This window comes from Dama dama, chromosome 12 (genome assembly GCF_033118175.1).
Source record: "Dama dama isolate Ldn47 chromosome 12, ASM3311817v1, whole genome shotgun sequence".
NCBI classification, from domain to species: domain Eukaryota; kingdom Metazoa; phylum Chordata; class Mammalia; order Artiodactyla; family Cervidae; genus Dama; species Dama dama.
Genome location: NC_083692.1, coordinates 43,806,525 through 44,094,882, shown reverse-complemented (window position 1 = coordinate 44,094,882; position 288,358 = coordinate 43,806,525). Strand labels below are relative to the sequence as shown.

Sequence of the window (288,358 nt, the reverse complement as noted above, 5' to 3'; positions counted from 1 at the left end):
AAGTTCTAGTTGAAGGAAAAAAATATATGTATATACAAAAAATTCAGTCTGAGCTGCAAATTTAGATGTTTAACTTTGGATTAGGGAGAAGTCAGTATAAAATTCACGGGAAGACTAGATATTTGGAAACAGTGCAAATCTATGTAGGAAAAAACAACTCACAAAGAACTCTAACCAAATAGTATAAAAAAAGCACTGATCCAAGCTGATTAATTTCTGAGAACTAGAGGAAACTTCTAGAGGAGACTTGTAGCTAAAGGGGTTTCCCTGGTGGCTCAGCTGGTAAAGAATCTGCCTGAAATAAGGGAGACCTGGGTTCAATCCCTGTGTTGGGAAGATCTCCTGGAGAAGGGAAGGGCTATCCACTCCAGTATTCTGCCCTGGAGATTCCATAGACTATACAGTCCCTGGGATCACAAAGAGTCAGACACAACTGAGCAACTTGCAGTTTCAGAGGAAACTCTAGCTTTTTGATCACAAAAAGGCATCATGGAGAAAATCCTGAGAATTGTGTTGAATTTATTTCAGACCATTTTACAACTGTTTTGAAGGTGTTTTATGACTTGGGTTTTCTTAAGGCTGGAGAAATTGAAAATAACTAGGGACAGCTTAGAAATTAATCCTGATAAGAGAGAAGTGGGATGGCTTATGAATCTTTGTACGTTTTTGGTGTTAACTTTTCCCCTGCACTTATAACAGAGGATTTGGTCATTTTATGAATGAATTCAGTGATCATTTTCTGCCCCTTTATATGTACTGTTCCATCTTTTGGGAATCTCTGATTCTCAAAGTCATTTTCCTGTTTCCTTATTTAGGCCTGTCATTCTCCACTTTATATCAGCACTTCCAAAACTGTAGAAATTCTGAGGGAAAAATGGGAGTTCCATGGTCAAATGAGTTTGAGAAGTATAGTGTCAAGCAGAATTCAATAGCTTATTTTACTACAGGGCCTTCTAGAGCCTTCAGTATTCTAATGTGCATTGTGACTCTCCAAAAGGCAAATAGAGATTGCAGGGCTTCCTCAAGTAATTGATCATGGAACCCTTTCCAAAGAACAAATACTCATAGAACCCAGTTCATTAATCTTCAAATAAAGACTTCCAGTTCTTTGGTAGACTTTTCTTCAGTGGAAGATATGCTCTATGCTGTCTCTCTGCTGCCGCTAAGTCCCTTCAGTCATGTCAGACTCTGGGCGACCCCATAGACGGCAGCCCACCAGGCTCCCCTGTTCCTGGGATTTTCCAGGCAAGAACACTGGAGTGGGTTGCCATTGCCTTCTCCAACGGTTTCTCTACTAGACTTCAACTCTGAGGTCAATTTCTCCTGTTTTCTTGAAATATTACCTGATCTCCTTTATATTTTGGAATACTTTGATCTCCTTTACATTCTGCCTCTTTCTTTGGTCCTGGGATAGGCACTCTGGATACCACCCAAGAGTTCAAGTTCATCCATAGAAGACTTTTGCTAAATAACCTAGTACAGCTTTCAGGATCTTTTTACTCCACCTCAATTCAACTGTCAATACCTCTGATGCTTCCTTCAAGGCACTGAGCTAAGTACACATTGCTGAAGCTAAATAAGATCTAGTTTTACCTCTCAGGAGTATGTATAGAAGAAATAAGACAAGTGTGGGGCACAAAACACAAGTTAAATGCCAAGCAAGAGGTACAAACCACCGTGGAGTTCAGTGGAGAAACAATAACAAGTGGGCATATGGGGGACAGGTACAGGTGGGAAGAAACAGGAAAGATCTCATTTGGGGATGTATCATTTGGGATGGACCTTAAATTTTTCTTAAATGTAGACAGTGAGACTGGAGAAGGGTTACAAGCGTAGGGTATAGCATATGCCAGGCATGAAGATAAGGAGGGGTAAGTTCAAGTGCTTCTGTCTGGCGGGAGCGTATGGGGTTTCCAGGATGAGTTGTAGATGGGGTAGGGCCAGAGTGTGAACAATAAAAATAAAAAAAAAAAGGAGTTGAGTGCCAGTGTGAGTTATACAAATACTGTTGTCCATAGGAAACCACTGAAGAAGTTTTGAGTGGGATGGTAATTCGGGGGCCATTTTGTTCTTCCCCACCTCTTACCCTGTCTTCTGAACTCTCGTTCCTTTGTCTCTGTCCAGCACAGCCACATATCGAAATTTCAGCCAATGAATCAAATCTCCAGTCTCCGAATCTGCCGATAGAGTACCTCCTCTTGAAGAGCTGTCCAGAGTACAACAGAATCCTGAGTGCTAGATTCTAATAAATGTGCACCCACTCTGTGTAGAATACTATCAGAAGGCAGAAAGTTGAGGAGAGGGTGTTCAGGTAAATAATACAGTTAAGAGGCCATTGGTGAAGTTAATGATAAAACTTTGGGGAGTCATGATTTCAGGGTATTAAGGAGGAAAATGATAAGAAAAAATTAGGGGCAGGTAGTAAGTTCTAAGTAGTGAGCCAAGAGAAGGGACTGTAGCCAGGCAGACTTGCAAGGCAGCACAGGACTGAAATTGGCACTGGTGTGCAATGAAGAGTGAAACCAAAGCGCGTGAAGGTAGTTAGAGATCACACCAGGCCTTAGAAGCACTATCCTCCCCGGAGTGTTGAGGGCACCGGACCCTGAAAGGCTGTTGAGACGGGCCTGGAGAAAGTGTGTGTGCTTAATGGTCTTAATTTTTCTGTGAGGTCCTGGGGTAATGGGGGCTGGGAGAAGTTGAAGATGTAAGAAAGCTGAAGCCTGCTGTGGAATCAATAAAGGAGCAGAGCGAAGCTTTGGTGTTTTGCTTTGGGCAGAGTGGGGCTCTGTCGGCCCGGCGCGGAGTTCCACCCCGGGACCGAGGGCGTCTATGGGGGCCCCCGTGGCTACACTGCCGGGAGCCTTAGCGCTCTCCGCCTGTCGCGGCGCGGGGCCAGCCGGGTGGGCAGGGTGGAGCCGAGCGGTCCGCGGGGCAGCAGCCGGAGCTGGTTTCGCTCTCCCTCCCGCAGGTGCGCCTGGAAAGGCGGACGCGGCGGAGCGGGCGCCGCCATGGCGGGCCCGCATCTTCCCGCCGAGGCCCGTGGCCCGCCGCCCCCGCGGAACGGCCCTCCGCAGCCCCTGTGAGGAGGAAGCGGAGGTGGCGGCGGACGAGGCGCCGCCCCTTTGGCGAGCTTCCCGACCCGGCGGCCTCCGCAGGACCCATGGCGGATTCCTCGCCCGCTCCGTCCCTGCGGGCAGGCGGCCCCCGTGCGCCCCGGTCCTCGGCCCCCTCGCCGCCGCACTCGCGTTCGGGCTCCGAGGCCGAGGAGGCCGAGCTGTCGCTGAGCCTGGCACGCACCAAGACCCGCTCGTACGGTAGCACGGCCAGCGTGCGGGCGCCGCTGGGCGCCGGCGTCATCGAGCGCCATGTGGAGCACCGGGTCCGCGCCGGCGACACGCTGCAGGGCATCGCGCTCAAGTACGGAGTCTCGGTGAGCGGGGCTGGCGGCCGCGGGCGGGGGCGCCGCGGCTCGGGGCGGGGCGCGCGGGGAGCCGGGCGTCGAGGAGCAGCCAGCGGCCCCCGGCGCCTCGGCCTCCAGCGCTCGCCCAGCGCGCGCTGCTGGGACAGCGACGGTCGCCAGAGCCGGCCTGGTAGCCAGAGCGGCGGGCCGTGATGGCTCTCCCGGGTGGGCGCATCGAGTTCCCGATGCCCTGCCCACACTCGGATAGGATCCGCCGCTTGAGGAAGGCCGAAGAGGACCAGGGCATCGTCACCACCTGGACCCAGATTCGCCCGATTTTCATTCTGGGTCATACTGCTATGTAATATTTCCTGGACGCCGAACTGATGTTTGGATTTGGGCAGAGAATTTTGTTTTCTGGGTAAACAAGCACTATGATGAGTCAGGAAGGGTACAGTTGTTCCCGCCGGGTGGTTCTGGTTCTATTGATTATGCTTCTTTATTTAGAAGTGAAATTACACTCCTGGGCTCACTGGCAAGTGTGCATGTGACACCTGTCGCTAAGCAGCGGCCAAGAATGTGGTCCAGGTGAGCTGGAGAGCTGTGTTTATTATAAATTTATAAGTGCCGGTGTGCCTGTGCCTTGGGCCTATTGCATTACACCTCTGGGAAGAACATGGAAACCTGAGGGAGCATATTTTTCATTAAAATTACTTATAATTAACTGAACTATGTGATGGCCTTTTTACATGTGAGTTCTGTATCAGTTTTCAGTGTTCTTCCCTGAAGCACCCTAGACAGCAATAGGAAGAAAGGTGATCTTGTGTTTATCTTTCTCTGCAAGTGAAACTCTTTCTGGCTCTGCACCAGTGACAGAGACCGAGTCATCTCATTTGCACACCCAAGCTGGTGTGTGTTTACCTGGCAGGTCCTACTATCATTTAAACAGTCTGAGAGCGGGGATCTTGCTGTGCAGACGTGTATGGAGGATTTCATGCCATGGTTTGTCCTGTTCTGCCCCCTTGGGAGTTTCTAAATGTGAACATAGAACGTCAGTCCTTATATTTGCATTCATGGGGACTGGTTTGAGTCAGAGCCAGAAGAAGCAGTTAGGAAGTTATCAGTAGCTACACCTTCTGTTGAGTGCCTGCTGTGTGCCAGGCATTGCATTTGTCCAGTACCATCTTGTTCTTACTCAGTTTGATTTTCCTAAGGCTTGGAGATAGGTGTAATTAATCTCCTTTTTACAGATGAGAGGTAAGGATATTTTCCAGTATTCCATTCCAATATTCCAATGCTTATTCATTGAGATTAGCTTGAATTAGCACAGTGATAAAGCATTTGCTTTGCTCTAGGTATTACTTCTGATTTCCATCCTTATTTTTACCCTAGTCTTATCAAGAGCTATCTTTCTCATTTTGATTCCTCCAGAAGGACGGTCTTTTCTTTGTGGTTTCTGTGCATCTTTTCTATTTAATACTAGGCCAGGCTCACTGTACCTAGGAATCCATGATATCCAGAGAGTGTCATTTCCCTGGCCCCTACCCATAGCAGTCTCTCTGCTCCTCATTGCCCTCCATGATTCCATTTGGGTTGCTCAGAGCTCCTGAACATCTGTTCACTGCAGTTTTCCACCTTTGATCAAATGCTTTCTAATCCCTGTTTTCACTGATGTAGATCCTGTTCCTCATAACTTTATCATCTCTTCTCATTAAAGTGTAAGTCAGTTTTATTCATTACCTTTATAAAGACTTAATTTTAAGATGTTAAGCTCAAATATAGTGAATTGGGAACTATAATCTGTAACCACAATCTATTTTAGTGTTTCTTAACTGCACCCCTATAGGTACTAGGGACTGGATAATTCTTTGTCTCAGGGGACTGTTCTGTGCATTGTGAGATGTTTAGCAGCATCTCTGTTCTCTGCCCAGTAAATGCCACTAGCACCCCCCACTCCCATCTAGAAATTTATCCACATATTCCCTGAGAAACCCTCCCTCTTGGTTGAGTACCAGTGGTTCTCATTTACTTTGGATTTTGAACTCCAATTGATGAAATTTTTAGAGACTCTTCCCATTGGTTATACAGAACTAGTAAAAGTGCAGATACTCACCATAACAGTGAAGTGATATTATTACAGTTATTAACTACAGATGTTAATTGGATTTACTCATTTAAAAATTGGTTTTATGTGGAAGTTAAGGCAGAAAGGTTTTTCATTCCTCAATTAAACAGAAAGAAGTTGAGTTAGTTAAGTTTCTCATATTGATTGCCAAGATCACCCACATCGTATTTAAATTAAATTGCTTAAAGGGGTAGGTGATGAGAAATTAGAGATTTAGAGCTTACCTCAAACCTACTGGATCCAGTAAAGGAGCCCATGAATGTTCCTGTTTTATAAGCATGGCCCCTTTTCTCATTCAAAATGCAGTGTCCCTTCTTGGGATCTTTGAACTTGCTGTTCCATCCATCTGTGGGGAGCGCTTTCCCTGATAGCTGTGTGCAGCGCCATGTCATAGCTGGGGGACCTGTGCAGTCCCATAAACCCCACGCTTAGAGGAATCCTGCAGTTAAGGGTCTGCTGTTGCTGTCTTTAAATGTTTACTAATTTGTTGACAGTGGCCCCACATTTTCACTTTCCTTGTGTGTGTGTGCTCAGTCACTTCAGTCGTGTCAGACTCTTCGCAACTCTGTGGACTGTGGTCTGCCAGACTCCTCAGTCCATGGGATTCTCCAGGCAAGAATACTGGAGTGCCATTTCCTTCTCCAGGGCATCTTCCCAACCCAGGAATCGGACCCATGTTTCCTGCATTGCAGGTGAATTCTTTACCAGCTAAGCCACCTTGGGACCTGCAAATCATGTGGCTGATACTGGCTTTGTGACCTGCCCTCTCACTGCCTTCAAGTCTTTGTTTAAATATCTCCTCCTTGAGGCCTTCCAGGCCACTCCATGTCAAATTGCAACCTTCCTTCACCCCAGTGCCCTTCCTCTCTTTCCTGTTTTGCTTTCTCAATAGTGTTTATCATTCATCAGATTTTTTTTTTCCCCCAGCTTCTACCTTTCTGATGATACATTAGTGAATAACTAAAAGTTCTTATCCTCATGGAACTTATATTTTAGTCAGTGGGGACAGTAAGTAAACAAAGTTTACTTATTATATGTCAGGTACTGACAAGCAAAATGAAAAAAAAAATTAAGCAGGGAAAGGAGTTTAGGCTGGTGGCTGTGGCTGCAATTTCAAATGGTGTGGCCACAGAAGACCTCTGTGAGGGAAACTGAAACTACTGAGGATGAATTGAGAAGCTATTAAATATAGTTCAGATCGCAGACGCAGACTTGCTGGGGCTGGAATTTCCCGGGCTGTGCTTATGTCCACTGAGACATTAAGTCCCTTCCCCTAACCCAGTATTCTGTATTTTGCTACAGCTTTTTCAGTGATGCCAGTTCCTTTCATTGGGGGCAAGCCTGTGGAGGGAACTGACCATTCGGGCAGCTGCTGGGAACTTTCTGTTTAGAAGCCCTGTGTATAACTAGAACGTGAGTGACAGGCAGCAAGGGAAGCTATTATGTGCACAAACTTTGTCTTTTTTGTTTACCCCCTCACAGCTTCCCTGACCTCTACCCTCTCCAGACAGTTGTGCTAACCCCCCACCCTGTGTCCAGAGTCACTTCCTGTCCAGTTTTATTCCTAGGGTCTTCTCTTTGTCTTCCAATGAGCTGTTGAGCCCACTTGCTTTTTCACACTTCTCCTGTCAGAAGTCACCTTGCTGAGAAAAGGTGAAATGATTTTCATTTTAGGGGGAACAAGTGTGGTGAGTTAGAAATGTAAGTGTGTGTAAATCTTTTGTGTTTAGAACTTTAACCCCTTCTGCTGTTACTGTAGGAAATTGTTGACTTTGCTGGTCAAAGGGGAGAGAACCATAAATAAATAGTATTGCCTGTTGTAAGAGGTATGGTACTAAGGTAGCCCTTAGTAGCTTTAGGGTTTAATAGATTCTCATGCCTTCTTTATTTAAAAGCAACTTTATTAAAGTATAATTTATATACTGTAGAATTCACCCATCTTAAGTGTACAATTCAAGGATTTTTCAAGAGTTGTGCAGCTGATCTTAGGTGGCCTCAACCTGCAGTGGCTTGGAGTGGGGCTTAGGTTCCCAGTCAGAGACTGAGGCCAGGTCACGGCAGTGAAGGCACCAGATCTTAACTACTAGACCAGTGGTCGATGACAAGGGCCCTGACCCTTCAGCTTTGCAGAAAAGAATTTCTACAAAGACAGAAAGTACTGAGGCAAGTAAAGTATTTATTAGGAGGGAAAAAAGAGTACAGTATGTGTGGATAGACACATGGGCAGACTCAGAGGGAGAGTCCCCGAGTTGTGCCCTTGTGGCAGTTTGAATTATTTTTTGGGGCCTTTTCTCCAGTTTTCCTTTGGCCAATCAGTTTGATCTGCCTGGTTCACAGTCCATATTTGGTGTATCTCAGGATCCACCCTTGTGTGTGCACACATCGCTTAGCCAGGATGGATTCTACCAAAAAGGTGTCTGGGTAGAACATCCCTTGACAGAATTCTCCTCTGGCCTCCAAGGAGCCTTTCTGCGCATGTATGGTCAGGGAAGTCTCCTGACTTCGAGAAATATGTGGTCTGAGCAGGGCCCAGCCGCCTCCCTTAATTGTCCTGCTATTCTTGTCTTGGAGTTTCCATCAATAGAGAATGAATCTCCAATTGCTTTACTCTGGGGGGCCCATCTGCCTCTGGCCTTCCAGCAATCACCACAGTCCAATTTTAGAACATTTCCATCACCTTGCAAGGATCCCTTACCCCCTGTTCCCTTCCGTCATCCCAGATAACCATGAGTCTGCTTTCTAATCTCTAGGATTGCCTTTTCTGGACATTTCATAAATGGGATCTCATATATTCTTCTGAGATAACATGGAGAAGAAATAAATTCTTTTCCTTATTAGCACATGGCAAAGGAGAAGTCTGATCGTCACCAACCCTTAGAATTTAATAAGAGACAGCCAGATGAGGAGGTTGAATCCAGCACTCACTAGGAAATGATCTTGAGAAAATCCTTTAACATTTAAGTCTTGTTTTCCTATAATGATAATAATAATCAAATGAGAGTTGAGTGTATATGAAAATATTCCATAAATGACACAGTGCTGTTTTAAATGTTTATGATGTATCCTGAAATGTTTTGGGAAGGGTTTTTTGTTTGTTTGTTTGTTTGTTTGTTTGTTTTAAATGAATGGAGAGGAAGAAAAAGAAGCTTTGAATATTGCATCTCCAGTTAGGTAGGTGGCCTGATGAAGGTGATCCAAAACAGCCTTTGGGGAGAGTTCTTGATCAGGCCCAACAGCAGCTATTGAGATCACTTTTCGGGAGACATTTTGTGAATTCAGAGTGAATTCACCTTTGCACTGTGTATTTACTGGGGAGTCGTTTTAAATAAGTTGTTGACAGATTTGTTCCACCTGATTTTACCACAGTGGTCCTTGGGGCTGTCCTGTCAGCTCTTACTGGATTATTCCATGATCTGTTTCTTAGTGAGCAGATGGTAAATTTCACTGAGTCATGCTACTCAGTCCTGATTAGGAAAGACTTAAAATGAAAGCATTTGGCTGCTGTGTCTCCCCCTCCTAGTCATCTGCCCTCAGGAAACAAAGGGTAGATCTGCATTACTCTGAAAAGGTCACACTTTCTATTTTCAGCGCTCATTGGGTAGTTGGAGATACTGAAGGGAGGGCAGGTGGGGAAAGGTGTAGAGTTTTTCAGCTTTTCCTTGGATTGGATCATGACTTTTCTTAGTTTTATGTGAGGTGAAATTCCCAGAACCTTAGACCCATCTAAATTCAGATGAAAGTATAAAACATTCCAAAGCAAATTAAAATATTTCACTGTTTGGGATTATTTATATCCCTTGTCTGTGCTACTGCAGTTTCTTCTATAACTGGGCTTCCTGTTTCCACTAATGCCTCTTTCTTACCAATCCATTTTCCATAAAGTGGGATGATCTTCAAATCATTCCACTCACTTCCTCCATACACCCTCCAATGGCTTCGCATCACATTTAAAATAAAATCCAAATTTTATTTATTATGTGAGTGACCTACAGCTTGCTCTTTACTCCCTACACTTCAGCCATGAAATTTCAGCTGGGGCCTTGCAACTACTCTGTCTGGCAAGAATCCTTTTTTGTTTCCCCTGACTTTTTGCATGGCTGGTTTCATTCCTTAACTTTACTATTGGTTACAGAGTTTGGAGCCTATACTTGTAAAAAAGAACAAGTTAAGATCAAACTAAATAGCTTTTAAAAAGAAAAAAAACTTAATGCTGTTACCTTGGGGCAGTGACAACATGTTATTCATCTGGGATTGTTTATATGAAATTTTCTTTATGTATTTTTACTTTGTGGGAGAAATATTTTTTATTGAGAGAAAATTCCTACCTCCTTTTCATTTGCTGAATACATGTTAGGATCTGCCCTTATTGTTGCTTTCTCACTTTTAACCAAATTTAATGATAGTTGCTAGCATTTTTAAGTGCTTCCTGTGTGCCATGCACTGTTATAAATGTTTTACATGAATTAACCCATTGAATTGTCATAATAATCGTATTGTGTAGAAAGTACTATTATTTTCCTTAATTTACAGAAAAGAAAACAGACATAGGGAATGATTAGAAAATGGTAAAGCCAGAGCCCTTGTTTCTGCTTGCAACCTTATATTAACCTCATTTACCTGTTTTCATCTTCAGTTTCAAATCTACCGGTCCTTAGATTGGTTCCCACCTTTGATGCCAACTGTGTCTGGATATTGCTGATGTTCTTGATGCTGGCATCTGTGTGTCATCTTAGAATCTAGACCATCAGACTCAACATATAACTTAAATACTTGCTGGCAATGCTGAAATGGAGATGACCTGACCTGGAGAAGCTCATAGGCTTGTTAAAAGAGGCAGTTCTATTGTTGCATCAGTGGTACAGTGGCATGCACGAGAGCTGGGGGGCCCAGCCCTTCACTCCCTGGGAACTCCCTGGCTTTACCCAGCTGTGGACTCAGTCTCTTGTCTTGTGCTTCCTGTCATCGGCCCCTTGCCTGGCTATGATGGCCTTTCCTGCTCTGAGTGATGTATCAGGGTCCCCAAAGACTACAGCTAGCACACTCCAAGGGTGTGGCCCTTGAGGGTTTAATGCAGAGACATTTGTAGAAGTGGGAATAGGATTAAGGGATTAAGGGATGGTGAAGCACCTGAGACTAGCAACAGCAGGGAGACATTACTCCTAGGCCTGAGGGCTGGGGAAGGAGTGTGGTACCCGAAACTGAGGAGGATGGGAGGAGTGGACAAGGGGCTCCCGGCAGGAACTCTGCCACAGAGGGATGCAGGCACCAGAATCATGGTGTGGCCATTTTGCCGGTGGCCTTCTTTTGGAACACCGACTAGAATTCCAAGAACAAGGGGCCTTGGGAAGTGCAATTCTGATGAGGTCAGCCTCCTGGGGTCAGAACAGGCTCAAGAAGACTGGGGGATGGATTGGGAGCTGAGGGTAGGTTTAAAGGGAGAAAAACCAACACAACAGGTAACTGACTACTGCTTTCTGGTTACTTCTCTGGGTTCATCTTTTATGCCTATTTCTCTGCATGTGTCCGTGCATGCTTAGTCATGTCTGACTCTTTGTGACCCCATGGACTGTAACCCACAAGGCTCCCCTGCCCATGGAATTCTCTAGGCAAGAATATGGGAGTGGGTTGCCATTTCCTCCTCCAATTTCTCTGACCTATGTTAATTAATTAATCCATCCATCCTAAGCACTTAGTGTATATATCTTTGCTTGACCTGGGAAGCTATAGAAATAGCAGGTCTTGAGGGAATTCACGGTTTATGGTTGATGTTCCCAGCCCATCCTCAACAACCAGATCCTGGTGTTCCCAGCTGTTTCTGTCTTCCATCATTATTTCCAGATTGCAGTAACTTTTAGCAATTGTAGGCTTTTGCCAATAAGTATTTCAAAGGGCACTGTATCAATGAGGGTTCTTGCATTTATAAGTGACAGAAAACTCAAATTGAACTAAGCAAAAAAAAAAAAAAGTGTCATTTACTGGCTTATTACTGGAACTGAAGGGCATGAGGGTTTTCGGGCTTCAGGCTTTGGTTCAGAGCTCTAATGGATCTCCTCCAAGGTGATCTTGTAGTTAAGTTCCTTGTGGTAAAAGGATGGCCGCCAGCAGCTCCAGACCCATCTCTTTCTTGAAGAAAAAATAGAAGTCCTTCACCTCCCAGACCCAACAGAAGTCTCCTTGCATCTCTGAATTGTTCCGAGGTGGGACTGTGACCTGTCAGGACAGCTTGGGCACCGTGATGCTTCAGAGGGCAGGAATGAGTCATGTGTTCACCCTGGAGCCAGGAGAGGGCTCAGTGTCCTCAGAAGCCCTTATACTAAGAGAGATAGAGGACGTGGATGCTAGGTGGTGAAAACAAGAGGTCCTAAAGGCAGACTAGGATATACCTGCTCTGGACACATTTTCAAGTTCTTTAAGTGGCTCAAATCTAAGCCTAAACTAGACCAGAGACACTTTAATGATTCTGAGATTTTAATTTTGTCTCTAAAACGTGTCTGCATATGCTCTTTCCCACCCTTGCCTTCTCTCCTTTAACTAGAAACTAGAACATAAAAGACCACCTCCACAAAAAATAAAAGATAGCATTGAATGTGCTATTTTGTGGATTTGGCTTATAGTTAGAAAGCAGGAGGAACAGGATGCATTTTATTTGACTTATTTTTTCAGGCTCTTTGAAGTAGAAATCTAATTTTTTCACTCAATCGATTTGGCATTAAAGGATCCCAGAATTGGGTTCGATTAGTCATGTACTTTAATCTTGGTGTTGTATGGACTTCAGAGTCAGACAGAAATTCTGGCTTATACAGACCATGTACACTTGGTCAGATCAGTCATCTCTTTTGCCTTAATTTCTTCATAGGAAAATGGAAAGTAAGTACCATTTACTGCTAAATTGTCTCTCCCTTTCACATCTATGTCTTTACATCTGTGCCTCTATCCTGTGTGCATATTTACGTATAAACTCCCATTTAATCCCTCTAACTACCCTGTGAAGGGTAGATGATACCTATTTTATACATGAGGAAATAGGCATAATGAGATAAGTAACAAATTTATGTTCAGACAGTTTGTGTTGGTGAAGCTGGATTTGAAACAGATCTGTCACATCCCCAAACCTGTGTGCTTAGCTGTCTTGTTGCTTGTGCCAAGCTGTCTGGTTGACATATCTCACAAGATTAGATGGTATAGTGCACATAAAGAGCCTACTAGCATGGTGCAAGTTCCTAGGCTAGTTGGCTGGAGAGGTCTGCAGATGCATGATAGTGTGGTGTGATGAACCTAAGCAGGTACTTCCCTGACAGTTTTGCACCAGCACAGCCAAGGATGCTGTCTGCACTTACCCAAAGTTGGGGACCTAGGCATGCCACTTCAATCTCTTGAGTCTCCCTTTCCCCATTTGTAAAAGAGGAGATGATAATATTGCAGAACTGTTAGGAAGGTTAAATGAGGTAACATATACAAATTCCATTTCCCCTTTCACCTTCCATCTCCATTTCTTTGGTTTGGAGGAATTCACAGGCTGTGAAAGAGTTTGAAGTTTTGAAACCTGTATAAAATTCTGGCTTCTGCATCTCCCCATTGCATGATGATTCCATGGTACATAATCTCCTTATTTTGTTTCTTTTATTTGTAAAGTGGATTTTCAAGTACCTAATCCTTAAGGTAGAGAACATAAGATACTCCACGTAAAGTGCTCCCTACCTCTTTCCTTACCTGTCCCAGTTCTACCCATTCTTCAAGCCCCCATCTAAAGTCAAGACAGTCAAAATCAGAGCCCCACCTTCTCTGTGAGGCCTTAATAACTGCAGTCCCAGCCTACACCATTCTTCCTAATTTTTGTACTTTCTTCCTTCACCACCTCCTGTGTCCATTAAATTTACCAAACACAATTCTAGAGATGGGAAGCACTCCATAAAGAAAATCACTGCACTGGGAAGTTTGTTTAAATCAGATAATAAAAATGTTAAAATATGATTGAAATGTATTAAATAATTGCTAAATATTCTACATTTTTTAACTTCAGGGATTTAAGTTGCTTGGTAAAAGCTGCTTTAGAGGAGAAATAATACAACTGGGGGAAAGTTAGTCTTTCTTATAAAATTGTGAAAGAGAATTTTCTGGCATCTCTTGAAATAACTGGGGGTGTCTGGGAATCAAGAATCTCAGATCCAGAGAAAGCATATTTTGCTCATGAATATTTTTAGCTTATGTTGTGTAATAAGCCCTACTTTTGGATTTATTTATATGTAACTGTTTTTTTTTTTAAACATTTTAGATGGAACAAATTAAAAGGGCAAATAAACTGTTTACCAATGATTGTATATTTCTGAAGAAAACTTTGAACATCCCAGTTATATCAGAGAAGCCTTTGCTGTTTAATGGACTTAACTCAGTAGATTCTCCAGAAAATGAAACTGTTGATAGTTTTTCTCATGAAGAGGAGCTGGTAGCAGCTGGGGAAGACGTCTCTCCTCCCAGCCCTCAAGAATTGGATGTTCAGCCCATACAGCCTGAGGAAGTATCAGCCAGAGATTTCCTGCAGAGGCTGGACTTGCAGATTAAGTTATCAACACAGGCAGCCAAGAAACTGAAAGAAGAGAGCAGGTAAAAATACCCTGGAAAAATGTCAGAGGTTGAGTAAATTACTCTTAAGATGTCCTTGTTTGGTCAACTTGTCTTTTTTTGCCTTTAAAACTAGATTTTAATGCTAGAAAGGTATTTTTAATGTATAAAGTGTAAACAGAGCTACTGCAATCTGTATAAAGCATTGTCTGTTGCAGTGCTTTTGTTTGTGGTACTTATACAAAATTTACTTCTTTGCTTTGATAGCAAACTATCCAGCTAAGCAATTCTGGAGAGTGTCCAAGTAGACCTCTAGTTGATACCATCAGAGGAAGCAGTGTCCTAGAGAATGCTTGTAAAATGCTGTTCTTCATGAAACTTGTCAAGGACATTGTCTATTATTGGTTACCAGATGTTTTCCTAAATGAGGCCTCATGTGAACTTTTCCTTTTGTTCTTTAATTTGGTACTAAGGCAAAACTTTCTCTTATAGAATCCATTTCCTTCTTCCTTTATGATTCCTAGAATGACACAACTTACTGTTTTCTTTTTTGCCCTGGCTACCAGAAAGCTTGCAGCCAAAACTGGTCCTCAGTTCAACTAATCATTGCTGATGGTTAATGTATTTTGTTGTTGTTTAGTTGCTCAGTCGTGTCCAACTTTTTGTGACCCCATGCACTGTAGTCTGCCAGGCTCCTCTGTCTATGGATTTCCCAGGCAAGAATACTGGAGTGGGTTGCCATTTCCTTCTCCAAGCGATCTTCCTGATCCATGGATTGAACCTGAGTCACCTGCTTGGCAGGCGGATTCATCACCACTGAGCCACCTGGGAAGCCCTTAATATATTTTATCCTTCTCCTTTCCATAGTCCTGATTTTTAATTTCTATTTTACCCATCTTATTATGTATATATGCCTTTTGTTTTAGGTACCTCAAATCGTTTTGACAAAGAGGTAGAATATTAAAGATACAAACAAATATAAGTGTGAATTTAATTAATTTATAATTTAATATAAATTTATATAGTATAAACAAATACAAATATATGACAAATACTATTCTTTATTCCAATAACTGAGACAGCAGTAAAATGAGGACAATGAAGTATACGTTAGTGTTTGCATTTTGTACAACTTTCAAGGCATGCATGATGTTATAAATTGATATAACTCCTACCCTGGATATTAAGTTGTGCAATTAATATATGTATTTTCTGAGTACAATTTTTAAACACTGATTTATGCTGTGTTTCTTTTTTTTTTCAGAGATGAAGAAAGTCTCTATACAGCTTCCCTTTATCACAGTTAGATGATCAGGGGGCATAATCTAACCTGGTTAAGAGATGGCTGGATCATAAAGAAAACAACAGATGATTCAGAAGCATCCTTTTTGGATTCTCATAGCATACATCTTTAAATCGCAATTAGTTAGTTCCAGCTATGGCAGTTGCACTGAAGTCACTAGTTTCCTCAGGCTTTCTCTGATTTTCAGTCTTTATTATGGCATGATTGCAAAACTGGGTCTTAATGCTCATCACTTTTGCCGGTGGTGGTAGTTTTTAGCTTTTTAGTTTCTAGCTTTTGTAAACACTAGCTGACATAAAGCCTCAAACACTATTTACATATTCAAGCTGAAATAATGTTTATCTCCTGAGAAATCTTAATTATGTGAAAAACATGGTTGCTGTTTAAGTGATGCTGATTTTGCTATGTGTTTATAACTTAAGTGCTATATATATATATTTCGATATGTATGACTATAAAGCAAATTTTGTCTGCTATTTTGTAAAAATAAACTACAGAAGTCTGAATGAGAAAATAAACTATGTTTTCATAATTGAGTCTTCAGTTTTTTTCAACAAATGGGACTATTAGATAGATTTTTAAATTACAGTTTTAAATGGTGACAGCTTCTCTACTTTAATGATCTTTATTGTTATAATCACAATTTTGGAAAAGGTTTCAAAAATCTAAAAGCAAATAAATTGCAATTACCAGTAACTTTTGCATCTCAATAATACCTGACTTGTGTTTCAGATATAGTGAAAACATGGAATATATCAAAGAAGAAGTAAACAACGCCAAGACTAGACCCACTGGTAAATTCTAGCTTAGATTTCATTGATAAGTCATGTTATAGAATGTTGTGCAGTCACTCTTGCTCATATGAAGGACTAAGGACTTAGTTAGCTTTTTAGTCACATAAGTTGTCTTTTACAGTAAACTTTAAGCAATGTATTATTTATAATTAAATATTCTTTTATTGGAGTATGATTGCTTTACAGTGTTGCATCAGTTTCTGCTATACAATGAAATAAGCCAGTGATATATGTACATATATCCCCTCCCTCTTGTATCTCCCTCCACTCATCCCCCCATCTTTCCCCTCTAGGTCAGTATCACAAAGCACTGAGCTCACCTCCCTGTGCTACATGGCAGGTTCCCACTACTTATCTATTTTCCGTATGGTAGTGTGTATATATATGTCAATCCTCATCTCCCAGTTTGCCCCACTCTCCCCTTCCCCTACTCCCGGGTCCACACATCCATTCTCTATGTCTGCGTCTCTATTCCTGCCCTGCACATATGTTCATCTGTACCATTTTTCTAGATTCCACATATATGCCTTAATATATGATACTTGTTTTTCTCTTTCTGACTTACTTTACTGTGTATGACAGAACTCTAGGTTCATCCATCTCACTACAGCTGACTCAGTTTTACTCCTTCTTGTGACTAATATTCCATACAATTAAATATTTTGTTTTCAATGTCTATTCAGGAATTGGGTTAAATAAATCTTTAAGCTTCCACAAAAAGTCCTTGTATTTATCCCTCCTAAAAGGGGTCTTCTTTCTTCTTCTTTCTGTGAGGCAGGAAGGACCTTTTTTCCATTCTCCCTCTTTTCTCTTTCCTCATTTTCTTTTCCATCTGGCTCCTCCAGGTCTTCCACGAAAATGAAAACAAGTACCCTCCGGGGTTAATGAAACAGAATGTGCAATACCAGAATTGCACAGATTCACCCCTTAAGGCTGACCAACAGTGGCTGCCTTAAGGGTGACCAACAGAGTATATTGTCACCCTGCTTATTTAACGTAAGAGTACATCATGAGAAATGCTGCACTGGATGAAGCACAAGCTGGAATCAAGATTGCCGGGAGAATTATCAATAACCTCAGATATGCAGATGACACAACCCTTATGGCAGAAAGTGAAGGAGAACTAAAGAGCCTCCTGATGAAAGTGAAAGAGGAGAGTGAAAAAGTTGGCTTAAAGCTTAACATTCAGAAAACGAAGATCATGGCATCTGGTCCCATCACCTCATGGGAAATAGATGGGGAGACAGTGGAAACAGTGACAGATTTTATTTTGGGTGGCTCAAAACTCACTGCAGATGGTGACTGCAGCATGAAATTAAAAGACGCTTGCTCCTTGGAAGAAAAGCTATAACCAACCTAGACAGCATATTAAAAAGCGGAGACATTACTTTGCCAACAAAGGTCTGTCTAGTCAAAGCTATGGTTTTTCCAGTAGTCATGTATGGATCTGAGTTGGACTATAAAGAAAGCTGAGCACCTAAGAATTGATGCTTTTGAACTGTGGTGTTGGAGAAGATTCTTGAGAGTCCCTTGGACTGCAAGGAGATCCGACTAGTCCATCCTAAAGGAGATCAGTCCTAAATATTCATTGGAAGGACTCATGCTGAAACTGAAACGCCAATACTTTGGCCACCTGATGTGAAGAACTGACTCATTTGAAAAGCTCCTGATGCTGGGAAAGATTGAAGGTGGGAGGAGAAGGGGACGACAGAGGATGAGGTTGTTGGATGGCATCGTTGACTCAATGGACATGAATTTGAGCAAGCTCGGGGAGTTGGTGATGGACAGGGAAGCCTGGCATGCTGCCATCCAGGGGTTGCAAAGAGTCAGACACGACTGAGCAACTGAACTGAACAGGGGCATGAATGGAAAGCAGCTGTTTGCCCTTGTCTTAAATTTCTCACTTGTTCATAATGTACATAATCCCTTGTGTTTTGGGTTTTTTCCCCTAATTTTTTCTCATGCTTTTTCTCATGATAACTGCTCATTTTTTCCCTTACATTATTATTATTTTTGCTATATGGTTATCTCTTGATCATGCTTTGCTATTTTCATGTAGCCACTACTACCTACATTATGGGGAGGGAGTTGAGAAAGCAGAAAGTAAAAGAAAAAAAATTTTTTTGAAGGGAAACAGTCATGTATATAAGGAAAGGTCAAGGCCTCTTTTAAAAAAAAAGTCCAGGAATTATTTTTAATGTAAAGATTTTTTATGATAAAATAATATGAAGTTTGAGAGTAATCCAAAAAATGCAAATCCAAAAATACTATCCAGAAGACAAATTGGAAATGAAGGGCACAATCTCAGGAACATTTTTCTGAGTTATTTTATTTTTGCCTAAGGTCTCTCTTAGCAATTTCTAGCCAAAACATCTCTTCCCTCACCTTCAAGATACTGAAAACTGAATTCACCGAGGCCACGGTCAAACTGTGCTGGACTAGAGTCCTTTAGTCACTTGCACACAGAAGCACTGTGAGGAGGAACCGAGACAAGAATCTGGGTTCTAATCCCGGCTTTATCATTTCTTGGCCATCAGAGTTTGAGTATGTCCAGTGCCCTTGGTGTGAACCAGCTTCCTCATGTATAAAACAGGACTGACAATCTCCTTCTGTCTTGTTTATCAATAGGAACTAATGAATGTCAGTGTGCTCTGAAAGCTATAATGAACTCCCCTAGTAAATACCTTATTTTTAAAATACTGCATAGATATTTAGATAAACTATTAGACAAGTGAACAGAGAAAATGCTTGGGTCACCATCAGTTAATTCTAATGTAGAAGCAGCATTTTTGAACTACAGGCCATGGTGAAATCGAGTCATTTATCAAAGATGAGTCATTCAAATGGTCTGACTCATTGTGCTTTGGCAAGTATAGTTCAGGCAAAGATGTTTTAGTTCCTTCTCACTATTCACCAGTGGGCACTGGCTTTTCTAAAACATTATGAGTTTTGTTTCTCTGTGTGTCAGGCTGTGATTTTTGTTTTTGCAACTCTAGAGAAGGTGGGGAGAAGCAGCAGTGGTCTCCTCCCTGTGAAAACACCATTTGTAGCTTCTCTGTGTGTCCCCCATTCCTCACCAAAAACTGAGGTAGAGGTGTTCAAGACAGGTAGCAGAAGCCATCTGAAGTAAGATAGTCGGTATACAAAACATTATGTTATTTTTATGACATTTTATATTTTATATTTCAACTGAAATATATAGAAAATATATAATTAATTTATACTGAATAATATATTTTCAAAGCATTCTTTGGTTTGTTAATTCAAAGCATTAACACCAGGAGGAAGCATCACTGTGTGTTGTTTCTTGACTGTGTCTGTGGTGGTGGTTGAGGAAGAGGGGTTGCAAGGATCTAACATTCATTAACCTTGTCCTCCAGGGAAGCTCATCTACAAACTTCGGTTCACGGGGAAGGGAATGATTTAAAAATTTTTATTTTATATTGGAGTGTAGCTGATTAACATTATAAAATGTTGTCATAGTTTCAGGTGGACAGCAAAGGGGCTCAGCCATACATACACATGTGTCCATGGTCCCCCAAAGGAAGGGAATGATTTTTATCTTTATATTTACTCTTCCAAGCTTCCCAGGTGGTGCTAGTGGTAAAGAATCAGCCTGCCAATGCAGGAGATGCAAGAGACGTGGGTTCAATCCCTGGGTCAGGAAGATTCCCTGAAGGAGGAAATAGCAACCCATTCCAGTATTCTTATCTGGAAAACTCTATGGACAGAAGAGTCTGGCAGGATACAGTCCATGGGTTTGCTAAGAGTCAAGCACACACACATCTATCTGCCTTACTCCCTAGTTCTCTTGCTCTCTGTTGAGAAACCTTGGCTTGGATCAAATTCAGTTTGGATAACTTGAGTCTGGCATCAATTTTTACCTTGCTTTATGTAGTATTTTCTGACCTCATTTGTCTTCTTGGAGAGTACATAGTTCGGTATCCCTCTTAAGAGAAAAACTCAATTTCTGAAATCCCACTAATAGGAAATGTTGAGAGTGGGGAGAAATGGTTAATAAATCCAGCAAATCCTATGCCTATTTTTCAGGTTCCTTTTTGTGCCATTGGGTCTGATAAAGAGCCAGCAGGGGTAGCCAAAAAAGCTGATAGCTACACTTTAAGCTCTAGAAGCTTCGAGGAAATGTGAATTTATTTCAGCTCCCAAAAGGGAAGAGGTACAGAAGTGACATCTTGTAACAGATAGTCTATGAGGTGCTTTGGTACCCAGCATGCCTTGAAAACAGAGCCCCCTAATTCTTCAAGGAGGGTACCTGTATGTGTGACACAGTGAAATGAGGGTTCAGCTTTAAGTTCACTCTATTACAGGCTTTTCCAAAGCAACATATATCTGGTTATAAAATGTAAATCTATAAGGAAATAAGAATTCTATATACAAACTCTCAGCTTACATACAACTTTACTTTTCAGATAGTATTTATGGCAAGAAAGCTATTGTTTTAACCACTTTTAAGAGTAACTACTGTAAATTCAGGACTTTCTAATAATCATTGGGTCAAAATAACTTTAATCACAGAATTAGAAGTGTTTTAAGCTACACTACATTTTCTGAAACAGTTAAAAGACTCCTGGGTCGTTTGCCATTTTTACAGGCTACTGTAAATACGCTTAATAGCATCAGCTTCTTCTTTATCAAGGATGCCTTTCTCCACATAAGCATCAGCTTGTTGGTTGATGAAGTCCCTCATCTTTGAAAGGTCATAATCTGGAAAATATTATTCGAGTATCATGAGCAAAGATCAGGAAAGCACAATCCATTACACTGATTACTATTGGCGAAGCATTTTGTGCAAAACAGTTACCATGCCCATCTTTCACAATGGAAGGCATTTTAGATCTTGGCATTGTTGCAGTAGTTTGCAGCTTCAAATCATGTTTATATGCATTATATTATCCCATCTGCTTTTCATCACAACTTTTTGAGGCGTTCAGGTGGGGAGAATAGCCCTCATTTGACCAGAAAGGGAACAGATTCATAAACCAGGGCTCCGCAAACTTTAATGTTTATATCAATCACCTGGGGCTCTTGGGAACTTGCAGGTCTGTATTCAGTAGGCCTGAGCAGGGGAGGGGGACCAGATTCTGCATTTTAAACAAGGTTTCAGGAGATGTTGATGCTGCCGGTCCAGGAAACACACTGTGGGTAACAGGATCCTAAAGCTTAAGTTCCTTATTTAAGGTCACACAGCTAGTAACAGTTATGATCAGAACCAGGTGCTCTGACTTCTTCAACTTGTTACACTGGTTAAGCCCATGTTGCTATGACAACCCACTTTTTTTTTTCCATATTAAGAATTACCTTGATTTTCATGTTGTTTGAATTGTATGCAGGGAGTGAAAAGCGAAACCATAACCTCTTTGTGGTTCCTCTGTCCTACTTAAACAAAAAATTTATGTAAACCATTGAACCATCCACAAAAAACAAAGAGATCCTCAACCAAATAAGGAGGCTGCTGGTGGCATCTTTCTGAAGGCTTGGAAAAAACCCCCACATCTTCCCTTGATGCCTTAAGTGTTATATGCTTATTGCTTTAAAATATGTAAAATATAGAAGCACTAAATTAGTATTTAAATCACCTGGATTCTATTATCATTGATAACCACAGTGGATATTTTGTTCTGTTTCCTTTTAGCTTTTCAATGTATATCTCAACACAGTTGTGATCACAGGGTACATTTAACCTTGTATTAATAACTAATGCCCTTCACTCAGTTTACACAGTGAACATTGATATTCTTCAGAAACATCATTTTAAATAGCTACATACAATACATTCTAGGGAGGCATCAAAATGAATGACACACGACCCCCATGATTGGGCAGGTAGGGCTTCCAAGACACCCCCCAGACCGTGAGCTGCCTGAGGCCGAGTTTCTTGGGTGCCATGCCATTCATCTTGGCTGTCGGCAGCCCCTGGAACAAAGTTCTGCCTTCTGTCAGTTTGTAAAAGGAAGAGAAGGGGGGGCGGGCGCTGAGGTACAAAAGCTCTGAGCATTCTATGGCCACCTTTAGGCAGCCTGAATAGAAGCTGAACCTGGGTCACCCGGGCATCTTTAAGCCTCTGCATGAAAAGAAAACCAGACCTGAAGGACCTCTTTACAAGGATCAGGTGTTTATCATATCAAGGTGAGCTGAGGCGCACAGAGAGGTTGTTAGGAGGGCATTTGCTCCTTTTGGTTTGACGGGCATGACGACTGAAGAGATAACTAGCAGCACCGAGCGGTTTACAACCGCGTCTTATTTGCTCCTCACAAAACCCCACGAGGAAAGCGTTAGTGTCCCCGTTTCAGAGATGAACAGACAGGACAGAGGAGGTAAGTCACTCGCTCGGGTTATGAGAGAATCAGGTTCTGAATTCAGGTCTGTCTGTAGTCACTGCTTTGATCATTCTATGGCCTTGAAGTACTGAATGTGAAGCATCTAACACATGCAGGACATTCAATAAGTGTTTGGAGGCTCTATTGTGTTTCAGTTTTGACTTTCCCTTTCTCTCAGGCATGAGTTACAGAATCAGGCTGAGCGTATATCTTGTGCGCACCTCACAAGTGGCTTCCTGACTGACTCACAGGGCACCGAGAGACACTAGTTCAAATTATTAATAACCCTGGCTTTTCAGAACTGGTTCTGGGTCAGTATCTCTAGTGGGACAAAAGGCAAACTCCCCAAAAACATCTGTGAACAGATGATTTGAATAGACAAACAGGAAAATATTTTGCTTTCTTTTGAAATGGAAAAATGCTCTCTTTATGACATGGCCGTCACTGTGTGAAAATGGGGGTGGAAATCCAGCACGGTGCAGAGGAAAGGCTGTCAGAGTCCCCCCCGGTTCTGCCCTAGCTGGCGGTTAGAGTGCACCAGGAGTGCTACCTTGCTAACTTAAAATGGTTTTAAGGTAGTTAAGACTCAAGAAGGATAAGGGCTGTGATTTGCTTTTTTGACTTTCTTTTTAAGCCTGCTCAAGATTTCATTATTCTCCTCATTGTCACATGGTGTGGACCTCCTTTTCCTGAATTTGGGAAGTAGATTCAGGTCACCCCAGGCCTCTGTCAAGCAAAGGGCATCTGCAGAGGGTAAGGAAGGTCAGAACCAATGGTAAGATTTCCTGTTCACAGTGCCCCAGCCACTGTTGGCTCTAGGACCTGAGGCTCCACAGACTTTGAGAGATGACCCAGATCAGGCAGAGCACATATAAACGTAGTGGAGGAAGAGCTCTCTGTTTCTGCTTGAGAAGGGTGAAATGCATGTCACCCTCACTTCCTAGAGGCAGAAGGAAGCCCAAACCCAACACTGTCATTCTGAAGTTTGTTCATAGAGCCTCCAATATGCAAGCACTAGAGTTCCATGCTTTAGTAGTTGGTCGTTTCTAGAACAGAAAGATTGAATTGCAGGATGTTGCCAGTTATGACCATAAGTCAGATTTGCGTGTTAATCAGTGAAAGAAAGAACAAATACTATGGTTGGTGCATACAATTTACACTGAATTTTGGTACATACTGAATGCATTTTGGTACATACTGTATTATACTGATGCTAAGATAAACTTTAAAAATAATTTTAAACTCTTTGCCATTATTAATGGCATGTTATAATTTTTCTTCTGAAGTGGTACATGAAGCAATGGTGCATTTTTCAACCAATGACAGATTGGTGAAATATGGTTCATGTGACTTTTAATGGAACTGACAGCTGGCTAATTCATATCACTTTGAACCAAATGAAATAAAGTATGTATAAAGGCCTGATAATAATTTCCATCTTGCTCAACTTGTATGCTCACAGGCTAAAGGAGTGCTGAAAACACCTCTTGTTCCCACTGTGTTCTATCTCATCGGTTCTCAAACTTGGTTGTACAGTGGAATTATGAGAGCTTAAAAAATACTGATGCCTGGGTCCTGCCCCTTGGGTTTGACTTTGTGGTCCTGTGGGCATTAGGAGATCTGGCAGGTGACACGAATGCATTTTCAAGTTTGAAAAGCTCTGCTCCTCTCATTTTAAAAGCATCACTTTGCAACTACTCTGGCCAGACCCCTGGGAATCATACTAGAATCCTCTCTCCATGTGGCTCTGGAGTTTCTCCTTTCTTCTTTCTCCCTGTTTAAGCCCCATCCTACCTGCTCCAAATCCTTGCCTCCTATCTCTTGCCTGGCTTCTGGGGTTTTATTTTTTCAATCTGTAACCACACTGCTGCCAGAAAGACTTCTCAGTCGTTAACCTAATTAAGCCCTGATTTAGTCTCCTCTGGCTAAAATTAACCTCCTCTGCAGGGTGCACAAGCCTTTCGCTGACTTGGCTACTGCCCATCTCCCCGGCTCTGTCTGCGGGTCCTCCCAACAGAGCACCCCAGTGCTCCTGGGAAAATGAATGGCTCCCGTTCCCAGAATACATCACTCTCTTTTGTCCATTTATGTCTTTGTGCTCAGTGTTCCCTCGGCCTCCATCTCTCCTCACTCAAAAGTTCTTCCTTGCCTTTCCAGCACAGGCTTTCCTGCAGCCCTTTCTCCGAGTGTAAAGAGATGTGCCCTCTCATCTCTTAACCACCATGCTTATCATGTTAGTCCTGAGGGAGGCCCACTGGAGCCTTATTGATGGTGTGAGTAATTTGGCAGGGGGTAGGGGGTGCTGCATCGTATGGTCGTTCACATTTCTGACACTCAGAACAGAGTCTGGTTCTGTGATTTGTTTTAAGTTAGTGAGTGACTGCCTTTGTGACTGCAGGGTGCATGCAATAGGAGCTCAGGAAATGTTTAAGATACTCCAAGAAAAGGGGAGGGGAGAGACAAAAGAAGATTGACAAAATGTTGATAATTATTGAAGATGGGTGATGGGACCGTGGGGATTTATTATACTATTTTCTCTGCTTCTGTTTGACATTTTTTTCATAACAAAATGGAAAAGAAAAGAAAATGCCTTTGCTTGAAAGGATGATTTGAAAACTGAGAGAAATGGAGGTCTGTTCCCTTTTGCATCTGAGGGGTGGTGCCAAAAGTCTTTTGGGCTGAGAGGGGACTTTAGCCTAATTTGACTATGAGAGTCTTTAATAACAGTTCCTGGAATTCCCTAGTGGTCCAGTGGTTAGGACTCTGTGTTTTCACTGCTAGGGGCCTGGGTTCGATCCCTGGTTGGGAAACTAAGACCCTGCAAACTGCGTGGCTGATAAAAAAAATACAAAATAAGAGCTCCTAACAAATGGGTGATGTTTGCAATTAACAACCACACTAAATCCTTACCTTTATTTTCCTTTTTGTTGTGTTTCTTCAACCAATCAATATTTTTTCTGATGGCTTCCAAATAGGCTTCTGTTTTCCCTGAAAAAGTTAAGAGCACCTATATTAAACACTCATAAAAACCATCTGTATCTCTTTGTAAAGATCACACTTCTGTTAGAGACCATGAACAAACATTGGACTTATCGAGCACTTGTTGGAGAGTGTCCCTAACAGGGATAAGCATCCAGGAGGCAGGTCCAAGTTGGTAACATCAAGGGGCCATTATTCCCCACACACAAATAAATGCAGTTTATCTTGGCAAAGAAGAGTTTGATTCAGTTCACTGGATGGGTTGGTTCCTACCAGTCTCAGATTGGTTCATCTCCGGTTAGGTATGGTTCTTTCAAACTAAGGTGTATTATCGGGTCAAGAACTAAATCAGAGTGGCAGATACTTAAGAATTCAACACCAAATAAGTGATAAGTACAAGTTTGTGGCTTTGGATAAGCTGCACACAGGCCTTCTGCCCAATCTGGGAGGGAGTGTGTAAACACTCAGGTGAAGAGAAGACCTGGACCTCATTTCAAGGCTTGGATAGAGAACTTTAGAACTCATTCTAGTATTAATAAAACTCCCCTGGATAAACCTCTCTGATAGGCTTTAAGTGTAGCAGGAGAATATGGGCATCACTGAAGTATCCGCTCTGTGACACCCTTTAGATGCACTGTTGTCTGTAGTGTGTAGGTATTATCATCAGCTTAGAGATGAGGAAACTAAGGCTCAGAGAGTCTAAGTGATTTGGCTAAGGCCATACAGGAAATAACAGAGGTGAAATTAGGACTCTATAGTCTGGCTAAGTTCCTGCTACCTGCTACTTGTCTAAAAGAAAAGACTTGTATTCAGACATGGACACTGATGTAGCCTTGTTTTGTATCAAAGAGTCAACCATCTCCTTAATCAGGTGAGTCCCTAATGCTTAGAGTGTCTGCATCAAGAGATCAGGTGACCTGAAGAATACTGGATGACCCAAGGGAAAAACGCCTTCCAAGTCCAGGGCCTTTGCAGAAGCAATAGCTGCCAGGGCTGAGTGCGGGGACCATCTGTTCTGCACCCTCTTTGAGCCCTAATGCCTCTAGTCCCCTCACCCGACCTCTTGGTTGAGCTTCCTGTACTATGTGCTTACCATGTACCAGTGGCTGTGTTTTCTGCCCCCAAATACATGATCTCTTTTACTCATCACAACAACCTTTTGAGCTAGACCTCTTTAATTCCCATTTTAGAGGTGAAGAAACTGAGACTTAGAGACAGGAAGTAACATGCTGAAGATCACAAGGCTAGTAAGTAGTAGAGCCAGGCTTGAAGCTGGGAACATCTGACCACAGTCCATGAATGGTAACGTTGCCTTAAGGTTTGCTGCTGTTTCAGTTTCCACCACATTTACCTAAGCGACTTCCTGAGTATCTTCCTCATCTTGTAAGCCCACTCTTACCTCCCCACTGGGTTGCATGTCAACTGATCCCCAAAGAAGAACAAAGAAACTCCTTTGCAAAAAGAGATGAGTGAACAAAAGGAGAGAGTCACAATTTCTAGTCCCTATTCACTTCAACTGCCTGTGTAGAAAAAGCCTTGATTTTAACTCTTTGCTTTTAAGAATGTTAAAGCACATGAAAGACCGATGTCCGCCAACTGATGTCATAACATTGCAACACAAAGAATGTAGAGATTTTCACTGTCTATTGCCCTTTTGTAGGAAGAACATCTGGATTTGGTAACAACAATAACAACAAAACAAACAAACAAAACAAAACCCCAAACCAGTGTTCTCTATTTTGTATTCTGTTAGAAAAGGCATTTTGAACAAGGAAAGAAATCAGTGTAGACTATTTCTAAAGAACGCAATTTCATTATTTTTAATGAGTTCAAATCAAATTAGTGTTTCTCAAAGGGTTTGCTTTAATGAACAGTTAATAATGATTTGTCATTAGCACATCAGGTAATTGGAATTTCTAAAACATTTGAGGATGTGTGAAAATAGTCTTGTTCTTTAAATAATTTTAAGCATTCTTCCCACAATCTTACCTGTGATATTATATCCTAATATGGAGAGCTTATTTTATTTTTTTAAATTTATTTTATTGAACCATAGTTTTACAATGTGTTAATTTCTGCTGCACAACAAAGTGATTAAGTCATACATATATATATTCTTTTCCATTACCGTTTATCACAGGATATTGAATATAGTTTCCTGTGCTATACAGTAGGACCTTGTTGTCTATCCTTCCTATATATAATTGTTTGCATCTGTTAATTGCAAACTCCCAATCCATCCCCCTACCCACACCCCTCATCCCCCAGCAGTGGCAACCACATCTGTTTTTCATGTCTGTGAGTCTGTTTCAGTTTCATAGATATTTGTATCATATTTAGCTTTCACATATAAGTGATATCATACAGCCTTTGACTTTCCTCTTTCTGACTTCACTTAATATGATAATCTACAGGTCCATCCGTGTTGCTGCAAATGGCATTACTCCATTCTTTTTTATAGCTGAGTGGTATTCCATTGTATGTATGTACCACATCTTCTTTATTCATTATCTGTTGATGGACATCTAAGCTGTTTCCATGTCTTGGCTATTGTGAATAGTGCTGCTATGAACACTGGGTACATGTATATTTTTGTGTTAGTTTTCTCTGATATTTGCCCAGGAGTGGAAATGCTGGATCATATGGCAGTTCTATTTTTAGTTTTTTAAAGAACCTCCAAACTGTTTTCCATGATGCTTGCACCAATTTACATTCCCACCAACAATGTAGGAAGGTTCCCTTTTCTCCACACCCTGTGGAGAACTTACTTATTTGAGAAAAGGAGTATCACAGTGTAGTTTCTGTTTATATATTGCATTAAAAATTCTCAATTAGGAAACTAAAATATAAATATGAGGTTTTGATCATAGTGTAGCAGACACTGTTGATTCCCCACCCTCATGCTTCCATTATTCTAGATATGCTAATATAGGAGCCCTCAGCTGAGAGTGGACAGATTTGGCAGATATACACCCCAGCTTCCTTGGGCTCATTCCACATGATCCCCAGAGGTCTGAGTCTCACCGCCTACAGTTGAAGTCTGCTCGTTAACACACTGTAGTGGCTCCTTTGCCTCCCCTATCTCATAGACCTGTCCCCCAGTAGAGCTTCCTGAGGTCACCTCCTGATTAAAAATTCCACCTCAAATCCCCTTCTCAGCATCTGCTTTGGAGGGAACCCAACCTAAGATGACTGGAAATAGGGAGACCCAGCATCATCTTGTCAGGTTGGTTTTTGCTCAGTGACCAATAACCTATAAAAATGGTGTTGAATTTTAAAAGTATGAAATGCATGAAAAATAATTTTATTCACCATATTAACATTATCATCCCACAACAAAGAATGAATTTACTGCAAATTAAAGAAAACTAAACTGTAATTCATTAAAAGGCATCACTTTGCACAAATTCTTTTGTGTTTTTGTTTGTTAATCTTGGGACTTCCCTGGTGGCCCAGTGGCTAAGACTCTAAGATCCCAATGCAGGGGTCCTGGGTTCAATCCCTGGTCGAGGAACTGCCACATGCTGCAAATAAGAGTCCATATGTCGCAGCTAAAGATCCCACATGCCACAACAAAGATGGAAGGTCCCACGTGCCACAACTAAGACCAGGTGAAGGCCAATAAAGAAATATACATTTTAAAAGAAGACTACTATTCTGTGAATCATAACATATGGATTAGGACAGTTTCCCTAACTTAAAATGGAACCCCCCCATCACCCTCATTCCCATTTTCTGCTTTATCTTTATCCATAAATGTATCACTTTCTGTCATATCATATCATATAATTTATTAACTTTATTATTTATCTTCTTCCCTTAGAAATAGTTCTTGTTTGTTAATATACACATGTCTAGAATAAAGCTTGACACATAATAGACACTCAATAAATATTTGTTCAACAAGTAAATGGATGAATCTTTCTTACATAGAAGCTAATCATAATCAGAAGATTGTTTGGTGAGCATGGAATCCAAACCAGGGAAACTACAATTTTAAAGAAGAGTAAACTATAGGTCTTCCTTCCTCCCTGCTGCCTTCTTTCCTTCCTTCCTCAAAATATGAATTACTTATTTACAAGACTTGAAATTTAATGGTTATGAATTTAAATGGTAGTTACATCAGAAACAATTTAAAACACCTATGACTGTGTTAAACAAACTATATTCACATGCATTTAATCTTCACAGAGCTCTATGAAATCAGCGTTATTGGTCCCATCTCACCCACGAGGAAACTCAGGCTCCAAGAGGGTAGCAGACACCCTCTGCCCAAGCAGACAGCTGAGTAAGGGTCAGAACCTGAACCTGAACCAGAATGGATCTGGGGCCTCTAGTGAATGGAACTGGGTAAAATTCACCTTTGAGACTAGAGATTTAGTGCCTGTTGTCGTTACCAAACCGGCCAACTAAGAGACAGTGTTTCTCCATTTTGGCTGCACATTGGATTCACTTGGGAGAGCTTTTAAAAATCCTGATGCCCAGGTCAACTCCTCATACCAATTACATCAGAATATCTGGAGGAGAGACTAAGTATCAGGATTTTTCTTTTTTTCTTTCTTTCTTTTTTAACAATCCTGAGTTCATTTGAATGCGGGGCAAAGTTTGGGAACCACTTTCACAGATACTGAACCTCCCCCACCCCCAACATTTGCTGGTGCACTGGAAAAAACAGGAATAAAATCAGGTGTCTCTCTGCCCTCAGAGAAGCAGCTGGTTCCTATTTACATTTCCTCCTCTCAGGAGCTGTAAAGCAAATCTTTTATTTACACAGTGTGCGCTGAAAGCCCATGAGAGTCCACTTTGGAAAGCTGGCCTATTTTCAAATTAATTTCAGCTTCCTTTGGAAAAAAATAGCTCATGGCTGAGGTAATATGGCACAAGCCTTAAAACATATGCTGCAGCAGATGGGAAGAGGGCCAGAGTCGAGATGTAGCCCTGCTTTTCTGACTGTTCTGGTTCTCAGCCCTGCAAGAGAAATATCCTTGTATATACATGAATTTGTTCCGATTCTGATATGCTCCTGTGATCTGCCAACATCCCCCTCCAAAAAAAAAAAAAACCCAGCAAACAAAAAAAACCCAACTCTGTAGAAATCAGTATGTTTAACCTACTGAATATTGGATATACTAAAGATATTAGATGTTCAAAAGCAGTGCTTGTGAAAATTGTTTGATATATTGCTTAAGATTCTGTGTAGTAAAGATTGTACAAGTACGGATTTGAACAAAGCAACTGATAGTGGTATCATGGATACTAAGATGGGTCCCAGAGCCATTCAGTTAAAAAGTTTCGGTGGGAATTCTCTGGTGGTCAATCCTGGGGATTCCTGGGTTCAATCCCTAGTCAGGGAACTAAGATTCTGCAAGTTGAAGCACAAACAAAAACAGAACAAAAGAGTTTGTGCAAAGTGATGCCACTTGACATGCCTGCAAGATGCAGCATGGGATGCTGGGAGGGATGAGCAGTGGTGGGAGTCAAGGGACAGAAGTTCAAGCCCAGCTCTGTCACTGTTTGCCTATGAGCTCTTGGGTGAATCAGTTCATCTTCTGAACCTTGGTTTGCTGCTGTGGCTAAGTTGCCTTAGTCGTGTCCGACTCTTTGCGACCTCAAGGACTGTAGCCCGCCAGGCTCCTCTGTCCCTGGGATTCTCCAGGCAAGAATACTGGAGTGGGCAAGAATACTGAAGATCCTCCTCCAGGGGATCTTCCCAACCCAGGGACCGAACCTGCATCTCTTATGTCTCCTGTATTGACAGGTGGGTTCTTTACCACTAGCACCACCTGTGAAGTGAGAACCTTGGTTTACTTATTTGTAAATTAAGGAGTGAATTCTGAAAAGAAGACCTGTGGTTTCTACACATGGGGAGAAATTCTCCTTTGTTTTCCTGCACAATCTTGTGTTGGTGGTAGGTCTCTGGCCTGCCTGAGCTCCTGGCACATTTGCTGACTCACTGGGAGAAGACAGCTTCACTATTTTTGGACCTTTCTAACAGAATGCCTTGGGGCTTTCATAAAGGCATGAATTTTCTCCTCTTACGTTGCTTTAAAAATAAAAGCATTCCCATGAGTTAGTCGACTTTATTATCAATTTATTAATTAAATAAGCTGCTTTCTCTTTTTTGGCTTCTGTAAAGAAGATAGGGAAGTGATAGGTTATTTAGGGGAAAGTTATCCTAGAGATCATCTTTTTCAACTTAATTCTATTATCTAGCCATAAAATTGACAAATGATAGCACTGGAATGAGTTTATGGGTATGGTAATGCTTATTTCACCCCTTGGATGATTAAAAAAAAAAAAGATTTTCAGTGACTCATAGAGCAAAAGTGAAAGAGTAATCATCAAACTGGCAAAAAGAACCACACTTAGATCATGGAATAAACTTTCAAAGTTCTTTGGTCTCTAGAGAGCAATTTAATTGAAACATTAGGCACCTTTATAGATATGGCTGAAATTGGAGTAAATTTGATTTCACTGGCATTTCCCTATATTTAGGAATAATGATTAGATCATTCAAATAACTGCATCAACTAGAAATCAATATCTTAAAATATTATTCTTAGTGTGAGTCCCTGTAGAAAGCAAGAGTTTGAGTAGGCTACAATATTTATAAAGATTATATGATGTTCCATCACTGGCAATTAAATAGGACTTTTTGCATTAAACCTGAAGTGAGATGCATGTGAACTTCTTTATAAGTTGAAGAATGATATAAATGTATGCTATTTTTGTTGTTTTGGTATTATTCCCTTTCCTCACAGGCCCCAGCATACACTTGGCATGGTTAATCAATATTTGCTGTGGTTAGATGGAGCCATCACCCCATGTCACAAGACCAAAACAGACTCCCTAAAGATTTTCCTGCCAATGTGTCCTGTTTCTAATTATTTCCTTAAGTGGTTTTAGCTGAGCCATTACCTCATTTCTTATTCTGCTCTGTAAGTCCTTCAGCTTTCTCTCTGAAGAGAGCCTATTGTATATACTTCTGACTCACAGTAAGGGAGATACATATGTGACTTACATTGTACTTGCCTACATATGACTTAAGAGCTATTCTTAGGTCATTTCAGAGCTATCTTGTGTCCTCAAAGGCAGGCATTGGTCCTTAAATTCCTTCTGCAGCTTTCTGAGCATAGTGCCAAGGCTGCTATTGGAATAGATGTTTATTACTGAATAAATGTCTCAGGAAATCCAGCCAACCCTGCCTTCGCCCACATGAATTCTTTTATTTTTCAGCCTAGACACAACAGGTGTTTTCTCACTGAGTTTTATATCAGAGAAGAAAAGTAGCCTTTGAGAAAAAAGTACAAATAAAGCAACTATGAATACAAAGTTGTATGTCATAATACAACACAATACAAAGATGTATGTCATAATATGTCCTTTCGGGCATTAATTGCATTTTTCCCAAGAAATGTTGGCCTGTGACTTAAGCTCAGTTTGGTGTTCTCTAAACTGTACTAGGATCAGTTTTTCTTATTCCAGAGTAAAGAGGATAGCATGAATAAATTAAGTCTCTAAATAATGGAGCGGGGGGGTGGGTGTGGTATTAATTTTAGCCCTGAATCCCTACTCTTTTCTTAATGTTTCAAGAGAGCCCATTACAAGTGTTCAACACTAAATGCATGGAGTTTTAACCTTCTCTCTCCCCATTATTACCTAATGGAAATCCTAATGAGAAATCTAACCTCATCATTAGTCTCCAAACACTTACATCCTAAATAGGAAGTAGTGAGCTACCAAGAATCAACTCCTGCATATTCCTTTTTTACATAATGCTTTCTTAAAACAAGCAAAGAGACCTGGGAGAACCCATTCCTAGGGTGTGCACAGCAATATAAAGTGTTGTCCTAAGCAATGAGCATGATTCCTAGATGATGGCACATGGTGTTCTAGGGGACAGGCATCACACGTGGGCTGCTCCCAGAGGACATGATTCAGGCACTCTGAGCTGGAGTCCTCTGTGCTGCCCAATATTCCCAGCTCTCTAGCTCATGCCACAGGACCATTCTTTTCCTGGTTAGCTATCCTTCAAAAGTTCACCACTCATCCCCCACCACACATCCATTAGGATGGCTACCATAAAAGCAAAACAAACAAACAAACCCAGAGAATAAAAGTGTTGGTGAGGAAGTGGTGAAATTGAAACCTTTGCATACTGTTGATGGGAATGTAAAAGGGTGAAACCACTATGGAAAACAGCGGTTTCTCAAAAAATTAAAAATAGAATTATATGTATGCTCAGTTATCTCTGACTCTTTGCAACCCCATGGATTTACTTATAACTTACCAGGCTCCTCTCTTCATGGAATTCTCCAGGCAAGAATACTGGAGTGGATAGCCATTGCCTTCTCCAGGAGATCTTCCTAACCCAGGGATAGAACTAGGGTCTCCTGCATTGCAGGCAGATTCTTTACCGTCTGAGCCACCAGGGAAGCATATGACTTAATAATTCCATTTCTAGGAATATTCCCCCTACCCAAATTAAAGATTTTTGAGTCTTGAGATATTTGCATACCCATCAGGCATTGTTTACAATGGCCAAAAGGTGGAAGCAACACAAGTGTCCATAGACAAACAGCTGGATAAAGTGGATAAAGTGTAGTATTTACCTTCAATGAAATATTACTCTGCCTGATAAAAGAAGGAAATTCTGACACATGTTACAACATAGACGAAGCTTGAGAACATTATGTTAAGTGAAATAAGCTGGTGGCAAAATAACAAACACAGCATGATTCCACTTATCTGAAGTAACTACAGTAGTCAAACTCATTGAAACAGAACATACATCGGTGGTTGCCAGGGGCTGGAGAGGCAGAGGGAATGGGGAGTTACTATTCAATGAGCATAGAATTTCAGTTTTGCAAGATGAAAAGAGTTCTGGAAATGGATGATGTGATCATAGCACAGAAATATGAATGAACTTAATGCCACTGAACTGTACACTCAAAAATGCTAGGATGGCCAGGCTACTAGATGCCAGCCTATGACTATTGCTTTTTTTTTTTTTTTTTTAAATAAAGCAAGAGGAAGAAGAATACAAGATCCTTACACCATTGTTCTTTAGCTCCTACCCCTGATTGCAAGCCCCATCTATATGATCCCCCAGGCCCCTCATGGAGCAGGGGCACAATTCTAAAGGTACGAGCCTACTGTGTTATCCCTTCCCCTGGCTGACAATTAAAGCCATCTTTCTATTTCCTCAAAAAAAAAAAAAAAAAAAAGCTAGGATGGCAAATTAAAAAACTATTTTAAAAAGTTTACCACTCATCCAAAGTGGACCCAGGGTTGTGTGGAAGTATCAAGGCAGCATGACTGCTCACCAAATGTGACACATATATTACCAATTCCCCCTTTCCATGCCCATGACAAACACTATTAATCAATCATTGCAACATTCTTTCCTCCTGAGTCCAGATGCAGCCTCATAACCTTTCCCAACATAGGCTATTACCAAACAATTAGAGTTGACATGTCAGCTGTGGCAATGTAGAAGAAACTTGTGATGGTCTATGAAATCCAGCCTAGAGAGAAGAAAGGTATAATAATCTAAAACTTCATGAGATAGGAAAGATCAACATGAACTTCATATATTAAGAAAAAGTTCTTTTTGGCCCTGTCTTAAAAAGTCCCAGCAACTAAAATACAAGCAGTACCCTTGGCCAACATTACCACTCATTTGAGCCTGTATAACTTAGGTTTAATTTTCTATATTTTCTATACAAAGGAACCAGAATTCTTTGAAGGAGAATTGATTTCAACTCTTGGGCAGGAAAATTCAGAATAGGTCTAGAATAGCCTGTTTAGGAATTTGTGATTAACAGATATTCACTACTATATTTGTTGCTATTGTTGTTTAGTCAGTAAGTTATGTCTGACTCTTTGTGACCTCATGGACTGTAGCCCACCAGGCTCCTCTGCCCAGTGGGATTTCCAGACAAGAACATTGAAGTGGGTTGCCATTTCCTTCTCCAGGGGATCTTCCTGACCCAGGGATCGAACCCAAGTCTTCTGCACTGGCAGGTAGATTCTTTACCACTGAGCCATCAGGGAAGCCCCCACTACTATTAATATGTATAAATAAACAATGCAGACCTACTGTATATCACAGGGAACTATAGTCATTATCTTGTAATAACCTATAATGGAAAAGAATCTGAAAAGAATATACATACATATTTTGCTATACACCTAAAACTAACACAACATTGTAAATTACTATACTTCAATTTTTTTAAAAAAAAAAAAGGCTTTTGTTGCCAGAGAGCATAGATGCTTTAAAAACCACTGGATACAGTGCAAAAGGGACAAAGGAGGAACTTGGAACCAATTTAAACAGAAAAATCAATTATTATCAACTGGAACAACTTACGCAAATGGAAAAACTTAATATAAAATATTAACAAAGAGGGGACTGGTGGGCTATAGTCCATAGGGTCTCAAAGAGTCGGACACGACTGAAGAGACTTGGCATGCACGCATGGACGTTAACAAAGAAAGTAGTATAATCTTTTAATTTTTTAGTATAAGAGAGATAGTTTATACTGTTATTGCTGTCAATTAAGTTACAAAGTAATAAATAGCTAGTTTCTTTTCTACTTAATACACAGATATTTTAAGCATGGGTCTATTAACAAGTATGAATGTGAACCTGTTTCTATCTGTGTGAGCAGGAAAGATTGGGAACTTGTATGTGGGTCAGTCTCTTCAAAATTAAGAGCTAAGAGATGGTTGGATGGCATCACTGACTCAATGGACATGAGTTTGAGCAAACTGGGAGTTAGTGAAGGACAGAAAAGCCTGGAGTGCTGCAGCTCATGGGGTCGCAAAGAGTTGGACACAACTTAGTGACTGAACAACAGCAAATATGTATGACTGAGTCCCTTCGCTGTTCACTTGGAAAGATCACAACATTGCTAATTGGCTATATCCCAATACAAAATAAAAAGTTTTTTAAAAAGAGCTATATCATGAACATGATCAGCTTTTGTGGCCTTACATTATAGCAAGGAACAAGCAAAGTCTGTCAGTTCATTGTCACTAATGATTACATGTACTAAACAATGAAAAGGGCCCCCAAGGATGTGTTTCCAGATGATAAAATAGTTGAATGTCATACTCGCTACCATCTCCCCCAACAGAGCAATGATCCAGCTCTATTCCCTCAGCTTCCAGGGAATGAAACCTTCAGATGACCCTACTAATAAGGTACAGATAAGATAGAAATAAGGTTCCAATTATACCAAAGAGTTCAATATATCATAATGAAAAAAAAAAAGTAGGTTTAAGCCATCTGTTCACAACTTCTGGTAAAGACACTGAGTTTCAGAAAAAGAATATCTGAGAAACAGATATAAATTTTCCATGATATAACCAGCACACTTGGTAATTAAAGGGGCTCAAAACACTGGACTATGCATCCAGATCCCACAAGATTACCTGAAATCTGAGGGTTAATGATTTTGAACTTGCAACTTAACAGAGTGTCTTTCTTTGAGGGTATGGTAATGTTTCTCAAAACCTAAGAAGATTATATAGACTTACTAGAGCTGAGTAAAAACTGAACCCCAGGAATGTGAAAGAATAAGGATAAAAACAGGTTTTATAATTAATGAGCTAGTTTAGTGCTTTTTTCTTCTTTTTTAAGTATTTAGGTTATTTAAGGAAATTTGATATATTTGATTTATTGTTAATCAAGTTTTTGAAAGTTTCAGGTTGCAATCACTATAAATGATCAAGCAAATCTGCTTTGTTAAATCCGTAAATTTTGATGACTGTTGAATAAGTAGTATATGACTGTTTAGAGGAGTGTCAATTATGTTTAAATAAAAATTGCTTAATTTATAAGTTCAGAAACTAGACATTGAACAACACACAAATGGTCATGAATGTTTCTCCCCAAGCACAGAAGCTCACTGGACACTAAAGACCATCAAAAGATGAAACCAATTTGCCATCCCAGAAGACTCAAGGCCATTAAAAAAGATTTCTATTCAAATAAAGTACCACATGATGAATCTTTTCTATACAGATGGTGCTAATTTCTCAGATTTGGTGGGACTTTGCCTTTCGGATCAACCTTCAAGTGAAAGTTTTTGCTTCCCCAACTTAATTGTTAACATAGAGCTGTCAATTTCATACCTTTGGGCTCATCTGTCTTTCCTCTTGGGTTGGAGTCATCATCTTTTGTGGAATCCTTCAAGGTTCCGTATTCCTTTTCCATCTTAGCAGCTTCTTCCTTGGTACTGTCTGTTTCTTCATGACTCTTCTCTGATGGCACTGTAATCAGATTGTACACTGTTATAACCCTATTTCATGTATTAATTCCCAATGTAGAAATGAATTTTATTGAAATAGTATAGTTTGAGGTCAGACCATTTTTTGAGCTGGAAGGATCTTACTGATTACCTAGTCTGACTCCTCCCGCTCCCCATTTGACAGAAGAGGAAACTGAGGCCCAAGGAGGGGAGAGATGTGCCGAAGGGATGTGCTAAGCCACTGAGTTGGAAGAAGAGCTGGGTCAACTCCCCCACTCCCAGTTTTCTGGATTCTGGTTGTTTTTTTCATTCTACCACACTGTGTTATTCTCCTTATTTTAATCAACAAAGATACTCAAGTGAGATATGTCAGTTTCCAAAGTATTGAGCCTTGATTTCAAATGAAAATAACTGTAGTTGCCCCATCTCTCCTCAATGTTATTTTTGAAGAACAGTCTGTTAGAATAACATATAAGGATTTGGGGCTGTGGCTGGACTTCTCTCCTACTTCTTTCTTCACACTTCCTTACCCCTGGTCACCCTAACACAAAGAAGAGAATTGGACCCTTGCTGTCAATAATAATCCTTGCTCATTTCTCACTTAACATAACTGTATTTGTGGGATTTCCCTGGTGATCTAATGGTTAAGACCGTATGCTTCCACTGCAGGGGACAAAGATTTGATTTCTAATTGAATTAAAGAATCAAACCATGAAGTACGTAACCCCTTGGAAACAACTGTAATGCATTGCTGTGATCAGTAAACTAGGGAACATCAAGCAGTCTAATGATAAGCTTTTTTTTCAATAAAAGTTTTATTACTACAGAAAAATAGGAAAAATGAAATCAGTTATTGTCTTATTTTGTAAAATATTCACTACTAGTTTTGTGGTGTAGTGTGTGTGTGTGTATATATATATCTTTTTGATACATAATTTTTTCCTAGTTGTACAATTTTGTTCCTTGCTTTTGTCATTAGCATCATTATGGAACAATGTTTCCAGGTTACTAAAAACTGCTTGAAAACATCATTTTAAAGGGGTATGTATTCTACCAAATATATGTACATAACCTCTGTGGTAGGGACACAAAATTAAAGTATGAGTTTGCAATCTTTTCTCTTTTTGCCCATCTTGCATCCCTGAAAGGCTACCCCATGTCATTTGACATGCTAAGCAGGGTGATGGGTGGAGATGTAGGGGTGAAGAAACTGAGACAAGGGCCTAAGTCATACCACACAGGGCACAGGCTGTCCCAGAGGAGAGAGCAGGGGACAGCAAGGAAGGGAACAGCAGAGAGGGGACAGAGGGTCAGGGACAGTGGTCTGGGTGATGGTGATCTGGGCAGAGAAAAAGATAGCTAAAGGAGAATCTTAGATAGGATTGTTTAACCTATGACACAGTTCTCATCTTTACCAACAAACCACCACCTAAAAATCTTCAGTAAAGCCTTCGTTTCATTTCAGTGCTTCTTGGGATCAGAGTCTAGTGAAACTGGCCAAGGTTATAGCTACTTAATCCTTTGGTTGGATTTCAGATGTTCAAACTTTTTGAAATCTGTAATTCTTTACCAATATTTACTGACATTTATGATTTACCCCTCAAAAGGGTTATTTTGCTAAAGGCTGGAAAATAAATAGTAAAAATCATACCTGGGAAAAGTTTGCTCTTATTGTCAGTAACATTTTTTTCTAGTTTATTCTTGGTCTGAAGAGCAATAGTTTCATCCAGGTTTTCTGGAAGAGGGAGGAGAAGAAATAAAATGTTATGTCTTGAAAGATGATTTCAAAATTCTACTAAAAATGTTTATATCTCACCCAAAATATCACAATAGCAATTCCACAATGTTAACAATGCTAGTTGACTTCTCTGGTGGTACAGTGGATAAGAATCAGCCTGCCGATACAGGGGACACAGGTTCAATCCCTGGTCTGGGAAGATTCCACAAGCGGGGAGCAACTAAGCCCGCACATCACAGCAACTGAGTTCCCGTGTCTAGAGCCTGAGCTCTGCACCAACAGAAGCCAGCACAACGAGAAGCCCACACACCACAGTGAAGAGTAGCCCCTTCTCATCACAACCAGAGAAAGCCTGCACAGAGCAAAGAAGACCCAGTGCAGCCCAAACCAAAACGAAACAAAAAAGCAAAACACTGCTAGTAAGATGCTTTGATGTGGATTATAGTTCTAGAAATCATTGACTCTCAGGATGGAAAGGCATACAATTAGAGGTCCTCAAGTTCAGCATCCTAGTCAGTCAGTTGCAGAAGTCTCTTCCACATTTCTGGCCAGTGCTAGAACACATCCAGGGTTGGGGACTATAATGAACACCTGTGGTTTTGGTCTACTCAATGTCTCCTGGTAACTACATTTTGATTTTCCTTTGGAAAGCCCACACCTTTCCCACTCTCAGTATATTTGGCTCCAGTGGTGGCTCAATGGGCTTCCCTGGTGGCTCAGATGGTAAGGAATCTACCTGCAATGTGGGAGAAAGTGAAAGCTGCTCAGTTGTGTCCGACTATTGGCGACCCCATGGACTATACAGTCCATGGAATTCTCCAGGCCAGAATACTGGAGTGGGTAGCCTTTTGCTTCTCCAGGGAATCTTCCCAACTCAGGGATCAAACCTGAGGTCTCCCGCATTGCAGGAGGATTCTTTACCAGCTGAGCCACCAGGGAAGCCCAGACCCCAGTTCAATCCTTGGGTTGGGAAGATTCCCTGGAGAAGGGGATGGCTACCCACTCCAGTATTCTGGCCTGGAGAATTCCATGGACAGATGAGCCTGGTGAGGTACAATCCATGAATAACTCAGGTCTGCCTCCCCCATCCCTTGGGCTATAGTTCAAGGAGAAGCAGATGACTTAAGCCAGGCCAGTGAGATTCAATGCTAGGAGAAAGATGCTCTCTTTCCACGAGGATTGCTATACCATGAAGATGTGAGTTTGAGGCTGTGCCAGCCATTTTGTTTCATAATGGAGTTGCTTACATGGAATGACTCAAAATTCAGAGAGTCAGTGAGACGGAGAAGGAACGGATTCTCACACTTTGGTGGGCTTCACAAACGTGAAGCTAGACTACTCCCACCCTTGGACTTTTTGGTTACATAAGGAAATAAATTCCCTTTTTGCATAGCCAAACAGTTGGATTTCTGTCACTCGGAGCCCTCACTATGAGGCAGCTAGTTCTATTGTTAGTCTTAAAATTTTTATTTTCATTAAGATAGAGCACTGTGTAAGTTTAAGGTATACAACTTGTTGATTTCATACACTTATATTCTGCGAAATGATTACTCCCAAGAGTTAGCTAAGACCTCCGTCATATTAAGTGTCTTAAGGGTGAGAATTTCTCTACTCCTATTAAGCTGAAATCTGTATTCTTGTCTTTGTCCTAATTTTGCTCTTTAGAGTAACATCTTGTAGGTGTTACCAGATAGGAATCTAGACTGTGACCATTTCAAGGCAGCAGTGAATTTGAATCCATACCCTTGGTATTCAGTTTATTTAACCAGTCAAATATCCATCTCACTAGTAGGACAGGGATATGTGCAAACAAGCATTTCTTTAAAATTAGTCTACAAAGATTCCATTATTTGTGTTACTTCTCCTCAAGAAAAATTCTTCCTTCTACCCTACCCCATCCCTTTTTGAGATGAAAATCAGTATATTCTATTGTGTGATGCCTTCTGCTTTCTTTTTTGAAATAGCAACCACAGCTGGCAACCTTTGTAGTCACCACATACTGTTGGGACCAGAACAGAAGTGTAGACCACTGATCATTGTCACATGCTGCAATGGAGGAGAAGAGGTTAGTTAATTCTCTTCCTTCTACCCACACTGCATCTGAGCCCCCAGGGGTCTGAGAGTATACCTCCATGGCAGTGGAGGTCAAAAGCCAACATGCTTGTACAGAAAATTCTTTACGTACAACTCATTTTCTGATTGTAAAAGTTATACATCAAAATGATAAGAAAATTATAAAGAAAAAAAATACCACTTATTTTACCCAGATCATATTTTAGTATAATTCTTTCCAACTTTATGTATGTATGTCCATTTAAAAAAATTTATTTATTTTTTATTGAAGGATAATTGCTTTACAGAATTTTGTTATTTTCTGTCAGACATCAACATGAATCAGCCATAGATATACATAAATCCCCTCCCAGTATATCCATTTTTTAACACCAAAATTCAGGTTATGTTCTAAATGGCTTTAAGCATCCAACATTATATCATGAACATTTCCCTATGTCCTTAGTCTTTCTGAACCATATTTATTGTTTATAAACATACAATTATTAAAAACACAAACATTACAAATAAAATTTAGTCTAAGTAAGAATAAATAATTTAGATAGTCTCCTCTTGTGGGGTAGCATGGTTATTTCCATTGTTTTGTTTCTATAAGCCAGTGCTGTCCAATAGAACTTTCTGTGATGATGGAAATGCTCATTTCTGTGCTATTCAGTATGGTAGCCACAAGCTATCTGTGGCCTTCAAATGTGTCTAGAGCAAATGAGAAACTAGATTTTTAATTTTGCTTAATTTTAATTATTGTTAATTTATTTTTTTATTTTTATTTTTTTTAATTATTGTTAATTTAAAAAGCAATATGTGACTATCACATTGGATAGCATACCTATAAATAATAGTGGAATAAAAATAAAAAACAAGGTCTGGGGGAGGGGGATACATGTATATATAAAGCTGATTCATTTCACTGTGCAGTAAAAACCAACACAACATTGTAAAGCAACTAAATCCAAATTAAAAAAAAAAACTTCATTTGTTTTAATTATGCTCTTAAAGGGTAAGAATCAGTGTTCTTTCTAATTTGTGAAACTGTAGTTCAGTGTTCACAACTTCCAAGATAAAATAAATTCTTAAAAATTGAAAAAAAAATAGTAGAAATACCTGGGTTGCACACAAGACTTTGTGGCAGATCTAATTTATTTTCATAGGATAAATGACTTAAGTGTGGAATTTCTGAGTCACCAAGTATTAACATGAAACAATGATTGGTTTGAAGCAATGTTTTTGATCTACTATTAAGTGGGTAAAGTAGGCCACAAAGTATGGTGTGTAACTTGAGCCCATTAGAAAAAAATAAGAGAAAAATATGACATAGGTATGTGTGTGTGTACACACATACAGAAAAATATCTAGAACGATATAAATCAGAATGTTACCTGGATGCTAGTATTATGAGTGATTTTTCACTCTCTTTTTAACATCTTTTTACATTGGCTATTTTTAAAGATAAATATATTCTTTTATAGTCAGAAAAAAAAGAGTAAAACTAGTTTTCATGTAGAAAAAAATGGCATTTATACAGAATAACTCTGGATTACTCTGTTCTACGATATCTTCTCTTCCATTTAATTCTCCCTCCCCTGTCAGTGATCAGAGTAAGGGGCCCTGAGTTCATCTTGCCCAAAGGACATCTAAGATGAATGGTATTTGTTAATTAACTAAACCAAAGCAGGAAAACAAAAGCCTTTTCTTCCTCTTTTAACAACCTGAATGCAGAATCAAAGATTGTTTCAGCTTATCTATAAAGTTTAAGGAATCAAGGGTTGACAAACGTTTTCTATAAAGGGCCAAAGAGTAAATATTTTTGACTTTGTGGGCCACACAGTCTCTATCTCAACTACTCAACTCTCTCACCGTAGCACAAAAGCAACCATGGGCAACACTAAAACAGAGGAACATGTCTGTTTCAGTAAAACTTTACTTAGAGATGCTGAAGTCTGAATTTTGTTTAGTTTTCTCATATCACAAAATACTATTCTTCTTTTGACTTTCTTTCAACCATTAAAAAAATGTAAAAGCTATTTTTAGTTTGTGTGCTACACAAAAATAGGTCATGGGACAGATTAGGCCCATAAGCAATAGTTTACCAGCCCCTGTTATAGGTAACAGAGTCTCTGATCTCACAGATACAAGACTGAGTTCCAGAAAGATGGATGCTCTCCTGGGCATTACAGACGTGGTCTGAGGCAGAGCTGGGAGCAGGAGGCAGAGCTTCTGCTGCCCAATCCAGTGCTCCTTCCTCCTCACCACACACAGACCCCACTGGTTAAAATCAAGATGTTTACTCCCAACCATGTGAACACAATTGAAAAAAAGAAAGACAAATTTTAATTTTATCTCTGAGGAAATTATTAGAAAATGTTAGTAAAACAGAATACAACAGAGGTGAAATGTTTGTAGTTGAACTGGATCTATAAAGAATTGAAAACGTCAGGTTAATTTTATTTGTAGACATTGTCAAGCTGGGCAATTCTGGTAACCCAGATGAGTCAGGCTATTTTGGTATAAATGATCAAGTTAGTAAAATAATTATTCCCAAATCTTGCATTCATTTTGGACAATGAAAACTAGCCACTGTGAAAACAAAAGAGAAAGGACTCTCACCAAGATAGGAAACACCTTCTTCTGGCGATATGGTGCCATATTTTACCATCATCTTCACAAAGTCAATCAAGGTTTTCATGATAGTAATCAGGGTTTCTTTCTCTTTTGCCTCTTTTTCTGTATAAAAGGACAAAATAATTTTTTAAAATGGTGGCATATAGTTTCATCTTTTAATGTTAATTTATGAAGTACAGCAGCTTATTGAAATAGTTCTCCCTACATTTATAGCTAAACCATTTAGAGTTAAAATATATTTATGAAAAGCCCACGTCTTGACTGGGAATATAGGACAATGTACTGATATACTTAATTTTTTCACAAATGAGTAATTATAACTTTTCCAAAGAGGTTTACCATAATCTAGAATATTTTATTGATAGAGTAGATGATATAGTTTGCAACCAGGAAAAATAGAAACTCAAAGGAAAGTTAGAAGATTGGTAACCCAATAACCCTTCTCTACTCATATGTTTTTGAGGGCAAGATGAGCTCTTTTCATTAATCAAGCTTAATATTTGAAATAGGAACACACATGTATGTTTAGTTTTTAAATGCAAGGTTGATTTTTTAACATGAGTATAGATTGCTCTCTAACCTCGATTTCATTTCAAAGAATATACACAAATCGTGAAAATATTCCAATGGTACAGAAGTAAACAATGAACACAATATTCTCTTCTTCCCCCTCCCCCCAACGCTTACTTCCTATGAGCAAAACCACTATAGGTTAACTTCCTATAGATTAACCACTGTTAACAGTTTCTTGGAAACTTCATATTTGACATACTGTTCTGTATCTTGATAGAACAAGGTGACCAGTGATTCCATAGTAGTTCAGTGGCTGCATTAATTCTAAAATCAGGAAAAAATCTATTTCCATTTTTGAAGAAAAGTAAACCTGTGTTGCTAGAGGACAGCTTCCCTACTCTTTTTGCTGCCGTGAAGGATTTTCTCTGCATACTTCTTCTAGCCTTTCCTCCCAGCTTTTCAGCCTTCTCACAGATGGGGCTGGTAGCCAACAGCCATTAGTCTACATTTCTTGACTGATGGGCATTTGGAGTCTTCTTTCCACTGCTTTGCAACAGCAGAAGGCAGGGACCTGGAAAACAGGCCTGGTTTATAAACTCCAACTATTCTAGGACTAGAGCTGTTCTGAGAGGTAGACTGAGGGGTAGGGAATAGGCAAGCCCACTGCTGGTTCTCACACAAAGCTACATTCTACAACTTAGTCTGTATCAGTGTCAAAGATACTTTCATCTTCTGTTTTATTATTTCTCAATTGGATCAGACCTTGAGTGAAAAAGATGGGTAGTATCAAAGCCCTCAGTATAAATATTTAAAAGTTTATAAAAATAAAGGCAAGAAGGAATAGGGTCAAGGAAACAGTAAAGACTAAAGCACATAAAATAAAAAATATTCCACATGATGGAATCTGAAAAATACCATTTAATAGTCACAAACTTGGGAGAGAGGAGGGTGGGAGAAGAGATGGGGGAGAGAAATCGTGGGAAGTGCAGGTAAATGATAACTTCAGTAGTCACATTATTTGCTCAAGGTCATATCCATAAAAATATTTAGTATCATGCTGATGCACTTCACTAACAAGAAGTGACTCACCAAGATGACAGAGGTTCTGAGCTGGGTATCTGCCAACCAGTAGGGCAAGAAGCTCAGAATGGACCCTCAAGATGCATAAGCCCTGCAGACACCAGCAGGGGGGCTGGGTACCATCTGGTCAATGTCTGGGACTGAAGGACAAAAGGATGTTCTCCAGAAATAAAAGCTCACGCTAAGGTCACTTCTTGGGAAAATACGTTACAATTACAGAAACCTTTATTACAAATGTTCAGTCTGGGGATGAATCTTTAAACAGGAGGAAGAAAAGCCATAAGTCAGTGCAGGGCATCTATCTAGACAATAACAACAACAGAAAATTGGCACATTATTATCCTCCTTGCAGATTAACCAAAAATAAACATGAACTGAAATCTTCAGTCAACTCATTTTGGTGCACTTAGAAAAGAGAATACTACACTAAGGATTTCATTTTTTAGAAAAGCAAATCATTTCCCAAGTGTGTTTTGAGCTCCTGACCTTCATTAGTCCAATGTTTAGTTCACTTCAATTCATTTGAAGACAAGTTGAAAATATCTAAAAAGCAAAATTCTATATCATTTAAAAATAATAAATTATGTTCCATACACTGTTCTACTGAAGGAGGAAAATAAAACCTTGAAGAGATTTGCAATAAAAGCTTTGGCTGAACTGGGTCAGGCTGGGAACACTCTCTGATTCATCCCTACACGGGTACAAGGTTCACTCCAATACCAGGAACACAGCATGTGTTCAATACCTGTTTATTGAACAAATAAATGAACCCTCTGTTAACATGAAGATTAAATTATCCAGAAATCCCACCTTTCCTGATTATCCTTTCCTAAATATTTCCATGACTAGCACACTTCTTTTGAAAAAAAATCGATGAGAACCATTTTCCCCGAGGCCATAATATATGTCATTGATGGTTGAATTTAGAAACTGAAAACAGGAAGAAAAAAAACCCACCCACACATTTCCTGGAATTACTGTTTCTGTTTCACATGATCAGAAAACAATGTTTACCTGAATCAATACTTTTCAGTAGTGCATAGAAGTTTGGGAAATACTGGAGTTCCTCAAAGTTGTCTTCACTGTAGGTTTTAGTTCTCCTTTCCAAGCCATTTGTCAAGGTTAAGGTGTTAGATACTGTTTCATCATTTTCTCCATTAGTAAAAGCATCTTGAATTGCTGCCATTGGAGTCTCCATTTGAGGTGGGGGAGGGGGGGAATCAGTACAAAATAAACATTTTGTTAGAACTAATGGACACTCCTCTGTGATGCTCTTGAATTTGAAGTGCACGAACACCTCTTCCTTCACAAGATCAAACTCTTTTCCAGGCATATGGGCATCAAGTCACATGGGAAGGGTACTGAGATTAAGAGACAGGTGCTTTACATGAAGACCCTGAATCCTGCTCCAGGGAGAATAGGCAGGTTCCTGTTCTGGCCAGGTTTCCCTTCACCAATACTCATGAGTGTTTTTTCATAAAATTGCCTTTCACTAAGGAAAGGAACTTTGAGTTTTAGAATCTACCAAGGGGGATGGTGCCAAGATACAGGAAAGCCTGTCACAATGTCTGATACTAGCAGAGCATCATACATTAGGGACTTCTGAGTGACATTTTAAAGCCTGTCTGGGAGGGTACACAGGATTCTTTTTCCCAGACCTAATGTGTAGACAATATTCGCTATCTTAATGATCCATTCTCCACTTAGTGAACTAGACAGAAATGTAAGAGCTTTGCTTGCCTCTTCCTCTTCATTTCCCTACATTTGATCCATCAGTAGCCTTATTGGCCACACTTTCTAAGTTTATCCCAAATTTGTACATTTCTTTCTTCACTGTCCCACTCTAGTCCAAGCTACCTTTACTTCTTCCTTTCTAACTGGTACACAACTCCCTTCCAATGTATTCCCATCCCTGCATTTTCCACGTTGTAGCCAAGGTTATCTTTTTAAAAAAAATATGTAGTAGCTACACTGTCTGGTTTTAGTTATTTGGGTACTCCACACATCCTTCTCTACATATTGCCTTTCATGTTCACAAGTTAACTCCTATTCAGTTACCGTTAACTCCTAGTTCAGTTCTTCTTAATTCCTATTCAGGTTCAGTTCAGTTCAGTCGCTCAGTCGTGTCCAACTCTTTGCGACCCCATGAATCACAGCACACCAGGCCTCCCTGTCCATCATCAACTCCCGGAGTTTACTCAAACTCATGTCCATCGAGTCGGTGATGCCATCTAGCCATCTCATCCTCTGTCGTCCCTTTCTCCTCATGCCCCCAATTCCTCGCAGCATCAGGGTCTTTTCCAATGAGTCAACTCTTCGCATGAGGTGGCCAAAGTATTGGAATTTCAGCTTCAGCATCAGTCCTTCCAATGAACACCCAAGACTGATTTCCTTTAGGATGGACTGGTTGGATCTCCTTGCAGTCCAAGGGACTCTCAAGAGTCTTCTCCAACACCACAGTTCAAAAGCATCAATTCTTTGGTGCTAAGCTTTCTTCATAGTCCGACTCTCACATCCATACATGACCACTGGAAAAACCATAGCCTTGACTAGACGGACCTTTGTTGGCAAAGTAATGTCTCTGCTTTTTAATATGCTGTCTAGGTTGGTCATAACTTTCCTTCCAAGGAGTAAGCATCTCTTAATTTCATGGCTGCAGTCACCATCTGCAGTGATTTTGGAGGCCCCAAAAATAAAGTCTGACACTGTTTCCACTGTTTCCCCATCTATTTTCCATGAAGTGATGGGACCAGATGCCATGATCTTAGTTTTCTGAATGTTGAGCTTTAAGCCAACTTTTTCACTCTCCTCATTCACTTTCATCAAAAGGCTTTTCAGTTCCTCTTCACTTTCTGCATAAGGGTGGTGTCATCTGCATATCTGAGGTTATTGATATTTCTCCTGGCAATCTTGATTCCAGCTTGTGCTTCTTCCAGCCCAGTGTTTCTCATGATGTACTCTGCATATAAGTTAAATAAGCAGGGTGACAATATACAGCCTTGACGTACTCCTTTTCCTATTTGGAACCAGTCTGTTGTTCCATGTCCAGTTCTAACTGTTGCTTCCTGACCTGCATATAGGTTTCTCAAGAGGCAGGTCAGGTGGTCTGGTGTTCTCATCTCTTTCAGAATTTTTCACAGTTTATTGTGATCCACACAGTCAAAGGCTTTGGCATAGTCAATAAAGCAGAAATAGATGTTTTTCTGAAATTCTCTTGCTTTTTTGATGATCCAGCAGATGTTGGCAATTTGATCTCTGGTTCCTCTGCCTTTTCTAAAACCAGCTTGAACATCTGGAAGTTCACGGTTCATGTATTTCTGAAGCCTATTCTGTTTAGTTAATGCCTAACTTCAGCTTTTGGCTCAAGTCATCTCCTCCAGGAAGCCTCCCCAACCTAAGTCCAAGACAGGTTCCTTTTTATGAGGTTTTACAGAACCATGTTTCTTTTCTCAGAGCATTTAACATAGTTGAATTAAAGTACGTGACTATTTGAAGACCATCTACCTCTTCCTTTAGACTTTAAGCTTCATGAAAACAGGGATTATACCTTTCTAAATGAGCATTGTATCCCCAGTGCTTGGTACATATGTGGTATCTCAATAGATATTTATTGGAAGAATAATTTTGTTTTCATTAATGCATATGGACATTTTAGAGATGAGTACAATTAGAAGATGGACTAAAACATTCTCTTGTCTTCTAAAAATATGTGTTCAGCTAAAGAGTTTAGTAGTTTTAAACCACAAAACTAGAACTAACAGTTATATATATTTTTATATATATTTTGAGTACATAATGGGAGTGAAGGAAGAAAATTGCTATGTCAGTTTTACTTCAGACTGGTAAGCTTGAGTGAAAGCCATGAGTTATGTGATAAGTCTAGAAAACTTTTTTATGGTGGGTGGATCTTCCAAAGCTGTTTTAAAAGATGACAGATGGTGGAGATTGGAAGTAGGGAGAACAAAGGAGAGCTTTTAATCTACCTAGTAAAAACAGAACAATTCATACCAATTTCTATTCTCTAGCCTCCCCTAAAACAGGACTATAAGTTTATAAACCACTTTTCCCTTGTATTTGTGATAGGGTGTTGGAGGGGATGAGGAGTCATGGGGTGTGGGCGCTCTGTGGAGAAAATGAAAGGAGAGGTGAGGATTTTGATATTCTCTTATACCCCCCTGTGGTTGGCTCCAAATAGAAGTTTAAAAGAATTCAAGGAGAAGTGAATGATTTTAGTAGCTTGGCTAAGGCCAAAGAAAAGATGAAGAGGTAAGGAGTTCAAGGAGATGAAAGATGACTGAATGGCAAGTCTAAGTAGAGGATGACACAGACCGCTGAGTCAATGGAAAGAGGAAGCAGCAGGTAGAAGAGCAAAGGGTAGATGGAGAGCAGCATGAGGCAGCTAGCTCTGAGGACTATAAAAGTTGGTGAGGACTGCTATATTTAAAATGGATAACCAATAAGCACCTACTATATAGCACAGATAACTCTGCTCAATGTTATATGGCAGCCTGGTTGGGAGCGGAGTTTGGGGGAAAATAGATACATGTATATGTATGGCAGCCCTTTGCTGCTCACTTGAAACTATCACACATTGTTAATCAGCTATACCCTAATACAAAATAAAAAGTTTTTTAAAAAGCTGATATGGAAAAATATCAAATCAATCCAAGATTTTTTTGGGGGGGTGGTTTGAGGGCAAATGATGACATCCACTGTGAACAGAAGTTGGATACCAAGAATTGTGAAACATTTGAATCCAGTGCACTGGGATTATGTGAATTGTATATGAGATAACCATTTCACATAATATGTGTTATTTTACTCTGGGGTATAAGACATAATCTTTACTATGTAAAATAACATGAATTTTTACATTATTTTCAAAGTGGAGTTCATTTATATCTTTTAACTCATTGGTGTTTCATTAAAATATATTTTAAGTGGACTAAAAATGTCACATACCCCAAATCTTATTTGGCACCAGTTAAAGTATTAATTATACAAGGATTGTATTCATTATACACAAATGCAAGTACATACATCCATGCACATGCATATACACACATACATAATTGATGGATATGTATTTGCATATACTTACCACTTCCTCTGGTATTTTTACAGTCTGACTCTCAGTCTTGCTTGTTGGTTTATTGAGTTCCTCTTCATAATTATTGGCTTCTTTAGAGATCAATTTTTGTAAAACCTCTGCAACTTCATCTTCCAGTGTGTGTGCCTGGCTTTCTGTAATCTGTTAAAAAAGTCAAAATACATATAACTGTTAGTTCTAGTTTTGTGGTTTAAAAATACTAAACTCTTTAGCTGAACACATATTTTTAGAAGACAAGAGAATGTTTTAGTCCATCTTCTAAACATCCCTTGTTTATGCCCCTAGTAACACACTGACTGTCACAGTGACTGCCCAGCACTCCTGGGAAGAGGCAGTCTTCACTGTTGGAACCCACAGAAAACAATCCTCAAGTTGTTCTTACCCCTCAGGTGCAGGTCATAGTAGGTAACTGTTGAAACCTGCAAATTTAGCGCCCTCCTAAAGCCTGCTAGGACTGTGTTAATGTGCCTGAGAACCAAGACGGGGCAGGGGCAGGGTCAGATTGGATTGTGTAGGGCTTCCCAATCACTACATGGCTTTGCATGTCTTATTTCTTTCTCACCTCACACATTTTAAAAACATTTCTTCTGGTTAAATCCTAACCATCCTTCTAAACTCACTTCAAACACTTCCTCCTCTGAATCTTTTCCTTATTGCTTAACTGGATATAATCCATCTTCTGGATTACTAAATCATGCTGATGGTTCTTATACAACTTGCAGTATGAGAATGTGTGTACTTGTCTAGTGCCTCTGATAAACCATAAATTCCTAGAGGGAAAGAATGGAGTCTTACTTGTCCTTGAAACTCATGGTGACTGGTATAAAGTAGACACATTATAAACATCTGGCTCTTTGAATCAAGTGGTTTGGCTTCTTAGCATGTTCCAAACTGTACAAATTTGGTTCGTTCTCATGCATATGACTTACTAGGCCAAGATTCAGCAGTTTGGAAACGATCCTGTCAAATACTCCTCTGTCGTTTTCCTCATAAATCCTGGTAGCAATTTTCTGGACAATGTCTTCAGCAGTTAAAGGAGTGCCATCAAGTTGATGAAGGCCATCTGGATCATCTAGACAGAGCAATCACAACTTCACATTGTGGTGATCACAGGCCTGTTTCTTGGATTACATTAGATTTATAATCTGAATCTTGTACACTCAGGTATGTTTGGAATATATTTAAGGTGAGGCTTTGTCCATGTAAACTCTTGGTTTGAAATAAAATCTGACTTCAAGTTAAGAATTTAGGATGGTAATGGAAATTCTGAAAGCTTCTTATGTGATTATAAGAGGAAGATCTGAAGACAACACAAAAGGCCTCTCCATTTTTAGTGCTAATAGTACAAAAAGTAAAATACCAATAGATAGTATGCCTTATTGTTCAAAGCATTTTTCTACATATTACATAATTTGATACTCCATTTCCACACAAGGAGTAGACTGGTATTATCTGCACATGTACTCCATTTGCAGGCAAATTCCTGGGCTGAGGGAGGGGGAACCTGCCTCACACCCAGAATCAGAGAGTATGTACTGAAGATTTTGTGACTTACTTGGAATAACTGTTCACTTGTGAACAGGCATCAGGGCGCCTTTATGTAAGGCAGCTTAATGTGACAACTCTTTCTCCAGAGAATAAGGAACTTATTTTATGTCCCTGAAATTTAAACTTTTAAAATGTGATAACAGATTTGCACAATACAATATGTAAATCTATTGAAACCTCTGCAGAGAAGCTTGCAGACATGTATGCTTGGCTTTCCTGGAAGTACATTTGGCAGTACCACTCCAGACTAAAGCAAGGGCCCATCCTAAGGAAAAGGATTGGGTTGGAAAACAGTAGGGTTGGTGGCAAGGAAGAACAGCACCATATCCCACAGAGCACTCCCAGGAAGCAATTGGTCTTTTCCAATTTATATTACATCATTGACTCAATGCACATGAGTTTGAGCAAACTCTGGGAGACAGGAAAGGACAGGGAAGCCTGGAGTGCTGCAGTCCATGGGGTAGCAAACAGCTGGACACGACTGAGCAATTGAACAACAATCTATACCCCCTGGAACAGGATAGTCATATGTGCAAGTTTACAAGGCACTTAACTCCTATTGTCAACTCTAGGCAGCTTGGAAAGATCAGAACTTTAGCTCCAATGATCTCTCTTTTTATTTATATATTCTTGGACCACTATAAAGAAAGTTATTAACAGCATGTATTTCATGGGATTCTGAGGATCAAATGAGGTAAGACGTAAAAGCACCTTTTAAATTGCCAAGTATCAGTCGTTGGCTAAGAGGAGACTCTGCCTTGGGCCCGCTGGTGTAATAAACTGCACTCCACTATCTGCATTGTCCTTCTGAGTGAGTTTGTTTCCCAGAAAGCATGGCTATAACATTTGGTGCATGGGCCGGGAAACTCCTCACTTTGAGGAGACAGGTCTCATTTGAGGCCACCCCAAGGCTTTGTAGCTTGAATCTCCTAGAGGGGGGAAGGCGCCTCGCCCCTCTGGAAGGATTCTGCTTCTCAACGCCTGGACCTTTCATGTCAGCAGGTAGTGGATGGCAGCAGGGGAACTGAGCGCTCAGGTGAGGAGGAACCCACCCAGTAGGGTGGAAGAGGGGGCCTGATCACCCCCCTGGGAGGGACTAGAAGGAGCGGGGACCCACAGGAGCCTGGAATAGGCAGGTGGCGATTGCTTGGTAGACAGGTCGACGAGCGTGCTAGGGTTTAGGAAGGAAATTTGTGAAGGTCAGGTGTGGGAGGTGTGTCCACGCCATCTTGGGGAAAATTATTACCAAGCGATCGCCAGGGGATTTTTAGGATAGGAAACTGGTCCTTGTATGCTTGTATTCTGCCCTCCCCCAGGAGGTGTTCCATCTGCTGTGAAATTCTTGACCCCCTCGGAATTGTTAGGCTAGAAGGAGGGGGATACAGAAGTGAGTATGAATTGGCTTTTCCGGAGATGGCCTGGGACATGGGATATTTAACCCATCTGCGTTTTCATCCGCACCTGATTAAACCCACCAAGGTAAACTGCCAAGTATCATATGAAAGTTAATGTAGTTGTGTTACTATGGACAGTGGATTTGCACCTGAAATAAAGGAACTGCAGTTATCTTCTAGAGAAAATAGACATTGAATCCCTAGCCAAATTCTGTCCAAATAATTCTGAACATATTCATTCAAAGAAAGAAGAACCTAGCACATATTTCTATTCTGGTTCTTTTTCTTTTGTAGCTTGTGGGGATTCATAGATTTTCCCAGACTCTGCAAAGATGGAAGGGAATGCCGCCTCAGGCAGAATATCATCTTTGTGTTGTTTGGAAGGAAGCTTAGGAAAGTAAGCAGGGTGATTACCCATGGAGGGCTGGGAGTGCTCTGACAGTGTATTATTGCTGAATAATACCGGTGAGCTGCAAGGCCTTTGAGTCCTATGTACTAGAGTGACTAACGAGCAAGAAGGCCCTTAGAAAATCCTGTAAAATCAGCTCCCCTCCGGGCTGACTGAAAATTGGGTTCCTCATCCATTTTTTCCAGAGCAGAGACTCACTGTCACTTAGGTCTGATTTTTCCATTTGTGGGTTACAAGTCAGACTCTGGGGAATAAGTGAAGCAGAAACTGCCCAGGTCTAGGGAGAGTTAGAAGAATTTATTTCCCTTCCCATTTATCCCTTGGGATCTGAAAAAGGAAGAATAGTGGTTGCCTGCTGAAGCTGGAAAATAACTGAGACGGCTGCTTTTCAGTTCATTTACTTTGCTACAGGGAGAACATTAGCAAGACTCAAAAGAAGTAGCCTCTTTCCTCCCCGCACTGCTGGATTCTCTGGAGCCAAGAATTCAGATCTCTCCTAGTACAGCTTGGCTAGATGGGGTTAGTAGCTGAACTGTGGGGCAAAGCTCTTTGCCTTCCATGATTTCCCCTGCTCCCCCACAATGGAAAGAATTACTCAGAATGACTTCTCTACTGCTCATGAAGGGGTATTTTACCCTCCTATATAGACCTCAGAGGGGAAGCAAACATGAGTTCAACATTTATAACTTTTTAAAGCAGCTCCAGTCCTAAGTGGATATAAAAGGGCTTTGTTCCATCATCTGCCCAGTTGAGTTTGAATTTCCAGCAACTAATATGGCACTTAACATTCATTTATTCAATATATTAGTAGTAAAGTCTTACTAGGGGCTAGGACTGGAAATACAGTTATAAATAGTTAAGACATGGTCCCTAACTACACAGAGCTTACTGTATAGCTCATAGTCTGATACACAGTAATTGCTCAATGAATATTTGTTTGGTGAATGCACAGAGAAGCCCCAAAGCACTATTTCTTAAAAGAAACTTAGAAAAATCCTAAATCACACATACTGTAGGAAACATCGAGAAGGAGAGTTGTTGGGTTCTCCAGCACAAGTTCATTTAGAGGTTTCCTAAAGGTGTAAAAGTGCCCTGCAGAAGTTAGGCCCCTCACCCTCTCTACTAGGATGAAAGTTTGCATGTCTCTGAGGCTCTAGTCACTTGGGTGGTCCCAAACCTTCTGATTCCAGGATTACCAGGGTATGAGAGAAGATTAGCAATTTACTCATAAACCATTCTCTCCAAGAATCTTCTATATATACTCAAGTGGACTTAAAATGACCCCTAGAGCAAGTCTAGAGCCATCAGGCTAGCACTTGATAGTTCAGAATCTATTTGGGATGTTAAAATATTGAACGATGTTTAAAATAAGTTGCTCAATTTAGTGATCAGATCACAAATAGATCTACCTCTCTCTGCATGCACAACCCATCTGACCAAAAAACAGACAAACATTAGATGATTTTTATATTTTTATTTAATGGTCAACTCAACCCAAGTGGTTGAATCTGTTTCGCATGCAGCTATACCCAGTACCTATTTATTGCTAGCCCAAATATTTTAGGTTAAAAAAAGCAGAATTCAAAAAACTGTTTTCATGTAGTATGCAACACCATCTCCTCTACCCCATACATATACAAAACAATTCTCCTCAGGCTATGATAGCCTATAAAAGCCTAATTAGCAGTTGTTTTCTGGCAGAGATAATCAGTATAGTTCTCTTGTGGCCCATGGAAGAGAATTAAGACACATAAGAAAATCTATAGTCACTCCTAAGAACCAGTACTCGGGATGGAAGACACACTGAGGAATTGAGGCAGATCTCAATGCCTCAGTACAATATTTAATTTATTCCCTCATGTATTCCCTTATTTGTGCATTTGTTCATTTATCAGTTCATGAGCTCCAGACACTGGGACTACAGTCTCTATGTTCTCGTGGAGTTTTCAGTTTATTTTAGGAGGAAAAAGATAAATCATAAGTAGTCACACTCAGGGATGTAAAATTACAAACTGCAATCAGTGCCATGATGGAAAGAAATAAGGTTTCTATCAGATCATGTGCTGGATAAACCAGAGAAGTAGACAGTCCATGTAAGACTGTAAATGCCACATTAAGGATTTTGGGTTTTATCCTGAGAAATAGGAATCTATTAGCAGGTTTTATGCCAAAGAGTGACATTGTCATATTTGTGTGTTGAATAGATCACTCTGGCTGCTACATGAATAAGCTGGAGGGGGTCAGAGTGAATGCTGGAAGATCCATTAAAAGATTTTGCTGTGATGTGATTGGAGCTTGGAAAAGGATGCAGGTCATTGGTAATAGAGGGAAAAAATGAGATGACACATAGGAAGTAAAATTGATAAGACTGATGGATTAGAATGTGAGAGGTAAGGAAAAAATTAGTTTGACTCCTAGATTTGTCTTGAAAAATAGGATGTATAGTAGTGCCTTTCCTAGAGGAAAGAGGGCTAAATTATAAGGTTTACAGAAATTATGAGTTTAATATGGACATGTTAAGTTTGAGGTGCTTCTGAGACTTCCAAGGGAAGATGTTAAATTGGTAGATAGTTATAGGTCTATAGTTCAGAGAAATCTGGGCTAGTGATATGAGACATCAGGATATAGATGGGAACTGAAGCCATGGGAAGGTTAGAATGCCTAGGGAGACAGGCTGTAGCTAGGAACAACACTGGAAAGAGAGTAATAAGTATTTCACCTTGGAATGTGTGTGTGGGGGGGGGGGTATTTTGCTGATTTAATTATATGGGAATTATAATATTTTGTATTTATAGGTAAAATAGAATGTTAAAATGAACTCAAAGGACCCTTTAAAGAGACAATAAAACCTGGGCTTCTGTGGAGCTGGAATTGTGAATGATATGAGTTAAGTTTGGGCCTTTTCTCAATTTTGGACATGGACTAATAAAGGCTTGTGAGTGTGTAAGAGATATTTTCAAAGTATAGGACTTTATCTTACCTATAATGGGAAACTACAGATTAGAGAAAATAGGTAGCAAACGTTCTTTTTCCTTGAAATTACCTTGAATTTTACCTTGAAATTTACCTTGAAATTTACGGTCCAGTCCACTCTTAGTAGAATCATAATCATCAATCAGTCTCCGATTCTTGGTTGAATCAACATCTTCCACATTCAATTTATTATCATTTGGGGAGATTTTTACAGATTGTCTTTCTTTCTCATTTTTTTCCTTTTCTGTTATGGCCTTTAGCAGGTTCAAGTTATCAACAAAGGAATAATTGCTTTCACCTGGCTTGTTTTCTGGAAGAAAAGCCCCCAAGCCCAGCACATCCATTTTAGTTAAGCTTCTCACAGCCTACATTATTTAGATTAGCATCAACTCATTTCTTGTTACCTGGAGGGTATGTTTTTTTAATCTTGTCTGCTTCTGCTTCAGCAATCTGTGAAACAAACAGGAGATAGACCTGGTTTTAAATCATTGCTCTACCACTTACCAAATATGATAGCTAAATAATTTAATCCTTGTGGGATTTAGTTTTATTGTTTGTAAGATGTAAATAATATTTTTTATCTCCAAGTATTGTCATAAGGATTAAATGAAAAAAAAGAAAGAACAAATAGTCTCTAAGTATTAATTCCTTTCTCTGATAATATTGGTAAAAGATAAATCTCTGATAAATTAAGAAATCTTACAATAGAGTGGATGTGATGTTGAGCTCACTGGGTTTTTATGCAGTCAGCTCTTTGTTTTATACAGAACTCTCTATATTCAACTGTCAGGACACAGAAATTACCAAAATTATATTTCCCATCATAATTTCAGTCAGTTTATTATTAAGTTTTGAGGTCTGTGAATTCAAAATGGCTAAAAGGTCACAGCATGATTACATGAAATAGTAATAACTAAAATAAAATGAAATAGCATTTACTTCTGACCTACCTGCTCATTCAAAGGTCTTTCTGCACTTAATTCTCTATTGTGTAGGGGTTTGTCTAGAATAAACACACACAAATGCAAATTTAATTGTGTATTTGAAAGACAATGTGTCTCATTAAATAAAATCTTCAAAAAAGAAAATAGAAATCTTTTTGGATGACTGTGAAACAAAAATATATATTAACAAAAATTATAAGATTATACAATAAAAATGATTATCAGCATTGCCTTGCTTATTATCCTGGTGTATATAATTACACTTTTTTTCCTCTATTAGAAATCTAACAGAGTTCTAACACTTGGTTTACCAGCTGTTTTCAAGGAGACAGAGCATAATTTGGATTGGAATTGTTGGCACATTAAAAGCTTTTTTTAAAATCACACACTGAACATGTTATGAACAGAAAATATGAGAAAGGTTGTAAGATGACTAGGGAAACAAACAAACAAACAAACGAAGCCACTTTAATAGGCGGAAAAGCCACCCCCTCCCAATTTCAAAATAAGATTTTTTAAAACAACCCATGTTACTGCTCTATCATTTAAAAAGTGAGGAGAATCTGTCTTCTGGCTCTAAGTTCTAACTGATTTCTTTGTCAATGTGCATGGATATAATGTGATCAGAAAATGAGGCACGGTGATATACAGCTCGCGCGTTATATCAAGCTTTACCTTCCGTAGCAAAAAAGAAGGGAGGTGGGAAGAAAAGGGTCCACGTACCTTGGCTGCCTGCCGGTTTGGGGAAAGCCTGAATTGGGCTGCTGTGGAGCACCAATACCACAATCCAAGTGCCAGTCCAAAGGAAACCCATTCTTCCACGCTTGGCTTCGGAAACAGCCTGGCGCCGGGCTCCTGGAGCTGTAGCTTTTGTTATGAATGAAAAGGAGGAGTAAAAACAGGAAAAGCTAGGAGAGTGGGCGCGGGGAGGGCCAGTGGCGGGGATCCGCGTCTAGTGGAGCTCCGCTGGGCTCCGGAGTAGAGGGATTAATTAGACCGTGGGCGCGCGGGACTCAGGTCTCCAGGTGGAGGAGAGCGCTGTCCGTCCCGTGGGTGCTGAAGTTCCTGTGACTACAGCCGGCAGCGGGTCGGCTTGGGCGTCGCCTTATTCTCGCTCCCTCCTTGAGAGGAAGTGAGGATGGAAGCGCATGCTCTCTGAGAGTCAGAGGCGGGAAGGGATGGCGTCAGCAACTCCAAAGCTACTCAAATTCCCTCCACGAATGGAAGCGGGGGAGGGACGACAGGCGGGCTAGCGTATTTTCTGTGCCGCAGTCCTAGGGCTGATCCTGCAATCAGGGTCGTGGACATCATTGTCCTAACCTTCCAAGTAAATGTTACCTCAGGGACCAAGTGCCTTCTCTGCCTGTGCACCTGTTAAGGAAAGCGAGATAACCTTAGGCAGAGGGTTCTGCTTTGAGATTATTCTGGGATATCTTCTCCAAAAAGTCCTTCTTTCCATTCCACCTTCTGTACCTAAAAGACAGATATAATTCTTATATTCTCAGAAAAGCTGTGCCTTTTGTGATTTGGGTCGACATATCAGGGCTCTCTTAGTGCTCTTGTCTCAGCTCTATGGAGTCTTTTTTTTTTTTTTTTTAATGGAGTCTTTTTAATTGGGATATTTAGGGAACATTCTTTCAAATAGATTGCTGCAACACAGTCACTCTCCTAGATGCTGAAACAGAACACACACACACACACACACACACACACACACACACACTCATTGCTTGTTCCCCTAAGAGTGAATATCCTCAATAGTCAGGGGTAGGTGAGCAGCAGGAGGAGCCAGTTTCAATTAAAAAAATTTCCCTTTCTCACCATGGGAAAGCCCTCTTCAAAGAAAGAAAGGAAAAGGGGGAAAGGGGAGGGGGGAAAATGCTGCACTTCTGTAAAATTCTTCCCTGGGATTTAATTATGTCTAAGAACTTGGTTGTTCCAAGGTTCCTTGAAGAGACGGGATAGTCATGAAAAGCATTTTTCATCATAACCTGGTCAGGGAGGTGCTTCCTATATTTTGAGAATATTTCCAGAAGCCTAAGATTATTGCATGAAAGGAGCTAGCAAAAAGAGGCTTTAAAATAATGACTACAAGCAACACTAATAATGTGAGCAGGGTGCTGAGTAAGTTGTTTAGTCTCTGAGTTTTAAACAGATCTTGGACCCTTTCTTTTGGAGTGTGGCATGCTGGGAACTAGTTTGAATAATGACCACAGAGAAGAATTCAGCACAATCAGGCCTTTGATTTCTGTATCCCTGCTTTTCAAGGAGCAAGTTAGTTGTTCAAGTACCTAAAAATAAACAAACAAGCAAGCAAGCTAACAAATCTCCCTCATTCTGAAGGGCTTTGAGTTTGGATATCACTTAAATACTTTAAGAATCTAAAGAGTGGATCTAGCACCTACTTTAAAACAAATAGTCATCAAGGAACAGTAGTGCAGCCTTGGGGACAGGGTCCAGGTTCCCCCTCAAGGGAAACACATAACATATTTGAGATCTTCTGCAGAACTAAAGCCCCCACCAAATTTAAGATGTTAACTACTTGATGGAGCACTCTTCATTCAAGGGAAGGTCACAGTTCTCCCATCATCACCTGATGCCCCTTCTGCCTGGCAAAGCAATAAAGCTATTTTTTTCTACATTACAATAAATAAATAAATAAATAAAAGCAAACAGTTGTTTCTTAGCAGTAGTGACATAACATTAGTATCCCAGTAGGCTGCATTTGAAAAAATTAAATCTCCCAATTTAAAATCCTATCCAAGTGAAGAGTAAATTTCCTTATTTTCCTCTTCTTTAAAACAGAAGTGGCAGGCTCTGTTTACCTTGTAATGTAATTGTGGAGAACAGTTGAATATGTGTCTTGATCAAATAATTTTGTTTGTTTGTTTTTTTAACTTCATGGTGCAGCATGTGGGATCTTAGTTAGGGATCCAACTCTTGCCCCCTTCTTGGAAGCACAGAGTCTTAACCATTGGACTGCCTTAATCAAATCATTTTATGCCAGGAATGTTTTGACATAGCCTAAAAAATAAGTCATGAAGTACTTTTAGCTTTTAAGAAACATTACCAAAAATTTGGTGAAATAGCCATTCATGGAGACTTACTCTGTCGCTGACCTAATCCCTCAGCTTCACTCCCTCCTATGTCCCATCCTTTAACTTGCCTCTCCCCACAATGTATGTTTGCAGTTGGGAGGGTCTCAGGACACAACTAAGGTAAGGGATGGCTATTGGACTTCCCTTGTGGTTCAGTTGGTAAATAATCCACCTGCAATGTGGGAGACCTGGGTTTGATCCCTGGGTTGGGAAGATATCCTGGAGAAGGGAAAGGCTACCCACTCCAGTATTCTGGCCTAGAGAATTCCATGAACTGTATTGTCCATGGGGTTGCAAAGAGTAGATCGACTTTCATTTTCACAGCTATTGAGGACATTGCATTGTTTGCCAAAAATGAAAAAAGTATTTGGCTTTTCTCTGTCAGTTGTACTCAAAGTGTTAAATCTAAGAATGTGTTATGTTTCTGACCAAACGAACTGTGGAGCATGGGGTAAACTCTAAGGCATGAATTAATTTACATTTTTCAGTCTTATGGATGTTTTTACCAGACTTAGTATAGGTCTATGAGTAGAGTAATCCTAAATTTCATTTATTTATTCATTCATTCACTTAAGGGATATTTATTGAGCACTCAGAATGTACCAGGTATTAAGATAATAGCTGAGTATACAAAGATAAGTAAGATATAGTCACTGCTGGTTTTATAGCCTGAGAGAAATGACTGTGATTATAACAAGCACCACCACAACTATTTACTGAATGCTTTTCATGTGCTACACATTGATGTCACTTAAATATAAGTGAACAAATAAACACAAGAGTGTTTATGGGTTCCCTGTTGTATATGCAAAGTTCAGGTGGGGTGCAAATAATAGAGTGAATGATCAGGAAAGGTTTCAAAGAGAAGATCTCTTGTCTTAATCATAAAAAATTAAAATATTCAATTTTTATGTATAAGCACACCAGAAACATTGAATAACATTAAAAAAATATATGTTGAAGTTGCAAGACAAGTGTCATTAAAGCAGATTAGGTGATTGTGAAATAAACAACATACAAGGCACAGTAACTTCATCAGTGTTACACATGGATTGATCTGTAGGATCAATGGATTACACATGGATTCACTGTAGGAGATGCCTTTCAAGCTTAGTCTTGAAGATGGAGATATTTGAGGTTGTTTAGAGAAAATTTTATATTATTATGGCATGTTTGTTGTATGGTAGAAAGTCTCAGACAAACACAAAAGGAGTAAAAATATTGAAACAAATTCCATGAATTCATTACCCAATTTCAATAATCATTAACTCATGACCACTGTTTTATTTTATATTCACCTGTAAAAATCCCAAACTTCATATCATTTCACCCACAAGCATATCAGTATGTTTACCTAAAAGATAAGGGTTCTTTTTTCCTAGCATTATTGTAATACCTTTATCATATCTCATAATAATAATACTTCAGTATCATCAAATATCCAGCCAAAGTTCAGATTTCCCCACTTGCCTTATAAATATTTTTACAGATGGTTTGCTGAGATCAGAATCCAAACAAGGCCATACATGCATTTGTTTGGTTTGTGAAAGACACATATCAGTATAAGATATTGCAAGGTTTTCTTTTCATTTCCCAAGACATGTTAGTTGCTTTCTTAGAATACTGTGCACACTTCCAATACAGCATGGATCTTATTGTGCTGCTCTTTGTACATGATTCTTTTCATTTCAAAAATAATAAATATACATTGAAGGAAAAATTCTGAAAATACAGTAAGCTAAAAGGGGAAAAATCATCTGATAGAGATAACCCCTGCTAACTTTTGGCATATTTCCTTTTGGTGCATGTTTTTCTAAGAAAACGTTTTATACATATGTTTATAAAATCTTTTTTCTCACTGTATACATATCTGTCTATCCCACTAATCTATGAACTCTTCAAGGGGAAAGGTCTTATCTTGCTCACCCTTCATTTCTCAGCCCTTCTTACAGTATCTGGAAATCCATTTGCTTGAGTAAATGAATGAAGTGATGGAGACTTGTCTGTTTACCTTTGCTCTTCAAATGCTGAGACCATGATGGCTGTTCCACATTGGAGGATCATGACAGTGTTGCAGTTCCAGGAGCTGCCAGTTCCTTCAAGAGCTGTTAGCCACTCTGTCAGCATGATTATCCACTCAGCATTTTCTTAACAAAGGAGGAGTCTTGCAGAAGAGGTATTCACGAAAGGACCAAGAATAGAGAGAAGAGCTGGCAAGAGCTTTTCCAGCTACAGTTATAGGCGTGGATTCACTGCTGTTAAAAAGGCTGACACAGGATGCCAACACTAGTGATGGCTGTTGGTGTGGCTCAGACAAGAAATGTGGAATCTGGAAGTTCACCATGAGATGGAAGTTGGAGTAATCAAGGATGGTGAAAATGAGCAAATAAGACAACTGAAACAAGTGAGGACTTCCCTGGTGGTCCAGTGGTTGCGAATCTGCCTGTCAACAGGGGACATGTGTTCCATCACTGGTCTGGGAAGATTCCACTTGCTGCAGGGCGAATAATCCTGTCGTCACAACTACTGAAGAGCCTGTACACCACCACAAGAGAAGCCACCGCCATGAGGAGCCCACTACATTAGTGAAGGGTAGCCCTCCCTCTCTGCAATTAGAAAAGCCTGAGGGCAGCAATGAATACCCAGCACAGCCATAAATAAATAAGACAAGGAAAGTGAAAGCGTGGAAATGAAAAAAGTATATGAATAAAGAAAATGGGCCCAAATGACAAAATGTGATAGGTCACCTGCAGAGAGCAAAGTGCCAGCACTGAATCTGAGAGTGGGAAGGAGGAGAAGGTGGCTGGATGGCAAAGTTTTCTGTCGTTTGCTTACCTTGTTTGTCCGATGACTAAACCAGATTGGGTCAATCGTTTGCTCCAGGGTTCATGGGAGGAAGAAGTGAGTCATACAAGGGCTTCCTCCAGAAAAACAACGGTAGAGCAATTTCCCAGAAGGAATAGGGTGAGCGAGTAAGGCAAACAAAACAACAGATGCTCATTACCTCATAGAATGTAGTATTTAAGATAGATTAAACACTACTGAGTAAAAATACCAAGTTTCCTGTTAGCAGTATGATTCCTATCATAAAAGTTGTGTGCATGTGTACATGTGTGTGTTCATAAATAGTGACTTGAAAATTTTATTTCCCATTATGTTTATCCTATTATGTCATTCCTAAAGGAAATCAGTCCTGAATATTCATTGGAAGGACTAATGCTGTAGCTGAAGCTCCAATACTTTGGCCACCTGATGTGAAGAACAAACTCATTGGAAAAGACCCTGATGCTGGGAAAGATTGAAGGCAGGAAGAGAAGGGGACAACAGAGGATGAGATGGTTGGATGGCATCACCGACTCAATGGACATGAGTTTGAGTGAGCTCCAGGAGTTGGTGATGGACAGGGAAGCCTGGTGTGCTGCAGTCCATGAGGTTGCAAAGAGTCGGACATGACTAAACAACTGAAGTGAACTAAACTGATCATAGTTGCTGCCAGGTTAGGACTTTTTCTTTGTTAATTAGGCAGCTGTAAATTCCTTGAATTTTCAACATGTGTATGTACTGGTTTTATAATCAGAAAAAAACTCAATAAAGCAATATAATCTATATAAATAATTTTATATACTAAAAGATATTCTATTACTTTTCAGACAATTTAAACAAATTATCTTCTGGGATGTGAAAATAGAATGTGATAAGGTCAGCAAAAGGGAAATGAAAATTCAGTGGGAGGGTTTTTTGTCTTTTATTCTGCTACTACTCAATGCCATTCTAGATGATTTTCACAGTGCATGGTCATTGTTCATATTTTCTTTTTATTGTGGCCTCTTTGAGAGGAGGTGCTGATGAGGACTCACCTTTCTATCTTAGTGCCTAGGGTACTGTAAAGGAGTCAGTTAATGTTTGTTGAATAAATTTTATCACCTTATGAATCTACCCATAGCAGTTCCTCTTACATGAGACTTGACACCTTTTCCTAAGCCACATGTGTACCTCAAGTAGCCAAACTTTGCCAGACATCATCCCTCTCCATCAGCCCTGCTGATCCCCTCCCTTTCCCAGGGCAAAACTGCTACCTGGTCAGGGTCATGTCTGAGGTGGGCTAAGGCTTCCCAAGGGCTCCTCAGGTTAGTGTCCATCCTACACCCTCCTGGGTCCTGCAGCTGGCTTCTGTGGCACCAGGATTTAGGGATAGGGGGTTATCCAGCCTTTCTCCCTTTTCCGTTGTACAGGTTTGGGGGTTGTGGGAAAGGAAGATAAAGGATAAAAACCGGGATTCCTTTCTATATGGTCCATTCTAGGACTTGCTGAATTACTGAGAGCATGTGCTTCCTTGTGATCTTCACAAGGTACTAGCTGTAACATGTGTTCAGTTGGCATGAAGTCCGGGCCATTCTTGACCTCCTCAAACACAGCAGGCCCACTTCTGCTGCAGAGCCTTTGAACTTGTTTTCTCTTCTTGGAATATTCTTCCTCCAAATAGTCCCAGGGCTTAATCCCTTAACACAGATCATATCTTTGCCAGAAGTCATGGTCTTGGGAAGGCCTAGTGTCTCAGGTTGAGTTCCCTGAGAAACAGACTCTGAAATGGAGATTAGCGTGCAGGATAGTCTCTTGAATCAACACCTGTGGAAGGGAAAAATGAGAAGGATTTGCCAGTGGAAGAAACTGAGCCATGGCACAATATCAGTGGAGGTTTTAGCCAGCCCTGCAGGGGACCTGAAGATGAGATGATCCTTCAGAGCTGTCTGGAGTTGGGGCAAGAGATGTAGGCCTTTATGCTCCTGAATAGATCAGTCATTGAGTATAGGCCTTACCAGGAAGCAGTCAGGACCCTGGATGAGGTGGTTCTTTTCAGCAGTTGCTGCTGCTGCTAAGTCACTTCAGTTGTGTCCGATTCTGTGTGACCCCATAGACGGAAGCCCACCGGGCTCCCCCGTCCCTAGGATTCTCCAGGCAAGAACACTGGAATGGGTTGCCATTTCCTTCTCCAATGCATGAAAGTGAAAAGTGAAAGTGAAGTCGCTCAGTCATGTCCGACTCTTAACGACCCCATGGACTTGCAGCCTACCAGGCTCCTCCATCCATGGGATTTTCCAGGAAAGGGTACTGGAGTGGGTTGCCACTGCCTTCTCCATTTCAGCAGCTGGGGAAATAGGATTTTCAGTTCTGAAGTGGCATCTGAGCAAGGCATCCCAGCCTTCACCACACATACCCTGACTCCCTTGTTTAAAGCTGTAGCCTCTGCCCCTGCATTCTCACTGCCCTTCCTCTGCCTATATTTCTCCATTGCACTTGCCACCTAACACACCATATAATGCACTTGTTGATTTTCTTTTTCTTTGTTATCTTTCTCTCCTAACTAGATTGTGAGATTTTTGTGGACAGGAATTTTATTTATTTTTTTAACTGCTGAATTCAAACACCTAGGATAGTGTCTGACATATAATAAGTGTGCAATCCATATCCATCCCTGGAATATGGTTTAAAACCTCAGGAATGAGAATTCCCTAGCTGTCCAGTGGTTACAACTCTGCACTGTCACTGTTGAGGGCCCTGGGTTCAGTCTCTGCTGGGAGAACTAAGATCCTGCAAGTCACTCAGTGCAGCAAAAAAAAAAAAAGCAAAAGCAAAACCAAAAAACAGGAAAAAAATATATAGCTAGATTAAATAGAAAAAATAAGATTGGGCATTAATTGATCGTTATTGAATCTGGGTAATGAGTACACGTATAGAGATTCAATATACTAATCTCTAATTCTGTATATGCTTGAAATTTTTCACAATAAAAAACTTTAAAAGTAAAGGGTTATTTTAAATTTACTGCCCATCAGTAGAGACAGCAATAAGAGAGATTGTTCTTCTTTCTCCTAAAGGTGTATCTGAAAATGCAATTAAACATCTTTCTTAGTGGAGCAGAAAATCAATAGCTTTGCTCTGGTGCTCCAAAGCCCATCCTTCAGCCATCCCTGTAGGTATGCTGATGGCATGGGGACCCTGGATGACTTGGCTGCCCATGTACCTGAAGGGTTAGTGGTACAATTTCAGGTTTCTTCTCCTCGGATATCAATACTTTACAGACATTGGAGAATGAGGCCAGTATTTCCTGCTTGTCAGACATTGCATAAACACAATTAGATGGGACTCATGCATTCTGGGAAGCTAAGAGTGATTACTGGATTTCCCCTCCCATCATTCATGGAAGAGTGGGCAATAGGAGGCTGTGTGAGAGTGCTGCTGCTGCTGCTGCTAAGTCACTTCAGTTGTGTCCGGCTCTGTGTGACCCCATAGACGGCAGCCCACCAGGCTCCACCGTCCCTGGGATTCTCCAGGCAAGAAGACTGGAATGGGTTGCCATTTCCTTCTCCAATGCATGAAAGTGAAAAGTGAAAGTGAAGTCACTCAGTTGTGTCCGAGTCCTAGCAACCCCATGGACTTGCAGCCTACCAGGCTCCTCCGTCCATGGGATTTTCCAGGCAAGAGTACTGGAGTGGGGTGCCATTGCCTTCTCCAGTGAGAGTGCTACCTCTCTCTAAAATAGAGGGTGGGTTGACCCACAGAGGAAAGCAGTTCTCTCTTCTCTGCCCCTTCTACTCCAAAAGTGCAAGGAAGCCCTGCATGGTCTGACTCCTGTAGCCTCCCTGACCTCATTCCCTTGCATTCACCCCCAAGTCCCTGAGTTCAGTCTACACTGGCCTCTGCTGTCACAGGCACAGCCAGACATGCCCTCACATTGGTGCCTTTACAGAGCCTTCCTACCCTGCCTGGAATATTCTCTGCATGGCTAATCTCTTCACCTCTTCCAGACCTTGGGTCAAGTGTCACCTTCTCTGTGACAGATTATTTAAAATTATACCTACATCTGGCACTGCTGAATCCCTACCCTATTACCTTGCTCTACTTTTTCATTATTTCTTGCCACTTTTCTGTTTTGACATACTATTTAATTTTTGATCTATCCTGAGTACCCATAGTAGTGCCTGGAACATAAATAATTATCAAAAACATTGAATGAATGAATGGAGCTCAGAGTCATGTGTTTCTCAGCCAGTGACCATACATTAAAGATTTTCAAGGCAGTCCTGGTTTTAACTCTGTTCCTGGTAGGATTTCTCTGCTTCCCTTCATCTTGCTCTATATCTACAAGCCTCCAACTCATATTTCAAAACAACCAGAGTGATTTTTTAAAAGTTTAAGTCACGGCCTTCTCTGGTGATCCAATGGGTGAGTCCACCTTCCAGTGTAGGAGATGCAGGTTTGATTTCTGGTCAGGGAACTAAAATTCCACACGCCGTGGGACTACTGATTCCATGCGCCCTGGAGTCTGTGGGCTGCAACTAGAGAGATGCCCGCGCATGGCAACTAAGACCTGACATAGCCCCCCAAAAACTAAAAGGTTAAGTCTGATCAAAGGTATGTGTGGGGCTTGGGCAAGCAACATGGAGAGGTGTAGTAGCCTGTACCTGGTCACAGGTGGGCGACGTTACCACCAAGGCCTGAGCCTGGTGTGAGCTGACAGGACTGTGGCCTTCGGTAGAGGATGCAGCCGAGAGGAGACAATCTATTAATAACAGGGAGGGAGCCAAGGAAATAAATCTCCTGGCACCACTTTCCTTTCTTCCAGTCATCTACAAGTGTCCCCAGTGGCTGAAATCAACCAGAGACCAGAGAGCAAGGGAGTCACCAAGAGAGTCCTTGGAAGTCAACCTTCTTGAGTACAGAGGAGGGTGCACAGTGAATCCAGGGCAGGGGCGTGGGGAAGAAAATTGAAAATATCCACTTTACGTCTTCTTTCATGCTGCTCCACTCCTATGGCCCTTCACATTGTTCCCAGGACACGGCAAGATTTCCCTTGACACAAGACTTTTGCACTTGCTTCTGCCCAGAGTGCTCCTTCACAGACCCAGCTCCTTCTCATCCTGGTAAGTGTCCCTTCCTTAGACAGGTCTTCTCTGATCAGTGTCCTCACTCAGCTGTCTCCTGTTATACCATTCTGTTTCTTTCTTAGCATTTATTACAACCTTTAATAAGTTTGTCTCCTTGTCTATCTCCTCATCCAGGCTATGCAAGCTCACTAAGGGCAGGAATTTTGTCTTTCTTCTGTTCTAACACCTGAAACAGAGTCTGGCATCTAGTAGGTGCACAATAAATATTTTTTTAAATGAAAAAACAGATAACCAAGAAAATTCTAAAATAAAATGAAGGGAAATGTCTTACACATACTAAATTATAAAGCTACTGTAACAAGAACATTTTGATCCTGGCACAGGAGTGCAATACCATAGTCCAGAAATAGAACCACTGCAATAGCTTCCTGACTGTTTCCCCTGCAATATGGTGATTCATTATATGATAAAAGTATCACTTAAAAATCAGTGGGGAAAAGATAATTCATTCATAAGTGATGTTGGGATAATTCACTAGCAGTATTTAAAATGATAGATGTATTCCTTACACCTTCATTGAAGTAAGTTGCCTATAGACCAAAGATTTAAATATGAAAACATGAAAAATTGTGTGACTAGTTTTATGATCTTGAGAAACGAAATGCTAATCTAAATATTACAGACAAAACAAAACATAAAGGAAAAGAATGATACATTAACTACCTAATTAATTTTTTTATAAAGTATATTATAACAAGTTTGAAAGCTGTGAAAAATACTTGCAAAAATAAATTTACATAATATATAAAAAGTTCTTAATAGTCTATAACAGAATAAAAGTGAGCAAAGGACACAAACAGGAGCTGGCTTGAAGTAATCCCCAATGATAAATTCACAACAATTTTAGCATCAAAATAAAGACACAGGAAAACTAAAAGTAACACACGTGACAAATAAGTCATGAGTCCATAACATATACTTAGAAAGGAGTAGGAGGAGTTGAAATCCTTCTTTACAGAAGAACACAAGCTAACAAATTAGAAAAGAATACTAGAACCAGAAAATCATCACTCTGCAATCTCATATTGCAAGAATTATCAACGAATTCTAAAACAATTAGGTGAGAACATTTCCAAGTTTCTAAAATATTACTGCACAGATTACTTGCTAATGCAAAGAATATGTTTACCTTTAAGATGGATTTATTTGGTAGTTACCAGTTTAATTTGGCGATGAAACTTAGCATCACTCATTATAGGACTTGATATTATATGCCTCTTGAAGGGATGTAAAATTAAGTACACAAGCACCACTATCAAGTGTTCATACTGTTTCCAAAGATGCTGGTTTATTTTGCCTGGAGTAGAATCTGAACATTGGCACTGTAAGTGTTTAAAAATTCACTGTAGTATGCAATCAAGTTAGACAGCAAATCACTAAATATTTGAAAGGTGAATATTGATACCTCTATGAATTATTTTGGAATTACATATGAGAGTCCTAAGAAGAACATTAGTGCAATGGAAAATCATCTTCCTGATTTTTGCAGAGTTTCTCAGCCAATTTATCTTTTCCAAAGATCATCTCTCTCCTCTTTTGCACTATTATAAGCTTTTAAATGAATATAAACCTTTAAATTGTGTCATAAAAAGAAATTACAAGAAGTTCTATAGATCAAAGATAAATGTTATTAAGGATTTTTGACATAGTATTTTAATTAAAAAGTATGTGCATCTGTCCTCTCACTGTCTAATATGAATACTATTAGAAAAGGAGATTTCACTATTGAAGTAATATTTGATGTGACAGATTACCTGCTAGTCATGGGGAAAGGAAGGATGCATTGTACTATGCAAGAATTGGGATGTCACCACATATTGTGTGATTCTATATGAAATGCCTAGAATAGACAAGTCTATGAGACAAAATAGACTAGTGTTTGCCTAGGGCTTGGGGCTGGTAGTGGCTGGGAATTGGGGAGTGACTACTAATAGGTATGGGTTATCTTTTGGGGATTATGAAAATTACTTGAAAGCCATTATGGTAATAGTTATACAACTCTGTGAATATACTAAAACCCACCGAATTATGCAGTTCAAGTAGATAAACTGTTTGGTATATGAATTATATATCAATAAAGCTGTGATATTAAAAAAGAATCAGGCTGTCATTATCCAACTCTAGGAATAAATCTTAGCATCACAAACAGTGGAATAACCATGCATATGAATACTCTGTTATGATATGGTTGGAAGTATCTCTGACATAGTCTTGGAAAAAATGTTTATTTGAATCTAGTCAAGCTTTTAGATCTAAATTCTAGGGGATCTTTAATTCTAGGAATAAATTCTATATTTCCATGAAGAAGCAATGAGACACATCTAGTTGGAGAAAACTTCTACCAGAAAACTCTTCTAGCCTCCTCAGCAAGTCATTATTATGGAAGGGAAAGTGGATGGAAATAGTTTCAGATTTCACAAGACTTACAACATGTAACAAATGCAATGGATGCTATTTTGAGCAAGCCAACTAGGAAGAAGATTTTTGATATGATTGGAAAATTCAGATATAGAATGGGTATTTTACCATATAAAAAGAAGAATATTACTAATTTGTTAGAAATTGTGGTTATATATACTTAATTTTTTACAGATGTCCACTCTAGTACTTAAGGAGTGAAATGTCATAATGTCTGTAATTTAATTTTTTAAAAATTCAGAAAAAAATATAGATAAAACAAATACGGCAAAATGTTAACTACTGTTAAATCTAGGCATGTATGGGGACTTCCCTGGTGGTCCAGTTGTTAGAACTCCATGCTTCCACTGCAGGGGGCCTGATCCCTTGTCGGGGAAACTAAGATCCCACAAGCTATGCCACACAGCTAAAAAAAAAAAAAAAAAAATTAAGTGTGTATATGGGGGTTCATTATACCAGTTCCTCTGTCTTCCATTTGAAAATTGTCTTTAAAAAACTTTTAGAGCCAGGAAATTGTGAAATCTGTAATAGTAATGCAAAAGAATTATCCAAAGATTTTTTTCCCCAAGAGATATTTGAATAAGAAGTATAAACAACTTTTAGCAATTCTGAATTCTGTGTTAAAGTACAGGTAGCTGGGACTTCCCTGGTGTTCTAGTGGTTAAGACTCTGCTTCGAACTTCCCTGGTGGCACAGTGGATAAGAATTTGCTTGCCAATGCAGGGTACATGGGTTCAATCCCTGATCTGGGAAGATTCCACATGCCATGGAGCAACTAAGCCCATGCACCATAACTATTGAAGCCTGTGCTCTGCAACAAGAGAAGCCACCCACAATTCTAGCTAAGGCACCAAGAAGAAGAGTAGCCCCCACTCGCCGCAATGACCTGCTTGCTGCAACTAGAGAAAGCTCTTCTGGCAACAAAGACTCAGTGCAACCAAAAATAATAAAAATTTTTAAAAGGACTGTGCTTCCCCTGTGGAAGGCATGGGTTGTTTAATCCCTGGTTGGGGAACTAAGATCCCGCATGCTGTGCCTCAGCTAAATAAAGTATAGGTGTTGTATCGACTTCTGCAGTAGACATGTGTGTGACAAAATAACAACCCAATTATTATTGAAATTTGTATTTTATAGAACACTGTTCTTTTTTAAATAAAGGGAATTTAAAATGTATGTAACTATGTAAAACTTCCATGCACATAAATTCACATACCAGGAAATGTCCTTTATCATATTATGATCCCTACATTGGGATCACAAAATACAGCAATGTTAACCACATGTTAAAAGTTAGAAGCACTGTATTCTTAAAATTTCAGTAGGAGTTAGCAGACAACAGCAAGAAAAAAGAAACTTGTTAATTTCTTCTGGTACTGATTTAGGGCTCCATAGTCCAGTTGCTCCCCCTGTGCTATCCACCCAAAGATTTCTGTCTCATTTCTGGTCTTTCTTTTATTTTTGGCCATGTCCTGTGGCTTGGGGAAACTTAGTTCCCTGATCAGGGATTGAACCCAGGCCCTGGGAGTGAAAGCACAGCGTCCTAACCATTGGACCACTAGGAAATTCCCCATTTCTGCTGTTTCTTGTCATTCGGGTGACCTGGGGGAAGAAGAGGCACATAGATTCTCTCAGTAAGGTCAACGGCAAAACATAAACAAATAGCTATTTTGTCCTACTTCCAGTCAAACCATTGTTAGTTACACTTAAGGACAGATTGGGTGTGAAGCCAGTGAAGCATGCCTAGACTTGTACAGACTTCTCAGGGGAACACCTTTATCTTTTGTTCACACGCTGTGTTGAGTCTCAGTCGTGTCCAACTCTTTTCGACCCCATGGACTGTAGTCCCCCAGACTGCTCTGTCCATGGGATTTCTCAGGCAAGAATACTGGAGTGGGCTGCTATTTCCTTCTCCAGGGGATCTTCCTGACCCAGGGAACGAACTAGTGTCTCTAGTGTCTCTTGCATTGCAGGTGGATTCTTTACCTGCTGAGCCATCAGGGAAGCCTGTAGTCTTATACTTTTGTAAAAATCTGAATGAGTTTTAAAACACAATTGGTTGAGACCTTTGTCTTTTTCATCAAACTTCCCCTCATGCTGGATGTTGGGTCAGTGGCCATGGGCATCTCTGGAAGTCAGAGAAATAATTAGTAGTGATTCCTTAATATCATCCAATAAAGTCCTGCACAAAATGTGATGTGTGGGTCACTATGCTGGTCCATAAACTACTACCTGTCTGTGAAAAAATAAGTAAAGAAATTGAGAATAAGCATAACAATTTCATAAGATAATTTTATGTCTATTGACTCCAATAATAATAAAAACTATAGACATTTGTTGTACATCTTTCTTTCACGTCATTTTTCTAGTAATTAAATTTTGTTTTATTTTACAAGTGTAATGGTCTGCAATTTGTTGGGCAAAAAAACTTAACTTGAAGAAAAACTGATTAATACCCAGTCTATATTTAAATTTCCCCAGATGTTCCCAGTGTGTCTTTTATGATTGATTTACTCAAATCATTTGATTATTATGTCTTTTAAGTTTCTTTAATCTAGAGTATCCTCCTGTCCTTTTTTCATATCATTGAACAATTGCCTTGCAAAATTACAATACCCCTCCTTTCTGATTTGTCTGATTTCTTTCTCAACATTTTTGTTTTCCAATTAGTGACTTTTGCTTTTTCATTTTCTTAACAGTGTCTCTTGAGAGGCAAAAGATTTTAATTTTGAGTAAGTCCAATTGTGGATTTTTTTTCTTTTATAGTTTGTGATTTTGGAGTTGTAGTTAGATAGGTATGGGTTAAAAAAAAATGAAATAAAAAGAACAGCACAAAAAACTCAAAACATAAATCCTTGAATTTCGCATAGTTTTTAACTCAAAATGGATCACAGACCTAAATGTAAAAGCTATAACTATAAAAATTTCTTTTGTTAGCTCCTTTAAATCTTTTTTAAAATTTTGTATTGGGGTATAGCAGATTAACAATGTTGTGATGGTTTCAGGTTGACAGCAAAGGGACTCAGCCATACATATACATGAATCCATTCTCCTCCTAACTCCCCTTTCATCCAGGCTGCCAAATAACATTGAGCAGAGTTCCCTGTACTATACAGTAGGTCCTTGTTGGTTATCCATTTTAAATATAGCAATGTGTACCTGTCTATCCCAAAGTCTCTAACTATCCCTTCTCCTCATCTTTCCCCCTGGCAAGGATCATCCTTTGAGTCTGAGTCTCTATTTTATAAGTAAGCTCATTTGTATCATTTTTTTTTTTTAGATTCCACATAGAAGAGAGATCATACAAATTTCTCCTCTGACTTATTTTACTCAGTATGACAATATCTAAGTCTATCCATGTTGCTGCAAATGGCATTATTTCATTCTTTTTAACAGCCGAATAATATTCAGCCATAATCATATACACATAATCATTCAGCCATTATCATATACACATGATTGTATATGTGTACCACATCTTCTTTTTTTTTTTTTTTCACATCTTCTTTATCCATTCCTCTTTTGATGGACATGTGGGTTGCTTCCATGTCTTGGCTATTGTAGACAGTGCTGCAGTGAACGTGGGTGCATGTATCCTTCTGGATCATATTTTTTTTCCAGATATATGCACGGGAGTGGGATTGCAGGGTCACACTGTAGCTCTAATTTTAGTAAAACTATAAAATTTGAGAAGACAACATAGAGGAAAATCTTGGTGGTCTTGAAGTTGGCAAAGATGTCCCAAGGTGATTCCAATGTCCGGACAGGATTGAGAACCATCAGTAATTTCATTCCTGATAACAAGCCAGGTCAATGTGAGTTAAGGGGAAGTATCTTAGGCTACAATGTTTCTCAAATTTTAGTGAACATACAAATGACCTAGTTAGTTAAAAAAAAAAAAGACTTGGTAGATCTCAAATTGTCTTCCCTCTGGTCTTTTAGTTATGTGAAAAAAAATATGTTATTTAAAGTTTAAGCCACATTTAGCTGGGTATACTGATGCATTCTTCCCTGGAGGAGAGCAATGGCAACCTACTCTAGTATTCTTGCCTGGAGAATCCCATGGACAGAGAAGCCTGGCAGGCTACAGTCCACAGGGTCTCAAAGAGTCAGACTGACTGAAGCACCTTGGCACAGCATAGTACTGATGCATTCATCTGAAAGTATCTTAACAGCCCCACTTTTTATAATCTCATTTTTAAAATTTAAAAGCAGATACAAATCCTAAATGAACCACAAGTGTGATGGAGCTGCTCAAAATAAGGAAATGCTATTTTAGACTCTTCTAATACCAGTGTGGTACTCAGATTAGTTCTGCTTTTCTTGGTTATGCCACATCAAATTCTTCCAGTTTTTGCCTTCTTAAAATTGACATGGAAAAATAAGAACTTATGTAAGGATAATGAAGAACTTAAATGGAAAATTTAAAGATTGGAGAGACTTTTAAAAATAAAGACTTACTCTTTAACAACTAAATTCAAATATTGGAAGCATTACTATATAGACTTACTTTGTATAAGACTAAAAGACAAAATGACTCACGTTATTCAGAGGTATACTTTGAGACCATATAACTGTAGGTATTTTAATGATTAGAGCTGTTGAATGATAAGAGTTGCTCTTGTGAGAAAGACAGAACTCCCTGTCCTTGGAGTGTTAAAACAGAGGATAGTTGTCTTGCTATGAGGAATATTGTAATAAAATGGAAAATCACAGGAGATGACCACTAGGGTTGCTTCAACTTTGAGATGCTTAGCTTCAGAATAATTTGGCAGCTCCACCTCCATGCTGTGAGAGGCTCAGGGCTTCCTCCAGGTGCAGAGATGACTGGGCAGCAACATCTCTCAGCAGCTTTTAATCATCATGGCAATGAGTCAGAGCAGGTGTCCTCCAAGGTTATTTTTAGCTGTAGCTTCCATGGTAACATTGATATTCACTGCTAAACATTGTAGAGTGAGATGAGATTACCAGTTTTTCAAAAGGATGAAACTCAGGAATAGCCAAATGGAAGAAATGCATAGGGCAAGGAACGGGGAAGGAGTGTGAAACTTCCATGCTCTCTGAGTGCACCACTGTCTCCAAATCTCCATGCATTCACCAAACCAGAAGCTCTTATAATCTCATTTTTAATATCTACTAATTGAGTAGACATAAATTGGGTGTGTCATTTTTAAAAATATTAACACTGTGATTCCATAGCACTTTATTTATTTATTTATGGCTGCCCTGGGTCTTGATTGCTGCTCGAGGACTTTCTCTAGTGGCAACGAGTGGGGGGCTACTCTCTAGTTGCAGTGCATGGGCTTTTCATTGAGGTGGCTTTTCTTGCTGTGGAATGTAGGCTTCAGTAGTTGTAGCTCGTGGGGCTTTAGAGCAAGAACTCGGTAGTTGTGTGCAGGCTTAGCTGCTCTGAGGCATGTGGAAATCTTTCTTGACTAGGAATGGAACCCACATCCCCTGTATTGGCAGGCAGATTCTTCCCTGGACCACCTGGGAAGGCCCAAATATATAATTTTTTTTTTGTATATAATTTTTTTAAGGATTTATTTTCTTGGTAGATTTCTAGGAGGGAATTTGCTGAGTCAAAGAATATGAATATTTTATATTGCCAAATTTCTTTGCATCAGACAACCTGAAAACTACACTGTCTGGACATGAAATACAAATTAATTTAGGCTAAAATTTCTGATGTAAATGAAAAGCAAATAATGGCATATTTTTCATAAATGGCATGATTGTGTATGTAGAAAAACCAATGGATTCTACTTTTGAAAAATGGAATAAGCGATGTTAGCAAGGTTGTTTCAGAAGGCAAGGTCAATAGTTTAAATGCTATTGTATTTGTACACACTTGTAACAGCTAGATAATGACTTTTAGAGGGCCAAACTCTACATATCCTTTATTCAAGCCACTTAAGTCATCTAAATATTATTCTTAACTTTTGAGATAGTCTTTTAAACATTGAGACTTCTTTTACATCCGAAGATTATCTTAGAGAGAGAAAAGCCATCGTGCTTAAAGCTGGTGGAGTGAGCTCAGCTACACATGGACTTCTGTGATGTAGAGGTGACCTTTCAAGTACCGAGTTTGGTGTCTTTAATCCTTTCCCACAGTATGAAGTGATGGAGTACCTTTACCCAAGCCAGTACTGAATATGTGTGTGTTCCTCGCCAGATGCTGGTACAATTTTAGTTAAAACAGTTCTGCAAAAGGCTTTCTTTAGAGTAATTAGAAATGAGTGATTAAAGGTTTTTTCTGGTTGTTGTAAATGAACTAGACCATTCTAAATAGTAAGATCCACATCCGATTGTTGGCTCAAGATACAGCTGTATTCTCTCAGCAGGATTTGTTTGGTTTTATTTATTTATGGTATAAATAGCTGACATAAAACATTAGTTTCAGGTGTACACTACAATGATTCAATATTTGTATACATGGCAAAATGATTACCGTGATAAGACTGGTTAGCACTCATCACCACACATAATTACAGAAATTTTTTCTTATAAAGAAGACTCCTAAGATTTACTATCTTAGCAACTTTCAAATTGTCAATACAGTTATTATGGTCACCAAGCTGTACATTAGATTCCCATTAGTTATTTATTTTACAACTGGAAATTTGTACTTTTTGAATCCCTTTACCTGTTTTACCCCACTCCCCACTCCCCACCCCTGGCAATTACCAATCTGTTCTCTGTATCTATGAGCTTGGTTGAGGTTGTGGTTGTTTTAAGACTCCACATATAACTGAGATCATACCATACTTGTATTTTTCTGACTTATTTCCCTTAGCATAATACCCTCAAGGTCCATCCATGTTATCACAAGTGGCAAATTTACTTTTTTTTTTATAGCTGAATAATATTCAATTTGCGTGTATATGTATATACTACATCTTCTTTATCCATTCATTTGTTGATAGCACTGAGGTTGTTTCCATATCTTAGCCATTGTAAATAATGCTGCAATGAATATGGGGATGCATATATCTTTTCAAGTCAGTGTCTCTGTTTTCCTCAGGTAAATACTTAGAAATGAAGTGCTGGGCCATATGGTAGTTCTATTTTTAATTTTTAAAGGAACCTCCATACTGCTTTCCATAGTGGCTGTACCAATTTGCATTTCTACCAACAGTGCACAAGGGTTTCCTTGACTCCACATCCTCTCCAACACTTGCTTTTTAATAATAGCCATTCTAACAGGTGTCAGATGATGTCTCATTTCAGTTTTGATTTAAATTTCCCTGATGACTGGTAATGCTGAGCAATTTTTCATATACCTGCTGGCCATTTGTTTACCTTTGTTGGAAAAATGTCTATTCAGATCCTCTGCCCATTTTTCAATTAGATTATTATTATTATTTTTTGTCATTGAGTTGTATGAGTTCTTCATATATTTTGGATATTAACACCTTATCAGACATATGATTTGCAAATATTTTCTTGTATTTAGTAGGTTGCCTTTTCATTTTATTGATGGTTCCTTTTGCTCTGCAGAAGCTTTCTAGTTTGGTGTAGTCCCATTTATTCATTTTTACTTTTGTTGTCTTTACTTTTTACGTCAAATTCAAAAGATCATCACCAAAACCACTCTTCTACTTTCAGGTCTTAACATTCAAGTCTCTAATCCTTTTTGAGTTAATTTTTGTATTTGGCATAAGACTGTGGCTCAGTTTCATTCTTTTGCATGTTGCTGTCCAGTTTTCCCAACACCATTTATGAAACAGAGTATTCTTTCCCCATTGTATATTATTGGCTCAGATGTCAAAATTAATTGACCATATTTATGTCAATTGTTTTTGTTGTTATTCCAGAAAGGAATATAATATGCTAACAGGTTATATTAATAAGAATATATGTGATTTTTCTCTATTAAAAATTCTTCCATTTTTTTAATGAGAAAAATTAACATTACAAGCTTTTAAAAAGAAGCTGTTTGTTAAAGCAATCCTCAAAATAAACTTCTAGAAATACCATACCACAGTACTGACCTAGTAAGTTTTTGCTGAAACAGTCCTACTTCTTTCCACTCATGTGACACCGGACAACACTTTATAGGATTAGGTTTACATGGAAAGTACTCTTGAAATAACAGAAGGTACTTATTTCATCTCAGATAATCTACCCAACATTTGGGAAACACTGCCACCCAGTGGACGGTAGGAATTTAGTTCCTGTTTCCAGCAATTTCGTTCCTGCCTCTTTGCTCCTGCTCTGTCACTTCAGCCGCGTCGACTCTCTGCGACTCCATGGACCACGGCCCGCCGGACTCCTCTGTCCATGGGATTCTCCAGGCAAGGATACCGGAGTGGGGTGCCATTTCCTTTTCCAGTGATAAAGTATGAAGTGAGTGAAGTGAAGTTGCTCAGTCATGTCCGACTCTTTGCGACCCCTACCAGGCTCCTCCGTCCATGGGATTTTCCAGGCAAGAGTACTGGAGTGGGCTGCCATTGCCTTCTCTGCCTGTTGCTTTAATTCTGTATAAAAGTCAAAAGACCAAGGGCTGTGTGTGTATGTCTGTGGATACTTCGGAGGCTTGGGTTGAACCAAGAGGGTTAACTCAAATAGCTGCTCATGTATTTGTGAGCCAAGGAGGATAGATGAAATCCCAACTAGAAGGGAGGCTGAAGTGGGACTCTTCTTGGGTTCAAGGGACTGAATTGTACACTGAATATACTGAGGAATGCACGTAGTACACTGAATAATGCATCTTGGTTCCAATTTTAGAATCTATCATAAGGAAATCATCATGGATGTGCAAAGATTTAATGTTGGTGTTTATAATTTTTTTATAACATGAAAGAATGCATAGTCCTATAATTGAGGATTAATTGAATAAATAACAATACACCTCTGTAATTAAAGTGACCATTGAAATGATATTAAAAATGTGCAGAGATAAATTGCAAATCTATTTTTTTAGTGAAAAATGCAGATCACAAAGTAGCATACATCACACACAGGTAACAGACCACAAAAACATCAACATTTTAATAATGACAATAATAATCAATATATATTCAGTGATTGCTATGTGACAGGTAGATTAAAATAATTACTTTGGACCCACCTACTTTTTCCTTCTCTAACTTAATCCTTCTAATGTTTCTCTCTAATTCCATTCCTAGCCTTGCTGGGGCCCTGGAGCTCTTTGGTAGCCTGATCAAGTGTATGGACTCCAGAATAATGTTTTTAAATACATAAAACACATTGTATTAAATAGGAAACAAGTTACTCTGAAATACATTTATTAAAATATCTAAAAAATTATGATATAGTAACATGTACATATAGTATATATATATGTATAGTATATATTTTATATTAAATTATCTGTGTTATATATGTTTCTTTATCAACATATTAAATAAGATGTAGTAGAAGGTATGGGCTTCCCTGGTGGCTCAGTGGTAAAGAATCCACTTGCACGGCAGGAGATGCAGGAGACGTGGTTGGATCCCTGGGTCGGGAAGTTACCCTGGAGGAGGGCATGGCAACCCACTCCAGTATTCTTGCCTGGAGAATCCCATGGACTGAGGAGCCTGGTGGGCTATATAGTCCATTGGGTCACAAAGAGTCGGACATGACTAAGTGACTGAGCACACACACGTTACTAGAAGATATAGTAATAATTTTCTAAGTGGAAATATTAATGTGATATTTCAAGATAATTACAACTGTGATTTGATATGAAAGTATTTGTGATTTCTGCTGGTGACAGTCATTGTGTTTTGTTGGCTGTTTTCATAACTGAAGGAAATGTTAAACTACAGCTACAAACTAGCATTAATAAAGACACAATTTTTCTCTATCCATTGGGATGTACGATAAGAACCTGGCCTTCCAGTCTATTATCTAGCCAGCTTCAGATCATGTCAATCCACTTTCAAACCCCCAAGTGGCTTCCCATCTCATTTAAAATCTTTACCCCAGGAAAATATGGCTTCATAGTTTCCTCCCTGATAGCATTTCCCACCAGTCCCCTTCTCCTTCCCTGCCTTCCAGCCTTGTGTGCAATTCTTTTATTTTTTTTTTATTTTTTTTTTTAAATTATTTATTTATTTATTATTTTTTTTTTTGGTCTTTTTTTTTTTTTTTTCCAGTGGGTTTTGTCATACATTGATATGAATCAGCCATGGATTTACATGTATTCCCAATCCCGATCCCCCCTCCCACCTCCCTCTCCACCCGATTCCTCTGGGTCTTCCCAGTGCACCAGGCCGGAGCACTTGTCTCGTGCATCCCACCTGGGCTGGTGATCTGTTTCACCATAGATAGTATACATGCTGTTCTTTTGAAATATCCCACCCTCACATTCTCCCACAGAGTTCAAAAGTCTGTTCTGTATTTCTGTGTCTCTTTTTCTGTTCTGCATATAGGGTTATCGTTATCACCTTTCTAAATTCCATATACATGTGTCAGTATGCTGTAATGTTCTTTATCTTTCTGGCTTACTTCACTCTGTATAAGGGGCTCCAGCTTCATCCATCTCATTAGGACTGGTTCAAATGAATTCTTTTTAATGGCTGAGTAATATTCCATGGTGTATATGTACCACAGCTTCCTTATCCATTCATCTGCTGATGGGCATCTAGGTTGCTTCCATGTCCTGGCTATTATAAACAGTGCTGCGATGAACATTGGGGTGCACGTGTCTCCTTCAGATCTGTGTGCAATTCTTTTAAAAAATTCTTCTTTTCTGGGTTCCTCCCTCCCTAAGATGGCAGCAGCCGAAGAAGAGTTACTGCTACCTCGGCTCCCCGAGCTGTTCGAAACCAGCAAGCAGCTTTTGGACGAAGTGGAAATTGCAGCTGAACCCACCGGCTCCCGAATAATCCAAGATAAAGTGTTCAAGGGACTGGATCTCCTGAAGAAGGCTGCTGAAATGTTGTTGCAGCTCGACTTGTTCAGCCAAAATGAAGATTTGGAGGAGATCGCGTCCACCGACCTGAAGTACCTGATGGTGCCAGCATTTCAAGGAGCGTTTGCCATGAAACAAGTCAGTCCCAACAAGCGTCTAGATCATTTGCAGTGGGCTCGAGAACACTTTTTAAACTACTTAACTCAGTGCCAGTACTATCATGTGGCAGAGTTTGAGCTGCCCAAAACCAAGACCAACTCAGCTGAAAATAACACTGCTAATTCCTCCATGGCCTATCCTAGCATTGTTGCTATGGCATCTCAGAGACAGGCTAAAATAGAGAGATACAAGCAGAAGAAGGAGGTGGAGCATAGGTTGTCTGCATTGAAATCTGCTGTGGAAAGTGGTCAAGCAGATGATGAGCATGTTCGTGAATATTACCTCCTTCACCTCCGAAGGTGGATTGGTATCAGCTTAGAAGAGATTAAGAGCATTGACCAGGAGATAAAGATCTTGAGAGAAAAAGACTCCACAAAAGAGGCATCAACTTCTCAGTCATCTCGTCATGACAGGCCTGCAATGAAACCGTTTGTTCTCACTCGGAACATGGCCCAAGCCAAAGTATTTGGAGCTGGTTATCCAAGTCTGGCATCTATGACGGTGAATGACTGGTATGAACAGCATCGGAAATTTGGAGCATTACCAGATCAGGGAATAGCCAAGACAACGTCAGAGTTCAAAAGAGCAGCTCAGCAACAAGACGATCAGGAGCATGAGGAGGAAGAGGATGATGAACAGGCGGTCCACAGAGCTCGGGAGTGGGATGACTGGAAGGACACCCGTCCTAGAGGCTATGGCAACCGGCAGAACATGGGTTAGCCTCCCCACAACGAGCCAGGACAACAGGGGCTTACATCTTCCCCGCCAAGGACGATTGTGCCGTCTCCCCCACCCTGGTCTTCTGCTTCAGCTGTGAACAATGAAGGCAGAGATGCTTAGTCTTGCTTAGTGTTCAAGAAAATGTCAAGCAATGAAGTATGTATTTGCACCCTAAATGATAAGCCATAAATCTTGTTTTGGCATTAATCATTTTCATCATTGTATGTTTTAATTTTCTTTTTTTTTTTTAATTTTCCTAAGTGGAAAGAAAAGAGGACTGAGAAATGGCTCTGTATAATCAGTCAATGGCTGTATGAATTATCTTTAAAAAAAATAAAGGTCCCTTCTATCAAAAAAAAAATTCTTTATTGAATTTGTTGCAATATTGCTTCTGTTTTTTTTTTTTTTTTTGGCCTTGAGGCATGTGGGATTGTAGGACCCCGACCAGGGATCCTACCCAAACCCCCTGCATTGGAAGGCAGTCTTAACTAACCACTGGACTGCCAGGGAAGTCCCCTGTGCAGTTCTTTGATTACAATTAACCACAGTCCTAGCCTGGTTCCAAATAGGGAAAGGAGTACATCAAGGCTGTATATTGTCACCCTGCTTATTTAACTTACATGCAGAGTACATCCTGAGAAATGCCGGGCTAGATGAAGCACAAGCTGGAATCAAGATTGCCAGGAGAAATATCAATCACCTCAGATATGCAGATGACACAACCCTTATGGCAGAAAGCAAAGAACTGAAGAGCCTCTTGATGAAAGTGAAAGAGGAGAGTGAGAAAGTTGACTTAAAACTCAACATTCAGAAAACTAAGATCATGGCTTCTGGTCTCATCAGTTCAGTTCAGTTCAGTCGCTCAGTCATGTCCGACTCTGCGACCCCATGAATCGCAGCATGCCAGGCCTCCCAGGCCATGGACTGCCTTCCAATGCAGGGGGTTCGGGTTGGATCCCTGGTCGGGGACCTACAATCCCACATGCCAGCATCACCAACTCCCAGAGTTTACTCTGGTCTCATCACTTCATGGCAAATAAATGGGGAAACAGTGAGAGACTTTATTTTTTGGACTCCAAAATCACTGTAGATAGTGATTGCAGCCATGAAATTAAAAGATGCTTGCTCCTTGGAAGAAAAGTTATGACCAACCTAGACAGCATATTAAAAAGCAGAGACATTACTTTGCTAACAAAGGTCTGTCTAGTCAAAGCTATGGTTTTTACAGTAGTCATGTATGGATGTGAGAGTTGGACAATAAGGAAATCTGAGCGCTGAAGAATTGATGCTTTTGAACTGTGCTGTTGGAGAAGACTCTTGAGAGTCCCTTGGACTGCAAGGAGATCCAATCAAGTCCATCCTAAAGGAAATCAGTCCTGAATATTCATTGGAAGGACTGATGTTGAAGCTGAAGCTCCAATACTTTGGCCACCTGATGTGAAGAACTGACTCGTTTGAAAAGACCCTGATGCTGGCAAAGATTGAAGGTAGGAGGAGAAGGGGACGACAGAGGATGAGATGGTTGAATGGCATCACCGACTCAATGGACATGAGTTTGAGTAAACTCTGGGATTTGGTGATGGACAGGGGGGCCTGGCCTGCTGCAGTGCATGGGGTCACAAAGAATCGGACACGACTGAGTAACTGAACTGAACTGAACAGTCCTAGACTTTGCTTCTGCCATTCTCTCTGCCAAGCATTATTCTCATACATATTGGCAGTGCTTCCTCCCTTAGATCAAGGATTGACATTTTCCATAAAAGGTCAGAGAATCACTATTTTATACTTTGTGGCCCATATCATCTCTGTTGCAACTACTCAACTCTGCTGTGATAGTGCAAAAGCAATCATAGAAAATACATAAATGCATGGCTCCAATATATCTTTATTTTTGGGCACAAATTTGAACTGCTTATGAATTTCACATATGCAATATTTTTCCAAGGAATTTTAAACCATTTAAAAATGTAAAAACCAGGTGGTTCTTTACCACTAGCACCACCTGGGAAGCCCCTTAGCTCTTTGAGCTGTACAAAAACAGGCAGCTAGCTCGTCAAATTTGACCCACAGATTGCTGACTCCTTCCTTCCTTATATCTACCAGATCTCTGTTCATATGTGCTTCTCTGGAGAGCTCTTTTCTGGCCACTTCATTCCACACAGCCTTCTCCTTCTCTCTCTATTCCTTTGCTTTGCTTTATTTTTATTCATTGAATTCCTCCAGACCCAATATATATTTTTATTTGCTTATTTCCTATCTTCCTTCTAGAATATAAGCACCGTAAGGCAGGCTGTTGGTCGGTTCTTTTTTTCAGAACCCCTGTCAGTATGACAGAACCTGAAACAAAATAAATGCTCAATATTTCCTGAATGAATATTTTAGTGCTGGTTTGATATTGTGACTTAGGGTTTCACCAGTGGCTCAAGCGGTAAAGAATTTGCCTGTGTGCAGGAGATGTAGGAGATGGAGGTTTGATCCCTGGATTGGGACGATCCCCTGGAAAAGAAAATGGCAACATACTCCAGTATTCTTGTCTGAAAAATTCCATGGACAGAGGAGCCATGGATCGTTAGTCCATAGGGTTGCAAAGAATCAGACACGACTTAGCGCACATACACACAACACACAGTAAGAAATAAATATTTGGTCTTCATTCCTCGTTTCTGGCACAGAGCTTCTGAAACTTGGAATTTCTTAAGTAATAAGAGTGACAAAAGTGTCTTTTATTATGTTAATAAAGTGACTTTAGGACTTAGGGTGTTGGTAGCCAGGAGAACCATGTGATTTTAAGGTTGGAACTTTCATCTCCACTTCCCACCCTGACCTGTGGGTAAGAGGTAAAGGGGGTGGAAAAGGGGCTGGAGTGTGAATAAATGTTCATGATTAATGATTGACTCAATCATGTTTATGTAATAAAGCCTCCTTAAACCCCCCAAAAAAGATGGCTTTGAGAACTTCTGGTTTGGCAAACAAATGGCGATTGATGAGCGTGGTGATTCTCTGTGCCCTTTCCCCATACCTGACTGTATGTATCTTTTATCTGGCTATTCCTAAGTTTTATCTTTTATGGTAAACTGGTAATCTAGTAAGGAGACTGGTTTCCTAAATCCTGTGAGCCATTCTAGCAGATTAATAGAACCCAAGGAGGGGGTCATGGAAACCTCTGATTTCTAGCCATTTCCAAAGCACAGGTGACAAACTGGTCTTAAGACTGGTCTCTGAAGAAGGGAAGAAGTGCCCTCATGTAGAACTGAGCCCTTCGCCTGTGGGGTGTGATGCTATCTCCAGGTGGATAGTGTCAAAACTGAGTTGAATTAAAGGACTCTCACCGGTGGAGAAGTGCTGGGTGGTATGGGAAACCCCCTACACACATTGACACACACATCAGAATTGGGGGCAGAACCCTTAGCTGGTCATCTCTCTATGATATTACTCATTAGAATTAGAATTTATTGTGGTGGCCAGAATTAGAAATTATTCTTAGATACAGTCTGAATCAATGCAGAGTAAAATAAAATGATGTTTCTATTAACACAGTGAATTTTTTATAAAGCTGTATTCAAATAGAAATTATGACAAAATCAGATTTCTCTAAAACTGTACTTGTGATTGATGTTTTTTGGACCTCTATTGAATTCTCTATACTTACATTGTTAGTTTGGTTTTGTACATTGGTCTGTTTAAATTATTTTGTACTTTGACAGCCCCTGCATCAGCTATTCTAGATAGCTACAAGTCTGACAATGTTTACTGTGTTCCTCCAGACCTATCAGAGTAATGCAGAGGGGACTGATTCTACATGACTCTCTCAGGCGGCTGGAGCGCCATTAACCCAACCTACGGGAAAATCTTGTAAGTGGTCCTTTAGGTCAGGATTACAGGAAAGTCCTCCACACATGAATTAGGAGTGGAGGGAAGGGGGACTTCAGATAACTCAACCAAAAGTCAATAGCTGAGGTATGCAAAGCAGAGGAAATGTTTGTTGCTGTTTTTGTCAGTCACTAAGTCATGTCTAACTCTTTGTGACCCCATGGGCTGCAGCACACCAGGCTTTCCTGTCCTTCACTGTTTCCTGGAGCTTGCTCAAACTTGTGTCCATTGAGTTGGTGATGCCATCCATCCATCTCATCCTCTGTCACCCCCTTCTCCTCCTGCTTCCCTGGTGACTCAGAATCCCTCAGATAAAGAATCCACCTTCAGTGCAGGAGACCTGGCTTCAACTCCTGGGTTGGCAAGATCCTCTGGAGAAGAGAATCGCTACCCTCTCCAGTATTCTTGCTTGAAGAATTCCATGGACAGAGGAGCCTGATGGGCTATATAGTTCATGGGGTTGCAAAGTGTCGCACACAACTGAGTGACTAACACTTTCAGTTTCAGGAAATGCTTAGTATCAATATTAATATGTCCAAAGAGAGGATGTGTCTATCATAAGGGTGTGGAATCAGCTGTGGTGAAACAAAGGTGATCCTTGAGACCAATATCAGCCTCACTTCTCTAGCCTTCTGTCAAGCCTCCTGATAGAATATCTCTGTTCAAAGTTGGATATTTGGATCACTTGACAAACTCTCTTTGTTATATCTGATTCCGCATTCATATAGGCACATTTTGAAGATTGAGCTACTCATGTGATAAACCCACAGGGAGAGAATAGGCTGCTAAGACTGACCCTACTCTCTGGGCTTTTTTTCTGTGTGTAATTTCAATATAGCACTGTTAAAATGACAAAAACCATTTGGTTTTAATCAGGTTCTCAGGGATTTTGTAGTCAGGAAGAGATCGAGTTTCTGAGTAAGCCAGGCTGAAGGTCAGAATCTCAAGAATGGTGAATATATCAAGGGACTTGCCATTTTGCAGAGGCCAGTTTGGGACATTGATCAACATGTGTATTTTGGCATGATAATCCAGTAAGGCTTTTGTCAAATTTCCCTCTGAAACAAAATAAGTTATTTATGGCATTAGTTACACTATTGAAAAATGAACATTAAATAAATTTGACATGATTTGTTCTTAGTGAGTGCCTGCTGGCTCTTGATAAATATATTCCTTTAAATAATTGCCACAAGATGTTTCGATATCTATTAAAGACTTTTCCAGGTTTGCTAGTTTGAAGTTTTTGGTGTCTCTACTATCCTCGTTATTCTATTTATTTATTTATTTGGCTGCGTCAGGTCTTGGTTGTGGCCCTCAGGATCTTTAGTTGTGGCGAACTCCTAGTTGCGTCATCTGGAATCTAGTCCCCTGGAAAAGGATCAAACCTGGGACCCCTGCATTGGGAGCATGGAGTCTTAACCATTAAACCAGTAAGGAAGTCCCTGAAGACTAGCCTTGAAACACCATGCTCTGTCCTTGGATAAGAAGGTAGTGAGGGGTGAGAGGTGGAGGTAGAAGGATATAGCTGCACTGTTTCTCCATTTAAAATGTCTGTGTGAAAAAAATAAATAAATAAAATAAAATGTCTGTGTGTTTATATCATGAAAAAAAGACATCAAAAAGTTCTAACTACATTATAGTAGCGACTAGCGTGTTTTAGATCCTAAACACTTATATTATTATATTTCATCCTTAAATCATATTTTTAGAGGTGTGGTTTTATTTTTATTATTCAGATGAAAACACTGAAGATCAGAGAAGTAACCTGCCTAAAGCTCGCAGAGGCACCGACTGAGCTCAAGTCCCTCTGATTCTAAAACCTGTGTTCCTGATTGATTGATTGATTTTTAAAATTTTTTATTTATTTTTGGCTGTGCTGGCTCTTCATTGCTGTGAGGGCTTTCCTCTAGTTGCGATGAGTGGGGGCTACTCCTTGTTGCAGTGCAAGGGCTTCTCACTGCTGTGGCTTCTCTTGTTGCAGAGCACAGGCTCAATAGCTGTGGCACACAGCCTTAGTTGCTCCTAGGCATGTAGGATCTTCCCAGATCAAGGGTCGAACTCATGTCTCCTGCACTGGCAGGCAGATTCTTTTACCACTGAGCCACCAGGGAAACCCTTGATTGATTTTTAATTGATGTATAGTTGAGCTACAATAAAGCCTGTTTTCTTACCGCCATATTATATCAATCAAACAAGTCCTGGCCTATTCTTAAGATCATTTATTCCTCAGTGAGTACATCTTGAATCACAGAAAAATAGAGCTGAGTGACATTTCCATTTCTGGTATTTATTACAAATTTGAAATGTGAAACAACATTATATTCTGTTACTCATTTGTTTAAGATGGTAACTCATCCTTAAGTTCTCTAAACCCCATTCATTAGTATTTGGATGTTAGCCTGAGCCAGAGGAACCAGCAGGAAATTCTCCATTTACAAATCTGGAGAGAAAAAGAAAAAAAGGGAGTTTCAGTGCTATAGCCAAAAATGTTTATTAAGCATTTCTTTTAGTATCAGGCATAGATGTAATAGAGGGCTTTCCCCGTGGCTCAGTGGTAAAGAATCTGTTTGCAATGCAGGAGACACATGCAGAAGACATGGGTTCAATCCCTGGGTCAGGTAGATCCCCTGAAGGAGGGCATGACAAATCACTCTAGTATTCTTGCTTGAAAAATCCCATGGACTGAGGAGCCTGGTGGGCTACAGTCCATAGGGTCACAAAGAGTCAGACAGAACTGCAGTGACTGAGCATGCACACATGCATAGACGTAATAGTATGGTTTACAGTGTCCCTAGACCCTATCTAAACCCCGTAAGGGCAGAGACTGTGCGTCATCCAGCTGCTTCACAGAGGTCCTGGGCCAAGCAAGGAGCTCAAATAAAGTCTGTGAAATGAATGAATGAATAAACGAAAGACACTTACAGATCACAACAGATAAATACAAATTGATAGGAGACTTCTTGACCCAACTGTAGCAAACTAGAATCAAGGGATATCTCTTAATGTTTATGAGGTAAAGATAGGCAAAATAAAGGAAACAACACTAGGTAAAATGAAAATAAAACAATATAGAATTAAAACAACAACAACACAGAATTAAGAACAAAACAACTCCAACCCCAAAGCCAAAAACAGTCCCTCGCTCTCCAGCAGCACTGAAGCCAATAGGGGGTTCAGTTCAGTTCAGCTGCTCAGTCATGTCTGACTCTTTGCGACCCCATGGACTGCCTCATGTCAGGCTTCCCTGTCCATCACCAACTCCTGGAGTTTACTCAAACTCATGTCCATCGAGTCGGTGATGCCATCCAACCATCTCATCCTCTGTCGTCCCCTTCTCCTCCTACCTTCAATCTTTCCCAGCTTCAGGGTTTTTTCCAACGAGTCAGTTCTTCACATCAGGTGGCCTAAATACTGGAGTTTCAGCTTCAGTATCAGTCCTTCCAATGAACACCCAGGGCTGATCTCCTTTAGGATGGACTGGTTGGATCTCCTTGCAGTCCAAGGGACTCTCAAGAGTCTTCTCCAACAGCACAGTTCAAAAGCATCAATTCTTCAGTGCTCAGATTTCCTTATTGTCCAACTCTCACATCCATACATGACTACTAGAAAAACGATAGCTTTGACTAGACAGACCTTTGTTGGCAAAGTAATTCTCTGCTTTTTAATATTCTGTTTAGGTTGGTCATAACTTTTCTTCCAAGGAGCAAGCATCTTTCAATTTCATGGCTGTAGTCACCATCTGCAGTGATTTTGGAGTCCAAATAAATAAAGTCTGTCACTGTTTCACTGTTTCCCCATCTATTTGCCATGAAATGATGAGACCAGAAGTCATGATCTTAGTTTTCTGAATTGAGTTTTCACTTTCAACTTTTTCACTCTTCTCTTTCACTTTCATGAAGAGGCTCTTTAGTTCTTCTTTGCTTTCTTCCATAAGGGTGGTGTCATCTGCATATCTTAGGTTATTGATATTTTCCCCAGCAATCTTGATTCCAGCTTGTGCTTCCTCCAGCCCAGCATTTCATGTGATGTGTTCTGCATATAAGTTAAATAATCAGGGTGACAATATACACCCCTGACTTACTCCTTTCCCGATTTGGAACCAGTCCATTGTTCCATGTCTGGTTCTAACTGTTGCTTCTTGATCTGCATACAGATATCTCAGGAGACAGGTAAGGTGGTCTGGGATTCCCAGCTCGTTAAGAATTTTCTACAGTTTGTTGTGATCTACACAGCCAAAGGCTTTGGCATAGTCAATAAAGCACAAATAGATGTTTTTCTGGAATTCTCTTGCTTTTTTGATGATCCAACGATGCTGGCAATTTGATCTCTGGTTCCTGTGCCTTTCCTAGATCCAGCTTGAAAGTCTGGAAGTTCACGGTTCACATACTGTTGAAGCCTGGCTTGGAGAATTTTGAGCATTACTTTGCTAGCGGGTGAGATGAGTTCAGTTGTGCAGTAGTTTGAACATTCTTTGGCATTGTTTTTCTTTGGGATTGGAATGAAAACTGACCTTTTCCAGTCCTGTGGCCACTGCTGAGTTTTCCAAACTTGCTGGCATATTGAGTGTAGCACTTTCACAGCATCATCTTTTAGGATTTGAAATAACTCCACTGGAATTCCATCACTCCACTAACTGTTCTTAGTGATGCTTCCTAAGGCCCACTTGACTTCATATTCCAGGATGAGTGATCTTGGTGAGTGATCACACCATCATGGTTATCTGGGTCATGAAGATCTTTTTTGTATAGTTCTTCTGTGACCTGTAGGGGGAGTGACCTTATTTAAGAAAACTGAAGTTATGCATTCCTATTACATGCTTTATTAAGGGCTTGCCTTGTGGCTCAGCTGGTAAAGAATCTGCATGCAATGCAGGAGACATGGGTTCAATCCCTGGGTTGGGAAGAGTCCCTGGAGAAGAGAAAGGCTACTCACTCCAGTGCCTGGAGAATTCTATGGACTGTATAGTCCATGGGGTGGCAAAGAGTCAGACATGACTGAGGGACTTTCACTTTATCATTATAAAAGATACTTAGTGTGTTCCTGGGAGAAGGCAGTGGCACCCCACTCTAGTACTCTTGCCTGGAGAGTCCCATGGATGGAGGAGCCTGGTGGGCTGCTGTCCATGGGGTCGCTAAGAGTTGGACAAGACTGAGAGACTTCACTTTCACTTTTCACTTTCATGCATTGGAGAAGGAAATGGCAACCCACTCAGTGTTCTTGCCGGGAGAATCCCAGGGATGGGGGAGCCTGGTGGGCTGCCGTCTATGGGGTCGCACAGAATCCGACAAGACTGATGCAACTTAGCAGCAGCAGTGTTTTCCCGAAAGGACTCAGTAATAGGGATATCTTTCCTGATGATTTAGTTAGGAAACAGGAACCAGATCATAATTCTATTATAAATTTGTATTGAATTCTTCAACCATACAAGGCAAAAGACAGATGCCATTTTTTGAGCACTTGGTTTGTAGTAAGTGTGCAATAATGGTCTTTTGATACTTTCACCAGTATTGTCCCTAGGCTTTATAGTGTTTCAGTGATACAGATATATTTCTTAAGTGAAATGTAATAATAATGACTTTTTGTTATTATTATTAAATCTTACTTGAAACACTTAAACACTTATGTAGCACTTATTCTATGCTAGGCAGTATCATACAACTCTTTGCTACCCCATGGGCTGTAGCCCACCAGGCCTCTCTGTCCATGGGATTTCCCAGGCAAGAATACTGTAGTGTGTTGCCATTTCCTTTTCCAGGGGATCTTCCCTACCCAGGGATTAAACCCGAATCTCTTCCCTCTCCCGCATGAGCAGGCAGATTCTTTACCACTGTGTCACCTGGGAAGCCCCCCAATAATAATGATTTTTTTTTGTTATTATTATCAAATTTGATCTGAAACATTTCAACACTTATGTAGCACTTACTCTATGCTAGGCAGTATCCTAGGTATTTTATTTTTATTTATTTATTTATTTTTCATTTATTTTTATTAGTTGGAGGCTAATTACTTTACAGTATTGTAGTGGTTTTTGTCATACATTGACATGAATCAGCCATGGATTTACAAGTATTCCCCATCCCGATCCGCCCTCCCACCTCCCTCTCTACCCGATTCCTCTGGGTCTTCCCAGTGCACCAGGCCCGAGCACTTGTCTCATGCATCCAGCCTGGCCTGGTGATCTGTTTCACCCTTGATAATATATATGTTTGGATGCTGTTCTCTCGAAACATCCCACCCTCACCTTCTTCCACGGAGTTCAAAAGTCTGTTCTGTATATCTGTATGTCTTTTTCTGTTTTGCACATAGGGTTATCGTTACCATCTTTCTAAATTCCATATATATGCGTTAGTATGCTGTATTGGTGTTTATCTTTCTGGCTTACTTCACTCTGTATAATGGGCTCCAGTTTCATCCATCTCATTAGAACTGATTCAAATGAATTCTTTTTAATGGCTGAGTAATATTCCATGGTGTATATGTACCACAGCTTCCTTATCCATTCGTCTGCTGATGGGCATCTAGGTTGCTTCCATGTCCTGGCTATTATAAACAGTGCTGCGATGAACATTGGGGTGCACGTGTCTCTTTCAGATCTGGTTTCCTCGGTGTGTATGCCCAGCAGTGGTATTGCTGGGTCATATGGCAGTTCTATTTCCAGTTTTTTAAGAAATCTCCACACTGTTCTCCATAGCAGCTGTACTAGTTTGCATTCCCACCAACAGTGTAAGAGTGTTCCCTTTTCTCCACACCCTCTCCAGCATTTATTGCTTGTAGACTTTTGGATAGCAGCCATCCTGACTGGCGTGTAATGGTACCTCATTGTGGTTTTGATTTGCATTTCTCAGATAATGAGTGATGTTGAGCATCTTTTCCTGTGTTTGTTAGCCATCTGTATGTCTTCTTTGGAGAAATGTCTATTTAGTTCTTTGGCCCATTTTTTGATTGGGTCATTTATTTTTCTGGAATTGAGCTGCAGGAGTTGCTTGTATATTTTTGAGTATTTTATATTTAAAAATAAACACGCATTTTTTAAAAAATTGAATTCCTAGGTGCTAATTTACTTAATTCTTACAAAAACCTATGAGACAGGCACTACTATCACCTCCATTGTACAGATTAGAAAAGACAGGGCGTGGCGTGGTTAATGTGCTCAAGGTCACATAATTAGCAAGTGGTAGATCTAGGATTTGAACCTAGCATATTTCACCAGCTTCATGCAATGTTCGCTCCTACTTGGGATTTTGCTCATTAGAAACACCAGGGGAAAACTGCACCTCCTACTCAATAAGAATTTCTAGCAGTAGTGCCCATGATCTTGGATCTTAACCAGCTTTCCAGGTGATGCTTCTACAATTAGCTCAGTGTGAGTCCATGATTTCATTGACAGTTTTGTTCTGTCCTTTGTTCTATAATATAATGGTAGTCTTAGAGTTGATGGCATTTTAGAGTAGATGAAATACAAAAGAGATTCCTTTCATCTCTCAGAACTATCCTTTTTTTACCTGATCAGTGAATGAGATATGTATATACCTTCTTAGCAGACTCAGATTCTCATATAGAAAAAAACCAGAACGTGAATTACAAAGTGAAAAGAAATGTTGTGAACCCAGAAGACTAGATGGTAGTCCAGAATAAACCCTCACCTTCACCCCTTTCTGTCATGTTATTCCAATTTTTTTGAAATTTTTGAAATATGGGTAGGATGGAGAATGTTGAAGGCAGAAATAATAACTGATTGAGCTGAAAGTTTACCACAGGTGTAGATAACTTATTATAAGGCTGGTGTGATTATCCCTGGGTGTTCAGTTCACCATACTGACTCCTTTTAGGGTTCAGGCAGGATCCTATCACATTCATATCATCAAGTTCTATGTAGTGAGATATTCTCAAACTAATATTACTTTGCTCATTTAGGCACAATTAATTCATAAACCCCTGCCAATATATTGATCAGGATCTAAAACTATTGAAAAATAAAACAATAACAAGAAAAGTGTTCTAAGGCTAGCAAATGATCAATTACTGCACAGACTCACTCAAAAATTAAAACAACAAAATCTGTTAGAAGCTGGTAATGCAGAGAAAACATCTTACTGAAAAAGCAAAGAGCAGAGAAGCTGAAGCCAGGTGTGATTTTGTAGCTTGAAAATGTCTAAAGGGGAACTCCCTGGTGGTCCAGTGGTCCACTTTCCTGGTGGATCAGTGGTAAAGAACCCTCCTGCCAATGCAGGAGACACAGGTTCAATTCCTGGGTCAGGAAGATTCCCTGGAAAAGGAGATGGCAATCCACTGCAGTATTCTTGCTTGGAAAATCCCATAGACAGAGGAGCTTGGTAGGTTATAGTCCATGGGACTGCAAAAGAGTTGAACATGATTTAGCAACTAAACAACAACAACAACAATCAGTGGTTAGGACTCTGCACTTTCACTGCAGGGAGCCCAGGTTTGATCCCTGGTTGGGGAACTAAGGTCCTGCAAGCCGAGTGGCATGGCGCAAAAAAAGAGAAAAAAGAAAATGGGCAAAAATTGTCCCATAGGAATGATTAGCAACAAGCCAATGGTCAAAGCTCTGATAATTTTTAATTTAATAAAAGTAATGTGATTTTGTTCTACAACTGAAAGAATTTTAGGGAATTATGGCTTTCTTAATTTAGACTTCTCCCTACAACTATCCAGGTATTTAAAATTAAAAGCAATCTAATTTTTGCTATGGAAAAATATTTAGTAAAGTTGCAATTTGTATAGTGTCTGTCTAAAATAAAATTGTATGGCCTGCTAGCTTTGGACTTGGTACTCCTTGTGTCTTCAGCTCAAATCAGTGAGAAACTCACCCAGCCAGCTGGAAATAAAGGAGTACAGGAGCGCAGAAATACACTCACACATTAGTGCTGGAGAGATGGGAAGAAACCTCTAAGTAAGGGACAGTACAGGGGGAAAAGGAGCCAACTCAAGTAAACAAAGCCTAATTGAGCAGAATGTCAGTTTAGAAGCCTACAGAGATAATCATGGAGCTGCTCTTCTGTCTCTGCGAGGTCCTTGGCCTTCTTTGAGAATCCTATGGACTTGTTGCTTCTTTTTTCTGTATGTTCTTCGCACTTCTTTGTCTGATGCATATTCCATGACCCTGACAAGTTAGGACTGATCACAACAGAAGGGCACTCAGTTCAGTTCAGTTGCTCAGTCATGTCTGACTCTTTGCAGCCTCATGGACTGCAGCATGCCAGGTCTTCCTGTCCATCACCAACTCCCAGAGTTTACTCAGACTCATATCCATTGAATTGGTGATGCCATCTAACCATCTCATCCTCTGTCGTCCCCTTCTCCTCCTGCCGTCAATCTTTCCCAGCATCAGGGTCTTTTCAAACGAGTCAGTTCTTCACATCAGGTGGCCAAAGTTTTGGAGTTTCAGCTTCAGCATCAGTCCTTCCGATGAATATTCAGGACTGATTTCCTTTAGGATGGACTGGTTGGATCTCCTTGCAGTCCAAGGGACTCTCAAGAGTCTTCTCCAACACCACAGTTCAAAAGCATCAGTTCTTTGGTGCTCAGCTTTCTTTATTGTCCTACTCTCATATCCATACATGACTACTGGAAAAACGATAGCTTTGACTAGACAGACCTTTGTTAGCAAAGTAATGTCTCTGCTTTTTAATATGCTGTCTAAGTTGCTTTTCTTCCAAGGAGCAAGCGTCTTTTAATTTCATGGCTGTAGTCACCATCTGCAGTGATTTTGGAGCCCCCCAAAATAAAGTCTGTCACTGTTTCCCCATCTATTTGGATGAAGTGATGGGACCAGAAGCCATGGTCTTAGTTTTCTGAATGTTGAATTTTAAGTCAACTTTTCCACTCTCCTCTTTCACTTTCATGAAGAGGCTCTTTAGTTCTTCTTTGCTTTCTGCCATAAGGGTGGTATCATCTGCATATCTGAGGTTATTGATATTTTCCCCAGCAATCTTGATTCCAGCTTATGCTTCATCCAGTCCCAAGGAGAGTGTTTATAAATAGCATTAAGCAGGGACTTCCCTGGTGGTCCAGTGCACTCCCAAGACTCTGCACTCCCAATGCAGAGGGCCCGGATTCCCTGGTTAGGGAACTAGATCCCATATCATGCAACTAAGAGTTCAAACGCCACAACTAAAGATCCTGAATGCTGCAGTGAAGATCAAAGATCCCTAGTGCCACAGCTAAGCCCTGGAGCAACCAAGTAAATAAATACAAACGGATAAATAAATGAATGAAAGCCAGTTCCCTTATTATTATCCTTTAAAAAAAATCGATAAAGCAGCTATTTCATGGACATCCAGAAAAGAAAAGGTAATGGGCCACACAGGATTAGCACTTGATGAAAGTACAAGGCCAGAGTCTATGAATTCCATTGCTAACGCTTCCTATTGCACTCTTTGTTTCCTGGTTCTCTGTAGCCTAGACTTTTGGGTTCATTTAGACATCATTATTCAGCCTGCTCTTGTGCTCACGTCAATCCTATATTTACAAGACCTTTTAAGTCCTATACCCATCATGATTCAGCTCAGGGTCTCTATGTCCCAAGTTTACATTCCCAGCTCCAAGAATCTGATCTGCCCAGTCAGCCAGTATGTCGGTTCTCATTTGAATAGGTGTGGAACCCTGATCCAACTAGCTGATACAATTCTGCCTTTGTGGCAGTCAGATGGGACAAGTGTCATCAGTTAATTTCCTTCTTTCAGCAGAGAAGGTAGATGGAGACAATTTCGAAGAAGGGGTGTGGTTTAGATTGGCATCCTCAAATACACCTGTTATATTTGGCACAATTAATTATTACTATGTAGTTCCTATTACCATTATTGCTTTTGTGTGACTGTGTGGTTTTTGTATTTTTTCTTACTTCATTAGACTCTCAGCTCCTAGGGAGCAAGATTTAGCACTGTGTGACCTCAGTGTGCTTTGGTTTCCTCATCTATAAAAAGGGATTTGTTGGGGCCCAGGACAGGCTGCTCCAAAATACTCCTCAATGGCCTATTGATTACTTTGGAACTAAAGTTACTTAAGAAGTGATCAGTGCAGGACGGACTTTGGTCCTCCTTCCTGTCTCCTGAAAGTAGGAAATAAATCTCTCATATGAAAGGTGCACTCTGTACTTCTGGAGTGTTGACTGAAAAAAAAAGTATAGCCTGCAAGTTGGGAATTATATTTTATTTGGTCACCTTAGTGAGGACTGTAGCTGGGATGGCAGCCTCTCAGACAGCTCCGAGGAATTGTTCTAAAGAGGTAAGGAAGGAACCAGGCTATATAGGGGATCTTGCTCAAAACAAAACATGCAGTCAAACATCAAAAAATTACTGCTAATAACAAAAAATCAGCATCTCAAGTTAATGATTTTAGTGCTTCTCTATGTAGAGGAAGATGTAAGAGTCTGCACTTATTGAAATCATTCCTTAACATGCATCTTAACTGTCTAGGGCCTGTATCCAGTTTTTCTCCATCCTGAATTCTCCTCAGGGTGCACCATCAGGGCCAACTCCAGTGGCTGATGGCTTTAGGACCCACAACATCTTTTGTTTACTAAAATGGCAGGCAAGCTTGAATATAAACAAACCTTCTTACTTCTTTTAATTTACTACCCCAAGCCCAAACTTTGTTTAGATGCTTCACTGATGAAATATTCAAAGCCTGGTTTATTTATTCTGTTAATTCCTCAAAAGTGTATTGTTTCTTTGTCTAAAAAATATAAAAGCTGCTTTTATATATATTGCCTGCTTTGAGCACTTCTTAGGTCCTAGTTCTGGTGCTAGTGGTAAAAGAACACACCTGCCAATGAAGGATATGCAAGTGTTGTGAGTTTGATCCTGGGTTGGGAAGATACCCTGGAGGAGATCATGGCAACCCACTGTACTATTCTTGCCTGGAGAATCCCATGGACGGAGGAGCCTGGTGGGTTCCAGTCTATAGGGTCACACAGAGTTGGACACGATCGAATTGACTTAGCACTTCTGTACACACGAATTAAATTTGTTTCTTTTTCTCCTGTTAATCTTTCTTGGGTCAATTTTATTATTAGTCTAGCCACAAGAACTCAAGAGGCAGGGTGGAAAATTTCCTCTCATTCACAGATTCACAGTGTCTAGCTCATTAGGTGCTTGTAAGGGTTAATGATAATGTGCTCAGTAAATATTACCTGTCAATATTGTCTCCTCTTCTTTGTAGCTTCTTCAGTTTCCCTGTTCCCAACATACCAATGGTGAGTGGCACTCAAAAATGTGTGTGTGTGTGTGTGTGTGGTTGGACTGAATTCTCTTTGGGAAATCATGAGTGGATTTTGCCTTAGGAATGAGTGGGATCACTTCTTTCTTAAGAATAATGCCAATTGTGCCTTTTCTTTCCCAGTTCTCTCACTGTTCCATTTTGTTGATATCGCAGATCAATTTTCCTCAGTGATATAGCTCTTTTTTTTTTTTTGCCCTTTTTGACTGTGCCACACAGCATTAGTTCCCTGGCTAGGGATCAAACCCACACCCCCAGCATTGGAAGTCTGGAGTCTTAACCACTGGACTTTGAGAGAAGTCCCAACCATATAGCTCTTATATATTGTACATAAATTATTGCTTACATATATTTAACATATGCTAAATAGGTTGCTGAGATCTGGGAAGATACTTTTCTGCCTTTGTGTCAAATTTGTATCTGTTAAAATCTTTGCTTGGAGCTTGGCACAAAGGAACTCAGTATTGAAACAAGTATCTGAAGATCTAGCTCTGAGCTCTTATTCTAGCAGGCCTGTAGACAGATATCCACGTGATAAAGGGTCAAGAAACATTCAAGACTTGGATCTGGTCAAAAGAAATGATTGGATGTCCTTTCAGTAGAATATTGGGCATTGTCTAGGGGAACCTTAGGGATTAACTTATTCTATTTTACTGATTTTTCTATTGACTAGGCTATTTTAAAACTGTGAGAGTAGAAGTTAAATTTTAGGATTTAACAAATCCTAAACAAATAATTCACATTTCTAGCAATGCAAATGAATTTTACCAGGCAGAACATATAAATCTCTCAGTCAAACTGAACTTGCTTTAACATCTTACTGGTTTTCTCATTAGTCAGTGAGTTGAATAAAATCTTTGGCACAATTTCATTTTGTATTTGCATGGGAATAGTGATTTTAGCTCTTTGGAAAAGTATACTTTAATGGAAATAATGTGATAAGTTCTGTAAAGGAGGACAAAGACTGGGGAACACAGTGTGGGATCAATTTATTTGTCATCACTGGGGAGGGAAGATTTCACTAGGAGGGGACTTTTAAGCTGGAGTTTGAAAGAAGAGTTGAACTGAGGTGAAGTTGTAGTTGGGAGAGAAGATGGAGGGAAAGAAAAACTGCAGTCAAAACAAACTAGCTGTGGGGTCTGTTGAGGGATTCCCCTCAGCTCCTGATGCTTAAGAGGCATTAAAAAGAAAAAAAAAAAAAAAACAACTAGAGATATAAACCTTTATTTCACAACTTTGTCATAATTTTTTGAATGAGACATGTACTGAGGACAGTTTAAAATAGTGGGAAAGCAAGATGCTGAGTGTCTTCCAGGCAGGAGCAAAGATGGGGTCACTCTTGGGGCCCCCAAGAGTGGATGGATCAGATCCCAAGTATCCCTAAGCATGGGTCCCCAAGCATGGATCAGATCCCATCCCCAAGCATGGGTCAGATCCCATCCCCAAGCATGGATCAGACCCCATCCCCAAGCATGGATCAGATCCCATCCCCAAGCATGGATCAGATCCCATCCCCAAGCATGGATCAGATGCACCAATGTTGTCCATCCCCAGTCTTACTTAGAGCCACTTCCTTTTCTGAGGGCTGTTAGTTCTTATTTCATGCCAGATTTTCACAAGAGGCTTCCTGTTCTTCCAAATGAGCCTTAGAGCTCTCACTGGCTCTTCAACCACTTTTCAGATGTAGGGAGACCTTGGAGTTAGCCCTCCTGACACTGTGGTATCCCATGGAAGTCATCATCAGCTCAACGATCAAAGGCCCAGTAGTGTTTGACCCCTTTAGGTATTGCAACACATACAGTATGTATATTTACTGGGGATTTAGAGCTTGTTGTTCAGTCAACAAGTCACATACAACTCTGCCACACCATGGATTGCAGCATGCCAGCTTTCTCTGATCTTCACTATCTCCTGGAGTTTGCTCAAATTCATGTCCATTGAGTCGGTGGTGCTAACTAACCATGTAATCCTCTGCCACCCCCTTCTCCTTCTGCCTTCAATCTTTCCCAGCACCAGGGTCTTTTCCATTGAGTTGGCTCTTCGCATCAGGTGACCAAAGTATTAGAGCTTCAGCTTCAGCATCAGCATTAGCCCTTCCAATGACTATTTAGGTTTGATTTCCTTTAGGATTGACTGGTTTGATCTCCTTGCAGTCCAGGGGACTCCCAAGAGTCTTTTCCAACACCACAGTCAGGACTTATTCAGGATTTAAAACTGAAATGCTTGTCTTCTTAACAAATTTAGACATATTTTCATTCATATTTGAAATTTTGTGTGCATGTGTACAAATTATTATATTTTAAAAACAGTGAAATATATCCCACAACCCCTTATTCTTATTGAAAACTTAATTCTGCAATAGGAAAATTGCCACAGATTAACTACATAATATTAATCATGAGCATGGTTTCCTAATTAAACCTATTAATAGACTTAAATGCCATCATTTATATTTTTTCCCAATATAAAAAGAAATGCATGTGTTCATTGTGGAAAAATTTGGAAAAAAATGGGCAAAAAGATTAAAATTAAACTTGTTTTTCACAATTCTACCAACTAGACACAAGAACTGTTAACATACCTTCCAGGATTTTTTCTTTGTTCATACAGAGAGTTTGTTTTTTTAATTTACAAAAAAATGGCTACTTCTGTCTTTTAATTTTAAAAATCATCATGAAATTCACACAACATAAAGTTAGCCATTTAAAAGTGAACAGGTCTGGGGATCTTGTTGCAAAACATTTTCATCACCACAAAAGGAGACCTGGTACCCATTAAACAGTTACTCCCCATTCCATCCACTCCCACCCCCTGGCTACTGCCAAGCTGTTTTCTGCATCTCTGGATTTACCCATTCTGTCTACTTTATATAAACAGAATCATACAATATGTGACCTTCTGAGTCTGTCTTCTTTCACTGAACATACATTTTCTTGGGGTTCAGCACATTACAGCGTTTATCAGTACTTTATTCCTCATTGTAGCTGAATAGCATTTGAGTGGGTGTATATATCACAGTTTCCATTCCTCTCTTGGCGGATGGCTATTTCTTTTTACAATCTGCTTGTTAAAGTACACAATAAAACTTTAATACATCCTGAACATTTGTCCTTGAACAGTTTTTACAGTCTTGCTCCACAAGAGGTCACAGGAACATGCCTATACGAATGCAACATTTAGAAATAGATTAAAAGAAGAGTTAAGCTAGAACTTCAGGTTTTGGATTAATACCTCATGCATATCAGTACACGCCCACAATGGCAAACACAGACTGTGATTACCATCACCACTGGAGCCAGACCCTCCTGAGCTTCCTTTTTTGTTTCTGCCTTCAGATATGAATTCTTTCTTGAGGGAGGGGATATTATGAGGAAGTGGTGATTCCGGGTCACCGTCATCTCTCTTGAGGGGTGTGATGTTAAGAGGCCCAGTCTTTTAATCATCTTGGCCCATCCCTAAGAGTGCTGTGCAGTACTTGGTGGTCTCAATACCCTAGGGCCTAGCTATTTGCATGATTGTATTCTTTTCCAGCAACCAGAAGAACATACTCAGTTCATTTCATTCTCTAACTCTAGGACCAGATTAGTCCCTATTTAAACACCGATTACTGCCCATTTAAACACTTATTTTCTCAAGCCCCATGCCAGCAAACTCAATTCATTTCCCCAGAGGCACAGAATGGTCTGTGTACTCCTCAGCACGCCACACCTAAGTTTTGCTAACTAATTTCAACTATTGCTCCTCATCTCAAAGCCCCTGGCCTTTAGCCCCACAATCACTATCTGCCCCTCGCCATAGGATGGGGTATTTTGTTTTCTGAGGTCTTGGAAAGATATGTGAGCTCTAAAGTATTTGTCAAATTTTTACAAACTCAATTTACATAATGTACCCCCAATCCAGCTAATAACTACTTGGCTTAATAAACATTTCTTGAGTTCCTACTGTGTTCTAGGCACTCTGCCAGGAAAAAAAAGCTAAAAATATGAGTTAGGATTTTAAACAATTCTAACAGCATTCACAAAAAATAGTGGCTTAAACAAGACATATCTTTATTTCTCTCTCATGTAAAAATATAGATGTAGAAAACCGAGGCTGGAAAGACAGCTCCACAGTTGTCTGGGACTCAGAGGAAAGTGTCCAACTTTCTACTCTATCATCTTTGGGGTTAAGCCTCATCCACATGTGCCAAGACAGAGCTCCAGCCATCACATCTATATCCTAGAGAAACAGGAGGGAGGGAGGAAGGAGAAGGCGTAAAGGCTGTGATGACTACCTTGTAAGGAAAATTTCCAGAAACTGCCATACATCTCTTCAGCTTGTTGTTCAGTTGCTCAGTTGTGTCTGACTCTTTGCAACCCCATGGACTGTAGCACACCAGGCTTCCCTGTCCTTCACTGTTTCCCGGAGTATGCTTAAACTCATGTTCATTGAGTCAGTGATGCCATCCAACCATCTCATCCTCTCTTGTCCCCTTCTCCTCTTGCCTTCAATCTTTCCCAGCATCAGGGTCTTTTCCAATGAATTAGCTCCTCACACCAGGTGGCCAAAGTATTAGAGCTTCAGCATCAGCATCAGTCCTTCCAATGAATATTCAGGGTTGATTTATTTTAGGATTGACTGGTTTGATCTCCTTGCTGTTGACGGGACTCTCAATTGTATTCTCCCATACCACAGATCGAAAGCATTGGTTCTTTGGTGCTCACTCAGCTTTCTTTATGGTCCAGCTCTCACATCCATACATGACTACTGGAAAAACCATAGCTTTGACTATATGAAACTTTGTAGGCAAAGTGATGTCTTTGCTTTTTAATATGCTGTCTAGGTTTGTCACAGTTTTTCTTTCAAGGACCAAGTGTCTTTTAATTTTCATGGCTACAGTCACAGTCCACAGTGATTTTGGAGCTCAAGAAAATGAAGTCTATCGCTATTTCCATTGTTTTCCCATCTATTTGCCATGAAGTAATGGGACCCGATGACATAATCTTCATTTTTTGAATGTTGAGTTTTAAGCCAGCTTTTTCACTCTGCTTTTTCAACTTCATCAAGAGGTTCTTTAATTCTTTGCTCTCTGCCATGAGGGTTGTGTCATCTGCATATCTGAAGTTAATTTATATTTCTTCCAGCAATCTTGATTCCAGCTTGTTCTTCATCCAGTCCAGTATTTTGCAATGATGTATTCAGCATATAAGTTAAATAATCAGGGTGACAATATACAGCCTTGACGTACTCCTTTCCCAATTTGGAACCAGTCCATTGTTCCATGTCTGGTTCTAACTGTTGCTTCTTGACCTGCACACAGGTTCTGCAGGAGGCAGGTAAGGTGGTCTGGTATTCCCATTTCTTTAAGAATTTTCCACAGCTTGTTGTGATCCACACAGTCAAAGTGAAGCAGAAGTAGATGTTTTTCTGGAATTCCTTTGCTTTTTTAATGATCCAGCAGATGTTGGCAATTTGATCTCTCATTCCTCTGCCTTTTCTAGATCAGCTTGAATATCTGGAAGTTCTCGGTTCATGTACTGTTGAAGCCTAGCTGGAAGGATTTTGAGCATTACTTTGATAGACTGTGAAATGAGTGCAAAATGTGATAGTTTGTGTCTTCAGTTAATATCCTATTTGTCAGAACTTTGCCACATGACCAAATAGCAAGGCACCGGGCTGAGAGATGTGGGCATCTATTTTCCAGGTAAAATGTGGGATTCTAGTGAGGAGAGAACAAATAATGGAGAAGGCACTCAGCAATTTTGTCATCAAGACACAGGCCCTGCCCTCTGGACAGATAACAGGAGGGATTACCTGTCGAGTGCATGACAGAGGGATCCAATTCACTCTGGGCACAGCTCACCAGAGATGAACTAGAGCAAACTTCAGGAGATACAGAAGGACAGGGAAGCCTGGTATGCTGCAGTCCATGGGGTCACAAAGAGTCAGACATGACTTAGTGATTAAACAACAGCTGAGAAGGGAGAATAGAAACTAGTCAGGCAAAGGGTGTGGTGGAGGCGATGGTGACTGGTGAGGGAGTTTCTAGGTGGGGGAGGTGGCCAGTTTCCAGAGGCTAGAAAAATCAAAGGAATCACTAAACTGTCAGTGTGGTTGCAACATATATTTAGAGTTCAGAGTATCAAAAAATGAGACTAGAAAGATAAGCAGGCATCAGTTCATGTCATTTCTGGTGTTCTTTACATAGCAATTATTTAAACGGCAAAAACTAAAACCAAAAATATTAGTTTCTCTGTAAGCTCTCACTTAAATGAGTTTATGAAACATTGATATTTAAGGAAATAAGTTTTGTTTATAGAGCATTTTATTATTCACAATAGAATCAAACAGTTTCTGCAAAGAAGTGAACCATTTACTATAATTCGTCTAAGATGATGTGTCTTCTCAGATCCTAGCAACAAAAGAATCCAAGTAGATCAAAACTTACCTTATTCAGCTGCTTATGAGATTTATCCCTACCCTTCAAAAAAGTGTTTAAAAATTGCCCTGTGTTTAATGAGGGGCTAGTGGTAAAGAACCCACCTGCCAGTGCAGGAGACGCTAGGGGCTTGGGTTTGACCCCTGGGTCGGAAAATCCCCTGGAAGGAGGGCATGGCAACCCACTCCAGTATTCTTGCCTGGAGAGTCCCATGGAGTCCCATGGAGAGCCTGCTGGGCTATAGTCCATAGTGTCGCAAAGAGTTGGACATGACTGAAGCGACTTAGCACACATGCACTGTGTTCAATGCACCCATATTAGAGATAAAACGCTGAAGGCATAAGGTATGAGTACATAACTAATATTCTGAGATACAGTCACCAAGAAGACAATAATTTGATGCTGCCTGGGCTTCCCAGGTGGCATTAGTGGTAAAGAACCTGACTGCCAATACAGGAGATGTGAGTCATGAGTTCCATCCCTGGGTTGGAAAGATCACCTGGAGAAGGGCTTGGCAACCCACACCAGTTTTCTTGCTTGGAGAATCCCATGGACAGAGAAGCCTGGAAGGCTACAGTTCATAGCATCTGTAATGGGGAGTCAGGGCTTGCATTGCTATCCACCAAAGAAAATAGCATCTTAAAGTGTGAGACATCTGTAAGAAAACTGTAAGGTCTCTGCAACTAGAGTAGACATTTAAAAATATGGGTATCAGACCCCTCAAACAAATTGGACTCACTTGGCAAATTCAATATTTAAAACATACGGATAGTTCACCAATAAAGAACTGATAATAGGACTTCCCTGGTGGTTCAGTGGTTGAGAATCTGCCTGCCAATGCAGGGGACATGGGTTCAGTCCCTGGTCCAGGAAGATTCCACATGCCACTGAGCAACTAAACCCATGTGCTCTGTGCTCTGCAACAAGAGAAGCCACTGCAATGAGAAGCCCTTGCCCTGCAACTAGAGAAAGCCGCTTGTGCAGCAATAAAGACCCAGTTCAGCAACAACAACAACAAAAGGAACTGATAACAGACATATTAAAGATCAGCATTATAACACTCTAGTTTTACAAGTAGAAGTTCCAGTTACCTCTGTAGGTAAGAATAAGAATGACAAAAATGATGCCCCCTAATGTTTGAAGAGAAAATCCTTGAGTTCCATGGCATGGTAGTCAGCCCCCAAGGTGGCACCCAGTGATTCTCATTTCCTGGTATTCACTGTTTTGGAAAATATTCTCCCACACCAAATCTTGGCTCGCCTGTGTTTCTAATAAAATATGGTGGAAGTGATGGTGTGTGACTTCTGAGGTCGGGTTATAAAAGACATTGCAGTTTCCACCTTGGTCTCTTTCGGATCACTGGCTCTTGGGGAAGCCAGCTGCTATGGAGCGGACAGTGCTATGGCAAGAACCACATAGGCAGGAACTGAAGCTCCCCCGCCCCCCAACCACAGAGCCACCAGGGTCAGATGGCCAGCCATCGGAGTGTGCTGCCTTAGAAGAGGGTCCTTCAGTCTCAGTCAAGCCTTCAGATGACTGTAGCCCTGGCTGATGCTTCTCTTTTAGGATAGCTTTATGAGGCTATAGTTTATTTATAATAAAATCTACTCATTTTAAGTGTACAATTCAATGATCTCTAGTAAATTTACAGAGTTGCGCAACCATGACCACAGTCTATTTTTAGGATATTTTTGTCACAAGCAAAGAAACCCCATGCCCATTAGCAGTTACTTCCCATTCCACCACCAGCCTCAGGCAACCACGAATCTTTTTTCTATGTCTATAGAGTTGCCTTTTCAGAAAACGTAATCAAAATGAATCATGCAATGTATTGCCTTTTGTGTCTAGCTTCTTTTATTATCTAGCTGACATTTGGAGACACTCCAAGAACTAGAACCTCCCAACTAAGCCACTAATGAATTCTTTTTTTTTTGTATATATCATTTTATTTCTTTATTTAAAAATTTTTTTCCCTTTATTTTTGTTAGTTGGAGGCTAATTACTTTATAATATTGTGGTAGTTTTTGCCATACATTGACATGAATCAGCCATGGATTTACATGTGTTCTCCATCCTGATCCCCCCTCCCACCTCCCTCCCCATCCCTTCCCTTTGGGTCTTCCCAGTGCACCAGCCCTGAGCACTTGTCTCATGCATCCAACCTGGGCTGGCGATCTGTTTCACACTTGATAATATACATGTTTCAGTGCTATTCTCTCAGATCATCCCACCCTCGCCTTCTCCCACAGAGTCCAAAAGTCTGTTCTATACATCTGTGTCTCTTTTCTGTCTTGCATATAGGGTTATCGTTACCATCTTTTTAAATTCCATATATATGCGTTAGTATACTGTATTGGTGTTTATCTTTCTGGCTTACTTCACTCTGTATAATGGGCTCCAGTTTCATCCATCTCATTAGAACTGATTCAAATGTATTCTTTTTAATGGCTGAGTAATATTACATTGTGTATATGTACCATAGCTTTCTTATCCATTCGTCTGCTGATGGGCATCTAGGTTGCTTTCATGTTCTGGCTATTATAAACAGTGCTGCGATGAACATTGGGGTACACGTGTCTCTTCCAGATCTGGTTTCCTCAGTGTGTATGCCCAGGAGTGGATTGCTAGGTCATATGAATTCTTGAGGCACAGAAACTGTGTGTTTATTGTTAATTTTAGCCAGTAAGTTTTGGGATAATTTTTTACACAGTAATGGGTAGCTAGTGCACAAGTATGTGATTACTGCTGGAAAACTGTACTTCAGACAGCCAATGTTCCATTAAACCCTAAAGGTACAATATTTTTATTATTAAAACTTATAGACTTATAAGTTTTATAAGTTTATATAAAACTTATATAGTTATGAAATATATAATCATGGAAATGCAATGTACAGCATAGTGACTATAGTTAATAATACTATATCGCATATTTGAAGTTGCTAAGGGAAGAGGTCTTAAGAGTTCTCATCAAAAGAAAAAGAATTTTTGTAACTATGTGAAGTCATGGATATTAGCTAGACTTATTGTGGTGATCACTTTATAATATGTATAAGTATCAAATCCTTATGTTGTATACCTGAAACTAATATGTCAATTATACTTTAATAAAAAAAAAACCCCAAAACTTGTGGACATGAGAAGTCATAACTGATGGTTGTATTGAAATATTTTGTTAATATTACAAAACTGATACTTTTCCTAATTTTTTTTTTAAAGTCATTACCAGATCAGAATAAGAATCCCCACTTTATTTTCAGGTCCATGCAAAAGTTTGATGAACTAGGAAGAAATGACTGTAGACAGTTAAAATGTAGTAAAGCTGACCTGGTGGGTGAGCTACTAAGGAAACTTGCCATATTAGTCTAGAATGAGTTTTGATTGATCAGATTGGACAACAAAAGCTTGGCTGTGATTCCAGGAGACTTAACTAACCAGTTCCAACTTTAAGATGTTGCTTTGCTATCATGAAGTCATTTAAAGGATTTGTGAAGGAAGAGTGGAATAGGTGGAGGCAGGCTTCAGATTTTCAGTTGATACCAAAAGGAAGAAGGAAGAGGTCTCCAATCTCACAACTGTGTGACTGGGTCAAAACTTCATGGGATGTTGTAAAACGAGAGCCAATAGTGAAATGGTTTAAATACTGTGAAATTAAAATTGCTCTTAACAATCCTAGTACAAGTTTTTGTTTGATAATGGTTTTGATCCTTTTTTTTTTTTTTTTTTGGGCCACACCGCACAACTTCTGGGATCTTAGTTCTCTGACCAGGGACTGAACCTGGGCCTTGGCAGTGAAAGCCATGAGTTCTAACACCTGGACTGCCAGGGAACTCCTTGACTCAGTTTTTAATGCAGTGAAAGTTGAAGATTAATGCAGTGAAGTTGAGATTCATCTAAAATCCAGTAGCAGCAATGGTTTTCAAGCTTTGGAATTGTTTAAGTTTTGAGGGTGAAGATTAAAAATCTTTATGACACTTAGAAACTGTTCATTTCTTAGTATATAGTTATTATTCACTAAAACACTAGTTTCTATAACATATTCATTTTCCCTGTTATTCAACATGTATTACTGTTTAGTAAAATATTTACCTTATGTATGAATATAATGTTGGGATTTCTTCAAACCTATTAATCTGCTGTATATTTTGCTCCAGCTTTTACAGAAATGTTTGTCTACACATATTAAACCTTCTTGTAAAGGAATTTATTTAAATTTACTGTATTTAACTGCTTGCCTTATACCAATTCTTACTACTACATACTGTATATATAGGAATTACCCCAAGTGTATTTGATACTGTGGCATGCTTTTTAGTTGCTAGTACCAAGATGCAGCACCAGTATTTACCTTTATAGTATGTCATGCATAGTACGGGGCTTCATTTTTTGTGTGTACGTTTTGTTGTCTGTGATATTTTCCCTTTTTTTTAAAAAAAAATGTGGCTTATTTCATGGGCTTCCCTAATGGCTCAGCGGTAAAGAATCTGCCTGCAATTCAGGAAACGTGGATGTGATCCCTGGGTCAGGAAGATCCCCTGGAGAAGGAAATGACAACCCACTCCAGTATTCTTGCCTGGGAAATCCCATGGACAGAGGAGCCTGGTGGGTCACAGTCCATGGGGCTGCAATAGTTGGACATGATTTAGAGACTAAACAACAAAAACAACACTTATTCATGGTTAGTAATATACAGTTAAACATACAGAACCTGTGATTTCCTGGAACCCAACATACTGTACATGGTATACTTTATTAACACGAGTATGTTATACTTCCACAAAACCACTGAAAATCATTTAAACACTTTTACACTCACACAAATAAATACATGTATACTGAAGTGAAGTGAAAGTCACTCAAATGTGTCCCAGTCTTTGTGACCCCATGAACTATACAGTCCATGGAATTCTCCAGGCCAGAATACTGGAGTGGGTAGCCTTTCCCTTTTCTAGGGGATCTTAACAACCTAGGGATAGAACCCAGGTCTCCTTCATTGCAGGCAGGTTTTTTTTTTTTTAACCATCTGAGCCACAAGGAAAGCCCAAGAATACTGGAGTGGGTAGCCTAGCCCTTCAACAGTGATACTTCCTGACCCAAGAATTGAACTTGGGTCTCCTGCATTGCAGGTGGATACTTTACCAACTGAGCTATCAGGGAAATCCCATGTATACTGACAAATACTTTTTTTTCAATCACTATTAATCTAGAATTATAGTAGGCATGACTGATCTTTGTATTTAAGCATTTTATTATTTTTTTTCACTTCAAAGGTTGATTTATTGATATTTGGCTGTGTTGGGTCTTTGTTGCTGTGCAGGGGCTTTCTCTAGTTGCAGAGAGCAGGCGCTACGCTCTCATTGTGGTGCACGGGCTTCTCATTGCAGTGGCTTCTCTTGTTGTGGAGCACAGTCTCTAAAGCTCTGGCTCAGTAGTTGTGGCACAGGGGTTTAGCAGCTCTGAGGCATGTGGGATCTTCCTGTAGCAGGGATTGAACCTGTGTTCCTTGCATTGGCAGGTGGATTCTCAACCACTGGGCCACCAGGAAAGCCCCTGACAGGTACTTTTTTACCCCATAAATTTTTCAGGAAAAATTGGATTATCTTATTCACTTTAAAATCTTGTATTTCAGCACAAATAGAGTACTATGACTCAGGCATCAAGAACATAGAGAAAATAAGATACTGATCCTGACTTGAAGTATCTACAACTCTAGTAGAAGAAACAGATACAAACCAAGACTGAGATCGGTGTGTGATATGTGTGTTTCAAAAGGAAGAAGCCTCAAGGTGTTTCGAAACAGACAAGAAAGGTTTTGAGTAACCAACTTTTAAGTTCTGGTTTGTCAGATCAACAAGGGGAAAGAGAAAGTAAAGAGCATGAACCCAGGAGCTTAAGAGAACTCCGTATGCCCACACAGCAAATAGCTCTGTGGGGCTGGAGCATAGTGGGTGTGAGGGAACAGCCTGACATAAAATAGGAAGATTAGGCAGAAGTTGTAGAAAGTAGAGATTTTAAGCAGAGGGATTTTTCCCTTAAAAAGGTTTCTCAGGCTGTAGAGCTGTGGATGGATTGGAGAGCACGGAGATGAAAGGCAGTCAAACCAGTTAGGAGGCTTTTAGAGTAATTACTTGAGAAATGATGAGGTAAAGGGCAGCAGGGAAGATGAAGGGCATGAATTAGGGACCCGGAAAAGTGATCCTTGGATATATACAAGAGAGAGAATGGGAGTGAAATTAGCTTGAAGTTTCTAGTTTGGATGACTGGGGGAACAGTTATGTCATTAAATGAAAATAAAAAGGCCTTAGGTCACTGGGAATTATCTGTTGACTCATTTCACTAAACAGATTACCAACTCTGGCCAGGTTTTTGCCTGCAGTCTTCCCCAAACTTCTAATTATGCTCACAGTGATAACAAAGTCACCTTCCTAAAGAAGCAGAGGTGTATACATTTCTGCATTTGAAGCATTTGATGGACACCCCCATCCCCACCCCACGAGATTCCCAGGTGGTTCAGTGGTAATCCGCCTGCCACTGTAGGAGACAAGGTTCATTTCTGGGTGGGGAAGATCCTCTGGAGGAGGAAATGACAACCCACTCCAGTATTCTTGCCAAGAAAATCCCATGGACAGAGGAGTCTGGCGGGTTAGAGTCCGTGGTCACAGAGTAAGACTCGACTGAGCACGCACACATCCCGCCCCCCCCCCCCCCCCCCCCGCACCCCCACTCCCCAGCCACACACACTGCAGGCAGATTGAAATCTAAAATCTAAGCTTTTTAGTGGAACATTCAGGACTCCACATGTTCAGGCTGGCCACAAGCTAACAACTTCTTGAAGGTATCCATCTCATGTTAACTACCATTCCTTTTCCCCACCCTATGTATCTTCAGACTTACACATTAATCTAATCTTTGTTCCTCTAACCTGCCGGCTGCTAGGTCGCTTCAGTCCTGTCTGACTCTTTCCAACCCTATGGACTGTAGCCCACCGGCTCCTCTGTCCATGGGATTCTTCTGGCAAAAATACTGGAGTGGTTGCCAATTTCCTCCTCCAGGGGATCTTCCCCACCCAGGGATCAAAACTTCATCTCTTATGTCTTCTTACATTGGCACATCCTGTCGCTTTACACTTCTAAGCCTTAGCTCAGGTTATTTTCTCTATTTGAAGGCAGCGTTTATGTCAGCATCTTCCTAACACCCATCTTCTTCTTCATAGACTTTTGTGTCTCAATCCTAACACTTTTTTGGCGTTCTGCTTGGTTTTATAGTTGTATCTTGGTCCTTCTATCTCCTTGCCTCAGTGACTTAAATCACATACACAGCATAGGCTGAAAACCTTGTGACAGACAGTCTAGAAAAATCAGGGAATCCATGACATCACGCATGAAAAAAGTCTAGAGGAGTCCCTCATTCCAGGGGGCTCCTTTCGATGGTCTAGAACAAACTCGTGACGAAAAGGGGGAACAAAAATAATTTGCTGTTAGACGGCTTCTCTACCCAGTTGCAAGATATTTTTACTGTTTACATCAAATAAAATATCTAATGCACTGTACTTTTAAAAAGCACGAAGGGATTTAGATTTACAGAGGTGGAATTTCCTGGTGACGGGTGTCCTCCCGAGGTCAATTGCACTGACCATCATGCAGTGTGCTTGGTAATGGATTAAAGACTCAGAGAACGAAACACACACCAGCGGTGCGTCTGCGAGAGGGATTGGGCCTTGGCCAGGAGCGGCCTCCGCCCCGCCCCGCGGCCACCCCGGCGACCGCCCCCGGCGGCCGCAACCCGGAGGCTCCAAGGGAACTCCCGCGGGTCTGCGCGCGCAATCCCGGGACAGGGGTCCGCGAGGCGCGCGCTATTGCCCTGGAAACCTCTGCGCGCGCACGCGCACAAGCGGGGCGTGAGGAGAAGGACCCTGCCGAGGGCTTAGCAGCGGGAGGAGGGATTTACTCTTCCCCTCGTCCGGCGCTGCCCAGAGGGTGGACGCGCGCGCCGCCCACCTCCCTCGGGCGGAGCGTCTCTTCCAGCACGCGCCCGGCTCGCGTTCTCCCCCACCCGTTACCCCACCCCCTCCCGCACACTTGCTCTCCTCCCGCATTTGTGCGCCGGTGCAGCGGGCGGTGGGAGCATCCGGGCATTTCCGCAGCCGAGCGGCGATCCGGGCGGCGGCGGCGGCGGCCGAGGAGCTCCTAGGGCCGGGACGACGTTGGGGGTAGACGAAGGGGGGGTGAGGCCTTAAGCCAGAGCCGCAGCGGGGTGGGTCCCGAGAGAGGCGGAGCGGGAAGCTCTCTCGCGGCCGGAGGAGGGCTGGGAGCAGGGCTCTTTGCGCTCCTCGCGCGTTCGCCTCACCAGCCGGGTCTCCGGAGATGCATCTGCATCAGGTCCTCACCGGAGCTGTCAACCCTGGAGACAACTGCTACTCCGTGGGCAGCGTCGAGGATGTCCCTTTCACGGTGAGCGGTAGTCCGGGAGTCTGAGGGGAAGAGGCCGCGGGCTCGACGCGGGGGCCGAGACACCTTGTCCCGAGCCCACGCCTCCTCGGTAGGCTGCGAAGCGTTGGGGGGCCCCGCCCGCGTCCTCTTTGCACCCCAGCTTAGGGGGGCGGGCCGTGGGACTGTGAGTCCTGCGACTGCTGAAGGAAATTACCCGTCTGGGGGACGGTTTAGGAATCCACCGTACTGTCCGTCCTCAGCAAGCCGGCCCCTGGGGGTGACTGGACTAGAAGGTTCCTCGCCTAGGATGGCCCCCGGGTCTGCGGTGGAGGAAGGCGAAACCACTGAAAGCCCAGAGCGTCCGTTTCGCACCTGCTCTTGGAGGCGCAGAGACTCGGTCTGTCTCGGCGCGCGGAGGCGATGCTGCACCTGGCTCCCCCTGCCCGCGGTGTTAGGGCAGCGAGGAGCCGCTGGAGCCGGTGGCTTTAAGCCCGACCCTCTGCCTCCTGATATGCAGTATCTTAATTCCCACACGAAAATGGAAAAATTCATTCTCTGCCCCCGAGAAATCTAGAATGGAATAATTAGAGTGACAGAGGCCTGGAGAGCTGTTATTTATCACGAGATCACGGTTTGGTAACCTCCCTAGATAATATTTTAATCCGTTTGCCAGGTAGGCTGGTTTGTTTATAAGATAAGGCAATGTGCAAATTTTATGACAGTGTTTTTGTTTGTGAGGTTAAAGTGTATGTAAACAGTAATGTGTTAGAACCTCTTAAAAATCTGGGTGAAACAGACATGTTTCTCAAGGAGCATGGCTGAATTAGTCTCTTTGAGAATGGGATGTTGTTAGTATAGCCAATTCAAACCAAGCCCTGGAGCTTATTTTACCAGTAGTGAGACTCCCTTGGATTAATATGAGTTTTTTGTATTAAATTCGTCCTCTTCAGAACTAAATGTAGACGATGAGACCTCGACTAAATACACATTGTTATTAATAACCATTCTGCTTGGTAAAATTGGAAATAGTATAATGGTGTGCTTTTAAGACAAGGTAAACACTTTGTCTGCTTTCCAGAAGCATGTTTTTAAAGCTGCAGAAATAAGAGCTCCTGCAAAACTGCAGAATCATTATGTAGCACAGTGCAATCTGGAGCAGAATTTATCTATCATTGTGATGCTTTAGAGATAACCCCATAATATTGCTTTTTGGGCACTTTAATTGTAAATGTAATCAACTTGGCTTTGTACCAGTTTAGAATGAACCATTAGAAAATATAATTTGCTTGACTATATTGTTATACCTATCCCTGTCAGTGTTGTCATCTGTGTTTTATGTACTGGTGACCTAAAAGATCCATATGGTGTTGAACTTGGGCTTTAAGTGTGTAGACAGTTTGGGGGATGTAGAAGATATTGCCTTCTCCCCTAGTTTTGTAGCTGGAGAGGAAGTTCCCCGGGGTTAGAAGAGCAGGCTTTCTGTATTAAGAAACCAATCTGGAATCTTGGCTTATGGGGTATCTCTATACTATTATGGTGGTGGTGGTTTTTAGTTTCTATCTAGAGTAGAGTGGTGTCTTATTGTGAGGCTGGTATATAGGGGTAAACAGGTTCAGGTGCAGTCAGGAAAAGCCAGTTAATGCTGCGCAGGTGTGGTTATGCTGTAGGCCACCCATGGCCAGGTCCTTGGAAATCATTTCAAATCTTTTTCCTCCTCCTTCATTAGTCTGTTCCCAAGTCTAGCTGACTCTCTGCAGTGACTATCAGATTTACCCCCCTTTCATGTCCTTAGCTTATTGTAGAACCTTATTTGTATTACTTAATATTAAGAATTTCAAAACTGGTTTTCCTGACATCTCTGATCACTTCAGTTCATCCTCCACACAACTGCTTGTATAGTAATCTTCAGATACCATTTTACCCTGTTATTCTTGGCTCAATAATACTTAGTTGTTCCTGATAGCTGTATTGTGAAATTTAAACTTGTCAGATATTCTTCTGCTGTCTTTGACTTTATATTTGAGTGTGTACTCTTTATCTTGGCCCCTCTGCTACAGACATACTAATCTTCTTACTCCAGCCTACATTTTTAAACATAAAAGACCTGTGACACTGGTCTTTTGGAATTTACACTCTTGTTGTACACCATCTCATTTTAATATCTTGGTTTTGAATGCACTGATCCAGCTATAATTTTGCCTTGAACTAGAAATGACCTTTTGGGCTCTGTGAAGAACAGAGTTGCTTGAAAAAAATGAGAACAAGCTGTTTTCAAGTACTCAGGAATCAGCTACCAGTTATTTCAATGCCAGTGCTAGTACAGGGAAAAATGAAATTAAAAAAATTAAAAAATGAAATTAAAAAAAAAAAACTCCTTTATGTTAGTATGCCATTTGATTTGTACAGGAATCAGATGAAACAGCTCTAGTTCTGAGTCAAGTGACTAAAAAGGGGACCAGCCAGGGCTGTAATGGAAGTCTTGTGACTTCTCATCTGGTGGGCTTTTTTTCTGTAATATGTTTCTTTCGTGTCAGAGTGCTTGCTCTGAAGGGTGTGTTTATGTGGAAGGCTTAGATGTGGCCAGTGTAGAAGGAGAGACTGTCTTGGAGCTAGCCGGTAGTAATCTGAGGACCTTTTCAGAATTGGGCAGATCAATTATATCAGTCTACACACAAAGTTTTTGAAAAAGAGTTATAAAAGAATTTTGATGTGTTCATGACATTGTAATTGAAAAACAGTCATCTATATATATTGCACTGTGTGTGGTGGCTGTGTTGTCAGGGCATGATCTCTGCCCTGTTGACATGGTGGTGCAGTTTGTAGTGGACGGTCCCAGTGACGAGGGTACGTTTAGTGCTGGCTTGTGGGCTGTGATGCCTTTCACTTGTGTTTTGACAGTTTTTTTAAAACACTCCATTGTAATTTTATAAATACACTAACATAAATGCCACCTTTAAATCGTTCTTTTCTTTTCAATATAAGTTCTGAGTTCTAGAAATATTGTTATCTTGCAATAAGTCAGGTCCCAGATAGTTCAGGGTTGATCTTCTACTATATATGAGCTTTGTTGTACTTCTATTATGCCATCAAGACATTTCCAACTACTTTCTTATAGATAGATAGGTAGGTAGATGTTTAAGGCTTAATGCAGCGGATAGTGTAAATTTCTCCTTATTTATGTTGCCTATTACTCTCTGAAAATAGTCTTTAGTTTTTTAATTTTACTTTTCTGTAAGTCTAGTCAAGGCTGTGGTTTTTCCAGTAGTCATATATGGATGTGAGAATTGGACTATAAAGAAAGCTGAGCACTGAAGAATTGATGCTTTTGAAGTGTGGTGTTGGAGAAGACTCTTGGACTGCAAGGAGATCCAATCAGTCAATCCTAAAGGAAATCAGTCCTGAATATTCATTGGAAGGACTGATGTTGAAGCTGAAACTCCAATACTTGGGCCACCTGATGCAAAGAGCTGACTCACTGGAAAAGCCCCTGATGCTGGGAAAGATTGAAGGCGGGAGAAGGGGACAACAGAGGATGAGAATGGTTGGATGGCATCACCGACTCAGTGGACATGAGTTTGAGTAAACTCCAGGAGTTGGTGATGGACAGGGAGGCCTGGCATGCTGCAGTCCATGGGATTGCAGAGTCAGACATGACTGAGTAACTGAACTGAAGCATTAGAATATTAATTAAAATAATGATGGTACATGATGATTATTAATATCAAAATATTTTTCACTTAAGAGGTATAGTCTATATTTTCAGACATATAGGGGGTGTTGATGTTATTTACTATATTCTGATGTGAATTCAACACACTGAAAAATATTAACAGCAATTAGCCATTTCTAGCCTCAGGAAACTTGTAGTAGCAGAGATAAAAATGATGTACATAATTACAATAGAAGGCAGATGAAAGCTATCACATGTAGTTGGGAAGAAAAGAAAAGATTTCTTGAAAGATTGATACTTAGAAAGCCAGAGAGTGGTATTAGGTGTTTCTGGATGGTAAGAACAACGAATGCAGTGCACGGGACATGAGTTCAATCCCTGGCCCAGAAAGATCCCACATGCTGCGTGTAACTAAGTCCGTGTGCCACAACTACTGAGCCCGTACTCACAACAACTAGAGAAAAGCATGCGGGCAGCAACAAAGACCCAGAGCAGCGAAGTCAAGGAGCGGTACAATATAAAGGATGTACCTGCTTAGTTGCTCAGTTGTGTCTGACTCTCTTGCAACACCATGGACTGTAGCCTGCCAGGCTCCATTGCCCCTGTGATTTCCCAGGCAAGAATTCTGGAGTGGGTTGCCATTTCCTCCTCAAGGAGATGTTTCCCAACCCAGGGATTGAACCCGTGTCTCCTGCTTTGGCAGGAGGATTCTTTACCACTGAACCACCTGGGAAGCCCAAAGGATGCATTATTGGGTGACTTGTTCTTTCACAAAAGTGGTTAGAAAACAAACCCAGGACTTAAAAAAACAAAACAATACTTCTTTATTAATAGCAAATTCAGTTAGAATTTTGAGCAGTAGGATTTGCAAACATTACCTGTGGCTTTTTAAATTTCTTTGCTGCTCTGGGTCTTTGTTGCTGCCTGCATGCTTTCTCTAGTTGTGGTGAGCATGGGCTTCTTTCCTAGAGTGTGAGGGCTTCAGTAGTTGAGGCTCATGGGTTCTAGGTGCATGGGCTCAGTAGATGTGGCACTTGGGCTTAGTTGCCCTGCAGCATGTGCGATTTTCCTGGGTCAGGGATTGAACCCATGTCCTGTGCATTGGCAGGCAGATTCTTCACCACTGGACCACCAGGGAAGTCCTTTACCTATAGCTTTTTAGGAAAATGTATTTTCTGACATTCTTGACTTTTATTATTGTTTTTTTTCCTAGTGATGAAGTAAATGAAAAAAACCTTTATTTAAAAGTTAGAAGGTAATATTATATGCTCTTTTTTTGACATTTAGATATATTTTAATTCTATTGTAGCGTAATAGTATTCTAGTCCTAGAATTATAGCAACACCAAACTTTGAAAATAATCAGCTTGTTTATACATTTAACAGATATTTGTTGAGCACGTGGATGTGTGTGGCTCTGTGGAGATTTTAAAAAAACAGAACATAGTCCCAATTTCAGGGAGTTTATTAAAAAGTGTAAGAACCTGGTAATCTACTAGGGGAATTAAGACATATACTTCACCACAGCAGCCCAGCTGTGTGGTATTGTGAGGTATTAAATTCTTGTGGGAATTCAGAGGAAAAAGAGATGACTTTTGGTCGGGGGAACTGGGGAGTTGGACAGAAAAACTGCTGCTATACTGACTGGTTATCAACAGGTATTAAGGACTTTACCTATGCTGAGAATAAAGGGCAAGACAGAAGTCAAGAATTTAGAGTGGACTTGTTTTCCAAGAGAAATTGGCCCCTTTATTCTGGGAGAGTAGCTTCTTGTGTGTTTAAATGGATACTTCTTTTTAGAGTTTGTAGCCTTGTATTCATTGTTAGCCTTTAGGTGAATAGGAGGTGCTATAAGTTTTTGCTTATGTCCCCATGTCACCGTGTAGATTGTTAGCCTGCCTTTTAGAGAAGACTCTTAGCAGCTACCCTGAAACTCTGGTACAGCCCCAACTAGTGCCTCCCCAGAAATGGGAGGTGAGAGACCAACTACTCATAGGACCCTTGGTTAAATCACTGAAACTTTTTTAGGTTTATCATCTGTAGAATGAGGTTCTTAAATTAGGTTCTCTTTAAGTATTCAGGCCTTGGGTGGCATTATATGGACCTCTCTAGAGATTGCCAAGGGACAAAGAGAAAATGGAACCAGAAACATAAAGTAATTGTGGTGAGATTGTGGGTCTGGAGTCTGTGTACACTGCCCGTCCACTTGTATGTATGTACGAGACTGTTGGTCACACTTCACAGTCAGGGAACCTGGACCTCCATTCTGGCTCAGAGATTAAGCCATATACAGAGCCTTTGTGAAGTAGTGGATCTTCTTTGGGCTCACAGTTGAGAAAGAGGCTCTTGTTTATGATTGTATCCTCACTATCTGGTCCATGGGACTGTCAGAGTGCAGTGTGGAGTGGGAGATGGGGCCAGGGTGATGGTGTTCAGGGTCTCTATCCCACTAGATAGATTTACTCCTTTACTTTCTGTTCTTAGCTTTTTGGGTATTTAAAAGATGACTTTAGAAATTATCTTAAAAGATGCTATAAATGAACTTATTTACAAAACAGGAAGAGATTCATATAAAAACAAACATGGTTATCAAAAGGGATAGTGGGGTTGGGGGAGAAAAATGAGGAGTTTGGGTTAACGTATACACACTATTATGTATAAAATAGGTAAACTGCAAGGGCCTACTGTGTAACACAGGGAATTCTACTCAACATCTTACAATAACCTACAAGGGAAAAGAATCTGAAAAGGAATGCATACATGTGTATACCTGAGTCATGTTGCTGTACATTTGAAACTAACATAGCATTGTAAATATGTAAATACTTCAATAAAAAATTTAATATCTTTTTAAACTTGGATCTTGAGACAGAACAAATCAGTCTCGGTATTTAATCATCAAAAAGAGTATAGGATGTTGGGTTACAACCTCAAAGGCACAGTGGAAAAACAAGTCATGCCTGCCTGACCAATTTAATTTCCTTCTATGATAGAATGCAAAGCAGTGTTTAAAAGGCGATGCTAATAGAGAATATCTGTAATTCAGATTCAGTAAGGGTTTTCTAACTTGTGGCTTACTTTTTAAACAAATTTGGAAACCAAATATTTTAATATTATGAGAAGTTTCAGAGTTTTCAATCTTTTTGAATCTGTAGAATCCTTTTTCATTGTATTTTTGCTTTGGAACGCTAATTCATGATGTATTAGGACCTGTTATTAAGGAAGCAGGTGCAGGCTACACAGGTGGTGTGACTATAGCTCACTTAACCCTGGCACTTGATACATAACACGGGAAACCAATTGACTGTGCTTTTATTCTCAATCTTTCTCATGTTATGATTGCTAAGGGCTCCTTTAATACTCTTCTTTCCCTCCGTCCTAAACACAAAAAAATATGGTTAGTTTACATCTTTCTAATGGAGAAGTCACTCAGTATAAAGGGGTCACTGGATAGAACCAGACTCCTTTAAACATGGTACGTGTTAATTTGGTGTGGTGATTTGAAAGGCATAAGTGACATCCTCTTAGATTATCATTGGATATGTGTTCCTTTAGGGATATTCCTCTAAAAATTGGACCCTTTCAGGAATAATAATTCATATTAAGTCGTGTTTTCTTCTGTGGTTTTAGAAGAAACCTAGGAAACCTACAACTATTTGGGCATTATTCAAGGGGGCATAGAGAGACACCCCCCCAAAAAAAAGTTTTGGCTCAGTCTGAATTCAGAGACACAGATAGCTTATATGGTAGCTACAGTTCAATAATAAGGCTGATATTTTTCTAGGAGTAATGACTGGTTTTGTGATATGACAGCAGCCTCATGTTTTCTCTGGCCTTGACTATGTCTCTACTCAGGAGGATCTAATCAGAAGGAGATATTCAAATTATTATCATGTACTCTAACCATAGCATCTTTTATATGGATAAATTGTCAGTGTTTCCAGGAAAGGCCAGTTCCTCTATTGGTACTGATGATCTTAAATTGGAAGTGATTTTACCCCACGTAAGGCATTTGGCAGTATCTAGAGATGGGTTGTTGATAAGGTTGTGGGGGAAGGACTAGCATCTAGTGGGAAGATGCCAGCGATCCTGATCAATATCCTATGATGTGCATGACAGCTCCCCCCACAGTGAAGAATTAGCCTAAATTGTCAATGCTGCTGCCGTTATGGGAAACCCTAGTTAATATCCTAGGTCCCATCTCCTCTTACCTACTCAAGGGTATTGCTTTCACAGTTTTTCTTTTGCTGTCCTATAAAATGGCTTTTTATTCTTCTTTGAAATGGTTTCTTCATTTTCCTCTCCTGGTTTTCTTTTACTCCCCTAAGTACTTCTCAGCCTGACTCCAGATTGCTGTAACCAGCTGTTTCTTTGACATCTCCCTCTTGAATGTAATAGCTATCTGATAATATTCTCCTCCGTCAGCCTTCTCTAAATCAGTAAATGACTCCCTTATCTTTTTTCCTCCCTCAGTTCTCTTGCAGTCTTTTCTTTCATTTCCACCCCAGACCTAATGTTGGTAATTTCTGTTGGCTCTTCTTCAAAATGCATCCAGAATCTGCCCACTTATCCCCTGTGCTGCTCCCACCCTGGTCCAGGACACCATCATCTTTTTCCAAAATTATGGCAACAGGTTCTTAATAGGTCTCCCTGCCTTGTCTGCCTTTAGTCTTATCCTTCTTCAGTTTATTTTCAACATAATAGTTGGAATGATCCTACTACTGTATGAATCAGATCTTGTTGGTTTCTTGTTCAAAATTTTCAGATGACTTTTTTTTCCCAGAGAAAAGACCCAAGTGCCTTAAATGCCCTTTATTGCTATTTCTTTAAGCACCTAGAACAAAAACTTGTTGGGTATAAAAAAGCACCCAATAAATTAATAGCTGAAAAAGGACACCTTAGTATAATACGAAACATTCTTAAGTAAACATGACCACTTTTATAAGATTATTTTATGATACTTTTGATATAGGTCAATGGCAACTAGGCCGTATTTATATAAATGAGTTATAGGATGGGGGCATGGAAAGCTCAGAGAATACAATCCAGGTATAAAGCTTTATTGGTCTGGTTTAATTTGTGTGCGTTTGTGTGTGTGCTCAGTCGTGTCTGACTCTTTGTGATACTATGGACTGTAGCCTGCCAGGGTCCTCTGTCTGTGGGATTTTCTAGGCAAGAATAGTGGAGTGGGTTGCCATCCCCTACTCTAGGGGATCTTCCCAACCCAGGACTCAAACACGCATCTCTTGCATCTCCTGCATTGGCAGGCAGATTTTTTACCCCTGAGCCACCAGGGAAGCTCCTGGTTTAATCTAAAGGATGCATATTAATGTATTAAGAGGAATTGACAGATTTTGTGCCCATTAAGCAGTTCTAAAATTTTCACAGTTGTGTTTTTAAAAGACTCTTAATACCTAAAAAATTAGAGATTAGCCTAATACCTGGACTGTAGGGATTCTGTATTTTAAGTTACAGGTTTTAAAAAATAGCTGAGGTGGGGTGGGGCCTGAAATTGAAAATTGAGGAGTCCAACAAAGACTTGATTGAGGTGGTTGCCTCACGTGGTGGTAAACTGAACTCAGCCAAAGCAGTATTCCTGATTAGAAACAAGATTTTTTTCAGAAAGTAATTTTAAGAATGTTGAGAATTTCCTGGCGGTCCAGTGGTTAGGACTCCATGCTTTCACCTGGTGGGGGAAAGCCTTGGGGCACTGCCGAAAAAAGAATGTGCTAATAAATACACTCATGGAACATTTAAACATGGCTATCATTTTATGCTGAAAAAATTTTATATAATCAAAAGCCCAGTTTGGCCATTAAAACCAAAAGCAAACAAAAGTCATTAAGAACTCGATTTTTTGTTTTACTATTATTAATATGGTATCTAGTATTAAAAACACAACAGTGCAAACAGTGATGAAATATAGAAAGTGGAAAGGAGAGTTTCCCTTTTCCCAGTAGAATTTTGTTTAGCCTAACTTCCTGGTTATCTTTGAAAAAATATTTGAGTGCTTAAGCATTGTGCATACCCTCTAAGGCAAACCAGCTATTAAAAATGCACTGTTGTATACTGTTGGTGTGTATTGTTAGCTGTAAACTAGTAAAATTGCTAAAGTAGTTGAACAGTAGCTCTTCTTTCTGGCAATATTTAATAGGGCCAGTTGTATGTGGTTGATATATAGAAACAATTTTTTTTTGAAATGAAAGGATTAATATTCATCTTGTATGTTAAAGTGGTATATGAAATGAAGCGTTTTACAATTTAGATCTGGTATAGGAATTTTGAATCTCAGAATTAAAGAATTTAGTCAAAGCCACACAGCAAAACCTGTGGTAGGATTAAGACTGGAACTAGTAAGCAGATGGGATCTAATTAAACTTAAAAGCTGTTGCATAGCAAAGGAAATCATTAACAAAGGGAAAAGACATCCTGTGTAATGGAAAATATTTGCAAATGATGTGACTGGCAAAGGATTAATGTCCAAAATATATAGGTTAAAAAAAATCAAAAAACAAACAACCCAATAAAAAAATGAGCAGAAGACCTGAGTAGACGTTTTTTTGTTTTTGTTTTTCCCAAAGAAGACATACCTTCCAAAGAAGGCTAACAGGCACATAATTACCAATGCTGAGCATTTTTTTTTCCATCAGAGAACTGCAAATTAGAACAACAGTGACGTATCATCTCACACCTATCAGAATGGCTGTCATCAAAAAGTCTACAAATAATGAATGTTGGAGAGAATGTAGAAAAAAAGAAACCCTTGTACACTCGGTAGAAATGTAATGATGGTGTGGCTACTATGGAAAACAGTCTGGAAGTTCTTCAGAAAACTAAAACTATCATATAGTTCCATGCCTGAGTATATATCCAGAAAAAATGAAAAACTAAATTGAAAAGACACCGTCATCCTGATGTTTATTTATATTATAGGTGGGATATGGAAACAACCTAAATGTCCATCAATAAACAAATGGATAAAGAAGATGTGGGGTATTTGTGTTTGTATTTATATATACACATAATACATACACAATAAAATAGTACTCAGCCATAAAAAAGAATGAAATCCCACCCTCTGCAGCAGTGTGGATGAACCTATGAATACTATGCTTAGGGTTATTGATGTTTAGTTGCTAGCTGTGTTCCACTCTTTTGTGACACCCTGGGCTGTAGCCTGCCGGTCTCTTTTGTCTACAGAATTTCCCAGGCAAGGATACTGGAGTGGGTTGCCATTTCCTTCTCTAGGGGATTTTTTCCTGACCCAGAGATGGAACCCATGTCTCCTGCTTGGCAGGTGGATTCTTTACCACTGAGCCACCTGGGAAGCCCCATGTTTAGTCAGGTGAGTCAGGTAAAGACAAACACTTCATGATGTTACATGTGGAATCTAAAAAATAATATAAACAAATGGTATGCAAAAATGAAAACAGAGGCAGACTCAGAAAATAAAAGGGGAGAGGTAAGGGGGGAGGCAAATGAGGAAAACGGGATTAAGAAATACAGAGTACTGTATATATTGGGTTGCCCAAAAAGTTGTTTGGGTTGTTCCATAACCCAAATGAACTTTTTGGGCAACCCAATAGAATAGGTAAGCAGCAGGGATATATTGTAAAGCACAGGGAATTATAGCTATTTATCTTGTAATAATTTTTAATGTGGTATAATATACAAAAATGTTTTTATGTTTGCTGAAGAGACTCTTCTCCATTGTGTATTCTTGCCTCCTTTGTTGATGATTAATTGATGGTAGGTGTGTCAGTTTATTTCTGGGCTATTTTGTTTCATTGATGTATATGGCTGTTTCTGTGCCAATACCACAGTGTTTGATTACTGTAGCTGTATAGTATTGTCTGAAGTCTGGGAGGATTCAAATTATGTTTCTTCTTGATTCAGTTTTGGCAGGCTATATGTTTCTAGAAACTTGTCCATTTCTTCTTGGTTGTACATTTTTTTTTTGGCATTTAGCTGTTAATAATATTTTCTTATGTTATTTTGTATTTCTGTGATTTTGGTTGCTATTTCTCCTCTTTCATTTTTTATTTTGTTTATTTGGCTCCTCTCTCTTTCCTTCATGGTAAGCCTGGCCAGAGGTCTATTTTTATCTTTTCAGAAAATCAGATCTTGGTATTATTGACTTTGCTATTTTTTTAATCTCTATTTTATTTATTTCCTCTCTGATTTTTATTATTTCCTCCCTTCTACTGACTTTAGGTTTTGTGTTTCTTTCTTGAAAGACATTTTTGCTAGGTTGAGGATGACAATATTTTCTTTTTAGCATCTTGAAGATGTAACTCGATTGTCTTCTGGCCTCCACTGCTTGTGTTGAGAAGTTAGCTGCCAGCCTGTTGCTCCTTTGGAAGTTTTATTTTTGCTTTTTCCCCCTCTAACTGCTTCTAAGATTTTTCTTGTCTTTCTGGAGTTTAACTGTGTTGCGTCTAAGTGTGCCTTTTTTTTTTTTTTTTTTTAAATCTTTGGGACTTTTGAGATTTTTGAACCTATGAGTTGATGTGTTTCATCAGATCTGGAAATTTTTCAGCTAATAGTTCATTGAATATTGTCTCTGCCCCATTGCCCTCATGAGACTAATATATTAAACATATATTAGACTTTTAGCTCTATGTCTAAAACTATCTGTACTGTATTTTCATTGTTTTCAGAAATCAACTAATTGGTTTTTTCTAAATCCATTTGCTAATCCTATCTTAAGTAATGTCTAATTTGCTCTGTTGTACTTACTGCACTGGCTAGTCCTGGATTTTGTTTTTTGAATGTGCATTATAGGATTGAAAAAAATGTTCCTTTTTTGCTGAAAGTTTTTATCACAAAGACATCTTGAATATCAAATTTTTTTTCATTGATATGGTCATGTGATGTTTTCGTTAAGCTGTTAGTGTGATAAGTTATTGTGATATTTTTCAAATTGAATTAGCCTTGTATTGCTGATATAAATCCCACTTGGTTATGGTATGTATTATCTTTATTACATAGGACTGGATTTGATTTGCTAATATTCTGTTGACTGTTTTTGCATCTATGTTAATTCTTGACACATTGTCTTTTCCCCTCATATTGTTTTTGTTTAGTTTCGGTATCATTGTAATGCTGGTTTTGTAAAATGAGTTTGTAAGTGTTTCTTCCTTTTCTGTTTTCTATCAGGGATCAGGTGGAATTGGTATCATTCTGTAAGTTCTTTAACAGTTAAAGAATTATTAAGGTAATTAATTCATCTTGGGTGTGTTTTTGTAGTTTCTCATTTTGGAGGAATTAGTCTTTTTCTTCTATTTCACTGTTAGATTTATGTGTGTAGAGTTGTTTATAGTATCTTTTTAATGTTTGCAAGGTTAGTACTGATATTCTTTCTTTTATTCTTGATATTTGTAACTTGTGTCTTATTCCTTTCTGTGTATACTTCTAGAGGTTTATAAGTTTAATTGAACTTTTTCAAAGAACTGTATTTTAAAAAATAATTTATTTTAAATTGAAGGATAATTGCTTTACAATATTGTGTTGATTTCTGTCATACATCAGCATGAATCAGTATAGGTATACATGTGTCCACTTCCTCTTGAATCTCCCTCCCACTTCCTACCCCATCCCTCTGGGTTGACAGAGAGCCTCATTGAGTTCCCTGAATCATACGGCAAATTCCCATTGGCCATCTATTTTACATATGGTAGTGTATATGTTTCCATGCTATCCTTTCCATTTGTCCCTCCGGCCCTGTATCCACAAGTCTGTTCTCTATGTCTGCATCTCCACTGCTTCCCAGCAAATGAGTTCATCAGTACTGTCTTTCTAGATTACATAAATATGCACTAAAATATGATATTTGTTTTTCTTTGACTTACTTCACTCTATGTAATAGGCTCTGGGTTCACCTGTCTCAGTAGCACTGACTCAAATGCATTCCTTTCTATGGCTGAGTAGTATTCCATTGTATGTGTGTGTATATATATATATATATATACACACACACCACAGCTTCTTTATCCAGTCATCTGTTGATGGACATCTGGGTTGCTTCTGTGTCCTAGCTATTGTAAATAGTGCTGCAGTGAATAGTGGGAAACATGTGTCTTTTTCAATTATGGTTTTCTTAGGGTATATGCCCAGTAGTGGGATTGTTGGGTCATATGGTAGTGTTATTCCTAGTTTTTTAAGGAATCTACATAATGTTCTGTTCTCCATAGTGTTCGTAGTTGTATCAGTATACATTCCCACCAACAGTGTAAGAGGGTTCCCCTTTCTTCACACCCTCTCCAGCATTTATTGTTTATAGATTTTTTTTTCTCTCTTTTTGATAATGGCCATTCTGACCGGGTGTGAGGTGATAGTTCATTGTAGTTTTGATTTGCATTTCTCTAATAATGAGCAAGGTTGAACATCTTTTTATGTGTTTATTAGCCATCTGTATGTCTTCTTTGGAGAAATGTCTGTTTAGGTCTTTTGCCCATTTTTGGATTTGCTTGTTTTTCTCGTATTGAGTTGTAAGAGCTGCTTGTATATTTTGGAAGTTAATCCTTTGTCAGTTGTTTCATTTGCTTTTATTTTCTCCTATTCTGAGGATTGTCTTTTCACTTTGTTTATAGTTTCCTTTGCTGTGCAAACACTTTTAAGTTTAATTAGGTTCCACTTGTTTATTTTTTATTTTATTTCATTACACTAGGAGGTGGGTCATAGAAGATCTTGCTGTGATTCATGTCATGGAGTGTTCTGCTTATGTTTTCCTCTAAGACTTTTATGTAGTTTTTGTCTTACATTTAGGTCTTTAATCCATTTTGAGTTTATCTTTGTGTATTGTGTTAGGAAGTGTTTTAATTTCATTCTTTTACACATAGCTATCCAGTTTTCCCAGCATTTCTTATTGAAGAGACTGTCTTCTTTCCATTGTATATTCTTGCCTCCTTTGTCAAACATAAGGTGCCCATAGGTGTGTGGGTTTATCTCTCGGCTTTCTATCTTGTATCATTGGTCTACATTTCTGTTTTTATGCGAGTACCGTACTGTCTTGATGACTGTAGCTTTGTAGTATAATCTGAAGTCAGGAAAGTTGATTCCTCCAGCTCCATTCTTCTTTCTCAAGATTGTTTTGATTATATGGGGTCTTTTGTATTTTGTATTTCCATACGAGTTGTGAAATTTTTGCTTCTAGTTATGTGAAAAGTGACACTGGTAATTTGATAGGGATTGCATTGAATCTGTAGATTGTATTTGGTAGTATAGCCGTTTTCACAATATTGATTCTTCCAACGCAGAAACATGGAATATCTCTCCATCTGTTTATGTTGTCTTTGATTTCTTTAATCAGTGTCTTACAGTTTTCTGTATGCAGCTCTTTTGTCTCCTTAGGTAGATTTATTCCTAGACATTTTATTCTTTTTGTTGCAGTTGTAAATGGGATTGAGTCCTTAATTTCTCTTTCTCATTTTCTGTTGTTAATGTGTAGGATGCAAGTGATTTCTGTGTACTGATTTTGATTCCTGTGACTTTACTGTGTTCACTGATTAGCTCTAGTAGTATCTTTAGGGTTTTCTATGTATGATATCATGTCATCTGCAAACAATGAGAGTTTTACTTCTTCTTTTCCAATCTGGATTCCTTTTATTTCTTTTTCTGCTCTGATTGCCATAGCTAGGACCTCCAAAACTGTGTTGAATAATAGGGGCAGGAATGGGTACCCTTGTCTTGTTCCTGATCTCAGAAGGAATGCTTTCAGTTTTTCACCATTCAGAATAATGTTTGCTGTGGGTTTATCATATATGGCCTTTATTATGTTTAGGTAGATTCCTTCTCTGCCCATTTTTTGAAGAGTTTTTATCATAATGGATGCTGAATTTTGTCAAAAGCTTTTTATGCATCTATTGATTATCATATGGTTTTTATCTTTCAGTTTGTTAATATGGTGTGTCACATTGATTGATTTGCTTATATTGAAGAATCCCAGGGATTGCATCCTGGGGATAAGCCAAACTTGATCATAGTGTAGAAGAAAGTCACCCAGTCGTGTCTGACTTTGCAACCCCATGGACTATACAGTCCATGGAATTCTCTAGGCCAGAATATTGGAGTGGGTAGCCTTTCCCTTCTCCAGGGGATCTTCCCAACCCAGGGATCGAACCCAGATCTCCCACACTGCAGGCAGATTCTTTACCAGCTACGCCACAAGAGAAGCCCAAGAATACTGGAGTGGGTAGCCTATCCCTTCTCCAGCAGATCTTCCTGACCCAGGAGTTGAACTGGAGTCTCCTGCATTGCAGGTGGATTCTTTACCAACTGAGGTATGAGAGAAGTCTGATCATAGTGTATGGTCTTTTTAATGACTTGCTGAATTTTGTATGGTAGTATTTTGTTGAGGATTTTTACATGTATGTTCATCAGTGATATTGACTTGTAATTTTCTTTTTTGTGTGTGATGTCTTTGTCTGGTTTTGCCATCAGGTTGATGGTGGCCTTGTAGAATGAGTTTGAAAGTATTTCTTCTTCTACAAGTTTTGGAAAGAGTTTCAGAAGGATAGGCATTAGCTCTTTTCTCAATGTTTGATAGAATTCACCTGTGAGGCCATCTGGCCATGAGCTTTTGTTTTTTGATCACTGTTTTGATTCAGTGCTTGTAATTGGCTCGCTCGTAATTTCTATTTCTTCATGGTTCAGTCTTGGAAGGTTGAACTCTTCTGAAAATGTCCATTTCTTCCAGGTTGTCCATTTTATTGGCATATAGTTGTTTGTAATAGTCTCTCATGATCCTTTCAAAGAACTAGATTTTTATTTTGTTCATATCATATATTGTTTTCCTTTTGTCACAGGACAACAATTTCCTGTTCATCGATTTTTCCTTTTATCTTTATTATTTCCTGACTACTGCATGCTTTGAATTTGTTTTGCTCTTTTTCAAATTGATTAAGATGGAAGCTTATATTATTGGTCTGAGGATATTCACATTTCTATGGCATTTTTATAGTAGTCACTTTAACATCTATGTGTGATAATTTAAAAATCTGTCTATCGATTGTCTTTTCCCATATGAGATTTTCATAGCTGTTTGTATGCTGAGTAATTTCGCATTGAACCTGGGCTGTTTAAAATATTGTGTTATGAGACACAGTATTTAGGTTTTGTGTAAATTCTGTGGAGGATGTTAATTCAGCAGGCAGTTAGCTTATTTGGGTTCAGGCCAAAAGGTCTGACCGGCCTTCTGTAGGTTGTAGTTTCAGTGTGAATTCCATTTTCAAGGGCCTTGCAGTGCTATTTGAAGATAACCTGTGTATATGCAACAAGTGGCCAGTATACAGTAAGACCTGGGCAGTGGTCTTGCCAGTAGTTCAGATCCCCAGGGTGTTTATTCTGCTGTTTTAGGTATGATCTATGCATGTGCTGCCCAGGGATGAGCCCAGAAATTTATAAAAATGTTTATTGGATTGTTCTTCTGAGCTCTTCCCTTTTTGCGATTTCTCTGATGCTTTCTGGTTTGCTGGAGCTCCCCTTGGTGGTTCTCTGGCTGAAAAGCTGAGAGTTTAGTTACCCTGCTCTGTGCTTCCTGTAACTGTGTTCAGTGCCAAGTAGCAGTAGGACAGAGAAAGGAAAAAAGTACCAGGGATTTCCCCGAGTCTTGTGGGATTATAGCTCCTCCTGTTGGAGCTCTGAGATTGCTTGGGGACTGATATATGAGAAAATGGAGAAAAGAACAGAATAAATGGGGAATTTTCTCTCCCTCTCTTGGAAAATTGAGAGTCTCTTTTCCTACTTCTTGAGCCAAAAGTAAATTAATGCTCCTGGAGCTCTTTTTTTTGTGTGTGTGTTCTGGTTTCATCCGAACTTTAAACTCTCTGCTAGTATGGTAAATTTCAAATTTTGTTCTTTCCCAGTTCACCTGCTGTCATTTACTTTTCAGAGTTTTAAAATATTTATTCCATGCCTTTTGTCCATGATTTAATAGCTGCATTCAGTGGGAGAGACATACTGTCGTCCTTACTTGGACCTGAAACTATGATATTCTTTTTCATATCGTCAGAAAATATCAAGGATCAGCAATAAATCTAATAATACATGTAGAAGATTTCTATGGGCAGAATTTAATAAGATTTTCTTGAGAAACCTAAATAACAGGAGGTAGATACCATGTGTATGGACTGGAAGAATCAGTACTGTAAAGGTATCAATTATTTCCAAGCTGATTTATAACTTTGATGTGTTCCCAGCCAAAAATTTAAGAGGATTTGTGAAATTTGATGGAACAATTCTAAATTTTATGAAAATAGTTAGGGCCAAGAATAGAGCAGTCTTTCTTAAGATGAAAGGACTTCTGCCAGCCCAAGATTTATAAAGTTGTAGTCATTAAGGTAGTGTGGTGTTGGTGGCCTAAAAATATACCAGAGTAACAAAGCAGAGCACAAGAAACAGACTCACACACTCCTCGATGCTTTTTTTTTTTGGCCATGCCGTGTGACATGTGGGATCTTAGTTCCCCTGTTGGGAATCAAACCTGTGCCCCCGTGCAGTGGAAGCTCAGAGTCTTATTAACACACTGGACCACCAGGGAATTCCCAGTTGATGCTTGATTTATGTCAAAGATGACATGGTACAATAGTATAGAATGGTTTATTGTCTTAGTAGTACTGGGACATTTTCTTATTTATATAGGGAAAAAAAAGAAACTTGGCCTCTATCTCATGCCATACTCAAAAGTGAACTCCAGGTAGGTTACAGATCTAGTATGAAAGACAGAACAATAAAGCTCTTAGAAGGCTTTATTGTCTATAAATTTATTCATGACCTTCGGGATTCAAAATATTTCTTAAAACACCAAATATACTACAATTGTATATAAATAAATTTATTTATGATATGAACCAGGTTTCATATGTATATGTGTGTATCCATATATTTATATGTTATGTGTTTATAATGTGTAAATTTGTGTATATATTTGTATATTTAGAGAGCAAGAGAGGGAGAGAGCAATGATGTATAGGTATGGAGACATATAGATATGGTGGGAATGTATGTATGTCCTGGATGTCATTGCTTCTAAACCTTTCAATGGAGAGTTGAAAATGTATGTGGGTGTCTGTATATATATACACATGCATTTATGAATGTACGCATGTGCACACACAGATATATCTGTTTCCTAGTCAGCTGAGAGGGGCCTGGATGCAGTTGGTACTCCAGTAGCAGAAACGACTGGCATCAAGACCTTGGTTTCTAAATGCCATTTTCCACTAAAAGGAAACAACATTGGAGAAACATCTGATTTTAGGTTGGATGATAAGCCTAGATGGAACCTGGAATCTCTTATGCCAGAAAGTAAGGAATTGTTCAAAGAATGGTGAGAATATGTCAGAAGAACGTAGGGCTAGCTTGAAGGATTCCTACCGACCAAGTCTGGGACAACTGGAATATGAAAATAGGTGATGGTAGTAGATTATCACCCTTTGAATGAGGTAAGAATCCATGATCTTTAATATAAAAAATGCAAAAATCATTAAGAAAACTCAAGGGGAAGAAATAAGTTAGGAATTTGGAATTAACATATACACACTACTATATATGAAACAGGTAAATAGCAATGTCCTACTGTATAGCACAGGTAACTATAATCAATATCTTCTAATAAACTTTAGCAGAAAAGAATATGAAGAAGAATATATGTATGTGTAACTGAATCACTTTGCTGTACACCAGAAACTAACACAGTATTGTAAATCAGCTACACTTTAACTGCGCTTCAATTAAAAAAAATAAGAGGAATTCCCTGGCGATTCAGTAGTTAAGACTCCATGCTGTCACTGCCAAGTGCCTGGGTTCAATGCCTAGTCAGGGAACTAAAATCCCATAAGCTACCCAGCATGGACAAAAAAAGAAAACTCTTCCTTATATGAGAAAGTCAACTAATAATGAAATGATGGAATTAGAAAATTACCATTAGACAGCCATCGTATTTAGTAGTAATAACTGACTAGGCAAGAATCATCCAAGGGATGCTTGCAGGAAGTATCTTGCAGGATACTTCTTAATTACAAGGGAAAAATAATACTTTTATAGAGGAGAAACTTTGCAGATACCACCTTTCTCAACTGATCGAAGTTAACATTACCAGAGATGAGACAGAGAGATGAATGTGCTTCTTAGTAAAATGCTGTGAGAAAGTGGCCACATTTCTATGCTCTTTCTGCCCAAAATGCATAACTGGAATCTAATTATGAGGATCTGAAAATGCAGCCCATGGATTTAGAAAAGATAATTGCATCACATATACTTAACAAAGGTTTAGTATCCAGAATATAAAAATACCTACAAATCAATAAGAAAAGAACCGAGAACTTTTAAGGAAGTAGATACAAGTCTTGACCGGGTATTTCACAAAAAAGAGAAAATCTAGATGACTTATAAGCATACGAAAAGGGAATTTTCCTCCATAGTAATCAGAAATGCAAGTTGAAATCATGAAATACCATTGCATACCTACCACATTTGCAAAAGATTAATTTGATGTGTCTGGTGATGGCAAGAATATCCAGAAATGGAAATTCTTATACTTTGATAGTGAGAACATTATTTCATACAGCTACTTTGGAAAATGTTTTATCATTATATACTAAAATCTAAGATACATATACTGAATGATCTATCAGTTCCTCTTCTGTATATATATTCTAGAGGAAAACATTTAATACACAGTATATTGCTACAAAAATGTTCAGAACAGCATTCTGGTTTCTTTGCTTTTTAGAGCAGCATGGTTTTTAATATACAAGCTGTTCAGGGACTTAGAATAGATACGTTGTGGTACATAAAAGGTAATATTAATAAGTAATGAAAGTGAATGAATCACAGCAACATGTATCTGACCAAATATTCCTGAAGAGAGCAAGATAAAAGAATATATGCATTATGCTTTCATGTACACAAAGTTCAGAGAACCGGCAAGACTAAACCATATTATTTAGGCATGCATGCACAAGTGGAAAAACTACAGAGCAAAGCAAGGAAGTGGTTTCCCAAAAAAGTCTGGGTAATGCTACTCTGCTTGCAGGAGAGAAGTGTACTTTTGAAGGGACATGTGGTCTTTTGGACTGCTGGAAATACTGTCTTTTTTAAGTGATGATTACACACATGTTCATTTTAAGTTTATTCTTTGTGATGTCTATTTGTTTTATGTACACCTCTACATTTTTAAAAAAATTGGCTTAGTGGAGTTTTCTGAGTAAGTGAATATAGACGTATTTTTTTTTTTTGTCCATGATTTTTAATGAGAATCTGAAGCCTTCTCTGTAAATTAAGAAATATAAAAAAAAAACTTATCATCTACCTCTCCCTTTCCCTGGCAAAATGTAAACTTCATATGATAGAGAGACCCTGCCTGTTTTCCATCACATTATGTATGCCCTGAGGGCCTGGTCCACTCTAACTGCTCAGTAGGCATTTGTTGACTTGAATCCCCAGTAGTCACCTTGCTGTAAGTACTTGTTCAGAGTTAAATGGAACAAGTCAAGATACAAATTACCTAAGTAATGGGGAATTGTAATTAATATAGAAGAGTAGAAGACTGACTGAATGAATGAAAACTGTTGCCTGCCATATCAGTAGACAAAGGATGTTACTCCTTGGGAACACAAGGCAGAGATGACTGGGCTGCCTGCAGCCATTCCTCAGCCACTGCAGCCACCCCCAAAGATGAACTGCCAGGGGACTCAGGATGGGAAAGAAAGGGATCCTGGTCCTAGGTAGCTAAGGTGCATATCAAGCTATACTTTCAATGAGCCCACTCTTTCATTTTTCTGTACATAGAAAAGTGATCAGTTCATTAACTTGTGATGTCTGGTTTTCTTTAGTTAACAGTGATCTTTTAATGTTCTGACTACCTGGTCTTTGTTGGCAAAACTCCTGTATATCCTAATTTCTCCCTTACTACTTCAGAGCAGTTCCTCAGAGCTATCTGAGAGGCTGCCGCCCAGCCTTGAGGTCCTCAGAAAATCCATCAAGTAAAATATAATTCTGAACTTTTAGGTTGTGTATTTTATTTTTTTTCAGTCAACAAGATAACTCTTCCAAGAATCTTGTAACACAAGGCCTACATGGTACGGCTGGGCCTCGGATATCAGGAGGCTGGTCATCTCTGGGGCCTGGTTCCTCTGTCTCTGTTGGGCTCTGTGGCTCTCTTAATATCTCCGGCTCTCTCTGTGTTGGATCCATTAAACCTGGCTTACATGAGGATCCTAGGGACTGCCCTGGTGTTTGTGTACAAAGTCCTGTTGGCTTTACTGCCTATTACTACCTGCTACATTTCTTAGTATTTCCGTGAATATCTGGAAATTGGAATCTGACCCAGGTCACCTTTTTAAGCAAGGCCACATCATGGATTGCCTGCCAGAATATAATTTTTAGTATTAGATTCTTGGTCTTCAGAATCAGTGTCAAACCCTGGTTGGTCCAAGCAGTTGTATGCAGTGAGTGCTGGTCCTGTTGTCTGTCATGGCTGCCCTCTCAGGACTGTGGTGGGGCAATTTTGCTTTGAAAGGTCTGTGAGTATGGTAGACAATACACTTGACATGATAAAGCGTAATTTTCCCATTATGGGATGTTTAGGTTTCCATTTAAAAACTTTTGTGTGTGAAATTCTTTATTGGAATATAATTGCTTTGCAGTGTGGTTAGTTTCTGATGCACAGCAACGTGAATCAGCTATATGTGTGCGTATGTCCCGTCCCTCCTGAGCCTCCTTCCTACCTCCCCACCCCACCCGACCCCTGTAGGTCATCACAGAGCCCATTGTTTTTTTTTTGGACTTTAAATAATGCTGCAGTAAACATCTTGGTACTAGTTGTAATGTTTGTTTGCATGTCTGAATGTCTTTCAGGGTAGAGTCCTAGAAATAGAATCAAAGGACTTAAATGTCTTTAGAGTCTCTTAATTCATATTACCAATTTTTTCCAGAAAAGTCACATGTTTTTATACTGCAGTGGTGTATGAGAGTGAGAGGTGCACCATATTCTTGCTCATTGGTTTTTGCTGTTTATTCTTCAAAGGTGAAAAGAGTATGCTTGGCTATTTAGTGCTCCAAAGCCTTTCTCCAGATACATATTCTGGGTTCCAAGGGATCACAGATAACTACTTTAGTAACTGTATCTTTGTTACACATTTTTTTTTTTTTTTTTTTTGGTAGCTTTCTGTCCTAGCATATCCTCATTGCTACTGCTGCAATATCACGGACAATTCCACATTTTCCTTGAAGCCCTGCTCTGCATGGCCCCAGTCTTTGTACCAGTTGAGGTTCCAGTCAGGGCAAGGGACAGAAGAACTGAAGTAAAAGCAAGGTTTATTTCTGTATACACATTGAATCATCAAGGAAGGCAACTGAGCTTCAGAGTGATTTGAACTAAAAAACTGGTAAGATCAAACTGCCCCTTCTTAGAGAGTTTGGATACATGTTTTCTTATGAGTTCTTTCTTATTTCTTGATATCTCATCCATCTGGTTCTCAAACTGGTGATTCTAATTTCAAAGTGCACATGGGTCTTAATGGCTGCCTTATCCGTGAATATGTATGACTTTTCAGATCAATTCTTGCTGATTCTGGTTTCTTTGGCTTAAATTCCTCAGACTAGACTTTGGCATAGCTCATCCTTTCCATCTGGTAGCCACTGGTCATTATTCTGGACCCATCCTTGTCTCCTGTCAGCTTTGAGTAGGGGAAAGAGTCATAAGGTATAAAACATTTAGCTAGGGTTCTGTGTAAAATGGTGTACACTGGATTACGGGGAAGCACATTTGTGTACACTTAACAGAATCACAATTTAAAGGTGAAAGGAGTCTCAGAAGTGATCTAGTCACAGTCTTTCATTTGGCTGATTGAGGAACCATGTACAGAGAGACTATGATTTTTCCATTGTTATAGTCAGTGTTAGCACCCCTAGATTTTTGGGAATGTACTCTTTCCATCATATTGTAGGGTTGGAAGTTTAATTACAATTTAATAATTTAATCATATTAGCTGGGAAATATTTTTATGAATACTATCAGGACTGTTTCCCTCAGAATGTCACCATTTAGGTTAAATGATTTTCTGGAAATCTCCAATAGTTACAAAATAATTGAAAGTTGTCATAAACATTATATATTAATATTGCTGTGTAATATACTTAACTTTAAAATTCTTTTGCATGGAAAGCATATTAAGAACAAATTAATAAGCAAAATATTGGGTACTTAGTTTCTCTATTTCTAATAATTTAATGTCCAAAAAATTCATTCTATTTCTTTAGATGTAGAAGTTTTTAAAAAGTAGTATTTTACTTCAGTATTCTCTATGAGGCAAATAGATGGAGAAACAGTGGAAACAGTGGCAGACTTTATTTTTTGGGGGGCTCCAAAATCACTGCAGATGGTGACTGCAGCCATGAAATTAAAAGACACTTACTCCTTGGAAGAAAAGTTATGACCAACCTAGACAGCATATTAAAAAGTAGAGATATTACTTTGCCAAGAAAGGTCCATCTAGTCAAAGCTATGGTTTTTCCAGTAGTCATGTATGGATGTGAGAGATGGACTATAAAGAAAGCTGAGCGCCAAAGAATTGATGCTTTTGAACTGTAGTGTTGGAGAAGACTCTTAAGAGTCCCTTGGACTGCAAGGAGATCCAACCAGTCCATCCTAAAGGAGATCATTCCTGGGTGTTTTGGAAGGACTGATACTAAAGCTGAAACTTCAGTACTTTGGCCACCTCATGTGAAGAGTTGACTCATTGGAAAAGACCCTGATGCTGGGAGGGATTGGTGGCAGGAGGAGAAGGGGACGACAGAGGATGAGATGGCTGGATGGCATCACCGACTCGATGGAGATGAGTTTGAGTAAACTCTGGGAGTTTGTGATGGACAGGGAGACCTGTGTGCTGTGCTTCTTGGGATCGCAAAGAGTCGGACACGACTGAGCGACTGAACTGAACTGAAGTACATACAGTACTTGTTACCCAGCAGGCTTTCAATAAATGGCAGCTTTTTCTTGTATTTATTTTTCTAGCTTTTAACTATGGGTGCCCTATATTTATGTGAATCAGAACTCTCAGGGAGACGTGGTAGTTTAACAGTAACACTTTGTGGAGTTTTCTTGTTAATTAGACGGTAACACTTTACCAGTGAAACCTTTCAACTTGCTTAGTGCCTCTTGGTTGATTAGTAGCTGTTCTTTTTAAAATATAGACCCATCTGTCAGCAGTTGTCAGTGACCTTAAACTTTGACCCTGTAACTACCAGGATGTTAAAGCATTCACCTGCTCCATAGAAAATGCCAGTTTAATATACTTGTACTCTGTTTTCTTTTAGTAAAGGTCATGTTTGTGTAAGATTTTAGAGAAAATTGGGAATCCCCTGCTGGTCCAGTGGTTAGTACCAAGCCCTTTCACTGCTGAGGGCCTGGGTTCATTCAGTTCCTAGTCAGGCAGCTAAGAGCCCATTCCTTTACAGTTTAATTTATCTAAGACTGAAGGGAAATCTGAGAAATTAGAACTGTGTTTGAGATATGAATTTTAGTTATTTGCATTTTTAAAAATAACATAGTCGTAGCGATTAGCATCTGTAAAACTGAAGTTAGAGAAGACTCTGTTATGCCTATTCAGATACACTTAATCATTGTTGACACTGAACCCTCCAGAGGAAGCAGCAGTATGTTATGATCATGACAGTGTGTTAATTCAGAGAATTTTATGGCATTAGAAAATGAGACTTACATTTTTCTCATGTGTAACATTTTAATAAAGTAGAAGAGAGTTGCTTTTTTCAGCCTCAGCTAATTGACAGGACTCTCCTAATGAAATTTTGGGCATCACAACTAAAAACATAGAATCTTGGTAATAACAAATACACAAGTTTTAGCTTCCATGTAATAATTCTGGGGTAATATAATACTTTGTCTAAGGAAGAGATTCTTTCAGACAAAGGAGATTTATGGACCCCGGGAAAACCAGCACATTCACTTGACTTTAAATATTATTTGCAGGATTTCAGAGACCTCTCCAGATAAACTATGACTCACACACGTTAGACTCAGGCTGAAAACTTCAGCCAGGTTGGAAAGTTAGTTTCAGTGCTCCAAGAGGAGACTACTTTTCTCTTTCCTCATAGGATGGATTTGGTCTCCAAAAGTAAGGTTAAAAGAAGTGAGGGTTGATATTTTTAGAGCACCTCATTGCCTTAAGAACTTGTGTTACAGAATTATCTCTTAGCTATAGTAGTTATTCTTTATCATCATAAGGACGGTTCAGTCCTTCCATAAAAGAAACTCCCACATGAATAGAAGGAAAAGATGCTTTTTAAGGTTCTTCCTCTTTTCTTGGATGTCGTCTGTGTGTTTGGACAAATCATATCCTTGACTTAGGGATAAAATATTTTATAGGTGATACTGTTATGCATACTGGTATATGGTGCTACGGCATAGGGATGGTTCTCCCAGGAACCCAAGGGAAGATGAACTTAGTTAAGGGATATCTATTTGTTCCAGAAAGGGCTTAGTGTCCATTTTCCTGCTTCCCTGTAATGATCCTGTGACCTCTCTCCCACATGTGGATAGCTAGTTTATATTTGGCCAAGTCAGAGAGAGTTATTTACGTAGTACAAAGGAGCCCACAGCCTGTACTCTCCGGACTTGTGTTAGTATTTGCTTGTAGTCCCAGTGAGTACTTGATTTTCTTCCTGCACTATAAATTCTTCCTCTGGTAAAACTGAATTCTGATAAAGAAGAATGGAAAAAATTGCATTTGACCTAAAATTGAAAGAATGGAAATCTCTTGAGTAATTACAGATTTTGTATAAACCTTCTCAGTTGGTGGTCCGAGCTAGGTGCTGTGGGAAATTATACTTGGGATTGCAATCCCTTGTGACTCTGCTGGTAAAGAATCTGCCTGCAATGCGGGAGACCTGGGTTCAATCCCTGGATTGGGAAGATCCCCTGGAGAAGGGAAAAGCTACCTACTCCAGTATTCTGGACTGGAGAATTCTATACAGTCCGTGGGGTTGCAAAGAGTTGGACACGACTAAGCAATTTTCACTTTTTACAAAGATGTACATAGGCCTTTAAGACATCTTAATGGGAGAGAGTTGGGGTGATGCAGTGGAAAGAGAAGGAGCTTTATTATGACGCAAATGAATTCTCACTCTGTGAACTTGGGAGAGTCACTTATCCTTTCGGGTCCTTGGTTTCTCCATCTTTGAAAGGGGGCCTGTGAAAATATAATGTTCATAAAGCCCCTAGCAGACTGCCAGGTCATAGAGGGTATTCAGTAAATGGTAAATAATTAAGGAAGGCTTTGATGGATTCCCTTCTGGTGGGTCTTCTAAATCCATGATGCTATTAGATTGGAAGATGAGCCAAAATATCTCTTTCTTTGTATAGATACCATCATAAACTTGGCCAAATTATTAGTTTATATCAACTGTCTGAACTCCATATTCTTTAACCAACTTTCCAGGTACATAGACATCTGGAGCCAGAAACTAGGACGATTTTGAATCATTTATTTGTTACACAGGTATCTGTATCTGTTGAGGGCTGCTTATGTGCTGGGTGCTGGGACTGCAGTGGTAAGCGAGAACCTGATCCTTGCTCTGATGAACCTTTCAGTATAGTAGCAACCAGATAAACACAAATGTATATAAAATCTTGTGAGCCTTCATGTAATTAGAATGCATGTAATTCAGTACTGACTGATATGAGTCCTCTGTCCTTGCATACTTGGGGGTTTTGTGTACTTTAGACTCTGGAGAAAGGTAAAGAATTATAATAGCCAACTTCTGTACTTTTCTACCTCTTCGTGTGCAGTAGTTCATGGGTTCCATTCTAGCCATAACCATGGATATTATATAAAATAGTAGGCATTACCTAGGTGTGTTTCCACAGGAGCCTAGTGCCACACATTATTGTTCTGTTATGGTGGTTAATTACCAGTTTGATAAAGGATTTGATGCTGTTTTAAACCAGTGGTCCCTAAACTTTAGTGATGGTGTAGTATTCTACTCTATGGATATTCATTAATTTATTTAACCACTTCTCTACTGATGATGTTGTTGTTCACTCGCCCAGTCATGTCCAACTCTTTGCAACCCCATGGATTGCAGCATGCTAGGCTTCCCTGTCCTTCACCGTCTCCCGGAGTTTGCTCAAACTCAGCTCATGTCCGTTGCTTCAGTGATGTTGTCCAACTGTCTCATCCTCTGTTGCCCTCTTCTCCGTCTGCCCTCAGTCTTTCCCAGAATTAGGGACTTTTCCAATGAGTCAGCTGTTCACATCAGATGACCAAAATACTGGTCCCTACTGATAGAGGGTATGGTTATTCTCAGTTTTTGTTGCTTTAAATAATGAAGTAGTGAATATCCTTCTCTATATATTTTGGCAAACTTTTTAAGTATGCTTATAGTGAAATAGGGACTTGTCTAATCAAAGAGTATGTTGTATTTAATTTTGATAGATATTGCCAAATTCTTTTACCCATGAAGATTCTCATTTAGTAAGTCTTAGATGGGACCAAGCAATTTGTATGTTTAACAAGTTCCCTAGGTGGTTTTGATGCAGCCAGGTTTGGGAACTTGCAGTTCAGAAAGATGGCAAGATTCTCTACTGCTCAGGAGCATGGTACATGTCCTGTAGTAAAGGTCAGGCAGTTACGGCCATCTAGGGAGAAGTAAAAATCCTCTTCAGTGACTGAGCAGCAGGAGCCCAGGTCTGGAGCAGCAGTTGCTGGGGATGGCCCATCTTCCAGAGAAGCAGGTGTACTAAGACTTATCTGAACTATTTCATGTCTCTTTGACATGTCATGTAGGGAAAAAGAACATAAGAATTATAAGGACCTGAATTTGAAAATCTTCCACTTAATAACTGTATAATTTTGGGCAAATAAATGAATCTTTATTTATATAATGATAATCTCTTCCTTTCAGGTTTGTTGCAAAGGTGAAAGAGGGAGTGACCTAATGTTTATTGAATGCCTTTTGTCTTCTGCGAGTGACTTAACACCTCTCTCTCTGTTGTGGCAGTTCATCCTTTAATTGTGATTGGTGATTCACTAGGTGATCTCCCCGTGAGACTCACTGGGACCACATCTTGGGTTTTTGTATTCCCAGTTGCTAGCCCAAACTTGGGACATCATGTACGGTTTTGTTTCTGTAATGAGTGATGTGTGCTAAGCACTGTAAATAGATTTTCTACTTTAATTCTGTTATCCTATGAGGTAAGTACTGTTTCTTCCATTTTACCACAAGGAAAGGCTCAGAGAACTTTGGTAGCTTGCTTAAGGTCACGTAGTACTGCAGAACACACACTGGAAACCTTGCCTGTGGTGATTCCATCTCCGTCAAGTTTTGCTCTTACCATCAGTCTGCTTTGCTGAGGTAATGCTATAGAGCACTTTGGAAATTGTGAAATGTTTAAGGGTAATATTATTTTTGTTATTTTAATAATGGAAGTGTAAAGACTTTTCTGCTTGGACTATTACCAATCAGCTTAGCTTTCTCGAATGTATAGTGTAGCAAATCTGCCTTGTCTGGGAGAGTATAAGTAGTTATTTCCTCCTGTGAGTGATTTTTTTCCCCCCATATTTTCCTATGCTTAAAATTCTGTGTTTGTTTTTCCATTTGGGAAACTTTTTGGTACAAGTAAACACAGGAGTTGAACATAGTTTATAGTAGTTAGAGAAGGATTTTGGTACCATTGGAAGTTTTGGTAACAGGTAGAAATGTGTCTGTCTTTCTCTCTGCTCTTTACCTTCAGTTCCCTCTTTGATTAACAGCCGTGTGTGGACCTCACTGGCTTAGATGTTAACAGACGCCAGCCCTGGCTACTGGATATCTGTATTTTGCAGGATGTGACCATATTGCTTAAGGCTGTAGAAATAGTGGGGGGAAGAAAAAAAGCACTTCATAAACCTTATATTTATGGTGCTTTTTAATTTGAGAATTATCTTGTTAGGTGTTTTGAATATTTACTTGTAAGTTGAATTTGGAACAAAAAGAAAAATGTCCCCACCCTCTGCCCTTTGTGTCATCATAAAATTCACAAAGTTGCAAAACAGGAATAGCACACACCAAGAAGTGTGGCAATAGGAAGAAATATGTGGTTTTGCTCAGTATAGTTCTGTTGAACTAGGGAATTTTCCAGAAACTTTGTGTTTTGTTTTCCATAGCAAATATTTGTCACATTTTATATATTGGTTTGTTTTTTATTTTGTTTAAATATGTGTGTTGTATTGCCACTTTGAATTGGTTTCCTCCCCATCTGTGTGTCTCTCTGTGCCTCTCTTTATCTTTTGTGCTTGAGGGGAGTGGGCAGGCAGGCTTCATCATGGATTTATTTAGGCAGTTGAGTTTGGTTAGTGTTTGCCTGTCGTACATGTAATTCTGCCTCGGGGGTTCATGCCTATTTAACTAGCTCTTTAAGTCATGTGGAATTGTGTTGGAAAATGCATCTGATTTCTATCTTGATCTTCCTGAATCCTGGTTTGAAACTAGGAACACAATTGCAGCCTTCAATGCCTTATTACTCTCAGATGAAGGTTTTATTCTTTTGAAGGTTTTATTCTTTAGGGTCTCCTCTCATTTCTGAGATGAGCATCAGAGAGAAATTCCAAACAAAAGGATTAATGAGGTATGGAGGCTCTAATGTTTAAGACCTGGAAGAACCCTTTTTCCTGTTAGTAGCAATTATTGAATGATAATGTATGGTGTGTCATGCATTTGGTGTGACTTTTAATGTTCTGATTTGGAAATTGATGTTTTTAATATTACATTAACTATGTTTGTAAGATACGTCACAGTATCCTTTGCAATAGTAACAAAAACTAAGATAAACTAATAATTCCCAAGTTACATATGTTACATAATATGAAACTTTTCCTTTTAGGCGTATGGATCAGGCTGTGATATTGTTATTTTGGCAAGTGACTTTGAATGTGTGCAGATCATCCCTGGTGCTAAGCATGGAAACATCCAAGTCAGCTGTGTGGAGTGTTCTAACCAACATGGAAGAGTAAGGGATTTATTTACTTTATTAAATATCATCTTTTAATATATTTAACTATCTCAGAGAATATTCTTAGGCTTCTATACAAGGCTTGCCTACGATTTCTAATTATGTAGTACACCTTGCTTAGATGGCTATTAGTAGGAAAGGGTAATGATAGGTTGTATACAAATTATGAAGAACTGTTAAGCTGATAAGTTATAATTGTTCTGCCTGTATATAGTGTCTTAAAAGATCTGCAGGCTTCACATTCCTGTACCTATTGGTATTCTGCCAGTTGATAATTCTGGCAGCTATTACACCAGTAGGAGGAAAGTAAACTTTTCTCTTCTATACCTAGCATACCTTATCTCTCTCAGATTACAATAATGTCAGATTTTTATCAAGAAATGTAGCAAGTTGTTAACATCTAGTATAATATTTGTCATATAACTGATGCTTTGTAAAGTTTGTGTTAATGAAACTACTTGTTGTTTGAAGAATATTGAAGCTCATTCATTCAGATGTTGAACAGATAATTTATTTTAATATTATTCAAATTTCATCATATGTTGCTCTCCCCCTAAATTTCAAACATGATATACATCAAATTTTGATTATATGTAAAGTAAATATAGTGTTTTTGCTGTATATTCTAGCAGTTCTTTAAGGCCAGTGTTGTGTAGCAGAGTTAAATGTTTCTGAGAATATAAGAGTGATATTTTTCCTGTAATAGTTTTAGAGTTCTAGAATTTGTATTTACTGAGTAATAACAAATTTTATCAAGTAAATGTTTAATCAGAATATTTATGGTGCTACATAGTAATGCAAATTTATGCCAAATAATAAATTACAGTTATTATACCATTTCTACCCCTGCCCACCTGCTGGGTACCCACATTGTCCTACCTTCTTGTTTGTATCAAGCTTTAATATTTGTGTGAATAATATGACAATCCAGTAAAAAGAAAAAAAAACTGACATAGTATAAAACACTGAATTTCCTGGTGTTTTCTGATACTTGTTTCTTGCTTTTCTGATTTTTTCCCCCATTTGTTCTCCTTAAGTATTGTTTACTTTTTAGAAAACACTCAGTGTCAGATTTCTCTCATTAATTTTTCATTGCTTATCTCCCTGTGCCAAGTGTGGTAGCTTTAAACCTGCCTAGAGCTGTTATGATAGTTGTCAGAGATGTGTTTTAAAAAGTTATTTATGTGCTGGTGATAATAAGAATAAGCAGATTCTCTGGGAGCAAAGTTTTTTTGTTTTTTTTTTTTAATTTTTTAATATAGAAGACCTTGGTTTCCATAACCATGTTTTTACTTTTTCTAACCTGGTTGGAGGTAAAGAAGACCAAGTTGGGACATCCCTGATTCATTGTCTTTTATTGCCATCTTTTAAAATTTTCTTTATCCCCAGTCCTTGTGATGATTACTCTCAATTTATGACTTTGTATTAAGCCATGATAATCATTCATTCATTCATTCATTCATCCATCTACATGTTGAATGTGATCGTTCGTAACACTTTGACCTGAATGTTACCTTAGCCAGGCATTTTAAGTAGCTCTCCTCCTACCATTGTGGAGGGAAAGCTTTTTCTTGAAAAGAGTGTTAGATATTAAATAACAATTAAAATCACTTTTTTTTTTTTTTTTTTTTGCATCAGAGTGCCCTGAAATCAAGAGTGGATCTTTTTGGTTGACCTTAAAAACCAATACCTAATTTAGCTTTATAGGTTAACTCATAGACCCAGAGGTGTGAGAAGAGAGGGTTTTTGGTCTGTTCCCTGCAGTTGATTCTCTCTTGCCAACAGGAGGATAAACTGGGATCTGGCTTTCAAGGAGTTAACTAGAGAACAGGCACTGATAGCTCCTAGGGAAAGAGGAATTTGTGTGTCTTCTTCTTAGGTGTGTGACCTGGAACAAAGTCTTCTTGGCCCCCAGACCCTTGGCTTAAGTTCATTGGAGATGTCCACATCAGTTGCTTATCCTCTAGTTGCAGTGGATGTCTCTCTGGTTTCTGCCTAGTCCATTTTTTCTATTCCTTCTTCTCCGTGGTGTTCCCAACTGGTAATTTTTTTTGTTTGTTTGATGGTATAGTTCATGTCATTTATTTGATATATTTTTAATACCTGTTGCTCTTTGATGTCTTTTTCTACTTCTCATGGTTTTTATAATATTTTCACTGGACTATAAGGTTTCTGACAGATGTACCATTGAAATATATCTTTGTTAGTAACATTTATTTCTGTATTTAAAAATGAAATTTTTATAGGAAAAGATGATCTCTTTGAATAGGTCAGCCTTATATTTGATATGTGAAATAAAGCCTGCTGAATTTTTGAACAGAGAAGAGATTCTTAAGTCCAGGACTTTTCCAGTTATATTTATGGAAAAGAAAAAACCATGAATACTGTGTTTGGATTGCATGTAATCAGTTTACACATTATTGTAAAAAGGAAGTTATTTTTGTTTTCTTTTTTCCTTAAATATTAATGCTTTGTTTATTCTCTTTTAGATTGCAGCTTCATATGGTAATGCTGTTTGTATTTTTGAGCCCTTGGGCATAAATTCTCATAAGAGAAATTGTGTAAGTATTAAATGATAGTAGAAAAGTTTTATAATTGAGTTTGGAATCCAGTTGACATCATTAAAGAGCTCCTTAGGAGCAGGTGCTGAAGGTGGGCTGGAATATCAGTGTGAAATTAGTCTGGTGATTTATTGTAAGATCTTTTACATTCACTGGGAATATATCCCTAGGCCTTTTAGAAACTCAGGTTTCTAGAATATTCCTAATTGAGATTGCCTTGTTAATTGGGATCTACCCTAGTTGAACTCTTATTTATTATTTCTTATCTAGATAGCTAGACTAGTCTCTGTCTAATATCTATACCCCTTGCCTCTTCTCTTAGCAGAGTAGATCTTGACACTTTTCTGCTAAAAACTCTTTTATGGCTTCATATTTCTCACATTGAAAGCCAAAAATTCTTAGAATGGACCACAGTCCTTCTTCCTCCACCCCTTGTCTTGCCCCCTCATTGGTACCCATTTATTACCTCTCAGAGCTCATCTCCTATTTTTGTCCTCTCTGGTCACTCCAGCCATAGTGGCATTTTCAGTGTTCTTTGGATAGTTGCCCTCCCATCTTAGGGCCTTTACATTGGTTGTTCTTTTGTCTGGAATGTCCTTCTTTCTCTAGATAGCTTCAGGGCCAGCTCTTACAGACCCTTTAAGTTTTTGTTCAGTAGTACCATTTCAGTGGGATGTGCCTTGACTGTCCTTTTAAGAATTGCCACTTGCTTCTCCCACCTTCATTCTAACCTGCCTGTCCTTCTATTTTTAACCTATTTCCCATAGCACTTAACCTTGTTTATTTAGATTACCATTTAGTAAGTAATGTAAGCTCCATGTAAGCTCCATGAGGGTAGGGAGCTTTGTTTCTTTTGCTCACTGATGCCTCTCAAATACTTAGAACAGTATCTGGAACATTACTTCTACTCTCTGGGTACTGAATTACATTTTATGTTATTTAATACTCAGAAAATCCAATATGGGTAGAATGCTTTAAAAAATTTAAAATTACTATATGCATTGGGACTTCACCATCTGAGACATATTTTCAACTGCCAGTGTGAAATCTGAGTGCCAAGATGTCACTTCTTGACATATTTACCAGTAATTAAAAAATATTATATTATTAAATGCAATAAATGAGTGGTTTTGATATTTTTCATTAAATGTATGTATGTGAATATTACATTTCTTTTCAGAAGTACAAATTATATCAGTCTTTTCACTCTAATAGTGTTATGAAATACATATCAAAGTTTTGAGTACTTAAGAGTCATCTGGAGTACATATTTTAAAATTCAGATTAAGTGAATAAATGATACAAATGAACTTACTTACAAAACAGAAAGAGACTCAAACTTCAAAAACAAACTTATGGTTACCACAGAGAAAAGATAGGGGGAAAGTATAAATTAAGAGTTTAAGATGAACATATATACACTAATCTATATAAGATAGATGATCAACAAGGACCTACTGTGTAGCATAGGGAGCTCTACTCAATATTCTGTGATAACCTATATGGAAAGGGATCTGAAAAAAATACATGTATATGTGTAACTGATTCACTTTGCTGTACGCCTGAAATTAACACATTGTGGTAAATAACTATACTCCAATATAAAATAGAAATTAAAAAAGAAAAAAATTCAGATTCCAGATTGCACTTCCAAAATTTTTGCTTTGTAATTGGTCCACAGGTTACACTCTGAGAAAATATTAAAGGAAAGAATACTAGGGATAGCTCCAGTTTTAGGAATGATTTAATTATTATTTTAAAATAGATCTGTTGAGTAGTATTTAAAATACTCTTGTGACTTGTTGGGTTAGTAGAGATAGGGTTTAAAAAATAACCTTTCCCCTAATTAAAAAATATAAAATTATTTTTATATACTGAAATTCATGTTTTGTAGTTGTATTTTAAAATTCCACTTCTAGAGAGTCATGAAATCTTGAATAAAGAATTTAATTGCTAAAAATATTTTTAAGGTATTATAAGTAGAGAGAATATTATCATTTATGAAATTATTACTTGCCAAGCAATTAATATATAACTTGCCTAATAAAAAGCCTTGACATGGCTTTATGTTGCATCATACTTTCACAAAAGTACATTTTAGTTTGTCTACTGCAAAGAAATAGCTAAACTTTTTTTTACTATATTTCATGTGAAAGGCCTTTGGCTTTTAAATTTTAAATCTTCTTTCTATAGTTTAGAATGAAAACAGTAAGAAAATATAGGATGCAGATTACTCAAATATAATATATGTCAGCTTTGTGGGTTTTATGTATTACATAGTTTAAATTTGTTGACTTTTTGGAAGGTTGAAAGAAAAAGTGAAAGTCGCTTAGTCATTTCTGACTCTTTGCGACCCCATGGACTGTACATGGAATTCTCCAGGCCAGAATACTGAAATGGGTAGCCTTTTCCTTCTCCAAGGGATCTTCCCAACCCAGGGATCGAACCCAAGTCTCGCACATTGCAGCTGGATTCTTTACCAACTGAGCTATCAGGGTAGATCTAGTTTTATTTTAGACTTTGATGCCAGAAGATTATGTTAATTTGTACTTCATTCTAATGTGCATTTGTTTTGTTTTTACAAATGTTTATTGAGCATCTGTGTACTAGTCATTACCACACTCAGTACACAAAGCTCATTATGGCATAATTCCTGCCCTTGAAGAGTTACAGTGTAATAGGAGAGTCAGACATATAAACAGATAATTCAGCCTGATCAGTGTTATCATGGTGCGTGTGTGCAAAATCACTTCCATTATGTATGACTCTTTGCTACCCCCTGGACTGTAGCCCGCCAGGCCCCTCTGTCCATGGGATTCTCCAGTCATGAATTCTGGAGTGGGTTGTTACAGTGGTATAATGCACGTAAAAACTGCTCTGAGTGCTGCCAGAATGTCAGAAGAGGCTTCACTGGAGAGGTAATGGTTTAGCTAGATATCGATGTAACTGTAGGAGTGTACAGGTAGAGAAGAAAGGATACCCTAGGAATAAGAATGTGTTTATAGACAAGGAAGGAAGCCTGGGAGACATGCTTTGACTGGGCGTGGCAAACAGCTTGATATGGTAGAATAGTAAGTGGAACCACTGTAAATGATTTTTAAAATAGTATTTTGAAAATAATTAGTGAAATATTTATATCTTTGTTTCAGATCATAAAGTCTTAAGTTGAAGAAAATGATAATATGGTAGTGTTTGTGGATATTATTTTGAAAACATTATCTTTTTCTTTTTTTTCTTTATATATTTCAGCAACTCAAGTGTCAGTGGCTTAAAACTGGGCAGTTTTTTTTGAGTTCCGTGACATACAATTTAGCATGGGACCCTCAAGGTATTTAGCAATTATCTTTAGAAATTATGGAAAGTTAATAATTTGTTTTAAGTGTATGATTACAATGTGATATAGCCTCCCACAATAAGAAAATGATCAGTAGTATTCTTTTTTTTTGCTACTGAATGAGTGTACTTTTTTCTTTTTCAGATACACTGCTTTGTATAGTGCTTAATTTACTATTAGTTCTGTGCTTCCCCCCCCACTTTTGAATGTTTTATTCCAAGAAACAATGATGATTTGTTTCATTAGTTAATGTGCTGCACTTTACTCTTACTGTATTTATTAAGAAATAAAATCAGGAATAAAACAAGATTAAAAAAACCTATCTCATTTTGTTGTTTGTATTTCAAGAAATTATTGTCTTTAATATTGAAAGGTTAGAAACTTCTAATAATAATGGTTATTGTCCCTTTTTACTTTCACAGTTAATGAAGGTAATTTTAATAGTCTATGTAGAAAAACAAATTTTGTTAATCTTTAGTTATGTCTTACAGTCAGAGAATATCCTGTGTTGTATATATCAGAGTTTTTTTGGGTTTGTTTTGCTATTCTACTTTGCTGTGTTTTTTTTTTTTTTTTTTTTTTTTTGTAGGTTTTACCTGATAGACAATGTCTCTAGGCTTTGTGGTGGTGGTGGTTCTTCTTAGATTTCTCTCAAGTTTTCTTACCTAGTGGATTCATGCAACTTTTTAAGTGGATATACTCTACAAGTGTTTTTCATAGACAGTTTTGCTTATTTTTCACAGAACAGTTTATAGACTGAAGTAGACGCCCTCATGTGCCTATATTTCTCCAGATAATCCTTGCTTATTACAGAACATTCTTTAATTTTCAGATAACAGATTGTTGACAGCAACTGATTCTCTTCAGTTGTGGGCTCCTCCACGAGATGACATTCTGGAAGAGGAGGAAGAAATCAATGATAAAATTCTTCCTGTTTTAAATGATTGGAAGTGCATCTGGCAGTGCAAGTTAGTGTCTAACTCTGTTGTTCATTAATTTAAAAACTGCTTCCTATACAAAGTTCCCTTTCATAATGATCTTGGAAGCCTAGCAAATAGACTTTTTCTAACCAAAACCCATTATAACATCATCCTCTAATCTGTGCTACAATAGATTGTTAAAAAAAAAGATGAAAATATTTTCATAGTTAATAACCTCAGGACTTGGGTTGAGAAGGTTGACACAAAGGAATTATTCATTAACGCATAAACTATAGATGGGATAGGCAGAGGGAAGATGTGGTGAAAGGATGGCTGTACCATTGACAACAAAGATGATATGAAGGGATCCAGCTAGCCAGGGAAGGTGATGAGCTCAGTTTTTAAAATGTTGCATTAAGATGTTGGTGGAACATGTAGGTTGTGATATCATTTAAGCATGTTAATTGCATTCTTTGGATCCCTGAAGTGAACCTTGGGTTAATTTTAATGAGGTAATTTGTATTTTTAGGGAAGTGAAACATTTAGACTTATTTTTAGAGAGGTGAAAACACTCTTGATGATGTTATGAAAAATCTTATTTTGACCATTTATATATATATATATATATATAAAAGGTGTTCTAGATTTTAAAAATGCTAACTGTTTAACTTTGTCTTTTTAGAACCTCAGTATCTGTACATTTGATGGAGTGGTCCCCTGATGGTGAATACTTTGCTACTGCTGGAAAGGTAAACGACCAAGCAATAAATAAACAGGAAAAAACAAAAGAGTTAGAAATATTCCTCACTCATTCTCATTTTCAGATTTTTTATCTGTAAAGTTGGAAGGATCCTACATTACAAAGCTGGCCTGAGGAATAGGTGATAGCTTTGTAAAAAATCTGGTATGTCTGCCATAGGCAGTTGGCATTTGGGAAATAGTGGCTATAATTTTTATTCTTATTTGACCATTGCAAAAATTTACGGTTTTAAAAAATAATTTTTATGTTTAAAAAATAGCATATATGTATAATTTAAAAAGTAAAACAATACTAGATTTGCAATGAAAAGATGCACTCCCTTCTTCCCACTCTTAATTCCTGTGTCCTAGAGGCAGTGATTTGTAAAATTGCATATTTAAATACTTCTTTCTATATTCTTAAGTAACTTGCTTATGCTCCCATTGTTTATTTTATTTTTTTCTTTTTGGTTTTATGTATCATCTCTGGCCTCACTACTATGGAGGCTGAGACTAGTTCTCTAGCTGATGTCCCCAGTGCCATCTCCTCTTAACCACACTAATGTGTATTCACTTCCCTTCCTCCTATCTTTCTGCTCTAAGTGTCTCATAATATTTGGGGAACCCAGTGTTTATTATTCACATTATTAAGAGTATGTAAAAGATTCTTCATGGAATAATTACTTTGTTGTTAATAATTATTATGTTTTACTGTTTGTTTAGTTTTCTGTATACCTAATTCATCCCTCACACCTCTGATGTCCTTTGAATTTCCTCTCAGTATCATTCCCAGTAGAAGGTATCCTGGAAATGTGTATTTTCTTTGTTCTGGCTTAGTTGCTCAGTCTGACTTAGTTGCTCTTGGAGTCTTATATAGAGCTCTCAGTTCAGGATTTTCTTTTACCAACCTCAGGGGATTCTCTGCCCATCTCCTTTGTTAAATTCTCTGTTTCTTAGCATCATTTATCTTCTTTCCTTGTTTTGATGGAGATAGCCTCTAGTAGGTTCCTGAGAAAAGATGAATGGGAAAAAAACACATTAGAGGCCTCTCAAGTCTGAGCAATTCTATCTTTGCTGTTATGCTTTATTCGATTGGGCATAGAATTTGGTGGGAACTGATTTTCCTTGAGAATTTTAAATGTCATGGTTCTGTTGCCTTCCAGCTTCCAGTGTTGCTATTTGAGAGGTACAGTGCCATTAAGACCCTGCTCTCCCAGCTCCATCCAGCTTGTAGAGGTTTTAAGAATCTTCCCCTTATCCTGGTGTTCTGAAATGTCAAGATGTGGTGGAGTGGGTCAGTCAGCTATAAATATTTACATATAAATACATATACATAAGGGATAAAGAATAAAGACTCTTTTTGTGTAGGTAATTTGATGTACCCATTCAGTCTGAAAGCTCATGTTGTTCAGTTCAGGGAATTGCTTTATATTATTCCTTTTGTGTTATCTCCTTCCTTTCATGTTCTGTTTTCTCTCATTCTGAATCTCCCCTTATTCAGATGTGGATCCTTCTATATTGATCCTCTAATTTTCTGTGGGCCCCCCATTGTTTTTTTGTTTGTTTAAATTCCGGGTTTTTTTTTTTTCAGCTTTAATTTTGATATAATTTTTTGCTACTGTCACATTTTTTTATTTTTAAGAGTTTTTTTCCCCTAATTCTATGAATGCTCCTTTAAAGTTATGTAGTATTTCATAAGTATAAAATGATAATTAAACATATGCAATGTATTTAATTGTATTCAGTTGTGTATGGAATTAAAATTTCCATATTACACTTCACAAGGCAAGGGTAGGTTTTCCAACAACATCAGAATTCACCCAAGGCTCTTAGAGTTCATCTTTAGTTGTAGAACACTCAGCTGTTTTGTGGTTGAATAATTATTTGGCACAGAGGTAATTAGTTGCTCAATAGTTGATGACATTATAGACAGGAAGACTGCATAACATAGGCAGAAAGACTGCAGTTGTGTGCGGTTTAACAGTAAACCAATAAATAACTATTTCAAAGAATATTTGGAGGTATTTGCATGAGGTATTATGTGAGCTGTCATGTAATAGTAACACATCAGTGATTTCTTTTAGACACAGAGTCACAAGTACTGTTGATATAATTTTGGTACATTGTTCATATTCATAACTGAAATTTAGCATTTCCTTCAGTTCGCAGTTATGAAAATAGAGAAGTAATTATTTTCCCTGACTCAAGTTTCTGGCAACTCTGGATCTTGGTTTTCTTGGTTTCTCAAGAAGCAGACTCCCAGACAAGGATTCCAGTTCACGTCGTTAATGTGGGCGGTGCTTACAAAGAAATGTACTGGATTTGAGGCAGGGAAGTAAAGGTGCTTTAAAAAGACTGTATTTACAGGTGATTAACAGGCTTAAATCTCTGGGTAACTCTGGGAGCCAGCACTCCTTGCAACATTATGTTCCTCACACTTAGTCTTTACATACATCGCACATACATACATTAGATAAGGGCTAAGGAGGGCAGAATATTGGTTCTCAGCTTTTATAAACAATTTCTGAAAAACTCAGGCAAAGTTATGTAGATACTGTCAACTGGAAATGGCTCACTGAAGTGCTAAGGCATGAGAGGATACAGTTGATGTATCAAAAATATTTTTTGTATCTTGAATTCTCTCTGCAGGTGCCTTGGGTTAGAAGACCTCAGAACCTCTGGTCTAAACCCTGGACATTTTATTTATTTATTTTTAATTGAAGGATAATTGCTTTACAGTATTGTGTTTGTTTCTGCCAAACATCAACATGAATCAGCCATAGGTATACATATGTCTTCTCCCTTTTGAACCTCCCTCCCACTTCTCTCCTCATTCCACCTCATTAGGTTGTTACAGAGCCCTGGTTTGAGTTCCTTGAGTCATAAAGCAAATTCGCATTGGCTATCTATTTTAAATATGGTAATGTTAAGTTTCTATGTTACTGTCCCCATACATCCCACCCTTTCCGCCCCCCAACCCCTGCACTGAGTCCATAAGTCTGTTCTCTGTGTCTGTCTCCATTGCTGCCCTGCAAATAGTTTCATCAGTACCATCTTTCTAGATTTCACATATATGCATTAGTATACAATATTTGTTTTTCTCTTTCTGAGTTACTTCACTCTATGTAATAGGTTCTAGGTTCATCCATCTCATTAAAACTGACTCAAATGCATTTCTTTTTACATCAGAGTAATATCCATTGTATATATGTACTATAGCTTCTTTATCCTTTCATCTGTTGATGGACATCTAGGTTGCTTCCATGTCCTAGCTGTTGTAAATAGTGCTACAGTGAACATTGGGGTACATGTGTCTTTTTGAATTTTGGTTTGCTCAGGGTATATGCCTAGTACTGGGATTACTGGGTCATGTGGTGGTTTTATTCCTAGTTTTTTAAGGAATCTGCGTACTGTGTTCCATAGTGGCTGTATCAATATACATTCCCACCAACAGTGCAAGTGCAAGACGACCAGTCGTATCTGACTCTTTGCAACCCCATGAACTGTAGCCTGGCAGGCTCCTCTGTTCATGAATTCTCTAGGCAAGAATACTAGAGTGGATAGCCGTTCCCTTCTCCAGAGGATCTTTACAACCCAGGGATTGAACCCAGGTCTCCTGCATTGCAGGAGGATTCTTTACCATCTGAGCTACCAGGGAAGCCTGAAAGTACTGGAGTGGGTAGCCTATCCCTTCTCCATATCTTCCCCACCCAGGGATCAAACCTGGGTCTCCTGCATTGGAGGCGGATTCTTTACCAGCTGAGCTACCAGAGAAGCCCAACAGTGCAAGAGTGTTCCCTTTTCTCCACATCCTCTATAGCATTTATTGTTTGTAAACTTTTTGATGATGGCCATTCTGACTGGTGTGAGGTGATATCTCATGGTAGTTTTGATTTGCATTTCTTTAATAATGAGCGATGTTGAGCATCTTTTCATGTGTTTTTTAGCCATCTGTATATCTTCTTTGGAGAAATGTCTGTTTAGGTCTTTTGCTCACTTTTGGATTGGGTTCTTTGCTTTTCTGGTGTTGACTTATGTGAGCTGCTTGTATATTTTGGAAATTAATCCTTTGTCAGTTGTTTCATTTGCTTTTATTTTCTCCCATTCTGAGGGTTGTCTCTTCATCTTGTTTATAGTTTTCTTTGCTGTGCAAAAGCTTTTAAGTTTAATTAGTTCCCATTTGTTTATTCTTGTTTTTACTTTCATTACAGTAGGAGGTGGATCCTAGAGGATCTTGCTTTGATCTATGTCATAGAGTGTTTGGCCTATGTTTTTTTCTTAAAGTTTTATAGTTTATGGTGTTACATTTAGGTCTTTAATCTATTTTGAACTTATCTTTGTGTATGGTGTTAGGAAGTGTTCTGATTTCATTCTTTTACATGTAACTATCTAGTTTTCCCAGCACCACTTATTGAAGAGGCTATCTTTGCCCCATTGTATATTATTACATCTTTGTCAAAAATAAGGTACCCATAGGTGTGTGGGTTTATTTCTGGGATTTCTATCTTGTTTCATTGGTCTACATTCCTTTTTTTGTTCCAATACCATAATGTCTTGATGACTGTAGCTTTGTGTTACAGTCTGAAGTCAGGAAGGTTGATTCCTCCAGTTCCATTCTTCTCAAGATTGCTTTGGCTCTTCAGGGTCTTTTGTGTTTCCATAAGAATTGTGAGGGGAGGAGCTAAGATGGCAGAGGAATAGGACGGGGAGACCACTTTATCCCCTACAAATTCATCAAAAGAACATTTGAATGCTGAGCAAACTTCACAAAACAACTTCTGACTGCTAGCAGAAGACATCAGGTGCCCAGAAAAGCAGCCCATCGTCTTCAAAAGGAGGTAGGACAAAATTTAAAAGATAAAAAGAGAGACAAAAGAGGTAGGGATGGAGACCTGTCCAGGGAAGGGAGTCCTAATAGAGGAAGTTTCCAAACACCAGGAAACCCTCTCACTGGCGGGTCTGGGGGAAGTTTTTGAATCTCAGAGGGCAACCTAACTGGGAGGAAAAATAAATAAAACCCACAGATAACATGCCTAAAAGCAGCTCCCAGCAGAAAAGTACCCCAGACGCCCGCATCCGCCACCAGCAAGTGGGGGTGGAACGGAGAGGAGCCGGCGGCATTGCTTAGGGTAAGGACCGCCCGAATGCCCTGAGGGCAATCCGAGGGAGCTACCGTGAGATAGCAACTTAAACTGTGGGATAGCAAGAGAGAGAGAGAAAAGTAACCTGCCCGGAACACACTGCGGGCCCCTTCGCAGAACAAAAAGAAAGACTGAGCAATTCCAGAGAAGAGCTAGCCGGCTGCGGACTGGCCCATCCCCCCACTGGAGGCAGGAGACGGGGGGAGGGGAAAGGGGCAAACTCGGGCCCAGAGATGGCACCCCTACCAAACTGCAAACATAAGAATTGTGAAATTTTTGCTTCTAGTTCTGTGAAAAATTTTGTTGGTTATTTGATAGGGATTGCATTGAATCTGTCGGTTGCATTTGGTAGTGTAATCATTTTTACAATATTGATTCTTTAAATCTAGGTACATGGAATATCTCTCCACCTTTTTATGTTGTCTTTGATTTCTTTCATCAGTGTCTTAAATATTTTTCTGTATACAGCTCTTTTGTCTCCTTAGCTAGATTTATTCTTAGATATTTTATTCTTTTTGTTGCATTGGTGAATGGGATTGATTCCTTAATTTCTTTGATTTTTTTCATGGTTATTGTATAGGAATGCAAGTGATTTCCGTGTACTGATTTTGCTTTGCTAAATTCACTGATTAGCGCTAGTAATTTTCTGATAGTATCTTTAGGGTTTTCTATGTACAGTATCATGTTGTCTGCAAAGAGGGAGAGTTTTACTTCTTTTCCAATCTGAATTCCTTTTCTTTCTTTTTCTTCTCTGATTACCATAGCTAGGACTTCCAAAACTATGTTGAATATTAGTGGTTAGAGTGGGCACTTTGTCTTGTTCCTGATCTTAGAGGGAATGCTTTCAGTTTTTCACCATTTACAATAATGTTTGCTGTTGGTTTATCATTTATGGCCGTTACTGTGTTGAGGAGAATTCCTTCTATGCCCATTTTTTGAAAAGTTGTGTGTTTTTTTTTTTAATCAAAAAAGCCTTGGCATTTTGTCAAAGGCTTTTTCTGCATCTATTGAGATTATCATATGGTTTTTATCTTTCAGTTTTTTAGTGTGGTGTATCACATTGATAAAATCTGGATATTTTATTTTTAGTCATCCACATTTAAATCTAAAATCCATGTACAAAAATTCTATGGTTTGAGGAAGAGGTCAGGTTTCACTTTTTCCATATGGATATCCAGTTGTGCAGCTAAATTAATTGAAAAGCCTCTGTGTTGCCAACTTTGTCAAAAGCAAATATCCAAACTAGTGTGGCTCTGTTTCTGAATTCTTTTCTCTGGTCCATTGGTCTTTCCTTGTAGCAATGCCACCTTCATTTCTATAGCTTTTAAATTGTCTTGATGTGTGGTAGAACATATTTTCACATCTTGTTTTTCTTCTTCAAGATTATCCTATCTACTTTTGGCCCTTTATATTTCCATATAAATTTTAGAATGAGTATGAAATTTTATAAAACCAACAGAAAACCTCTTGTGACTTTGATTGATATTTCATTGATTCTGTAGATCAGTTTTGGGAAAATTGACGTCTTTACAGTTGAGCCTTCTCATCTATGAACATGACATAGTCTTTCATTTAGATCTTTTTACTTTTCTCAGTAATGTTTTATAATTTTTTGCAGCAGTCCTAAATATCTTTTGTTGGATTCATTCCTAGGTATTTGATATTTTTGATGTTGTAAATGATATCATTTTATAATTGTATATAGAAATGAAATTGAAATTAATTTTTGGTTTTATATCTAGCAGTCTTAATAAACTCAATACTAACAAGTCCTCTGTAGATCTTTCTGTATTTTCTGTGTGCATAATTCTATTATTTGTGAATAATGACAGTTTTATTTCATCTTTCCTAACTCTTAAGTGTTTTAATGTCTTTTCCTTTTTTTACTCTAGTATCTAGAACCTCTAGTATAGTGTTGAGGAAAGGTCTGAGATTGGTTATCTTTTCCTTGTTCCCAATATCAAAGGGACACCTTTCACAGGGTCACAATTACATATGATATTTACCATAGGTGCTTACTATACTCTTTTTTAGATAAAAGAAGTTTCCTTCTTATTTGTAGATTGCTAGAATTTTTAAAATAGCAAATGTTGAATTTTAGCAAATACTTTTTCTGGATCTAATGATATTGTCATTATTTTCTTATTTTCTTCATTAGTGAGATGAAATTTTTTGGACTTATTTATATAAATCTTGTGCTTTTGAAATAATCTCAACTTGATTGTAATGTGTTGTCCTTGATGGATTTGCTTTGCTAATGTTTTATTTAGGATTTAGTAGAGCTCTCTGTTAGAGTGAGACTTGGTAAATATTTTTTCCTTTTTTGTACAGGCATACCTGTTTTTACTGTGCTTTGCTTTATTGGGCTTTGCAGTTAATGTGTTTTTTAGCACTTTGAAGGTTTGTGTCAACCCTGTGTTGTCAGATGATGGTTAGCGTTTTTTTAGCAATAAAATATTTTAAAATTAAGCTATGTACATTTTAAAAGATGTAATGCCATTGCACACTGAATAAGCTACTTTATAGTGCAAATGGAACTTCTGTGTGCACTGGGAAACCAAAAAATTTGTGTGGACTCCCTTTATTGTGATAGTATTTGCATTATTGTGGTGGTCTGGAACTAAATCTGCAATATCTCTCAGATGGCCTGTAATGATTTTGATTTCAGTGTCATGCTGGCCTCATAAAATGAATTGGATATATATTTTTAAAATATAGTCTATAGAATGGGTTTCTACAAGGTTAGTGTTTTACTCTTAAATTTGCTGGTGAAGCCATCTGGACCCGGAATTTCCTTTGTGGGATTCAATTTTTTAAATAGTTATAGGTCTTTTCAGATTTTATATTTCTTTTTTATGTCAGTTTTAGTAAATTAGATTTATATAGAATTTTCCAGTTTTAACTAAATTTTCAGATTTATTGGTCTAAAATTGTGCAAAACATCTTAATATCTGTAATATATATGTGATGATTTTTTTCATCTTACTAAGAATTTATCAATTTTATAAATCTTTTCAAAGAACTGACTTTTGGTTTTGTAGGCTTACACATTGTATGTCTGTTTACTCTTTTATTAATTTGTTTGGTTCTGTTTTTTCCTCAAACTTTTTTAGATGGATGTTCAGCATTTTTTGTTTCTTCACTTTTTTCAGCATTTGTTGTTTTTAATGTGTACATTTAACACTATAGATGTCCCTTTAAGCTTAGCTTTATCCCATAAGGTTTTTTATTCCATAATTTTTGACATGTATTATTTTCATTATTATTCTAAATACAGATTTTTCTATGTGTGATTAATTTTCATTGTGATTCATTTTTTGATTTGTGGGTTGTCCAGAGTATGGATTAGAGCCTGGTTCAATTATGTTGGGTGGTGGTGGGTGGTGTAGAAGTGTTTTCTTGGTGGTGACAACTTTTATTTTGCGTTACTAAGTAAACTTATAACTAATTGGTTGTTAAAGTAATATCTAGTGATAGTGTTACAATAGCGACTACTAGTAGTTGACAGTTATGAACCAGAAATTGTACCTTCAAAAGCTGTGGAGCAAGTGTTTTACAGAAGGGGAAACTGCAGTTTCACAACTTGCCTGAGAATACAAAGGAACTCAGAAGGTAGAGCTGGGATTTTAACCCAGATGTTTTGGATTTCATACCCAAATCAGCTGGCTTTGTATTTCATGAACAAATACTTATTACAAGTGCATTTGTGTGGATGCTTGAGGCTTGAGTTGAGTATGCATTCTTCTAGGAAAGGTGTATATAGTTTCTACTAGGTGCCTAGGAAGTGAAAGAAAGTGTTAGTCACTCAGTCATGTCTGACTCTTTGTGACCCCATGGACTGTAGCCTGCCAGGCTCCTCTGTCCATGGAATTCTCCAGGCAGGAATGCTGGAGTGGGTTGCCATGCCCTTCTCCAGGGGATCTTCCCAACCCAGACGTTGAACCTTGGTCTGTTAGATTGAAGGCAGATTCCTTACTGTCTGAGCCACCAGGTACCTGGGGGCATGCCCAATTCAGACTAAATTCTCAGCTTGGCAGTCGTACCATACAGTGTGTGCTTGGGTCTCATGAGACCTGTTCTGTGGGTGCAGATGCCCAGCAGAGACTTCTTCCTCCACTCAGAGTCCAGTTGCAGGAGAATCCTTCCTTACCTTACTCCTTTTCAGAGAGGGATTTTTCTTGATTTCACCCTTCCATTTAGGGATAGTCCTTAGGGTTGTTTTTTTTTTTTTTTTTTGTCCCTTTCTTTTTTTTTAATGGTGTTATGCAGGTACCTCTGGCCTGACTTCTCACCTTGAATGTACACTGTGTGCTGTCTCTATGTAGCTACTATATTTTGTTTTTAAAATTTATTTTTAATTGGATCATAATTGCTTTACAATATTGTGTTGGTTTCTGCCGTAACAGCATTGTGAATCAGCCATAAGTATGCATCTGTCCTCTCCCTCTTGAACTGCCCTCCCACCCACCACCCTGCCACCCCACTCCACCCCTCTCGGTTGTCAGAGAGCACCAGATTGAGCTCCTTGTGTTATATAGCAGCTTCCCACTCGCTAGCTGTTTCACACACAGCAATGTATATGTTTCAATGATAAGGTGCCCATAGGTATGTGGGTTTATCTCTGGGCTTTCAGTCTTGTTCCATTGATCTATATTTCTGTTTTTATGGCAGTACCATACTGTCCTGATTACTATAGCTTTTTTTTTTTTTTTTTTAATAGCTTTTTAGTATAGTCTAAAAGTCAGGAAGGTTGATTCCTCCTTACTTTCAATTTGTCCCACCCTCTCCTTCCCCTGCTGTGTCCGCAAGTCTGTTCTCTATGTCTGCATCTCTATTCCTGCCCTCTGTAGGTTCATCAGTACTGTTTCTCTAGATTTCATATATATGTGTTAATATACAATATCTGTTTTTCTCTTTGACTTATTTCATTCTGTGCAATAGGCTCTCTATTCATCTACCTTGCTACAGCTGACTCAGATTTGTTCCTTTTTACGGCTGAATAATATTCCTTTGTATATATGTACCATAGCTTCTTTGTCCATTCATCTGTTGATGGACATCTAGGTTGCTTCCATGTCCTGGCTATTGTAAATAGTGCTGCAGTGAACATTGGGGTACATGTTTCTTTTGAATTATGGTTTTCTCACGGTTTATGTCCAGTAGTGGGGTTGCTGGGTCATATGGTAGTTTTATTCCTGTTTTTTTTAGAAACTGTTATATTGTTCTCCATAGTGGCTAGATCAATTTTCATTCTCATTAACAGTGCAAAGAGGGTTCCCTTTTTTCCACATCCTCTCCAGCGTTTATTGTTTGTAGGTTTTTTGATGATGGCCATTCTGACTGGTGTGAAGTGATACATCATTGTAGTTTTAATTTGCATTTCTCTAGTAATGAGTGATATTGAGCATTTTTTCATGTGTTTATTGGCTATCTGTATGTCTTATCTGAAGAAATGTTTAGATCTTCTGCCCTTTTTTTTCTATTGGGTTTTTTGATTGAGCTGCATGAACTGCTTGTATATTTTGGAGATTAATCCTCTGTCAATTGCTTCATTTGTAGTTTTCCCCCATTCTGAGGGTTGTCTTTTCCTCTTGTTTGCTATTTCCTTTGCTGTGCAAAAGATTTTAAGTTTAATTAGACCTCATTTGTTTATTTTTGTTTGTTCTTTCCATTACTCTCAGAGGTGGATCAAAGAGAATCTTGCTGTGATTTATGTCAAAGAATGTTCTGCCTATGTTTTACTCTTAAGAATTTCATAGTTTCTAGTCTTAGACTTAGGTCTTTAATCTATTTTGAGTTTATTTTTGTGTGTGATGTTAGGAAGTGTTCTAACTTTATTCTTTTGCATTTACACATAGCTGAAGAGTTTTCCATCACCACTTATATAAGAGAATGTCTTCTTCATTGTGTATTCTTGCCACCTTTGTCAAAGATAAGGTGCCCATAAGTGTGTGGGCTTTCAGTCTTGTTCCACTGATCTATATTTCTGTTTTTATGGCAGTACCATACTGTCTTGATTACTATAGCTTTTTAGTATAGTTTAAAGTCAGGAAGGTTGATTCCTCCAGCTCTGGTTTTGTTTTTCAAGATACTTTGGCTATTGTGTTTCCATACAGATTGTGAAATTTTTTGTTCTAGCTTGATTGGGATTGTGTTAATCTGTAGATTGTTGTGACTAGTAGAGTCATTTTCACAATACTGATTTTTCCAGTCCAAGAACGTGATATATCTCTCTGTTTGTTTTGTCTTTGATATCTTCATCAGTGTCTTATAGTTTTCTGCATACAGGTCTTTTGTCTCTTCACAGGTAGGTTTATTCCTAAGTATTTTATTCTTTTTGTTGTATTGGTGAATGGGATTGTTTTCTTAAGTTCTCTTTCTGATTTTTTTCCTGTTAGTATATAGGAATGCAAGGGATTTCCATGTATTGATTTTGTATCCTGTGACTTTACTAAATTCATTGACTTAGCTGCTGTATTTTAAACTGAAGCTGTATGCCATTGGACATTGGTAGAGTCCCGTATGACAGTTCGTGCTCCTACTTTAAGCATTTGAGCAAATAGATGTAATCAGAAGAGAATTTTGATAAACTCCCACTACCTACCTACCCCTTTCTCCCTACATCTGTGCCAGTATGTTCTGCCTTCCCTTGTGTTGCCATGGATCTGCTTTTATACAAGTCTTTTCTTCCACTTTCGGCTGGATTCTGTTTGTCCTGGCTTCCTCAGGGACCTCACTGTTGAAATCATCTCCTCTTTTCTCAGTTTCCCTTCTCCATTGGGGCATCATATTAGCATATGTTATGGACTGAATATTTGTGTCCCCCCCTCTCCATTCATATGGAGCCCTAACCCCACCCCCCAAAGTGATGGTATTTGGAGATGAGGCCTTTTGGAGGTAATAAGTTTAGATAAAGTCATGAGGGTTGACCTCATGATAGGAATAGTACTTATAAGAAGAGATACCAGAGAGCTTGTTCTCTCTCTACTACATGAAGACATACCAAGAAGGTAGCTGTCAAAAAGCTGGTAAGAAAGGTCTCACCAGAACCTGACCATGCTGACATGCTGATCTTAGACTTCTAGCCTCCAGAACTGTGAGAAAGTAAATTTCCATTGTTTCAGTCACCCAGTGTATAGTATTTTGTTATGGCAGCCTGAGGTGACTAATACAGCATAGCATACCAAACATGCTCTATATAATCTTGCCTATTCTAAAACAGACAACTGCAATTAACACAAACCATCTCTTGACCTTCTCTCTCAGCTTCTGTTAGTTTCTTTGCCTCATTATAACACTTCGAAAGGATTGCTTATAGCTGCTGTCTCCAAGTGTTTCTATTTTCTCATTTTCTATTGCGATTGTTATTCTTTTAACCCAGGAAAATCCTTTCTCCAGAGACCTGCGTGGCTTTTCCCCTTAATTTCTTAAACTTCACTGTCTCAGTGAGGCTCTCCTAAGCATGCCTTTTAAGATTGCATCTTACCTACCACTGTACTTTCTTTTCCCTTTGCCTGCCTTAATTTTACTCACAACATTATCACTAGGAGTTTGTGTTTGTGTTTGTTTTTTGCATAACAAATTACCACAAACTTAGCAACTTAAAACCACACATTTATTATCACAGTTTCCATGGGTTAAGTGTCTGGACGCAGCTAGCTGGGTGTTGTGATCAAGGACTCTAAAGGCTGTAGTAAAGGTGTTGCTGAGCTGAATTCTTACCTGGAGACTTGACTAGGGCAGAATCCTCTTCTAAGCTCTTTCAGGTTGCTGCAGGATTTCTTCCTTTGTAGCTGAATGACAGGGCTGGTAGTTGATTTCCCTCATATATTTTAATGTTTCTGTTTATCTCCTTTTGCTTACCCAGTATATGACCTTTGCCTCTGCTATGTGTTACAGTTGGCTAAGCTATGAGACTGTTTTAGGATATATGGTCTTTTGACAGGGTCACTTGGTGCTTAAGTGAGCCATGTAAGATGATCAATATTCATTGTCTGAATATCTTCTGGTTGTTTGAATTATCTCCTCTAATGAATCTGAAAGATACCTTTGTGCTTCAGACAAAAATAAGTAATATGACTAAAAGGTATGTCCTCTTAAATGGGGCAGCTAGATTTTAAGCTCCTCAAAGATGAGTCTGTTTGTGCATTCCATAATGCCTAATACCCTTTTTTCCCTCTGAATTTTTATTGCACACAGCCTTAGTGATTGATTGATTTTTTTTTTTCATTGTGTTGATCACGTTCCCTTAAGTTTTTAATGTTCAATTCTCCTGAGAGCTAAGTGCTTTACGTTTCTTAGGGGAAGATAAGAACAGTTTTGGGATTGACACATACACATTACTATATATAAAATAGATAACTAATAAGGACCTACTATATAGCACAAAAGAACTGTATCCAATACTCTGTAATGATCTATATGGGAATATAATCTAGAAAAGTGTGGAGACACACACACACACACACACACACACAATCTAGAAAAGTGTGGAGATACACACACACACACACACACACACACACACAGTCTAGAAAAGTGTGGAGATACACACACACACACACACAATCTAGAAAAGTGTGGAGATACACACACACACAATCTAGAAAAGTGTGGAGAGACACACACACACACACACACACACACACACACACACCCCCACACCCCCGCCCTGACTTACTTTGCCATATAGCAGAAACTAACACAACATTGTAAATCAACTATACTCTAATAAAAATTAATTAAAAAAAAGAATGCCTTTGAAGGTTAATAAAGTATGTCATGGATTTAAAACACTTACTTTTTTGAGAAGATAGCCACATCTGATTAATATTATCTTGATAAAAAGAACAGAAACTAGCATTGTAGTGTTGTCTCTCCCTCCTCTTCAGTCTGTTCTGCTGCTGTTAATAAAGCCAAGTTTGTCTGACTTGATGAAATGGATGGTGACTGTGATCCACCACTAGAAGGCATTTTCCACCACCTCTGCTGCACATGACAGGATTTCAGTTATGGGGTTTGGGGACTAAAATTCAGTTAATTTCAGGATTTCTGATATTATAGTTCATTGAGTAATTTTGATGGTAAGATCTGTTTTTTAAAATTTATTTTAAATGAAACAAAGGTGAATATTTTTAATGATAAAGGGTGCAGTTCACAAAGAAGATAGACATCATAAAGTGCTAGACACCTAACGACAAAGAACAAAGATAAATAAAAAATGAAGAAATGTAAGGGAGAAGAAAAAAAACATAATCATAGTGAGACATATTAACATTTCTCTGAGAATATTTTATCAAGTGAAGAAAAAATAACAGCATCTTGAATGATGTCATTAATAATTTAAATATAATAGACTTATATTTAATTAATTTATATTAATCTTGTGTCCTATACAAGTATATTTAAAATTTTGTATCTCATACATTGTTGTTAGATATCCATAGGACATTTAGAAAAACTGGCAAAAAGACATTACTAAATTTCAAAAAGTAGAATTCTTTTTTTGTGTGTGTGATTCAGTTATATGTATACACATATATTATTTTTGAAATAATTTTCCATTATAGGTTATCACAAAATATTGACTATAGTTCCCTGTGCTATGCGGTATACCTTTGTTTCTTGTTGCAAAGCTATTTTCTTAAATTAGAAATCTAGCATTCTATTCATACTAAGTCAAACCAAAATGTCATAAATTTTTTAGTTAGGCAAAAATTCATAAGTTTTCAAAATATATAAAACATATTATTTATATATATGCATACAGAAGCTTTTCTTCTATACTTGATAACAGCTTGAGAGGACCTCAAAAAGAAAAGAAGGAGAAATTGGAAAATATAAACTAAATGAAATGGGAGCACTGAATATCAAATAGAAAAAGTGAGACAAACTAGATAAAAGTAAAAGATAGTCCAGTTGTTTTTAACATGGCTGCTCATTAGAAACATACCTGGAGCTCTGGAGGGAAAAAAAAAAAGCAATACCTGGGCATTTGTATTTTTCAAAAAATTCCAAGGTAATTCTGATATGCATCTGGGTTTTAAAAAGTGATTATAGGTTTTTCTATTTAATGGTAGTTTTGGTGATATATAGAGTTCTATTATTTTTCTGTTGACCAATCATGATACAGTGGTACTAAGTGAGTAATAGTTACATAATCACAATAGTAAAACATGTTTTATGAGTTTTCACAATCAATAACCAGGCAAAAAATAAGAGATTATTACAATTGCAAGCCATAATGGGAACATGATTAACCTAACATGCATCCCTGGTGGCTCAGACATAAAGAATCTGCCTGCATTATGGGAGACCTGCGTTTGATCCCTGGGTTGGGAAGATACCCTGGATGAGAGCATGGGAACCCACACCAGTATTCTTGCCAGAAGAATCTGCAAGGACAGAGGAACCTGGTGGGCTGCAGTCCATGGAGCTGCAAAGTGTCAGACACTACTGAGCGACTAGGCAGGCAAGCACAGAAAATAATTACTTAGAATGGGGATGGCGTGGGTCTAGCAGAGAGATGGGGTAAATTGGAAGTGCATACATGCCTGTGTTTTCATTGCTCAGACAGTCTCTGTCTTTAGGTTGGTGCATTTAATGTACTTATTGATGTATATGACCCTGTTATCATTTTCTTAAGTGTTTTGGGTTTACTTTCTGTAGGTGTTTTCCTTCTCTTGTTTCCTGCCTAGACAAGTTCCTTTAGCATTTGTTGTAAAGCTGATTTGGTGGTGCTGAATACTCTTAACTTTTGCTTCTCTGGAAAGCGTTTGACTTCTCCATCAAATCTGAAGGAGAGTCTTGCTGGGTAGAGTATTCTTGGTTGTAGGTTCTTCCCTTTCATCACTTAAAATATATCGTGCCATTCCCTTCTGGCTTGTACAGTTTCTGTTGAGAAATCAGCTGATAGTCTGATGGGAGTTCCCTTGTGTGTTATTTGTAATTTTTCCCTTGTTGCTTTTAATATTTTATCTCTGTCTTTTAATTTTTGTTAGTTTGATTACTATGTGTCTTGGTGTGTTCCTCCTTGGGTTTATCCTGCTGGGAATCTCTGTGCTTCCTGAACTTGATTGACTATTTCCTTTCCTATGTTTGGGAAGTTTTCACTTACTATCTCTTGAAATATTTTCCTGAGTCCTTTCTCTCTCTCTTCTTCTGGGACTCCTCTAATGTGAATGTTGGTGCATTTAATATTGTCCCAGAGGACTCTTAGGCTCTCTTCATTTCTTTGCATTTTTATTTTTTTCTATATTCTGTTCTGTGGCAGTGATTTCCACCTTTCTGTCCTCCAGGTCATTTATCCATGCATCTATCTCAGTTATTCTGTTATGGATTCCTTCTTGTGTATTACTCATTTCTGTTTGTTCTTTTATGTCTTTGGTAAACATTTCTTGTATCTTCTCAATCTTTGCCTCTATTCTATTCCAGAGATCCTGGATCATCTTCACTGTGAATATGCTGAATTCTTTTTTCTGGAAGATTGCCAGTCTCCATTTAGTTGTTTTTCTGGGGCTTTATTTTGTCCCTTCATCTGGGACATAACTTTCTGCTTTTTCATGGTTACTGATATTCTTTAATTGGTTTTGTTTTAGTTGCTGTGGGATTGTGGTGGTTCTCACTTCTTCTGTCTACCCTCTGGTAGAGGAGGCTAAGAGGCTTGTGTAAGCTTTCTGACGGGAGGGACTGATGGTGGGAAAAACTAGGTCTTGCTCTGGTGGGCAGGGCTATGCTCAATAAAGCTTTAATCCAGTCATCTGCTGATGGTTGTGGAGAAGGCAGTGGCACCCCACTCTAGTACTCTGGTCCATGGAAAATCCCATGGACAGAGGAGCCTGGTAGGCTGCAGTCCATGGGGTTGCTAAGAGTCGGGCACGACTGAGCGACTTCACTTTCACTTTTCACTTTCATGCATTGGAGAAGGAAATGGCAACCCACTCCAGTGTTCTTGCCTGGAGCATCCCAGGGACAGAGGAGCCTGGTGGGCTGCCGTCTTTGGGGTCGCACAGAGTTAGACACGACTGAAGCAACGTGGCAGTAGCAGCAGCAGCTGATGGTTGGGGATGGGCTCTTTTCCTGGTAGTTTTTTGGCCTGAGGGGACCCAGCCTCTGGGGCTTCTTTTTGTTGTTCAGTCCCTCAGTCATGTCCAACTCTTTGAAACCCTTTGGACTGCAGCACGCCAGGCTTCCCTGTCTTTGACCATCTCCCAGAGCTTGCTTAAACTCATGTCCATTGAGTCAGTAATGCCATCCAACCATTTCATCCTCTGTCGTCCCCATCTCCTGTCTTCAATCTTTCCCAGCATCAGGGTCTTTCCTAGTGAGTCAGCTCTTCGCATCAGGTGGCCAACGAAGTGGAGATTTAGCATCAGCATCAGTGCTTTCAGTGAATATTCAAGACTGATTTCCAGTAGGAGTGACTGGTTTGATCTCCCTGCAGTCCAAGGGACTCTCAAGAGTCTTCTCCAGCACCATCAAAAGCATCAGTTCTTCGGCATTCAGTTTTCCGGTCCAGGTCTCATATCCATACATCACTATTGCAAAAACCATAGCTTTGACTGTGCACTTACGTTGGCAGAGTGATGTCTCTGTTTTTTAATGTGCTGTCTAGGTTGGTCATAGTTTTTCTTCCAAGAAGCAAGTGTCTTTTAATTTCATGGCTGCAGTCACCATTTGCAGTGATTTTGGAGCCCAAGAAAATAAAGTCTGTCACTGTTTCTTTTGTTTCCCCATCTATTCATCATGAAGTGTTGGGACTGGATGCCATGATCTTCCTTTTTTGAATGTTGAGTTTTAAGCCAGATTTTTCACTTTCCTCCTTCACTTTCATCGAGAGGTTCTTTAGTTCTTCTTTGTTTTCTGCTGTAAGAGTGGTGTCGTCTGCATATCTGAAGTTCCTGATATTTCTCCCAGCAGTGTTGGTTCCAGCTTGTGCTTCATCCAGCCAAGCATTTTGCATGGTGTCCTCTGCATATAAGTTAAATAAGCAGGGTGACAGTATATAACCTTGATGTACTCCTTTCCCAATTGAACCCATCTGTTATTCCATGTCCAGTTCTGTCTGGTTGTTTCTTGACCTGCATACAGGATTCACAAGAGGCTGGTAAGGTGGTCTGGTATTCCTTTCTCGTTAAGAATTCTCCACAGCTTGTCGTTCCACACAGTCAAAGGCTGTAGTGTAGTCAGTGATGCAGAAGTAGATGTTTTTCTGGAATTCTCTTGCTTTTTCTATGATCCAACGGATGTTGGCAATTTGATCTCTGGTCCCTCTGCCTTTTTAAATCCAGCTTGAACATCTGGAAGTTGTCGGTTCACATACTACTGAAGCCTAGTTTGAAGAATTTTGAGCATTACTTCACTAGCATGTGAGATGAGTGCAATTGTGTGGTAGTATGAACATTCTTTGGCATTGCCCTTCTTTGAGATTGGAATGAAAACTGACCTTTCCCAGTCCTGTGGCCACTGCTGAGTTTTCCAAAGTTACTGGCCTATTGAGTGCAGCACTTTCACAGCATCATCTTTTAGGATTTGAAATAGCTCAGTTGGAATTTCATCACCTCCACTAGCTTTGTTCATAGTGATGCTTCCTAAGGCCCACTTGACTTCACATTCCAGGATGTCTGGCTCTAGGTGAGTGATCACACCATCATGGTATTGCATTTTGGACTCTTTTTGTATGAAGCCTCTCCATTTCTTCTAAGGAATTCTTGCCACAGTATTATAATGGTCATCTGTATTAAATTCACCCTTTCTGGTCCATTTTAGTTCACTGATTCCTAAAATGGCAATGTTCACTCTTGCCATCTCCTGTTGTGACCACTTCCAATTTGCCTTGATTCACGGACCTAGCATTCCAGGTTCCCATGCAGTATCATTCTTTACAGCATTGGACTTCACTTTTCACCACCAGACACATCCACAACTTGGCGTTGTTTCTACTTTGGCTCAGTCTGTTCATTTTTTCTGGAGCTGTTTCTCCATTTTTCTCCAGTAGCATATTGGGCACCTACCAACCTGGGGAGTTCATCTTTCATTGTCGTATCTTTTTGCCTTTTCACACTGTTCATGAGGTTCTTAAAGCAAGAATGCTGAATTGGTTTGCCATTCCCTTCTCCAGTGGACCATGTTTTGTCAGAACTCTCCACCATGACCTATCTTGGGTATCCATACATGGCATGGCTCATTGAGTTAGACAAGGCTGTGATCCATGTGATCGATTTGGTTAGTTTCCTGTGATTGTAATTTTTATTCTGTCTGCCCTCTGATGGATGAGTATAAGAGCCTTGTGGAAGCTTCCTGATGGGAGGGACTGGCTGTGGAAAAAACTGGATCTTACTCTGCTGGGCAAGTCATGCTCAGTAAATCTTTAAGCCATCTCGCCTTGGCTTCTTTGTCTTTGGATGTGGGTTATCTTTTTTTTTCCCCTAGGTTCCAGCATCCTCCTGTTGATGGTTGTGATTTTGATGCCCTTGCAGGAGGAGATGAGTGCATGTTGTTCTACTTGAAGATCATCTTGAACCTGAAGCTAATGTCTATTATATTTTTTAATGTGTGGTAAATTAAATTTGTGGAGGGCTTACGAGTATTTTAACTTTTTATCTAAGCTATAGTCTTATTTATTAAAGAGCCCTTTCCCCCAGGACATACCCAAGTAAATCTTCAGCTCAATAATTGTTTTTCTTTTGTTTCCTTGATAGGTTTATTTAAATTCTGTGTATGTTTCCATATAAAATTTGAAATTATTTGTTGTAGGTCTGTGAAAAATGCCATTGATATTTTAATAGGGATTGCCTTGAATCTGCAGATTGCTCTGAGTCCTAACCACTGGACTGACAGGGAATTCTAAGTATGGTCATTTTAATAATATTAATTCTTCCACTTAAGAACACAGCATATCTTTCCATCTGTTTGTGTCATCTTCAGTTTGTTTCATCATTGTCTTATAGTTTTCTGAGTATAGGTCTTTTACTTCCTTAGGTAGGTTTATTCTTTGGTATTTTATTACTTTTGATATGGTGATAAATGGGATTGTTTCCTTAATTTCTCTTTTTGATACTTCATTGTGACTTTTAGAAATGCAACTGATTTCTATATATTAATTTTGTATCTGGCAACTTTACTGAATTCATTGATGAGTGCTAGTAGTTTGCTGATAGCATCTTAAGGGTTTTCTGTGAATAGTGTCATGTCATATGGAAACAGTGATAATTTGTATTCCTTTAATTTCTTTTTCTTCTCTGATTGCTGTGGCTGGGACTTCCACAACTATAGTGAATACGTGTGATTAGAGTGGACACCCTGTCTTGCTCCTGATCTTAGAGGAAAAGCTTTCAGCTTTTCACTGTTCAGTATGAAGTTAACTTTGGGTTTGTCATATGTGGCCTTTCTTATTTAGAGGTAGGTTCCCTCTGTGCCCACTCTCTGTAGAGGTTTTAGTGTAAATGGATGTTGAACTTTTTTTTTTTTTCTTCACAGAAACACAGTTTTATTTTCCAGATTCAACATAAATTCAAGAGATTTTGCCCCATTTTTTGGTTTCTGTTTTTTTTTTCATTTATTTTTATTAGTTGGAGGCTAATTACTTTACAATATTGTAATGGTTTTTGTCATACATTGACATGAATTAGCCATGGATTTACATGTATTCCCCATCCCGATCCCCCCTCCCACCTCCCTCTCTACCTGATCCCTCTGGGTCTTCCCAGTGCACCAGGCCCGAGTACTTGTCTCATGCATCCAGCCTGGGCTGGTGATCTGTTTCACCCTAGATAATATGCATGTTTCGATGCTGTTCTCTCGAAACATCCCACCCTCGCCTTCTCCCACAGAGTCCAAAAGTCTGTTCTGTACATCTGTGTCTCTTTTTCTGTTTTGCATATAGGGTTATCGTTACCATCTTTCTAAATTCCATATATATGTGTTAGTATACTGTAATGGTCTTTATCTTTCTGACTTACTTCACTCTGTATAAGGGGCTCCAGTTTCATCCATCTCATTAGAACTGATTCAAAACTTTTTTTTAAGTTATATTTTAATTGGAGGATAATTGCTTTACAATGTTGTGTTGGTTTCTTCTGTAGAGTAGGACAGATCAGTCATAATTATATATATAAATCCCCTCCCTCTTAAGCGTCCGTTCCCTGTTCCATCCCACCCCTCTAGGTGGTCACAGAGTGCCAGGTTGGACTCCCTGTGTAGTATAGCAGCTTTCCACCAGTCATCTATTTTACATATGATAGTGTATGTATGTCAATGCTACTTTCTCAATTCATCCTACCCTCTCCTTTACCCATTGTGTCCACAAGTCCACTCTCTAAGTCTGCATCTCCTTTCTTTCCCTGTAAATAGTTTCATCAGTACAGTTTTTCTAGATTCAGTATATATGTATTGATACAGAATATTTGTCTTTCTCTTTCTGACTGACTTCACTCTGTATTACAGTGTCTGTGTTCATCCATCTCACTACAACTGACTCAAATTCATTCCTTTTTATGGCTAAGTGATATTCTGTTGTATATTTCTTTTTATATATCTTCTTTATCCGTTCATCTGTCAGTGGACATCTAGGTTGCTTCCATGTCCTTGTTATTGTAAATTCTGCTGCGATGAACTTTAGGGTACATGTGTCTTTTTGATTGTGGTTTTCTGCTTCCCTGGTGGCTCAGATGGTAAAGCATCTGCCTACAATGTGGGAGACCCAGGTTCAATCCCTGGGTCGGGAAGCTCTCCTGGAGAAGGAAATGGCAACCCGCTCCAGTATTCTTGCCTGGAAAATCCCATGGATGGAGGAACCTGGTAGGCTACAGTCCATGGGGTCGCAAAGAGTCGGACATGACTGAGTGACTTCACTTTCCCTTTCAAGGGTATGTGCACAGTAGTGGGATTGATGGGTGATATGGTAGTTTTATTCTTAGTTTCTAAAGGAATTTCCATACTGTTCTCCAGAGTGGCTTTATCAATTTATATTCCTAACAACAGTGCAGTAGGGATTCCCTTTTCTCCACATCCTCTCCAGCATTTACAGGTGTTTTTTTTTTTTTTTTTGATGATGGCCATTCTGAATGATAGGAGGTGATACCTCATTGTAGTTTTGATTTACATTTCTCTAATAATGAGCAATGTTGAGCATCTTTGCAAGTATTTATTGGCCATCTGTATGTCTCCTATGGAGAAATGTCTGTTTAAAAACTTTTTCTACATCTATTGAGATGATCGTATGGCTCTTATACTTCCTTCATTAATGTGATGTATCACATTGATCTGCAGATACTGAAAAATCCTTGCATCCCTGGAATAAATACCATTTGATTATGGTATATGAGCCTTTTAATGTACTATTGAATTTGGTTTGCTAATATTTTGTTGAAGATTTTTGCATCTATATTCATCAGTGATATTGGCCTGTAATTTTTTTTGTGTGTGTGTGATGTCTTTGTCTTGTTTTGGTATCAGGGTGATGCTGACTTCATAGAATAAGTTTGGAATTATTCCTTCCTCTGCAGTTTTTTGGAATAGTTTCAGAAGGATAGGTGTTAAATCTCTGAATGTTTGGTAGAATTCACCAGTGAAGCAATCTGGTCCTAAACTTTTGTTTGTTGGGAGTTTTAAAATTGCTGATTCAATTTCATTATGGATAATTGGCCAGTTCATATTTTCGATTTCATCTTGTTCAGTTTTGGGAGATTGTACCTTTCTAAGAGTGTCCATTTCTTCTAGGTTATCCAGTTTATTGGTATATAAACTGTGGTGTCACTTACAGCGTCTTCTCTTTCATTTCTGATTTTACTGATTTGGGCTCTCTGTGGTGTACACACACACACAGTGAAATACAACCCAGCCATAAGAAAGAATGAAATTTTACCATTTGTAGCAATGTGGATGGACTTGGAGGGTATTATGTTAAGTGAGATAAGTCAGACAAATACTGTATATCACTTATTATGTGGAATCTAAAAAATACAACAAACTAGTGAATAAAACAAAAAAGCAGGCTCACAAATAGAGGAAAAACTCTGTAAATATAGAGATAAACATAAATATTGAGAACAGTGGTTAATGTGGGGAGTGGGAAATGGGGGAGGGGCAATATAAGGGTAGGGAATTTTGAAAAGGGGGTTGTTATGGGATTATATGAAATCGTGTGTGTGAAACTTGAAAATTATATAGCACTATAGATTTTAAAGGATCTTTCAGTAAAAACAAATTCTGTTCATGTTTATGAAGTTTATATCTAAACACTTTGTATAACAATTGGTTGTCTTTTAAAATTTGAAAGTAACTTAAAATATCTTGTTTTTTTTTCCAAATACATTTTTCCTTAATAGAGAATTACCCATTGAGGAAAAAAATGGGCTTTCTCAGAGCTAGAGTGAGAAGAATTTTTGAAGAGGATGATTTTGGCATCAAAGTCAGGGAAGGGAAGGAGCAGGCTACAGAATGTTCCTGAAACTTTTCCTCTTCTTGAGAGTGCTTCTCTTTACCTAGATTTACTGTTTTGGTTACTTAAAGATTGGCTTATTGACTTTTATTTCCCCTTTAACATGGAAATATCTTTACTTCTTTAGCATAATATGTATTTATTATTAAGAGAAACACGCAAAGAAAATGAAAATCCCCTGCCAAATAGCCCTACCCCCAATAACAACAACAACAAAAAGGCCACTGTTCTCTATTTAATATATATTCTTTTAGACTTTTTGATGCCTTTGTAAACCACACAGAAGTGTGTGTGTATACATATTCTTTAAGCTGATTTATTCACTTAATGTATCAAAGACTAATGTGTCAATACACATATATCTTTAAAGGTTACATAGTTTTCCATTATATGAATGAATGTATATCAAAGTTAATTTAAACAGATAAATATTAGTGAACATTTAATTGTTCTAATTTTTTTGTCTGTTGCCATAAAGAATGAACATCCTTTTGTGTAAATCTTGTCCCTGTATTTTTTTTTAATAATTAACTCTATATGGTATAATTATATAATTTAGGTAATTAACCTAAAAGGTATAATTAGCATAAAATGACATTATATTTAAAATACACAGTTCAGATTATTTTAATAAATTTAGAGACCTGTGTAATCACCACCATGATCAAGTTATTGGACAGTTCCATCATCTCAGAAGGTTTCCTTTTACCTCTTCCCAAGTAATCTTCACTCCTGTTCCTAATCCCAGATAATAAATAGCTGCTCTCCTTTCTATCACTTAGATTTGCCTTCATTAGAGTTGCATGTGAATGAAATTGTATAGTTGAATACTATACAAGTATATATATCTATTGTGTCTGAATTCTTGCACTTAGCACAATATTCTGTGATTAATCTATGTTGTATACATCAGTAATTTGTTCTTTTTATTTCTGAGTTGAATTCTATTACTTGGATATTTTGTAATTTGTTTATCCATCTGTTGATGGACGTGGAGGATGTTTGGCATTTTAGGCTAAAATGATCAAAGCTACTATGACCATTCATGTGCAAGTCTTTGTATAAACATTTTATTTCTTATGGTTGGAAAAATCCATAGTGAAATTGGTGGATCATATGGTGCTTTACAAAAAGGTACCAGACACTTTCCAAAGTTGTACTATTTTGCCTGCTCACCAACAATTGAATAGTTTCAGTTGTTTCACTTGCTTGCCAACATTTGATATTGTCAGCCTTTTTAATATTCGCCATTGTAATAGTTTGTGTAGGTGGTATCTTACTGTTGTTTTCATATGCATTTCTCTGACTTCTAATGATGTTGAGCACATTTTTATTGGGTGTCTGTATCCTTTTCTTGGTAAAGTGTTTATTTGCCTTTGCCAGTTTAAAAACACTGGGTTGGTTTTCTGATCATTACAGAATTGTAAGAGTTCTTTGTAAATTTAGTATAATTGAAAGATAAAGGAGGGCAGGAAGATGATGAAGGAATAGGATGGGGAGACCACTTTCTCCCCAAGAAATTCATCAAAAGATCATTTGAATGCTGAACAAATTCCACAGAACAACTCCTGAATGCTGGCAGAGGACACAAAGCATCCAAAAAGGCAGCCCATTCTCTTCAAAAGGAGGTAGGACAAAATATAAAAGATAGAAAGAGAGACAAAAGAGTTAGGGACAGAGACCCGTCCTGGGGAAGGAGTCGTGAAGGAGAAGTTTCTAAGCATCAGGAAACCCTCTCACCAGCAGGTCTCTAGGGCGTTTTGGAATCTCAGAAAGCAACATAACTGGGAGGGAAAAAAAAAAAAATCCCCATAGATTACTTGCCTAACCGCAACTCCAAGCAGAGAAGTAGCGCAGATGCTCGCATCTGCCAGCAGCGAGTGGGGGCTGAACAGGGAAGCGCTGGCTCTATGCTTAGGGTAAGGACAGGGCCTGAATGCCCTGAGGACAATCTGAGGGAGGTAACACGAGATAGCAATTCAAACTGTGGGATAGCCAGAGAGGAAAAAAAAAAATGAGAGAGAACTTTCCCGGGAAAAGCTCTAATCTGAGGCACAGCCTGGCCCACTCACAGGACAAAGGACTGAGCGAATAGGAGAGGAGAGCTAGCCGGCTGTGGACTGGTCCTTCCCCCTGCCAGAGGCAGGCAGGCGACAACCAGAGCCAGAAGGCAAGGGGCAATCTCACCCCTGGAGATGGCACCCTCTACCAAACTGGGTGGGCTCCCAGTTGGTAACCAAGTCTTCCTGGGGTCCTGGATGGTTGACATCCGCCAGGATGGGTTGCAGTCAGAGATCTGCTCCCCAGAGGAGACACACAGCACACCTGAGACGGCGCTCTCACAGCGCACCCAGGAAACCGAGTGGCTGGGACCCAGGAGGTGATAAGATGCACTGCCCACCTGGGGAGAGTGTGCTCGCCAAGCATCTGGTTGCCTGAGCTGCTCGTACCTGGGAAGGGCAAAAAATGCAGGCCCAACCGAGTCTGTGCCTTTGTGGAGTACCCGAGAACCTGAACCTGAGCTGCTTAGACCTGGGAAGTGCATGCAACCCAGGGCCTGCTTTAGATAATTCCCCGGCAGAGCAACCTGGAGCCTGAGCAGTGTAGACTGAGAATGCACACACGTGAGTGGGGGCAAACAGCATGGTCTGGACACTGCGAGCACTCCCCAGATACGCCAGTGATGTTTGTTTGCAGTGTTCCTCCCCTACCCCCAGCACAGCTGAACAGGTGAGCCTAAGTAAGTGACCACCTTCACCCCCTTGTGTCAGGGTGGAAATTAGACACTGTAGAGACTTGCAAACAGAAGAAGCCAAATAAAGAAGAGGGAAGCACTTTGTAAGTGACAGGTGCAACAGATTAAAATCGTTTAGTTAGCACTGACTACATTGAAAGGGGCTTGTAGACCTTAAGAAGAAGTATAAGCTGGAACAAGGAACTATCTGAAACTGAACTGACCCCACACTGCCCTCATCAGCTACAGAGAAATTCCTAGATATATTTTACTATTATCATTTTTTAATTTTTAAATCTTTAAAAAATTTTTAAGTTCTTTATTACTCCTTTAATTTTAATTTTTAAAACCTTCTATTACCTTGCAAAAAAAGACCCTATTTTTAAAGCAAATTTCATATATAAGTATTTCATAATTTTTGCAATTTTGTTTTTTTTAATATTGTATTTTTGAGAGTCTAATCTCTACTCTAGCTTTTAATCTTTGTTTTTTGGTATTTGTTAGCAATTTTGTACCTTTAAGAATCCAATCTTCAGTACCTATTTATACTGAGAAGTGTGATTACTGGCTTGATTGCTGTCTTCTGTTTTGACTCTCCTTTTTCTTCCCCAGATCACCTCTATCTCCTCCCTCCCTCTTCTTTACTTAATTCTTTGAATCTCTTTGGGTGTTCCAGGCTGTGGAGAACACTTAGGGAACTGATTACTGGCTAGGTTGGTCTCTCTCCTTTTGACTCCTCCTCCTCTCCCCCAGGTCACCTTTATCTCCTTCCTCCACTTTCTCTTCTCTGTGTAACTCCGTGAACATCTCTGAGTGTTCCAGACTGTGGAGAGCAAATAGGGAGTTGATTACTGGCTGGATTGCTCTCTCCCCTTTTGATTTCCCCTCTTCTTCTCCTCGTCACCTCTATCTCCTGGAGTCCTACCTCTTCTCTTCTCCATGTAACTCAACCTCTCTAGGTGTCCCTCACTGTGGAGAATCTTTTCACCATTAAGCTAGATGTTTTATCATCAGTGCTGTATGGATGGAGAAGTCTTGAGGCTACTGTAAGAATAAGACTGCAAACCAGAGGCAGGAGGCTTAAATCCAAAACTTGAGAACACCAGAAAACTTCTGACTCTAGGAAACATTAATCGATAAGAGCTCATCCAACAGCCTCCATACCTACACTGAAACCAGGCTCCACCCAAGAGCCAGTAGGTTTCAGAGCAAGACATACTAAGCTAATTCTCCAACAATGCAGGGACAAAACCCTGAGCATTGAAATACAGGTGGCCAAAAGTCACACCAAACCCATAGACACCTCAAAACTCACTACTGGACAGCTCATTGCACTCCAGCGAGAAGAGATCCAGCTCCACCCACCAGAACACCTTAACCAGGAAACCTTGACAAGCCACTCATCCAACCCCACCCACAGGGAGGAACCTCCACAATAAAGAGGAACCACAGACTTCCAGCCTACAGAAAGGCCACCCCAAACACAGCAATCTAAACAAGATGAAAAGGCAGAGAAATATTCATCAGGTAAAGGAGCATAATAAATGTCCACCAAACCAAACAGAAGAGGAGGAGATAGGGAGTCTACCTGAAAAACAATTCAGAATAATGATAGTAAAAGTGATCCAGAATCTTAAAAACAAAATGGAGTTACAGATGAATAGTTTGGAAACAAGGACTGAGAAGATACAAGAAAAGTTTAACAAGGACCTAGAAGAAATAAAAAAGAGTCAGTCAGTAATGAATAATGCAATAACTGAGATCAAAAGCACTCTGGAGGGAACCAACAGTTGAATAATGGAGGCAGAAGATAGGATAAGTGAGGTGGAAGATAGAATGGTGGAAATAAATGAAGCAGAGAGGAAAAAAGAAAAAAGAATCAAAAGAAATGAAGACAACCTCAGAGACCTCTGGGACAATGTGAAATGCCCCAACGTTTGAATCATAGGAGTCCCAGAAGAAGAAGACAAAAAGAAAGGTCATGAGAAAATTCTTGAGGAGATAATAGTTGAAAACTTCCCTAAAGTGGGGAAGGAAATAGCCACCCAAGTCCAAGAAACCCAGAGAGTCCCAAACAGGATAAACCCAAGGTGAAACACCCTAAGACACATATTATTCAAATTAATGAAGCTCAAACACAAAGAACAAATATTAAAAGCAGCAAAGGAAAAACAACAAATAACACATAAGGGGATTCCCATAATGATAACAGCTGATCTTTCAATAGAAACTCTTCAGGCCAGAAGGGAATGGCAGGACATACTTAAAGTGATGAAAGAGAGCAACCTACAACTCAGATTACTATACCCAGCAAGGATCTCATTCAAATATGAAGGAGAAATCAAAAGCTTTACAGACAAGCAAAAGCTGAGAGAATTCAGCACCATCAAACCAGCTCTTCAACAAATGTTAAAGGATCTTCTCTAGACAGGAAACACAGAAAAGGTTTATAAACTCGAACCCAAAACAACAAAGTAAATGGCAACAGGATCATACTTCATCAATAATTACCTTAAATGTAAATGGGTTGAATGCCCCAACCAAAAGACAAAGACTGGCTGAATGGATACAAAAACAAAACCCCTATATATGCTATCTACAAGAGACCCAGCTCAAAACAAGGGACACATACAGACTGAAAGTAAAGGGCTGGAAAAAGATATTTCATGCAAATGGAGACCAAAAGAAAGCAGGAGTAGTAATACTCATATCAGATAAAATAGACTTTGAAATAAAGGCTGTGAAAAGAGACAAAGAAGGATGCTACATAATGATCAAAGGATAAATCTAAGAAGAAGATATAACAATTATATACACACCCAACATAGCAGCACTGCAGTATGTAAGGCAAATGCTAACAAGTATGAGAGGGGAAATTTAACAGTAGCACCATAATAGTGGGAGTCTTTAATACCCCACTCACACTGATGGATAGATCAACTAAACAGAAAATTAGCAAGGAGACACAAACTTTAAATGATACAAAGAACCAGTTAGACCTAATTGATATCTATAGGACATTTCACCCTAAAACAATGAGTTTCACCTTTTTCTCAAGTGCACACGGAAACTTCTCCAGGATAGATCACATCCTGGACCATAAATCTAGCCTTGGTAAATTCAAAAATTAAAAAATTGAAATCATCTCAAGCATCTTTTCTGATCACAATGTGGTAAGATTAGATGTCAACTACAGGAACAAAAACTATTAAGAATACAAACATATGGAGGCTACACAACACACTTCTGAATAACCAACAAATCACAAAAGAATTAAAAAAAATTCAAAATATGCATAGAAACGAATAAAAATGAAAACACAACAACCCAAAACCTATGGGATTCAGTAAAAGCAGTGCTAGGGATAAGGTTCATAGAAATATGAGCTTACCTCAAGAAACAGGAGAAAAATCAAATAAATAACCTAACTCTACACCTAAGGCAACTAGAAAAAGAAGAAATGAAGAACCCAAGGGTTAGTAGAAGGAAAGAAATTGTGAAAATTAGGGCAGAAATAAATGCAAAAGAAACAAAGGCGACCATAGCAAAAATCAACAGAGGTAAAAGCTGGGTTTTTTGAGAAGATAAATAAAATAGACAAACCATTCGCCAGACTCATTAAGAAAAAAAGGGAGAAGAATCAAATCAACAAAATTAGAAATGAAAATGGAGAAATCACAACAGACAACACAGAAATACAAAGGATCATAAGAGACTACTATCAGCAACTATATGCCAATAATAATGGACAACTTAGAAGAAATGGACAAATTCTTAGAAAAGTATTAACTTTCCAAAACTGAATCAGGAAGAAATAGAAAATCTTAACAGACCCATCACAAGCACAGAAATTGAAACTGTAATAAAAAAATCTTCCAACAAACAAAACCAGGACCAGATGGCTTCACAGCTGAATTCTACCAAAAATTTAGAAAAGAGCTAACACCTACTCAGACTCTTCCAGAAAATTGCAGTGGAAGGTAAACTTCCAAACTCTATGAGGCCACCATCACCCTAATATCAAAACCAGACAAAGATGCCACAAAAAAAGAAAACTACAGGCCAATATCACTGATGAACATAGATGCAAAAATCCTTAACAAAATTCTAGCAAAGAGAATCCAACAACATATTTAAAAAGTCATACATCATGACCAAGTGGGATATCCCAGGAATGCAAGGATTCTTCAACATTTGCAAATCAATCAGTGTGATATACCACATTAATAAATTGAAAGATAAAAACCATATGATTATCTCAATAGATGCAGAGAAAATCTTTGACAAAATTCAACACTCATTTATGATTAAAACCCTCCAGAAAGCAGGCATGGAAGGAACATACCTCAACATAATAAAAGCCATATATGACAAACCCACAGCAAGCATTACCCTCAATGGTGAAAAATTGAAAGCATTTCCCCTGAAGTCAGGAAAAAGACAAGGATGCCCACTCTCACCACTACTATTTAACATAGTTTTAGAAGTTGTAGCCACAGCAGTCAGAGAAGAAAAAGAAATAAAAGGAATCCATCCAGATTGGAAAAGAAGTAAAAGTCTCACTGTTTGCAGATGACATGATCCTTTACATAGAAAACCCTAAAGACTCCACCAGAAAATTACTAGAGCTAATCAAGGAATATAGTAAAGTTGCAGGATATAAAATTAACACACAGAAATTCCTTGCATTCCTATACACTAACAATGAGAAAACAGAGAAATTAAGGAAAAAATTCCATTCACCATTGCAACAAAAAGAATAAAATACTTAGGAGTATATCTACCTAAAGAAACAAAAGACCTATATATAGAAAACTATAAAACATTGATGAAAGAAATCAAAGAAGACACAAATAGATGGAAAAATATACCATGTTCATGGATCAGAAGAATCAATATAGTGAAAATGAGTATACTACCCAAAGCAATCTATAGATTCAATGCAATCCCTATCAAGCTACTAACAGTATTTTTCACAGAACTAGAACAAATAATGTCACAATTTACATGGAAATATGAAAAACCTTGAATAGCCAAAGCAGTCTTGAGAAGGAAGAATGGAACTGGAGCAATCAACCTTCCTGACTTCAGACTATACTACAAAACTACAGTCATCAAGACAGTATGGTCCTGGCACAAAGACAGAAATATAGATCAATGGAACAAAATAGAAAGCCCAGAGGTAAATCCACACACGTATGGATACCTTATCTTTGACAAAGGAGGCAAGAATATACAATGGAGAAAAGACAATCTCTTTAACAAGGGGTGCTGGGAAAACTGGTCAACCACTTGTAAAAGAATGAAACTAGAACACTTTCTAACACCATACACAAAAATAAACTCAAAATGGATTAAAGATCTAAATGTAAGACCAGAAACCAAAACTCCCAGAGGAAAACATAGGCAAAACACTCTGACATAAATCACAACATGATCCTCTATGACCCACCTCCCAGAGTAATGGAAATAAAAGCAAAACTAAATGGGACCTAATTAAATTTAAAAGCTTTTGCACAATGAAGGAAACTATAAGCAAGATGAAAAAACAGCTTTCAGAATGGGAGAAAATAATAGCAAACAAAGCAACTGACAAAGAATTAATCTCAAAAATATACAAGCAACTCCTGCGGCTCAATTCCAGAAAAATAAATGACCCAATCAAAAAATGGGCCAAAGAACTAAACAGACATTTCTCCAAAGAAGACATACAGATGGCTAACAAACACATGAAAAGATGCTCAACATCACTCATTATCAGAGAAATGCAAATCAAAACCACAATGAGGTACCATCTTATGCCAGTCAGAATGGCTGCTATCAAAAAGTCTACAAGCAATAAATGCTGGAGACGTTGCAGAGAAAAGGGAACCCTGTTACACTGTTGGTGGGAATGCAAACTAGTACAGCCACCAGCCATGGAGAACAGTGTGGAGATTCCTTAAAAAACTGGAAATAGAACTGCCATACGACCCAGGAATCACACTGCTGGGCATACACAGAGGAAACCAGAATTGAAAGAGACACGTGCACCCCAATGTTCATCGCAGCACTGTTTAATAGCCAGGACATGGAAACAACCTAATGTCCATTGGCAGACAAATGGATAAGAAAGCTGTGGTACATATATGCAATGGAATATTACTCAGCTATTAAAAAGAATACATTTGAATCAGTTCTAATGAGGTGGATGAAGCTGGAGCCTATTATACAGAATGAAGTAAGTCAGAAAAGAAAAATTCCCAGTACAGTATATTAATACATATATATGGAATTTAGAAAGATGGTAATGATGACCCTATATGCGAGGCAGCAAAAGAGACACAGAGGTAAAGAACAGGCTTTTGGACTCTGTGGAAGAAGGTGAGGGTGGGATGATTTGAGAGAATATCTTTGAAACATGTATATTATCATATATGAAATAGATTGCCAGTCCAGGTTTGAAGCATGAGACAGGGTGCTTGGGGCTGGTGCACTGGGCTGACCCTGAGGGATGGGATGGAGAGGGAGGTGGGAGGGGGATTCAGGATGGGGAACACATGTACACCCATGGCTGATTCATTTAAATGTATGGCAAAAACCACCACAATATTGTAAAGTAATTAGCCTCCAATTAAAATAAATAAATTTTTAAAAAATTTAAAAAAAGAAAGATAAATGTAGATATTTTTTCCCAGTCTATGACTTGCCTCTTTTTTTTTTTTTTTTTTTAATGGTGTCTTTTGATGTGTGTTGTTCAGTCACTCAGTCATGTCCAACTCTTTGTGATCCCATGGACTGCAGCTTGCCAGGCTTCTCTGTCCTTCACCATCTCCTGGAGTTTGCTCAAACTCATGTTCATTGAGTTGGTTGTGCCATCCAACAATTTCATCTTCTGTCATCCCCTTCTTCTCTTGCCTTTGATCTATCTTTGCATCTGGGTCTTTTCCAGTGAGTCAGCTCTTCTCATTATGTGGCCAAAGTATTGGAGCTTCAGCTTCAGCATCAGTCCTTCCAGTGAATATTGAGGGTAGACTTCCTTTGGGATTGACTGGTTTGATCATGCTGTCCAAGGGACTCTCAAGAATCTTCTCCAGCACCACAGTTCGAAGGCAGCAATTCTTTGGCACGCAGCCTTTTTCTATTGTCCAGCTCTCTCATATCTGTCCATGACTACTGGACAAACAATAGCTTTGACTGTACAGACCTTTGCAGGCAAAATAATGCCTTTGCTTTTTAATATGCTATCTAGGTTTGTCTTGCTTTTCTTCCAAGGAACAAGCATCTTTTATTTTCATGGCTGCAGTCACCATCCACAGTGATTTTGGAACCCAAGAAAATAAAGCCTGTCATTGTTTCCATTTTTTCTCCATCTATTTGCCATGAAATGGTGGGACCACATACCATGATCTTTTGATGTGTAGAAGTTTTTAATTTTGAAGAAATCCAACATAAATTTTTTAATATTGGTTTGTGCTTTTTATGGCCTAGATTAAAAAAAAATTCTTTGTCATAAAAAAAAAACTTTGTCTATCCTTAAATCACAAAGATATTCTACTATGTTTTCTCTTAGAAGTTTTATAGTTTTTAAAAATATATATATAATATTTTATTGAAGTATAGTTGAGTTACACTGTTCCAAGTTCACAGCAAGGTGATTCAGTTATACAAATAAACATATATTATTTTTCAAATTATTTTCTATCATAGGTTATTATAAGATATTGACTATAGTTCCCTATGCTATACAGCAAACCTTTGTTGCTTGTTGCATATTCTATTTTTTAATTATAAATGTAGCATTCTATTCATACTAAGTCAAACAAGTGGAATCAAAGTGTCGTAATTTTTTTAGTTAGGTAAAAATTCATGTTTTCTAATATATATACATATTTATATATATATATATAAAAAGCTTTACTACAGTTGATAAAGGCTTGAAAAAGAACAGCAAAAAAAAAGAGATGGAGAAATTGGAGAACATAAATGGGAGCAATGAATATGAAATAGAAAAAGTGAAACATACTAGATAAAAGTAAATGATCATCATATAGTCCAGTTGTTTTTAAACATGACTGTTCATTAGAAACATATCTGGAGCTCTGGAGAAAAAAAGCAATACCTGAATGTTTTTATTCTTCCAAAAATTTCAAGATAATTCTCATATGAATCTGGATTTTAAAAAGTGATTGCAGGCTTTCTTATTAGATCCTATTTTTGGTGATATAGAGTTCTTATTTTTCTGTTGACCAAATGAGTCAGTGGTATTAAGTGAGTAGTAGTTACATCATCACAATAGTAAAAGATGTTTATCAGTATTCACAGTCAATAGGCAAAAAATATAATTGCAATTCATAATGGGAACATGACTAACTAACAATATAAAATAATTACATACAGTTTTGGGGGGGTGTCAAGTAGAGTGTTGTGGTAGGTGGAAGTGCATACATGCATGTGTTTTCATCTCCCAGCCAGTCTATGTCTTTTGGTTGGTGCATTTAATCCATGTACATTTAAGGGAATTATTGATAAGTATGATTCTATTACCATTTTCTTAATTGTTTTGGGTTTACTTTCTGTAGGTCTTTTCCTTCTCTTGTTTCCTGCCTAGATAAGTTCCTTTAGCGTTTGTTGTACAGCTGGTTGAATTCTCTTAATTTTTGCTTCTCTGGAAAGCATTTGATTTCTCCATCAAATCTGAAGGAGAGTCTTGCTGGGTAGAGTATTCTTGGTTGTCAGTTCTTCCTTTTAATCACTTTAAATATATCATGCCATTCCCTTCTGGCTTGTAGGATTAGTTTCTGTTGAGAAATCAGCTGATAGCCTGGTGGGAATTGCTTGTATGTTATTTTTTGTTTTTCCCTTGTTGCTTTTAATATTTTATCTCTGTCTTTAATTTTGTCAGTTTCATTACTATGTTCCTTGTTGTGTTCCTGCTTGGGACTCTCTGTGCTTCCCAGACTTGATCAACTATTTCCTTTGGGAGGTTTTCAGCTATTATCTCTCCAAATAATTTCTCTTTTTTTTTTTTCCTCTTCTCTCTCTCTCTTTCCCTTTCTCTTCTCCTTCTGGGACCCCTCTAAAGCAAATGTTACTGCATTTAATGCTGTCCCAGAGGTCTCTTAGGCTGTCTTTATTTCTTTGCTTTCTTTTTTCTATATTCTGTTCTGTGGCAGTGATTTCCACCATTCTGTCCTCCAGGTCATTTATTTGTTCTTTTGCCTCAGTTATTCTGCTTTGGATTCCTTTTTGTGTATTACTCATCTCTGTTCTTTAGTTCCTCTAGGTCTTTGGTAAACCTTTCCTTTATCTTCTCGGTCTTTGCCTCTATTCTTTTCCCAAGATCCTGGATCATCTTCACTATCATTATTCTGAATTCTTTTTCTGGAAGGTTGTCTATCTCCTCTTCATTTAGTTGTTTTTCTGGAGTTTTGTCCCTTCATCTGGGACATAACTTTCTGCTTTTTCATGCTGATTAATTTTCTGTAATACAGTTTTTGTTTCAGCTGCTGTAAGACTGTGCTGCTTCTTGGTTTTTCTGTCTTCCCTCTGATGGATGAGGCTGAGGCTTGTGTAAGCATCTTGATGGGAGGGAGTGGCATGGGAAAAACTGGATCTTGCTCTGGTGGGCAGGGCCTTGCTCAGTAAAGCTTTAATCCAATTATCTGCTGATGGGTGGAGTTGCACTCCCTCCCTGGTAGTTGTTTGGCCTGAGGTAACCAAGCTTTGGGGTCTGTGGCTTCTATGGTTGGGTTAATGATGAACTCCAAAAGGGTTTGTGCCAAGGGAGACCTTCCAGTGCCCCTGTCCTTGTGGTGAGCCGCTGCCGACCCATGGCTCCACAGGAGGCCCTCCAACACTGGCTTGTAGTTTCGGTTCAGTCTCCTGTGGGGTCACGGCTTTTCTCCCCGGGATCTTGGTGTGTGCAGAATTTTGTTTATGCCCTTCCAGACTGGAGTCTCTTGTTTCCCCAGTCCTCTATAAGTCAAATCCTACTGGCCCTCAACACCAGATTCCCTGGAGATTCCAGTCCCTTTGTTGGATCCCTAGGCTGGGAAGCCTGATGTTGGGTTCAGAGCTTTTACAACAGTGTGAGAACTTCTTTGGTATTATTGTTATCCAGTCTGTGTGTCACACACCTGTCAGATATGAGATTTGATTTTATCGTCATTGTGCCCCTCTGACCATCTGCTGTGGCTTCTTCTTTGTCTTTGGACATTGGGTGTCTTTTTTTGGTGGGTTCCAGTGTCCTGTCAATCACTGTTCAACAGCTAGTTACTGTTTTGGTGCTCTCACAAGAGGAGATGAGTGTATGTCCTTCTACTCCACCATCTTGAACCAGAAGCCCTTGAGAGTTTTGATTTTTACATTTTGGGATTTTCTTTTTTTTTTGCATTTGATTTGAACTCAGTTTTTCCCAAAGGGATGTCAAGATAATTCCAGTTAGATTTTGAAAAGGCAATCCATTCTCCATTGAATTTCCTAGACAACTTTGTTGAAAATCAATTTTCCATACATATGTGAATCTGTTCCTGGCTTCCTTATTTTGTTCCATATATAAATTAACACACACATTTATGTGTGTGTGTGTATATATATATATATATGCCTTTATGCTAATGATATGTTGTCTTGATTACAGTGGCTTTATACTTAGCTTTGAAATTGAGTAGTATGCCTCCTCTAACTTTTTTTTTTGTCTTTGGGAATTATATTTATTAAATAAAGTACTTCTATGAACATATATACTCCTCAGCTGTTCTTTTTTTAACTTTTTACTTTGTATTGGAGTATAGTCAATCATGAACTCCTTATTGCCAAATTCAGACTTAAATTGAAGAAAATGGGGAAAACCACTAGATCATACAGGTATGACCTAAATCAAATCCCTTATGACTGTACAGTGGAAATGAGAAATAGATTTAAGGGACTAGATCTGATAGAGTGCCTGATGAACTATGGACGGTGGTTCATGACATTGTACAGGAGACAGGAATCAAGACCATCCCCAAGAAAAAGAAATGCAAAAAAGCAAAACGGCTGTCTGAGGAGGCCTTACAAATAGCTGTGAAAAGAAGAGAAGTGAAAAGCAAAGGAGAAAAGGAAAGCTATATCCATTTGAATGCAGAGTTCCAAAGAATAGCAAGGAGAGATAAGAAAGCCTTCCTCACGGACCAGTGCAAAGAAATAGAAGAAAACAATAGAATGGGAAAGACTAGGGATCTCTTCAAGAAAATTAGAGATACCAAGGGAACATTGTATGCAAAGATGGGCTCAGTAAAAGGCAGAAATGGTAGGGACCTAACAGAAGCAGAAGATATTAAGATCACGGACCAGTGCAAAGAAATAGAAGAAAACAATAGAATGGGAAAGACTAGGGATCTCTTCAAGAAAATTAGAGATACCAAGGGAACATTGTATGCAAAGATGGGCTCAGTAAAAGGCAGAAATGGTAGGGACCTAACAGAAGCAGAAGATATTAAGAAGAGGTGGCAAGAATACACAAAAGAACTATACAAAAACTATCTTCACGACCCAGATAATCATGATGGTGTGATCACTCACCTAGAGCTAGACATCCTGGAATGTGAAGTCAAATGGGCCTTAGGAAGCATCACTATGAACAAAGCTAGTGGAGGTGATAGAATTCCAGTTGAGCTATTTCAAATCCTGAAAGATGATACTGTTAAAGTGCTGCACTCTATATGCCCTAAAATTTGGAAACTCAGCAGTGATCACAGGACTGGAAAAGGTCAGTTTTCATTCCAATCCCAAAGAAAGGCAATGCCAAAGAATGCTCAAACTACTGCATGATTGAACTCATCTCATAACGCTAGTAAAGTAATGCTCAAAATTCTCCAAGCCAGGCTTCAGCAATACGTGAATTGTGAACTTGCAGATGTTCAAGGTGGTTTTAGAAAAGGCAAAGGAACCAGAGATCAAATTGCCAGCATCTGATGGATCATCGAAAAAGCAAGAGAGTTCAAGAAAAACATCTATTTCTTTTATTGACTATGCCAAAGCCTTTGACTGTGTGGATCATCATAAACTGTGGAAAATTCTGAAAGAAGTGGAAATACCAGACCACCTGACCTGCCTCTTGAGAACCAAATAGGAAAAGGAGTACTCAAGGCTGCATATTGTCACCCTGCTTGTTTAACTTATATGCAGAGTACATCATGAGAAACGCTGGGCTGGAGGAAGCACAAGCTGGAATCAAGATTGCCGGGAGAAACATCAATAACCTCAAATATTCAGATAACACCACCCTTTATTTTTTTGGGCTCCAAAATCACTGCCGATGGTGATTGCAGCCATGAAATTAAGATGCTTACTCCTTAGAAGGAAAGTTATGACCAACCTAGACAGTATATTAAAAAGCAGAGACATTACTTTGTCAACAGAGGTCCATGTAATCAAGGCTATGGTTTTTCCAGTGGTCATGTATGGATGTGAGATTTGTACTGTGAAGAAAGCTGAGCACCGAAGAATTGATGCTTTTGAATTGTGGTGTTGGAGAAGACTCTTGAGAGTCCCTTGGACTGTAACGAGATCCAGCCAGTCCATTCTAAAGGAAATCGGTCCTGGGTGTTCATTGGAAGGACTGATGCTGAAGCTGAAACTCCAATACTTTGGTCACCTGATGTGAAGAGCTGACTCATTTGAGAAGACCCTTGTGCTGGGAAAGATTGAGGGCAGAAGGAGAAGGGGATGACAGAGGATGAGATGGTTGGATGGCATCACCGACTTAATGGACATGGGTTTGGGTAGACTCCGGCAGTTGGTGATGGATAGGGAGGCCTGGCATGCTGCGGTTCATGGGGTCGCAAAGAGTCAGACACAACTGAGTGACTGAACTGATAGTCGATTTACAGTGTTGTGATAGTTTCAGTTGAAAGTGAAGGAAAGTAGCCATACATATACGTGTATCCATTCCCCCCAAAACCCTGCTCCGATCCAGGCAGTCATACAATACTGAGTAGAGTTCTGGGTGCTATACAGTAGGGCCTTGTTGGTTATCCATTTAAAATATAGCAGTGTGTACATGACCATCCCTAACTTTCTTTTCCCTTTTAGCAGCCATAAGTTTCTAAGTCTGTTGCTCCTCTAACTTTTTTTTCTTTTAAAATATTTTTGGTGGTGTCAGTCCTTTGATTTCCTTGCAGATTTTGTCAGTTTCTACCAGAAAAAAAAAAAAAAAAAACAAACTGTGATTTTGATAGTGTTTGCATTATATCTCTACAGGTCAACTTGATAAGAATTCTACATTAGTAATAGTTGGTCTTCTTATCTACAAATGTGGTATGCTTCTCTTTTTATTTAGGTTTTCTTTCTCTGAGCAACGTTTCATCATTTTCAGTGTACACAATTTAAGTTTATCTTCCTAATGTAAAATGTATTTACAAAAATTGCATTTCTAATTATTGATAACATACAGAAATAGAGTTGATTTTTGAATTTTGATCCTTAATCTCATGACCTTGCTTATCAGTTCTAGCAGCCTTTTTGGGTAGTTTTCTTAGGATTTTGTGAATAAAGACAGTTTTACTTCTTCCTTTCTGATCTGTATGCCTTTTATTTTTTTCCCTTACTCAATATATCACAAGCGCTAGAACATCTAGTACACTTTGTTGAATAGAAACGATGAGAGCAGATGTTCTTGTATTGCTCTCAGTTTTATGGGAAAAGCATTGTCTTCCACCACTATATATGATATAAGTTGAAGGTTTATCATAGAGTTACTCAACTTGATCATGTGATGTATATTCCCTTTTATTTTTCCTATTTCTGTGTGTTGAGAGTGTTATTTTTCCTCCATGAATTAGTGTTTACTTTTGTCAAGTGCTTTTTCTGCGTATAGTGAGATAATTATGTAGGTTTTCTTTTTCATTCTGTTATCAATAGTATGATGAAATGCAGTTACTGATTTTTCCAATGTTAAACCCACTTCCCTTTGCTGGGATAATCTCCACTTGGTCAAAACTTTTTCTTTAACATACTGCTGGATTACGGTTAAAGGTATTTGCATCTTTGTTTATGAAAGATATTCATGTATAGTTTTTTTTATGTCTTTGGTTTTGGTGTCTGGCTAATAATAATGCCCTTATACAATGAGATAATTTTTTTCCTTTATTTTCTGAAACAATTTGTGAAGGATTGGTGCTATTTATTCCTTAAATGTTTGGTAAAATTCATCAGTAAAGCCATCTAGGCTAGTATTTTAGTTTTAGTTTTACGGTTTTGTTTTGTCCTTTAGTGAGAAAATTTCAAATTGTGAATTCAGCATCTTTAATAGATGTAGAGCTATTCAAGTTTTCTCTTTCCTCCTTTGTCAGTTGTTTTGAAATTACCTTTTTAGGGATTTAACATACATTGTTGAATTGATTGGGATAAAATTGTTCATGATACTCCCCAGTTCCTTTGTTGTTTATGGGATCTGTAGTAATGTCCTATCTTTCATTCTTGATAATGGTAATTTGTATTTTCTCTCTAAATATTTTTGATCACTCTAGATCATCAATTTTATTGATCTTCTCAAAAATAGCTTTTGGATTCATTGATTTCTTGATTTTTTTTCATATTTTATTTCATTGGTTTTTATTCTTCCTCTTGTCTCTTTAATGTGAGTTCTCTTTGGCCTTCTTTTACTTGATGCTTTGGGTTGTAGCGTAAACCATTAATTTGCAACCTTTCTTCTTTCTTGATGTATAGCATCTAAAGCTATACATTTCCTTCTAAGCACTTATGTAGCTACAACCCCCCAAGTTTGATGTTTTGTTTTTATTTTCCTTCAGTTCAACATATTTAAAATTTTCTCTTGTAATTTAGAAGCATTTTTGATTAGTTTATAAATACTTGGGAATTTTCTCTTTCTAATACTGATTTCTAGTTTAATTCTTTGTGGTTTTAGAGTTTTAGATAGTAATAGATAAAAAGTGTTGAGATTGCTTTGCTTGAGGGGGGAAGCTAGTGGGAATGAGAGAAGGGGCTAGATTGCTTTGGTTGTGAAGGCTCTCTGACTTTCCATTTTGACTCCTTAGGGGCTCTCAGCTACGTTAAGGGTTTTTATGGTACATAATCTGAAACTACTGACGTAGATTGTGCAGTAAATTTGGGAAGGTGAAAATGATGCTAGGTGAACAGGGTACTTGGAGAAAAGCAACTAGTGCATGGTTAAGTGCTTTGTCTCAAGGTAAGTACTTAAAGAGATCTGTTGTATAAATCAGATATCTGAATAAATGAGCCTTCAGTAGAAACCTATATTATGCAGTGTAGATTGAGAATGAATACTAAGATGGAAAAGAGACAGAAGTGTTGTTCCAGCTCAGATGAAAATATTTGCACTTATACACACTTTTCAGAAACACATATTTTCATTGTTTCTTAGAGATTGAGATTTTTTTTCCATAAATGTTATTTTATTATTTTCCTTTATAAACTTTTCACCACTGAGGATGAAGCACTATGAAAGAGATAGTTCCTGTTAAATAAGATAAAATTGTTTAGGCCTTTTAACAAAATTCTTAGAACTAAGTAAAATGATTGTCTGTACCTGTTGGTATACCTGTAAATATCTTAAGTGGGCATAAAGGTGGTTCCAAAAAACTGCCTAAATGCCTTGTCATCATAAGAACACACTATGGCCCATGAGCCAAAAATGGATTTTACATTTTTAAAGGGTTATAAGAAAAAAAAAAAAACACAAAACCAGGAAAAATCTGTATCAGAAGCTGTGTGGTCCGCAAAACTTACTTGGCCCTTTACAGGAAAAGTTTGCTGCATCCTGACTTAGAATAAGAAGCAATTTTTTAAAAAAAGGTTTGTCTCATCCTTTCAGATCTCTTCAGAAAGGAGAAGAGGATAACAGTGCCAGATAACATGGCTTCTTTCTTATCCAAGCTATCATCTGGTTTCAGAGTCTTTTGAGTCTTTTCTTTACAGGGAGGACCCTGGTGTATTGAAGTGGGGGAGTTTGGCTTCAGTCTCTATTTGAAAACCAGCTTTGTGTAGAGAATATTGATAATGAGCACATGGTCCATTTATCCTTCATGAATGGTATCATTTAGAGTAATAAGGATCATTTTATTAATAGATTTAGATTTAGTTCTGTACTATATATAAAAACTTTATGTATTTTTTATATATAGGTTAATTTTTAAAGCTTCTGTTCAAACTTAAATTTTGAAGTGTGTGTGTACAAATTAATTTTATATTGGCCTATGTATTTTTACAGGATGATTGTCTTTTGAAAGTGTGGTATCCTATGACTGGTTGGAAGTCTTCAATTATACCTCAGGATCATCATGAAGTGAAAAGGAGACAGGCGTCTACTCAGTTTTCCTTTGTGTATTTGGCACATCCACGAGCTGTAACAGGTTTTTCATGGCGTAAAACTAGCAAGTATATGCCCAGGTTAGACAAGTGTGTCATGTAACTTCATTTTGTACACTTACATGTTTATAAAAATAATGAAAACAAAAGTTCTTTTGATTGATATGGTGACAGTTAAGAGCATAGGTTCTAGGTGTCAACTGCCTGAATTCAGATTCTGCTGTTAGCAGCTTTGTGAGCTTTTGACTAAATTTCTTAAGCTCTCCTTGCCCTTGTAGATGAGGGTAGCAGTAGTACCTACCTCAGAGAGTTGCACGAGACTAAAATATGTGAGTGCGTGTAAATGCTTATACAGGCCTTTGCACATTGTGTGTGCCCAGACAGCATTAGCTAATATTGTCAGTATTAGCAGCAGCAATAGATTCTAAGAAGCAAACATTTGCAGGTAATAGAAAAGCACACATTAAGGAAGAATAAAACATAGTAATAAACTGTTAGTAATCCACATGCTGGGAATGTGTAATCACATAGAGTAAATAGTGTCCCAACTTTTTCTTAAGCCTAGCAACAGAAACTTATCAAATTTTTCCTCATTGTTACAGCATCTTTTAAAAGTATTTGAAAGATTAAAAAAAAAAGTATTTGAAAGATTAAGCAAGCTATAAAGTAACCTAAACAAATGATTCTTGTATTATATGTAAGTTCTAAAAATGCTTGCTTAGAAATCCGTATTTATTCTTGAGGAAGGGTTATTTCACCTGCTCAATATATCTGAGCACCATTTGCCCTTGATGGGAAATATAGCACACTCAATGTGGGGATCAGTAAATGATAACATGGGGAATGTATACAGTTTTGGAATCTAAATAAAAGACTCTTCTAACTTAATCTGCTTAAGTTATTTGCATTTGTGGAAAACAATTGCAGAACACTTTGCCTTTGACTGAGTCAGATTCTGTGTAAGCATATTTTTAACAGGAAAATTTTTCACGCTTTTTTTTTTTTTAAGATGAGCGGTTAAGTCACTTCAGCTGCTTGATACTGCAACATTTTTGCTTAACTTAATGGAAATTGATTTATAGTTTGAAATTATAGTCTCCTTACAGTTTTATCAATACATTTGTTTCCCTATTCATAACTGTTTATATTATAAGAAGGATAAAGCAACTATGGTGATAAACCACATAGTTTAATTATAATTAATGCTATTTTATTATGGTCATTCTATAATTTGTATTTTTTTTTATTTTTTATTTTTTTATTTTTTTTTTCTTTTTTAATTTTTATTATTATTATTATTTTTTTTCCCAGTGGGTTTTGTCATACATTGATATGAATCAGCCATGGATTTACATGTATTCCCAATCCCGATCCCCCCTCCCACCTCCCTCTCCACCCGATTCCTCTGGGTCTTCCCAGTGCACCAGGCCCGAGCACTTGTCTCATGCATCCCACCTGGGCTGGTGATTTGTTTCACCATAGATAGTATACATGCTGTTCTTTTCAAATATCCCACCCTCACATTCTCCCACAAAGTTCAAAAGTCTGTTCTGTGTTTCTGTGTCTCTTTTTCTGTTCTGCATATAGGGTTATCGTTATCACCTTTCTAAATTCCATATACATGTGTCAGTATGCTGTAATGTTCTTTATCTTTCTGGCTTACTTCACTCTGTATAAGGGGCTCCAGCTTCATCCATCTCATTAGGACTGGTTCAAATGAATTCTTTTTAATGGCTGAGTAATATTCCATGGTGTATATGTACCACAGCTTCCTTATCCATTCATCTGCTGATGGGCATCTAGGTTGCTTCCATGTCCTGGCTATTATAAACAGTGCTGCGATGAACATTGGGGTGCACGTGTCTCTTTCTAGAAATGTAGGTTTCCTTTTGCTGTTTTGTTTGTTTTGTTTAGGAGATACTAATCCTCCAGAGCCTTGTTTTCAAGCAGCACATGTATATAGTCTGGCATTAATTCATGTTTCCTTTTCACCCCTACTTCCTAGTTTTTATGATGTTCAGCAGTACTGTCTGTGATTTCAAGCTCTTTGATTGATACTTTTTCTCCACACAGTGTAACTTCTAAAACAGTTGGACATGTACTATACTGTCATTTAGTTTAGCTATTCAGAGTTTAAGTTTAATGAATTAAGGTGAGTGTCAGACACAGTTAGGTTATTCTTATTGCATGGTAACAGATTGCATCCTGAGTCCAGCCTGCCACCTTGCAGTTCTGAGCAGGTAATAAATGGGTGTTGGTGAGAGGGTGAAATAGTCAGTAGAAATCCATTATCATTATTGGAAAAATAATTGCAGATAGATCATACTGTTAGTTTTGTACTAATGTCATCTTTAAGCATGAGGAACTAAGTATGAATAGCCTTTAATTTTTCATGGCATTGATATTTATAGTAACTTTTGTTTATTTCTCTTTATCATTAGAGGTTCTGTCTGTAATGTGTTATTAACTTCGTGCCATGATGGTGTCTGCCGGCTCTGGGCAGAAACCTTACTTCCAGAAGACTGTCTTTTGGGTGAGCAGATTTGTGAGACTACCACTTCCAGCGTTTCCAGCAACCTTACTCATGCTGGAAAACACAAAGACAGGATACAGCATGCTCTTGAGGTACTGTATTATATAAAACAGTAAATGAATCTTGAAGATAATGTCATGTAAAAGTCCTTGAAATTGGTTGTAATTAAAAATATTTTGTGGGGAATTCCCTTGTGGTCCAGTGATTAGGACTAGGTCTGTTCTCTACTAGGGCCCAGGTTCAGTCCCTGGTCAGGGAAATAAGATCTTGCAAGCTGCATGATGACACAGCCAAAAGATAAAAAATAAAATACCACAGTAACCTTTAAAAAATAAACAGAAATATTTTGCTTTTGTTTCGTGAGGATTGAATCTTACTAACTAAAAGTGACTTATAATTAAAAAATAAAGTTAAAAATGACCGTGAATAAGAATAAAAGTTAAGATATTAAGTGAACTTATATAATTGCATAATTTTCATGGTTTACTATTTTGAAAGTGAAATAGTTTTTATAATTTTTAAATAAACTATAAAAGTGCTTTCTAAGAAATTAGATTTTCATAATATAGTGTGAACTGTTGTGCCCGTTATGATTAGGGAATAAAATGAGATAAACATATTACTTATGCTATTCTAAAATTAGATTATGAAAAAGAAAAAAAAATGTGAGTTTATAATCCAGCTCTTCCAGTATGTGTGTTTGTGCATTTTTTTCTTTATTTATAAGATTGAGATTGTAGTAATGTTTTATAACTTGCTTTTTATACTTAATGTGTTATAAACATCTCTCTACATTACTAATTATACATTGCATATTTACATGAGTGCTTTAATGGTTACATAGTGAAAATGGTTTTTGCATTTTCAGCAGGCAGAAGTATTTTGGCGGTTTGATAGACTAAGGATGTGGTCCTTTAAAATTTTATATAAAGTAGTCCTGCTCTGATACTATCTGTGGTTAGGCACTATTTATACATTTTTTTTTCAACATTTAAATCATAAATGAAATTAAAAGCAGGAGTCAGAACAGAGTTATAGTATTTTTTTTTTTGTAGTATGTTTTGATATTGATTGCAATTTAGTAGGGAAAAGTACTTTATTTACTAGGTGTTTACAATAATTTATATATACTTGTATAACATTTTATCTCTATGTATAAGCTTTTGGAGGCTTAAGGACTTTTAGATATTTTTGTATCCTGCATGTTACCTAATATATTGCTTTTCAAGTATTTGTTAAATTTAATTACTGCCACATACAATAAAAGCAAAAACGTAATATGTAATCAGTGATTAGACAGTTTTGCACTCTTTTAATAAAATGTTGTTCAATAGTAGTGTTAAAATTGTTTTTAATAGAAAAAGCCTGATTACCTACTTACAAGCTGTTTTGCTTTCTAACATCCTTTCCTACAAAACTCCTAACTGTAAGGTCTATATAATTCTATATATACTTAAATTATACCTTTTGTTTCTAGGAGAAAATAACTGGTCTTGCAATCTAATTTAAAATAATGATAAATGTCAAAGATCGAGTGAAAATAATTTGATAGATATAATCAAAGAAATAAACAGGGAGACCAGAGACAGAGGACACACCATAGAACTGATACTGTTTTTCACACGAAAAGGGACAAGAGCTGTGGAATTGAAAGGAAGGTGCAGATGTTTTACCTTAATCAGAAATAACTGAGAGGATGCTACATTTTATTTAATTGAATGTGAGGAATAAATGGAAAGAATGGTATATTATTAAATATTATTAGGCATGGTTTTGGGGGGTGGTTATGTGACACAAAAAGGAAGTGCCATGAGGTGGAGTTATGATGTGGAGAAAAGATGGTGCCAAGAGTTGACATGGTCCCATGTCAGAATAGTTCAGATGATGGGGTATGTCAGTACAGAATTTTTGTTATAGATACTTATCCCAATTTAAGCAAATTCCACAGGTCATCACTTTCATGAGGTCTTCCTGGCTGCACTAAGTTAAGGTTTCCCGTTGTTATTCTGTATTTTTGTACCCTCTTTTTGTCTTTATAATAGAGGTTATATATGATTATTTAGCTGGCTGTGTAGTCCTTGGGTCTGCCCTGGTGGCTGAGAAGGTAAAGAATCTGCCTGCAGTGCAGGAGAGGGTTCAATCCCTGGGTCAGGAAGATCCCCTGGAGAAGGAAATTGCCACCCACTCTGATATTCTTGCCTAGAGAACAGTGAGAATTTTGAGGAGGAATATTCTTTCTGGTAGGAAGATTTGGAATTTATTTTTACACTCATATGACTAGTAAATTTCACCTCAGTACTGGGATATCCCACAAAACTAGACTTTGGACTCCTAATCTTTGTAGCAGTTTCTGTAGATAATAAGTGTTTTTGAGCAACTGCTGCCTTGAACTATAAAATTTGCAAGGCCAATGGAGAATATATTCAGAGTTGTTCTATTGTAGTTAAATTTTCCTATAAGATAGGTTTTACAGAAAGAAAAATTGTTAAGATCCTTGATTATCAAAAGTACTTTGATCAGCATTAGTTAGACTTCCCAGACTTAGATTTAGTAATTATTTTTCTGTTTTAGACAATACACCATTTGAAAAATTTAAGAAAAGGACAAAGGCGATCTTCTGTTCTTGTAACTCACACTGAATTAAAGCCTGACGAGACGGCAACACATGAAGTTCAAAGACATATTTCCCACCATGCAAATGCACTGTGTCATTTTCACATTGCAGCAAGCATCAACCCCGCCACAGGTAAAGGATAGTAAAGTTTTACTTACTATCTGCTGAAATAAGATAAATAGAAAAGTAGGACTACTTTTATAACCTGTTTTTAATTTTATATAAACACTCCATGTTTCCTTTTAAAATAATTCTTAATTAGAATAGAAATATAAGATTCCATTTCTTAAATTGAGACTGTGATTCTCAGGGAATAATTTTGGATAAGTATTTTTGAACAGCTTAGTTTGTCTAGAATATAGCAAAGTTTCTAAGTAAATTAGAGGTTTAGTTGAACCTGGGGATGAACAGAAGTGGCAGCTTGGTTAATTAGTGTGATATTCCTTCCTTCTGTATTTTCACTATTATTCTGTCTTCTCAACTCTTCTTTATAACTTTTCGTAGAGTTTCCTTTATATTTCAGCATATCTTGTTTTTACTCTCATACACTTTCTTGTCCTGCATTCAAGATAGTTTTTCTTCTAACCTTTATATTTTATTTTTGCTTTTTTCTTCTTGAGGCAGGTTCATTGTTGGCAAGAGCCTATTTAAAGCTTCTTTTTAAGGTCATTGTTTTCTTTCTGCATGAAAAACATATGATAAGGCCTAGGAGTTTCATATTATATTGCTGGAAGAACTATATTTGTACAATAGGAGGGATTTATCTGGGTTTCCCAAATGGTGAATTGGGTAAAGAATCCACCTGCCAGTACAGGAGACGTGGGTTCGATCCTTGGGCTGGGAAGATCCCCTGGAGTTCGAAAATGGCAAGTCACTCCAGTATTCTTGCCTGGAAAATTCCACGGACAGAGGAGCCTTGGAAGGCTACATTCATGGACTCTCAAAGAGTCAGACATGACTGAGCATGCACACATGTAGTTTTGGGGCTTCCCTGGTGGTTCATTGTTAAAGAGTCCACCTGCCAATGCAGGAGATGCAGGTTCAATCCCTGGGTTGGGAAGATCCCTGGAAAAGGAAGTGACAACCCACTCCAGTATTCTTGCTTGGGAAATCCTATGGTCAGGGGAGTGTGGTAGGCTACAGTCCATGGGGTTGCAAAAGAGTCAGACATGATTTAGTAACTAAACAATAGTTATGTTTTATTGAAATGGCAGTCTGTTGCTTCAGGGTGAAGATAGAGGATTTTATTTTTAAATATTTATTTATAAAAGATGATACTCAGCAGATGGAGTTGTGAAAAAGTGACCTTTAGATGCTTACGCCCATTGTATTGAATAGTAGTGGTTATAGGTGTGTGTTGTCCAGTATGGTGGCCATGAACCACATGTAGCTGTTTGAACACTTGCCATGTGGATAGTCGAAACTGAGATATGCTCTAAAATACACACTGGATTTTTAAGACTTCAGAAAACAGTGAAATAATGTAAGATCTCTTATTGATAATTTTATTTAATATCAATTACATGTTGAAATGATAATATTTTATCTATATTAGATCAGATAAAATATATTATTAAAATTAAGTTTACCTGTTTATATAATGTGGCGACTAAAATAAAAATTATGTATTAGCCTTGTATTTGTGGTTTGCATTATACTTCTATTGAGTAATAGAAGTTTGCTATGCTACCTGATTAAATTTTTTTTAATATATTATCTTTTCTGACCTAACATCTTAATTGTATTCTAAGATTTATAACACCACTTGTTTTCAAAATGGTGGTGGTTTTAGATTTTTATAGATTTTCAACCTTTGTCAAAGAACCTTATCTTGAATTATTGCCCATGAGGAAGACTTAACTTCAAACAAAAAATAATCAGTGATAGTATGCAGATACTGTGTTAGACAGCTTTGCCTTTTACCTGTATATACTATTCTAATCAAATGAAATAGGATCACAGGATCATTCCTTGTGGATAGGCATTCTGTTACATCATTTGAGTCTAAGTACTAGATGTGTTCTTTTGGCCATTAGGCCTTGTCTTCTAGCATTTTTATTAACTTTCACCATTTAGCCAATTTTAGCCATCTTCACCCTAACTTATCTACACATTATTTTAAAAATTATTTTGTACAAATATTTAACATCATGTGTTTATAGGTACTGTTTGTAAAAAAAATACATTTAGGTTGACCTAATTGTTTGTTAAATACAAATAATTTTATATTGTAGGACTTCTCCGTCCCCCCCCTTTTTTTTTAAGGAAAACCTCTCAACCTTAGAGTAAAGCTGAAAACATAGTATAGTGAATACCCATGTGCTCTTTACCCAAATTCAGTCATTAACCTTTCACCATGTTTGGTTTTATTCTCTCTCTTCATGTGTGTGTGTACCTTTGCTCCCTTCTCCATTATCTTTGGCCGAGCCATTTGAAAGTAGTCACTGACATTTTCCTTCATCCCCTAAATATTTTACAACATTACCTAAATATTTCAAAATGTATCTTCTGATAAAAAGAGTATATTATAATGTTATAGTTCCTATTAACATGTAGATTCTTTTTTTTAATGCATTTGTTATTTCTCTTTAAATGCCACTAATTTGGAATAATCACTCTTCAAAAACATGTCTCAAGAGAGTTATCTCTCAGTTATCTTTTAGGATGTCTTATAGTCAGAATATTTGTCCATGATAAGATTTGGGTTGAGATTTGGATTTTCACCTAGTACATAGGTATGTAGGGGATGTACTGTTTTATAGGATTGTTAATTTACATTTCTTATTTGATTTGATTTGTTTCATTTCTGTTAGAAAACCAGGCTTGTAACCCAGGAATTGGGGAAAAAAAGAACACTTTGGAGCTTTATTTAACATTGATATTTATGAATAAAACACTTCTAGAATATATTACTTATTTCATCTTTAGATTCTCACTTCTTTTGCAGAGGACAGCCTGTCTTCTTTTTATTGAGTGGATTCTTTATAATTTGATTGGGGATTAAGGAGTTTGTTGTTGTTTTTTTGAATTATACTATTTTGCATGAACTGATCTATAGCATGAATTTCAGTTACCCCACATGGAGAAAATCTGCTATACTTAGTGCCTTCCTGCATTCTTTCTTAGCATTATTTGCCTCAACTTTTAAGGAAAGTTTAAAACAGTCAACAAAGCTGGAAGAATAGTACAGTGAACACTCATTTTACCCACTTTGATTCAACAGTTGCTAATATTTTCCCAATTGCTTTATTCTCTCTGTATATATACACATATGTATGTGTACGTGGGAGTGTGTGAATGAAATTTTTTCTTAATGTTTTCAAAGTAACACATCATAGCACATCACCCTACATAATTTAGCAAGGGTCTCCTAAGAATAAGGAAATTCTCTCACATAATCACAATATCATTATCGTACCTAAGAAAATTAGAAATAATTCCATGGTCTCTAACCATCATAGTTAAATTTCAGTCATCTCAAAAATGTCTTTTAGAGTTGCTTTTCTGTTATATCTTTCTGTTCCCTTGTCCCCAAACCAGGATTCAATAAAAGTTTGTGCATTTGGTGTGTTTGGCTTTTAAATGATTAATTCCATGTAAGTCTGTGCCATTAATTCATTTACCATTAAATTTAATTAAAATTTCAAATCTTGCTAGAGTTATGTTTACTTTTTGTTTAGCACATTTTTGTGTGTAATGGAATTAGTCTTTTTAAGCACATGTAATATTTTAAAAGATGTTAAGAATTGATATAGAAATTTTATCTTTTTTGATTCCACAGATATTCCAAATGTCTTGGTTGGCACTGTATTTAACATTGATGATGGAAATGGGGGCTTTGTAGTTCATTGGTTAAACAACAAAGAATTTCATTTTACATCATCTACTGAAATATTTATGCAGCAATTAAGGAAACTTTCTGAAAGGCAGGTAGATCATGAAAACGATGAAGGCGATAAAGAAGATGAGGAACATTCACAGGAGGAAAGAGAGAGAGGTTTACATATGAAACTAGATCATGGTGAGTATACTGTATTCAGGTTTTTCTTTTTTTCAGGCTGACAGTTTTTTGTGAAGCCACTTTTTGTTTGTAATCTTTCCTTCCTCCTCTCCTTCCTTTTCACTTTTACATTCATTCCACAGGTCTTTTCTGACCATCTAATATGGACCACCTACCATCTAATTTTGCTTTCTTATAATATATTGCTTTGAGTAATGTATTACTTTGCAAACCATGTGTTTTGGTGGTGGGGGGTAGTGGGGGACAGGTTTTGCTAATAATAGAAATGATAAAGATAATGTGACAGTGTGAATGAAATTTTTATTTATCTAAAACTAAGAAATGTAGTAAATTTCAGTTCAGACCAGAAAATAATTTCCTTCCTTGTTTTTCTTCCCCTGGCCATAAATTGGGAAAGGGATTCATGATCTCTAAAGATGGTATGCTGTTTATTGATTGTCTAGTTATGTAAATAGTCTTCCTTGGTGGCTCAGAGGGTAAAGCCTCTGCCTGCAATGTGGGAGACCTGGGTTCAATCCCTGGGTTGGGAACATCCGCTGGAGAAGGAAATGGCAACCCACTCCAGTACTCTTGCCTGGAAAGTTCCATGAAAGGAGGAGCCTGGTAGGGTACAGTCAATGGGTTTGCAAAGAGTTGTACATGACTGAGTGACTGAACTGAGTATGTAAATGAATTTTTATAGTAGTATTAGTATGTACTGATGAATGTATTTTCTGACTTAGAATTATCCCTAGATAGAGAATCTGAAGCGGGTACAGGATCATCAGAACATGAAGATGCGGAAAGAGAGGGAAGTCCTAGAACCTATTCATGGCCTATTATGTCAATGCCACTGCCTACGGTCCTGCTTGATCGGAAGATCGAAATGCTGCTAGCTGAATGGAATAAGAATCCTGACATGCTTTTTACCATACACCCAGTAGACGGTACCTTCCTAGTGTGGCATGTAAAGTATTTGGATGAATATAATCCTGGAATATTTAGACAAGTCCAGGTATATTTTACTGATGAAGCAGTTTTTACATTTCTTTAAAAAGTGAAACAGATGCCATTCAGGTTTAGCAGTTTTTCAGAAATACTTAACCATTTTATTTTTGATAAGCAACTAAGAAGAGAATAACTTGCTCCCAAAGGGGATCAATAATAGCCAATTTTACAAACTTGATTAATTCAAGTAAAGTTAATTTAACTATGAAATGCAATAGTGGACGTCTGAATATGTGTATATTAGGTTTTTTCCCTAGGAATTAACAGTATTTTGAATAAACTTAAGAAACTACCCTAGGGGGCTTCCCAGGTAGCCAATGCAGGTGCCATAAGAAATGTGGGTTCAATCACTGGGTGGGAAGATCCCCTGGAGGAAGGGATGGCAACCCACTCCAGTATTCTTGACTGGAGAATCCCATGGACAGAGGAGCCTGGAGGGCTGCAGTCCATAGGGTCGCAAAGAGTTGGAAACAACTAAAATGACTTAGCACTCAAGAAACTGTCCTAAAAATGTGACTCGGGATGAGTCCCCCCACTTCTCCAGTTTTATTCATTAAATCTAGCTATCTTTATCTGTTACCTTTCTGAACAATACTTGTTTAGATTTGTAGTTGTAGTCATTTAGATGTACAGGCAAGACACCTGCAACTATTTCTTCACTCTTCTCATAGGCTATGAATAGAGATGATATTATATAGAGGAAAAGGATTAGAACATAATGAAGTTGAAAATGATATTTTTTGCTAGGAAGCTGAGGTTTGACATTTTGAAAATTAAAGTATTTTTGGAAGACTTTGAGAGGAGGCAAACTACTTACACTGAGTCGTCATAACTGTCTTTTTCAGGTTTCTTTTTCTTCTCGGATTCCTGTTGCATTTCCATCTGGTGATGCAAGCTCTCTTAGTAAAAATATCATGATGTATGCCTGTATAAATGCTGCGAAAGACTCTCACCACAGCCCCTCACACCAAGACACGCTGGCTGAAGGCAGGCCTCGTGGATCACTGGCGCATTCTGGATCACACCGTACAAATATGAACATTGTAGCTCCCACAGTGATGATGGTCTCTAAACACATAGATGGCTCTCTCAATCAGTGGGCAGTCACGTTTGCTGAGAAGTCTGCCTTTACCACTGTTCTAACTGTATCTCACAAATTTAGGTATTGTGGTCATCGATTTCACCTCAATGACCTGGCATGTCATTCAGTTTTACCATTATTATTGACATCATCTCATCACAATGCTCTATTGACTCCTGAAGCAGATTTTCAGTGGGACTCAGACAGTAAATTAAGTAGATTGATAGATCCTGTAAGACACATAAAGGGTTCCTTGAAACAACCTCTCAGAAATGCAGCAACACGTACATTTCATGACCCGAATGCCATCTACAGTGAACTTATTCTGTGGCGTGTGGACCCAATAGGACCCTTGTCATACACTGGAGGAGTGTCAGAGTTGGCACGAATTAACTCTTTACATACTTCAGCCTTCTCTAATGTTGCTTGGCTTCCAACTCTTATTCCCAGTTACTGTCTTGGTAAGTGTTCATTTTAATAGTAAAATTAATAAAAGCTTTAAAACTGTTATTTATATACAAAGTAATTTGTACTTATTAGGGGCTTTTAATAAGTATTCAAATGTAGGTATCTGACTTTAGAGTTTCTAAAAGTTTGTTTTTAATTTTTTCTCTCTCATAACCTATTTTCTATTGAATTTTTTGTTGATAATTTTATATTTATTAATTGTATACATTTCATTGTGATTCTGGATCATGGTTATACCTAAAAAGAGAAGTATGGAATTTTTTTTCTGTACTTCAGTCAGTAATAAAAATATATATTATAATGCGGAGTGTTTACTTTCTCAGGCACGTATTGCAATTCTGCTAGTGCTTGCTTTGTTGCTTCTGATGGCAAAAATCTGAGACTCTACCAAGCTGTAGTAGATGCAAGGAAATTATTGGATGAACTGTCAGATCCAGAATCTTCAGTAAGTATTTCCTAATCTTTATTAATATATCTAAGCTAAGAAGCCATTTTCTCTTGTCTAGGACTTTCATTTGTTAGTAGGTGTTCAGAGAGTAAGCATCTGTTCTGGGCTCTCTGTAACTAGTTTGTTTTTCCTTAATTTGTGTTTCAAGGTGCATGAGTCAAAATTACCATCTAATGATGCCTTCACTGCTGTGGCCCAGATTCAATCTTTGGTCAAGGAACTAGGATCCCTGTGGTCTAGAAAAAAATTGCAGTTTATATATCACATATCAATTTTACATTTAAAGAAAGAAATATGAATTTTTTTCCTAAAATACCTTTTTTTCTTGACATTTTCCACTCTCTCATTTGGTTCTGTTGATTTTTCTTTGTTCAAGGGAGCTTCACCAAACTCTATGTTTAGGTTGGGAAAATTTGAACTTAGCTTGAGTCATTATTTTAAAAAAAGTCCTGTGATTTGAATATGTTATCAGTGGGTGGCAGTGTCTCATTCCACTCATTCTGTATTTCAGCTGGAAGTCATGCATGTTAGTTAATACTCAGATTTGAATGGTGAATTTTCCATTTAGCTATGAAAACATGGCTTTTTATAAAATAACTGTTGTAATAAAAATGTTCCCAATATTGAAAATCAGTGACTCTTTTTGAATGCCTGTCATGTGTCCCTAGATGTATAGGGAATACAGTGTCTGCCTTTAAGGAGATTTAAATATAGTTGAGGAGAGAAATTATTAATAAAAGTTTAAATAACAGTTTAAGACAGAAGAGGTGTCTAAAGGTGATACATATAATCAGTTGGCAAACTGTATTTCATAATTCAGAGGCAAGAGAGGTCAGATTAGGGTAGCCATAGAAGTTTTTATTAAGGACAGTATTCGAGTTCATTTTTGATAAATGGATAAGATTTAGAAAGATAGATCCTTAGTCTTTGTTGAGTGAGAGGATGGCCTGAAAGTGGTTACAGGAAGGTACATGTCTAAATAAGTCTTATTCCCAAAACAGTGATAATTGGATTGGAGTCACAAGGTTGACATAGAGAAAGTCTAGGAAAGTAGCATCTTAAAATTATGTAGGTGGAAGATTTGAAGTTCCCTTAGTCTAACTAGCTGTCTGATTCTTTGTTTCTCTCTACCATATTCCTGCCAGCTTGTCTTCTGACTTCTGAGGAGGGAAACTCCACTCTAAATGCAGCATATTCAGTCTTTGAATTACCATCACAGTTATATTGAAATTAAATTTGTAATCCTTAAATTCTACTTCTTAGCTGTGGTTTCATTTAGAATAAGTCTAATGTTTCTTATGGACTTCTCAGGTGGCTCAGTGGTAAAGTATCCGCCTGCCAGTGCAGGAGACATGGGGTCAATCCCTTGATCGGGAAGATCCCCTGGAGAAGGAAATGGCAACCCACTCCAGTATTCCTGCCTGGGAAATCCCATGGACAGAGGAGCTTGGCAGGCTACAGTACATAGGGGTCTCAAAAGAGTCGGACACGACTGAGTGACTAAACAACAACATTTCTTACAGGAGAGATCACCTCAGACACTTATCTTGTAATCCCCCAATTTTTTCCCTCAGGCCAGACCTGCTGCTCCTCTGCCCATAAATTTATCTAACTGCTTTTATATTTGAGCCTGGTTACTGTTCTGAGCAACTTTCGGTTTGTTTATACACCGGGAATTGTAGGATATCTAGAATATAGCAGTATTATGCCCTCTTTCAGTAGATTATGTCTTGTCAGTCATGCCACATTCTTTGTATGTAATTAATTCATATTGAGCTTTCAATTAAATATTAGTCTTTTTTTTTTTTTTTTTTTGGCTAGCAAGCCATCTTATATTTGTGCATTTGAATTTGGGACCCAAATATAGACTTACTTCCCTATTACATTTCACTCAGTAGTACCGGTGTTTAGTCTCTTTGAATCCAGATTTTGTTATTTGTGTTTTGTATGACTTATATCATCAGCCTGTTCGATGAATGTTGTTCTGTGTTTTCATCTAAGTCAATTACAGAAATGTTAAATGTACTGGACTGAAGAAAGGACCTAGCAGTATACATTTGAAATCTTTCTCCATTTTTTTATTGTCTAGAATATTTCTTCAGCTTATCCCAAGTATTTGCATGAGTCAGCTTGTCATGCAAATAAAATACACCCTGTCTGCCAAATCTCTTGTAGTCAAAAAAGGAAGTCAGATTTGTATGAGATTGTTTTAATGTATAGTAGATTGTGTGTACCCTCTTGTCTTTTGATGACTAAAATGTACTAAATAGACATCAGGCTCTTTATTGCAGCTTACAGAAGTATGCTCTTTTCCTTTTTGAAAATTATAACATTTGTCTGCTTTTTGTCTTTTGGCTGTGCTGATCCCCATAATTTCTCAGAGAATATACTCTATGGTTCATTCTTCTCATTGGCAAAATGTATCAATAACCTGGGCATTATTTTTCCAGGAAAAGAGAAATTTCATTTAGAGCAGTTGAATACGTTCTTGGAATTTTAAAATTTATCTTGGTCTTCTACTCCATTGTAGTTACAAATGTACTTTTTTCTTAAACCTTCCATTTTCATTTTTTTTAAAGTTAAAATGCAATATTTATTCATTGTAGAAAAATTTTGACCCTTTCTACTTTCATAAGCTGAATTCTTGAACAAAAGACCCCAGAGACAGGACTTCCCTGGTGGTCCAGTGGTTAAGAATCCACCTGCCAATTCAGGAGACATGGGTTTGATCCCTGGTCCAGGAAGATCCCACATGCCCCAGGGCAACTAAGCTGGTGTGCCACAGCTACCAAAACCCCACACTCTAGAGGCCGTGCTCTGCAACAAGAGGAACCTCTGAGTGTTGCAACAAAAAGCCCTCACAGGCAAAATTAAAAAACAAAAAAACCAAAAGAACACATTCCAATGTTATGAAAAAATGTACTTATCTAATTTTCTCTACTTGAAATTTTCTGTTTATAAATCTGTTTCTTATCAGTTGAGAGTTGTGACTTAAAACGAGTAAGAGGGACAAACTTGGAAAGTACAAAGTGGGTTTTGTGGGTATAAAATTTTAGCAAGATGTGTGAAATGAATCTGAAATGAATGGGAAAAAATTGGAAATATGTGAATTATCAGATGTGATATTATTATTAGAAAAAGTACATGTCATAAAACTTGTTTGTGGATATCTGTATTAGTTTCCTACTGCTGATGTAACAAAATTCCACAAACATGGTGACTTAAAACAACACTTTTATTATATCTTTGAGGTCAGAGGCTCCAAAACCCAAGGTATTAGCCAAGCCATAGTCTCTCTGTAGACACTAGAGGAGAGTCTTTTTTTTTTTTTAAACCTTTTCCAGCTTCGCAGGCTACCTGCATTTCTTGTCTTTCTTCCCCATCTTGCCTTTTGAAGATAGCAACATAGTACATAATATTTGCAAATCCTTTTCTCTTTCTGGTGTCTGCTCCTCTTGTCATATCTTTTTCTCCAAATCAGACCATATTTCCTCTCTTTTTATAAAGATTGTATTGGACATAATCCAAGATAACCTCTTCATATCAAGATCTTTAATCACATATGTCCTTTTTTTTTTTTTTTTGCCATGTAAAGTAACATATACATAAGTGCTAAGGATTAGGATGTAGACATCTTTTGGGGCCATTATTCTAACTACCATAGCACACTAATTTCATGTTCAAAATGAATATATGAAAAACTGAAATGCTTTAGATTTTGAATTGCTCACTGGAGAAAAATAATGTTATGTGGATAATCTTGTTTACAAAAACCAGCCACTGACTTGGTTTTTAAATATTTTGATAATTTAAGTCTTATAGAAATTTCATCTGAAATAGTTTCAAGTGACATGCAGTGTCAGTAATTTGTAATATAAAGTCAGCACTGTATTTGGATTTTCTATAACCAATTCACAAATTTTGCTTAGTGCAGTCTTATCCATACTTAGAAGTGGACGTGGGAACCTAAAAAAAAAAAAAGTCCAGTCACAATGTTGCCCTGCAAAAAGAAGTTTTGGTAAGCTGAAGTTAAATTATTTTTGGTAAAAATAAATTTAAAATGATTTTGTGAGTTTCAATATACTACCTTTCATTTTTTAATGTTTTTCAACCACTTTAATGTTCTGAAAAAAATTAACCTTAAAAAAACTGTGCAGTTTTACTTTTTTATTTATTTATTTTTTTACAATATTGTAGTGGTTTTTGCCATACATTGACATGAATCAGCCAGGGATTTACATGTATTACCCATCCCGATCCCTCCTCCCACCTCCCTCCCCACCCCATCCCTCTGGGTCTTCCCAGTGCACCAGCCCTGAGCACTTGTCTTATGCATCCAGCCTGGGCTGGTGACCTGTTTCACCCTTGATGATATACATGTTTCAATGCTGTTCTCTCAGAACATCCCACCCTCGCCTTCTCCCACAGAGTCCAAAAGTCTGTTCTGTACATCTGTGTCTCTTTTTCTGTTTTGCATATAGGGTTATCGTTACCATCTTTTTAAATTCCATATATATATGTTAGTATATTGTATTAGTCTTCATCTTTCTGGCTTACTTCACTCTGTATAAGGGGCTCCAGTTTCATCCATCTCATTAGAACTGATTCAAATGAATTCTTTTTAATGGCTGAGTAATATTCCATGGTGTATATGTACCACAGCTTCCTTATCTATTCGACTGCTGATGGGCATCTAGGTTGCTTCCATGTCCTGGCTATTATAAATAGTGCTGCGATGAACACTGGGGTGCACGTGTCTCTTTCAGATCTGGTTTCCTCGGTGTGTATGCCCAGCAGTGGGATTGCTGGGTCATATGGCAGTTCTATTTCCAGTTTTTTAAGAAATCTCCACACTGTTCTCCATAGCGGCTGTACTAGTTTGCATTCCCACCAACAGTGTAAGAGGGTTCCCTTTTCTCCACACCCTCTCCAACATTTATTGCCTGTAGACTTTTGGATAGCAGCCATCCTGACTGGCGTGTAATGGTAGCTCATTGAGGTTTTGATTTGCATTTCTCAGATAATGAGTGATGTTGAGCATCTTTTCATGTGTTTGTTAGCCATCTGTATGTCTTCTTTGGAGAAATGTCTGTTTAGTTATTTGGCCCATTTTTTGATTGGGTCATTTATTTTTCTGGAATTGAGCTGCAGGAGTTGCTTGTATATTTTTGAGATTAATCCTTTGTCTGTTTCTTCATTTGCTGCTATTTTCTCCCATTCTGAAGGCTGTCTTTTCACCTTGCTTATAGTTCCCTTGTTGTGCAAAAGCTTTTAAGTTTCATTAAGTCCCATTTGTTTATTTTTGCTTTCATTTCCAATATTCTGGGAGGTGGGTCATAGAGGATCCTGCTGTGATTTATGTCGGAGAGTGTTTTGCCTATGTTCTCCTCTAGGAGTTTTATAGTTTCTTGTCTTACATTTAGACCTTTAATCCATTTTGAGTTTATTTTTGTGTATGGTGTTAGAAAGTGTTCTAGTTTCATTCTTTTACAAGTGGTTGACCAGTTTTCCCAGCACCACTTGTTAAAGAGGTTGTCTTTTTTCCATTGTATATCCTTGCCTCCTTTGTCAAAGATAAGGTGTCCATAGGTTCGTGGATTTATCTCTGGGCTTTCTATTCTGTTCCATTGATCTACATTTCTGTCTTTGTGCCAGTACCATACTGTCTTGATGACTGTGGCTTTGTAGTAGAGTCTGAAGTCAGGCAGGTTGATTCCTCCAGTTCCATTCTTCTTTCTCAAGATTGCTTGGCTATTCGAGGTTTTTTATATTTCCATACAAATTGTGATTCACAAAATTGGATTGGGAAGAGAAGGGGGAGGGAGGAAATAGAGGTGATCTGAGGGAGAAAACGGAGAGTCAAAAGTGGGAGAGAGTAATCATAATCAACAAACTCCTGAGTAAAAATGGGTACTGAATAATGGATTGTTAAATGTCCAAAATTGATATCAAATACTGAAAAACAAAGATTAAAAATCTAGAGTAGAGGTTAGACTCCTAAAAATACAATATTAAAAACAAAAACACAAAATAATTAAGAAATATATGTGAAGTTCAGTTTAAAAATAGGGCCTTTTGTTTTTTGCAAGGTTATAGTGAAATAAAAATGAAAATTAAGGAGTAATAGAGGAGTAATAGAGGACTTTAAAAGAAAATAAGAGAAAAATTAAATTTTTTTTTAATTTAAAAAATAGTAAAAATATATGAAAATGAAAGTTAAGGAGTAATAGAGGACTTTAAAAGAAAAGAGAAAAATTAAATTTTTTTTTAATTTAAAAAATAGTAAAAATATATGAAAATGAAGGTTAAGGAGTAATAGAGGAGTGATAGGGAATTTTAAAAGAAAAGAAAAAATAAAAAAGAAAAAAAATTTTTTTTAATTAAAAAAACAAACAAAAAAAGTAAAAATACATCTGTTTCAGAGAGCTCCTCGTTCCAGCTTACACTTCTCGATATCTATAGGCCCTTTCCAGTGTAGTGGTTGTTACCTACCAGGATTTTAATCTGTTGCACCACTCACTTCTGAAACGGTTCCCTTTGTTTATTTGACTTCTGTTTGCAGGTCTCTTCAGTGTCTAATTTCCGCCCTGACACAGGTGGGCGGAGGTGGTCTCTTGTTTAGGTTCACTTGTTCAGTCGTGCTGCGGGGAGGGAGGGGCGCTGCAGACGAATGTCACCGGCCTGTGTGGGGAGCACTCGCAGTGTTCCGGTCACACTGGGTTTGCCCCCGCTCATGGGTGTGTGCTTCCCCCATCTACACTGCTCAGGCTGCTCTGTAGGGAGCAGGCCCTGCGTTGGGCGCGGTTCCAGTTTTCGGGTCCTCCACAAAAGCGCGGACTCCGTTGGGCCTGCGTTTTGTGCCTGCCTTGGCCTGAGCAGCTCAGGCAGCCAGGAGCTTGACCGGCGCTGTCTCCCCAGGTGCGGTGCGCCTTATCCCTCCGCGGTCCCAGCCTCAGTTTCTGCACACGCCGGTCCGGTGCTCCTTGTGTCTGTTCTCGAGAGCTGGCCTCTAGCCTCCCCGGCCGGCGGATGTCTACCATCCAGAATCTCAGGAAGTCTTTTGTTAGAAACTGGGAGCCTGTTTGCACTTGGGTAGGAGATGCAGTCTCTGGGGCCAAGTTCGCCCCTTTCCCCTCCCCCCTGCCTCCTGCCTCCGGTGGGGGATGGGCCGGTCTGCTGCCGTCTAACTCTTCTCTGGGATCGCTCAGTTCTTCCTTTGTTCTGTGAACGGGCCCACAGTGTGTTGGGGCTGGTTAATTTTCTCTCTCTCTCTTGCTATCCCACAGTTTAAGTTGCTATTTCATGTTAGCTCCCTCTGATTGCCCTCAGGGCATTCAAGCCCAGTCTTTGCCCTAAGCAATGCCGCAGGCTCCTCTCGGTACCACCCCCACTTGCTGGTGGCGGATGCGGGCATCTGGGGTACTTTTCTGCTGGGAGTTGCTTTTAGGCATGTAATCTGTGGGTTTTATTTATTTTTCCTCCCAGTTACGTTGCCCTCCGAGATTCGAAAACTTCCCCCAGGCCCGCCGGTGAGAGGGTTTCCTGGTGTTTGGAAACTTCCTCTATTACGACTCCCAGGACCGGTCTCCATCCCTAGCTCTTTTGTGTCTCTTTTTATCTTTTATCTTTTGTCCTACCTCCTTTCGAAGATGATGGACTGCTTTTCTGGGCGCCTGATGTCTTCTGCTAGCGGTCAGAAGTTTTGTGAAGTTTGCTCAGCGTTCAAATGTTCTTTCGATGAATTTGTAGGGGAGAAAGTGGTCTTCCTGTCCTATTCCTCCACCATCTTAGCTCCTTCCCTCGCAGTTTTACTTTTGTCTTAGGCTCTAGTATGGCTCATCAAGACACTGTTGGATCCTGTAATAAAATATTTGCTACTTTTTCTTCATTATTATTTATTGTATTAATTTTTATTAAAAAATATTGCATTACGAATTTATTTATCTTGATTTTTGAGCTTTTGATGCCCCCTTAAAATTGAAGGTGACATTGAGTGGGATCCTGTAGTGTTGAACAAGGCATTCAGTATGTTTGTTAGCTATAGTGCTGGCAGATAGATATTCCTGCAAGGGGCTCTCAACCGTGGTTGTATGTTGGATGCAGCTGAAGAGCTTGTAAAATGCCTGATGATCAGATTGTACCCAACAACCAGTAAGTCAGTATCTACAAGTGGAACCTAAGCACCAGAGATTATTAGTTCAGTGTGCTGAGAACCATTGTTCATAGTTGAACCATAGTTCAAGGCTGAGAACCATTGATCTGCAACAATACTTCTTAAACTTCAGCATGCCCATGAATCATCTGGAGAGCTTATTAAAATACAGATGTATTAGCTTTGGAGTCTAAGAGACTGCATTTGTAAAAAGCTGCTGCTCCAGTGACCACACTTTCAAGGAGCAAAGATTCATGGTGTGTTAGAGAAATTCCGGTGTTCTAACCTCATTAATTGTGGGTCACAGTTGAGTCCAGGTTTCAAATGGACAAACCCAGCAGACTATTGGCAACACTTGCAGGTGTCTGAACTAACATTTAAAATCTGGAATCTTGGGTGAATGTACCCATAACAACAAATTCATCCCTACCCAAGCGCCTATTTTGTCTTTATCTAATAACCCTAGAATCTGTTCCCATGCACGCCCTCTGGAATTCTGCTGATATAAATTGGAAAGATCCTACAACTCCAGTGTATATTTCTACTTTCCCATAGCTAACCTTGAACTTACACCCCGGACTAAGCTGGGATCTCACTACTCTGAGTGACCTGAAGGCAGTAAGAGTGGAGGTAGTACTGAGGAGAATAGGCATCTCCATGAGAAGTAATTGCTTCAGGTGAAGTTACTGAAAGGTTTCTATGTACTGAAAGGTTTCTGTGCAAGAGAGGGCTGCTTGGAAGGAGAGAGAAGGAAGACTGCCTTTTATTTACTTATTTATTTATTAGCAGAAAGATTTTGTGGTTTGGAGATCCAGAGTTAGGCTTCCTCTGTTTACACATCTCCATCCCAAGTCACAGAGTCCCACTTCTCAACCTTTGCCCCTATCGTTGAGGGCAAGTACAAACCCTAGCAAAATTTTACATTTAAATAGCATTGTAGGTCTGCAGCCATCCACATAGGCATAGGGCCATGTCCTCAGCCAGGTCTGTGTTGGAGCATTAAGGTTGCTAAATGAAGACATGTTCAAAGAACTAGATGTCTTGAAATAGTATACTGCTTGGGCTTCCCTTGTGTCTCAGCTGGTAAAGAATCTGCCTGCAATGCGGGAGACCTGGGTTTGATCCCTGAGTTAGGAAGATCTCCTGGAGAAGGGAAAGGCTACCCACTCCAGTATTCTGGCCTGGAGAATTCCATGCACTGTATAGTCCTTGGGATCACAAAGAGTCGGACACCACTGATTGACCTTCACTTTCACTTTCACTATGTCACTATAGGTTTTTCTGCTTAGTTAATTTTAAAAATGAGAGTGAATATAAAAAGTTGAAATATTTCTATGAATTTGTGACTTGCCATTGTAAATCAGTGAATATTTAGAAGAGCCTTAAATATCCAAGATGCTGTCATATTGACAGTAGATTCATATATTACTGACTATGAACCTTTTCTTTTTTTTTCTTTTTACAGAAACTTATTGGAGAAGTGTTTAATATTGTGAGCCAACAGTCAACTGCTCGACCTGGCTGTATTATTGAACTTGATGCAATAACCAACCAAGTAAAAATGTGCTTGTGAATTGGTGATATTAACATGCTTTATCCCAAAGTGCTTTACGGGCATATGATACACAGTTGAACCTTGAACGTGGGAATTAGGGGCACTGACCCTTCTCACTATAGAAAATGTACTTATAACTTAACAGTCGACTCTCCACGTCCTCAGTTCTGCATCTGCGTATCCAGCTAGTTGCAGATCATGTCATACTGTAATATTTACTATCGAAAAAATTCCCACCAAAGTGGACATATGTCATTCTTACGTGTTGTTCAGGGGTCAACTGTATTTCATTCAGAGAATAATTCTGTTGTTTGATACTGAAAATAGCCAACTTCTTTTGATTTCTGTAGTGAAAATCTATAATCATTTATGTACAGTCCAGCTACATAGAGGTTCAGTTTGTGGTTTTTCTTTTTGTATTATTACTTACTTCAGCTCAGTAGATGCCTTTGGAGTGTTTGGCTTGTTAGGCTGAGTATTATATATTTTTTATGAGCTCCATTAAAATGAAGTAGGATCAAAGCATGCATTTACTCTCTAATCACAGATCTTTGATGTGGGCACTGTTCTTCCCTAGTTGACTTAAGAAAGGAGGAGAATGCCTTTGTCTATGGGGAGTTTGTAAATCCCATCATAGCCCTCAGGATATTTGTTTCTTCAGGGTCATGTTTATGGACTGAAGGGGATAGCGTAGTATATTCATTCCAAATATGAAACAAGGTTACTTTGGTGAGGAAGTTGCCAACTGTTTTCAAACAAGGAAATGAAGAAAGAGCTGACCATATTTAAAAACAAATACAGAGTTAGGTCATTATTTTTTCATAGTCCCTTGCACATTATGTCAGGAAAAATTTCCACCACTGTAGAGAAATGACCACATCAGCTCTTGGCAACAGAAATGTGGCTGCCAAACTCAAGTTACTAATTTTAGGAAACCCTTAACCTATAATTTTCTTTTTTTATTCCATAGGGATATGGCAGAAGAGTGTATTAGCTTCATCTCCATAAATGTCTTAATTTTCAGTGAACTGGGTGTTAAATTCATTTCCCCAGTGTACTGCCTTCTCTACTCTTAACTATGGGATATTATTACAGACCTTTTTCACTTAGCATTTTGATTTTTACTTCATTCTTATTGAAGATATTTTTTCCCTTTCCATTTGTGGCTATCACACGGGCTGGTAAACTGCAAGCACTGACAAATGACTTATACTTATAAATTACAAACTTTAAAATTCATTCTACATTTGTTTCCAGTGAGCTGTATTATTTCTATATCCATAAAGGCGTCACCCTTCCGTTTTCTCACGTTTGGCATCCCTGGTGGCTCAGTGATAAAGAATCTGCCTTCTAGGCAGTCCCTGGGTTGGGAAGATCCCCTGGAGAGGGAAATGGCAACCTGCTTACTCATGGACAGAGGCGCCTGGCGGAGTACAGTCCATGGGGTTGGCAGAAGTTTGGATATGACTTAGCGACTATACAACAGCAACATTCTTCTTCCCTGGAGGAGATGACTGTTTATGCTTTGACTGTGAAGGGATTTTTTTTTTTTTTTTTAGTGTTTCTGTATAGAGAGACATAAAAATACCTTATAATTTTCATGAAAAATTTGTTGGTCAATCTGATCAATAGTCCTTTAATTTCCTTCTACTATGAAAGGAGGCTGATTTGCTTTATTCCCTAAGATTGTAGCCCATCCATTAAGTGCCAGGATTATCACAGCTGCTTCCCTTCCTTGAAATCCATGAGGCAGCCATCTAATTAATTGTCTTGACTTACTTCCACAATAAGTTTTTGTTTGGATTTAGCCTTTCTTTGAATTTCAATTCACTGTTGTGATTCTAAGTAGGTATTTGTGATCATCTTTACTCTTCTTCTCTGTGTGGTCCCACATGATTATGTAGCATCAGCTGATTTTGATGTTTCATCCATTCTTTTAGAAATCCTACTTACTTAAATGTAGATACATTTTTTTACAGATGTGTCATTCCCACTGGCTGTTACGGGATCCTTCATAATTCCTACTAGACAGATTTTTTGGAAGTACTTTGAGGAATTTTCCGGGTTTTCTTTTTCTGGTTCTCAAGTGGAATAAAAAAAAAAAGGGAGCCTGTAGTGGTGTGCTTAATATGGTCTGCATGGCTTTCTCCATCCAGTCTGTTTTTTTTTTAATTTGTTTTTTTGCAGTTTTTTTTTTCCCCCAAGATGCAAACCTGTTGATTTGTTTTTATTAGTTTCACAGTTCTGCTATTGACTATAGAATATTTGAAAGTAATTATTTTTTTGCTTGTTTTTCCCACTATACTTAGTTATTCTATAAAGAATAGAAATTGTTGTATTTATTTCTTCTACATTAGGGTTATTGGAGAGGTAGTGGGTGGAAGATATGGAATTGCAAAGATAAAACTTCACTTTTCTTCATATTTGTAGTGTGGCTCAAATACACAGTTGCTTCATGTGTTTCAAGAAGACTTCATTAGAGGATATAAACCACATAAGGAAGATATGGAAAAAAAGGAAACAGAAATATTTTTTCAACCATCCCAAGGTACTTTTAAAAAATAGTCTTGAGTTTGATACCTTAATCTTAAAAAAACTCTAAACTTTCACTGAGTGTAGGTCTTTTATCAAAAGTCATCACTCATGATTTTTGACAAATACACCAGTTCTGTCATTATTGTTTTTTTCTGAGTAAAGAACATATGTGGGTAAAAATTGGATATATTTATTTTTTAATTAAACTTTTAATTTTGTTTTGGGATATAACTGATTGATAATGTTGTGATAGTTTCAGGTGGACAGCAGAGGGACTCAGCCATACGTATACATGTACCCATTCTCCCCCAACCTCCCTAAAAATTATATTTTGAAAGATACTTTCACTGGTGACATGGCCTTTTGCCAAGAAATGTTATTTATGGAACCTAGTTTAATTGTTTAAAAACTTAACTTTGATTGGTCAACAGTACAGTTAAATTATTTTGATTGGTAGTAGGTATCCCTGTGGTATCTTAAGGAAGCCAATTAATTGTAGTTTAGGTTTACTAAAGATTATTGATGACTATAGAAGGAAGATATTACATTGTATGGTATACCAGGAAGCTCTGAGCATTAAAGGTACTGTCTCATAGATTTCCTCTCTGAAGGGTTGTATTTCTTTCTTCTTGAGAGAAAGTAGTTCTCCTAAGGCCATTCAGGGATGGGATGGGGAGGGAGGCTTAAGAGGGAGGGGACATATGTATATCTATGACTGATTCATGTTGATGTATGGCAGACACCATCACAATATTGTAAAGAAATTAACCTCCAATTAAAAATAAAATGTAAAAATGTAAACCATATGCTGTTTAGTTTAAACTTTTATTATTTAGCTTAAAATATTCCTTTTAGAGGTTACAGCTTTGTAATTATTAAACTTTAATGTTCTATTTGAAAGTGAAATTTGAAAATAGAACATACCGAGTAGAATACTTTCTGTTTGAAGGTAGGAAACATATGTCCTACTTTCAGAATTCATTTTCTGTGATGAATAATTTTTAATTTTCAAAGAGTTTCAGGTACTTTTATCTGGTTATAGCTTGTAAGTATTAGAAGGTCATACTTTATTTTCTGAGTATAGCTTTTATCACAGAATTTGTGTAGACTTTTAAGGCATACATTTCTACTGAATTTGTATGGTCATTTCCATTAGTGGAAAATCAGAATGACTTCCTGTACTCTGGGAGGTTAGCTCAAACATCTTCTCACCCCTCAGACTAGTAATTTTTTTTCTTTCATGTATCAGAACTTTTCTTTTTTCTAAGTTATTATTATGTTCAGTTTTATTTCATGATCACTGTAGCATGAGAGTACTTTATAGATTTAAAATGTGCTTTTCCATAGTATTTTACCTTTATTTGGGTTAAAACTTTTTAATATGCTTTCCTGCAAATGGAACTATCGATTATCTTGCTATTTCTTTTTTTTTTTTTTTCATTTATTTTTATTAGTTGGAGGCTAATTACTTCACAACATTGCAGTGGGTTTTGTCATACATTGACATGAATCAGCCATGGAGTTACATGTATTCCCCATCCTGATCCCCCCTCCCACCTCCCTCTCCACCCAATTCCTCTGGGTCTTCCCAGTGCACCAGGCCCGAGCACTTGTCTCATGCATCCCACCTGGGCTGGTGATCTGTTTCACTTTAGATAATATACATGCTGTTCTCTCAAAACATCCCACCCTCGCCTTCTCCCACAGAGTCCAAAAGTCTGTTCTGTACTTCTGTGTCTCTTTTTCTGTTTTGCATATAGGGTTATCATTACCATCTTTCTAAATTCCATATATATGTGTTAGTATGCTGTAATGTTCTTTATTTTTCTGGCTTACTTCACACTGTATAATGGGCTCCAGTTTCATCCATCCCATTAGAACTGATTCAAATGAATTCTTTTTAACGGCTGAGTAATATTCCATAGTGTACATGTACCACAGCTTCCTTATCCATTCGTCTGCTGATATCATGCTATTTCTAATGGAGTACATGCCAACCTATTAGAAAACAGTGCTAATATAAGGTTGGTATTTTTTTTAAGGTTGGTGTTTTTTAAGTCATATTTTTAATTGGAAGACCTGCATTTAAAAATATTACTTTATTTCTCTTTTGACTTTTGTTTGTTTGTTTGTTTGTTTTTTTCAAGCTTGTTGGGTCTTAGTTCCCCTACCGGGGATTAAATCTCAGCAGTAGAAGTGCCGAGGCCTAACCATTGGACTGCCAGGGAATTCTCTTGATACTTCTTTATGTCGTTGTGAAATCAGGCCAGGAGATTTTCCTGTGCTTTTGTTTGTTTTCCTTTATTATTATTTTTTTTATAGTGACCCTATCAGCATTTTTTTTTTTTTTAAATTTGAAGATAATTGCTTTACAGTATTGTGTTGGTTTCTGCTGTACATCAGCATGAATCAGCCATAGGTACACATATGTCTCCTTTAGTTTTTGTACAGTTTCCTCAATATTCTTGATTTTCTAGCTGTTTTCTTAAGGGACTTGAAATGTGTATTTTCTCCTCTTCCCTTACCCTGCTGCATTTTATACACTGTTAAGTGTTTTTGTTTTTGGCTGTGCTAGGCCTTTGTTGCTGCATGGGCTTTTCTCTAGTTGTGGCAAGTGGGGCTCCTCTCTAGTGGCACATGGGCTTCTCCTTGAGGTGACTTATCCTGTTGTGGAACACAGGCTTTAGCAGTCGCTGCTCATGGGCTCAGTAGTTAACAGTTCCGGGCTCTAGAGCGCCGGCTGAGTAGTTGTGGTGCACAGGCTTAGTTGCCCCTGGCATGTGGGTTCTTCCCAGATCAGGGATGAAACCTGTGTCTCTTGGATTGGTAGACAGATTCTTTACCACCGAGCCACCAGGGAAGCCCAGCATTGTTGGTTCTTAATTTTTTTGGATCCATATCCATATAGAGTCCACACATAGTGTTTCATTTCTAGGAGTCTTTTAAGCTGAAGTAATCCCCCTTTCTACTCTTACCATGCCACTAATTTGTTTTAGAGAAAGTTATTTTATAGCAGTTTTTCTGACCAGTTAACTTGTGGATGTCATTTAAAATTTTTCCTGTGAAGTGCAAATGAACTCTTATGTCCATCACAGAAGGGCATAAGAAAGAACATAATGTTAGGATGTCTCATTTTTAGTGATGCTAGGATTCAGAAAATTCACCTGGTGGCGCCAGTGTAAAATATGCCAACAATCTATTATCTCATGGTTTCTTCCATTGATAGTGTTGCTTTTCAGTCAATTATTTCATTAAGGATTGCTCAAGTATGATTTTCTAATTTTATCAATTCTCATTTATTTATTAGCTGGAAAGCATTTGTAAGGAAAAGCTTTTCCTTATCCACGAGAGCTTTTTGGCTATCTTGAAATAGAGTTCTTTTTAGAAAAGGCAGAGTAAGTGCTTAGTTCTTTCTCTTTAATTGATGATTTCAAAGGAGTTTGTTCCCAGGTTCCTGCTGGTGGTTATGGATAAATGTTGTTGTGTTTCTTTTTATTTTGTGTGTCATTATGAACCCATTTTAGAAAAACTCTTTATTGAATAATATGCATACAAAGATATGTCAATCATTAATTTTTTTATACTTAATGTATTTCAGTCAGTGTGATCATAATTTTAATGGTCACATTGTCCTGTATTAGACTGGTGAAGACACTTTGAATTGGTCCTGAGTCCTTTTGACACAACCCCATTAGTTTTGATAGTTTGCTTTCTTTCAGGCGCAGCAAGATATACCAGGCTTCTCTTGTAAGTAGCCTTTGCAAGAATGGAGTTAACCCCCCCGCCCCAAATTGTTCCTTCCCATGGAGCATAGTATTCAGAGGCCACAATTTGAGTTTTAGCAGTGCTCCTTGCCAGTGAGTTGCCATTATGAGTTTTCAAAATATTCTTTAAATTCTGTGGTGCTTTACAGTTTTCAAAAGTCTCACACCCATAACTTCATATAATGTATAGGTTTACATTTTTCAAGAAAGTTTTTGCTGTCCTTTGTAGATCTCATTATCCTATATGAAAAATGTAATTGTCAACAGGAAAAATTATGTTTGCAAATAATCTTTTCATAAAAAAATGTGTAAAAAATCTAAAATGTCTCTTCTGTACCGCCACAATGAGCCCTCCATCCATGACTGTTAATTTTTTTTAAATGCTATCTTACATATAGAAAAAGCAGAATATATGTTTACTTCATTCTTTGCGTTTAATTTCCAGTTTTCCTTTTAAGGAGTTAGTGCCCCACTTACTTCCAGGGGCATCCAATGAGGCTGACTTGCTCCTGGGCTTTTCTCCCTCTCTTGCTCTTGCTTTCTCTCTCTCTCTCTTCCTTTCACTTCTTCCTTTTGGTCCTTCTTGTCCTTCCTTTCCTCATTTATCGTTAAGTGCCCTCTCATTTTTGGTATTTTTATGAATGTGTTTTAATAAATTGTATTCATTTTTATTCTTTGTTGCTCAGATGGTCCCATCTTTGATCAGTAGACATCCGTTTATGTTGGCTTTTGTACTTCATGACATAGCCCCATTAATCTTTGATAGCCACTTAACTTTTAGCACAAAAGATATAAAACTGTTTCTAAACATCTTTTTTTCCTTTTCCTTCCAGCTTCTATACATACCAAGAGATTTTGTTTAAACAAATGTCTTTCTCTTAACCCTATAGAAACATGTTAACTTAAACATTTCTTTTCCTTTAACAATAGGATATCGGCCACCACCATTTTCAGAAAAGTTCTTTCTAGTAGTAATTGAAAAGGACAGCAATAATTGCTCTATTCTCCACATGTGGCACCTTCATCTTAAATCCATACAGGCATGTTTAGGTAAGTAATTATATAACAATTTTATGTAGAGATAATGTGAAATATTCATTTTTACTGAACATGCTTTAGGTTGGTTAACTCTTTAAAATGATGATCCAGTGAACTGTAAATTGAATTGCCGAGTTGAAGTTGTATATGCCAAACTTTTAATTATAGGCCATAAACTGTTAATGAAACAGATTAATCTAAAAACAAACCAGTTAATGGGTGCATTAGACATATTGAATTAGTAAGTTTGATTGATTTTTAATTAGTGTGTACTAAAGGTCTATTATGAGTCTGTTCTAGATACCATGTCTCTGTAAGTCAGTTTTGCCCATAAAATTAATATTATAATTTTTTTGTTGGTTAATACACACTGTCATCTGATACTGTGCACATTTGCTATAGCATCTGTGAAAGAAGCAGATTTGCTATTTAGAAAAATGTGATTCTGAAGTTCAGAAGGGTAGAACTGATTTTGTGGAATATTAAGAAATGCAGCAGTGATTAAAAAAAAAATTTCAGCCATGCTTTTGCCATTCATATTCATATTGATGTTTTTGCAAACCAGAAGATTTGTAATATAAAGTACAGAAATTGATTATGAATCTTTCTTTTTTTAAAATAAACTTTGACTTTCTGAGAGAGAATTTAAATGAATAACTGTATGGTTAGCCTTATCAAACTGAATCTGTCTTAAATTGATTAATCCAAAATTTTTGAGAGTTTTGAAAATTGATGATTATATAATTTTAATGATTTTATACATACTAAACATTACAGAAAAATACTAGTGTATATGTTTTTTGTTCCCTTGGTAATCAACATCATCATGTAACTATGTCAATAGTAGTTTTGACTGGGCCCTGAACTGGCGTTGAAAAAGCCAAATGATTCAGTAGAACCTTTACCTACGCCTGCTTGAGCCTAATCCTCTTGTGGCAGGAGGAATCCCCAAATCTTTTCAAAGCCTTTGGAGTTAATTCTTGGCGTAATGTGGTGTTTCACAGAAATGCAGGAGTGGAGGGATCTAAAATCTTGTCAGGAAGAGAATTTTATTTCTTTTTTTTGAATTGAGGTAACATTGGCTGATAGCAGTATGTAAGTTCCATGTGTGCAGCAGTTAACTTGACTTCTGTATACACTACAGTCTGCTCACCACCGCAAGTCTGGTTTCCGTCTGTCACCATGGGGTTGGCTCCCTTTACCCGTCTCGCCCCCACCCCCCACACTCTCTCTCCCCTCTGGTGACTACCAGTCTTTTCTCTGTTTCTGTGTTACTCTTTGTTTGTTCATTTATTACTTAAAAAAATATTCCACATATGAGTGAAACCATATATTTGTGTTTTTCCATCTGACTCATTTCGCTTACATGATACCCTCATGGAAGAGAATTCTTAATATAGTCTTTTCTAGAGATGGGCACAGAGGGTGAGATGAACATACAAATATAATAAATAAATGTTGCAGAAGCACAAATAACTAAATCTGCTTAGAGATTTTTCACTTCACCTAAATGTGAAAGCTGGAAACTTTTTAAACAAAGATCAAGATCACTGTGCTTACAAAGCCATTCAACTAGTGCTATCTGAAGTTTGTTTGGAAGTTTCCTCTGTTCTTGAAATCGTGTTTATTGTTTCAGCATTTGATAGTTGATAGGCTGGTATTTTAGTGTCTTCCTTGCCACTAGCTAATTATAGGAGCTTAGGAAAATCATTAAGCTCTCCAAGTTTAAATTTCTTCATCTCTTAAGTGACTCAGTACCTTGTTATTTGTCAGTTTGATTTATGACCTATCTCTTTCAGAAACACCTTGGCTGCTTATTAATGCAGATTTCTGGAATCTACCCCAGAACAACTGAGTCAGTGTTTCTGTGTTTAGGCCTGAGAATCTTCATGTTAAAGCTTCCTCCAGTTTTTGATGTGTTTTCAAGGTTGAAAACAGTGAAACTATGGAACTTAAGTTTTTTTTTTTCCTATATCTTACATGTTGTGCTTCTTCACTGACAGTATCCCTGTGATGTAATTGATGATGCTAAGAGAGGATAAAATAGTTTAAGAAAATTCTCTCAAGGAAAATTTTAAACTTGATCTTGTCTCCAGAACACTTTGAAGAAACTATTTCTTATAGCAAAGTATTGTTCTAGTTCATGTACACAGTGATGATAGTAATGTATTTCATAATCTGTTTTCAAAGCTAAAGCTTCAGAAGGTGTTTCATCAGAGAGTCTACTTTCAGTCCCTGGACAGAAGCATGTAGACTCTTCTCCAGAAACTTCTCCTAGCGTGAGCCCCATGTCACATTCCTCATCAATTGCCAACCTTCAGACTGCTAGTAAACTGATTCTGAATTCTAGATTGGTATATAGCCAACCTCTTGATCTCCCAGTAGGAGTTGAAGTAATAAGAGCAACACCTTCAGCAGGTAAGATGTTAAAAGTGGACACTTGTAGCTCAGAGCAGTCTTCAGTGCATAAGATGGATGAACTCTTCTGAAACAGGTATAAAGTTGACACTAAAAGTTTTGTTTTCTAACAGACTCACAGACTTAGAAAATGAATTTACGATTACTAGCGGGGGGAGGAAGGGATAGTTAGGGAGTGTGGGCTGGACATGTACACACTGCTGTATTTAAAATGGATAACCAACAAGATCCTACTGTATAGCACAGGGAACTCTGCTCAATGTTATGTTGCAGCCTGTATGAGAGGGAAGTTTGGGGGAGAATGGATACATGTATATATATGGCTGAGCCCCTTTGCTGTCCGCCTGAAACTATCACAACATTGTTAACTAGCTATGAAGAGTGAAAGAAAGTCAAAGTGTTGGTCTCTCAGTCATGTCCAACTCTCTGTGACCCCATAGACTGTAGCCCGCCAGGCTTCTCTGTCCGTGGAATTCCCCAGGCAAGAATACTGGATTAGGTAGCCATTTCCTTCTCCAGAGGTCTTCCTGACCCAGGGATCAAACCCACATCTCCTGCATTGCAGGCAGATTCTATACTGTCTGAGCTGCCACTGCAGTATAAAATAAAAAATTAAAAAGAAAGATTTATTTTCTACTAATGATGTATCTTTTTAGAAACATGTATATATTAGAAATTATTTCCTGTGATAAATATAAATATAATCAGCTTGTCAGATTATGGTGTGAATGTTTTAATGCAAGGTTTCTTGCCTGCACTGTGATTTCCAAGGAATTCTCCAGGCAAGAATACTGGAGTGGTTGGCTATTCATTCCTTTCTTCAGGGGATCTCCTGACCTGGGGATCAAACCCACGTCTCCCCCATCTGAAGGCAGATTCTTTACCATCTGAGCTACCAGGGAAGCCCCCTATAAATAGGAATACTGTGATAGCAAAATTGCAAAGAACATACATGTTCATATGTGAATTATTGAAGCTTTTTTGTTTTTAAATTCAGGCTTTTCATCCACATTGTGGATGTGGATGTGGATCCATAAGTATGTTTGAACAGGAGTTGGCAGATACTTTGGGGAGAAAATACAGGATACAAGTTTATAGTTTGGTTTGCTTAAAGTGATACTGACTTTAGCAAGGTGGATAAAATAGTTTGGAGAGCAGGACTGACTTCTGAGTTTTAAATGATCTGTCACTTGGGGAATTTGTGATTGAGGAGTTCCTAGAATAGTGTTGTTGAAGAATCAAAATCAGAGGTTCAAGACTATTCCAGTTACTGGTGAATGATTTTGAGTATGAGATTCTCTTACTCATCCCTAACACAGGGCTTGGAATTAGAGTTGGAAAGACCATGTTAAGAGTTTACTCTCTGGGCTTTTGTGGCAGGTGCAGATTTAGGTCAGCTTTTGAAACTTTCAAAGTATTTGGAAAGTTTAGGATATACTCAAGTAAGTTTATTAGAATTAATAATGATAAATTCTATTTTGCAGGGACTTCATAAAATGCTTTCAAACATCTTACTGGACAGTAACACTCCAAGGGAAGTAGTAACATAATCCCCATTAGATAGGTAGAACAGGTTCGGATGTTTAAGTGGCTTTCCCACTGTTAGGAAGGTGTTGATAGACTGGAACTTGAATCTAGGCTTTCTGATCCCAATCTTAATCACTGTTACCCCTCATGTTATAGTTGACAATAAATGGGAAGTGTTAATCTTTTGGCCATCAGGAATAAATATGATGGTTCTAGTTCAGTGTTAGAGCATGAATTAAACCTGTGTAAAAGGTGAGATATAATGTATGTCTGGTTGACTGAAAGCATTTTGTGGTGGAGTAGACCTAGTGTCTGTATTATGTGAGGGCCAGTTAGAGGAATTTGAAGGGCAAATTCTAATGACTGTTAATGTATTTATGATGAAAGTGATAAAAGAAAATCCAGTGAAGTGTGTGTGGTAAAGATGTAATTTATAGCAGATAACAGGTTTATTGATTGATTAAACTTTGACTTGTTTCATTGATTTTGAGCTTTATTTTAATGAAATATTTGATTTAGTAAGGGACTACAGAGTTATTCTGAACAAACTCATAGTGGATTTGAATTAATCACATTCTAGACTTTGAGTATTAGCATATTATTTTGTGATTCTCTTATTATGATGACCTACTTTTTCTTTTTTAAGGCCATCTGAGTTCCTCTTCAATTTATCCAGTGTGCCTTGCACCTTATTTAGTTGTTACAACTTGTTCTGACAATAAAGTACGCTTCTGGAAATGTTGTATGGAAACCAACCTACAGTGTAAAAGTGATGAGAAGGAAACCTATCATTGGAGAAGATGGCCTTTGATGAACGATGAAGGAGAAGATAATAGCAGTACAGTGAGCATCGTGGGAAGACCGGTTGCTGTTAGCTGTTCATACACGGGTCGCCTTGCAGTGGCTTACAAACAACCGATCCACCACAATGGTTTTGTTTCGAAAGAATTTTCCATGCATGTTTGCATATTCGAATGTGAATCTACAGGAGGGTCAGAATGGGCTTTAGAACAAACAATTCATCTTGATGATTTGGTCAAAGTCGGGAGTGTACTTGACTCAAGGGTCAGTGTAGACAGTAATCTCTTTGTGTACAGCAAATCAGATGCACTTTTGGGTAAGGATAGATACCTTATTCCAAATATCAAACATTTAGTACATTTGGACTGGGTATCAAAAGAAGATGGTTCCCACATTCTCACAGTGGGGGTCGGTGCTCATATCTTCATGTATGGGCGACTTTCAGGAATTGTGACTGAGCAAACCAATAGTAAGGATGGAGTAGCTGTCATTACTTTACCACTAGGTGGAAGTATCAAGCAAGGAGTTAGGTCACGATGGGTTCTTCTTAGATCTATAGACTTAGTGTCCTCTGTTGATGGTACACCTTCATTGCCTGTCTCTCTCTCTTGGGTAAGAGATGGGATCTTGGTGGTAGGAATGGATTGTGAAATGCATGTATATGCGCAGTGGAAGCACGCTGTCAGATTTGGAGACATTGACACTGATGGTTCTGATGCAGAAGAGACATCAATACAAGATCATTCTGCCTTTAAATCTAGTATGTTGTCAAGAAAAAGTATTGTTGAAGGAACGGCTATTGCTGATGATGTTTTTTGTTCACCTACTGTAGTTCAAGATGGTGGCTTATTTGAAGCTGCACATGTCCTTTCCCCTACTCTCCCTCAGTATCATCCCACCCAGCTGTTGGAATTGATGGATTTAGGGAAAGTTCGCAGGGCCAAAGCTATTCTCTCTCATTTAGTAAAATGCATTGCAGGAGAAGTTGCAGTGGTTAGAGATGCTGATGCTGGAGAAGGAACTAAGCGACACCTCTCTCGAACCATTAGTGTAAGTGGCAGTACAGCAAAGGATACAGTCACCATAGGCAAAGATGGTACTCGAGATTATACTGAGATAGATTCTATTCCTCCACTGCCTTTGTATGCATTGCTTGCTGCCGATCAGGATACAACCTACAGAGTTTCAGAAGAAAGTACCAAAGTACCACAGAGCTGTGAAGATCATGCAGAAAGTCAACCAGAGGACCAGTACTCAGAGCTGTTCCAAATCCAGGATATAACAACGGATGATATCGACTTAGAGCCAGAAAAGAGAGACAACAAATCAAAAGTAATAAATCTTTCTCAATATGGACCAGCTTACTTTGGCCAAGAACATGCTAGGGTACTTTCTAGTCATCTCATGCACTCAAGTCTACCAGGCCTTACCCGTTTGGAGCAGATGTTCCTTGTAGCTTTGGCTGACACGGTGGCTACCACCAGTACTGAGCTTGATGAAAACAGAGATAAGAGTTACTCAGGTAAATACTCTAACTAAAAATTTATAAAGTTATCATCAGTTGAACTGTCTGTGTTATTTATATAATGACTTATGTATTAAATTGCAATCTTTCTTTAAACCTACAGGGAAATCTCCTCTCTAGTTGACAGTTACTATTAGGTAATATGATCAGTTGTGAAAGAAAAGACAATTGGGGTAGACTCTGACTTGTGCACGTAACTTTATGTATTTGTGATATCTGTGTGCATCCTCACATGAGTTTTTATCCTGAAACTCTCATATCATTTTGGACATACGGTCTTTTTTTTTCTTTTTAACAGATTGATTCCAATGGTTTATTTTTATTTTGCTTTTAGTGATAAAAATTGTCCATTTGTTAATTTTACTGTTGAGCCACCAGGTTTGTAAGGAGCCCCACCCCCAACTCCCCTGGCTCAACTTGTTCATCTTCACATTTCTAGGTACAGATAATTTTTTTATAATCACGTAATTTTCTCCAAAAAGTCTTGAGAAAGAGGTTTTCATACATTTTAATGTAACGTGTGTCTTGCTTAATTCATTCTGTAACCAGAAAAATTTTGGCTATCTCCTGAAACTAGATTCCATTCTTTTTTATGCAGATAGTTGAAGGTAATGGTGTTGATTCTAAATGATGATATTAGCAAAGAAAACCGAAAATGATTGATCATTCATTCATTCAGTAAATACTGTGGAGGAGTGAACAATTGCTATGTGCCAGGAGCTTCATGTACTTTATCATATTTAATTATCACAACAATCTGCTAGTAGGTAGCCACTATTACACTTGATTTTTTTTTACATGAAGACACTGGGAGATTCAGGAACATATAAGATCTCATAGATAGTAAATGGCAGAACTGGGGTTCAGATGTGGATAAATCATTGCCTCCAAACCTGTACTCTCTTAATTATTTCACAAGATTTACAAGTTTGAGGGAAAAAGTCTGTTCCTCAAAGCTACTTGGAATATCTCTCTTCATATAGACTTATGCCCTTATAATGTATCTCCAAAGTTTTTTGTAGATTAAAACAACTAGTGACTTTTAGAGGATTTTGCCTATGACTTATTTTATAACTCTAGTAATTAAAAAAATTTTGAATCATTACGAGGTTGTGTGCAGTAGAGCAGGATTCTTCCCAGAAGAGCCTTAAGCCTTTGTTGCAAACTTAATATTTATTAGTATATATTAGAGATTTTACTCTGGGGTATTAAGAAAATAGCTGTGTCATAATCTGTGAAAAATAGTTTAAATTTTCGGATACAAAACTGTATCCTTAGTTAGCCAATATAAATATGGTTCCTCCTATCACAGACTTTCATGAGGTAGATAAGGCAGGAATGAATGTCTCCATTTCACAGGTGGGAAACTGAAGCTCAGAGATTAGTTACTTACCTCAGTTGATGGATTCTAAGTAAATGAATCCCTCTGTTGTTCAAGTGAGATAACCGAGGGGTATTGTGGACTCAATGGACAATCTAGTCCATTGTCATATGCTGTTAGTTCTACTATATGGAGACTCCAGACATTTCTCATCACCTTTCCTGTTACCACTCTGGTCCAAGTCACTGTCACATCCTGCCTAATTATTGACAAAGCCTCCTAAAACTGGTTCATTCCTGTTACCTCATTCTGTCCCTCACTTGGGAACTAGTGATTGTTTTAAAACAAAATCACCTTAAATCTCTCCTCTGCTCAACAAACACTGGTGGCTTCCCATCTCACTTTAGAAAAAAAGCCAAATCCTTCAGTGGTCTCCAAGGCTCCAGGTGATCTGTATTCACGTCCACTCTACTGCATTGGCTTCCCTGCCATCCCACAAACCCACCAGGCACAGTCGTCTCAACATCTTTGTACATACTGTTTCCCCTGGACAGAATACTTGTCTTCCAGATTTAGGCACCCTTCACTCCCTAACCACCTCAGATTTGTGCTGAAATGTCATCTTGGTGGAAAGTTCTGCCCTGGTCGCATAATTTAAAATAGAACCCTCTTACTTCAACACTCCTTTTTCTCCCAGTCTGGCTTTATTTTTCTCTGTAGCATTAATTTTCCACTAGACACATTACTTCTTTGTTTGTTGTTTGTCCCTGTCTTCTAAGATGTAAGCACCCTGGAAGTAGGGACCTTGCCTTATTCCTGCCAAATCTGCCATACCTAAACTGTGCCTCCAATGTGGCAGATGCTTCATTTGTTGAATGGATACATGAATGAGTGTATGAACAAATACAGCTAATGGGAAGTAGAGCTGGAACTTTGACACTTTAAAATGTTTTATTTTCTTCAAGAAAATATTTGATTCAATACTCTTGAGTACTTCCTAAGTGGCAGTTACTGGGCTAGGTGCTGTTTATTTTCTGTTGCTTTTATCCAACAGTGGCTATAATTTTGAGTAAACTTTTCATGCTTTCATACCTCTGCCCAACTTTTGACTAAGAACAAATTTGTGAAATCAGAATTGGAGTTCAACCTTAACTTGGTAACACTAGCCTGAAGAGTCAAATTTCAAATGTGGATAGTACTGTATTTCATTTGAGCTAACCAATCTAGAAAATATCACCTATTTAATTATATAATAAATAATTTTACTTTATTATGTAATTCCTAGTTTTAAAAATAGGAAAAATTCACATAGGAAATATTTTAAAAAATTATACCTAACTATAACTTTTTATTGGATTTCAAGATTTCTTTCCTTTTCATTTATTATGAGTAGCTCTAAGTACTGTTATTACCTGTACTGATAGGTGCTTAAATTTTTCTCAAGTTTTTTCTTTTGACAATTTTATTATATACATGTACTTTTTGTGAAGCTATATGTATTGATAAAGATATTGAAGTGTTCAGAAAGGAATACACTAAAAAATATGTATTTTTTGTAAATTATTATTTAATGTTTATTTTCTAAGTTTCCATTGGTTTGTGACCTGTTGCATTCCTTTTTCCTTAAATTTATTTCCTCTTTAAAGGAAGAGACACATTGGATGAGTGTGGTTTACGGTACCTATTGGCGATGCGCTTGCACACTTGCCTTTTGACATCGCTGCCTCCTTTATACCGAGTACAGCTACTTCATCAAGGTATTGTTTGAACCTTTGTGTAACTTTTATTTCATATTGAAGTGGTTGGTATATTCACTGTTGTGTATAAACATTAGATAAGTCATCACATGCATACCCATCACTAGCCTTAAGATCTTCTTGTCACAGGGTACCCACTTACCCTTTTACTGTTATTTTTCAGCTGTACTCTGTGACTTTTGCTCATCTGTCTCAGTTTCTCAGACTTAAGTCATCAAAAGTCATAGTAGTTTAGGAGTAAACTGGGTAGTCTGGTGTTATAACCTAAAGTGGTCCTGAATTTCTATGATATCTGATACCCTTTCTTTAAAAATTTTGCCCTATGCAGTGTTATTTGTGTTTACTTTAATATAAGCATTATGTTCTAAGTTATTTACTCACAACTAAAGCTGATATTCCTGGAATATCTGCCATATGGTAACCCAGTAGATTTGCATACTTCCAGCACACTGCCACATACTCTGATTTGAGATATATAGACTTATATCAGCCCCCTAACTTAGAGATTAAAAAATCAAAACTGTAGAGTTTAAAGTGACCTGGCAAGATATAGCCTATTTATTATTAGAGTTTGAATTGGAATTCCAGTGTAGTGGGCTGTGTCCCTTTTGAAACCAGCATCTTGGATACAGCCCCATAAAATATGCTTTAGTATTGTAGGACCTAGAATATCAGGCTTTATAGTTCATTATTCTTACCCATAGTACTTACCCTTTACATCAATAAATGCTTTTTTGAAAATGTGATTCTAACAGCTGTCTGATGGTCTATCATGTTTTTAAACTATAATTCATTTATCCTTTAATTTTTTCTAAAAATCCAAATTTTGCTTTTTTTTCTCTTACTTGAATTATCAATGCTACTGAATGACCTTACAACTTTGCATATAAATATTCATATATATCTAATTACTTCCTCATATTAGTTTTCTAGTGGTGAAACTACTGAATCAAAAGGCTTGAAAATTCTTAATGCTTGATAAATATTGCTACTTTCAGAAAGACTGTGCTAACTTAAATTCCCAGAACCAATGTTAATGATGCCAAAACTCAACTCATTGCAGTAGTTGATATTATCATTTAGAACAATCTATGCCATTTGGAATAGGTTAAAAAATGGTATCTCAAATTTTAGTTTTAATATTTTAAATTTTAGTTTTAAATGATGGTCAGATGGTACTGAATCACTTAATGACAATTATGTACATTGCCTAAGGAGACTTAAAATACTTCAACTTCCTAAAGCTTTGTCAAATTCCATTTTCCCTTTAGTACAGTTAAAACATTGGAGATGAGAAAAGTGACTGGTATTGTTGGTGATGGTCTGGGGAACAGTTTGCAGGGAGAAACTTAAGTAGCTAGTTGTTGTTCAGTCGCTAAGTCGTGTTTGACCCTTGCGAGCCCATGAGCTGCAGCACATCAGGCTTTCCCATCCTTCACTATCTCCCAGGGTTTGCTCAGACTCATGTCCATTGAGTTGGTGATACCAACCCACCATCTCATCCTCTGTCACTCCCTTCTCTTCCTGCCCTTAATCTTTCCTAACATCAGGGTCTAAGTAGCTACTAGACAAGCTAAGAACAACAAAGATATATTGCAAAGAATTGCCTGACGTTGGTAGACAAAAATAAGTGCCTGTTGGTGCGCCTGGTTTTTTCTTCTTAATACCTTTTTTTCACTTCTAATAGTTAGGTTTCCAAATACAGTCACTGCTCTCTCTTAATCTTATTTTTGAACCAAATTCCTCTGACATGCCTGTGTGTATTTTGGTTTCCTTTTAGTTATACCAAAAATTTAATCAATGAAATTCATTTAAGGGTGTAGGGTATATTTTATATTGTTATTTTATATTAAAATGTTTATGTCAGCAAAAGTATGCATTTTGCATTGACTTCTAACAATTTCTAAATCAGTGTCAATTTTTTTATAGTTATTTCATACACCGACTGTTTCTTAAACCAGACAGATTTGGTGGTGGTGGTGGTTTTGTCTCTAAGTCGTGTCCAACTCTTGGGAACCCATGGACTGTAGCTGCTAGGCTTCTCTGTCTGTGGGATTCTCTAGGCACGAATCCTAGAGTGGGTTGCCATTTCCTTCTCCAGGGAATCTTCCTGACCCAGGAATTGAACCCAGGTCTCCTGCATTGTAGGCAGATTCTTTACCAACTGAGCTGTGAGGAAAGCCCCTGACAGATTTAAATAGAGGGTTAATCTGCATTTTAGGGTCTGACAAAATATAAATTGATGTTTTTAAGTTTCGTTCATTTTCCTCTACATTTATAGTGACAGTTAAGGCTTTTTGCATTGATTTTGTAATAGGATTTCAAACACAGTTGTCTATAAATGTTAGCAATGAGAAATAGCGTTGAGAGTCCTGTGTTGTAATGTGACTATCAGACTGTTATTGATCTCAGGCATTTCTTTGTTTCCAAAGGGATTCTTACAGATGGCTGATTTGATTATCTGAACTTCTTTTCTGGGATCCTCAGGGTTCTTCCTGGTAGCATTCTCACTGTCTCACATCACTCTGTGGTTCACTTCTGTCATGTCTCTTTTTCACCTGCTCTAAGTGGAGTAAAACCAGTCATTCAGCTGTTGACAGACTCATGGAGGGTGTCACTAAATCCATTTTGTTGCGTCTAATACAGCCTAGATCCCTGTCAGGTTTTTTTTTTTAATCAGAGCAAAAAAAGTATTTGCTGTATACCATCAGTAATTAGGCAGCTTTAAACTCTTTTTTAAAGGAGACACCAAAGACAGAGGAACGTGCCTCCTAACAGTTCTTCCCTGGAGCTGTCATTAAGGTTTGAGTTTGCTTTCAGGTAATACGTGTAGCTTCTTGGCTGGAGGGATGAATGGGGCAGTTTTCAGTGTCCAGTAGTGATGGATACGGTCTGCAAGCAGGTGGCACTGTGAAATGGGACCTACATGTTCATGGAGCACATAGACTTGACCAGACCTTTTATTCTTGATTGGTTTGGTATGTGTGCAAACATAAGAATGGTTCAATATTCAAACATCTTTCTTACTAGTGATTAGGTTTTAATGTTTCCATTCTTCCAGCAAATACATTTCAGAAAAAGATTTCGGTTTTGTGTTTCCTGTCAGTGATCATGTATTTAGATACTTATACTATAAAAGTCTGAATGAAGAAATCCTTTCATACTTTTTTTTCTGCTTGAAAATTCTTTCCAGGAAGAATAAATACATGAGTATGTAGAAAATTATTTTTGTTTTGATAGAATTCTGATGCTTATTATTTTGTGTTTCTAATTTAGGTGTATCTACTTGCCATTTTGCCTGGGCTTTTCATTCTGAGGCTGAGGAAGAGCTGATTAATATGATTCCAGCAATTCAGAGAGGGGACCCTCAGTGGTCTGAGTTGAGAGCTATGGGAATAGGTTGGTGGGTCAGGAATATCAACACTCTTCGAAGATGCATTGAAAAGGTAAGTGTATGTTGTTGCATTTTGGAGTTGAGTCTTTTCTTACAGCATAAAATATATTATCTTCCAGAAAACCTGTGGTGAGGGATTCATCTGTACATCTTAAGATCTTGAGAATTTCTTAAATAAAAATTTTTGGACATTTCTGAATCTTGACCTTTATAAACTCTCCATTCAGTATATCAGTTGTCTTTTGTCATATATACTAAGTATATAATACTTACGGAATATAGTATTTTGTGCTATCAGTTGAGATGTATCCCGGTTTAGGAAAATACAAACTGTATGTCAGTTATATACATTAGATAGAAAAAAACATTGTTTTTATAAAAAGGATTCTCTGCATGGCTAGGTTAATAGACAACAAACTTCCTTTGAACATTTAAAATACCATTCAAAAAGTTTTGATTTGTGGCACTTGAGGCAGATATCTATGGCAGCAAATGAAACATGCTATAAATTTTAAGATGGGTTTTTGAAATCAGTTTTATAGTAGAAAAAAAAGTTAAAAATTTTTTAGTAGAAGCTGAAAGTTATTTCATTGTTGGCAGAAACTAACCATGATTGAGCACTTCTTGTGTACCAGGCTTGGTCCTAGTTGCTTTTCATAAATTATTTCATGTTATCTTCTCATTGGCTGCATATTACTATCTCGATTTTCCACCTGATAGAACCACGACTCAGAGAGGTTGGGTACCAGCCCACTGAAGTTCTCAGAAGTACAATTCATGATACTGCATTTGTGGAGTATGAATTCATTTCTTTCAAGAGGAATTTACTCCCCTAAAGTAGTGTCTGAAGAATTTTAGTGTCTGAAGAATCACCTGGCAAACTTATTTGAAACACACATCCCTCACTTTCACTCTCAGAAATTTTTCTTGTTTTGTTTTTTGGCTGCACTGTATGGTTTGGGGTAGTTAATTCCCAGACCAGGGATTGAACCTGTGCCCTCGGCAGTGAAAGTGGCAAATCCTAACCACTGGACCACCAGAGAAGTCCCTGTTAAATTTTTTCCATATCCTGAAGTGAAGGAAAAAGAGATCATATTTTCTCTGAAATGTTCAGATGTTGCCTACAAAGTCTCTTTAGTTTTTTATCAACAATGTGTTTTGTCATTATAAATTGAGTGTTTCTGGTAATACATATAATTAATTTCCACAAGTAATTTATCTCTTAAAATTCAATCAAAAGGATATGTAAGATTTTTTTCTCTTGAAATGTTATAAATCATTAACTGAAGATGAATAAAAATTCTTGTAAAAATTATTAAATATTGAAGTACTAAAATAATTGAAGGCAGAGAAAATGCCTTTGGCAGGGGGGAGAGAAATAAAAGCATTGAAAGTAAAGCATTTTTGTGAGGTGACTTTTAGATATCTTCCCCTGTCTCTCCCATGCCTTGGTAGCTTTCTAGTCTACCATCAGGCAGTGTTAGCTGAAAAAACATTGTTTTTTATTGTCATGCTTCTCAACTTAGTTTTATGCAGATGTTAGCTTGGTATGTTTGAGAAGTATATGGTCTGCATGGTACTGTGTTCGAGACAGTATGATATGTACAGTGATGTTACTGGGTTAATAATTTTTAAATTTACATTGAGTTCATTGGTTCTGTATAATTTAGCAAGTTTGGCCATATGGCTCAAAGGGGGTTGTATGTTATGGTACGTGGGGAATTATGTATTCATTAAGACTTTTTTCTCATGAAATTTCTAAGAACTAAAATTTGAAGGCCGTTCAAAATAACAGAGTTTTGGCCATCTATATTTTAATTACATGCCAGAAAGCATGTGTCAGTCCTTCAGAACTGTCAAGTTTGATTGAAAAATACCATGAAGTTATGTTTTTTTTTTTTAAAAAAAGAACATTTATTTTTGCCTGTAGTTTTTAATATGTGTGTGAGTATAATTGATATTTATTCATAGATGTCTATCAATATTGTGAAGTCACATATATATATACCATAGAAGTCAACATTTTAACTTTAACAGAACATTAAGGAATTTAATATGCTTAATTTTTAAGAAAAGGTCTCACCAGAAATTCTCTGGTGGTCCAGTGGTTAGGACTCTGTGCTTCTGCTTCTGAGGGCCCAGGCTCAATCCCTGGACACAAAACTAAGATCTGGCAAGCTGAGCAATATAGCCAAAAAGAATAAGTCATGTCTGTCAAATATTCTGCCTTCTTTATTGTTTCTTATGTTAGTTTTATCACTATCTGGTTTCTAATACCTTTTGCACCCCTTATTTACTGTATGACCTCAAGTAATTCAGTTAACCTCTCTGTGTCTCAGTTGCCTCGTGTAAAATGGGGATAGTAATAGTACTTCTTGGATCATGGTGATTCAGTAAGACAAATGAAAGGTGCCTGGTACATGGTAAGTAGTCAGTAAATACTAGTTCTACTGTTACGGTTTTTATTGTAATTACAGGTATGCCAAGGGTTGTCTCTAGGAGCATGTATTATAAGCTACTGGAGATTGTGGAAGAGAGTCAATTCTTCCCATCTTCATAGTTTCTGTCAGCCATGGAAGTAAAAGGGAAACATTAATTGTTGTAATTCTTCTATCAAATAGTTAATTCAGTGTAATTTTTTATTGACCATTTAGGTTGCCAAAGCTTCTTTTCAACGTAACAATGATGCCCTGGATGCTGCATTATTCTACCTTTCAATGAAGAAGAAAGCAGTTGTGTGGGGTCTGTTTAGGTAAATTGCTTCAACACTTAATATGATTTAATGGAATGAAGATTGTGCTGTGAATCAAAGATGTAACACTTTTGAAAGTACTTGGATAAATCAGTTTCCTTATTTGTGCCTTGGTTCCTTTATTTGTGAAAAATAAGCACCGTATTATTTGAGCTTAACTAAAGAGTGGGATATTGTTAAAAATAAGTTGGTGAAAACAATTGGTAGAGTTCTCTTGCTTCCTACTTACGTATACATATTTTGAGTTTTCTCCTTATTAGAAGAAATGAAGTGAAGCTTGATAACAAATACATCTCACTAAAGTTGTTATTGTTCTTCTTTTAGCTGGCTATTTGAGATTTTCATTGTCTATTTTCAAAATTGTGTAAAGAATTAAATATTTGAAATTTGGTTTAACCACTTATGTTTGTGCTCTGGTACCCAGGTCACAGCATGATGAAAAAATGACAACATTTTTCAGCCACAACTTTAATGAAGATAGATGGCGTAAAGCTGCTTTGAAAAATGCTTTTTCTTTGCTTGGAAAACAACGCTTTGAGCAATCTGCTGCTTTTTTCTTGCTAGCTGGTTCATTGAAAGATGCCATTGAGGTATGACTGAGAAAATGTGGTATGAAATACCTGTAAGAGCTTGAAAACCTGGGAAGGTCATAGAGTAGATTGTAATGTTTGGTTGTATGTTTGTAAGGATAGAGGGTAGAGAATAAACACAGAGGTTACTAACTTAAATAGTGGCACTGTGACAATGGATTTATAAACAGATGCAAGTGAGAAGCATAAATGGGACATTTTATATAGAGAATACTGCATTTCAAGGTAAGTATATGCATTTCAATTATAAATATATAGAAAAATGGTTTATGAATGTCTTCTTCCTGGCCATCTTGTGATTCTGAAGTATTCAAAGTATGCACAGGTCAGAGTCCCCTTACTTAGTATAGACAGGCAGATATTTTAAGTTCTTTTAAATGAAATTCATAGCTAAAGAACTGAGATCACAGTTTGTACTGTTTTGTAATGTAGTCATCTTAGATATTGGAAGGTGAGTGGGAAGAGGTAAAACTTTGCATTTTTGGATGTAGAATCTTGATAGCTGATTAGAGTAATTACAAATATTTCTGTTTATGAGATATTCTTCGTAGGCTATCAGTTATAATGAATAATCCAAACAGGTGAAGGAAAAATGTAATTGGAAATAATACATCATATAAAATATCCAACAAAGTGAAAGTACTCTATGTATAGAATTAGTCCTATTTTCTTTTTTTTTTTTTTTTTTGTCAGCAAAATTTCTTAAATGTTTAATGAAAACATTTTGACAATTCATGAACTGGGAAAATGAAAATAATAATAGTGCAAATTTTTTTTTTTTATTTTTTATTAGTTGGAGGCCAATCACTTCACAACATTTCAGTGGGTTTTGTCATACATTGATATGAATCAGCCATGGATTTACATGTATTCCCCATCCCGATACCCGCTCCCACCTCCCTCTCCACCCGATTCCCCCGGGTCCTCCCAGTGCACCAGCCCCGAGCACTTGTCTCATGCATCCCACCTGGGCTGGTGATCTGTTTCACCATAGATAGTATACATGCTGTTCTTTTGAAATATCCCACCCTCATATTCTCCCACAGAGTCCAAAAGTCTGTTCTGTATTTCTGTGTCTCTTTTTCTGTTTTGCATATAGGGTTATCGTTACCACCTTTCTGAATTCCATATATATGTGTTAGTATGCTGTAATGTTCTTTATCTTTCTGGCTTACTTCACTCTGTATAAGGGGCTCCAGCTTCATCCATCTCATTAGGACTGGTTCAAATGAATTCTTTTTAACGGCTGAGTAATATTCCATGGTGTATATGTACCACAGCTTCCTTATCCATTCATCTGCTGATGGGCATCTAGGTTGCTTCCATGTCCTGGCTATTATAAACAGTGCTGCGATGAACATTGGGGTGCACGTGTCTCTTTCAGATCTGGTTTCCTCAGTGTGTATGCCCAGAAGTGGGATTGCTGGGTCATATGGCACTTCTATTTCCAGTTTTTTAAGAAATCTCCACACTGTTCTCCATAGCGGCTGTACTAGTTTGCATTCCTACCAACAGTGTAAGAGGGTTCCCTTTTCTCCACACCCTCTCCAGCATTTATTGCTTGTAGACTTTTGGATAGCAGCCATCCTGACTAGCGTGTAATGGTACCTCATTGTGGTTTTGATTTGCATTTCTCTAATAATGAGTGATGTTGAGCATCTTTTCATGTGTTTGTTAGCCATCTGTATGTCTTCTTTGGAGAAATGTCTGTTTAGTTCTTTGGCCCATTTTTTGATTGGGTCATTTATTTTTCTGGAATTGAGCTGCAGGAGTTGCTTGTATATTTTTGAGATTAATCCTTTGTTTCTTCATTTGCTATTATTTTCTCCCAATCTGAGGGCTGTCTTTTCACCTTACTTATAGTTTCCTTTGTAGTGCAAAAGCTTTTAAGTTTCATTAAGTTCCATTTGTTTAGTTTTGCTTTCATTTCCAATATTCTGGGAGGTGGGTCATAGAGGATCTTGCTGTGATTTATATCGGAGAGTGTTTTGCCTATGTTCTCCTCTAGGAGTTTTATAGTTTCTGGTCTGACATTTAGATCTTTAATCCATTTTGAGTTTATTTTTGTGTATGGTGTTAGAAAGTGTTCTAGTTTCATTCTTTTACAAGTGGTTGACCAGTTTTCCCAGCACCACTTGTTAAAGAGGTTGTCTTTTTTCCATTGTATATCCTTGCCTCCTTTGTCAAAGATAAGGTGTCCATAGGTTCGTGGATTTATCTCTGGGCTTTCTATTCTGTTCCATTGATCTATATTTCTGTCTTTGTGCCAGTACCATACTGTCTTGATGACTGTGGCTTTGTAGTAGAGTCTGAAGTCAGGCAGGTTGATTCCTCCAGTTCCATTCTTCTTTCTCAAGATTACTTTGGCTATTCGAGATTTTTTGTATTTCCATACAAATTGTGAAATTATTTGTTCTAGTTCTGTGAAAAATACCGTTGGTAGCTTGATAGGGATTGCATTGAATCTATAGACTGCTTTGGGTAGAATAGCCATTTTGACAATATTGATTCTTCCAATCCATGAACACGGTATGTTTCTCCTTCTGTTTGTGTCCTCTTTGATTTCTTTCATCAGTGTTTTATAGTTTTCTATGTATAGGTCTTTTGTTTCTTTAGGTAGATATACTCCTAAGTATTTTATTCTTTTTGTTGCAATGGTGAATGGTATTGTTTCCTTAATTTCTCTTTCTGTTTTTTCATTGTTAGTATATAGGAATGCAAGGGATTTCTGTGTGTTAATTTTATATCCTGCAACTTTACTATATTCATTGATTAGCTCTAGTAATTTTCTGGTAGAGTCTTTAGGGTTTTCTATGTAGAGGATCATGTCATCTGCAAACAGTGAGAGTTTCACTTCTTCTTTTCCTATCTGGATTCCTTTTACTTCTTTTTCTGCTCTGATTGCTGTGGCCAGAACTTCCAACACTATGTTGAATAGTAGTGGTGAGAGTGGGCACCCTTGTCTTGTTCCTGATTTCAGGGGAAATGCTTTCAATTTTTCACCATTGAGGGTGATGCTTGCTGTGGGTTTGTCATATATAGCTTTTATTATGTTGAGGTATGTTCCTTCTATTCCTGTTTTTTGGAGAGTTTTAATCATAAATGAGTGTTGAATTTTGTCAAAGGCTTTCTCTGCATCTATTGAGATAATCATATGGTTTTTATCTTTCAATTTGTTAATGTGGTGTATTACATTGATTGATTTGCGGATATTAAAGAATCCTTGCATTCCTGGGATAAAGCCCACTTGGTCATGGTGTATGATTTTTTTAATATGTTGTTGGATTCTGTTTGCTAGAATTTTGTTAAGGATTTTTGCATCTATGTTCATCAGTGATATTGGCCTGTAGTTTTCTTTTTTTGTGGCATCTTTGTCTGGTTTTGGAATTAGGGTGATGGTGGCCTCATAGAATGAGTTTGGAAGCTTACCTTCATCTGCAATTTTCTGGAAGAGTGAGTAAGATAGGTGTTAGCTCTTCTCTAAATTTTTGGTAGAATTCAACTGTGAAGCCATCTGGTCCTGGGCTTTTGTTTGCTGGAAGATTTTTGATTACAGTTTCGATTTCCTTGCTTGTGATGGGTCTGTTAAGATCTTCTATTTCTTCCTGGTTCAGTTTTGGAAAGTTATACTTTTCTAAGAATTTGTCCATTTCATCCAAGTTGTCCATTTTATTGGCATAGAGCTGCTGGTAGTAGTCTCTTATGATCCTTTGTATTTCAGTGTTGTCTGTTGTGATCTCTCCCTTTTCATTTCTAATTTTGTTAATTTGGTTCTTCTCTCTTTGTTTCTTAATGAGTCTTGCTAATGGTTTGTCAATTTTGTTTATTTTTTCAAAAAACCAGCTTTTAGCTTTGTTGATTTTTGCTATGGTCTCTTTAGTTTCTTTTGCATTTATTTCTGCCCTAATTTTTAAGATTTCTTTCCTTCTGCTAACCCTGGGGTTCTTCATTTCTTCCTTCTCTAATTGCTTTAGGTGTAGAGTTAGGTTATTTATTTGGTTTTTTTCTTGTTTCTTGATGTAAGCCTGTAATGCTATGAACCTTCCCCTTAGCACTGCTTTTACAGTGTCCCATAGGTTTTGGGTTGTTGTGTTTTCATTTTCATTCATTTCTATACATATTTTGATTTCTTTTTTGATTTCTTCTATGATTTGTTGGTTATTCAGAAGCGTGTTATTTAGCCTCCATATGTTTGAAGTTTTAACAATTTTTTTCCCTGTAATTGAGATCTAATCTTACTGCACTGTGGTCAGAAAAGATGACTGGAATGATTTCAATTTTTTTGAATTTTCCAAGACCAGATTTATGGCCCAGGATGTGATCTCTTCTGGAGAATGTTCCGTGTGCACTTGAGAAAAAGGTGAAGTTGATTGTTTTGGGGTGAAATGTCCTATAGATATCAATTAGGTCTAGCTGGTCCATTGTGTCATTTAAGGTTTGTGTTTCCTTGTTAATTTTCTGTTTAGTTGATCTATCCATAGTTGTGAGTGGGGTATTAAAGTCTCCCACTATTATTGTGTTACTATTAATTTCCTCTTTCATACTCGTTAGTGTTTGCCGCACATATTGCGGTGCTCCTATGTTGGGTGCATATATATTTATAATTGTTATATCTTCTTCTTTGATTGATCCTTTGATCATTATGTAGTGTCCTTCTTTGTCTCTTTTCACATCCTTTATTTGAAAGTCTGTTTTATCTGATATGAGTATTGCGACTCCTGCTTTCTTTTGGTCTCCGTTTGCATGAAATATTTTTTTCCAGCCCTTCACTTTTAGTCTGTATGTGTCTCTCGTTTTGAGGTGGGTCTCTTGTAGACAGCATATATAGGGGTCTTGTTTTTGTATCCATTCAGCCAATCGGTTGGGGCATTCAACCCATTTACATTTAGGGTAGTTATTGATAGGTGTGGTCCCGTTGCCATTTACTTTGTTGTTTTGGGTTCACGTTTATACAACCTTTCTGTATTTCCTGTCTAGAGAAGATCCTTTAGCATTTGTTGAAGAGCTGGTTTGGTGGTGCTGAATTCTCTCAGCTTTTGCTTATCTGTAAAGCTTTTGAATTCTCCTTCATATCTGAATGAGATCCTTGCTGGATACAGTAATCTAGGTTGTAGGTTATTCTCTTTCATTACTTTCAGTACGTCCTGCCATTCCCTTCTGGCCTGGAGGGTTTCTATTGATAGATCAGCTGTTATCCTTATGGGAATCCCTTTGTGTGTTATTTGTTGTTTTTCCCTTGCTGCTTTTAATATTTGTTCTTTGTGTTTGATCTTTGTTAATTTGATTAATATGTGTCTTGGGGTGTTTCGCCTTGGGTTTATCCTGTTTAGGACTCTCTGGGTTTCTTGGACTTGGGTGGCTATTTCCTTCCCCATTTTAGGGAAGTTTTCAGCTATTATCTCCTCGAGTATTTTCTTATGGCCTTTCTTTTTGTCTTCTTCTTCTGGAACTCCTATGATTCGAATGTTGGGGCGTTTCACAGTGTCCCAGAGGTCCCTGAGGTTGTCCTCATTTCTTTTGATCCTTTTTTCTTTTTTCCTCTCTGCTTCATTTATTTCCACCATTTTATCTTCTACCTCACTTATCCTATCTTCTGCCTCCGTTATTCTACTCTTGGTTCCCTCCAAAGTGTTTTTGATCTCATTCATTGCATTATTCATTTGTAATTGACTCTTTTTTATTTCTTCTAGGTCTTTATTAAACATTTCTTGAATCTTTTCAATCTTTGTTTCCAGGCTATTTATCTGTAACTCCATTTTGTTTTCAAGATTTTGGATCATTTTTATTATCATTATTCTAAATTCTTTTTCAGGTAGATTCCCTATCTCCTCCTCTTTTGTTTGACTTGGTGGGCATTTTTCATGTTCCTTTACCTGTTGGGTATTTCTTTGCCTTTTCTTCTTGTTTAGATTGCTGTATCTGGAGTGGGCTTTCTGTATTCTGGAGGTCTGTGGTTCCTTTTTATTGTGGAGGATTAACCCAGTGGGTGGTGTTAGACGATTGGCTTGTCAGGGTTTCCTGGTTAGGGAAGCTTGCGTCAGTGTTCTGGTGCGTGGAACTTGATTTCTTCTCTTTGGAGAGCAATGGAGTGCCCAGTAATGAGTTTTGAGATGGGTCTATGTGTTAGGTGTGACCTTGGGCAGCCTGTATGTTGATGTTCAGGGCTATGTTCCTGCGTTGCTGGAAAATTTGCGTGGTATGCCTTGCTCTAAAACTTATTGGCTCTTGGGTGGTGGTTGGTTTCAGTGTATGTATGAAGGCTTTTGGACAGTCACTTATTACTTAAAGTTCCTTGTAGTCAGGAGTTTTCTGGTGTTTTCAGGTTTTGGGCTTAAGTCTCCTGCCTCTGGATTTCAGTTTTATTCTTCCTGTAGTCTCAGGACTTCTCTAACTATACAGCCCTCCTTTCGAAGACAATGGGCTGCTTTTCTGGGCGCCTGATGACCTCAGCTAGCGATCAGAAGTTGTTTTGCGAAGTTTGCTCTGCGTTCAGTTATTCTTTTGATGAATTTATAGGAGAGAAAGTGGTCTCCCCGTCCTACTCCTCCGCCATCTTGGCTCCTCCCCCAGAATTAGTCCTATTTTCAAAATTATCTCAAGGTATGTAACTTTTAAAAATAACAAATATTTATACTTTTCAAATGGGAAGTTTAGCCTAGAAAATACTCAGGCAAGAAGAGAAATATTGATTGAGATGCTCATATTGCCTGAAGGACTTCAGATTCTCAGATGAGTAGTGACTTTAGAATATAAACTCAAGAGTGAGTAAGAGTGGCATATATAGCTTCATTTCTTAAGCTACTTGCTATGTAAATAGAAGATTCTTTTAAAATAGTAATAATTGTGTTTTTATATGGGAATGTATTTGGAAATTAAGAGGAACTGATTATATGAAGTCAAATATCATAGGTGTTATTTAATTTAAAAATGAACCTTGTTTAAATTAATCCAAGTCTGAGATGGTACTGATATACCTTTTATGCTTATTTTATAAATGAACTTTCTAGGTTGGAAGTTACTAAGTTCTAGTTTCTTAAATTTCTTGCTATTTCTTAATCACTCTCTCAACCTCTGGACCTCTTTCCTCTACTCTGATAATATAAATAGTGGATAGTTTCAGGAGTTCAGTGGGATATTTCATATCTCTAAATAATTATCATTAAGTATTCCTTAATATTTAAATTTATAGGTATGTCTTGAAAAAATGGAAGATATCCAGCTAGCCATGGTAATTGCCCGTTTATATGAATCTGATTTTGAGACTTCTTCCACTTATCTGTCCATCCTAAATCAGAAGATTTTGGGTTGCCAAAAGGATGGCTCAGGATTCGATTGTGAAAGATTACATCCTGATCCTTTCCTCCGTAGTCTTGCTTACTGGGTAATGAAAGATTATACCCGAGCATTGGACACGTTACTGGAACAGACACCAAAGGAGGATGATGAACATCAAGGTAGGACATTTTGTGGATTTCTCTTTTTCTTTTTTAAAAGGCAGTTTCTGAACTAATGTTCACTTAGATAATACACACACACACAGACACACACACACATATGCACATAACTCATCATTGCCGGATTTACTTTTCAGCTTTGAGAAATCAGTATCAAAATTTTTTATGTAGCTAGAGGTTCAGTCACTTACTACCTGTAATTGAATCTAGCATTTTGCTATCATAATTTTAGTAGTACTAAGAAGACTTCACACACGTTTTTACTCTATCAAGGTATATAAGATTACCATACTATTCTAATTTCATATATATTAAAGTGAAGCATACAGAATGTTCCCACGTTACATAGCTCTTTCCATGTATCATAATAGCCAGTTTTCTAAAAAAGTGTGTATTTTGGTTGTTACACATAGTTAGTATGATGTATGGGCCTACAAAAACTTTATTCTTGTGTGATGAACTTTCCTTTACTCTTAGTTATCCCAAATAATTTAGATTTCTAGAAGCATTTAGAAGGTATCTACTAGCATTGTTTGCAATAATCATAAAAATGGAACATTTTAAGTATTCATCAATAGAATAGTTAAATAAATTACAGTGTATCCATACTGTAGAAACAGTATGCTATTAAAAGTGAGGTAAGTGAGGTAAAGTGATGTGTTAATATATGTTGTATTCAGTGAAAAAAGTAAGGTATAGAACAATATGGTCCTGTATTGGTGTTTTTCTTTCTGACTTACTTCACTCTGTATAATAGGCTCCAGTTTCATCCACCTCATTAGAACTGATTCAAATGTATTCTTTTTAATGACTGAGTAGTATTCCATGAAATTTAGAAAGACGGTAACGATGACCCTATATACGAGACAGCAAAAGAGACACAGATGTATAGAACAGTCTTTTGTACTCTGTGGGAGAAAGCGAGGGTAGGATGATTTGAGAGAATTGCATTGAAACGTGTATATTATCATATGTGAAACAGATCACCAGTCTAGGTTCGATGCATGAGACAGGGTGCTCAGGGCTGGTGCACTGGGATGACCTGAGGGATGGGATGGGGAGGGAAGTGGGAGGGGGGTTCAGGATGGGGACACATGTACACCCATGGCTGATTCATTTCAGTGTATGGCAGAAACCACCACAATATTGTGAAGTAATTAGCCTCCAATTAAAAAAAAAAAAAGGACACCAATATGATCCTTGTTGTATTTATGTACATACGTCACACATATACATACTGTGTGCATACACATACTGTGTCTGGTTTCCCACTCCCTCTCCCTTTTTTGTTTTCTGGAACAAATCATAAACTAAATTAGCGCTGGTTACCTTTTAGGAATAGGAGTGGAGAGATATAAGCTTTTACTTTTCATTTTGTACTTTCTTTAGTTATAATTTTATAGCCTCTTATTTTTATTATGTTTTATTTTTAAATACTTAAAGAGCTTAAATGAATAAAGAGATTCAGGCTCATTTTTTACTTTCTTCTTTACAAAAAAGAAATGTAATAATTTAATACAGTAGTCCCCTCCACAGGGATTATGTTCTAGGACCCCCAGTGGATTTCTGAAATGGTGGATAGTACCACAACCTATATAAACTATGTTTTTTCATAAATATATGGGATAAAGGTTAATTTATAAATAAGGCACAGTAAGGGATTAACAGCAGTGACTAATGATAAAAGAGAACAATTATAACAACAATATACTGTAATGAAAGAAGGGAATGTGGGTTCTCTCACTCAGAATCTTATTGTACAATTTTAATGCCTTTTCCATCTTAACAAAGCACTTATCATGCACTGTGCCCATAACTTCTGCAGTTTGAGTTATGACAGAAAAACTAACATGAATTTCTTTTTTGTTCTTCACAATTTTGTGGATAGTAGATTTTTTCTGACCATAGATTATAGTACCCTCGGCTTATGAACTTTTTGCTTTCCTTATTAAATAGAGAACTTTCAAACTTTCATATAAAGGAAACACTTGCAGCTTCTCTTCGGCATAGATGAACTGCCAGCATCACTACTCTTGCATGTGGGGCTCTTTATTATTAAGTAAAATGAGGGGGACTTGAACGCAAGCACTGTGATGCCCTGATAGTGGATCTGATAATCGCAGTGGCTACTAAGTGACTAGTAGATGGAACACTCTGGACAAAGGATGATGATCCCTGTCCTGGGGAGGACGGAGCAGGATGGTGCAAGATTTCATCTTCTCAGAACAACTCACAATTGAAAACTTATGAATTGTTTGCTTCTGAAATTTTCCATTTAATATTTTTGGACCTCAGTTGACCTCGGGTAACTGAAACCATGGGAAGCAAAACTGCAGGCAAGGGGGGAATGACTGTAAATATTTTTAAATTTTTTCAAAGCAGAGGAAATAAAACAGGAGAAAAATATCTTATCTGAACTACCCAAGTAATTTTAATAAAAGGTACACATTTTTACAGAAGGAAGATTCTATTTTTTCTTAATACTTTCCAGGTTAACTTTTAAGAGGTTGTTATTGGGGAAATTTTTATGTATACATAAAGCGTTATACCCATCTAACACAATCAGCTGTATTAATACTGCACTGTAATAGATCTATAATATTTTTCACTCAAATAATACATAAACACAAAAAATAATAAAACATTTTAAATTATACAGTATCTTGAAAACTGCACCAAACATGTGAACTAACTTGTGATTGGACATGCAAATGCCTCTTCACATCTTTGAAAGTTTGCAGTTTGAAGGTTTGTATGTAGGGAACTTACTGTATAGATATATTTTGAAGCAAACCCAGCAGATCATTTCATCTGTAAATATTGCAACATGCATCTCTAAAAAATAAAGACTCTAAAAAACATAGCACATATCAGTTATAACACATAACACAGTTTTGCGAGTAATCAAATCTTCAGTGTTCAGATTTCCCTGGTTTGTCTTATAAAATCTTATACAGTTGATTTGTTTGATACAGTTGATCTTGTACCCAAGATCCAGATGAGGCTTGTATCATGTGATTGGTTGAGGTGCCTCTTATGTCAGTTTTGATCCATATTTAGTTACTGCAGCATGCCTCACCCCCCAATTTATTTGTTAAAGAAGTCAGATTGTTTGTCCTGTAGTTTCCTGAGTTTTAGATTTTGCTGGTTGTATTCTTGTTGTTTCATTTAATGTTTTTTTCCCTCTCTGTTTCTCTGTATTTCCTATAAATTGGTAAGTAAGATTTTAGAGGATTTTAGTAGTTTTTTTTGGCAGAAATATTTAATAGATGGGTAGAGCACTTCCACCGTGGAACTCATTTGAAAGTGTTAGTTGCTCGGTTGTGTCTGACTCTTTGCGACCCCATGGGCTGTAGCACGCCAGGCTTCTCTGTCCATGGAATTCTCCAGGCAAGAATGCTGGAGTGGGTTGCCATTCCATTCTCTGGGGGATCTTTCCATCCCAATGATTGAACCCAGTCTCCTGCATTGCAGCCAGATTCTTTACCATCTGAGCCACCAGGGAAGTCCCCAGGGAACTCAGACTGTCAACTTATTTTGCTTTTTGTGGAATTAACAGCTATCAGTGACTGCCATCTACATCCCTTATTTTATTAGTTTTTGTAAAATGATAATATACTAAATTTGTCATTTTATCCTTACTTTTTGAGCTGGAATGCTTCTCTAGAGTACAGTCTCCCTTGGCAATGTCTTGATTACTCTGAATTCCAGTCATATACATAGTAAAAGGAATATAAATGTTTGATTCTTCTTTATTTACTAGTTTTCAAAATAATAGCTTGGTTCTCTAGCTTCCTAGAAAGGTGACCAATCAACTTTCATTTTTTAAGGTTATTTTGAATTCACAGATTAAGATAGAGTTGTGTTTTAATCCATTGCAGGTTATTATTATGGATACTCAGATTATCAGAGCCTCTTTAAAGTCCTTGAATTTGACATTTTTCTTTGCTAGTTTCTTTGCTTTCTGGTATGGTAAGATGTTTCAGGTTCCTCTTATACATCTCCTGCCCAAGACCTGGCAATGACCAATCCTCTAAAGAATCCTGGTTCCTTTTAGTTGGGAGTGATATTTAGACACCACAGCCTGAACACAGGGATCCCCATTGCTACAGGTGTGGCCATTGTTCCTAGGTTATTTTAATGAATGAAGCTAGGAAAAATTTTCCACCCTGAGGTACATGTGTTCACACTGACATTTCTAATTTCAGATATAGAGTTCTGATATTTCAAAAATGTGGCTTATAATGAAAAGCTTGGATTCTTATGATATTAACATAATTATTTGCTGTTATATATATACATATATATATAATAGTTTCAAAGTAATGATGCAGATATTTTCATAACAGCATGGTTACTGAGAACAGTTTAAGCTTTTTTTTAGTTTTTTGTTTTGATGGTATATCTGACTCAGGATGGTCAGTCATATTACTTATTTTTAAGTCACTTTTTAGTTCCTGACTTGTGATTATGGTACCAGCTTGAAGTGAAGAATCATTTGTTTAATTTTGCTTTTATTGTAAATTTTTAAAAAGTAAATTTCCTTTTAGAATTATATAAAATGTTAAGTGGTTTTGAAATAAAATCAAGGTATTTTTAGAGGTACCTATCATCCTTCCTCATCTTTCTACCCTGTTTTACCCTCCCTTTTTAGGGGACCAGTTGAAAAAAATTGTGTGTTCTTTTTCTATTAAAAAATGTGTATGTGTGTATAGATGTGTTTTTAATTTTTCTAATTTTTTAGATAAGAGATGGCTTACTATATATACAATTCTGCATCTTCTTTCACTTAATATATTCTAGATATCACAGGGAAATTTTAATTTCAGCTGTATTGTGTGGATGTACCACAGTTTAACTAATCCTGGGTTAATAATTAAGTTTCCTTTATTTTGAGGAAATGCTGACACACTTTATTCTTTTGTAACATAATTACAAATTAACATCATATCTTGCGATTGTCTCTGTTTGATTTCTATAGTTATCATCAAGTCTTGTAACCCAATGGTGTTTAGCTTCTACAACTACCTTCGAACTCATCCTTTGCTTATTCGAAGAAACCTTGTCTCCCCTGAAGGAACTTTGGCAACTGTAGGTCTCAAAACTGAGAAGAACTTTGTTGATAAAATTAACCTCATAGAAAGAAAATTATTCTTTACTACAGCCAATGCTCATTTTAAAGTTGGATGCCCTGTTTTAGCCTTGGAGGTACTCTCCAAAATTCCAAAAGTTACCAAAGTGTCTGCCTTACCCTCAGAAAAAGATCAGCCTGACTTCATTTCTAAAAAGATAGATGATGTACCTTCAGAATCAAAAACTCTGAGTGACGGTGATGGAAGTTTTGGTATTGATTGGTCAAATGTCACTTCATCACAGATTGACTGGAGTCAGCCAGTGGTAAGGATAGAAGAGGAACCTCTTACTCTTGACTGGGGTGAAGAGAATGATAGTGCCTTAGAGGAAGAGGAAGACGATGCTGTTGGTTTAGTAATGAAAAGTACAGATGTTGGGGGAAAAGATAGACAAGAAGATCAGAAAACTCCAGACCCTAACGTGTTATCGACCCCTCAGGAAGAGGATCATCTTGAAGGTGATACTGAAGTTGATGTGATTGCTGAACAACTAAAATTCAGAGCTTGTTTAAAGATCCTTATGACTGAACTAAGAACATTGGCTACCGGTTATGAAGTAGATGGAGGAAAACTCAGATTTCAGCTCTACAACTGGCTTGAAAAGGAAATTGCTGCCTTGCATGAAATATGTAATCATGAATCAGTTATTAAAGAATATGCCAGTAAAATGTATTCCAAAGGAGACAGTAATCTTCTAGATCAGGAAGAGATGGTGGACAAACCAGATATTGGCTCCTATGAGCGGCACCAGATAGAAAGGCGGAGACTCCAGGCTAAACGAGAGCATGCGGAAAGACGGAAGTCATGGTTGCACAAGAACCAAGACCTCCTTCGAGTGTTTCTTAGTTACTGTAGCCTCCACGGAGCCCAAGGTGGTGGTCTGGCCTCAGTACGAATGGAGCTCAAATTCTTGCTACAAGAATCACAGCAGGTATCAACCTTAGATGTTCTCAATCTTGGTTATTTTAATAATTTCAGTAGCTCTTTAATTTACAGTTGTAAAGCTCTTTCTACCAGTTAATTTAACATGATCAGCTCCTCTGTTCGTAGAAGCAGATGTTTACACTGTGCATACATCTTTTTAGACAGAAGTTTTGATAGATAGAAGTAGGCTAAAAGCTTGAGAGCACAGCTGTGTGAAACTCATCTCTATACCTTCTGCATCTCGCATAGTACCTGGTACGCCAGTTATTGTAGAATGAGCAAGTACATAAACATATTGCTTTTACTCAGATGTTTACTGCCAGTATTTTTATCATATAACTTTTAATTGCTTTTTTTCTCCTTCATTTTAACCATTTTGGAAAAAATAACCTACTGTCACTCACAGGAAACTACAGTGAAGCAGCTCCAGTCTCCACTACCACTGCCTACCACCCTACCTCTGCTTTCAGCAAGTATTGCTTCAACAAAAACAGTCATAGCTAATCCTGTATTGTACTTAAATAATCACATCCATGATATACTCTATACTATTGTTCAGATGAAAACACCACCTCATCCCAGTATTGACGATGTGAAGGTAATGTAAAGTTTATGATAATTTGGTATTGTACACACTGAGAAGGTAAATAAGTTATACTTCTCTTCCGGTTTGAACTTAGAAGAAATATTTAAAGTATTCTTATTTGCTGCCTTTTAAGTCTGATCAGTTCAAGACTGTTTGTCCAATGAATATAATTTGAAAGGAAGCATTCTTGAAATTCTGCCATTTGCCACATTGGATGGAATATTATGCTAACTAAAATAAGTCAGATAGAAAGACAAATACTCTTATGTTGTCACTTATATGTGGAATCAAAAAAATAAATGACTGTATGTAACAAAATAGAAATGGACTCACAGACATAGAAAACAACTCAGTGGTTAACAAAGTTTGCATATGTGTATGGGAGCACGTTAGGGGTAGGGAGTTAAGAGATATAAACAACTAAGTGTAAAATAGTGTAAAATAATTAAGCAACAAAGATATAGCACAGGAAAACATAGCCATTATTTTAGAATTATCTGTAAAAATATTGAACCACCATGCTGTACACCTGAATCTAATATAATAGTTTCTTCTTCCTTGTGGAAAAATTACTGTCTTCCTTTGAGACAGGTAGATACTTTTTTGGTAAAAATTAATTCATTTTCTATATAGTATTCTTACCACATATTCCTTTGGATCCCCATCTCCTTTAAATGAATCATTATGTAGAAATATTTATAATTGTTCCTTACATGCTGGGATATTATGAAAATGTAAGTTCAAGGAGTATCTTGGGGAAAACCATGATTGATTAGAAGTAGTCCCAGCGAAAGTACTCTCATTGCTATCTGCCTGAGGATTTTGTTTTGTTGGAAACTTGCAGTAGTTCAGGTTAATGAGAATGTGGAGAGAATTCAGTTCAGTTCAGTCACTCAGTCGTGTCCGACTCTTCGCGACCCCATGGATGACAGCATGCCAGGCCTCCCTGTCTATCACCAACTCCTGGAGTTTACTCAAACTCAGCTCCATGGAGTCGGTGATGCCATCCAACCATCTCATCCTCTGTCGTCCCCTTCTCCTCCTACCTTCAATCTGTCCCAGCATCAGGGGCTTTTCCAGTGAGTCAGTTCTTCACATCAGGTGGCCAAAGTATTGGAGCTTCAGCTTCAACATCAGTCCTTCCAGTGAACACCCAGGACTGATCTCCTTTAGGATGGACTGGTTGGCTCTCCTTGCAGTCCAAGGGACTCTCAAGAGTCTTCTCCAACACCACAGTTCAAAAGCATCAATTCTTTGGTGCTCAGCTTTCTTTATAGTCCAACTCAGATCCATACATGACCACTGGAAAACCCATAGCCTTGACTAGATGGACCTTTGTTGGCAAAGTAATGTCTCTGCTCTGTCTAGGTTGGTCATAACTTTCCTTCCAAGGAGTAAGTGTCTTTTAATTTCATGGCTGCAGTCACCATCTGCAGTGATTTTGGAGCCCAAAAAAATAAAGTCAGCCAGTGTTTCCGCAGTTTCCCCACCTATTTGCCATGAAGTGATGGGACCGGATGCCATGATTTTAGTTTTCTGAATGTTGAGCTTTAAGCCAACTTTTTCACTGTCCTCCTTCACTTTCATCAAGAGGCTCTTTAGTTCTTCACTTTCTGCCATAAGGGTGGTGTCATCTGTGTATCTGAGGTTATTGATATTTCTCCCGGCAATCTTGATTCCAGCTTGTGCTTCATCCAGCCCAGCGTTTCTCATGATGTACTGTGCATATAAATTAAATAAGCAGGGTGACAATATACAGAATTAACTACCCCCAATTAAAACTATATCCTATGCTGAAAACGTAAAAGCAGGTAGATGCTAAGAAACCCTAGGGAGGATGGCAGGAGCTGGAGAGTTGATCAAACTTCCTCTGTGCTAGCCTAAGTGTATTTGTCCTGTGCTTTTTCCAGTTCCAGTGGCTGTCACTTCAGTTCCCCAGCAGTTTTTCTTTTAAATTTTTTTTGTATGAAATGCACATTCAGTCTCTGGTAATGTGTGCTTCCAAAGAACCCAAGATTTACTGGTCATATCATCCTATTGCATGCATGCTAAGCCGCTTCAGGTGTGTCCAACTCTTCGCGACTGTATGGACCAGAGCCCACCAGGCTCCTCTGTCCATGAGATTTTGCAGACAAGAACACTGGAGTGGGTTGCCATGCCCTCCTCTGGGGATCTTCCTGACCCGGGGATCGAGCCCCTGTCTCTTGCATCTCCTGCGTTGTCAGGCATGTTCTTTACCACTGGCATGACCTGGGGAAGCCCCTGTTGAGATGACTTAAATTATTTGATAGGTGCATATGGAAAAGTAGAAAATTCATTCAAATGCTTATAATTAAGTTAACATTTAATTTAATCTAAGTTAACATTTCTAGTACCTAGAAATTTGGTTAAGCTTTGAAAAGTATGAAACTATTTCTAAGATCCCTTCAGATTTTAAGATTGTATGAGTCAAAGTGTTGGTTTAGCATGGCATTGTAGGTTTTTATATTATATTGATAATTTTTTAAACTATCAAAATTTAAAATTTTCAGACTGCATTACTTCTAAGTGGATGTCTTGCTTTCTGGAAAATTAACCATTTCACACAGTGATTGATACATTTTCTAAACATTTAATTCATTATTATTGATAAGATCAGTTCTTTAGTTTCATCAAGGGGAATTTCATAAGGCAAGTTTAAATAAAAGCTCTGAAAATTATCTGCTAATTTTGGTTCTGTTTTTTTTGAGTATTACTATTTAAGCTATTCATTAGCAGGCTAGAACAGTCCCAGCAATGTGAACGCTGACACTTTGCTCAAGGCCTGCAAAATGGCAGGCCCATAGTGACAAATATTTGATAAATATGTATATAAATCAATTAACTTTGTTGTAAGCATGCATATTAAATTAGGTGAGTATTATTTTAGAAGCTTTAAGGCAGAGTTAGTAGTCTCATGTAGGATCTAGTCTTATTTATGATACTGCTAGTTTCTTGGATATTTTCTGATCTTTAACCTACTACTGTTTGTAGAAATATCAGTACAAAATGTAATTGTGGCTGTTTTGGTTTTAGGTGCACACACTTCATTCACTAGCAGCATCACTGTCTGCATCAATTTACCAAGCATTATGTGACAGTCATAGCTACAGGTAAAAAAAAAAAACAAATCACCCAAATAGTATTTATATAACAAAAACATTAAATTGTACAACAGTTATATTAAGGTTCTGCTTCCAAGGGACTGAAAAATCCTGTAATATGACCACCATGTGTACTTTAATAGATGAGAATGAGAAAATAATTGTTTAGTTTAGCAATCACCTAGTAACAACAGAGACAAATGGAAAATGACAGATAGTAAAGGAAAATTATCATCATCATCTTCTTTTTGTTTTCAAGAAAAGAAGTATTCATTATCCACAGTAATTTATAATATGAAGTTTTCTAATTTTTTTCTCCCTTAGGAACTGTTCTTTAGCATTAGATTAGTTCCCGTTTGTTTGCTTTTCAGTTGAAAGAAGAAAAACTTTTGAAAAATGATAAAGTACATTCCTAGCATTGAATTGTTAAAATCAATTTTACTTACCTATTTTGTATCAGTCTTTAAAAGTGATATCAACAGATGTAATGGTTTGAATTTTTGTTAAATGTCTAATTGCCTTCATCAGCGTATACTTTATATTTTAATGAGCAGGGCAATATAAGTAGTAAGAAATTGAATCAGTCAGAAAGATGACCTAGACTTAAATGAATTATGTTAATAAATGAAAAGTTTGTAATATAAATAGAATCACATTGAATGTATATTAAACATGTATCTAGATTTTTTTTTCTTATAAATTCAGCAGCCTCTTATGGGAAGACTATTATTGCCTAAGGAGTTAACTCTCTCAAAATGGCCTAACTCTGATGTTAGCCTAGTAAGGCCATGACTAAGTTAACTCTCAAGATTTGGAAGTTTAAATAAGAAAAAGAATTTATTTAGTTGACAATGATTACAAAGACAATTTGTTTGATATCAGTCACTGCTTAAAATGGTGCCAGATGAGAATCCAAATACATTTTGTTTAAATATATCTTTTCTAGTTCTTAGGCTGTGATTGACTCTCTGAGAAGTCAGATTTATTTTCTTCTTTTGTATTTCCCCCACTCCAGAAAGATGAGGGAAGTAAATATTTGGGCATATTTGACTTTAGGATTAGGTTTTTCTAAAATAGTTTCCTGCAGATTTTAGTTGACCTTTTTATTCAGAATTGAGCTTGTACAACTTGGCAGGACTAAGAAATGCAACAAAACAGTTGCTGAAACTTTCTGATATTCCTAGTACCAACAGTAATCTCCTTACAGCAGACTTTTAAAATACAGATAAGTGAATATAGAAAAGGTTTTTAAGTTTTAAGTGGCATTTGGGAAAGGTTTTAAAGACTAAATGTCTTCTGCCCAAATAGAACATTTCCTATTTTGTTTTAAAAAGCTATCAATAAATATTTGTAACTAATTTAAAGAACTTTCTGAAATAACTTATTGGAGCATTGAATTCGGTTTTAAGAGTTTTGTTTTTGCTATAGTTATTTTAAAAGTGTATTTAAGGTATAATTGCTTGTTACCTCTGTGGACGATAAATAATGCAATTTTGTTTGGTTTGGCAGTCAAACAGAAGGAAACCAGTTTACAGGAATGGCTTATCAAGGGCTTCTTTTAAGTGATCGTCGAAGACTAAGGACAGAAAGCATTGAAGAACATGCAACACCAAATTCTTCTCCTGCTCAATGGCCCGGTGAGAACTCGAGTGCTGTTTTTATTTTTGTTTTAATTTTCTATTTGGCAACTCGTTTTTACAAAACTACTAACTGGTTCCCTGATTGTTGTTGTTTGTGGATTTGGTGAATCACTTTTTATTTGTTTGTTTTTGATGATGTTTTCTGCCATGGATTAGAAATTCTTAAGTACTGTAATGTTGTCTGAAGATTCAGAAAGTTAAGGCTTCAAAAACCAGCTGTGCTGACCAGCATAAAAAAAGCAAGGTTTAACATCCTTCCTAAGGGTGAGCACATTGTATTTCTTATCCTTAGACATCCTGAGTTAGAGTCTTAGAGAGCCAGTATCACACAGGTCTTTTCACAGATGTATCAGAATACAGTTATTCTCAAGAGTGTTGGTATATATGTAGGACAGGAGTGACCATTCTGTGACACATACGTCGTGGTATCTGCCGGTCCTTTTCCTCTGGTTAGCTCTTTCTCACTGTCTGTATCAGTTGTTTCAAACCTCTACTCTCAGCATCCTTTCCTCATTTGCCATGTCATTTAATTTTTACTGTAGTTTTATAAATTTCTACTCTTAATCTATATCTGTGATTACATGTTAATGATCTCTGTAAAGAGGGGCAGTAAAGGAAGTGACAGACCCAGAGTGTGTTTTTAAAATTCTTTTATACGTAAGTTTCTCAAAACTTTGTTGTTTTGACTTTTTATTGAAGTAATTTCAAACTTGTAAAAGTTTTAAAAATGGTACAAAGAATTTTTGTATAATCTTCACCGAAACTTCCCAGCATAGACATTTTAACATACTTGCCTTATCATTCATTTCTCCACTCTCCCTCACTTGTTGTGTGTCTGTGTGGATATATGTATACTTTTTTCTGAAATATTTGAGGATAAGTTGTAGACATGATGCCCCTTTACATATATCAGTTATCTTTCCTAAAAATAGCCATTCTCTTATTAAATGTAACATTGTTACCAAAATTCAGGATATGTTAAGGAAATTCAGCTTCTAAATATTGATACAATACTGTTGTCTAACCTGTAAGTTTTTTTTTTTTTTTTGACAGTTTTCACCTGTCATCTCACTGAGGTCTTCCATGTTGTATTCTTAGTTGTATTGTCTCATGAATCTCCTCTAATATGCAGTCTTCTTTATTTGTCTCTCATCACTTTGATACTTTGAAAGAGTACTAGCCAATTATTTTTTAGAATGTTCTTATGTTTGGGTTTTTCTGATGTTAATATTAGATTCAGGTTATGAAAAGAGATTGTACCCTTCTCAGTGCAAAATAGCAAGAGGCACATGATGCCACTTTGGTCCCAGCACTGGTGCCATTAGCTTTGATCACTTTGTGTAGTAGTTTCTGCCAGATTTCTCCTCTGTAAAATTATTCTCCTTTGCAATTCATAAGTATCTTTTGAAGAGAGTGTTAGAGGATTGTGTAAAATGTCATACTTTTACCCGCTAATTATAACGTTCAGTGATGACTCCTGCCTGAATCAAATGTAACTGTGGAGATTACTCAGTGGTGATTTTCTAATTCTATGCTTCCTTCTACCTATTAGTTGAAGTTGTGCTGTAAGGAAGAGCTTTCTCTTCTTTTTATTTATTCACTCATTTGTTATTTCAGTGTGGATGAATGGATTCTTGTTTTATTCTGTAGGTTATAAACCATTTCTATCATTTATTTCGTTGTTCAAACTATGGATGGTGATTTAGTCACTAAGTTGTGTCCAACTCTTGTGACCCTGTGGACTATAGCCCGCCAGTCTCCTCTGTCCATGGGATTTTCCAGACAAGAATACTCAAGTGGTTTGCCATTTCCTTCTCCAGGGATCTTCCTGACTCGACAGTTGAACCCAGAATCTCCTGCTTTGCAGAAGATGTAAGCGATCTGGGTTCAATCCCTGGGTTGGAAAGATCCCCTGGAGAAGGAAATGGGAACCCACTCCAATATTCTTGCCTGGGAAATCTCATGGACAGAGGAGCCTGGTGGTTACAGTCCATAGGGTCGCAGAGTTGGACATGACTGAAGCAACTGAGCATGCATGCATAAATGGACTAAAACCATGGAGAGAGATATATATATATCCATGTGTGTATATTGATACTATATATATATAGTATAATGTAGATACATAATTGTGGTTTAATTGCAGATTTGGATTTGTTTCCCTTCTGGAGCTTTACGCTGATACACTTCTTTTAATATTATCTACCCTCCAGGTGTAAGTTCACTTATTAATCTCTTGAGTTCAGCCCAAGATGAAGACCAGCCAAAATTGAACGTTTTGTTGTGTGAAGCTGTTGTCGCAGTGTACTTAAGTTTATTGATACATGCTCTTGCCACAAATTCCTCCAATGAATTGTTTCGACTTGCAGCCCACCCATTAAACAACCGAATGTGGGCTGCTGTTTTTGGAGGAGGTGTGAAACTTGTTGTGAAGCCTCAAAGACAATCTGAAAATATTTCAGGTAAGATAAATTTGATAACAATAATGTATATAAGTATAAATAGTTTCTTATATGAAAGTTAAAGATTTTTTTAAATGTTTTAAGAATTTTTGTTTTGAAAATCAGTGATGTTTAATGTATAATCACTCTTAGAATAATAAATAGCTAATCTCATATTAGAATAAAGAGTACAGTTTCAGTTTTAACATTTTTTGATAAATTTGAAAAGAATAAAAAAGAAGAAAGGAAAGGTAAAGTTAAATGAGGAGATAGTGTTGAGGAATGAGGTCATGGAAAGGGATCGTTTTTATTTTTTTATAGTTTATCGTGGTGATTTTGAGTTTATAAAAGCTTTCTTAAGTTTTCATCATTATCATAAATAACTGGGCTAAAATTTTTGGACTTTCCTTACTACACAAAGTTGAATTAGGTCTGAACTCATTGCCATGATATATAGGCATACATAAGAAAAATACTCAAGGTTTATTGATTGAAGTAAGTAAGAGCATTAAGGGTGTTATCTGTAACATAGCATGAAAAGTTAAAGATTTCTTAACTGTGGAATAGTAAGCTAATTTGTATCCTAGTCAATATTCTTTAGAACTTTCTTTAGCAATGTATTTGTTTAAAAGGTAGAAATATTGAGAATTATTTTTTTTGCAACCCACATTTTTTCTCAGCTTTTATTTTAAGATATCACACTTATTTTTAAAATGTTTTAAAAAAGTTTTTAAGTAGAGAAGATTTAGATAAATCCTCATAGTTCTTACAGAGTATACCAGTAGTTGGCTTCAGATTAAGTTCATGGTCATACTAAGGCTGTTCCAATATCATGCACATGATTTTTGAATTCTATTTTTTTTTTCTTACGGATGAGAATATATTTTTAGCCCACTTTTTAAGATGGTAGGATGGTAAGATACAGACTGATGCCATCGGAAAGTTTTCCACCTTGGTGCTGTAACACAGAAATTGTCTGTCTTAATTCATCCATAGACATGGTCATGTTACAGATGATGAGATAGTGGCTCAGAGAGCCACTAGCTAAAGGCACAGGTTCTAACCTGTGTCCTTGGTGCCCAAGATCGAATCAAATGAATAAGTTCCCATGTAAGTCAAAGAAAGGGAGATAATCTTAACGACTCCCATTGTCTCCACTCCTGTTTCATATGAATGACTCATCTCCATCTTCCTGTCCAGTTGTAATCCACTGTAAATTTAAAAGTTTTGCTCCCAAATCACTTCTTTTCTCTTCCTGAGTTTTCTATTATTGTTTCATGGTAATTCACTCATCAAATCATCATGCTTAAACCTCTGAGGACATATTCATGTTTACATTCACTTACACCTGCCATATTCCAGGCTTTTGGGGTATGGTGAACAAAACAGACAAACGTACTTTCATGAAGCTTACACCTAGTAGAGGTAAACACACAATTAACAAATGACAGTATTTCAGGTATGGTAAGAACTATAATAAAAATATAACAGTAGTAGACAGAGAATGATGAGAGAAAAGGGTGTGGGAAGAGTTTAGTTAGGGTGGTCAGAAGACACATTTCTGATTAGATGACATTTGATCAGAGTCCTAGGGAAGTCAGGGATCAGATTGTGCAGATATCTGGGGCCAGAGCATTTCAGGCAGATGGAGAAGTGAGTGCAAAAGTCATGAGGCTGGACTAATTTGACTTTTTCCAGGAACTGTCGTGCTGGCCAGATGGCTATCGTGAGCCGGGGAGTGTGGTCAGAGATGAGATTAGTAACTGGGGGCAAGGTCACTTAGGGCGTCATGGGTCATTTATTAATCACTATTACTCTAAAGGAAGATAGGAAACTACTGGAGGGTTTTAAGTGAAAGAATGATGTAATCTGATTTAGATGTTCAAAAGACCCACTCTAACTGCTATGTGGAAAATAGTCTGTGTGAAAGAATAAAAGTAGGGAGCCCATGTGGGAGGCTGTGGGAATAGCCTACTTAAAAGATAATTGTGTAGAATGAATTTGAATCAGTTCTAGTGAGGTAGATGAACCTAGAGCCCATTATACATAGTGAAGTAAGTCAGAAAGAGAAAAACAAATACAGTATATTAACATATATGTATGAAATCTAGAAAAATGCTGTTGATGAACCTATTTCCGGGGAAGGAATGGAGATGCAGATATAGAGAATGGACTTGTGGACACAGTAAGGGAGGGGGAGAGTGGAACAAACGGAGAAAGTAGCACCAACATCTATACACCATCAGGTGTAAGATGGATGGCTGGTGAGAAGCTGCTGTGTAGCACAGGGAGCCCACTCTGGTGCTCTGTGATGACCTGGAGGGATGGGATGGGGGAGGAGAGGGAGGCTAGGGAGGGAGGGTATGTATGTATAGTTATGGCTGATTTGCGTTGTTGTATGGCTGAAACCAACATAACATTGTTAAAATGGAAAAAAAAAAGTCTTCTCCCAAAAGAAAGATAGTTGTGGGTTACCATCAAGAGTGAATGGGTAAACAAAATGTGGTATATAAGTACAATGGAATGTAATTCAGCATAAAAAAGAGTGAATATTAACACATGCTATAACCAGCATGAACCTTAAAGATAGGATGCTCAGTTTAAGAAGCCAGACACAAAAGGTCACACAGTGCATGCTTCCATTTATATGAAATATTCAGAATAGGTAAATCCGTAGAGACAGAAAACATATTGGTGGTTGCCATGGGCTAGGGGGAGGGAGGAATGGGGAGTGATTGTTTGATTAGTGTGGGGTTTTCATTTGGTGTGGTGAGAATGCTTTGCAGCTAGATAGGGATGTTGGTTGCACAACAGTATGAATGTACTAAATGCCACTGAACTGTACACTGTAAAATGGTTAACTTTATGTAAATTCCACCTCAATTAAAAAAAGATAAAAGTGCTGTAGCCTAGTGATGGACAGAGGGAAAAGTGGTCATGTTCATCAAAGAGAACTTGAGATAGAATTATCATTTTCTGTGACAGGGAGACTCAGGACAGGCAGACCAGGCTGACTTCTTCCTGGCTATCTCATATCCAATTAGTCCTGAATCCTTTTGATATTCCTTTTATGTATTTCTCACATTTAACCGTTCCTTTCGGTCTTTACCACCCACTGTACTAGTTCAGACCCTTCCATCCTCATTGATTGTGCAGACTTTACCTCATGATGTGCCTCATTCAAGATGCCTTCATGAGAATGGCCCACAGAATGAACTCCCAGCTTTCTATCCACAGGCTAGTCCATGCCTAACTCCAGAGTATCCTTGTTACTCCCCTCTCTGACCACCTGTCTAGCAAAAGAAAATTATTCCTTATTTAGCCAAGCCATTGGTCATTTGTTTCTGGTGTCAACTTCCTCTTTTCACATTGAGCCTCTGCTTTTGTTTTAAGGCATGCTTTATATCCTACATACTCATTCAGTGAATCTTTCTTGAACAGCATAGCCAGAAATAATCCCTCACGTGCTCTCTTTACTAGTTGTTGAATATACATTATTTATTTGATACATTGTATATAAATTGCTTGAATCCTTATTCTGTATATTAATGGCAGGTAGGCTGCTTCATTGCAAGTTAATCTTTTATAGTCTATCCTCATCTGCATCTCTGTCATGATTGCTGGAAAACTGATGCAATGACTAGAGAAGTTTACAAGCACAGATACAAGTAATTTAGTGTAAACTAAAAACATGGCAAGAATGTTCTTTTCAAGGCTGAAAAGAAAGGTTAACTCTTTGATTTAATAATGGAAAATAAGAATGGGATTTTATTTTTTTTTCCTGTCTTTAAATTCAGCACCTCCTGTTCCTTCTGAAGACATAGATAAACACCGTAGGAGGTTTAACATGCGAATGCTGGTCCCTGGAAGACCTGTAAAGGACACTACTCCACCACCTGTGCCTGCAGAAAGACCATCTTATAAAGAAAAGTTTATTCCTCCTGAACTTAGTATGTGGGATTATTTTGTTGCAAAGGTAAGGGGCCTGAGGAACACATGCTTTATGTGTGTCTGTTTGTATAACATAGGAATGGTGGGGCAGCTTTTGGGTTGAATCACCATAGTTTAGACATTTCATCTCTCAACTCCAGAAGCTGAATAGTCATTCAGGAATGATCAGACACTTGATATGGTTGAGACAAATTAAAATCATATGGGACTTAGGTATAAACCAGAACTCAGTTTACTAACATATAATCAGCATCATCCTTTTCTAGGGACTGGAATACTTGCATCTACCATCTAGCATCCCTTCTGATTATCAGTAGTTACCTTGGTCAGCATGAAATTAGAGCAGGAGAAGGTGGGTGGATATTTGAGAGTTTCATCAGACCATGGGTTTCATGGGGCCCCATGACATCTCTGTTTCTCCAAAGCAGAGGGAACTTCCCTGGGGATCGGAGTTCTCTTGGTGACTGGCTCCTACAGCGTCCCACTTTGTACAGTGCCGGGTGTGTGCTTTCTGCACTTGGTTTTTTGAGCACTTCACATTCTGTTGATAGGTTTCCTTCTTTACCTCTGTTGTGTAATAATTCTTCCCACTCCCAAGATTGTCTGGGAGCAAATCCAAACATGAAATTTCATTCATAAATATTTCATTATGTATTTTTTAAAAAGAAGAGTCTTGAGTCAGTAACACACGAGCATTATCTCTCTCTCACACAGACACACGCATAAACACACACTCTCTTTTACATACACACATACACACAGTTCTTTAATATCAGGTATCCAGAGAATGTTCACATTTTCCTCCATTATACCTTAAATGTTTTTGAACGGTTGGTTTGTTAAATCAGGATCCAGGATGATTCATGTATTACAGTTGGTTGATATGTCTTAAGTCTCTTTTAATCTGTAGGTTCTACCCCACCTCACTTTGTTAAATTTACCCCTGCCCTTTTTTTGCCCCAAAATTTGTCATTTAAAATTTTTCAGTGGCTTACTGATGGCATCCCCATGTTTGGTCTTTTGACCATATTCCTCTGATTTTCTGTTTTTCTGTAAAGTGAGAGTTAAATTTAGAGACATTATCAGATTCCACTCTGATTAGATAGGGAAAAGGGAGTACAGGATTACTTCATAGGTGGTTTTGTGTATTTCCATCAGGAAACATTCTTTTTTGGGATGTTAATTGATGATCTTTGCCTGAGTCCATTATCGTAAATTTGGGGAGTTTTATTTATTTGCTGAAATGCTTTTCATCCTATTTGATTAACCTGAAGTGCATTTTGAAAGAGAAATACAGGATAAATGCTTATTCTTTGCTTTTTGTACCAGTTTTCAAAGTGATGAGTTGATTTTCTAGCATCCTTCAGAGGAAGCAAGTGACTTTTGTTATTATGGATTTAAACATGTTTTATGTATTGAATATTTTAATCCACTGCAGTTATCCTGTGTAAACATTTTATATTTTGATCCCAAATTAGAGAAATTACCTCCATGAATAGATACATTTTATAAAGCTGAGATTTTTATAATTCTGGAAGCAAGTGACATTTCCTAATCAAGTATCCAACTATTTCAAATGTCAAGGGCTTGAAGCAAGGATCTGCTGGAAATTTTATAATGCAAATCAAAACTCCAGTGATGTATCATCTCACATCAGTCTGAATGGCTATCATCAAAAAGTCTTCAAACAATGAGCACTGGAGAGGGTGTGGAGAAAAGGGGACCCTCCTACACTGTTAGTGGGAATATCAATTGGTACAGACTCTATAGAGAAACAGTATCCCTTAAGAAACTAGGAATAAAACTACCGTATGACCCAACAGTCCCACTACTGGGCGTATACCCTGAGAAAACCATGATTGAAAAAGATACATGTACACCAGTGTTCACTGCAGCGCTACTTACGATAGCCAGGACATGGAAGCAACTAGATATCCATCGACAGATGAATGGATAAAGAAGTTGTGGTACATATATACAATGGAATATTACTTAGTCATAAAAAGGAGCACATACAAGTCAGTTCTAGCACATCCAGCTCCAGGTGGATGAACCTGGAGCCTACTTTACAGTGTGAAGTAGGTCAGAAAGAGAAAAATATCTTATATTAGTGCATGTGTATGGAATCTAGAAAGATGTTACTGATGAACCTGTTTGCAGAGCAGCAGTGGAGACACAGAGAATGGGCTTGTGGATGCAGTGAGTGAAGAAGAGGGTAGAATGAATGGAGAGAGTAGTATTGAAACATATTACCATACGTTAAATAGATAGTCAGTAGGAATTTGCTGTATGGTGCAGGGAGCTCAAACTGTTGCTCTGTGATAATCTAGAGGGGTGGGATGTGGTGGCAGGTGGGAAGGAGTTTCAAAAGGAAGGGGGCATTTTTATTTGCCCTACAGATTTTAAGTTTATTAGTTTGAGGCCAATTTTGTTTGTTAAAATCATTTATCATTTTGAAGTCTTAAAAGTACTACTTTGTCAATTCTAGATTTTCTCTTTTCTGGTAAGGCTGCTTCAGATATAAAAGTTATAAAATACTTTGGAGCTGTTGCTGCATAGACAGTATGTCCTTTTAAAGGATCACATTTTGACTTAGCTGATAAATGTTGAATTTTTTAAAATTATCAAAAATTAGGTATTAAGAATCTATCTCAAAATGTGAATCATGTGAAATAACTGTTCAGTTTGATGAGTATGTTATAGTTTACATAGCCATTTTCCTATTAGCTTTTTGCTATATTTATTTTTTCATTTTTATAAATAATGCTGAGATTAATAATCTTTTTTGAAAAGCCTATTCACATTCTGATTATGTAATTAAGAAGTACTGGGTCAAAGGCTTTTGATATATATATATCTCCAGATTACTGATTTATACTCTGAGAATAGTGAGCACACATTTGACTTTACTCTCATTAAGTATTCCTTTTTCATTTTTGTTAATTTGGTTAAATTTTTATTCCTGTTAGTGATATAAAAATGTTAATGAATCTACAGCCATTAGGTTTTCTACTTTGAGGAACTGACTGACTGTTCATGTTCTTAACTAAATTATCTATTAGAACTGTAATATTTTTCTTACTTTTAATGAACTATTTACTAAGGATATTAGCAATTTATCTTACTTGTGATACTTTTTCCAGTTTATTTGCCTTTTAATTTTGTTTGTGTTTTTAACATACAGAAGTTTTAGGAAGTTTATTTAGTCATGTCTATCCATACTTTTATAAAATGATGTTACATTGTTTTTAAGCAAAGTTCTTCCCACTAATAAATGTTTGTTTTTGTTATCCTCTCCTCTTCCTTTGTTCCCTCCTTCTCTTCCTCCTCATTCTTTTTAACTTAACTCTCCTGTTCATCTAGAGTGAAGTGAGAGTTAGACTTTGGTGCCCTCCTTATCCTCTCTTCTCACCCTTACAAGTAGTTGTCCTGCCTTCCCTCCCAACAACTTAAGATGTTACCTTTGTCACACATTAATTTCTTATTTATATACTCTTCTTGGACTATATTTTTCCATCGATCAGTTGCTAGACTGCACTTGCTTTAATTATTGATTTTAATATCCACTAAGAAACCTTATCTTTCACTTTAGACAGATTTCTCAGCTAATCTTACCTATTTTTTCTACACTGTGAACTTCGCAGTCATTATCAAGTTTCAATAAAGGAAAAGAAATCCCTATGGAAATTTTTATTGCAGTTACCTAAAACACATAAATTAAAGAATCATTATTAATGCTTCAGTTTCCTTATTTAGATTTTAAAGGGATTTGTAATTTCCTTCACCATAGCTCTCACAGTTTTCATTGTTTTTCCTTTGGTATTATGTTTCTTAATTACTTTTTTTTCTTCAGAGTTTTTGAACTAGTTATTGCTGATATATAAGAAATAGACTATTAATTTTAAAATATTTGTGTTGTATGTAGCTATTATTGAATATGAGAGTTTTAACTTGGTTTCTTGACTTTCCCAGGTCTAGTATCATTTCCAAAAGAAAATTTTAATTTAGATTGACACCATTTTAAATGTTCATATTTAAGTTAGGATAAAAATAACCCAATTAAACATTCAAAAATAACTTCACATTTCATTGCAGCCGTTTCTCCCTTTGTCTGATAGTGGAGTTATATACGATTCTGATGAAAGCATTCATAGTGATGAAGAAGAAGAGGATGCTTTCTTTTCAGATATACAGATACAGGAGCACCAAGACCCTAACTCCTATAGGTAAATGAGGCTTTCTTCTTTTTCTTTCTGCCTTCTCTTTTGTAAAAATTCTGATATTACTGGTTTTAAGCAACATTACTATTATATCATGAATTTATACAAGAACTGACTTATATTTTCAGGTTAGGAATTCTTTACTTTTGAGGTAAATTGCTAGATAGTAGAGTATTTCACATCTCGTTTCAAGGAATAGCTGGCACAAACATTTTCAGTGAGGAAAAAAATACATAATTTATTGATATGCTGTTAGATTCCATGTGGCTGTGTAATAAAACCCTTTCCATTGTTGCATATCTTTTATTTTCAGAGACTGCAAAAGTACTGTTTTTTTTTAATAGTAAATGGTTCGGAAAAAACAGTTTGTTTTGTGGGTGGGAGATTGGGCCAAACAGTTGACACAGTACTATGTTCTCATGATTTTATTTTTCAATTAAGGAGAATTTTTTTTATCCTGTTTGAACAGCTGGGCTCTTCTACATTTGACAATGGTTAAGCTTGCACTTCACAATGTCAAGAATTTCTTTCCCATTGCTGGATTGGAATTTTCTGGTAAGTTTGGAATTTGAAAATTAATGCTATTAATTACTAAGTTTCTTGTTACAAGATCCATATAAAAGAACTGGGAGGAAAAAAAAATACTGCATTGGAGATGTTATGAGGTGTCTTGTTTATCTTAGGTTCCAGTGTGTGTTTTTTAGTTCACATGGCAAGAATTACTAACTACTTGGAAGGTTGGAAGAAAAAGCAGGAAACCAGCCTGTAGAAGCAGAACATTTTCTCAGCTCATGTTAGAAAGCTGGTCTTTTGTTCAAAGCGTTAATAATCCAAATGATGTTAGATTAACAATTTCAGATTTATTTCTATTTTCAGATGTTTCGGCTCTTAACAATTTGGATTTTGTAAATATGTGGGGATGGTCAACATCTTTAATCAAAGTAAAATATATCCTGTTACATTTTAGAGTTGCCTGTAACATCACCATTAGGTATTGCTGTGATTAAAAACTTGGAGAATTGGGAGCAGATCTTACAAGAGAAAATGGATCATTTTGAAGGTCCTCCCCCCAACTATATCAACACATATCCAACTGACCTTTCAGTTGGAGCTGGACCAGCTAGTCTTCGAAATAAAGCAATGCTAGAACCTGAAAATACTCCATTCAAGTAAGAATTCTCTTATAATGCTAGTAAGAGTAACTCGGCTTAACCTTTCTGGAAGACTGTTTGGCACAATATTATGCCAGTAGCTTTTAAACCATGCATGACTTTAAATTTGCAATCTTGTTTCTAGCAGTATATGCCAAAGAAAATATCTGAATTCTGGATAGAAAATTATTTTTCCCTTATTAAATATACTTCAATAGACAATTTTATAATCAGGAAGAAACCTTTATTTTTGTCATCATTTTAAGAAGTCTTAAATGCTTTGGGATAACAGTCTGCATATGCAGATAAGATGCTACTGATCTTTTGTCTGTAATGCTAAACACAGTAAGGTTTTTTATTGATGTTTTGATCTTCTGTCTGTCCATCTGTGTGCTGTGTGCTTAAGTCTCTTCAGTCATGTCTGACTCTTTACTAGCCATGGACTGTAGCCCACCAGGCTCCTTTGTCCATGGGATTCTGCAGGCAAGAATACGGGAATGGGTTGCCATCCCTTCCTTCAGGGATCGGAGCTCTTATTTCTTGTCTTTTGGCAGATGGGTTCTTTACCACTAGTGCTACCTGGGAAGCCCCTTTTGATAAGCAGCATCCTGTGTTTGAGGCAGCCGGCCATGATGTAGAGTATTGCTCATAAACTTGAAAGATTGTCTTTTTAGTTTGTTAGGCTGTTAAAAATTAAATGTGGGACTTTATATTCATTGGTGATATGCTGTAACCAGCAGACCCAACCTAAAGGATAATTTAAAAAGAGAATAAAGAGAGATTCATTTGACTCTCAGCTCAGTTTGTCCATTTGGAGAGTCAGTAATTAGAGAATTAATTCCAGATGAAGGAACAATTTATAGAACTAAAAATTCAGAGTGAAACATAAAATTTTGTTGAGCTTAATGCTATATTTTCTTTGCAATAATGGAGGTTTTAAAAAATTATCTGCAAATAATGAAACATTTTCTATATACTAAAATATTGTGATACTTTTTTGTGTGTGTATGTGTGGTTTTTTTTTTAACTAGATCCCGGGATTCTTCTGCACTTCCAGTCAAACGACTTTGGCATTTCCTTGTTAAACAAGAAGTACTTCAAGAGACATTCATGAGATATATTTTCACTAAGAAAAGAAAGCAGAGTGAGGTATTTTGGGAAAAAAAATTCTCTCATAATTTTCATTTAGTTTTCTTTAACATTTCTTGGAGAATCCCAGGGACGGTGGAGCCTGGTGGGCTGCGGTCTGTGGGGTTGCACAGAGTCGGACACAACTGAAGCGACTTTGCAGCAGCAGAAGCAGTGCTTGATTTATTTGAAATTTACTTTTGGTTTGAACTCATTATCTCTCATACAACATAGGTAACATTGTACCAAACTTCAGAGAATTTTTTTAAGATAAAAACTTACAATTTTTATTTCATAATAATGAAACAACATAGGTCCTTGGATAAATCCTGTATAATCAAATGAAAGTTGATATATCCTTTATAATATTTGCCATTGGGATTTTACTTGTAACAAACATTGTGAGGGATGGCTTAGGGAATTTAATATATAAATGAGTATACTCTATGTTATGATTCTCCAAATATCATTTAATTGAAAATGCAGCATAACCCTTTATTTGCTTAGCATTTATAAATGAACAGGATAAACTGTAGAAGCAACAAATTCAAGATAATTTTGTGAGAGAGATTAAACTACAGAAATACCAAATGTAAGATGAAGGAGATTACTTTTAAAAAGTGAGGCAGAGATTCTACATTGCATGGTGGTTTTTAAGCTAAATATGTTAGTAATGTAATGGCATACAGGGTTCAAGAAGAATCATGAATCTGAGAGAGTGGCACTTTCGACCTTAAAATGATCTCATTATAAAATGAGGGGTGTGCAGATGGTTCATATAAGCATTTCAGTCCATTTGGCTATTTAATGAGGTAATGAGCAGTTTGAAGAGTGTTCAGAGTGTAAGATGTGATTAAAGATTTGGCAAACAAAGACAGTGAGAAAAGAAAAATGAATTATATTTCACTTAGGAAAGTGAAAACCAAGAGGGACAGTCTATGTGGTTCAGTTTCCCAAAGTAGGAAATACAACTGCCTCTCAAATGTTCCCCATGCCTGTGGCAGCAAGACCAGACTCATTCTTTTCACTAATCATTCACTCACTTGGATGGCCATTGTGGTCAGTTCTGGTCAACAGTCATTTATTTTTTCTGTGGATTTAAAAATTATGTACTTAAGTGAGGAACTGGAGGAATGAAGTATAGGAATTCTTTTGTATCTTATAAGCTTTTTTGATAACAAAAGACCCCAATGGTATGGAAATGATTGATGTAGGGTTTTTTTTTTTTTTTTGGAGGCTAATTACTTCACAACATTTCAGTGGGTTTTGTCATACATTGACATGAATCAGCCATGATGTAGGGTTTTGTTGAGGGAACCCCACAGCTAAATTTGTTTCCTCTCATTTAATCTGTTGTTTACTGCATTTTCTGTAGTGATACTGAGTCCAAATCCCATAAAATAAGATATAGAAAGTCTAAGAAATAGATTTAAGATAAAAGATATTGCTCAATTAGAGCTCTGTTATTCACAGAAAGCCAGTTCAAGCCAGTTTATTGAAGGATCAATTTTCTGATTGTTAGTTCTTCAAATTATTGACTGATTTCTTGAAAGTATGCTTTAGTTGTTCGTAAGGTTTCTGGCAGTTTTGTTTTGTTGAATCATCAGAGCCTCAGAGTGCTGTGGGAAGCCAGGGTCAAGGTTGATTGGACCCTCAGTAAGTAGTCTTGCTATTCAGGATCTGTTTTCTCCTTTCTGGTTTCCCTCATTCTTAACAAAAGTCTCCCCAATTCTACCCCTTACAACCCCACTTCTATGTCCCTCCATCTCTGTGCTCTTGGAATCAGCAGCCCAAGCTGTATGTACTTTTCTATTTTTCTGCCAGAAGAGGCGCTCCAGGTATAAGGACGTGGGACAGACATAAATTGAACGTTTCTTAAAATGCTGTTTGTGTAGGTGTTGGTTGGCTCCAGCGTGGGAAGTCCGTGGCTGGGGGTTTGCATGGAAGAATTTTTATCATGTAACCTCTTCTACCTTTGAATTCAAATTGTTGAATGAAATCAGTATCTTGTTCGTGCTTCGTGTTCAGCTGCTCAGTCTTGTCTGACTCTCTAACTCCATGGACTGTAGCCCACCGGGCTCCCCCGTCCATGGAGTTTCCCAGGCAAGAATAGTGGAGTGGGTTGCCATTTCCTCCTTCAGGGTATCTTCCCAACCCTGGATCGAAGCCCCATCTCGTGTGTCTACTGCATTGGCAAGTGGTTTTTTATCACTGCACCACCTGGGAAGCCCAGTGTCTTGTTCAATACTGTCCAGTAGAACTTTCTGTGATGATGGGAATTTGTTTCTGTTCTGTGCAGTATAGTAGTTATCAGCCACATGTGGTTACTGAGCAGTTGAAATATGGCTAGTGTGATTGAGGAACTGAATTTTTAATTTTGTTTAAACAGCCACATGTGGTTAGTGGCTACTGTGTTGAATAGTACAGAGCTGCTGATAAAATGGTTTTCATTTATGAAAAAACATTGTAAAAACAACGTTAAGGTTGCTAGGACAAAATAAAATTGGTCATTTAGTTCAGAAATATGCAAAATTTATTAAAACTACCCATATAATAAGAGTGGTTTATCTTTTTAGATTATTAAATAGGATATTGGTGGTCTATATCTAGTGATATAGGTAGTTTGGTAAATCTAGTGAATTAATTACCAAAATTGGCAAAATAATCCTAAGAATGCTAAAATGTTGGCTAATTTTTTTTAAATCACTTAATTAAAATAAAATTCCGAGAAATGCTGAAATTTTAGAATCACTACAAGATATGTTTTCTCACTGAGTATGTTAGAGACTATTCTACAGAACAAGTCTTTGTGAAATCAGTAAGTATGAGAAGCTTAGCCCCTTGATTAAAGGTAGATGGGGTCTTCAGCAGTTGGCTTCTGCTGAGTCACCCTCTGCACACACACGTCCCATTCCTTCAGCGTCAGCTGCAGCAGCCTTCGGGCAGTCACAGAAAGCGTGGGGCATTGGGCCTGTGGGCTGAAAGAGAAGCAGGCACTTCTGGAAGTTTTGGTATTAGGAGGAATATGTTGCTCTGATGAAACCTTCAGAGGTTTTCACAGCAGAGCAGAAATACCACTTCTGATTGTAGGCATCCCTAATGGCCCCGTCATCAACCAGGAGCAAAGTTATTTGTGTGATTTCTTTCCCAAGCCTCATCTCATCAAACATGTACTTGTAAGGAGAAAAATCCTAAGATTATGTGTAGTAAATGGTTGATGTGAATTTTAATCCTTGAATCTCTCTTCATGGATATATTCCTTCTGAGTAAGAATGAAATAATTATCAGTACTTTTAATCTGTGTTTAGAAAAAAAAGTTTTCATTTTTTACTTGAAATAAACCCCTCTAAGGATAGGAATCTATATAGTAGAGAATGCATCTGCCTGTATAAATAGGTTTTATTTTTCAAATGTTGGGTTTTTTTGAATTTACAGTTAGAACTTCCAGGTTATATAACTGACATACAAATAATGAATTTAATGAATTTTTATTTTGAAATTGCTTTTATATGTATAATACATAAAATTTGCCTGTTTTGTGTTGTGTTTTATCTGATGATATCACATTTTACTCAGTTTAATCCTTAATGTTGTGCTTTTAAATTCATTTTTACCATCTTAAAGTGATGGAATGTCCATTTCAATTTGAAGATTTTCTTTTTTTTTTTTATAATTCCATTTCATGCGTGTGTTTTGCATTTGTGACGATGTGGTGTTGTTTAAGTCTATAGAAGAACATGTGGAGCAGGTCAAACAAAACTGCGTAGCAGAAGATTGCCACATCAAGGTAGTGTTCCATGCTCTCAAATTTAGCTCATTCTTTAAGGTTCAAGGAGCTAACCCCTCATCTCTGATACTAACCATGATCTGCCCAGCTGGCTAACGAGTCAGAGTGCTCACTGCTCCCACACACCTCAGTGGCACAGGGTAGGAGATGCTCCACTGTGTCAGGCTTGAGCTCTCTTGCAGTTGGTTCTTCTCCTTGTTGCTTCCTGTCCCGTCTTCACTTCTGTCCCTTTTCAAAATCTTTTCTAAAGCATGATTGTTTTATGTTTCCTCCTCCTTGATTCTGCCTCTTGTTTCCTTCCTGTCACCTTTGAGCATAACACTTTCCTCTCATCCATCTCCTTCATTCCTTTCTAACCGTTCTTCTCTCCAACTTCTTACTCCTATCTCATCACCCTTGTTTACAAATATTTCATTTCCTACGTGACTCCATTGTCTTCCTGTGTCTTTTTCTCTCACATTCTTGCTGCTGTATCTTTGTACACGTTTGCAAGAGACAAGAGACACATTTTCTTTTATAAACACTAATGAAAATTATGTTAGTTAATCTTCTGTGACAGTTACTCAGTATCCTGTAATCAAAATGGAAATTTTGTAATTGGGGTGATTACAGTGCATCAGAGAATCAGTTAATTCCATATTTAATTATCAACACACTAAAATTACTGGTACCTTCTTTCTTGCTGCTGCTACATTTTCTTCTTGTCCTTTTAAGTTTTGTGGGATATATGTATATCTTTATAGAGCTGTGCTGTGACAACTAAAACTACTGACATGTGTCTTGTAGGTTGAAGCAGATCTGGGCTATCCAGGTGGAAAGGCAAAAATCATTCATAAAGAGTCGGATATGATCATGGCATTTTCCATTAATAAGGTAAATGCTTCAGTCATTATGAAGAATGTAGTACTTTGATTTAGTGAAACTGCTTAAAATTATTGACTCTGCCTTTGTTTTATAGGCAAACTGTAATGAAATTGTTTTGGCTTCAACACATGATGTACAAGAACTTGATATTACTTCTCTACTGGCCTGTCAATCATACATATGGATTGGAGAAGAATATGACAGAGAGTCCAAAAGGTTTGCTTACCTTATGTAGTCAGTTTATTTATTTTTAACACCGAAAATGTTTTGCATGGGGTATAGTAGTTGATTTTAAATATAGCTTTCTTCAAAGAGTCTGTTAAATGGTTATGCTTGTGATTTGAATTGTCTTGAAAACTATGTGTGTCTCTCTCCCTTAATTTGGGAAGGAGACAAACATAATTAGTTTAGCTGCCAATAAAAGGCTCTCCTTTACTTCAGTGTACAAATTACTCCTGTTTCTTTCATTAGACCCTGAGCTATTCCTAGGGTTTGAGTCAGAATAATCCTCAAAGCCTAATGCCAATTACTGACATTTAACTCCAAAGAAATGTCAGAAATTTACACAATGGTAAATAAATTTAGCTGATTTGGATAATTATGATAAAAAGCAGATTATATATTAAGTAGACTGAGTCATATTTACTAATTTTCAGTGTTTCTGCTTATCTCCTTTTAAGCATACCTTTTTTTTTTTTAAGATAAAAATGTAGACAACCTTACTTTTCAGTAAAACTCTGGACACCGCACCAAGAGTGCAGGAACACTTTCCTATTTTGGGGTGTCTCCTCCACGTTTGCCCTCCCTCTTCTTTTCTCCAGACTCTTGGAAATTTTATGTACTGGGAATGGTGCCAGGATAGCCTCTTCCACTGTTCTGGTTCTTGCTTGTTAGTAGAGAATATAACTAAGTTGCAGTCATACTTCAGGGTAGATGGAACTGTGTTATGTAACAATTAAAAATTAACATTTTAATGTGATAACTGATACCTCACTTTAGGAAAACTTTTAACTCAGATTTCTTTAAAATGTATGAATTTTCTAAATGGGTATCTGTACTTGAAGAGAACATACAATCTTTTTCTGTACAGGATAAAAAGCCAATCTGTGTTAAATACTTCAAAACAAACATTTGCTCTAATTTGTACTACAAAATTCCCCCAAACATTTAACTTATATTTTGCCTAAATGCAAAAAGCTAACCAGTACTAAAATTGGCGATGATTAGGAAGGACTTGTACCTAAGTTTTCCTCATGCATATTTATTCATTTTATTTTTTTAAAATAAAGACTGTCCTTTGGGTAGATAAAAAGGTCTGTAATGGGAATTTGTGTTGAAAAACGGAACTTTCACAGTAACACACAAATGTTTTCCACAGTTCAGATGATATTGATTATCGTGGTTCCACTACAACTCTTTATCAACCCACTGCAACATCCTATTCAGCAAGTCAGGTGCATCCATCTTCATCTCTGCCATGGCTGGGCAGTGGACAGACTAGCACGGGAGCGAGTGTGGTATGTCATTTACTACTAGGTATGGTTTCTGGATATGGACTCGCTCAAAAGTAGGTTTAAATCACTTTGACATAGGAATGGTGGGCTGAAGATCTGAAGCCCTGACCAGGAAGTAGTTAGTACACCATAATGACGATAGCTAACGTGCTGTGAGTTTGTGTCAGGTGCATGCTTTTTTTTTTTCTCATAACAACCTAAGTGATTTTCATTTTATAAATGAGCAAACTGAGAGGCACACAGTGGTAAACAGAGACGGAAAGGAATTCGTGTCTACTCTGTGTTTGAAAAGTGCGCCAATAACATTATTGTTAATCATGGTAGTTAAGGGGGGGGGTCCCATTCTCATGTTCTGCTGTGAAGAATCTGGAGATGGTTCTGATTGTCCTCAGGGACGGGCACTTGGAGGAGAGTTCCCTTTATCCCTAGATGAAGCTGCTCGGTGTCCTCACAGTCCACACAGACCAGGGCCAAGCCATCAAGTGACTGTGCTTCTCCAGCCTGTTCAGACAAGTGTCATGTATTTAGGGGGTCAGAAAATCCACAACAGGGTTTATTTTAGTAATAATCCAGTGTGAGAGAATAAATGTTATTAGAATTATAGAATTAGACATGGCCTGAAGCATATCCTTCCTTATCTCTTCTGTGATGCCACAATATAAATTCATTTTCATCTTCTTTTAAAGCTTATGAAAAGAAATCTCCATAATGTTAAAAGAATGACGTCACACCCAGTCCATCAGTACTGTAAGTGTTTTATTCATTATCAAAGAACTGTGAGTGGCCTCTATCATTTTGAAGCTGGCTTATAGAATTGGAAGTACTGGAACCCTTTCTTTAGCTTTATATCTTAAGTTTTTGCTTTTCCTCTTGCATCTCAGATCTTACAGGTGCTCAGGATGGCAGTGTACGAATGTTTGAATGGACACGACCTCAGCAGCTTGTCTGTTTTCGCCAAGCCGGCAATGCAAGAGTCACCAGATTATATTTTAATTCACAGGGCAACAAGGTTAGTTCTAGGGGGTTATTACTAAATTCATCTGAAAATAATTGTGGATATTTATGAATAAGTGGCTAGTAAAGCTACATCTAAAAACAAATTCAGTCACTATAGATTTAAGCTTAGCAGGCAGTTTGGAATGGAAAAAGTGAGAGACTTTATTTTTGGGGGGCTCCAAAATCACTTCAGATGGTGGCTGCAGCCATGAAAGTAAAAGACATTTGCTTCTTGGAAGAAAAGCTGTGACCAACCTACATAGCATATTAAAAAGCAGAGACATCACTTTGCTGATAAAGGTCTGTCTAGTCACAGCTATGGTTTTTCCAGTAGTCATATATAGATAAGAGAGTTGGACTATAAAGAAAGCTGAGCACCAAAGAATTGATGCTTTTAAAACTGTGGTGTTGGAGAAGACTCGTGAGTGTCTCTTGGACTGCAAAGAGATCCAGCCAGTCCATCTTCATTGGAAGGACTGATGCTGAAGCTGAAACTCCAATACTTTGGCCACCTGATGCAAAGAACTGACTCACTTGAAAAGACCCTGATGCTGGGAAAGATTGAAGGTAGGAGGAGAAGGGGATAACAGAGGATGAGATGCTTGGATGGCATCACCGACTCAATAGACATGAGCTTGAGCAAGGTCTGGAAGTTGGTGATGGACAGGGAAGCCTGGTGTGCTGCAGTCCATGGAGTCACAAAGAGTTGCATACAAATGAGTGACTGAACTGAGCTGAGGCAGTTTGGTGTCTGTTTATATAGCCCTTTGGCTCTCAATAAGAGTATAAATCCACAGAATTTTGTGTGGATCAATTAATCATCCACTTACAGATACACTAAATATTCTGTGATTGTAAAGAATTCTGTTTCTGTTGCATGTGTTGATGGTCCCCCTGTGTGAAGTTAGACACCTGAGAGAAACCAGGTTTTCCCCCCCTAAATTATACTACAGAAATTCGGAGTAAAGCAGTGAAATAGGCATGGAAAAGCCTTTAAAAGGTGGCAGGATATTTGCAGTCCTTGGGGTTCCCTGAGAACTACAGCAGCAGGAGCGTATGTACAGGCAGGATGTTGGTAAAGTGGGACTGAGTAACTCTCCTTTTGATAAGTGATTTTATCTTTGACATGGCTACTCAGAAGCTGTGTTTAATTCACACTATTCTTACAGTGTGGTGTTGCGGATGGAGAGGGTTTTCTGAGTATCTGGCAAGTAAACCAAACTGCATCAAATCCTAAACCTTACATGGTAAGTATCAGTCAGTATTCCCGGGGTACATGCAGAGGCTGCCTTGTTTGTGAAGTGTTTGTTTCAGACAGCAAATCCCACTGGTAGATCTGTTGGGAAAGGGACCGCTCTGCCAGGAACCACAGCCCAGCACCCATCATTGCCTTCATTCTAGATCAAAATAAGCAAAGACGTTGGTTTTCACAGCTTGAACGATGACCATTGTATTTGAAAATTTTTAGGGGCCTTCCCTGTGTGTAGTACTATTTAAGATACATTTTTATTATACTTTTATCCATTTTGAAATCTCTAACTTCTTAATGATAGAGTTTTATAGTGATTCGTTTTAGGTACTGTAATAACCAGACAGGTTCCATGCATGCCAATGTGCTCCAGAGTATTACTTTAGATTTTAAAATAACCAATCCCCATAGGCGACTTCATCCATTAATCCAAATCCCGTTTCAGTCATTTGATGATGCAGATGAGCATGTCTGGAGATGTTTCTCTTAAATTAATACATTAGAGACTGTATCATAAAGTCTTTATGGAAGTGGAAGTGACCTTCAACCTACCCTCTGGCCTTTGTCATTTCTGTAAGATACCAAAATAATTCCAAACAGAAAAATGTCTATTTTATTTTAAATACCCTGCTCCTCCTGACTCCTCACCTCCAAGTTGCTGTTCTTCCACACCTGATCCAAAAAGGAGAGTCATGTCTGTCTCAGTAAGTGGTTCGCTACTGCTCTGGAACATCCTCAGGCAGCCTTGGGCAACCTTAAACCTGTGGGTTATTTTGCAGGACCACTTTTGACTTTGTTTTTTATTATTGCTCTTTACCTGGGGTGAGGGCAGGGCCCACAGAGGTGGTAAGGAAGGTAGATATCTATATTAAGGTTACAGTTTGACTTGGAGTCCTTCAGGTTTAAGACTAGATGGACATGTAGGAATTGTTGCTCTTTGGGTGGTGGCTGTTTGTTATGATTTAATATTATTAAAGCTTATTAAATGTATTTGAGATAGGCACTGAAATTGCCTGGGCCCTTAATATAATTAAATTGCTTGCTTAAATTCATGTACTTGGTGTTTTATCCCTTTGTTACATAATCTAAAAAACATCACCTTTAATTCCATGTTTTTACGAACTTCTTTAAGTTTGATATTTGCCAAATAATGTGCAGGTGATAGCACATCCTATCATTTACTCTTTATTCTTGATTTTAAAAACTGCTCACAGCCTGTGCATGTAGTCAATGATTGGCAGAGCTGGGTGTGGGCATCCCACATTTCACTGGGCTCTGAGATAACCCCAGCTGCACTTCGTTCCCACAGAGCTGGCAGTGCCACAGTAAAGCCACAAGTGACTTTGCGTTTGTTACCTCTTCAAGTCTAGTCGCCACATCTGGACACTCCAATGACAATAGGTAGGTTGCCAAAGATGCAAACCAGAAATAAGCCTATTTTAGGCAGAAAGGCACTCTTGCTAGGAAGTATGGATTTCTATATTTAGTCAGGTTTTTCCACCTCAGATATACAAAAGCTTTGTTACAAATTCTTTTGAGTAGTTTTCCTTATCAGAAAGAGGCCAAAATTACTCCCAGTGTAATCTATTAATAAGTTTTTTTTGTGGAATTTTTTTTAACTGCTGTTAAATGCTGGCAGATTTTTGAGACTGTAGCATTCTCAACATTTTCTTTGCCTCTGATTGTTTTCATTGGCAGCATGTGCCCATGAATGATGCCTCTCCTTTCCCTGTGGTGTTGATGCCCAGGGATAGAGAAGCATCTCTTCTACTCAGGAAATAATGTCTCATTTTCCCTGGAGTAATAATGGAAGAGAGAGAGGGCCAGGAGATGAGATGGGGACGAGTCAGGTGGGACCATGTGAGACACAGAACCCTGTAGTTTGAAAAGGATAGACTCTTGGAAGAGATATATCCTCAGTCCTAACCTCTGTCCTTGTCCTAGTTGAGAATCACTACTTTATAAATGTAAGTGAACCAAAAAACCATAAGACTCAATAAGTAAAAATATTTGTTGTAAGGACATAGTTTATGCCAGTGATGACTTAGAACAACTTGTCTATGATGTATTTTTATTAGAAATGTATGCCTCTGGGACACATTGATAACACCCGGAAATAGCCTCATTCATGGTGAGTCAACTCTTCGATTTTCATTATGCTATGAAAAGTGCTTTCCTGGTTTTAACTAGTAAATTTAGTGTGTATAGTTTGTTCATGGGTTAAAAATGGAGAAATATATAGAATGAATAAAATTCTAAAATTTAACTAGAATATCTGGCTGGCTTGCTGAGGTAAATATGTATGGTCACAGACATCCAGCTAGGCTAGAATAATCTGTGTGTTGTATTCCCTTCAGAAAATATGGTATGGGGAGTGGTGCTACTAACAAGTCTTCCCAGATGGTGCTAGTGGTAAAGAACCCACCAGCCAATGCAGCAGTCACAGGAGACAAGAGTTCGATGCCTGGGTTGGGAAGATCCCCTGAACGAAGTCATGGCAATCCACGCCAGTGTTCTTGCCTGTAGAATCCCACGGACAGAGGAGCCTGGTGGGCTTCAGTCTATATGGTTGCAGAGTCAAGACTATTGAGGGAGTTAGTGGCAAAGTATTTATTGAGCGCAACAGAAATGAGATATTTTAAAGAATTAAACCTAACCATAAAATACAAATTAACCTTATGATGAATTAGAAATATGAACAATGCCAATTGAACATTATTCCTTTTGTGACACTGTTTCCAGATTGCCATCCTAAAGATCAGTCTTCCACACAATGCCACCAAAAGTGCTCAAAGCTCTAGTAAGTTTTGAGTTAAACAAAGCTAGGTGGACTTAAAAAAAAAAAAAAAAAAAGATTTCTTTTATGATGAAGATTTATTATTTGAGACATGTAATTTTCAATTTTGATTGAAAAATTCTTTTTTTGGTGAATAATTATTAACATCTTTTAAATTAATATTAAAGCTTTAATCATATTAGAATGCAGAGGGTCCCAGGAAGGATAGCTTCTTAATTTGTAGCTGGCAGTTTTCACACTAGTGTAGTTTTAATTACTTTGCTAAGAAGGACTTTATTTTTGAAGTATAGTTGATTTACAATGTTAATTTCTGCTATGTAGCAGAGATTCAGTTGTACATACATTCTTTTCCATTATGGTTTATCACAGGATATTAAATATGGTTCCCTGTGCTCTAGAGAACTTTTGATGTGGCTTTATGTATCAGCAGGTACTGTGGAAGGGTAAATACTTGTTATTGGTGTGTATTAGTAAAGACATCGAGTATCACTGAGAAGCTTGTTCTCCTCTGCACTTCGGCTTCTGCATTCTTTGGAGACAATATAGCTTAGGTAGGGCTTAAATTTCCTGTGTATATGTGTGTTTTCACACTGAGAATAAGGAGTTTTTTTCTGTCAGTGCTTGCCATCTTTTTACTTTGCTCATGATTATAGAAATTTAGAAGAGAAACTGTGACAGTAATTTCTGTATTACTGTAATGTGTATTTAAAAATTACCAGCAGTGCCAGAGTAGACACGGTTTGGGAAGGGCTCTTGATGTTTCTCTTCAGGTTTCACATGCCATGATCATGGTGCCACGGTGCTTCAGTATGCGCCAAAACAGCAACTCCTCATATCTGGAGGCAGGAAAGGATACATCTGCATTTTTGACATCAGGCAGAGACAGCTAATGCGCACATTCCAGGCGCATGACTCTGCTATTAAGGCATTGGCTCTTGACCCCTGTGAGGAATATTTTACTACAGGTTCAGCAGAAGGTAACATCAAGGTGAGTCAGTATGAGAGATGTGTGAATGTGCTATTACGTTTATCTTCTGTCAAGGCTGATTGGGAAGGGGAACCAAAGCAAAGAACTCACCACCCTCTTCGTGTGAATACTGTCTCTTGCTTCCTTCCTTCCTTCCGTGTGGTTCCTGTTAGGACCTAGAAAACCAGATGAACTCAGTATATTCTCAGGTCATTAAAAAGCTTTAAAGGACTCTGTGTGTTTAATTAACACATGGAGTTTCTGGGGACCTCCTCCCCTCTCCCCACCTCTGTCTCCAGCCCCTGACTCTATTTTGCACAGTTGAGGTTTCCAGATAAGTGAGGCGGTACTGTTCTTTTATACTGCCCCAGGGCCAAAGCTTAGTATGTTAGGAATGTATTTAATTGAACTAGAGATGGGGTTATATATGGTTAATATGAAACAAGAGGATGTGAAAAGGATTTGAAAGAAGGTACAGGGAACTGTAAGGATAGTAAATGAGCCCTGTGAGTGGTGTTATTTCTAATTAAATAAGCTGTTGGGAAAGAGGTAGTTGAGGGGAAGGTTGGGCTTTAAAGAGGTCATTTGGGCTAGGAGAACACAAGTGAAGGCCATGGTTTTGAAAGTTTCTCGTCTCTTTCTTAAAAGACTTACAGTTTGTTTTCACGTTTTCCTCTAAACTAGGTTTGGAGATTGACAAGCCGTGGCCTAATTCATTCATTTAAAAATGAACACGCTAAACAGTCCATATTCAGGAACCTGGGGGCTGGAGTCATGCAGATCGACATCACCCAGGGCAACCGGATCTTCTCCTGTGGGGCAGACGGGACATTGAAAACCAGGGTTTTGCCCAGTGCTTTTAACATCCCTCATAGAATTCTTGACATTCTGTAGGCTTAAAGGTTGGGGCTTTATTTTTATAAACACTTCAGTTAAAAACACCCTGCAGAAATTATTAGGCATTTCTGCTCTCCAAGCAGTTGTTTACCCATTGAAAACAATACAGAGAATCTCTGTGTAGACTCTGATCCAAGGTGAGCGTTAGGCCGAGTTGTGCCTATGTGGGCTGGTAGAATGACTGTGCATGTAACCTTTTATCATGCTGACAATATTTAAATAAAGAAAAACCTAGTGTTGTAAGAAGGGTAGCTATTCTTTACAGCATTTAGCAAACCTGACTCAGAAAACAATCAAGGTTAGAAGTTAGCCTGTAACTAAGTTATAATAATGAGAAGGACTTTGACACCAAATCTAGGAAGAAAATGTTGCTGTTTCAGGTTTTTCTTCCTATTCTTACCACTGATTGTAGCATGCCTGCAGTCTCCTTTGTTGAATGAAGAACAGTCATAAGGAGTTAGAAGCTCCAGGTCACCAGAAACACTCTTAAGCTTTGGAGCCATGTGCAGTGACTAGTTCTCTGCTGTGAGAAGTTGTTCCCATTCTTTCCTGCTGAATATTTTTCCTGTTAGTGTTTATACCGAGCTAGTACTGTAATTTGCAAATGAGTGCAAATTTAAATGCAATGTTTTCCTCACAATTTGCACATTCACATTTTTTGGACTGCTAGTTTTTCTATTTAAATATTTGCCTTCATGTTAGGAATGTAATACGTGGACATGACATATTTGTAGTTAACCAAAACATACTAAGTTAATACTTCATTTTTTAGTCTAGTTTAGTACTTTTTCTTTTCACTATACAAGGTTAAACACCCCCAACATTTGAAGGCTATGTTGAAACTACACCAGTAGAGCATTTCATATCATAATTAAAATGAATGTTAGGCTTTTTGTGGCCAGTTAATAGTTGATGAGATTGGTGATATTATTTATTATCACAGCCTATTGTATAAACTATGCAGAGTTAAATATTATTTGCTTGAAAAATATTAGCCACTGTTGTCATATTTTGATGTACTTCTTGGTTATGACCAAAAATATGTTCTTGAAATATTGAAACCAGTGTCTGTGTGTTTAAATGTTTACCAGCAAATTGTCTCATCATGTTAATGAGAATGTTTAATGCCTGTGCAGTAAATAGTAAAACATAATGGCATCAAAGCACCTTTCTCTGAAGGCAGTGTGGTATTTAGGCTGTGAAATACATATGTAAAAGAAAAATAAATGTTATTTGTTAGAGTTTTATCTCAGTTTGGTGTGGCATTCTTTGATAATATTTATAACAGTTGAGACCATTTTAACTTTAATAAAACTTTGCTTAACTATTGGAAAATTCTTAAGATATCAGGCAGTTCATTCACTTGCAAATATTTATGAGTGTCTTCTATATGAGAAGCCATTTTAGGAAACGGGATATAGAGGTGACCAGACGGAAGGCGCACGATGTTGGGATTTAGTAGGGTAAGAACTAATATTACTTTATCTTCTTGTTGACTGAAGTTAGAGTGCATTTTGGTGTCCACACTGGTGAAGGAGCTAAGCTGGGGATGGTCCTCATGTGGACTGGTGAAGAAAAGAGGAGGGAGGATGCCTAAATACATAGGAACACAAATTCAACAAAAATTATAAGCATACACATAGGCTTTTCCCAATGGCTAAGCAGGTAAAGAATCTGCCTGCGATGCAGGAGACAAGCGTGTGATCCGTGGGTCAGTAAGATCCCCTGGAGGAGGAAATGGCAACCCACTCCAATATTCTTGCCTGGAAAATCCTAGGGACAAAGAAGTTCGGTGGGCGGCAGTTCATGGGGTCACAGAAGAGTCGCACGTGACTGAGCATACATGCACATACACTTACCACAGTTCCGCATACAGGAACTTCTAGATGGTGCATTCTCCCCATCACTGTATGTATTACACTAAAATAGTACCTGGTGATTTGGTCAATCTGTAAGATAATAAAATTTTTCAAAATTGTAGATGATTTACAATACTGTGCTAGGTGTGCAGCAGAGTGATTCAGTTACATGTGTTTTTCCAATTCTTTTCCATTATATTGAATGCAGTTCTCTGTGCTCTGCAGTAAATCCTTGTTTATCTGTTTTGTATATAGTGATGTGTATCTGTTAATCCCATACTCCTGATTTAGCACCCATACCCCTTTGGTGACTGTAAGTTTGTTTTCTATGTCTGTAAGTCTGTTTCTGTTTTGTAAATAAGTTCATTTGTATTATGTTTTTAGATTTCACATATAAATGATATCATTTGTCTTTCTCTGAAGGTTTACTTAGTATGAAAATCTTGAGGTCTATCCATATTACTGCAAATGGCAGCATTTCATTCTTTTTAATGGCTGCATAGTATTCCATTGTGTATATATACACCATGTCTTCTTTATCCATTCATCTGTTGTAAACAGTGCTACTGTGAACACTGGGTGCATGTATTTTCAACTTAGAGTTTTCATCTTTTCTGGATATATGCCCAGGAGTGGGATTGCAGGATCATGTATGCTAAATCTAGTTTGTTTGTTTTTTTTTTTTTTGAGGAACCTCCATACTGTTTTCCATAATGGCTGCTGGAATTTACATTCCAGCCCAACAGTGTAGGAGGGTTCCCATTTCTCCACACCCTCTCCAGCACTTATTGTTTGTAGATTTTTGATGATGGCCATTCTGATCTGCGTGAAGTGATACTACTCCTGGGCATATGTCCAGAGAAAACTAACTCAAAAAAGTACATGCATCCCAGTGTGCATTGCAGCACTGTTTCACAACAGCCAGAACATGGAGGCAACCTAAATGTTCATCCAAAGATGGATAAAGAAGATGTGGTGTATATATATACACAACAGAATATTTTGCAGCCATAAAAAAAATGCATTTGCAGCAACATGGATGGACCGAGAGATTGTTACACTGAATGAAGTGAGAGAAAGATAAATAGCATATGATATTGTTTTCATGAAGAATCTAACAAAGGGTACAAATGAACTTATTTAACACACAACAGAAGTCGAGTTACAGATGTAGTAAACAAACTTACGGTTACCAGGGGGGTAAGGGAAGGTACGGATAAATTG

At 38.1% G+C, this 288,358-nt stretch overlaps 4 protein-coding genes across 10 annotated transcripts; 3 read left to right on the top strand and 1 right to left on the bottom strand.

The window, feature by feature from the left end:
• Positions 1-3,131: 3,131 nt before the first annotated feature.
• LYSMD2 (LysM domain containing 2) lies at positions 3,132-20,189 on the top strand. Of its 4 annotated transcripts, XR_009695111.1 has the most exons (4): positions 3,132-3,430; positions 13,798-14,126; positions 15,349-16,181; positions 17,027-20,189. XR_009695111.1 is itself a non-coding variant. In XM_061157161.1 (3 exons), the coding sequence occupies exons 1-3, from the start codon at positions 3,161-3,163 to the stop codon at positions 15,389-15,391; spliced, it is 642 nt and encodes a 213-aa protein (XP_061013144.1). In that variant the 5' UTR covers positions 3,132-3,160; the 3' UTR covers positions 15,392-16,380. The 4 variants fall into 4 exon arrangements, 3 of the variants coding, with proteins under 3 accessions (XP_061013144.1, XP_061013146.1, XP_061013145.1); XM_061157161.1 differs by lacking the exon at positions 17,027-20,189 and having other exon boundaries at positions 15,349-16,380; XM_061157163.1 differs by lacking the exon at positions 17,027-20,189 and having other exon boundaries at positions 3,280-3,417; positions 15,349-15,931.
• A 126-nt stretch (positions 20,190-20,315) lies between these two features.
• On the bottom strand, positions 20,316-59,271 carry SCG3 (secretogranin III). The gene is made up of 12 exons (XM_061157155.1): positions 58,883-59,271; positions 58,166-58,218; positions 57,620-57,665; positions 57,310-57,525; positions 51,821-51,963; positions 50,883-51,032; positions 46,796-46,973; positions 44,174-44,290; positions 39,410-39,493; positions 37,643-37,780; positions 25,430-25,507; positions 20,316-20,906 (listed from the first exon to the last, which is right to left on the bottom strand). Exons 1-12 carry the CDS (start codon positions 58,971-58,973, stop codon positions 20,788-20,790), a joined length of 1,413 nt encoding a protein of 470 aa, XP_061013138.1. The 5' UTR covers positions 58,974-59,271; the 3' UTR covers positions 20,316-20,787.
• Positions 22,156-83,628, top strand: LOC133066267 (immunoglobulin-binding protein 1-like). 4 transcript variants are annotated; one of them, XM_061157156.1, is made up of 3 exons: positions 22,156-22,328; positions 41,461-41,561; positions 82,342-83,628. In XM_061157156.1, exons 1-3 carry the CDS (start codon positions 22,268-22,270, stop codon positions 83,359-83,361), a joined length of 1,182 nt encoding a protein of 393 aa, XP_061013139.1. In that variant the 5' UTR covers positions 22,156-22,267; the 3' UTR covers positions 83,362-83,628. The 4 variants fall into 4 exon arrangements, with proteins under 4 accessions (XP_061013139.1, XP_061013141.1, XP_061013140.1 ...); XM_061157157.1 differs by lacking the exon at positions 22,156-22,328 and adding an exon at positions 22,391-22,516; XM_061157158.1 differs by lacking the exon at positions 41,461-41,561 and having other exon boundaries at positions 22,181-22,328.
• A 30,364-nt stretch (positions 83,629-113,992) lies between these two features.
• DMXL2 (Dmx like 2) lies at positions 113,993-286,522 on the top strand. Its single transcript, XM_061157154.1, has 44 exons — positions 113,993-114,338; positions 144,868-144,993; positions 147,486-147,557; positions 150,807-150,885; positions 151,724-151,859; positions 152,494-152,560; positions 195,077-195,255; positions 197,616-197,799; positions 200,279-200,453; positions 204,103-204,342; positions 205,065-205,336; positions 206,175-206,871; positions 207,202-207,323; positions 216,944-217,033; positions 219,464-219,581; positions 224,263-224,382; positions 226,561-226,788; positions 228,962-230,638; positions 233,609-233,719; positions 236,996-237,165; positions 239,768-239,865; positions 240,290-240,455; positions 247,645-247,909; positions 252,891-253,972; positions 254,372-254,563; positions 257,606-257,682; positions 259,183-259,310; positions 261,527-261,775; positions 265,552-265,730; positions 269,801-269,931; positions 270,395-270,480; positions 270,893-271,094; positions 272,108-272,225; positions 275,929-275,991; positions 276,778-276,864; positions 276,950-277,071; positions 278,234-278,372; positions 279,056-279,116; positions 279,251-279,378; positions 280,535-280,612; positions 281,924-282,015; positions 282,693-282,745; positions 284,182-284,399; positions 285,063-286,522. The coding sequence occupies exons 1-44, from the start codon at positions 114,252-114,254 to the stop codon at positions 285,270-285,272; spliced, it is 9,174 nt and encodes a 3,057-aa protein (XP_061013137.1). The 5' UTR covers positions 113,993-114,251; the 3' UTR covers positions 285,273-286,522.
• Positions 286,523-288,358: the final 1,836 nt, after the last annotated feature.

Coding starts and splice junctions, on each gene's coding strand:
- LYSMD2 (XM_061157161.1), top strand. CDS start 3,161: ATGGCGGATTCCTCGCCCGCTCCGTCCCTGCGGGCAGGCGGCCCCCGT. Junction 3,431..13,797: donor CGCTCAAGTACGGAGTCTCG/GTGAGCGGGGCT, acceptor TAAACATTTTAG/ATGGAACAAATTAAAAGGGC. Junction 14,127..15,348: donor AAACTGAAAGAAGAGAGCAG/GTAAAAATACCC, acceptor TTTTTTTTTCAG/AGATGAAGAAAGTCTCTATA.
- LOC133066267 (XM_061157156.1), top strand. CDS start 22,268: ATGAAAAGAAAACCAGACCTGAAGGACCTCTTTACAAGGATCAGGTGT. Junction 22,329..41,460: donor CAGGTGTTTATCATATCAAG/GTGAGCTGAGGC, acceptor TTTTTGAAATAG/CAACCACAGCTGGCAACCTT. Junction 41,562..82,341: donor GCTGCAATGGAGGAGAAGAG/GTTAGTTAATTC, acceptor TCCCTCCCTAAG/ATGGCAGCAGCCGAAGAAGA.
- DMXL2 (XM_061157154.1), top strand. CDS start 114,252: ATGCATCTGCATCAGGTCCTCACCGGAGCTGTCAACCCTGGAGACAAC. Junction 239,866..240,289: donor GTTGTGTGGGGTCTGTTTAG/GTAAATTGCTTC, acceptor TCTGGTACCCAG/GTCACAGCATGATGAAAAAA. Junction 278,373..279,055: donor CTAGCACGGGAGCGAGTGTG/GTATGTCATTTA, acceptor CTTCTTTTAAAG/CTTATGAAAAGAAATCTCCA.
- SCG3 (XM_061157155.1), bottom strand. CDS start 58,973: ATGGGTTTCCTTTGGACTGGCACTTGGATTGTGGTATTGGTGCTCCAC. Junction 58,219..58,882: donor CAAACCGGCAGGCAGCCAAG/GTACGTGGACCC, acceptor TGTTTATTCTAG/ACAAACCCCTACACAATAGA. Junction 57,666..58,165: donor AAAGACCTTTGAATGAGCAG/GTAGGTCAGAAG, acceptor TTTGTTTCACAG/ATTGCTGAAGCAGAAGCAGA.